This window comes from Adelges cooleyi, unplaced genomic scaffold, assembly GCF_023614345.1.
Source record: "Adelges cooleyi isolate 19-005CV unplaced genomic scaffold, UGA_ACOO_1.1 ACOO_flye_CR_arks_rails_tigmint_CR_PRNA_376, whole genome shotgun sequence".
In the NCBI taxonomy this organism is placed as follows: domain Eukaryota; kingdom Metazoa; phylum Arthropoda; class Insecta; order Hemiptera; family Adelgidae; genus Adelges; species Adelges cooleyi.
The window spans coordinates 1,726,366-1,993,175 of NW_026096053.1; the positions used below are offsets into that span (position 1 = coordinate 1,726,366).

The window sequence follows — 266,810 nt, forward strand, 5'->3', positions numbered from 1 at the left end:
TTTTCAAAACTTAAATCTGAGTATTCATAAAAACGTACATTTAAAAGTAGAAACATGTTATGCATTTATCTAAAAATAAGGTGTGTACAAATTGAAAAAAAATTGAATATTAAAATAGATATCTCTTTGCTGTGTTGATATACGAGTTAAAATATGTTAGCTTCATGTTAATTTTTATTGAAAAATTGCCTATACAATGCGCCTTAATAAATGCTAGTGTAGAGATCAAAAGAGATTAAAAGATCAATGTCAATTTTTTAACATTCTGAAAAAATCATGTTTTTAATTTCAAAACGTAATACATTTTGGCTGTATGCCTAAACTTCCGGCGGTCGTTACTCTCGACTAATCTATTTTTTTCCCTGGTTCGAGCGCATAAAAGATACAATACATCAATACAAATAATTTGATACCAAAATCTTATTTTCAACAAAAATTGACATTGATCTTTTTTCCCCGCAGCCCTTCATTTATATTTTATCTATGATATAAGTAAAAATATTTTTCTATTACCTTATCCATAACCATTTTCACACCGCAGATCATAGTTTTTGACAATGCTCGCAATAAAGTTTTTGTGGGGGACAGACATTCCGGGAGGTTATGACCTCATACTTAATGCTTAATTAATACTTATATATTTATATAGCATACTAGCAAAACTAATTATCTAACTTTTTTAAAAATTTGGAAAAAACTGTTAAAAATGTTTAAATTAATGTTATAATATATACAACGTGTAATTTCTTTTAATTGCTCTTCATTTGAAGTTATTTTTTAAATTGTGTTTTACATTAAAAACGTTTAACCAAGTGAGTATTTGTATGTTAATCTTGCTATAAAATCTAAGCCCGTTTATTATGATTTCATAGTAATTTTAATTATTAAATATACTTTTTTTATTATTTCCAGTCAAACTAAAAAAAAAATTGAATATATATTTTTTTAATCACAACTATCCAAAATTGTGTTCAATTTATAATATTTTATAAATTAAAACTGTTTTGCATACTTATCATTTTACTACAACATTGTAGTCGGGTATAACACCGAAATTTTTTTTTTCCAAATGTTGAAACCAGATTTACAGTTATTTTCAATTAATTTGCAAAATGTTAACACTAGTTTGGAGTCGATCTATTAAACTCGGGTGGCTCTGTGAATGTGGCCCCCCGAAAAATTATTTTGGTAAAACGTGTAGGAAAAATTATTTACAAATTCTGAAAACCAATTTACAATTATTTAAAATTAATTTACAAAAGTTTGACACTAATTTGGAATTGATAGGATAATGTAGGGGACCAACTTCATGTACATCTGCCGCGAGTCGCTGGACGCTTAATCGGCGATTTTAAAACGTCTGTAACTTCCAAACTAAGTGCAATAGGCGCAAAATATTTGCAGATTCGTAATCTACATGAAACAATCTAAAATTATCTATTCGAGAAAAAAATTTTGAAGAAAAAAGGTGTCTTGTAGAGTAAATTTATACCGGTTAGGTCACATTTAGGCACTTTTTGAGATTTAGCGTACCTATATCTAAAAAAGTAGAGCTTATAGGAAAAATCTGATGACATATTTGAAATCAGCACTTCAAATACTATAAAAATCAGCAGGAAAATCTTACGCACCAGAATGTGTGTTGGCCAGTGTTATATACAATATGAAGTAGTCTTTAGATTTTTTAGGACTTATGTTAATTTATGCTCTTCTTTGTTAAACCTGCCTAAAATTATAACTGTTCCCGAGAGATGGAATAACCAAGTCGTTGTTCGCCTAAATTTATTCGTCTAGTTTTGAAATACAGATTCCATATAATTAGCATTGAAATTTGGATAAATATTCGATAATAAAAAAGCATATTAGAAGTAACTCAGTTTTTAAAATAATATTATGGTCTCGGCCGTTTCAGTCCGAGGTAAAGTTAATACATCTAAATATATTTTGTTTGTTATTAAAAAATATGATGAGGTCAATTACAGTTAATAGTTCAATAAAAGCGGAATCTAAACGCAATACCGCGCACCTGGTGGATTTCACGGTTTATTTTTTGGAATCTATATCCACTCCGCGTGTTGACGGTTCGTGATCCGTTTGACCCCGATTGAGAAATAAAACGTGTACAGCGTTTTTAAAAATATTTTGTTATTATTATACTTATACCGAAAAATCTGAAACGTACATCCAACACAGATCCCGTGCATCTAACACTTGCATTGTGTTTACTGTTTTGTAACGCGGTGTTTCGTCTTCAACACGAACTACAATAATAATAATAATAATAGATATAATGATTGTGTTAAGTGCACTCTTCTCAAACCACTCCACTCCGCCGGCCGTTATTGTCCCACAACACACACTTCACACCCCTCAACGTATCGGTCGACTGTAGGTATAATAGCGGTATCGCATAGGCCATAGAGATACACGCACACAGTATTTCCGGACGATTCATGCGACCGAGATGATGACTCCGAGCCCTGTGGAAACCGGTTCTCCGAATGAAGACTGGACAAGCGTCAAACGGATTAGAATTCTCGTCGCTTACATAGTTTCTTATAATAAAATATATTATTATAGGTATACATGCAGTATACCTACTGCAGAGGACGACGCCGTTCCCGATCATCGCGATGCGCATTAAGCGATCGAAGACGTTTTATGAGCCCAACGGTATTCCTATATAGTAATATATCTACTCGGCTAATGCGAACGACTGTTAATAATATTGTGTGTTACCTACCGCTTTTGTAATTTAACGGGAAAAACAACCGAGTGTCTCCGAGCACAATAACCGACCGACGCACAGTTGTCTAAAATCTAAAAAACGCGATCGAAAATCGATTTTCCAAGTTAGACTTAGGAAACTGATAAAAAAAACTATATTAAACAGGTTTCAGCTGCCGAAACTTAATACTAATTAAGTAGTCTAAAATCGAAAAAGATGATAAAATATGATACAAGCTAGATTTTAGTTTAAAATACTAAGAAGGCAGTCGATTTATATGTTTTCGAGGTTGCTGAGTTCAGCAACTACACGAACTTCTACACGTCAATTCGAACTACACGTGTAATCGGTAGCTCTAAAATATATACTAGAGCTTAACTTAATATTATGATTGTTAGCATATTTAGATTCATGTTGGTGCGACTCACGTAGGAATTCCTGATGCAAATAAGTCGTATGATAAGCTCAAAGCCAAAACTAGCCGCTTATGATACAGATGAAGACATTGATTTTTTGATTTTTTGATTTCCAATTGGTTTTACCGCGCGTTATTAATGCGTTACAATTAAACGACGACGATATCTTCTGTGAACTCAACAATATCATCTTAAAACAAGGTACGGATTATTTTATACAAAACACAGACTATATGTCTGAAAAATTCCAACATGAATATAAAAGGTTATACCATGTTTTAAATATTCCACTATTAGAATATTCGTCACAACCGGTTCATCGCCAATCGGAAAAAGCAACAACAGTTATTGGTGAACTTCAACTGTACTATAACGATACTCTTGAATTCGATTTATATCAATCTTACATAAAGTTTATCAATGACTATAGCGATCGCATTTCCATGTTTTTGCAAGACTTGAATTGAGTAAAACTGCATTTAAAAAACTTAATAATAATTTGTAAGCTTAATACCAAACTCGAAATAATTTTTTTTGAGTTTTTTTCTAACTGTTTATTTTTTTCCTGTGCTCATTAACACACAACCAGTTTAAAATCCTCGTTAGTCGTTAAGAATAAATAAAGAATAAAATTAATCTTTGTTTCATAATTTTTATTCAATTTACGCGTACAACGCAATTCATACTAATTAAAAATTATATAACAGATTTTGAAATAAAATAATATATTGAACATACTAACCAGGTGTAAGTCATTTCCATTTAAAGATATTTTGTTAATTAAATACCGAAAACAGAGCACAACTAAAAATGTAATTAACTTATTCGTACCACTCATTAAGTTAAAATGGATGTAAAATGTAAATACATTTTTTGTTTTATATTGAAAATCTAAAAAATTGTTTTTTTTTTAATTCGACTGTTTAATGCATTAACATCTTATAATTCAAAGGTTCAAATTAAAATTTTAAATTATGAACTATTTTATAAAACAAAAATGCAATTTCATATTTTTTCCTGTTTGTTTAAAATTGTTTGGGCCTATAAGCTATAACCTATTTGGTGTTCACAACAAATTTAAATGATAAGCTAACATGTATAAATTAATTATTAAATTAAATTAATTTATTGAAAGGACAGTGTCCTCATTTCAGCTCTTGACAGAATAGGTTTAAAAAATGATCAGTCCGCGAGTAATAAAATGCGTTTAACCATTGTTCGCCTTGAACGCAACTTGTGCCCATGTACATCTATTATAAGTCCAATTTTAGCCTTCGCGGTAATTTTGCTTCAATTAACATTGATCATAAAATGCACTTTTATGTTCTACCTTCTCGTTTGTGAATATGTACAAAAAAATCAAAATATTTGTTTAACGGTTCTGCGACAAGGAGCAATATAATTATTACATTTTATACAAAATTACTGTTTTTCGATTTTAGTAATTGGATACACTCTACATAAGTATGAAATGGTGACAAAGAAGAACTAGTGCGCCGAAACAATACATCATTATTGGCTTGTGCATGAAGAACCATGCGTTCACGTACACTGTACGTTTTTGACCATTTTTCTCTGCTTGTGTAATAATATAAACAAATACACACAATAAATTTTAATAAATTAACGAACCGGTCTCGTGAGAACATTAAATATTGTATTAATATTCACTTAAACTCGAGTAATTTTTTATTTTTAACGTGTCTATGTAGGTACGTTTTTGATTTGAGCAACTTATACATCTTAATCGTAGTCATTTTACGACCGTATCATGCCATATTATATAGGTGTAATTTAATTATAATATTAAAGCTAAAAAATGTCATACCACTCATAATGCTATTCATTATTCTATCAATCTAATTGACATATATTCGTGGCATAATTCCGTTTTGATAAACTTCCGTGTCGAAAAACCGAACAAAAAACTGAAATTTGTCCACCCGGCCACTAAGAGTTGTAAAATATTCATAAAATCTTTGCTTCGCCGAGCTACTTGCTACCAAATGATTGGGTCTTAACAACAATTATACATTTGATCAACCGAGATTAATTTCACTTGTCAACGGTAACACTGTTCTTTGCAGTTTGTCATACACTATTCCGTGTACAGGACAGCATGTACTTATCGATAAACATGCGAGAAAACACAAGTCGTTTGACGCAATACACTTGTACTTGTATTCCACAGGACATTCAACAACTTAATGTGTCTCGAGGGGTTAAAATTTATTGCTTTACTCACGTGTGTTATAAATCAAACTCGGTTGGGCCATTTCATTATATTTGTTGTCGCACGTTTTTTGAATAACAACAAAGGCGCCAAACGTATCGAAACAAAAGTTAATTGTCTATAGATATATATTTTATACATTTCTCCATAGCGGTCAGGTACACACATAGCAGTGTAAGTTTATTTTCGATTAGTAAAACACGAACACCACTTGTGGGGATTATTATTGCGTTGATTATTTATTGTTTTTGTCCGCGTTAGTTATTAGATGGACTTTTCAAAACGGCTAAGAGCTTTGTTTTTGTGAATATAGATCAACCGCAGTTGAACAGCATTTTGTTTTCTCTATTTTAAAACAGTTGTTGGTCGTGATACATGAACGTATTATGGCAAACCGGTTCGTCGAATTGCTATCGATACATCCTTGTGTGTTTTTCGTATTAAGAATTTTATTTGTATTTTAGAACTTCGTATCTATTGGTTTTCTACGGCGCTTTTGTACTTTGTATTGATCGAGAATAGAGACTAAGATCCGGGAACGGATGCAACATTATATTTCTATCTAAGTACTAGTATAGTACTTGATAATTTTAGTTGTCCAATGATTACCTGCGTGCAGTACCGCTCTGATCAATTATGTTAATGCCTACATAGTACTAAATATTATTTTGAAAATCATTAGATAAACTTAAGAGGCGATTTTCACAGTTAACAAAGGATTATAAATGTGTTTCAACTTTAGCTATTGCAGTTGTCATAGCTGCCGATGACTTGTCAAATAATAATTGATATACTGTTTGCTGGGCAAATAGCATTATATATTCTTATATAATAGAACTAAATTGTCAAACGTTTCCCTGCGTGAGTCTGGCGCTCGATTGTACAAAAAAGTATGTACAATAAAAATACAATTTATTTACCGAGTTTAATTTTTTTTACTTAGTACCGTTACCGGTTACACGTGACCCGACGGTCTGCAGTACTATTGGGTATAATATGTTTAAATAAAACATACATAAATTAATTGCCGCACGATTCACACGTTATTATCGCAGGGAACGGCTAACTGTTGTTGTACAAATAATAATAATGATATGCATGTGAATTGGGAAATATTTTTCAACTCAAATTCCTCAAGATCAGCACAATGACCAGACACCTATGGGAAATGCTCCTCACACAGGTGATACATTTTTCGAACTTGATTGTGGGGGTACTGCGCCGGTGGAAATTAACGTTACGCGAGCAAACGACAACAGAACTCGGGTATACCTATAGCGGTATGGTATCTGACCCTATTCCACCTATTTACTGGCTGTGGGTATGATAATAATATTACCACTATATTATGGTGTATAAGAAGAAAAATGGCGAGTCGCAGACCTTGAACGCAAGGGAACGGTGGCGCGCGCGCTTGTCAAGAGAATTCGACGGAGTAGAGGAAACTGGTTCTGGTCTGTGACCACTAGACCTCAGCCGGCACCGCATTACAGTTTACACGGACCAGTCGGTTCGCCCGGGTCTTTGGCGTTTCTACTAGCTTGTCGGTGTAGTGCATTCGAACAGCTCCGAGTAATCTCGTACATACAAATATTTGTATACTTACAAGAAGTTACAACACACACACATTTATATACCGTTAACCCTCGTGTGTTGGAATTCGCGCGCGTGCCGTTTGCCTGTTGTACCGTCGTGCAAACTTGTCCGTCGACATGTAACGGAAACGATAGTAGTGGATAACCGACGTGCGTGCGAACGGTCAAGCCGTTAAAAGTTCTATCAAAGGCCAAAATAAGAAAAAACAAATTTTTTTTAAGAAAAAAAACCCCCGTCAACTGCATTTGCTAAAAGTGAGTTTGTGTCTGTATTATGTAGTGTGTTAAATGACAATGTACTTACGGTAGGCTTAACGTGACTTGTACATACCATAAGCGGCTAGATAAGCAAAAGCCACATTTTACGGTTTTTAAAAGTACAAGACAATACACCCGCGATAACCGCTCTTGCTCGTTTTGGACTTTTGTTTTTCTTGCACTGATTGGCTACGATAAAAAATACTTGTGAATGCTATATAATTTTTTATTTTGAGCAAATTAAAAAAAAGTCTAGTCCCGTTGTTGTGCACTCGTGCCACACCTGATCACTATTTTTTTTCTTATGAATGCGTTTAAATAATATGTACACGATGAGGAGGACTATTAGCCTGTTCAAATGCAAAACGTTTGTTATCTTGTAGCGTTAAAACGCACTACGCCGTGCATTATAATATACATTATGTAAGCTATTAAAGCGTATGCATAAACATCGTCGGTCATTCTAATAATGTATTCAACAAACTAGAGATACAAATAAGCCTTAAGCCATTACTGTTTTTCTGAAAAAAATAAGCAGTAACTATAGTAACAAGTTACAAACAAATTTTTTTGCGTAACTTCAAAGTTACTTTTATCTCATTTGTAACTTGTACTTACCAACCGGTTATTTTTGTACCTTATTTTCCTATCCCTATTTATTTCTTATTTTCTTGTTGGCAAAACATTCATCTATTGCACTTGTCCTCAGTGGTGCACATCATATGGTAATAGGGTGTCTGTTTATTAAATGCACCCTTATTATAATTGGTGGGTGGGTGGGTGATATATGTATACACGGCAAGCTTATTAACCTATAATTGTCCCTGATTGAGAGGTAGAATAGATAATTTAAAGGTGTTACGACACGGAGTACCGGTCTAAAAATATATTGTGCTTCACTGCTTGTCCTCTTTAATTTTTTGACCATATTCCTAGAGATTTTGTGAGACTGAGAATTATGTTTTATACTGATAGCTCTCCAAAAAAAGCATAATATTCCCCAGCAGCAAAAACATTTCAATAGTGTCGTGAACACTTTTTTTTAAATATCTCTTTACCATATTGATGTTTTGATATTTTATAGCATTCTTTAAATATTTTAAAACTGTATAATTTTTTTTTCTGTTCTTTGAATGGGTTTGTGTGTTAAAAGTGTTTAATGCTGTTAATGAAATGACTACACATTGATGAGGTATTATTGCATCAAACTATTTGACACGTCTAAGCGACCATTCAGTCAACGCACCAGTACACGTCCCTAACAGGTGCTATAAATTATTGTACATTCATTCATCATGTATCGTTAGTATTCCTATTGTTTTACCGATTACCGTTTATGCATAAGGTCTGATCACATTTATAGGCTTTTAATGACAATGTATGTTAAATATAATAGTCCTCAGTGTATTCCAGTTGATCAAAATAATAATAATAATAAAATAATAAATTGTTTTATTAATCAGTAAACGATAAAGTCAATGACATCGGTAAAAAAAAATGTATACAATAATTTTTTCTTAAGCTATAATACATAATACATCAAGTCGTTAATGCGTCTTGATAGTTGAGGTTTTTGGGAATGTCTCATTTCGCACATAATATGTAGTTTTAAATCTGATTCATTTGAATACCGACCATAGTTAAACAATATTAAATTTAAAAAAAAAATCACCGGATTTTTTATTTCCTTCTTATTTGCCTTATTTCATCGAAATTGGGTCGGACAGTCAAATTATTTGTCTCACCTGAACTCTAAATAACACATAATAAAATTGACCGGGTACAGTAAAAAATTACTCGGTCCATATATTGATAAATAAAGATTCATGTGTGAGCTAAATCTAATGGTTTTACTGGAATTATCCCCGTCTACGACTTCAGGTGTAGTAATGGCCATGACATTGTGGCATTCAATTTTTTTATGAACAAACTATGTACTTCCAATGCTGAATTGCCTTGTTGTGGCACAGTACATTTCACACAGTGCAAAACGGACAAACCGCTAGAATTTAGTGTGTCTCTCATTTAACGTCACGATTTAACCTGATTACAAATGGAACTGTTTTTTTTTTGTTTTTAAACAATAAATTAATTGTGGTCCTCAGACCAACTAACGGCCTAGGGAGACAAGAAGACAAATCCAAAATTTAAAAATTTGGTTTTAACTCCTAAAATCAAGTCCACCATTCTACATGCAGTCTGTATGACTATGACTAAAACTCATCAATAATTAGTAATTACCAAGTCACCGAATAAAACAAAGCCAATAAATCTTTTAAATAAAATACAAAGAAGCAAGTCAAAAAAGTACTTTTAAAATTTCAATTACAAAAATCTGTCAAGCGAGCTCAAAAAATATTCTCTTGTAACTGATAAAATAAATTAGTCTACCTGACACAAAACTCATTGTGAAAATAAGGCTCAATATTATTGTAATTTAAATAATAACACGTTATTAAAAAGTCAGATAGCACATTTGATGGGGAGGGGAAGGGGTTGGTAGACCTATTAGTGCAAAAGCCACATGTCTCAATCGCTCACCTGGATCCACGCCTATGTTTGGGACATTTCATTCTGTATTTTACAATACTTCAAAAAACTGTCTTTTACATGGCTTAGCTTAGGTGTGACATAATTCCTCAGACCGTTTGTGTCGTGTGACTTGTGACGTAAATCCGCATAATACAATTTTTTTCTATATTGTTCGACTCTTTATAATATCATCATCGTGGACACGACAATATGTTATAATAATAGTATATATATATATATATATATATATATATATATTTATATATATTTCACGTGTGAATCTTGCGTGATGACTCTACAAACACCTAAACCTGAAATTGTAAGAGCATACAGTAGGCGGTTGTCGGTTTTGCTGCGGCTCTGTTAAACCACGGTTTAGACTACAATAATAATAATTAGTGCGGCGACTTCCCAGGTCGTTACACTCGACAAATCCGTATCAAACGGCAAACGTTCGTCGGTATTTTTTAACTCTAAGCCAATAAGTAGAATTATATACGTTGAAAAACAAATACTTACAAAAAAAACATGCATCCAATTAAGTTGCACATTTTTTTTCTTCAAATTTCTCTTAGTAATTCCGGAGACGCTAGCTGGCCTATGGGACAATAACTCTGTGTAGAAATATTTTCTCTACGTTTCTACAAGGTCTTTTTCTTTTTTTGTAAATAAATACAAAATGTATATATCTATATTTATTTTTTTGGCGCAACCGCGGAGCCGTAGGGCCTTGGACGATTATTTAGCCGAGTGAACGGCGTCTAGCAGCTGTATAACACAACACTCTTCGCAATGTACAGTGGGCAAGTACGTTGTTATTATATCAATTACCTATCCATAGGCCGTAGTGGTTGGTAAGGTGTTTTTTTTTATATTAGAAATTACATTTTTACAACAAACCAGCGAGGACGCGTGTGGCGAAGGCGATTCGCACGGTTATGTACATAGTTCTCGGGGTCTATTATATACAGCGGTACATTTGAATATAATTTATATATTTAAGGTTATCACCATCATTTATTTTATAAAGTACGTACGTGCACACATTGTCAATAAGAATAGAGCAGTGTATTATGTTTTCAACAGAAAATCTTTGAAGCGCGTTAGATATCTCTCTACGGTAGGTATAATCAGTGGTAGTCTCCAGAAAGTTTGGAGGCACAATCATAAGTGCAGAATATTTAAAGACCATCGCATCGTCCTGACTCCTGGCTCTTGATTACTTTTTATGCCATAAGTCGTAACGCTGTTCTTTATAAATAGAAAATAGAAAAATGTAATATTGCAAAAAGTAATTATATTTTTTTTCCTCTGTAATACATAATGTTGTAAAAATGAAATTCGTAATGACGATGAGTGATTTATTATACATCTATTTTGTCCCATATTCTCCTACTAATTACTATACAACAAATCGTGTCCATAATAATTATATATTGCTAGTAATAATGACATTAGGTATATATTGCATATGATATAGGTAAAAGATGTTTTACCTCGTGCATCAAATGTTTCTCGGTTTGTCTTTCAACCGCATAATATTATACGCTAAAATATATTATTATTGTACTTATAATACTAATTTGTGGTTATCAACAATTTGAAGAACATACAGGACTTTGAAAGAATAACGGTGTATCCAAGTTGCTCCTATATATATATATATATATATATATATATAGCAGCCGTGTTCGTTTATTCTTATTGTATTCAATACAAAAGAAAATTGCAATGATTTGCTTTTTGTCCATTTCGTGTGCTCGTTGTAAGGATAACACAGTTTTTTTTGTTTTAGGCCTTAGGGTGACAGTTGACATAAATTATTTCCTTCTATATGTAGTATTTAAGGTTTATCGCATGTTTCAGCTCAAACATAACAATTTTTTAAAAAAAAATTGTGATTAATAGATTTGGTAGGACTTATATGGAATTTAAGATATTGGTGTTGACTTATTAATGCTATTAACTAAAATTGTAATTTACTATTGTATATGTTTGCTAAATGGACGTTATTATTATTAATGAACTACCGCCGTTCAATCGATATTTCTGTTCAAATTATAAACACTGTTGATCTGCTCCATCGAGCATTTGTTAATATAATGGTTTCATAACGTATTGTTATCCGCGTTGGAGAGCCTTGTTTTTTTTTTTTGGTAGTTAATTGACGGGGTATTGCGCAAAAGAAGCTGCCCATCAACATACCTACCTCGTTTACATAGTACAAGTAAATAAAACTTACTAAAAAAAAATCGTGCCCTCTTCGTTTGAGTAGACATATACAAGAGGCAAATAATTCTTAATGCGTATGTCGTCGAATGCACGTGGAATTCAAAACGCGCATAGTCGTGATCGTACCGAATCCTACAGGTTATGGTATTATGTTTTTTATATATGTACTTATTTTTTTATGTACCGTAATGTCTGTTGAACCATGTGCCTGTCCTATGTGCTACGACGTCTTAACCGAATCCTCAAGTCACCGATCACGCGATTGGTCATGTAGTTCCAAATTAACTCATCGATCTACTCGATAATTATTATATATTCATAATAATATATACACGATGTGGTCGCAAGCGTCCAATTAAGTACTATTCAACACAGTTGTGGTGTAACGACACGTTTCTGAGGCTTTATGCGCAAGTACGGGCACTATTGCATAATAATAACATAATATTATCATTGTTATTTTTCGTTTATACCACACCGACTGCATAGAATAGAAAAAAACTAAATAGGAAAAGGATATTTTACACATACCGGGCGATCACTTAATGTAAATATTACTATAAATTGTTGAACCACAGAGCCTCAGTAGTGAAATCCACATTTTTGCAAAACACAACTATGGCAAACAGTTATTGATCTAGCTCTCTTGTCGTTGCGCCGCGTTTATAAATAATAGGTAATTGATTATGTAATATTTAGTGCACTATAAAAGCGGGTGACGCAACGCTGTATTTTAAACAAAATAATATAATAAACGGATCGATTTTAAAGTATATATACCTATATGTTATGGCTTATAACAAGCAGCGAACAAACTTGTTTACAAATGCCCGGCAGCCATACCAAACGGTTTTCGATCAACTTGGTTTTATATGTAACGGCTAACACTCATTAAACATTATTGATCATTCGACGTTCCTGTATTTGGTCAAGATAAAAACCTACATGTTCTGGTAAGCCTATGGCAGAGGAATAGAAGTAAGAGGTATTGTATTTATCCACTCCAGATTCAGTTAACATGCAGTATAATATAATAGTATGTGCCTACTGCCTATAGATAATGTGCAATTCATGATTTCCTATCTGCAGACTGCACGCGTTCTCGTAAAAACTAATTGAGTGGGCGTGAAATGATAAATATTTTAATGTACGTTGCAATAGACAGTCAATCGTTTTAATTTTGTTGATATTTCGACCAGATTTTGAAAACGGATGGTAGCATGACGTTTGACTATTATAAGCTACAATATATGTTGTAAAGAAAAAACTCGTTTCCGACGAAAAATAAATAAAACAAGATAGATTTAATTGCCATGACAATGACCGAAGAGTTATTCACGTTTTGCATACTTAAGATTTGCTTACATTTATAATAAAAGTCAATAGCCTTTCAGACACAAAACCGGAACCGCAACTTTCGTTTACAAAAGTTACTGTGAATTTATCAAATCGTTTTTTTATAAAATGTATGTAAATTGTAATTACACGGGTTTAGGCAACAGCAATATTCTAAAATACTCTCAGCACACACCATTAAACGTCGACCTAACCTAACAAGTTATATTATGTATAACACAATAGTATATACACTGACATAATATATTGTATCGTTTTTTATTTTTATTTTAAAATGTTTTTAAGTGATGTATATGTTAAAACATCACTTTAAATAGAATATATTATAATTATCATTATTATTTAGGTAGTAGATAATATGTATTCATGCGATAGAGCCTAGGTTCTCATATCGTTGTATGACATTGCGCCACTCCACTTTGTCTATAGCCATCGAATTTCGAGATTATACATACATAACAGCTAGGTGCGCCTACCTTTCTATCGCGCTGTCAAAATGTAATAATAATAATAATTGGTCAATGCGTTTGATTAATGTTAAAACCACGTAATGCCTATAATAATAAAAAAAAAAGATTTCTACGTCCGCAAATTGCAAGTGCTCTCTTCCCAGAACTTGGAGACTTTAACGATCGTCTAGTCACATATAATATTATGTACGGTTGATACAGTTACAAGGAAACCGTATTTTAACAACATACACAATCTGAGTCTGGCCCTTTGCAACGCGAGCTGACTGTATGTCAGGCGCACACAATATTATATTGATTGTGAATAGAACTGACAATTATTATTTACAAAGGTCCCAGATAGGTAGAACGCCTCGCAGATCATTATGCACCTTATGATATTGTGCTACTTATTAATAGCGCTATTATTATAGTTTATAGGGGAACTACCATACAATTGTACGGCTACGATAATTAGTTGCATAGTATTTTTAATACGGGCCGTATCAATAGCCCCGATAATGAAAGGACCTGTAGCCGTGGCTCTTGCTGTGCACCATGAAAACTGCTTAAATACTGCGCGTTCCATTATTGTTCTTTTGGTTCAAGGCTGATCACTGATCTCATTGATAAAATCACGTACCGATATAGGTATAGTAATTGCCGCTAAATAATATGGTTTTACGGACGAGACCTTATATCAGATGGATTTCTCATTATACAACATTACGAGCTATTATATAAGCGGATCAACGGTTTGTGATCTATTTTACTCGCGCCATTATATTATAAACCTGTTATTAAACAAAGCTGAAATAGGTCCGTTTAGTATTATTTTATTTTCAAGTAGTTAACTACCACTTTATAATGGCAATGTATTTATAATCCATGTTACTACAGTCTACAGCTAACAATCACTATAAAACTGTTGTTCACCTTACGTTCCACCATTGTTATTACTATATTGTTAATTATAGACGTATTAATGTGTTAATACTGTGTAAATGTATATTGCTTGAAGCTCACTAGGTAATATTTTTTTACAATGAGTAGGTATATTTATTAGTAAGATAGTATTATAAAGACACTTTATTGGTACCTATAAATTTTTTTTTGACAGATTTTCGCAACCTTCAATAATAATGATTTTTAAAAAAAAAAGTATATCACATAGAGAATCCTAGAAAACCTTTTTTTCATTTTTGAAGTCGGAAAATTTTTAAAATAATTAATACATATTTTATTGGAATAATTGGAGATTTGTAAAGTGTTGCTTTATTTATTAAAAACATTTATAATTTATAATAAAGTTAGACATGTTAAAACTCTGAAATACATTTTTCAGCAACTTAAGTGAATCAAGAATTTAGTTATAACAGTGTTAAAATAAAATTATCTAGCACTTATTGAATAGTGTGTGATAAACTGCCATATACATTTTTTTAACCCACATGAGGCGGTGTGCGGTACGTCTCCCGTTAAGCAAAATGGTTTTTTCACGCATTATTATTTTTACGGTCGAGGATGACACAGGTGTACCGCGTACCTAACTATAGTGCAGATTATCTTCTTTCTGGCACACATGGCGTTTAAATATTGTATTATGCCCAATCAAAAATCGTTTATCTTTTCTATTATACTGTATTTTTTTTATCCAATGATAACGGTTTTGCAATTGCATCTCGTGCTGTGTGCTTAGAGTATTAGTCGCTATATGGCTGTGTGTGTTTGATAATAATATGATATATGAGATTTTATATTCATATTATCTTTGCTATCTATCTAGTACACCGCCTTGTCACGTCTGTTCATTGTTTGCTCTGGTGGTGGCGTTTGACCCTTCCGGCTGCGTCGTGATAATATGGTCACAATAATAATTCTTGTACGAAATCGTTTTTCAACGCACACGATTTAAAAATGTTGCGTACATTATTTAAAACGCTAAATGGTTATTTGTGTTTAATACCTTCGGTTTCGCAAGACAATGTATTTGTAAAAGAAAAACACAAGCTTTCCTTTGGCTGAGCGATAAAAACACAAAACATTTATACCGACACACGGCAAGTGCTAACTGGCCCGTAAACGCTTTTAAATTGTTTGCTATTTTATAATTCGTTTATCGTTATAAGTAAAAACTATTGTCTTAAAAAAATAGTCAAAGCGATGAGGCGACCAAGCAGTAAGTCGTTTTCTGCTTTCAGCGCGTTCTCCACGGACGACGTGTGGCGACAATGCCACTGTTGTAAATATCAAATGGATTTTCATAATTTGTAAATAATTTTATACTATTTTTGAAAGTTATTAATTACTTTTGTTTAGCCCAAGTAGGTCCTTAACGGCATCAGTGAAATTTCAGTTATTAGGAGCTAGGAAGTTGCGCGCGTCACAACAGCTGTTGGTATCACGGTGGCACGGTGAGTTTGGCAGATTTCAATATTATCTTGTTTTTATTTACCGTTGCGTCACACCGAGATGAACTCGTTTCATTACAACGTTTGCAAGTACTTAAGCGCAGCAATGTGGTGTTAATTTTAACGTTAAAAAATAAATATTTTATTTAAATGGCCGCTTTTATGTAGGAGTACTTGAGATTAATTCGGATTTTTACTTGCTTTACAAAGCGATTCGGTGTAGATACCTACAAAAACTGTTCTGGTTCGAGTATTTTGCCCAGGAGCAAACACAGCGAGCAGGTTAAGCCCGTAGGCCTTCTCTGGTGGCCGCCGAAAAGTCATTAAACCGGAAACGGTCGAAACTATAATAATATTATTATACACGCGAAACACGAATGACCGCCACCGTATCTTGTCCAAATCAAAAAGCCATAAATAAAAAAACAACGCCATGTTTACACACTATTGCACAGCGTTTAACGAGAAAAAAAAAATTTCCCGTTGTCACAAAAATTTACAAACGTGTGTTTTTTTGCCGACAGTTATCTTAGCTTAAAAGGTCAATCGGATAAGTACCTTAAGTAGTTATGACTTATGAATTAAACATCTGGTCGGTTGTATAATTTTAAATTTGTATCCGTAAAATTATTTCATATAAACTAACCCGTTCGTTATATCTGTTCAGCAACAATGGACCGTCTTCGGTTTGACTTTAATAGCTTTTCTTTCTCTCTAGCGTTACAGGCCACAATGACCCTTGGTTTCTCGAGTTCATTTTCTTTCGTCAAATGTCCTTTTCGTTAGATACGCATCACATTTTGATTAGTCTTTAGTGATTTGTAATCGTTTTTTGTATAAACAAAGTCTTTCTTTGTGCTTCTTCCCTTCAACTGTACCTTGTGTAATCTATAAACATTTTTACCAATATTTCTTGCATTAGTTTGTGACTTTCCACTTAATTGTTTTGGAGAGATCTAAAAATTATTTTTTAAAATACTATGACGAGGAAAGATTATTGTCCTGCTCAGTGCTCAACATTCTTGTTACAGCTACTTCAATTTTTCCTTTCGTATCTCGTATTCAGTACCCAACACTAAATTCCATACATCAGTGTGGGCCTCGCTATAAATTTATAAATTTTCCTTTCAATCTAATCGGCATAAAATTCAAAGTAGGTATTTCCTTTTTCCACGTCAGCCAATCACACTTTAGTCTACTTTATGCCTCATCCGATTTACTATTAAAAGGTCGTTTATTAATAAAAAAAAAAAACAATTATGTGTTTAATGCTGAACCTTGACGAACTTTTCAACTGGGGAATTCTCAACACTTGATGCTTAGTACTTACCAAATCGCATTTCGCCAAATTAATACTTTTCAGCAAATGGTTTTTACGTCTTAATGTTTATTCTACGTAGATATAATTGAGTTCAGACGAAATAAGTACAACATTACATTACGGTGTGTACTGGATTTGTCTAGCCATTCGTTTCGACACCGCTCTGTGAATACCAGACGGTCCAGATCCTCCTAGTGTTAGTTTTGCATTTTACTATTCTCGTTATCCGTACAGAGCATACTTTATTTAATGGCAGTGCCGACGGGGTCTGGAACATTAGAATAAAATAAAACTGGCTCGTTCCGGCGGACCTGATGGATTGTAATCTAGAAAGCGAGTTTAATTTACTCTACCGTCATCGCCGTCTGTTTGTTTGAGTAGATTTTTTTTTTTTTTTTTGGAGAAAGGTAAAGTATATTATTACTATTATTATTATTATATTAACGCGGCTATTCCCACGCGACATTAACACATCGTGTTATCATAAACTAGCCTAACATTATATTACAGTTAACAGTTGCCATAATACACAAGGTACGCTATATCTAATATAACTTATAAGTAATATTGTTGTCCGTTTCGGCAACCGCGAGTATTATTCATGAGGCGGCTTATAGCATTATAATAATATGTACATAAGTTACTGTACATGTTGTCGGCAACGCCCACGCGCATTTAAACCGCGGTTAGATCACTTAATATAACCGCCGGTACGGGACCCAGACCTCGCAGTGATATATTTTTTATAGTTAGCACTTGGAAAGTAACGAACGGAATATGATGCTATTGTACACTCAACTTATCTGAAAACATGTATTGTGTTTTGCCTAAGAAAACAGGTTCGGCGAAAAACGACTCGACCGCGAACCAGTGAGCTGTAGGTTCTAAGAGATTTTTGAATTTTTGACTCAGAATCGGTTCCAGTTACGGTACCATGTTGATACCGACCGTTGACCATAATTATATTGAATTTGAGCTCAATGGCGCAAACGTCGGAGAACCTATTGGTACGCGCCGCGTGACTAATGCGCTCACGAACTCTCTTTCGGTTATAATTAGGGTACACGTACATCGAATAATATATATATAAATATATATTGTCTGAAGGGTTCATAGTGGATGCCTGTTGGTCACATGGGCCAGTTCTAAAACTATTCTGTAATAATATTACAACGGACGGAGTTCTGCGTAGACGAGACCAGGTCGTACGCGCCAGGTGCTGCGAGGTCCAGGAAAACAATAGGTTTTTGATATTGTACAGGATATATTATACTTGTATGCAGCGGCAAGGGTTAATAATGTCAGAATCAAAAAAAAATATCAACAGCTTGCCGCCGACGGTTCCGGTCCAACGGCTATTAAGTATAATATTGTTATTATGTTAGTTCGATTCTGCTGAAAAAAAATACGAAGTGGTCCAATTTGTGGAAGAGGACGAGCCTCATAAACGGTAATTTCATAGGTAAAAACAATTTTTTTTTATGGGTAGGATACGTGGGTACAATTTATTTGTATCAACTAATTTTTTTTACCGTTAACGGTGTCCGTAGATGATCGGTTTCCTCTTTAAAGACATTATCGTATTGCCTATAATATAATGGGTATATTATAGGTGTATAGATCATGTCGTTCGCGACGGTTATCCTATCTCATAACGGGTACTCTTCACGGTAATATAATATTGTGATTGTTTTATTATAAGAGCCTGTAAGTAATGCAAAATGTACTTGTCATATAGCCATTTAGGTACTATTACCACAGGACGCGTTGAACTATAATATTTGACAGTTTGATAATTGGCAAAGATATATTATAATATTATGCAAATTATTTCCGACAACGCTATTTTGTATTGGCACCCAAGGGAAAAAACCCACGGTATACCAGTGTACTTGGTATGTAGGACTGATTAATCTATACTGTGTTTAATCGATTTAAAACAAAAAATAAACGCCTAGGTACCGATGCATAAATTTATTATTTAATGATGACACTTTTGCATGACCGATAAAAAAAATAAAAAAATAATTTATTTCATAAACGGCTATGAATAAATTACTATACAGAGTTGCCAGCCCAGTTGCTATTTTGGTTCAATGGAAAGCTGTAGGGGTTCATCTGTGTGCACAGTACAGCCTACAGGTATTTTTTTTAAGTAGTTTAAATTTATTTTTCGCCTATAGGTAAAAACTGTGATTATGTACGATTTCATTTCAGAAGTACTATTTTTTCAATTTATTTTACGGCTTCAACATCTGTGGTTATTAGCCAAGTATACCTTCTGACAGTAGCAATTTACATTATTTAAAGTCTTAACGACTAAGTGATATTGAGCTATTTACAATTTTTGGTAAAAAAAAAAACATCGTCCTGTGAACTATTTAGAAAATGAGCTCGCAAAGCATTCTGTGATTAGCTAATGATATGAACTACAACCCTTGCTCTGTTAACTGGTATGTAAAACACTATAACACATTTCGTTATTTCCCTTAGTAATATATATTTTGTTCTTTAGGAGTTGCATCACAATACAAGGTACACTCACTAGGTTTATTTCCGGTCTAGTATTTTTGATTGATATCTTTAGAGTTTATAAATACCATAGAACACTAATAATTACAGTAAACACTTAGGTTACCATTTTATAGTTCAATAGATAATAAATGTTAATTTTGGCCAAATTAAGTAAATCAAATTGTCGGGAAATATGTCATGTATATTGTTTAACTAAAAAATAATATCTTATAAATTAAAATATAAACAACAATTTTTAATTTATAGTTTATTATGTTAAATGAATAAAGAGCTCCAAACAAATAAAGCAAAATTATTATTATTTTCAAGTCAACAATACCTTTGTATTTAATTTAAAATTTAAAATTCATTTTCCTGCTTTCACGTCTGTTTCGAACAAATTGATGACCTCGTTTATGTCTTTGTCAAACATATCTGTGTTATCATACATAGTTTCATATTTATTTTGTTGATGGTTAACTATTTTAGTTTTTGTTATTTTGAATAAAGCATTACGTCCTTCATCAACTTTGCCTTCTAATATTAAGCTTCTTGCCTCGAGAGCCACACGAGTAACATCTCGGTCTAGTTTTGACGCGAAACCTGTTTAAAAATAACATTTTAAGTTTGGTCTTGTAAATGTACTAAACGTAAGGAAATTGAACTGTAGGCAAAAACCCGCTTTTCTTTAATCAACCATTATTTTGAATACAACATTTTCAAGCTGGCTTGACAGCTCTTTGTTACGAACATTTTCACAAAGTTACAGACATTTATAAGTTTAGGTTTTGGAAATAGATAAAATTCACTAATGTTTGCCCAAAAATATGATGTTGAATAGGGATATTATTCTAAATTTAAATTTCTATGTATATACTCTAAATCTACCTTCTGTAATAATTCCACACTATAATTTCTACTATTCCAAAAAAGTACATTTTTTTAGAGATCTTTTGAAACTATTACCTTCGGTTATGTATACTTTATCAGCTAGGTTTTTCTAAGTATAATTGAGTATTAACTAAAGTTTCTAATAACTCCAATAAAAAAGCAGTAGTCTCTACAGTATTGAAATTGGATCATTTTAATACCCTTGTTTTCGCTTTGCTTAATAGAGAAAAATATGTTTTTAATACTCACAGCTGTTTAAAAAACCACCATCTATTACACTTGTTATTACATTTTTACTGTCAGCATTATTTCTAAGGTTTGATACAGATCGGGGCAAAGTATTGCCGGACAATGATCTCTTTAATTTTTTTAGAACGGGCGCAATTTTAGATGCAATCTGAAAAACCCACATATTAACATTAGTATTATTAGCAGTATCATAGAGTTCTTGTCGACTGTCGTCAAATACCCAATGTAATAAAGTACATCAGTCTTGCAGTTTCATTTAAGGTAGGTTAAAGAAAAATAGTTATGAACTTAAAGAAGCGCTGGAAAAAATTAGTGATTGCCCTATATGAGTACAAAGTATTTTGAGTGACTTACATTTTTTGTATAGTTTATTATCGATTGGGGTGCTTTTTTCGATGAATCGTCTTCGCCTGATGGCGAACTATTCAATGAAATCTGAAAGACATCCATAATATCATTAATATTAGTAGTACCATAAAATCCTTGTCAACTTTCATTGAATATCAATTGTATTAAAGTATAACAGTTTAGCATTCTTAGGGAACATAGCATAAAGGCAAAATATATATAACCATAATTCTTTCCATTCAAAATTGTACAAAAAAGCAATATTTTGTGCTAGGTACTAAAATGTTTAATGATAGGATCAAATTCAACTTTTACTGTAAAATAGTTAAAATTTAGTCCGAAATGAATAATGTACTTACAAAAAGACCAAAGAAATACACGGTAAGTAACACAAGACCTATTCTTGTTATGTTTGATTTCATCGTAAGTGCCTAAAACAATAAAATACCCCATAACACAAATTATAAATAGTTTTGTCATCGACAGACATAACTATTAGTATAAAATAAGTATATATATATATATATATATATTATATGCTGATATAAAATTGAAAGTTTGATCCAAATAACGTGTTGTTGACCACGTTTTCGGTTTATGTATTTTTTTCGGAATACCAATAGCTATAAACAGATTTGTTCTAAATTGGATTAGATTTAATCCAATTTTAAAAATTATAACACTTCACAGAATACATATTCTAATCGCACAATATCGTGCAAAAAGTGTGGAAACCTATTAACACTAATTCTGTTTTTTTTTTGATACTGTAAAATTTACGAATAATTATAAAAACGTACCATTGTCTTACGAAGGAAAATTATTTTAAATGTTACTTACTTTTTTGATGTTTGTAGACTAAACGAACACAAACTCAAAAAAACATTAATAGGTACAGTTCAATACTTAAGTTATCTTTTTATAGTCAGTTTTGACGCACGTCACATTTTCTGAAATTACGTGTTAAAAATATTTTTGTGGTTAATCGTGTTTACATAGTATAAATATGCTTTATTCAAGATGTGAATGAACTTCTAAACCAATCGGATTCCATTTTTGACGGTACGACCGACCACCCTTTACATAACCCCACTTTGTCACACATTAAGTCTATCGAAGTTATAGTCATAATACGCCGATCGAGCAGCGACCAGCTCGGTGCAAATACCGTTTACTTTGAATGGGTTATAGACTATAGTCGAAAATAAAACATTATTTGAAACCATTTATTTTGCGGTACACATTTAAAAAACAATTAACTAATTGTACAACGATTTATACAATATATAATTATACTGAGAATATAATAGTTCATTAACAAGAATATGACAAGAATTTTATTTTATTTTTTAAAAATAATAATTCCGTCTAGAAACCATTATATCATGGTGGCAACGTTAAGCCTTTAAGGCCTGTTAAGCTGAAGATGAGTTGTGGGGAGCAAACTTAAAAAGAGCCACACAAAAAGTATGGTCTTTTATTTTACAATTAACGAGTATCCATTATAGTGTCAATGAATTTTCATAATTTAGGGACATTATTCGTAAAATGTCAGTGATAACATACAAGTTACATTATAGTTAATTACTGAAATAATCATAAGTGAATAATATGCCTACAAAAACAATAAGTATTAACTAAGTTCATCTTGGTTCTTGGTAGTTAGTTATCGGTATTGAAATGTATATTTCTTTTTACAGTTAGGAGTTGAATAAAATAAAAGGGGTCAGCGCAGATGCGGTCGGCACATTCGCGGTCACTACCTTTTTGGCACTTGTGGTCACTTTTTTGTCTGTTAATTTATTCAAAAAAGACACACAACATATGATGTTGTTGAAGGTAGAATCAGTAGATTGAACAAACAAATTAATAGACCTCGACCAACTTTTTTAGCTCTGTACAGAAGCTAAGCACGGAGACTTATTGTTTGACCGGAATTTTTTGGACATGGAAGAAAAAAACGTTACACAAAACTCGACAATAGAATTGACAAAACATTTTTATACTTTTTATAAACAATTTTAATTTTTTTTATACATCATATAAATACTTTTTAAAGTATATTATAGTATTTTCGATTTTCTAGTTAGAATTTAATTTTAATTTCCGGCACGAATAACAAATAAAATAAATAAACAAATAAATACAAAAATAATAAATACACTTGAATATACACAGACAACATATGTACGTATACGTGCAATTTTCATTAGTATGCTTGTTTGACTTTTAACTTAGTTTCTTTATTCAGTGCAAATCTAAAAAATATGGTAAATTTTTTTTTTAAAGTCATTATTGCAATACGATTATTACGTAAATATCTAATTTCTAATAATCTAAAATTATTAATGATGGTTGTAAAATGAATGATATTTCTTTGGTTTGGACCATAGTATAATTATTATAGTGGTGCAATTTTAAAAAATCATAGTATGCCGTAGTTTTTAATTTGTTTGTTTCGAGAGCGTTTTTCAACTTATAGGGTATAATAACTTTTAGTCTTTAAAATTGTAGATAATTATTTTTATTTGCGTTATAAATTGTATGCATTTTTAAATGATCGTCTTGAAATTATTTTCTATAAAAGTTATAATAAGTCACAGTTTGACAATATTTTTGAAACAGACACACTATTTCAGGACTTGTCAGCTAAAAGTGTTTTATTGGTCTTCTGCTGCCTTTATGTTTATTCATAAACAAATATAAATTTTAGTAAAACAACACAAGCGATTGATGGGTACAGACAATGAGACAATAAGATGATCATTACAAAAAAAAAAAAACAATATTACAGTAGTTATATAATTGGAGTAAATAAAAAATAATTAATTTAAATTAAAATTTTAACTAATAGGTAACGCTGTTGTCAAATTTGACATTTTAAATATTTTTTACCCTTTTAAGCAATACAATATACCTAATAAAAATATAGTTAGAATGGATATGTCGACGCCCCGTACGAAAAGTAGCACCGTTCGTGCTATTGTCCCCATTGTTGCCAACGGTGCAGTTTTCGTAAGAAGCCTCGAACGGTGTTAGTTTTCGCTAAAACTTGAACGGTGCTAATTTTCGTACGGGGCGTCGATATGTAGTATAAAACAATTTAATAGTTTCATAGAAGTGTATAAACTAACGTATTTCACCATATGTTTAACGGCGTCCGTAGATAATCTGACCTCTTTGAAGACATTACCGTGTAATATGATGGGTATATTATGTGTAGACAGTTGTATAAGCTGTGTGTTTGCTAGGGTTATCCTATCTCATAACGGGTACTCTTCGCGGTAACATAATATTGTTATTGTTTTATTATAAGCACTTGTACACGTATGTTATGCATAAGGATTTGGCACATAGGTACTATTACCACAGGACGCGTTTAGCTATAATATTTGACAGTTTGATAATTGGCAAAGATATATTATAATATTATGCAAATCATTGCCGACAACGCTACTTTGTATTGGCATCCAAAAGAAAAAACCAACGGTATTACCAGTGTACATGGTATATAGGACTGATTTGTCTATTCTGTGATTAATTGATTTAAAAAAAAAAGTAAATGCCTAGGTACTGTTGCATACATTTATTTTTTTACGATGACACTTGCGCATGACCGATAAAAAAGCAAAATATTTATTTTTTACATAAACGACTATAAATAAATGACTTTACAAAGTTGCCTGTCCAGCTATTTCGGTTTAATGGAATGCTGTAGGGATTCTTCTGTGTACACTTTACAAGTATGCTTCTTACTAGCTTAAATGTATTTTTCGCTTATAAGCACAACCTGTGATTATGTACGATTTCATTTTAGAAGCGGTATTTTTTTGTATCCTTGTTACTATTGTTTTTTTTTTGCTCTAAATCCGTCGAGTTTTAGTAATCACTACACTCACTAAAGTGCATCAAAGTAACATACTTGTTAAAAACAAGAACCGCGACGTACGAGAAATTACTAAATTTGGTCTTCCTAAAATATTTTTTACCGCAAACTAACTTTTTTTTTTTTGAAAAATTAACTTCTTTAAAATAATAAATACTATTTGGTCTCGGAACACGTCCATTAGCTATAATGTATAGCGGTTAAAAGGACTGTTTAGAGTGTCTAGGGCTGAGAGAACACTCGCGTTAGGTTTCTTGTTTCAAGTAAAAATATACCCGAACCACTATATAAGCTTTTTGACATTTAACAAAACATAAATTTAATGTCGGCCGGTACCATTCGATGTTAAAAAATATACTGGACCGTCTCTTACGACACCACTAGTGTGTCTAAAATTTTCGAATTATAAAGAAACTCATTTTCCCTAGTACATTATTCGACATTTTCTATGAAATATTTTCAACATTTAGCAACATGGCTGTCACTAACGAGTGAGACAGTGCGAGTATCATACCCGCATTGAGTTATTGACTATTTCTTTTGGTTTCCCCTCCCCTATGCCCCGGCTGAAATATGTAATAAATTCTAAGGGATATGAAGCAATTTTGGTAATATTCAAATACCCGCTCGACTGTTTCGACAGCGTCTGTCCACCCACTCTGGCCTTAGACAAATAGTTATTATTACCAAGCCGAAATACGAGGTGTCAAAACGCACAACAATGACAGTGCATTTTTGAGGGGGGGGGGGGTTACGCCGGTTGAAACAACGGTAGAACTAGAAGCCTAATGCAGTCTGGGCGTATGCAACGAACACCTGTTGTAGCCGCGACACCGACCAAAACCTAACACGGTCGGCATTCGTTTTCGAACAGTACACCATTATTACATAGGTTTATGTCTACAAGAGGTTTACAGGGTGAATAATGAATTATTCATTCTGACATTTTTTTTCCACTCCGCCCAAAGAAGGTATTTTGCTTTTACACGGCGGCAAAATTCAATTAGACATCTGAAATGTAAACAATTTTATTGTTACAATGTATCCACTCGTCAATGTAATTCGTCGAACGTTTAAGTTCGTCTCGGACCTAAAAGTACAACCGTCGCCTCTTAACCGCAATTAGTGATCTAAGATGCACAATATTATCGGTGTATTAATTGTTTTATGCGTTGTTGCATAAATGCAACAACATGTGTTTATACACATGTTGTTATGTGTATAAAAAGGTCAGTGCATTGACATGCGACCATAGCACTTCCAATGTGAAACGCGAGACGATTGTTTCAATACGCTTTTGGAAATCGTTTTGAACTACTCTCAGTTTGTTAACGCCGAAAAAATAAAAATACCGAACAATGGAATGGTATTATTTTGAACTAAATCACAAACATCTGTCATAGTTTAAAAATACACTATCGATTTTCTTTAATAGTAAAATGCATTAATTTTTTTAAATTTCATTATACACACACAAGTATATTAGTACAAAAGAAATATACCGATAATAATTTATCATATAGTCAACACCCAAATTACTGTCCGAATTTTTAGGTCATTTTGGCAAATAGATCGTCATGATTGCTCCATCCGATTGTTAGTAAATGCGCGAAAATTGCACGATCCACTTATGTATACTATCCATTATCACACAAAATGTACTTGACTGTCAATGTCAGGATAATATTTTTTAAATAAAATTTATTTTTGTAAAGAACTGAAAAAGAAAACTGGAACGAATTTATTTTATGATTTACATAAGTCGTGTAAAACTAATACATTAAAATATAACATTAATATACATAATATATCATATCCCAAAGAGCAAAATATAAAACTAATTATTATGAAAAATATTTTTTCAATATTTTTACGTTGTAATGTCGCAGTATATTATTATTATGTTTACTCGATAAAAAAACATTTTTAGGTTGATTCCTAAATTTAAAAGGAAAAATCATGTCCGCCATTGCTTTTTTAAGTATCCCATGTCAAGGGGTCATAATATGTGTAATTTATTTTTGTTGTTAGAAAACAAGACCTCGATTTCTTGATTGTCATAGGTCGGTATTTGGGCTACATAAAATATGTATACGTTTGTACAAAATATGCATAAGAGCAGAAGCGTTAACATTTATTGGTATTTTTATTTTTAACTTGTTTCATGATGTTTGGTGACTTTGATGAATTTGTGTGTTTTTCTATGTTTAAAACGCACGTTGAGAAAATAGAGATGACACCCTAGGATGATTAGATTTTAATAGTTTTGTTTTCATTTAAAAGGTAAATAGGTATTAACCGCTAATACATATTATTGTCCTCCGATTTTCTTAACATTATGTATGCCGTAATACCCAGGCTGGAAAGTATAAAAAATAATATTTCAAAAATATTTTGTTACCCATAAACAGTTAAAACATTTTTTTTCTATTTTTAAAAAAAATATTTAATGTACTTATTGCATGGAAAAAGTTTATAAAATATCAATTTTTAATATACTTTTTTTTTTTGTTTCTGGTAATTTAATAAATAACTAGTCAACACGCCCTTTTCTTTTACCAAAACACAATTTTCAAAATCCGATCAATTTCACCCATAAAATGGCTTTATTTCCTATAGTTAGTAAAAATGTCGCGCTTTAATAATTATACCCTAAAGCTAATACAAATTAACCAAAAAAAAATTGTCATGATCAAAATTGATTTATTAACGTCGTATGTTGCCTTTGTTTTACTCCTTGCAGGTATATCCGACATCGTGCCTTTGACACATTCAGATAGGCCATTTACGTCTGTTCTTTATTACCTCAACTCTTGGTATTGATTTTTTACATGTATAAAAGGTTTGGGTTTTTCTATTCGTGTAGTGTTAATGAGTAGATCATTTATCATGTAAGGGCAAATCAATTGTTCATTGTGGCTGTTTATTCACGAGCAAGCAAACGGAAATAGCGGTAGGTTTTTTGAATTTCCCTTCCTAAAATAAAATAAAAAATACATATATTTCTCGAAAAAGCAAAAATGTATTTTGATCGCGCCGACCCTTTTCCTTTGAATCAAGCATAGGGGTAAATTATTTAATTCACAATGCATATTCCTCTGTTTATAAGGGTCTCATTAACGTACGATGGCCTCTTAAGGTCCTGTTGCAGAAAAGAAAACGGCACAACGGAGTTTCCCTCTATTTCTTTCGATTCAGACGTTCCCATTCTTCACGCAACGTTCGTTTTTTCACCAGGTCCAAATTATAATTCACAACACATTTTCATTATGTTATTCACACGGTTAAAACGACAATGCATAGCTGATACGAGATGAGTTCACGTGCGCCGTCGCCTCTCTTTCGTGTGGTGTAATACGTTCACGGCCCCCATTTGCGGGTACGCTTTCTCCGAGTGGTCGGTTTTCATCAACCTAACCGAGTAATCATAGTAATCATAATAATAATAATGACAATATATAACAATAATAATGATCCCGAGTGGCGAATGATAAACTATTCAAAATTAAACTTGCCGGTCGCCAAACGCAAACCGCATACGGTGTGCTTTAACAATAATATAATATAAATGAGACGTTGCCCGTTCGCTAAGTATACATTATTGTTATTATATGCAACACCACCAGAACAACAATAGCCTATATAGGCAGTTATGACGTGTAGGTACAGAGACTATTATTACATCTTTGCATTTGGAGCATCGCTTGTGTCGCAGTGGCATAAAAGTTTCTACCGAAACGACAACCACTCAATTGCATTCCGGGCAAGTACACCACATTAATTAATGTTCAATTCAACAGGGGGGCTATTAAGTTTAAGAAAGCTGACGACTATTATTATTGCCGCGGCAGTACAATTTTTAGAAACTAGATCCGTGCCAACTCTAGCATGAACAGTTCAATAGTTTAATATTTTATTGGTGTGCGCTATTATTATTATAACACACAAAAAATATGGAAGAGAGTTATTTGCAATTTCTTTCAAACTCTTCGCTTTGGTTCTATGCAAAAAAAGTTTTAAAAAATTCTAACATAATTTTTCTGAAAAAGTCGGATGTAGGCAAAAAAAATTAATGTTTGTGATTTTTTTTTATTAAATGTTAAATATTACCCATAAAAGACCTTTAAAAATAAACACATTTATTGTGATTAAGTTGATCGTTTTTCACTAACTAGATACGATTTCTGATCGACATAGATATTGCCCAACCTAACTAGCACATCTGTTCCAATAGTATCAATCAATAAATTATTCATTTATTACAAATAACCACCATTATATTTTAACTACCGCTGATTAAACTATAATACATTAACATAATATTTCGTTTTATAATTATTTAAATGTTTCTGTCGAACATAAAAATGATATCAATTAATATAAACGTCAACTCAATAATTATAGTTTTAACGGACAATGGTTTTATTATACTGTACGTTATTTTGGCCACATTCTTCTGTGATGACAGTTTTTAGAATTCAGAATTATTATTTTTCACTCTAGATGTGTATTATTATTCATCCGTGGTCGTTCATCAGTCGTAGTCCGTAGAGGACAATGACTCAACAATGTCGTGAATGTCGATATGAACCGACGACAACAATATTATTATACTAACCACAACCCAAGTAGACGCCGACCATTATATTACTAGGCACGTTGTTATGGCTGTTAAAATTTTGCTTTGCTACCACAATTTGTGCACTGGCTTACAACAAGTACCCGGTACCAAACATAGTTAAAATTTACAATATGCTATTTGTTAAAATTGCAACAAGACACCCAACACAATAAAAAAAATTCCAGTAAAACGTATAAAATGAAATATATTGTGTTTAACTACTGTCTGAAAGACATTTTGACAGCCGCAGTTGTTCTGAAAAACATGGTAGTAAAAAAGGCCATACTATTATACAAAATGAATACATAGATTTAAAATTGAATTTGGTAATTAATTAAAAACACAAATTTCATTCAGCTTAACAAATTCTAGTTTTTCTCAGTTTAACAGCAAATCGATTATGATTAAGTTTTTTTTTTGGTCTACGCAATTATTGACATAACACTAATTATTTTCCTTGACAATAACACAGTGTATTCACGTTGAATGTGTACAAAATATTTCTGGTACACGCAAGTTGTATAAAGCTAACTGGACTCGTGTGCGCTGTTATGTGATGTATATTGCATTGTAAAGAATTTGCTTACGTTATTTCAAATCGAAAGGGAAATAATAAATACAAGACTTTTTTTTGGGGGGGGGGAGGGAGGGGTTAATAACGCCAATACTTAATTAACTGACACTCCTGGTGGTGGGAAGCGTTTTTTTTTATGTTGTTTCTCAAATGGACGATTAGAATGTTTTTATGAACTTTTATGTGTTCTCGGATAGACTGTAGCACATATTTGTTTTTTTTTTTTTTTAACCATCTGCTCCCTAAAGTGAGGTTTGTTGACTCGGTATTAAAATTTGAATTTACAATCTCATCTCGAGTGAACGAGCAGTGTACTATTAATTTTGAAACAGGTCTGGAACGTCGTGCACGGCAGTCGGTTTCCAAATTTGTCGGGTAAGATGATTTTCGAGCTTCGAAGATTCGCCGCTGCGTCTTGTGCGGACAGTTAATCGACCGACCGAGCCGTGTCGTCATCGTCGAATTCGAACCGTCTTAGGTGTTTAATGATCCGGCATTCCGCGATACCCGTTTCCGGATACCGTTAGATTAATGCCAGTCAGTACACCGGCAAAGCCCGTAGGGAATCGTCCGGACCAAGGCACACTCGCTGTCCGAACCCAGCAATAATTGTACACATATTAATTATTATACAGCTATTACATCGAGAGCCCACAAACGTCTTGCGTCTCCTTGTCTTATCCGCTTGGATCTCATTCAAGTCGTTAATCGAAAATTGAATCTCGGCTGTGGGTTTTTGTTTTCCAATTACAACAATGATGCGCCGGCATTAAAACCGAACACGGTGCGTATTGTCTTCGACCCAGGATCCGGTGTATATTATTTAATTAACCCTAAGCAAAAATGAACTCTTGATGTATATATTATATATTTCTTTTTAACCTGTCTCGCTGATCATTACATAATGTAAACAAACTGTGATCAAGTGTCGTAGATAGGTCGAGTCAGGTCGACAATCATGTTTATGATTAAGCGTTCAAATCGTGCAGCTAATTTTCTTTTTCGTTTATTATACAATATACTTTACACGATCTGAAATTAATTATTTTTTACAATTAGTGTACATGACGAGTGATGTGTAGTGTACAAAGGTCTCGATGAAAGAAACCATCCATTGATTGAACTTTCATAGTGGATCCAATTAAAATATAAGCACAACATTTTGCATACAATTAATCGGCAATTCGCGTAGCTTTTTATGGTGTAAAATTTAAATGGTTTTAAAAAAACCCAAATTATTATATAAAATATCATATTAACGTGCGGCATACATATTGAATGTTAAAACGATGACTCGCATTTTTTTTCAACCGTATTGATTGTTTGACTGTACGAAGATAATAATGGATAATGATTTTTAGCCTCTAGCCCAAGTAATATTGTATTATTCATAAATAATACAATATTGATATTATTAGATTCAATGCGATTTTCCATATAGGTCAATTTTTTTTCTACAATGAAGATATTATTGTAATAAGTAGAAAGTGCATTATAATCAAGTAAATTTAATTACAAGCAACATATTGGCACGGAAGAAATATTATACATATATATGATTATATTATTATTGTTGTTTGTTTACAATGGTGAAAAATAATAGTTTTATTCGAGAAGATGGTTGATTCAATTATGATTTCCTTTATAAATAAGTAATTCACATATTATGTATAATATGATTTTAACTATTTAATTATAAGGAAATATTATACAACTATCGAATGTATGATTGATTGATATTGAATCCAACTACTATGTACTAAATAGAATGTATACTAAATAGTTACTGACTACAACATTTATATAATAACTTGATAGGTATTAGGTATTATTTTTTTTTAGTTTTAAATTGATAGATTCAAAAACATCAAATCATATAGGGATATGCGAAAGAACTGAATGTAAAAAATATATTTTTTGATACTTTGACATTTATTAATGTTAAACATTGTATAATTATCCACTGTAAATCTGCCTCTGCGTGCAATATCTACTTATATCGTTGTAAATAACCCAGATAGCAATTAAATATTGTAAACACGTTTTAAATATATTGCTTTAAATATCATAATATTGTGTAAATATGGTCAAAAAGTTTTATTTTTATTTTTAATTATTTCAAAAATATTGTGACAAAAACCCATGGCAGCAAAGAAAATATTGACACAATATGGTCTTGAAATAATTCTACAATATGTTCCATAATATTTCAAAAATATTGTTCTTACAATATTGCTTCTACATTTTAATATAATGTATTAAAAATATTTTATAATTATTATTGTGTCAATGTGTGTTATGAATATTGGAGCAACATTGGACAAGACAACATTGCTGTAATATTTCTTCAATCAATATAAATATATTATTCTTAGTCTTCACATTAAACATTTTAGTCTATGATACAACCAAATATATTTAGTTTTAATCAAACAAATAGAAAGTAATTCAAGTAATTAAAGAACTGTAATTCAAAACTGTTCATGTACATCATAAAATGTACTTATATTTATTATAAATCATGAATTATTAAAATTAAATTATATTTTATACAACCTTAGTATAATATACTAAAATTTATTTAGTTTTTGCCGAAAATTTTATTTCACAAACTGATGATATTAAATAAAAGCCGAAACTTTGTACGATTTAAAATTGATAGGTTACGTAAAAATGTCTATTAAAAAAAAAATTTTTTAAATGCTTATTACGTTATACATATATAATTTAGATACTTTATACTTGTAAAAGATAATTTTATATATATTTATACGATGCGACTGCAATATGTTTTATTAAATATTGCAAAAAACATAAAAACAAAATGTTGTTAAATTATAATAATGTTCTAATTGCTATCTGGGAAGGGTGTATGTACAAGTGTATATTTTTTTATTACTGTTAAAAGTATTATAACTAAACGAGAGCCTTTTATACAATCTAAGTATTTTTTTTTTATCATTTGTCGTTTATTTAATTTTTTTTTTATCATATTTCTAACGTTGGCTGTTAAATAACGTTTATGTGGAACTAGAAAGTTGCGTTCATTTATACTTTTATGCTGTAGTGGTCAGTAATGTGGTTTGAATATAGTGTATTTTTTTTAAACAAGTAGTGTGATTATTAACTAACTACATATTATGCGGACAAAAACCTCAACTAACAATAATGTAATCAACAACATTTCATATTATCGTTTATTTCTATCGCTATTTTCATCAACTGTACATAACCCCGTGATGATCCTTAGATTAGTTAACTGTCAATGAGTCTCGATTACAGTCAACTTAATTTCGAGAGCCACAATTGTACCTAATTGAGATATTGAATTTGAATTAATTGCATTCCAGCTACGCATGGCATTTATTGCATGGATTTCATATATTCAATTAATCGTTATTATGAATAAGTAATGGCTATTAGGTCAACTCATAAAATTACAGAAAAATAATGCCACTCTTAAATGCTCGTAAACTATACACCGAGCAGCTGTTTTCTCAATGAAGTAAAATTTAATTAAAGAAATGCTATAGGCAACGCGTAGAAAACGATTATTATTTTTTCTAAGCGCTAATGAACGATTCATCGTGGAGTTTCTCTTCTTGTCTAGTTTTGTATGGATTTCTGGTCGCACAACATAATATTTATCTATACCTAAGCGGAGTTTGTGTGCCGGTAAGATATGTATTTATGACGAATCGATTTAATTGATGTTACAGGGGGAAAAAAATAGAACTGTTTTTGCGCTTAATCAACGCTAAAATATACCGAACGACATGCATTTATGGATGAGTGCTCAAAGAGGTAATTGCGTGGGAACTCGATAGCCGAACACTCGAATGTCTGTACCGTACTTGGGTTATTGAACGCGTTAATCATATTATACATTGTATACATTACGTTACAAAGTAATTGCAAATATATAAGACTATAATAACGTCGGTATACGGCCGATTAATTATTATACTTAACTGCTTGGGATTTCTACAATCCTATACAAGATTTGTGTGTACCGACGGTAAAGAGAGGTGGCGATACTCAACCGATATTCACTCTAACGAGCCCAGAAGATTCACAGCCGTCAATTATCCCCGTCGTATAGTATAGCACATACATCATCATCGTCGTCACTAGAAAGGAATAACACGATAATTTTTACTTTACCCACCAGTAGACCACCACGCCCAGACCGAGTATAATATCATATTGGTAATAATAGTGTATATTTATTGTTGTATTTCAGCAGATTGATCATGCGATGGAAGACGGTGCTTTTGATGGCGCTGTTGACGGTCGCCGGCAGTCCGCGTCTGGCCAAGACGATGACATGCGAGGAATTCCAAACAGAGTTCCGGTATCCTTGCGCCTGCGAAGAATTCCGACCGATCGGCGGCTTGGCGTTAAACTGTGACGGTGTCGTGTACTCGGGCGACAATGTCGTCATGCCCAAGGATGCGCCGGTGCTGGTGTTCACCCAGAAAAACGCCGGCCATTATTCGGTGCCCTCGCAACTGTTCCCGTCGACCGGTAAGTGCATCGTCCATTGAGGAAATCGGTTAGGTTGATCCAAAATGGAATGTCAAAATTCAAGGCACCATCTCCTGTGTGTTTACTCATACTTGCTGTTTTTCTTTTTTTAGTAAAGTTGGACTTGTCGCAAAACTCCATCAGGCGGTTGTCGGACAAGTCGTTCGCGGTCGTGAAGAACACCATCGAAGACTTGCGGTTGGCCGGCAACTTGTTGGGCGATACGTTGAATCCGATTTTCTCGACTACGGAATTCCACGGTTTGTCCAAGTTAATACGGCTGGACCTGAGCGAGAACAGGATATCCTCGCTGGAAGAAGGCATACTTAAGGGCTGTGTCAATTTAGAGGTAGGTCCAATCTTTAAAACTAAACCAAAACCGCGAACACCAAAATGACGTATGATATTTTCAGGAACTCAAACTCAACGAAAACCGGCTAGATTTCGTGCCCAGCTCTTCGCTGAACGGACCGCAAGCACTTCGGGTTCTCTCGTTAAAAAACAACAGGATCGGTACATTTACAGTGCAACGAGATTGTAAAAAATATCGCTAACATGCCTGTTTTTTTTTCTGTAGAAAGCATACATCAAAGGTCGTTCTTGTCGCAAAAATCCTTGCTGACTATTGATCTCTCGTCCAATAGAGTCAACAACATTGAAATTGGCGCGTTTGAGGGATTAGCGTCGCTAAAGCAGCTACTGTTGGCCGAAAATAGATTATCCAAGTTTAACAGTGACGTTTTTCTAGGTAAAAATATCATAAAAAAACTTGTCGTGAAAATTGAACACAACATAATATTTTCTTACACTTTATGTCTAAACTAGGTGCCGAAAAGCTCGAGAAACTTGACGTTTCCAACAATTTTATTGCGGAGTTCCCTACAGTATCTCTGAAGCGGTTCGAAAATTTAAAAATACTGAACTTGTCATCAAATCTAATACAAGTAATTGGACAATACAACTTTATTTGTATGTTGTGCACATACATACTTAATTAGGAAAGCCAATTTCGATTTTTGATTACCACAAGTACACTTTATCTCATACAAAAAACGAACATCTCTACGATTAGTATTATATTAAAGTTATTTTTTTATTTTTTTATTGGGACACATTTCTATTTGTGAACTAATTTTGAAAACAAAAACGTCCAAGCTCGACGTGAAAACAAGCAAAACTGGCATTGATTAATCCCTGCTTAATAAGTCAATAATAACTAGATACATTGTTCGAATTAAATTAAAACACATCCTTTTTGTTTATTAGAAATTGGATAACACGCAGCTAACGACTTTGGAAGTACTGGATGTTAGTAGGAATAACATAGGTACCATTTCGTCGGGTACATTTACGAGCCTGAGAAAATTAAAAATTCTCAATTTGGCAGTGAACATGTTGAGAACCGTAAGTATCTCATTGATAAAACTAAACTTCGTTTTGAATTTGTTTAAGAAAACCATATCGCGTTACACAGGTGGAAGACGACGCTTTCGAAGGTCTGACGAACTTAGAATCATTATCTTTAGAAGACAATAACATTTTATTGATACCAGTCACTGCGCTCGCTAAGCTACCAAAATTGAATAAATTGCGTTTGGACTACAATAGAATTGCCGCTTTATCTTTGAACATTCTCCGGGGAATGTCTGACATCTTAGTCGAATTGGGGCTGAGTAGAAACGTTATCAGGGAAGTGCCACCAGATGTTTTCCAAGTATGTAATCTTTAACCGACGTACATCTTAGTCACATTTTACCATGTTATTAAATATTAAACCAATATGTATTTTTTTAGGACTTCAAAAAGCTTAGAGTACTAGATTTAGCTGGAAACCTGCTGCTCTCTGTGGAGCCTTCGACATTTTCCGGATTAGAAAATACACTGGAAACATTAAACCTACAAGGCAATAGAATCGCCACCCTCTCGTCAGAACCGATCAACTTGCAGTCGCTTAAATCGTTGGACTTGTCTTACAACCAACTAAAAGAAATCCCTCGTCACACGTTCATGATGATGCCCTCGTTGTTAAGCTTGAACCTTAGTCACAACCCTCATTTAGCCCTGATACCCGTCACTGTGTTCCATCCACTGACCCAATTGCAAAAACTCGACGTCAGTTTTACAAGTATAAAAATCCTAAGTCCCGAATTGTTTTTCAGAACCACATCGCTCACTCATCTTTTCATACAAAGCAACGGCATTATAGAACTGCCGGAGACTATATTTCAAACTCTTTCAAACTTAGTGCACTTGGACGTATCAGAAAATCAAATTTCGAACATACGTATCGGTACATTTAGCGGCCTTTCTTCTATAAAATACGTTAATCTGTCAAAGAACAAACTTTCCTCGTTCAAAGGAGAGTATTTCATCACGAAGCGCAGTAACGGGACGCCATTAGAAGAAATTGACATGTCGAATAATCAGATTAGTTATTTGTTCCCGTCTACGTTCAAAGTGCACCCGTCGATTAAAGTTATCAAAATGTTCAACAACAAGTTCAATTACTTCCCGTCGGAGCTGATCGCCGGTTTGGCGCACCTGCAAGAAATCGATTTGAGTAAAAACAGTCTGAAAACATTAGAAGAATTCGATTTTGCCGGTTTACCTCGATTGAGAAAACTTAACTTAGCCGAAAACCAAATAGACACCATTAGCGAAACGACGTTTCACAATTCCACTCAACTGCAGACGATTAATTTGGGCAACAACAACTTGGAACGCATTGGCGAGAGGACGTTCCAGGGATTGAACAGATTGCATTACCTGAGCTTGGAAAACAACAATCTTACCGAACTACCGGATTTCATTTTCGATCGAACTCGTTTAAAGGTTTTGGAGAACATAAATTTAGCTAAAAACAGATTTACCGTAGCCCCGTTGAAAAGCTTACAGAAACAGTATTTCTTTTTATCGTCCGTCGATTTGTCCTCGAATCAGCTGACCGACATTCAGACCGACGACAGCATAGTGGTGAATATAAAAAAACTTGACTTATCGTTCAACCCGCTTACCGAAACGGCCATAAAAAACATACTCAGCGAACCGAAAACTGTGCGTGATCTTAACTTGGCCGGTACCGGTATAAAAGCGTTGTCGCCTCTAGAAACGCCGTTTTTGCAAAAGCTTAACTTGTCATTTAATGAAATAAACGACATGGACGAGCACATGTACGACCGGGCGACGCTGATCGAGGAACTGGATTTGTCTCACAACGAACTCCGCAGTCTAGGTCCTCTCAGAACCGTATGGCCCAAGCTCAATCAGATACAGTTGGTGGACCTGTCGTGGAACCCTATTGCGAACATAGTGCAAGGAGACATGGATAAGTTGGGTTCGTTACGTTCCTTGCGGATCAGCAACCTGCCGGAGTGCGACAAAATCGAAAAGAACGCTTTCCGCAATTTAGGCAACTTGGTCGAACTGAAGATGTTTGACTTACCGAAACTAGGGTATTTGGACGTTACCGGACTCCTCAACTACTTACAATCCCTGGAGACGCTCGACATAGAAGTAAAGGACGCGTCCATAGGCACCCAACTGTCGGCCGCCATGAACCCCAGACTAAAGTCGTTGGCCATCCGAGGCCAAAGAATCAACAGCATATCGTCGGGCGCGTTGGCCGGTCTGAAAGCTCAAAAGGTGCAAATCAAGATCCAAAACACGTCGTTAACCGGCCTGCCGCCGTCGCTGTTAATTCCACTACCCCGGTCATCCGAAATCCAATTGGACGTGTCCAACAACCAGTTGTCTACGTTAACGTCGCAGTTTCTGGCGGCGTTGGACGACAGACGCAGTCTACTCAAGCTTAACGGGCTGCGCTCAAATCCCGTGTACTGCGACTGCAACGTCAGGGCGCTAAGGAGATCTCCGCTGGCCCTGGACTTGGTGTGTTCGGCTCCGGCTTTCGTGGCCGGCAGCCTACTCATCGAGATACCCGACGACGACCTGACTTGTGACGTTAGCCGACAGACAACGACGACCGTGGCTGCGCCCACGACTTCCACCACTGTCAACCCGGTGACAATCATTAAAGCGCCAAAGATGCCGATGAGAGCCACCACCGAACCGGACATCATATGGTCGCTGCCGCCGGCCACCACTGCCAATCAAAAGCCGCCGGCCACGGTCAAATCACCCAACCTGGCGTCGGTAACCACTATGACCAACGACGACACGCTCATCATCGGCATCGTGGCCGGCGTGGTGGTTTTCATCGCCATACTCGTGATCATCATTTGCGTTGTACGCATCAGGCTATCGGCGGCGGAGTACAACTCGCACATGAACGCCTTGCCCCCGGTATTGGGCGCCCCCATGCACTGCACCAACCAGGCGTGCCCGTGCCCAAAGATGTCCAGCCAGATGTACCCCATGTCGGCGGCGTCCTACAGCAACAGCTACGCCACGCTGCCTACGCACAAGCTGTCGTCTGTGTCGTCTCCCATGCGGCAGTCGTACAGCAACCTCGCTGGCCCGCCGTTCACCCACAACCCGTATTACATACCCTACGCGTCCGACGAAAAGGAATACGCGATGAGCATGAGGTAGCCGTCACCTCGCTGGTCTGTCGCGACCACTCTTCGGACATAACCTGTACATAATGATGTACTGAATAAAAGAAGACTTGAAACAAACGGTTAAAAATCAAAATAACTGTAAATTCATATCGACCGAAGCATTTCTATCACCTACGTCATGTTGTTGTCTTGCCATTCCGCATGTTCATAAAATATGTTTTTTTTTTTTTTTAGTTATTAATAAATTAGTTATTAGTGCATGAAACAACTACTGTGGTCGCAAGAATTGTATTAGCCTTAAGGCTCACGGTGCCTAAAATTGCAATCATTAACTATGGAACATTTTTAACTATAATTATGACAACTTATATTTAGCTTATTTTTATAATACTTGTGAAGTATATTTTTTAGCGTTCGGTTTTTTCTTTCATTAAACCATTTTGGTGTTGAAAATTAATTTACGGGAAAAGCGACGGAGCCCCAGAGAGAAAGTTTGATAATTTTTTATGATGATCAGGGTGATATATTAATCCCTAGAACATTAATGTTTAAAAAAATGTACTAATAATAATCTATTTAATAGAGAATTCTTCGTGTTAACGGAGAAATGTTGAACGAAATGTCACAAAAAGAAAACGTTTCATTAATAAAGTCAAGATTTACGTAAGGGAGTTGGGAGGACATTTTTTTTATGCATATCACCCCCAAAATAAAAAATTGTAAATACGCCACTGGGGCGCTTTGTATTATACGAATTAATTACTATGTAAATTAAGTTGTACTTAAATTGACGGCGATTTTTTTTAGAGTGTACATTTATAATAATTTGCTCAATAATAATAGCGGGGTTTAAGTTAAAAAACAAAAAGTATTAATTATTTTTCTTTTTTAACGCCGTAGCTGTTACCAAACCAGTAGTGAATAGTAATTAATTACTGCCTTGTTGCCGCGCTGGACTGATAACTTTTGTTTTAGTCTTGTACGTCAGTTTTATACTATAAAGTTTATAGAAACCCAACAGAGTACAATGGAAAATAATAAATAAAAAACAATAAATTTGCGATACTATAATAGAACAATGTAGACTGTTTACAATTTTTAATGCATGTTGTATGTTCTTAAACATTATACATAACTAAGATACTTTTTTATTAAATAAATTATCAAATTTTCGGTTGTCGCGAGTAACAAAAAATATTCAATGACATAGTTATAGATAACTTCAAAATTCTCATTTTTTGTCATTAACTATTTCTATTTTTCCTAACAAAAAGGCAGTACCAAATAATAAAAAGATTTGTGACAAATTATTATGAGAAAATTCATAATTTTTTCATTTTAAAACTAAAATTTATATTTTTTAATACACATATATTTCAGATGACTTGGCTTATACAATATCTGAAAATACCATTTATGATATTTTGTCTTTTGATTAAATAATTCAATTCGCTATTTTTAACACACGTAAACCGTTAATGTAAATTTATATAGGCTGTTCCCCAAAAGAATAGCCGGAAATAGACCAAGATTACATATCATTAGTATTAGTTAGTATATAAATTGTGTAATTTTGTTATTTCAAAGGGCCCATGACAGAGATTATGACAAAATACTTTGTTTATGGTCTTTTTGAAGAATAAGATAAATATGTTTATATTACTTTAATTTTGTTTAAAGAACATAAGTAATAATATAAAATATGTATAAATGATTGCTCTTAATAAATATTATAAATATATTATTTGTATACTTATATATTATTTTATATAAACATTTGTATAAAAAAAAAAATAATAAATACATATAACAATGGACAATTACAAATCAAATTTTAATATTTATTTATAAATCTTTAGAAATAAAACAGATAAAACATTTTCCATAGTGCGGCTAAGAATAAAACATTAAAGCGAGGAAATTAAATGAATTTTATGAATATTTGACTATTGTTGTTCAGGTGGTTGTTGAGGTTGTGGAGCATAATTTATTACTTGTGGTAACGATGATTCAGGAGGCCCACCATGAGGATGTCCATATATTTGATTATAACTGGGTACGTTCTGCATATTTGGCGACATCTGGTATTGTGGTTGGTCGTGCATTGGAGGTCCGGGAACTACGTGTCCGGGATTCATGGAGTATTGAGAACCGCCCATGTAATGTTCAATGGGCATTTGGGGATAATTTGCCATCATACCGTTGTACATTTGCATATGAGCTGGAGGAATCATATGTTGAGGGGACATTGTGTGTGGCATATGGTTTTCATGAGGTTTGGGGCCGTAAGCTGCCGCCGGTGGCTCTTTCATGAAAATATTATACAACTTAACTGCTTCTAAAAGTTCTGTACACAACTGTGTGAGCTGGGAATGTTTTTTATCTAATTGTTCGAGCTGCGCCTCAATCATTGGTGTCATAGCGTTGACCTGTGCTTCTAAAATCAACATTTCTTCAGTATCCGTGCTGTCGTCTTCAGGGTTGGCCTCCCGTAATAGCTGTAGCAAAGAATCGATTTTGCTCTCGTCGATCTCAACAGACTTGTAGTCCTCAGCAGAATGTTTAACTTTAGTTTTTTTAACGTTAACTATTTCGGCTGTATCTTTTGCAATTGTTAAATCCGTCGTTACAAAATTAGCTGGAAATAACCCTTCTAAGTGCTTATCTGTATATCCTTTCCACCAGTTAGGATCTGATGAATCGAGAACGTATATTATTTCTTCAGCCGAAAACGATAATTCATTGTCTTCGGCGGCTTCAAAATCATACAGGGCCTTGACTTTTTTTAAATTCGCCCTTCGATCCACTTCAAACGTATTTTTTTTTTGTGTTGAACGGTCAGTTTCACGTAAGCTGAGCTCAATAGCTTTGGCTATATCATCGACTTCTTGCAATGTTACCAAATCTTTTGATTTAGATGCATTTGAAGTGTGAGGATCTGAAACGAGGGAAAAATCTATTCCCTCTTGTTTTAATTTGGAATATAATGATGGAATGAGACTTAGTTGAGGATCGTTTTTAAATTCGTTTTCAGCCCATTTTTTGAGCACAGATTTAAGTTTCTCGGCTACTTTTTGTTGCACATTTTTAGCTAGCAATTTACGGAATTCCTGTTCAAAGTTTCTAGACGCTACTTCGAGTAAAAAATTCTTGCCGCAATTGTTTATGCAGGCATCCAACAATGTTATGGCTTGAAGGACTACGTGTGGATCTTGGTTATTAAGTCGCTTCACTATTGATTTATAACAATCTTTTGAATTTACAGATGACGCTCCCACTTTATCACAAATTTCCATTATTAAAGCCCAATCTTCTGTTGTACTAGTGCCGCTTGTCGCTTTTTCAACGTCGGCATCAAACGAGGAGGACAAAAGAAATGATCCCATTTTGATAAGCACTAAAAACAAATTGTTCAATTAATATCTTATCTATATTTCTACAACATGCAATAAATAATTGCATATATGTGCACAATATTAATGACTCTATTTTAAAATGGAGTGTTGTAATAATCATCAAAAATATTCTAAATACTATACACTACAGATAGTTATTGAAACTTGTTTTGGGATTTAGCATAAAAAACACAAAACACTACAAGAAGGTAAAAAAATAAAATCCCAAAATAAAAGGGTGTTCGGTAAAGTAAATTTGTTCAATAGTTCGTAGTCAAAACTATCTCATATGTGTACATATTTTTTAAGCAATGAGTTCAGTAATAAGATTAACATAAACACAACATAAAGTTATGAATAGTCTTTATCTAAAAAGATATAAACTGCCATAAGAAAATGTACACACTTTGTAGTTTTTGTATTTACACTGATTTACCCACAAGAGTATAAACTAAAAAATATAAGTAGCACAAAAAAAAAAAAAGGTAACAAAGAATAGTACTTACATAATGTTTTTTTATTAATACGTCTCAAATATCTATTGGTAATGTAAACATAAAATGTCGTTTATAATTATAATTTACATGAAAACAAGGTACTTAAAAAATGGTATTCACGAAATACTAGTAATAAAAAAAGTTACGAATTTTATCTAATGACAAATAAGTTGAAAGTATTTACCCATTACAATACAAAATAAAAATTTGACAAAGGCCGAAGGCGAGTCAGTAAAACTTGGTAATGATGATAACGACCGTGAAAATTGATATCACATTTTGTCACTGATGATTAATAGTGGTAACTATGGTATAGACCACGTTTTGGAACACAGCTGCAATGGTATAAGCTACATTTTTCTAACCTAGAAAATTATAAAATGTACTAAATTATAAAAAAAAATAAGTAAACAGATTACAGAATATTATTTGTATGTTACACTTACAAAATACAAATATTGAAATATTTCGATGACGAATTTATAATAATTTATTACAGAATGTGTTAAATGTCTACTAGAATTTTGAGTAGCCTTGGCTTTCGACTTATGTGAAAACGTATAGTTGTTATTTTATTATTGTGATAAAATTAATGTGACATTTTCATTTATTGAAACATTTCAAAAATGCCGGAACCAGTCGAAGAAGTTCCGTCAATCGGCATTATATATCCACCGCCCGAAGTAAGGAGTATCCTTTAAAGTTTATATAATATAATATATATAATAATACAACTTTTTTTTTTACTAATAAAATAATAAAATTTTCGTTAGCAATATAATTTGTCAAATAATTTTATAATAGGTAGGTTTTTTAATTGCAATAATGTTTTGACTTTTGACATTGTTCGGAAGCAATTTTTATAATTAGTGATTGGGTTTTTTTTTTAAATAAATGTTTTATTCTAACAAATCATTATGATAAAAACAAATCACCAAGGTATTTGATGGTTCTAATCATTGTATATGTTTGGCTTGCGTTGGTGAAACGCAGAACACTTGATCAAATAAATATTTTGGAATTATATCAACAATACTAATGCATTATCCTATGTAATAGCATATTTTTCCCTTCCCTTTTTTTATAAATTTCACAAATTATGTTTTACAATTCATTGATTCATAATTCATTAGATCATATGATTCGGAGTTAACAGGTTAATAGCAGAGATGGGCAGAATTATTAATCCCGGATTACTGTATTATTTTTTAATTAATCCAATTAATCCGTTAATCAAAATGACGGATTTATGGATTACAAATAATAATTAATTAGTATACTCTGCCCTTAGTAGGTACTTTAACAAAGCTCAAGTTTATCTAGCTTAAACACATTTTATATAACAACACTTTTTTGTCAATTTGTTAAATTTTTAAAATAAATTATTTTGTTATTATTGTTTAATTTTATAATTTGAAAAATATGATATCATACCATAATCAAGTTAACATTTTACATTTAAAATTTTGAAATCTTTAGACTTTTGTATGCAGAAATCGGCTTAGCGGTTTAGTTTTACTCCTAGTAAAAATAAAACACATTATTGTAAAAACAATACCTCCCAGCTTCGCATAAAAGAAAAAAATGATTTAAACCCATTTTAATTTTAAAAAAATATTAATTAAGTATAATGTTTTGGATTACTGGAATGAAAAAAAAAACAGTAATCATTAAATTTTGGTTGTTGGAATAAAACAAAAATCCTAAATTAATAATGTAATCCGTAATTTGTAAACTAGGGATTACTGAAATAAAGTAATCCAATTTTTTTTTAATTCTGGATTAATAATGTAATCCATATACTAGAGATTACTGGATTAATAATGTAATCCGTTAACTAGGGATTAGTGGATTAAATTTAATCCTTAATCCAAAAATTTAAGATTACTAAAATAAATGTAGTAATCCAGTTTTTTATTAAGCGTGGATTACGAGTAGTCTGTAATCGATTACGGATTGTAATCCATTTTGCCCATCTCTGGTTAATAGTAAAAATAAAATCTGTAGTGCACACAAGTTACAATATTATCAAATGTCTTGGATAGATACTTAATCAAAACTCTCTTTAAATTATATTGCATAATTATTTCAGTAAAGCTTTTGAATAACAAAATATATAATTATTTAAGTAAGCCAATAGGCGAATAAATATTTAACACTGTGTTTATTTTATGTTTATATTTACCATAAAATTCTATATGGTTATTATTTTTTGATTATTCATTATTATCATTTTCTTTTGCGCGTGTGAAAATATTTTCCTAACCCTGAAATTTAGATATTGTTGATAAAACTGCAAGTTTTGTCGCGAGAAATGGACCTGAATTTGAGTCACGTATTAGACAAAACGAACTTGGAAATCCTAAGTTCAATTTTCTTACTCAAGGAGATCCTTACCATGCATATTATTTGCATAAAGTCAAAGACCTTAAAGAGAAAGCAGGTAAATTTAATAAATTATATAGATGTTTTTTTTTTATCTGTATATATTCAAAAATTTAATTATTTAATATTTAGCACAAGAACCAACATTACCGCCTAAAGAAACTAAAAGTGTATCAACAGCTACACAACTAAAACAACAAGAGTTACTCAAACAAGTCCAAGAATCTGTTTTCGTTCCAAAAGATCCACCTGAAGAATATGAATTTATTGCCGATCCTCCATCTATATCGGCACTTGATTTGTATGTTAATATTTAAAGTATAATTCTAATAAGAAAGTAAAAACTAATGTTCAGTTGAGTGTGATATTATTTATTACAGAGATATAGTTAAGCTTACAGCATTATTTGTTGCACGAAACGGACGGCAATTTCTAACAAACTTGATGGCACGAGAGCAGCGTAATTTCCAGTTTGATTTTTTGAGGCCACAACACTCGCTATTTCAGTACTTCACTAAACTTCTCGAGCAATATACCAAAGTTCTAATGCCTCCTAAAGATTTATTGAGATATTTAAAAGAAGAAAGCCTCGATAGGCAAACAATTTTAGATAATGTCAAGTATCGTTCTGAATGGCAAAAGCATCAAGACGCTCTACGCAGAAAAGAAGAACAATTGATTGAGAAAGAAAGATGTAATCATTTTTACCATAAAACGTACTTGTCTGTTTTTAAATAATAATTTAATATTAAAATTATACTTTATTTTTCAGTGGCTTATGCTCAGATCGATTGGCATGATTTTGTTGTTGTCGAGACTGTAGATTTTCAACATGGTGAAATCGGCAATTTCCCGCCGCCTACTACACCCGACCAAGTCGGTGTGCGAACATTGATGCAGGAACGAGTTGACAATGGAGAGGCAGGTAATGAATTGAGCGACGCTGAAGATAATAATATGCAAGTTGATAGTGATGATGAAATGGAAAACAGAACTGGAAATAGAATGTATGCTCCTGAAAGCGAACTCAGAGTGCCAGGTGAAGAGAAATCTAGTCGAGACAATAACCAGGTAAAAATACAAAATTACAGTAAAATCTATCTAAGACGGGTCTTGGGTAAACCGTAAAACCACTTCATGTATAGAACTGTCTTTAAGTCTGGTGTGATTTTGTCACGAACAGGTTTCACTTTATTGTGATTCATTTTGATTACTAATTTTATTAATCTATGAAATCAGGTACAAGATATGGACGAATCATCGAGCGATGAAGAGAGCGATTTGCCACCTGGCGTTTCTAAATCTGATAGTCGCTCCAGTCAAATGAATCAACCACCCGTACCTGAAAAGGTTATTGTAAAGAAGGGATACAATCCTAAACAAAGTAATTGAACTAAACTTCATTAATTTTATAGTTGCGGGTTGTTTTTAATAAATGATGACTAATGTTCTGCCAAATAAATGTTTAAAAGATGTTCTCCTTTAATGTTATTAATGGAAAATAATTATTATTATAGTTGTCCGAGCTCCGGTTAAAGCACCGCCAGAAGAATATTTAATATCTCCTATAACTGGTGAAAAGATTCCAGCCAGCAAAGTACAAGAGCACATGAGAATTGGACTGCTAGATCCACGTTGGGTAGAACAACGAGATAAACATATAAGCGACAAAATGAATCAAGAATCTGTGTATGCTCCGGGTAAATATTATTAAAAAAAAAAAAAAATAGTATTAGGTGTATTATTAGGATTATTGAGAAATTACCCATTTGTTTATAACCAGGTACTGCTATTGAGGCGAGTTTGAAACAATTGGCCGAACGTCGTACCGATATTTTCGGTGTCGGCGTGGAAGAAACTGCAATTGGTAAGAAAATTGGAGAGGAAGAAACAAGAAAAGACGATAAGGTGCATACTTGAAAAAATCTAAAAATTGTATTTTGTTAATTGTAAATAAATGTTGTCGTTGTTACCTCTTAGGCTACATGGGATGGCCATACGTCCAGCGTAGAAGCAGCAACTCGAGCAGCGAGAGCTAACATAACATTAGAAGATCAAATCCATCAAATACACAAAGTGAAAGGACTGATTCACGACGAAGAAAAAGAAAAGATTGGGCCAAAACCTGTGTCAGGTACAGTAACCATTTCGCATCCACCCACTTCTCAAGCTGTTTCCGTTCAAATGACGATGGCCAACAATATGCAAAACGCCATGATGCAACCTCATCCGCCCAATATGATGCAGCCCCCAATGATGCTTGTTCAACAACAGCAACAACAACAACAACAAATGATGGGTAAGCTAATAGTTTCAGCACGAAATGACTTAACTACATTTTTAATATTTCAGTACCACAAGGTCAGCCGTATCAAGTGATGCAACCACAAATGCCACCAAATCCGTTTTTGGGCGCAGCTCGTGGTATGATGCAACAGCAACCGCCATTGCCGACGGGTCCGGTAAGTTAATGGTTTATGAATACAAATTTAAAATATTGATCGATTTATATTTTTATCAATGTCGTACTATAGCCTAGCATGATGAAACACGGTATGGAAATGATGGAAGATGAACCCCTGATGAAGAAACAAAAAACCGAAGATTCGTTGGAACCAGAATTACAATTTTTGATGAAGTTTAATGTAAACATTTTTAATTTAAAGCAACACTTTTTTTTAATTAGATTATAATATATAACTTTTATTATTTCAGGGTCCAGTTATGTTTAATGTTTCTACTCCAGTTCTGACCGACAAACCCGAATGGAAATTAAATGGACAGCTCTTGAACATCACGTTACCACTCCAAGAAACTGTGTCGGTAATAAAAACAAAAATCCACGAGCTAACAGGAATGCCACCAGGAAAACAAAAATTGCAATGTGATGTATGTATTCGATAAAAATTATGTACTATATTTAGTTAATTCGAAAAATGTTAGCTAATTGTTCCGGACCACTTCTAAAAAATTTAATTTTTTTTTTAGGGATTGTTTTTTAAGGATTCCAATACCATGGCTTACTACAATATCGGGCCTGGATCGACTATTCACTTACAATTAAAAGAGCGCGGTGGTCGTAAAAAGTAGTCTAAATATAATTTTTTTTTTTTTATTATTCAATAATATATATTATAAATTACATAAAAATAAATCTTAAATTTATCAACAACAACGTTTATAAAATGTTTAACAAAATCTATCACATTTTACTTAGCAATATCCGATAGCACTTGTTTGATAATATTGTTGTACCGTTCAACCATCGGCGTGTATATCTGTAAGACAAAACCGAAACATTCTCGTTAGGTTTTGTTTTTATTGTACAAACGTTTAATACATTGTAATACGCACTTGGTAAGCATCTTTATGAGGCGAGCACGCTAATTTCGGTGGTTCAAGAGTGCTGACTACAGATTGAAATAATTCGTCTTTACTATTTTGATCGCGCATTAACCCGTGTTTAGCTTGATAAGCAGCTCCCAACACGGCGGAATTGGCTCCTTCCTAAAGTACAAGAATTAGCAAAAAAATGAATCTAGTAATTTGCATTAGAACAAACCTGAATATAAACAGGCGCGTTAAACACATCGGACAACACTTGTAGTAATGCACTGTTGGTAGAAGCGCCGCCTGTAGCTATTATCCTCGTTTTCGGTTCTAAAAAAAGTTGGATGATTTAAGTAATTAAAAAATATTGTTTAATTACTCCCAACCTATTTTAAATCCTAATTGTTCGGCGTGTGCTCTTTTTGCAATGAATTGGCCTTCGACCAGTGCTTTGATTTCAATTTCTCGACTGGGAAACTTGTCCATGGGCACGTCGCTTTTATCAAATCGATAGTCGCCTTGTATCCAAGGTATAATTTCTTGCTCGTCAAAATACAAACCCAAATGGCCAAAATTTCCTCTTGGAGTTCTCTCCAATAAAGTGTTAAAATCATCCCACGACTCATTGGCGTAAAGATTCCGCAACCGTTCTCGTGTAAGGGAACCATTTTTGAAACTAAACGAAAAACATTATTTTAATCAGTGTTTATAAAGTACATACGTGTTAATATTTATAAGAAAGTGAGCGTCTTCATTTTGAAAAACAAAATATCTGTACATGTTTCACTTTAAAGGTCATAATTTTTATTTTTATCATAATGTGGACCAAAAACAACATTTTTTTATCATCTTATCCTTCCCATGATATCTTTCTCTGTATGGGATAATTTGAAAAATAAGATAAACATTTTAAAGTGACATTTGGTCTATAAAAATGCAAAAGTGGTAGTAAAAACTTTAACTAGTAAAAACTAGTTAAAGTGACTGTCACACTAACGAAAATTCTCAAATACAGTATGGAGATTGTTAGCCTAACCTAACTTATACCAACAATGTTATTATACGGACTATATCAGTATACACACCACAAAAGGACCATGTAGGCATCCTTGTCTATAGGGCTGGCCAGTACGTGACCTTCGGTTAGACATTTTGGCTCATTCAATGACAAAAACAGTGTATCGCTTGTGCCCAGACTTATGGCTACGTCGTTTTTACTAAGGCAGAGACCGGCCAAAGAAGCCGGGTTGTCTCCTGTGAACGACACCACTCGACACTCGGGATTGAATCCAAATCTTTCTACATAGTAGTCACTTATCGCACCCAAATCGGTGCCGGACGCAACCGTAGGTCCCAGTCTGGATTCCAGTCCCGGTGCACAAGCCTGTAATGAGTGTTTAAAGCAAAGACTTACTGTTAGACTACACGCTTATGTTGTAACACTAACAAATAACTAATACCATACAGCAAAAAAAAAAATTCATTTTTTTTCTGTATATGATTATAAAGGCTTACTTCCAAACATGTTTCTGACCATTTTTTCGTCCTGACGTCCATCAAGTTCATTCCTGATCCGTCGGACCAATCGATCGGTGCGAAATCGCCGAGAAACAACGAGCAACCAAAACTGCTCACCAGCGATATTCTCTAAAACGTTATTATCGGTCATTGATGATAGTCTGTTATTGTACAAAATATAATATTATACTTCTGTGTTTTGGTAAGCTCCTGGTTTGCTTTCGGCCATTTTAGCGATTTGGGGTCCAGAAAACCTTTCATACGCCTTCGACCCGGTAATGTCGGCCAAACGCTAAATCAAACAAAATATACTCATCATACTGTTATATGAATATATACTGACTGACATTGTTTTACCTGCGGTCCTCCGACGGCTTCTTCGAGTTTCCGACATTGTTTGGTAGTGCTCGAATCCATCCAGACGGGCGAGTTGACAATTGAAAAGCACGACGCCAATTGAGTGTGCAAAAATCCAGACGGATCCAAAGATTTTAAAGTTTTTTGCGAACCATTTGTCCAGTAAACGGTGCCGTGTTGCTGTATGAAAATAAAAACAAATTCTTTACAAGAACACTAACGATAACCACCATTACGGCCAATAAACTGAATAATCAATTTTCGAAAGGGATGATCCTAACATCAGCATGTCAACATCATGTTTGCAGTGGCGCATAGGGGTTTTATAACAGCACATGTAGTTAGATAAAATTATACCTACCCACCAACTTTTATTAACCAAAATGAATGCATTTTTTTTTTTTTTTTTGGCTAATAATTAAGACACATACGTAATAAAAAAATTAGGAAATATATACTAAATAGATGGTTCCAAATTTAAAAATTGTATCATACTAAGTTAAAAATATGTCGATGAAAAAATGACACAACGTTGTTAAACGTGATTAAAACATTAACTTGCCCAGCTATACTATTCGGGTGTGTTGTACATATTTCTTTTCTTTTTTGTTTTGAAGTTAAATTCAACCTAAACGTGTTCCTATTTCTTAAATTCAACTATGCTCTGGGCATTAGCCATACTATAAATTATTAATAAGTATTCAAATTGGGTGCTATAGGAACTTCATTGCTTCCTACACTTATCAATTTATTTATTTTTTCATGTAGGAGTATCCAGTAGGTTGAAAATGTCTATTATTTAATATTCATCGAATTTAATATTTGTGTGTGTAGTACCAATTGGTAGATAATGAGTCACGATACATTATTATATGATTGCGTTTGTGGGTAGGTATATCTATTGGAAAAATAAGTCGAAGTTCGTCCAACCAAATTAAGTGTGGGTGATAACTATACAGGATGATCAATTTAACGCCAGACACTCGTTTTTTTGGAAAAAAATTACAACTTTATAGTTTTTCTTTTTGAAAAAATTGTTATAGTTATGATATTGTACAATAGGGTGTACCTTATTTTGGAAATTTTTGAAATGCTATGTCCCCAAGATCACAAACTGCTCTAGTGGGTGAAAAAACAACGCTCTACAAGTCTCACTAATCTACATCAATATTTACCCGTGCCTATAAGACAATGAAGTTTATCGATTTTCTATCGAGAGATGTCGAAACTTTTTTTCAATATATTCAGAAGATATAAAAAAAAAATCTTAAAAATATGGTACTAACGTGAGTATGAAACGTACTTTCAAGGAAAAAATTTAAAAGTCGGCAATTTTGCGTCTGGGCCCTGGGCTCGTGCCCTTAGGGTAGAGACGGAACTGTTGATCACCCTGTCTAATAGTTAAATGCAGAATTCGTATCGACAAATTCGAGTTACACCTATATAGAACACAACAGGTACAATAAGGGTGTATCAAAGTTGACGAGATAAACTCTTTAGATAAGTTCTCACAAATAATTGGGACTGTCGATACGGTTATAGTATGATTTTATTTTTCCTTTTTTTACCTGTCCCGATCCGGAAACTGCAGCGACGGTATTGAGATCAGCTCCGCAGACTTGTAACCGATCGAGAAGCACGTCCAGGGCTTTGACCCACATCACTGTCGGGGCCGTTACCTCTCGTGGTTTTTCTTTGTCTCTTAACACGCCTCCATGGGTGTGGAATTCTTGGAGTTCCGTGTCGAAATGAACAGCCGCCTCGTACAGTTTTTCCAATTTGTCATCGACGATAACGCCTTTTAACTGCAAACGAAATAATCCAATTAACGCGTGTAATCGATGCAAATTAACTAAATAGAAAAATAATAAACATTTTAAAATGCATGATTAATTTTTATGGGGGGGGGGGAGCTTAAGTCCTTGCACAAAATATGAACATAAGACTTGTGGAGTAAATTTTGTTATACACCTATAAGCCAAACGAGTTTTAGCGTATACGCCAAAAAAAAATGTTTATATTTTGTGTACGTATATAATAACTATCTAACTGTCGTTCATAATTATCGTAAGAACCAAAATATTGGGAAAAACCAGATAAAGTCACTTTTTTCAAAATGGAAATTTTGGTGTCATAAAATTGATTTTGCCATTCTGCATTATTTAAACACCGTTTTTTTTTTAATGTAACTTCTCATTTTTTTCTTGAACTTATCAAATTTACATTTTGTTTTAATGAAATGTAAGTAAAAAGCAAAAATGGGAATGGGGCTAAGGATGGGTGTGGGGGTGGGGTTGGGGGCATATATATTTATTCACAACGTTCAAACTAGAACTGAAAAATAAAATCAATAATTTAAGAGGTCATATTCTTATGAATTGTTTTAGGCCAGATATTATGAAAACACTAAAATATACTAAGTACTGCAATCGAATTAAAAATATAAATATATATAATATAAATAAAATAGTATAATTAAATTATTTACATATTAATATATTATCTGAATGATATTTTTTAAAAATATTTTTAGGAATTATTAAAATCGTCATGGTTGTTATTTAAATTGTTAAATATACAACATAGGTACTATGTTAATTATAAGTTTGTATTTATTAATTAATTTTAATTCGTAGTCCGTAGAAATATGTTCAGTTAATATAATTATCATGTTTTCCACATCTTAATAATAATCTAAAGAAACGAATTCAAGCTTATTTACTCTCAAAAAGGTCAATTCACAATTTACTTTCTATAAAAAGAACAGACGTGAACAAAGTTCAAAAAATCAACTACTGTTTACGTCGTTTAAACTTGTTTAAGTAATTGGTATTAGTTTCTCGGATTAATTATCTCCGAACTTTTATTGGTTTTTCACAAAAATCATTTTTTTTTTTTACTTATGTATGTTGTTGACTAAGTATTTATTATTTATTAGTATGATTTAATAATTAATAAATACTTAATACTTTACATAACAAAAACGTACACGCTTAATAATAATAATAAGCAAATAATTCAACAGTTTTTTTATAAAATGTTGTTGTAATTGAAGAAAAAGACAAATAAACAGTGCTTGAATTGTGGGGGGGGGGGCGAGTACCTACAACTATTTTTTTAGACATTTTAGCGTACCCCTACTAATTTTGAAAAGTGGTGTTTTTAGGGATAACAAAATGCCGGGTCCGCTCTTTTTTTTTTAATAAAGAGAAAGAAAAACGTCCCCCACTTTAATTTTCCACACAAACATTGCAAATAAATGAACAAAAATTACTATATCACATATCAATGTATCTTTTCCGAATACTACAGAATCCTAACATGATATAAAGTCGATTTAAAAATATATCAATATCAGTATACATGAAAACCAATTATTGTAAACGATAGTATTTGAAAACCATTTTAAATTAATCTACGACTCATGCTCATGTATACTATTCGAGTTTATCAATTGTTCACGACCATATTGTGAACACTCTTTAACTCGACACAATGTCGAAATAGTCAAATAGTGGATTAGTAAAACCATTGGTGCGCTCAGGGAAAGTGGGCAAGCTTTATAGCTGCTGGTACGCACTAGGAAAGGAGGCAAGCTTTTTGAATTCCATCAAATCTTGGTATTTTATTCAATGTAAATAATATATTTCCCAAAATTTTTCGATTTACCTTTGTTCTCTCATAACGTTATCGACCTTTTTCAAGAGGGACCCAATTATGGACGTTTTTTCTCAAGAATTAAAAACCGGTCGGGTCCGACATATACTATTATCATCTATTAAAATCGCATATTATGATAATCTCGTATTAGATAAGTGCAGTAGTACCTGTTGTGTGCTGAAGTCTAGACCCAAGTACGTGATCGGCGTGTCGGCCGCCGAAAACGTTTGCCGGTGATCGCCCATCGCCGCCAACGATCGGTTTGCGGCAACAGCAAAACCGAAATTATAGCAACACTAATATATTATTTAAAATAATATTATGCATTCGCGTTCACCGCCACACACAACACACGCGAACCGACGGGCTTTTTATTATTTAAACGAATATCGCCGACACGTTTATCAAACCGGGGTCAAACCGGAGCGAACAATCGACCAAGGTGATTGCTATTATATTATTATTATAGAGTATTGTTTCAGTGGCAGCCGCGGCGAGCCAAGCAGTAAAGTAGATAATTGTATTATTACTGTGATAAAACGTTAAGCAATCTTGGAATCGTATTCGGCGTTTTTTAACGGGTACACAACTGCTCGGCGATAAGCGGCGAACAGCAACAGCAGCTGTTACTAAACCCGTTTTTTTTAATAATGACAATTAACGTTTTAACAACGCTGTTGCTGCACGACTGTTATTCATAATAATAATAATAATAATATTAATTTCGGTCGGCCATTACACGAGATGGAAGTGGTCCACGCGAAAACGGCACGACGCAATAGTAAGCGCATTGCGAACCGGTTGTCGTCGACGGCAACGGTGACTGACAAGTTAGTGAGCGCATGTGTCAGCGTTTTGGAAATTAAAAAAAAAAAACAACAGCTAGGTATAACACTACTACAAAGTATTGTCGGCAGTAGTAAATGTGTGTATATTATATATTCTTTTTTTATGCCTGTTGTTTTTTACACCGTGACGCAACGACCGCCGCCTTCGCCTCCGCGATCTTTTACCGAGACGACCTCCCCTCGGCAACGGCATTGGTTCTACACGGTCCGAGGATTTCCCATAACAACCGTCGACGTTTTCTTCTCCACGGTGGTTTCCCTGTTTACGACGAACGTCTTCGGTGCACGGTCATGGTCAGCCGAACACTTAGCGGTTACAAATCGTATAAAATAATATATTTACAATATTATATAACGTACGTGTGCACACAGCACCGAGACTCGTCGTATAATATTGCGTACTTAACGTCGGTCGGCAAGTCTTGATCAGCCGCGCATTTAGTGTACCTGCAAAAACCAACAAAACTTTAACCGTTGATCAACCGGCTAAATTAACCCCACCAACGATTAGATCAGAAGGTCCGTCCACCGATACTTGTGTAATCGAAGGTCCCTTCAACGGGAAAAGACCGGAAGGAGAAAGTGGAGCATTACTCATTAGCCTACGTGGCTAGTGAATCTAGTTTCTAAGATTAAAATTAAAGGTACGCCTACTTAGAATGATCAGATTTCAATTTTGTAAAGAGATTCAAGTTCTTTGACTACTTTACTAGGTTACGTAGGAAACCGATTTTCATTTAAAAATATAGTTTCTCGTATTAAATTAATTAAAGATGAAAATTTGTTCATATTATAAAACAATTGTTTTACAAAAAAAAAAAAATCAAAAATTCGTTTTCGACATAACTTAGTAAAGTATCCAAAGAACTTACATCTCTTTATAGAATTTAAAATCGGACCATCGTGTGTTCGAAATTTGTCAGGTATTTTGGTCTAAAATTTAACGCCAAAATGTATGCTTGACGTGAAACCACAGAAATCACAACGGTTTATAAAGTAACAGCCAAAGTAGCAAAAAATGATTGGAGTGTAGGTAGATGGCTCATAATATTTATAAAAAAAGTATTTTTAGTAAACAATAAAATTAATGTGAAATTTTCATTACGAAGACCTGCCAGTTCAAGCTCATTATAATAATGAAGTAATTTTTTTTAATGCCTCCTACACCTAATTTGCGCTGCTATCGAAATCGTGTTACAAACACAGTATTCGCTGACACATTTCGCCCCCTCCTCCTTAACAATTGACACTTTATTAAAAAAAAAAAGAGTATTACCCTTGAAGAATAATCGAAAAAATTGGCAATGATTATCAATCCGCTATGACCACTACTAACAATCGTAGCAGACTGTCAAGCACATTAGGTATAATATAAAAACCAAAATTAAAATAATCGAAATTCGACTTATTTTACGAGCCGTTTTTTTCCAAGTCATATTTTATATACTAAGAATAATTGCTAGATAATAAAACAAATAAAACAGTGCCCTGTAATGTGTCTTTTAAGCCTCTTAAAGTTTTTCAGTATTGTTGCTAAGAAGAAAAAGAGCCAGTGTGTGCAAGGCAAGATGGGGTAAATAGGAAGAATATTATATCAGTGATAAAATCTATCACAAAAAATTAAAAACGCTTCGATTTGAAACATGGTAAAGTATCATTAGGATATTTTTCTTTTTCTTTGATAAAAAAAAAAAAGTATAGTACAATTTGATGATTTTTTTTACGTTTTATAACCACATTAATTGTTCTACAGTCAGTACAAATTTCACATCCTAATCTCTAAATCCTAAAACTACCCCTATAAAAGTAAAAAAAATAAAAAATTGAGTCTCATCTTAGGAACAAGGTAACAATGATATCAAAGCATCAAAGCTTAAAAAATACCGTTATCAGCAATTTTGTTAACAAATTTTATTCATTTTGATGGTAACTGTAGAAATTAAAAACATTAATACTTAAAGGGTAATTTTTATTTTTATTGTTTCTATTCTAAGTTTATAATAATTTTCAAAATTGCTCTCTCTATAATCAAGTTTATAAATAGAATTATTTAACAATTTTACACAAAACAATTAAATGATATTACAATGTTTTTACCTGATCAGTGAACTAGTCAAAAGTTTTTCAAATTTTCTAAATAAGTTATCTGCATCTGAAAAATTTGGTTAATTACCTAAGTATAAATAAAGACTTTTATAATTTTAACTAGATCCAATGACGGATCGACGATTCGCCTTTTGAATAAAAAAATCAAAATGAAACAAATTTCGGAACTTAAGATATTGATAAAACTTTCGGTGTTGTTATCAACCCCGATTATAACATATTATTATTGCGATAACAGTTGACTGATAAGATGAAAAAATGATAACTGTATAATGTGTAAATACTGATAATAATAATACAATATCACAGATAATATTATAATTTATAATTTATAAAATTCTGTTTAATTTTAATTTCTTACATTTAAGAGTCAAGACCATTAATAAAAACATCTGAGAATAATTTTTAATGCAAGTATGTCTGTTAGTAGATAAATTATAAAGAATTTATAAAGTAGATCACACTCGAAAGTCTAGAATTGAGTGTTTAAAACAGAAATTCACGGTTACGTTATTAATTTAGTGTTGTCACTAATCAAAGGAACATGCATGCAAATGTGACCCAGTGAAGAAATAAAAATGTAAATTGGGCACCATAGTTACAAATATGTTTTTCCTTTTTCATAATTTTGAAATGTACAGAAGAAAAAATAAGAAACGCGTTTTTTAACTGGAGGTGCAATTGAAACAAAGCTGATTTGATATTATTTAGAGTGCTTCCTTGTACTGAAGTGCCGTTTAATGTGGTTTCTGACTTCATCGATGACCGACTGAATGCAGTTGTGCAAATCGCTACCTTTCAGCTGATTTCTGGTCAAATAGGGATGAAAATCTTGCCGCCAATTGTGCGTTTTCATGCAAATGCTGCTTATAGGTTATTTTTATTTATTTGTATGCTTATAGGTAGTAGCGGTACAATCACCAAAACAACGTTATTTAATAATGATAGTACTTTGTATTTAGATGTTGCAACTACGATGTAAATTAGTTTGATCCGTTTTTAAATATAAAACATTTTCTTGAATGTATTATGAAATTGTTGAAAATAATGCTAGAAGACAGTAAAAAACCAATCATTGATGAAATAATCTGTTCAGAACTGGTATCCTTGTTGGTTATTACAAATTTAGGAAATCATCATTTTCTACACTAAACTCTACCATTTATTACAAAAAAGTCAGATATTACTTATGTTATTGTAATAATAATAATTATCTCATATAAGTGTACAAATATTATAGTAATAATCCTCTAAAAAATAACAAAAGTTACTTTCCTATCAACTATTAATAAACTATAATATATGAAATGAAATTTTAAACTTTATACACTTTCAATTTACACTTCAACTTACTATTTTACCGAGAGAATTATATCATGAAATGGAAATATCAGGACTTACTTTACCATTAACTATACTGCTACAAAGTTTTTTAATTTTTGTATAAACAATAATTGTTTTTAAATATATATATAATTAAATCTCTTATTTCAGAAAGCATAATTTAAGTACTTTTTCAATAAGCTATGTAACTATCTGCATGTTTGATAAAACTGTATTTAAAAACTTATTAAAAAAATAAGGGTCATTGTTATTTTTAAGAAAAATTGTATTAAAAAAAATGTGATGGATTAATAAAATAAATAATTATCAATAAAAATTCTGAATACATGCTTTTCTATAAAAGTATATATAACATAATTTTAATTAAGTTTTTGCTAAAAATTGCTTTTAACTGATTGTCTCAACAAAACATCTGAAATTGCTACAATATGACTTCTGAAATTACTATTATAGCAAAAATTATTCCATTTGAATTCAAATGTTGTAACCAGAGAATACCTATCCCAGTGTCCAGTCAAAGCAGATTCCTAACTAGGTTTTATGAAGATTCCCTGACAAATCCTAAATATATTAAGGTCAACGGATCTCAATAACTTAAGCCCTCCCCTTTCCGCCACAAAGTAAACTGTTTGGCTCTATGTTACTGTAAATATTAAAAACAAATGAAAAAAGAAAAGAAACGGTGATTTAATTAAAATAAATAAGTGAAGGCTTGATAAACTATCGACTGAGTTAACATTCGCCTATTTTGTGTACCTATTATTATACTTAATATAAAAATAATAATAGGGTACATATTAATATAAAAATAATAATATGGTACATATTAATATAAAAATATTAATATGGTACGACAATGACATAATTTGAATAGAATTACAAGAAATAGAAATACAGGGTGATCAATTTAACGTAGGTAAGACACTCATTTTCTCTGAAAGAACGAGTAATAATAATATTACAGTTTTTCTTTTTGAAAATATTTTTTATGTATGTTATTTTACAATAATATATATATTTTCTAAATATTTACCTTTTTTAATGTTTTCAAGAGATCGATCAACTTTTAAAACTTAAATAGTGATATATATAACGTATTTAACTAACTTTTTAAATTTAAAATAGTTTGTTCAAAACTTTGATTGGTCGATAACCAGTCTTTGACGAAGTTATTAGAGTTAAAAATGTATGACGGAAGGATGACTGCACTTTACTCAATTGAGTGTCTTATGTTAAATTTAATTTGGAATTCGTATCGACAAATTCGTGTGACACCTAAAGGTAAAAGGGTTTTAACGTTGAGGGTTAACAGACGACAGGATAAACTCTTAAGGTTTATCATTAGGCATGTCGATAAGGTTATAATACATTTTTATCTATGCGCATTACTCAGCCGCACTTCAATCCCCGTTTTAAATTTTAAACTCTAAAATGTTTAAAAGTAATTATCCAAAACTAGTTATTGACCAGTCAAAATTTTCAGCAACTTATTCTGAATAAAATGGCTATTTTGAGTTTTAAAAAAAATGTAACAAAACAAAAAATAAAAAAAATAAAACATTTAAGTGCAATAAAAAACATGGTGTTTATAGCGCAAAGAAGTATAAGTTAATAAAAAAAATCTTAAAAATATTTAGTAGAGCAAAAGTTATTTCGTTTGTCAAATTTTTGTGGGACACCCTGTACTACATTTTTGAATCTTGTGACTTTCGTATTAATAAGATTCAACTATAAAATGCGAAATCATCTTAAGATCTTAACTATGATTCTGTGTGGATTGATTAAAAGAACACTCTATACTTTAATTAAGTGTCTTACGCCATATTATAGAAATAGTAAATAATTCATTCAAGTTAAAAGAAAAATATGAAAGGGAAAATTGATCCTTAATAATAAATGTATTTTGAATTGTCAAAAGGAATTCTGATGACATTATTAAATCACTAATATATTTATAATAGTACATTTTTTTATATTTTTAGACTAGACACAGTTTATATGAAAAACATAGTTATATTATAGATAGTTGTAATATATTAAAGCCGAAAAAAATAAAAGTCATCTATAAATTATTAATACATAATATTACAAACGGGTTAAAAAGCGTGACCGAGAAGGACAAGCCCGTAGTTTTATATCGCGCAGTCGTCGGTTTGAATCTAAATTGGGCTTTGTCAAAAAACTTTTATGATTTTTAAATTTAAATTACAAGTTTGATTTTAAAATTTAAAATTTACGATTTTTCTAATGTTTTTTCAGAGCCTACATAGCAGGATAAAATAATTAAAAAGGACAAATAGACCACACACAGCTTTCTTTTATAGAAGAACCTCTGCCAACGATATTAACCAGGTCTATTACGTTTGTTAGAACATATAACGTCTGGTGTACGATAACTAATTCAACCTGTGCTTAAAACGTTATCTTAGGCCCAGAACACAAAAATTAAAACATTTTTATAAAGTTACATCATTTTTTTTCCCTAGATTTTTCCAGTACCGAGTATTACATCAGTAACCATTAAAAGATGGACACCAAAAAAAAATATGCAAAATATATTAACTATAAACTAATGAAAATGCTTGGATTTTATCAGCTATTGAACCCCAAAGAATCGTATACGGTTTTGGGTTACAATTTTTATCAATTCCTTTACGTTTTTCCGATACTCATCGAGTTGATCATCATTGGTTTTGGCGTTATCGGTCTCTATTATTGGATGAATGACATATCCGTGTGTACCCAACTTCTACTTGTTATGTCACCTTGTTTCGCGATAATATGCATGGCCATTCGATTTGCACAGAAGTACCACGCCTTGAAAGAATGTTTCGAGGTGACAAAGGAAGATTTTTTATCTGATGACAACTACAGCAGAGCTATATATGATTCTTACAAGAAAATATGTATTAAGGTCACTAATATTTTTGCGCTATCGTGGTTTTTTGTGTGGGTAGCTTGGATAACCAGCCCAATTTTGATTGTGGAATATCCTGCGAAAAACTTGGAAGGCGAACTACTGATCTACCGAAACAACGTTCTTAATGTGATGTTTAGCCTTATACCGGTGGCTCACTACAACAATCTGTACGAGCTTTTTTACACACTGGAAGTGATTTCCGTCTCCCACATAATGACAAGTTATGTTGTATATGAAACACTCTTGATTACGTTTTGTTGGATGATATCAGCACAACTAAAAACCGTTGCTTCTAAATACAGCGCTTTTGGACATGACACCTCTTTGACAACCGACAGTGAGTCATTAAGCATTCGTTTTTAACATTCAAATATTATTGACTATTTTTAATTTAAGCCCAGGACAATGAGCCGACTGAAACCGATAAATTGGTTAAAATTATATCTGATCACCAAAGAGTTATAAAGTAAGTGAATTATTTGATTTAAGTACACCTATATGTAACCACATATTATACATTGAATAATACTATTAATACCACACGTGTAATTGAAACGCTTTTCTACAAACAATACTAATTCTAAAATGCAGTCAACATATATATTAATTTAAAAAATGTTTTCTTTTAGAGTAATGAACACGTTTTACGATATTGCCAAACCACTCTCAATTATTCAAATAGGAATTAATGCTATCATATTCATTATTTGTACATATATGATTGTTTTGGTAAGATATAACAAGTGAAAACTAATTTTATTAATCCTCTTATCAGGGGCGCCCACAGAGAGGGGCAGGAGGCCAACTCCCCCCAGCTTCTCTGTAAGTTAAAAAAAAATATCCAATAGCCCAAATTCGCAAAATTCATTACAAAATTATAGGGGATCCCCCACCTGAATTTTCATATGCGGCGCCCTTGCACTATAGTCTCTAATAATTGTAAATTAGACCGATTGTGTACATCGGTGCACAGGAGTCATAAGAGCATATTTTTTGAAAACTATAGACCGTATGTGTATATTGTAATTATATATAATTTATTCAATTGTATAGTAATAAAACAATATAGGCTTAGGGCATGTATTTTCTAATTATGTAAACAAACCGAATTAATATAAGCCACGATATTGTTTAATATTATTATTGTAATAATATTAAAAACCATATTTTTAAAAATGTTATTATTTTTATAACGTTTTTATTATAGAATTATTTTGATGGTTCACCCGTGTTATCTATAGCGTCAATTAAATGGATGTCATCCGCTTTGATTATAATGTTCCACTTGTTCACTTATTGCTATTTTTTTGGATACCTCGATGATCAAGTAATTTCCATTTTTTTAATAGTATACAATATTTATTCAACTGTATTTACTGTTCGATAATATTACACTTAATACTTACCAGTTACTAACACTAGGAATTTAAAAGTATTATAAATAATTTATTTAATAATGAGCACACAATAATTTATCAAAAAAAAACCATTTACTCCGCTCCACGAAGAGAATATTGAATAAAGGATATGTTTTTAGCATTACGGGTTCGCATAACTACCACGATAATTTGTTTTAGCTTTTTTATTATGATACATTATGTTAAAAAATACAACATAATATTATAAAACGTATTATCAAATTACTAAATTAAACTGCAAACATATAGTAATAATTAAACATTTATTTTCATTGCAAACAAACAGAAATACAATATAACAAACGACTGAATGAAACTGAGTACTTACCTAAATAAATTGAGTAAATACAATAATAAAAACTAGATTGGTTGTACGAAACTGCTATAATTAGATTTAATATTAAATGGAAATGACCATTGTTTCGATATTAACTAATAACAGTGATTACTATTGATGAAGTTTTATACATTTACAGAAAAAATCAATAAATTTTTCCTTGTACAGTAGTAATTGGTTCCAAGAGGATATTGGTTTTAAAAAGTTAGTTTTGTTGGCCATGACTATGAACAATGCTATTAATAATACTTCAATAAAACTGTCACCTATTAAAATTGTGAATCTAGAGTTGTTCTCAAGTGTAAGTTTTTTAAAATCAGATACTAAATAATAAAGTCATATATGTGTGTATAGAATATAATTACCGATTCTATTTTAACACATCAGTCATCACTATTTATGTATACTAGTTTATATGATAAAATTGTTGCAAAGTAATTCCTGTAGATTTTGTGTGGATTTATCATAGAGCATGGTTAAAAATTCAAGACGGAAATGAAGGGGAGTCGGGGGATATAGAATAAAATATTTAAACAACCCTTTGGCTTTTGGCTGCACGCGCCTCAATTTTAGAAAACTTTTTTAATTCTCAAAAAAACCGTCAACTTACAACCCTTAGAACTGTTACATTTTTTGGATTTGATAACGGATATTTTAGCTTAAAGTCATCACAATTCACAAATTGGCTTCTAGTTATAGCTATATTAATTTTAGAAAACTATTTCAAAACGTTATTTATATATATAAATACTACGTTTACTTAATACACGTATTATTATGAGCGTGTTGTCATAATTTGATTAAAAAAATCAAACACTACACCAAAAATCATCTTAATACTATATCTATAGCTATGCTAATAAATAAGTACTTAAGTAGGCAGTAGCCTCAAATGTATAACGTGTATAGCGTCGCGTATAAAGAAAGTAGTAACAGTTATCTGCAAAAACATTAACATAATATTATTTGTACATGCATTTACAGGTTATGCACACATCCTATTCGATAGTGTCAGTTTTCGCAAAGAAAAGCCGTTAACTATTTATTAAACGATATAAATAATAATCATTCGACATTGCACTTACATGGAATTAAGCATATTATCATATTATTAAATACCTACTACATAATCTAAAAAATGAAAAACGAAATCGAGTTATGTATATTTTTTTTTAAATAAAATTATTTGTAAAAGCATATTTTAAAATACTTACACTTAATTTTTACAAACTTTTTGTTGTTTTATTTATGTTAATGTAACAAATAAAGGGTCTAGTCATTTGTACACTTATTATGTATTATTATGCATGATGTTAAAAGAAAGTCAAACGAATGTTACAAGACGTAAAAGAAAAAATGAATTTAATAAAACACTTATTAAAGAAGAAAACAAAACTAATAGGACACTTGATTATACATAACACCTTCATTAGGAGCATCTTGGGAAGAATTAGAGGATGCCCAAAAACTTAATATTTTCAGGATCTGAAGAAACTCATGGATGACACATCATATTCACACCTTGGCAAATGATGGAGATGTATGGCTGTCACGACAAGAGGCTGCCTTAAAATGAAAAAAAAAGAAGCCATTGACGTAGTACAGTACAGGCAGTACAGTGTCTAAAGAATATTCCGTACAAATTTAAAACTAATTATAGAGTGCAGTAATTTTAAGTTGTAAAATATGTATATTTGTTAAGTGTTTTTCACAATTTTGAAGGAAAAGGGATAAATATTTAACATTTTGACATTTTCATGTTTTAGCTCTGGCACATAACCGAAAAAAGCGTAACGAAAAAAGCGTTATCAAAAAAGCGTAACGAAAAAGTTTTTCAGCCGAGTCTGCAACCACGAAAGAGCATTTTCATGTCTCGTGAAATACCGAATAAATTACCGAATTAGTTGTGGAATTATAATTTAAACAAAAAAAAATTACATGGAGCTTCCAGCATAAGGCCAAGGAGATTAAAAAATTATGTACAATCAAGTTTCTGGCTAAAATTGTAGTGTTTATTATCTGGCCAAAAGTAACTTAACATAGAGAATTAAACTATTTTGAATTTATTATTAGTTCTAATTTGAACGTTGAACGTACAATATATCTCTTATCTCTTATCCCCTATTCCACTCCCGTCCCCAACTCTTTCGCTTTTTTCGTTACGCTCTTTGGGTTGGGGACGGGAGTGGAATAGGGGGTAGGAGATAAGGGTGAGATTTAGCCGGTAAATAACCGAAAAAAAAGTGTTACCAAAAAAGCGTTACGGTAGGAGATAAGGGGTGAGATTAGTGAGTAGGGATAGGGTGGGAGATAGGGACGGGAGATAGTGGGTAGGGGATAGGGTTAAGATTTAGAAGATAAGAGATAAGAGATATGTTGTACGTTCAACGTTCAAATTAGAACTAATAATAAATTCAAAATAGTTTAATTCTCTATGTTAAGTTACTTTTGGCCAGATAATAAACACTACAATTTTAGCCAGAAACTTGATTGTACATAATTTTTTAATTTCCTTAGCCTTATGCTGGAAGCTCCATGTAATTTTTTTTTGTTTAAATCATAATTCCACAACTAATTCGGTAATTTATTCGGTATTTCACGAGACATGAAAATGCTCTTTCGTGGTTGCAGACTCAGCTGAAAAACTTTTTATTTCCTACATAAGATTTAAATACAATCTCATATTGTACAGTAGTATGTCTAGTAATAGATAAATCATAAAGATGGTTAAATACAGTTGAATCAAAAGACCGTGATAGATTTATGAAATAAATTACTATCCACCAATGACGATTCTGAATATCTAGTATACTGAATAAATATATATTAATTAAACAGACATACAAAACAATACATACAATTCAAATAATACATATTTAGTAGGAATATACAAAAACAAATAAATACATAAGTACATTAAATAGAATAAATACAATACGATTTTAACGGCTATGAATAAAAATTCTGAGCCAAAAGGCCAAATCGGCCACATTAAAATACATATCAAAAACGAAATGACTTTATACAGTACACTTAATTGAACTACCAGAACAGACAATTGGACCACTTTCCGTTTTTTGTTTGGTTCTTCGATAATAATTAAAAGTTTTTCTAAAACAAATCTGAATAACTGTAAGCACATTTGGTATAAAGGATCAACTGTGTAAATTAAGTTTGTTAACATTTTTATTACGACCATCACCAATGTAACTACAGGTAGAAATAAACTACAAAACTGTACATTCGAATCCAAAAAGATGCCATGTCTATATTGTAAACGTACTAGATGTGAACAAAGGATTCTTATTATATCTTTTGCTCTTAAGGAATTACCTTCAGTGTTGTCGAACATGATAACAAAAAAATTTCAAATTATAATAATGAGTATTTCAGATAACTTCGCAAGCAGAAATCAAGAAACTTTGATATAATATAGTTTAAGATATTTCCATTAGCTAAGATAGAACATATATTAAATAATAATAAAGTTTTTATCTAATTTGTCCTAATAAAATCAAAGCCATGATGATAATTCAATAGATTAAGTGGCTATTCAAAGAATGATAACTTTTGGTTTAACATTGAAAATCTGCAAAAATAGCATCCTCCTAATAATAGTACAAATTAAAAGAACATTACAAAAATATGTTTGGTATGAAACAAAATATATGTAAAATTTCGAAAATACATGAAATTCATAGATTGACGTATGACATTAGTTACAGGCAAGTCCATATTTATTTGTTTCAATAATTTTACCTGAAAAAAATATATATGTATATAAAAATTATCATACAATTTTTAAAATTAAATTCACTACTTTCTAATTTGGCAATTATGCGACTTATAAAAAGTATAATCAGGGGTAGGTGGGCTAGGTAGGTAATAAAGTCAATTTATAAAATTTATTTGTACAAGGAAATAATATATTTATATTGCTACAATATAATTTTTGAGCAAAATTTGAATTACATTTTAAAACAACCAATTATTAGTTCAGTGAAAATAATACTGTTTTACATTATTTTTACCTCGTCAACATCGTTTTTGAACAAAGTTTTAGTCGCTTTCACTTTATTATCATTAGTTTTTAAACCATAATTAAGTACATTCTTTAAAAATGTGTTGATCGTAATCATAAAGTAATGATTCTTTTAGAAATCAAATTGATATGTAATTATTTTTACTGTTAATTGTTATAAGCAGCAGATAGTTCTTTAAAAAATCGCCTGTAAAATATACAAGTATTACTATTTTACTTCATAATTAGATAATCAATTTATACCGTTTTAATCCGGATATTTTTACAGCAATTATACATTGATGTAACATTGAAAAGTCTTTATAATGTTTGGCAAGTTGTCCAAAAAAAGCAATAGATAATTCTTTTAAAAACTGTCTGAAAATATAAAAGAATTTTGAATGTATTAAAGTTTGGATTGAAATATTATTAACTAGACAATCTTCGATGTAACCATGTCTTTCAATACATATGTAATATTATTGTCTATTTTATCTTAAAATTTACAAAAAAAATATACCATCTTAATCTAGGTACTTATACTGAAATTGTAATAATAATTGATATAATAACTAGTATATTATATAGCAGATGACTGATAAGTTTAAAATTATGATAACCGTGAAATGTGTTAACAGTAAACACTGATAAAAATTAAAAATAATATTGTATTAATCTACTAAATCAAGTTGATCACTTTTGAGTCTAGAATTTAGATGAAATACGTTTTTAATAAATGGTTAGAGTATAAATTTAGTAATGACATCAATCAAAGGAACATGCATGCAAATGTGCCCCAGTGAAGAAATAAAAATGTAAGTTAGGTACCAGAGAATAGAGATACCGGGGTTTTTCCTTTTTACTTACATTTGAATTTTGCAGGCGAAAAAATAAGAAACTCGTACATCAACTTGAGGTTACTGCAAAAAATGAATGTGATTCTAAAAAAATGGTAAAGTGCTTTAGTCGCTCAGCCGCTGGTCGGGTACTAAACAAGCCATCTCTTTTACGACCTCCGAAAGTACTGAGCGACACCATCACCTATCTACTAAAAGAGTATGTGTATATGCAATTGAAATGAAGCTGGTTTTTATCAAATTAAAATTTTAGAGTTCTTCCTTGTACTGAAGTGCCATTTAATGTGATTTATGACTTCATCGATGATCGACTGAATGCAGTTAGGCAAGACGCTACCATTCAGCAGGTTTCTGATCAAATATGGGTGAAAATCTTGCCGCCAATTGTGCGTTTTCATGCATATGCTGCTTATAGGTAACAGTGGTACAATCATAAAAAAAAAAGTTATTTAATAATGATAGTACTTTGTATTTAGATGTTACAACTACGATGTAAACGAGTTTGATCCGTTTTTAAATCTGAAACATTTTCATGAGTGCATTTTTAAATTATTGAAAATAATGCTAGAAGACAGTAATAAACCAATCGTCGACGAAAAAGTTTGTTCGGAAATAGTATCCTTGATGGTTGTTACAAATTTAGGAAATCATGATTTTCTACAGCAAGCTCTACCATTTATTACAAAAAAGTCAGATATTACTTATTGTTAATGTAATAATATTATTATAAAAGGGGAAAGTGTCCAGACTTTATAGTAACGACACTTTTTCGGTTAAACTTTTTTCACTTTATGTTTTGATGAGTTAATAATATTACTGTTAACTGTACACTTTTTTAAAAAATGAATCCATTTTTTCAATAATAATTGTGTTTATTAATATATATTAGGTGCGATTTGATTAGAAAATCAATAATGCTGTCTTTAAATATATCAAATGGTTATTTTGGACAACTTGCCAAACAGTATAAAGAATTTCCAACATTACATCAATGTGTAATCGCTGTACAACTACCAGGATTAAGACGGTATGAATGAATTATCTAAATTTAAAAATAAAATTATAATACTTGTATATTTTTTAGGCAGTTTTTAGAAGAAATATCAGTTGCATATAACAGCAAAAATAATAACTTACCAATTTTATTTTTAAAAGAATCATTGCTTCACGATGATGATCAACAAATTTTAAAAGAATGTACTCATTATGGTTTAAAAATTAATGATAATAAAGTGGAAGCAACTAAAAGTTTGTTCAAAAACGATGTTGATGAGGTAAAAATGAATGTAGAACAGTATTATTTTCACCGGACTAATAATTGGTTCAGTTTTAAAGTTAAATAAAAAAATTTATCAGTGGCATTGTAAAGAAATGTATTTAATTGGAAAAATTATTTTTGTAAATTGCCCCCACCTATCTCTTTTACCCACTTCCTTATAATTAATAAAATAGGTCATGCATTTGCTTCCTAAAGAGTATTAATTGTTTTTATAATTAAAAAAAAATTAATAACAATTAACATTTTTTTTTTAGGTAAAATTATTGAAACAGATAAATGTGGACTGTAGACTGTGCCTGTAGCTGTCATACTCAATGGACGAATTTCAAGTATTTTTAATATTAACGTGCTAATTTTGTATTCAAACATATTTTTGTCGTATCTTTATAATTTATACTATTATTCAAGAGGACACCATTTTTGGAGTTTTCAAATTTAAGCCAAAAATTATGCTTTGCCACTCTAAATCTTTGTATTATCATCATCATGGTCATCAAACAATTATCACGATTTTGATACTATTAGAAAGATCAGGACTTACACTATCCTGCCTCAATTTTTTTTAATTTTTTCGTTAAATATATTTGTTTTTAAATGTAAATAACTTAAAATTTCAAAGTATTGTAAAATCTCTTCGAGACAACATAGTTTAAGTACTTTTTAAAAAGTTAAGTAACAATTTGCATTTTTGGTAAAGCTATATTAAGAAGCGAAGAGTTCATTTTTTTTGAAAACCTTTATGAAATCTAAAAAGAATTGTGATTTATGATAAGACTGATAAATTAAAAAAATACCAATAATGTTTCTGAGTACATTTTTTATTATATAAATATATATCACATAATTTTAGATATAAATTAAGTTCTTGTTAAATATTGCTTTTAATTGAATGCCACAATAAATAGTGTGTCATAACAATTATTAACAGTAGACAATAATTTCCAAGGATACTAGATAACTAACTTATAGTTGTACACAGCATTCTGTGCCAGGGTAAGTAGGCAAATTAAGTTTATACTCGTCTTCCAACTGTTTGGGCACAAATCGGCCACCTAAAAAGTGATACTTGCCTTTGAAGTTTTTGGCGCAATCTTTTGGAGCTGTTAACGATATCAACAGTTCTGGATTGATACCACCATCGTCAGGAATCCCTTCTATACTCCAACCGCTCGGAACATCAATGCTACAAATAGGTTTATTGGTTGATTTCAACGCATCTATAACTGGTACAAAGGTTGGACGTACCGGCGGTTTAAAACTAAATCCGAACAATGCATCGACTAGCAAATCGTACTGATCAAAATTGGATGGTAACTCATTGGACACTGTCACCTGAGAGCTCGTACACTGGTTAACGAGGTTATGATAAAGAGGCCTATCGGTACGAACAGGGTAGAATACTTCGGTGAAATATCCAAACAGTTTCATGTGTCTTGCGGCCACCAAACCATCGCCACCATTGTTTCCGGGTCCACAGAGAACCAAAACTTTTTTATACTTTTCTGGTGGAAAACATTTGTATATAGACGAGGCACAACTCAGACCGGCGAGCTCCATTAATTGGTCCACGCTAAATTTGTACTTGTTAAACAACTGTTGATCGATGTCAATAGCTTCGTCTTGTTTCAAATACTTCACCATGTTTATAAAACGAACAGGTAAGTTAAGACTGTTTGAAAACGATTTTCGAAAAATACGAGACAATATTATCATTTAGATATTTAAAAATACATAATAAAACACACTGAACTATTGAACTAATAATTTTATTTAAAACAGTAAACCAATTGTTGATGATAGTTAAATTACCATAATATTCAATACCTATAATATACAGTAATAATGACGGCTGTGTGCCAAGTGCTATCATAATAAGACTATTATCAATTTATGATAAACATAACCAACTGTTTAGATACCTATAGTTATTATATTACGCATTATTGAAATAATATTTTTAAAGTTTAAAAACAATAATTTTACATTTTTATTTCTCCTAATCCAAATAAAAAACTACAAATATTCTCTCTGTACTATTATAGACTGCTATAACTATAAACTGCTGTAACTATAATCTAAACTAAGATTTGCAGCGACGATAAGCGCTCAAAAACTGGTCGACTTTTGGTTAAGTTAAGAAATTATTACTACTACGAGGAATAATTTTTTGTTATCGTAATTTTTAATAATCAATTTATAACCTTTCAAAAAAAAAAATATTTTTGATCTTCATTTTAGCATTGACTCAATGTCAAGTCATTAGCATAAATAAAAATAGACAATCAAGAAACATAATATGTTAAAATATATTATAATAATATTATATAACATATCATAATATGTATTATTATGATAAACCTATTATAGATAAATAATACTGAGCAAAATATTCTGGTACTTAGTCATTTTTCGAAATCGTTACCTATAGTCACTGGTCGATTCATTAAAAAAAAAGTGCCTACATTGTAATCTGATGCATATTATGTCTCAAAGTTTGTATTTTATAAATAATAGTATCTATAAACTTCAGGTACGATCTGGTTGATTTACCTAATTAATAGTTATAGTATAAAACATTTGACATTATTACCCAACTAACAGAAGTACTATACTTATGACGTACAAAATAATAATAATAATATATATTATATTATTATTAGGAGGTATTTACCTACATTTTTATTATTACCTATTTTATTCTTTGATTCAAATTAAGAACCATTAAACGCAGCCATTAATGATTATAATATTTAGCAATATCAAAAAACGATTGTTAATTTCTATAAACTAATATAGACGAGCTTGCATTATCACAATTTTTTTTTTTAATACTAATTTCACTTGTACATAACATGTTTTATAAATAGTAAGGATACAACTAATAATATGTATTTTTTTAATTTTATAAGCTACAGTACAACGAGTTATTAACGTTTTAAATATATGTTGTAAACATATTCATCAAACAATATGTATACAACAATTTTATGATATTTTTTAAAAATTAATATTACTTTTACTATCCGTACTACCTATTAGTATTATGATCGAAACATATTTATTAATCAAAAAGCATACCTAGTTCTATCGACCTGAGAAATCTATTCAGGCGATTAAACAAGTTACCTATGAACGGAATTTTATTTTTAATACAACGAAGTCACAATTAAATTTTCTTTGCTCTTTAATTAATAATGTTAAAGTAATGGAAATAAAAATAATTTTTCGGCAAAAATAACTGTACTTAAATATGTTTTTTAATATTTTAAAATGCCTCATTACGCCGTTGGATGTTGTTAAACGACCTGGGAATAAATGTTATTTATACAGACTATAAAATTACCAACTCTAACCGACATTTTTGCTTCCTCAAATAACTTTTTCAGTGGGTAGAACCAGTGAGATACTAAATTATATTACTCATAAAAACTTTATATTTTTATCGGTCCACATTATATATTATATAATATTCTTTAGCATTTAGAAGATAAACCGGTACCATCAGTATTGATTGTGCAGTCTGGTAACCAATACAGCCGTAGTTTATGTACACTGTTATTACTCAATGTGATTTAGTACAAGAAATAAAACATCGAAGACTGATTAATTGAATTAATTGATTCGCATTTAAGGTAATGGTACCTAGTTGTATTTACTATTTAATAATTTAGTATGCGAATTCGCGTCTATGATGTATCAATTAAAGTTAATCCACGTCCTACAATTGCTGTTATTCGCAGCCAAACACTAATATTAATTGTAAAATTAAAAAATAATAATTTTTTTAACCCAATCCTAAATTAAAATTATCGTAACTGGGATAACATTGGTCGTTGCGGAAAACTTTGGCCCGCATCGTGAAAAAACATTAAATTTAGCTTAACTTAACATATACCTGTATGGATATATTACATTATAATAAAATAACAATAAATATGTAAGTGACATAGTTATGATGATTTAAATATTATTATTATTATGTTTATATTTATGTTTCTTACATAAAATAGGTGATACATTTATTCCAAAGCTGTGTTCATGTTGAACATTTAATATAATATGATATGGCATATGCGTATCTAACAACAACAAATTGTAATATTTTTAAATAAACTAAACCGCAATGTTAACACATGATAATAAAATAAACGAACTTTAGATTGATTTTAAGTTCATAACAAAAATCAAATTAATTCGTACGTAGAAATATTTCTTATAAAAATATTTAACAGTTATACTAATTGCTATAATAATTTATACTCCACATGTTTAGATTATAGTACAATTGTATACTTAGTACCTACTATAAATATAAATATAATATTATTATTTATTACTTTAGTACTATTAATATTAACTAACAACCGAAGTTTAACATATGAGTATACTAATGATATTATTTAATATTATTGTGTTAGCTTCTTCTTCATTATCTCCTTACACTATCGACTATATGGGGTCGGCCACCCTAGTCTTACACCTCCATAGAGCTCGATATTATTGTATTAGCTAATATATAAAATACAATGTGAGCAAATGACTTGCAGGATTGAATTAACTTTGAATTATCATTTAATTACTCATTTTTTAACACTAGTAAAATTTTTTAAAATTATATATTTTTTCCAGGTTATTCGTTCAAGAATGTCTAAAATATTTTATTCTAGAGAGAGGTCGGTTATAGCAGAATCGAAATTCGTTATTCAGTGGAGGTAATTAAATTAAATTAAATATTTTAATATACTACAATAGGGTTTACTATTTTTTTATTACTAATTATACATTTTTTTTTATAGAAATAGTTAACTATATAGGCTTCTTATAATGTATACAATTTTTAAATTGGGTTTAACAAACAATTTTTTTTATTATTTGCATATTATTGAATATACATACATATGAATCATAAAAATTGAACATTTCAAATTTATAATAGTTAGTAGGTACGCCATTATTTATGTAATGCAACAAAATAAAAATAATATTTAGATTCTCACAAATATAACTTATTTTGCTTATTAAATTAATTTGGTACGTTTATGAAAGAATTCATATTAGCAAACTAAAATCAGTTTATTGAAAAGGCATGTTATATATTTTAATTAATTAGTTACCCATTTTTTTTAAAATTACTATTTGAAAATGTTATTATTAATTCTTTTTTTTTATTAGAAATAAGAAATACTGTGATGTGGTTTTGGTAAGAAATCGACAGTTAATAGCTTGTCAAAAAAATATTTTAGCTGCAAATAGTGAATTTTTTGATCAGCTGTTTTCGAGTAATCCTGGAAAACTCTTATATATGATGGATAGTGAATTGTCTTCAGCTAATATATTAAAAATACTTATTGAATATTTATATACATCTAAGATCGAATTTACCGAATCTAATATGCGAGTAAGTATATTAAACTTATGCCTATAATACCCAAGGTACATAAACATAATTTTGATTGAATTGATTCTTAATAAATAGAGTAGTTAGGTTCATTATAAGCCAACGGAACAACATTAAAAATACTTTTGTTTTCATTACATAACAAAACAGTTTTAGTTAATTCAAAATGCCGGTATTATTTTAATCCTGATTTAGTCCCATCCCTAATAGAAAAATTGTTCCTACTTTATTTAATTTGCCACAATTTTGTGTTTAAATTTTAAATTAGTAATATGAACTCCTTCGGATATTTCAATTTTTATTATTGAAAACTGAATACTGACACGAACAAACCTGCTTTAAGTTTCATTCTGTTGTGGTGGTTATCTAATAAGGGAAATACTTGAATACCAAGATTATATTACAATAATAGTTATCGCATAACTGAGCTCAAAAGCAAAGTTTAAACGAGTAAATATGTGTATTCCAACATTTTTAAATATATTTTATTAGGAATTAGTATTGAGAATACAGAAACAAAAACCGTTTTACTCGGTTGCAATGTACCCATAATCATATAATGTTGGTTGATGAATAATAATAATTATTCGTTTCTGAATTAGGGCATACTATTGGATTCGATAATGCTAAGGCTTTATGAAGTCGAAAAAGAAGTTTTGAAATACATAAAAACAAAAATAACAGTTCGTAATTGTATAGACTTATACCAATTAGCAAACTGTATGGAAATAATAGATCTGAGGAATTATTGTTTAACATTTTTAAAGTATAATATTAAGTTAGTATTTTTAATTTTCTTGATTTAAGATTTATTCAAAACTTTATATTGTTAATTACAATATGTACTTAGTTGTTTAGTGGATACACGGAAATTTCTAATTTTGACAGTCAATCAAGTTTTAGATATTATCAAAAATATCCAAGAACATGTGGATCACCAAAAAGTAAATAAACCCTTTTAAGAAAATAAGCCTAAGCAAATATTATAGTGTATGATATTATAATATATATTATGTAAAATTCTTACAGCAAAAACACTACCTATAGATTTATTGTGAACATTTTTTTAACGTTTGGTTAAAACAATGTTTTGAAATGATATTGCAAAGTCCAGCTGACTTTATAAATGTATACTATGCTCCAATCTCTATTTAGAATAAAATTGTAATCTCATACATTATAGATTTGAGATTAAATGGCTTAGGAAGAAATTAGTGATTTTTATAAATACTATCACATCATATATTTTCATTTCTTAGTTAAACGGTTGTGCTAACGAGAAACTATTTAGAACATAAATAAAAAACTTGGTCTTATAGCAATTCCATTTTGTATTTACTTAATATTTTATTATATTTAAGTACAAATTATGGAAATTTTATACTCGTAAGTTGTAATTTTTACTTAAATATTATTTTTTCAGTTAAATGAAGCAATAGAGAAGTGGATAAGCTATGATGTGCAGAATCGAAAAAATTTTTCAACTGAAATGTTTGTCAAAATAAAATGGGAACAACAATCACTATTTCCCATTGTAGAAACTGACGTTGAAAATAACGAATTATTTGTACCAAATGTTAAATGTAAGTTTCTTAATTTATATTACCGTCGTACAAAAGTACACATATTTTTCGATAAACTTATTAAGATGACGTTATATTACCTTTATATCAAGCAGGTAAATAAAGGAAATTTTTTGACAAATTTTAAGGCACCAATAAAACTATAGTATAAACAATTATTAGTTCATTAATTAGGTGTCTTTATAGCTAGTTTATTTTTTATAATTTTATTACCAAAACAAATGGAGAAGCATAAAGTTTAAATATAATTGAGTTTAAAATATAAAAACAGAAGAAATTGAATGAAGACTATAGCATTTGAAGTAAATATTTTACTCTTTTTTCCATATATTTAGTGAAATTTATTTATAATTTTATTCTAACCACTTGACATTCTTTCCAAAATTCATGTTATTATTTTGGTTTCACAATAGCTCTTGGGATGCAAAGGTTATGTAAAAGTTATACACGTTTTATTCTATTTTATAAATTTATCACTTATTTAAATTCGCTTTTATGGAATTTAGTATTTGCTTATTTTAGGTAATAACAACCGAGCAATTATGTCTAAAAAAATACTCAATGAAGGTCAAGCTTTAAAAACTCAAAATAAAATATTATGTCAAGTAAGTTTTTATATTTGCATGTTTTGGACATGCATAACCATTCGATTTGACCGACGCGATGGTTTAGTATCATTACCTCTGATATTATGTCAGTTAAATACAACTAAAACGAAGCCTAGGCTTACATTTTATTTGGTTTTTAAACTAAGCTCCCATATTGCTGTCATGTGATTGTTTTAGACGGGTTTTGTTTAAATTAATGTTTTAAGTAAGATTAATTGTAAAATTGTCATTTTAAAATACACCAGCCTACAATATAAACGTGAATAAATATGCTTATAGATTATAATTGTATTTCAATATTCCAAGCATTTTACGGAACACGCGTTGAGATTTTTGGACAGGAATGTTAAAAAATGGAAAACCATCAACGTTGGATGTCCGACTACTTCAAAATGTGTTTTTTTAGAAGATGGTAGAATTTTTGAAATTGGTAAAACGCCTTACGATAATAGGTATGTATAGAAATGTATGTATTTATATTTTGACAATAGAGCATAACTATTTAACTATTTGGAAAACAAACAAGTGTATTATATTTTATAATACAAAAAAAAAAAAAAACTAAAAACACAATTGCATATTTTTTCTTATACATTTCTGTTGCCATTTAATATTATTTTTAAAAACTATATCCTCATAAAAATTCCAATTTTCAGCATTGTTGTCACCTACTAGTTTTTTTTACTAATTTTTAATGTGGATTTTAAAGCTACCTATATTAAATATATTTACACTGGTGACTATAAATTACTTATATTTATAAATGATAAGTAATATTTATCTATATAATATATATTATTATTTATTAAAAAGTACTGTACGATATTTTGAACCTACTATAAAAACTTACTAAATACCTATGGGCACTATAAAGATAAAGTACGGTAAAATCTCAGTGTGGAAACCCAAAAATCTCTTGTGTTTACTGAGATTAAGTTTTTGAAATAAACCTGAATTTACTATATTATCTTCAAGAGATACTCGGGTTGTCTCCATTTTTACCTATCTTATTTAACTTTTGCGTCTTAAGAAAATACTATAATTTATAAGTTATATACTCGTACATTATGTTTTTTTTTGTGGACTTTTGTCGATTTAACAGAATTATAGGGCTGGGGGTATCATTAAGATACTGTAAAAAAATAGTTTAGTATGTATCAACATCATTATTATTATACCAATTATAATAGTTTAATAAATTGCAATGAATACTAAAATTAAACACTGATGTTCCAGAATGGTCAACATGATCAACCGAAGTTATAAATCGGTGAGCAAATCCGAATTTGTTCACAACAATCCAGTACTACATCATGCGAAAAATAAAATTTATATAGTAAGCATCTAATGCGAAATTTCCCAAACATAAAATTTAATAATTAGAGTAATTTTTGTAATATTCTACCATTGCTTGTATTATGTATGTACAGTTAGAGACAGCGTCCAATGTAAAAACTCAATACAATGAAATTTACTATATTAATTCAAACTGTTACAAAATTATGGGAAACATGAACGAAATTCGAACTGGCTTTAGCGTTGTATCTTGCAACGGTTTAATTTATGTCGTTAGTATTAGAATATCCATTTATTTTGGCTGTTAAAAAAAATACATTTTTCATAATCTATTTAACTTTTATAATATCCATGTTATTGTTTTTAATTTCAAGGTGGGTGGTGTTAATAAAAAAACAATAGAATTTTTCAATAAGGAAGAAAATAAATGGCTCACAATAGAACAGACGATGACAATTGAAAGACAAGATGCAGCCGTGTGTTCATTGAACGGATACATTTTTATTTTCGGAGGAAGTGATACAAATAATGATACTCTAATGTCCGCAGAAGCATATGATACCAATTCGAAGACTTGGTGGAAAATTCCTGATATGTTCAAAAGGCGAACAAACGCACGTAAGTATATTTATTGACATACAAATTTACTTACAAGTTCATTCATGTAATACTTACCTAGGCGATAATAGAATCATCCATTGCATTTATCAGTTGCCCACATAAAAAATATCTACTCTAAAATAGTTTAGAAAAAATTGTTCATCTCGTAAACAAATTAAAGTAATTTAATGTTTAGCAATACTTATAAAAATATCACATCAACTGTTTTATTTATCGGTTTGATACATTAAAATTTTTACTGATCGTTAACAACGTACAAGTTCTGCACAAAATAATACTGTCCTTTCATAAATATTATTACATTATGTAACCAGATACCGTATTTGTACCAATTATAAAAATAACACGGTCGTGAAATATTATGATTAATTACATTTTTTTTTTTTTATGATTTTTTGTGTAGATCGGTAGTTTTTAAGAATCTTCTTTTCCTCGGGTCCCAATGACTCCTCCAGTTGTTCAATTATTTTGAGATGTTGTCTATGTATTAATTAATTATTTGTTATCATACATAAAGTAATTTTGTTTTTTTTTAATGTTATAATCACTTCATAACGAGTAAAATTAAATGTTTAATACAACCGATGACCGAATTGAACTAAAAAACTTAAGTGATACACACTAATATAAGTAACAAGTAGTATACTAGGTAGAAAAAACCTATACTAAAATTTTTGTAACCTAAAACAAATGTTTGTGGTTTGATAATTTTTTTTTAACAAATCATATTATAAACTGTGATCAGTTTTTACTTTAATCGTTTTACTAATCAATAGCAAGAAAAACAGTCTTACCTTAAACGACGATTAAAATCAACAATAAACCAGTATAAAAAAATCATAATTTGTTTATGCTATTCTAAATATAAAACTCAATTAATTCTCTAACAAGTTACAATGCGTAGGTATAAAATTAAAAAAATATTTTATTAAAATTACATCAGATTTTATACAAATCATCAAACATATATAAATTTTATAGATAATTTGAACAAACTTTGGAGTCTAATTAGCTATTAAAATGTATAGTGTAAAACCTCAAAAATTAAATTAAATCTGTTAAAGATAACTCCGAAACAATCGAATATTAATATGACATTCTGTCGGTTTATGCAATCATTTCAGTGGCGGTATCAAATAATGGACTTATATACGTCATTGGCGGGAACAACGAAAACTCATATGAAGTATTTGATCCGATATCAAAAAAGTGGAAACTATCCAGAGTTAAAATGGACGAAAAATGGTCGTACACAAAAGGAGTTGTTTTGGACGTCGAGACCAGTTGTAATTTTATAGAAAATATGAAACAGTATATTGTTCAAAACGAATAAGCTGTATAAATACATGTAAATATGCTTTTTAGATTTTTAAAACAAGACTAATTTTTTTAAAGTATTTTATTAATTTATAAGTGTTCCTACTTAATTTTCTTTTAATTTATTATGAATTATACATGTATTAGTCTTATAAACTTTTATAACTATCCTTTTTAATATAATTTTTTACATTAAAAATAATTTTGTACATTTATTTTAATCGACGCGTTTTTTGGCTTCGTTTTGGATTATTTTTTATACCATTATTATTTTTATTGTACTATTTTAAAGCTGCAAAAATCATTTCCACGGTTGGAGCGAACTGTTCACACAGCCGACTAAGCAGTGAGGCAATTCCTATGTTGATGGAAGTGTTATCATTTTTGCCTTTTATTATTGTTTTGTTTTTTCCAGTATTATTGTTTTTGATTTTTAGTTTTTATTATTTTAGTTTTTTTTTTATCGAATTACGTCTTATTAATACTTGTTATTGTTAATACCCGTTAATACAGGTTTCGAGTTTATTTGTATTATAAATTGAATTCGTTATAATCGGCCGCTTAGTATTACTTTTATAAGTATTTAATACTTTGATTTCCAAGTATTTTATAAAAGGATTTAAGAACAATGATTACAAAAAAAAAAACTCTTTTATTCGTTTTTATTAATAAATTACGAATACGTTACTACATTTTTTCATATTAACTGTCGATAAAAACACAAATTCTAAATTGTGTCGAATAAATAATATTGTGTATCAGTTTAATAAATAAAGGTAAAATCCCAGTACCAGTATATGTATACTTTGGGAATGTGTATTAAATTTACTTTGGGTCAGATTATATTTTGGAGATGAGACTTTTTGGACAATTGATAAATGTGAAAACAACTTTTTAATGTTATTATAATATAGTCGTATAATTTTAAAATAAAATAAAATAAATGCAGTATCGCATTTTACATAAACGCTTGAAATCTAATCATAACTAGCGCATTAATAATAATTCGCCAACGAATTTTTTTATTAACATAATAATACTGTCGATTAAAACTTTAAACATAAGCGTATATCATTGATCGAATTTCGGCTGATACAGTTCTTCTTCCGATTGCACACAAACTGTTAACACAATAATTATTAAAAAAATGTTAATACTGTGTAAAGTTACGAATTATTAATGGTAGGTAATTATTGTTTCATGCTTAACAGAGCATTTTTCCCTCTATTTATTACATTTCGACAACATTTTAAGACAGTTTGTTTGTACCTTTTTTAGACGATTCCCATCCTAGGTATTCGCCAGTCTTTTTGTTTTCCTTTTGAAGCCATTCGTACAGCGGATTAAAGTAGTTCAATAGCGGACGGGCGTCCATGGTCCTCTGGCCGGTCAGCAGCTCCATAGCGTCAAACCACGGTTTCGACGAACCCATTTTCAACATGTCTCTGTTGGAAAAGAGTTATATGTTAATATTGAAAAGAAAACAATGCAACGGACGAGACTTATATATAATTAATTACTTGAAAGCGTTTCCGGCGTTTGTACTCTGGTAAATGTCGCATTCGTGCAACGGTTTAGTTTTGGGGTTTTTGGGATCAAACTGTCCGGCTTTTTCGCACAGCGCTTGATGGAACTGAAATTGTATGATGAAGCTGACAAAGTATCTGATGTACGGCACGTTTCCCACGATGTGATACTTGGCGCCCGGGTCGAAGTCGTTTTCCGACCTGCTCACCGGCGGTTCGACGCCCTGATACGCGTTCCTGTCAATGGAATATTATAATATGTTTTACAAAGGTTTAGAACAGATGGACAGACGAAATAGAGAATTATATGAGGATAGCTGGGGTGATTGAACGAGATCTACGGAGGTGTAGGACTAGGGTGACCGACCCCGTGTAGTTGGGAGTGTAAGGCGAAGGCCGAAGATAAAGAAGAAGAAATGTTGAGACTCGTGTGTGTTACCTCAGAGTCCACCAGTCGCAGTTGTATTTGTCCTCGGTGGTTTTGCCTTTGAACACGTTCCATCTCCACAGGTCCATCAGGTAGCCGAAAGGCAAAAACACTATTTTGTCTAGGCCGATTTTGTACAGGTAATTGATGTCGGCTTCGTACGTGCGACTCACTTTAGGCAACAAACCAATCTTGTTCAAGTGTTTTGGCGTGGACACGGACAGGGCTATAGTGTCCCCGATGGCTTCATGGAAACCTGCAGTACAACCGGGACAATTAAAGTAAACTACTAAACATGACTCAAAAAAACGGATATATGACATTTCCTCCAGAATGTCATCCGTCATCTTTCAATTTCTCAACAGGCGTTTTCGTTCTAAAAACCAACCGGATCATAGCCTTAGTAAAACGCAGCTTATGTTTTAGGGAAAATTCGGCAAATAAAGCCCCTTTAACTCTCCCCATACAATTAATATGTAATATTTATATACATAATACGTATTATATGTTTTTATGTGATTTTTTTTAAATTTATCTCAAACAGTTTAGTTGATATGAAAATGTCAATAATACTTTTTTAATTGCGTATGACTTAATAAAAAACAAAATCGAATAACAATAAAAAAATTAGGCTTCCAATATGTTTTAATGTGTTCTAGGTTTATTCGATTACGATTTTAATTGCTGTTCTTCCGATATTTAGTACATAAATAAAAATTGATTTAATTTTTGTAGGCACATTATTAACTATTTGGCGTATTTTAACTTAAGACCGGCTGTGGTCAAAAATTGTATTTGTTTCTTCTAAAAATCCATACAAATTATCTGTTTAATGTAAACAGAACTTAGACGTTCGAAAAATTGTCTATACCTCTATATTCTCGATAGCCGCAGAGTGGTAAAACGCCCGTGTTCAAAATTAACTTTGTTAAAATCAGTCAAGCAAATTATATTAAAAATCCCATTTGGTGGTTACCTTCGTTAGCTCCTTCGCGGTAAATGAAAGGTTGATTTTTGTACTGCAGATAATATTGAATGTGTCCCATTTCGTGGTGGGCCGTGATGAAATCGTTGAACGTGACCGAAGTGCATTGTTTGATTCTGAAATCTTTGGCATCGTAAAAGTCCCAAGCGGACGCGTGACAGACTAGTTCGCGGCCGTTGGGTTTCTCTAGAATGGATTTCTCCCAAAACGACTGAGGCATTGCGCTCAAGTTCAACGAAGTGAAAAACTCTTCGGCTATACGGAACATTTTCACCGGCGTGTAATTCTAAATTAAAAAACGACAGCTTATTTATTTAACGATTTTCCTGCAAAATGTCCGTTTCTATTAGTATTAGATACTTACCTGATTGACCATGGCCGTTTGCGGGTTAACGTCGTTGGTGGTCGGGAACGGTCGGGTGAAATCGTCCAATCGTTCCCAAGTCTGCGCCCACATGTTACCTGTTCATAATTGTTTTTATTTTCGCTTGGACTTACTCGGACACCGGTATAGTATATTATTATAATATGTAATTAACACATCAATCGCAACCGGAATTTACCTAATAAATGTGCCGGTATCGGACCTTTCCTGGAGACCACCGAGCCGCCGTATCGTTCCCAGAGCTTCCTGCGGACGTACGCGTGTATCTGGACGTATAGTGGGCGGATTTGATTCCAGAGACGTTCCATCTGCGGCCGGAAGTCATCCATGTCGTATCCTCTGATCCAAAATTCGGCGTTGTCCGTGTAATCTAAATAATTAACAATGACAGACACCGGTTTTGTTGATATGAATCCAATTGTATCACTCAACTGTTTAGTTTGGCTGCTTCATTGGCTAATTTCACGTATTCCGAAAACATAGGACGAACCTTCTTGCCGGTGGCTTCTCTCCATTGAATCCAAACGTGTTTCAGCTCATTGACGTCAAAACTTTTTGCCAGTATATCATTTATGTCTTAATTACGGAAATTATAATAATAGTTATGTTAATTTCTATCGCGCGTAAACTGTAATAATAAACAACAGCCAATGGCCAACCCAATACCTGGTTCTAAACTCAACCTCCGGTTAGAGTTAACGTCACCATATTCTGGAATAGTCGCTTTTCCATATGTGGTTTCCATGTCGGAGACTGTTTGATCGAACTGTAAATAAATGCAAATTATATTAGTGTTTCGGGTTTTTATTTTTAGTATTTTGCAAATGCTGACTTTTTTCAATTTGTCCTCCGGTAGAGCGGCTGTACCCAAGACGGACAACAGTTTGAATTGCCTCTTGATGTCCGGATTTTTGTACGTGGTCCATGGGAACTTTATCGTTTCTTTCCATAAGTCTTTCAAAAATTGTCCATACGCCGCATTGACCGTTAACTGCAGACACATTGGTTATTTGACATCATTACATAACATTGTATAATATGTAATCTAGTTTAATTATTATTTAAATTGTAAAATCTCAGAGACCTTCAAAATACAAATCATAAGTCATAAAAACGACCTAACTACACCAGTGTACCGAAATTGCCTACCTAACACGCCTTTATACAAATTAACAAATCATATTATCGAATCGGTGCAAACATAAAATAATAATATTGATATAACTTAAAACAAACCTAGTTTTAGATCCATATGAAACGTACATATACATTTTTTTTAATTGAAAAGATAAAAAAGAAAAAAATGTTGATAACTCCCAGGAAAAATAAACTAGTTATATTTGTAAAAATATGTATTTTTCGGTTGATTTAAAATAGAATTAATTTTTTTTTTGTATATAATTTTTGAGTTGGGTCATTCGCTTTGAGTGTAGCGTTCAGAATAGAAGTGAACCGAATCTAATGTCGTACAAATTTGAATTGTTAATATATGTATAAAACTGTATCAAAGTTCAAGACTATCTCCAATTTTAGATAAAAATGTCTGTAATATTTGTTGGAACAGACGTCGATTGTTCATTGTTTGTAACTATTTACATGTATATATGTAACCATTGTTTTTAAAACAATACAAAGCACAATAAAAAAGAACCCAATTTATAAACTATTCATTTTAATGTTATCCTCCACGCACCTGTAATGTCTTAGCATCATTGAAATTTACCAATAACAATCAAAATGTACACATGCTATGCCCTACATACAATTTAATTTAATATACAATTTTTTTAATCATTTGATATTTAGTTAACCTTTTATTACAGGCAGACGTGATAAGTGTCCAACGTGTGTAAATATCTATCTGATAGTTTGTCAGCTGTCTACCTGTAGAACACATTAAAAAAGGATCATAAAGGCTAAATGATTCCTTTTGACAAGTGACACTTGACTGCAGTATAGCTATTGACCGTCCCAGCATAAGCTCTTGCTTATTTGTTAAAAGCAGCGGGGAATAGGAATTAAAATACGTTATATGCGTTTGATTTGTTAAGAGTATATAGAAATAATACCTATAGCCTGTGTATGTGTTTTTTTATTGAAAATAAAATCCGAGTTTTCTGTGACGCATAATGGAAAAGTTTAAAAAACAAATTGACCACATTATTCAACTGTCAAACAGAAAATTGGATAAAAAGGTTTTGGGTTAATCACGGGTGACGTGCGATATAATCAATGCGTTTCAACGTTAACCCGTTTACGACCAAGTCGCATTAATAGGTTTAAACATTTTTTTTCATCCGTCATTAGTTTAATCTGTTTAAATATAAAAACAGTAAACGAAACGAACACGGCAAGTAAAACTGGGGCACCGAAAAGATACAAAAAAATTAAATTTTTGGTTAAAAGAAATTGTATTGAAATAAATAATATAACCTGTTGTTGATACACATGTTGTGTATATAATAATAATAATAATAATAACAATAATAATAATAATAATACTTATGTTGAAATGCCGAACCAGATTCGGGGGTGTGCAAATGGCAAATATTGCAAATTATGCATACAGTTATGCGCTAAAAGTAAAAATTATCTAAGTATAAAATAAAACATGTACTTAAAATAATATCTTTTGTACATTGTTTAAAAAAAAATACAAAACTATTAAAAATATTAAAAATTAACGTTTGCTAAATGCATCAAAATTACAATAACTAAAAAAAATTAAAAACCTGTCTAAAAATAATCATAGTATGATGTGATTGTTATATGAAAATAATATGCGATATTAATAAAACGGTAGAGTACACATTGAATACATCAATTCAGTACGAGTTATTTTTACGAGACACTTTTTTAGTTCTCTCCTAATGAAGTAATTTTTGTTTTGTCATAAATTTCTAAACATGCAGTAAGTAAGAAATATCGTGTATATTATAATATGCGGACGAATTGAAAAGAAAAACCAAAATTGGCCAAATGGAAATTATGAATTTAGATCATTTTATTACTAAAGCTTACTTAGGTATTTTTGGATCGTTCGGGGAAAACGTGCAATCGCATTAATTTGCCGGCCCATAGTTCTTACCGTTTGACCTATATGGCCAGAAATATTATCAAAGTACTTTTTTAAACGGACGAAAACAAACAATACAACGTTCTAATTACACACACGCTTAATTACCTTTTCTGCCGCATTCTCGTTAGTAAGATTCGACGACCAATTCCAGTCGGCTTGTATCACCTTGTTAGTCCACTTGGCCAATTCTTGGTTTGCATAATTCAAGAAATTCTGAGCTTCATTCTCGCGATTCTGATCCGTGCCAACGGCCAAGGCAGGTCGCCAAGCAACAGCAAGAAAGCACGCCAACTGCAGTGTTGTACGCATTCGATCAGCGAACAAAAGCATATTTAACTAAAAAAAATAAAAATAAAAAATGAATTAAATTAAATCAAACGCATTCGCTGGGTCAAAAGCAAATATTTAAAGTATAAACACATAATATTTTTTATGGTTATAGGTAATGTATAATATCTACCGCGGGCAATGAGTTTTTTCTCGAATAAATTAGTAGTTAAGTACAAAACGCGGTCGATTATATTGTTATTCGACAGGTACCTAACTAAACTATGGTCTATGATTAACTCGGTGGTTTGCGGTGAGAAATTATGATTATTTCTTACCAGAAGACTCCGCGATACGGGCAATTAACTGCACTGACGCTTAGCGGGGTTTACGGTTTGCTGTTTTAACGAACTCGGCTAATAAGTCTGAAAAATCGATAATGACATCAGCTAATTTAATTGTAAGTCACGGTTTGAGTATTATATTTTGTCACCCGTACAATATTGTTGTAATTTGGCAACGCGAGGACGCGTTTAGCGACTCTCGTGGACAATTCCATATAGCCTTGTCTGGTAGATATCTGATAGAAACCTGTTTAATTCTTCTACGATATTTACACAAGTCGTTCAACCTTGTTAAGTCATAAAAAATACTTTGACCCTAATATTGGCTCCCAGCTGAATATATATATATATATATATATTCGATTTTTAAACATATCAATAATTGTATACAACAATCAAATTCAATAGCCATCATAATAGAATATTGCGCATATTGTGTAATAATTTAATTATAGATATAATTATATCTATAGCTCCATTTGTTTCAAATGCCATACCTAGAATAATATATTATCTCTAATCACAAATTCTGATATTACATCACGATGTAATGTACTTCAGTCGCTAGTTTTTTTTTAAAAGTTCATGGTTGAGATTGTTAATAATAGTATTGTATTAATAATTAATAACACTATTTAAACTTTATAGGCATAATTCAGAAGCTATTATAATGATAAGATTGCATAAATAGCAATAATTGTATTGCACGTTGATTAATTTTTAAAATATGTCTATTCTTCAATAAACTTTTGTAGTCTGAAAATTTTAATCTTTTGCTAGTATAATATGTAATATTTAGGGATTAAAATGCTTTAACTTAACTTCTACTTTTAATTTAAAAAAAATATATAATACGATTTAAATTAAAATAAATAAGTTATTAAGAATTGTTTTTAATTTTAAGAAAAGTAGAATATCTATTTTAATGAATCAAATACTGGGAAAAGCCAAAATTACTGTTGAATGCTCATATTAAATTACTTATTACTTCTTGAGTTACAGGGAACATATATTCAAGGGGAATAGAGAATACATTTTAAAATTCCAAGATTAAATATTAATGTGTTTTGATTATTTGACATACAGTTTGGATGTGTATTTAATTGTTATGACTACTTGTGTTATGAACATGTTCTATAAACAATTTATGTTTTTAGTCTTGTTGAAAATACATTTTTAATATACAGAAAGCATTGGATGGCCTATTATTTAAAGTACTTATAAAGTTGTTTAAGAGAAGACTAAATGTAGGCATATCTTCTTTTCCGTGTTTTTCATAAAACGTAGAAAAAAAAAGTCGATAAGGAGATATTGGTATTTTTTATCCAATTTAAAATAAGTTATTTTATTATTAGTCCTTATAAGTATGTATTCTAGCTTTTAAAAGGTTAAAATTACAAAGTACATATTTTAAAGTATATACATTGTACGAAATAAAATAATCATATCTTGTAATTTTATTTTAATTTAAGTTTTACATTTAACTTATCAAAAACCATTCAAATAATAAAAAAAAATTTTGGTTGGATTGTAATTTGTATATTATATTATAGTACTATAATATATATCCTCACAACAGTTTAATCATGGTTAAAGCATTTGACTGTACAATCAAATTTGAATTTTATTTAGACAAAGAACCAAATATACTGTATAGGTTGTTTTTATGGGTGGGGTTTTTAATTTAATATAGCATTATATTGTTTATACATTTTTTAAATCACAAATTGCAGAAAGGGGTCATATCTCATTTTTGAGAAATTGAGTCTCCGCCGAATACTTATTTCTCTACCTTATTCCTTAAATACACGTCCTGTATTATATTAAAAACATTTAAACCACGATGGAAATATTAACCGCTGAATTTTTTTGTGAAAATAGGGGACAAGTCCAGGATGTGTCAAATGGTTAAAAAATAAAAGATTTTTTTTGCAAAATAAATTACCTAAGACAATCCTTTTACATATAGGTATCACGTGAACAGAATATGTCGAGCCAAAAAAAAAACTACAAGTATGAATTTTATTAGATGATAGTTTACCAAATTCTTACCATGGTGATAACTCAAAATTACAATTTGTTTTACTTCTGTCGCTTTTGAAACACGTGCGATATTTTGGACTTAAATTAAAACCAGGATTTTATTACAAATTCTTTGTATTCTAAATTCAATTAAAATGGTTAAGTGCAGGAAAGGGACATGTTCACCGATTAATAATCATTCTATTTTAAAACCAGCTCCATCCCAGTTTACCTAGAAAGTTTTCTGTGCTTGCTGTAAAATTCGGTTTTAAGGACATATCCTCTTTTTTAAGCGGATTAAAAATAGTCTGTTTTATAGGCGCTTTAGACCTAATAGCCTGACAAAACCAAGCCTACTTAGGGTGGGTTAAATTTAATTCTGTAAAAATGTTTAAGTTTATTCGCCTTTTTTACAAGTTATTGTGTTATAATCGATTTTTGATATTTCAATTAAAATTCTGTTTAAATCGTATTTTAATTTCTCAAAAATTGTAGTATTCACTTCTTTGACTTTTTTTAAGTAAATGAAACAGCTATTCAAAAATCGACTTCCACAACAACCTGGAAAAAAGGCCATTGAGCTCAATTATTTTCACAGAATTAATTCTAAGTAGGTGTCAAGCTCTACGTTCTAAATTGGTTTATTGTATCACCAAATGACTTTAATTCATAGAAAAAATTGTATACCTACGTTATAACTAGTACTTTAGCTAATAGAAATTATATTATTTCTAATAGAAAATAAATCGATATGGTCGAAGTTGATTAAAACCATTTTTTCTTAAATATAGCCTACATAAAACTCCTTAAAAACCGCCCGCTTTCAATCCCTTTGGTAATCAGTGCGTTATTTTTAGCTCGATATTGAATTTGTACAGTAGGGTGATTAAAAAAAATTCGATTTTTTTCCCGTGTTACCCAACATTATATTCCTTTAGGCAAAAATAAATTTTCCTTATTTTTTTTAATGACTTTTAGAAGTTCTTAACCCGTCGTTAGTCTTACTCACCCGATATCTATATTAGCCACCACTTGTTCAATTACATTTGTAAGAAAAATTGGAAAAATTGTTTTTTTGTCTAAAGTAGTTTAATATTGGATAGAAGAAAGATGAAAAAAATTGATTTTTTTTTTTAACAACTGTAAAATAATATTATCATTGTTATGGTACATTATCGTCTAAAAGCATATGGGTGTATGGTACTCACTATATAATATTATTTAAATGCGCTCAGCTCGTATGGGTATCCGTGCGGTGGTAGCGCGACAACCGTCAAGGCACTACAGACACACACAACGCCTGAGTATGCGGTTGCCGGTTGGATTTGATTTTTGACGACCGATATGGGTGCGTTGCGCTCCGTCCGACTTGTAGACCTGTGGCCGTGCAACCGCGGTACGCCTATAATGAAACCAAAATACCGCGGTTTCGCACAGAGAGGCACGCGGAGCGAAAAAATAATTACACCGCTCTGCCGGTACGATAATATGATTATGAAAAAACCCTGGGCACTGCGCAGATTGTGTGACGACGGCAACGGGAGGGGATCGGCTATGTCCGAATAGGTATTAAATAAACACACACGTACACAGATGTGGTCTAATCAATTTTAATTTGTCGCTTTATACCTATATAGTAACGAACAGCTGGTGCTGAGCTAGCAAACGACAGTATACGACTCCGGAGAAGAGAAAAGAAAAAAAACAACAGCAAATTACCTAATTAAAACTAGTAGTATTTGTTTTCATTAGATCGTCCATAATGGCCCGTAACATAAATAATACGTTTAATAGCGACCCCTTGGCGCGACGGAATGACGCGAAAAGCGCGCGCCCGTTAACGTCGTAGCGCCAAGCCCATGTGTCTAATTGCGTACATTAGTGAAGGCAATAGCAAGTTTAATATACTTAGTACACTACACTACGCGAAAGTTCATCTGGAATAGTAATTATATTTTTGAAAAAAAAAAAAACACTAATAAATATTATTTTAACGTACATTATGATGTGGCGGCCGTCTACCGTCTATCTTGTCGGTAATCGTGTTTTTACACAAAAAAATTACCAAAAAAACACATAAACTATTCAGTCGTTTTAAATTAAATAACAAATATTTTATAATTAACGTGGGTGGGTTAAAAAAACACACCTGATACATTGTAATAGACAGAATCGAGTGGGATAATATTATAAACAAATGGGGTAAATTATGTAATTTTTTTTTTATATCAACCATGTTTGTATTTAATCGAGTAATACGCGAATATCATTATAATATTAAATGTATTCAGTTGTACTGAACATTTTCTATTAATTTATTTTTAAAAAAAATATCATTTACATTTGTCCTAATTGACCACGGTTGAAAGTAACGAGTGTACATTGAATGGTGGAAATTGGACATTTTTCTCCCAAACAAAATTATTAGATAATAGAGAATCAACAGTTTATGTTGTCAAATTCGACGGTAGGTATAATTTTGTTTAGGAAAGTTTACAAATAACCAATAAGTTATACAATGGCAGTTTATTTTTAGGGGAAATTTTGTAATACATTTGCTAGTTATTTTTAGAGGAGCTTTTACATGTGCTCAAACTGAGTACTATTAGTTTATAATATTTCTAACGTAGGGAAAAAAATATAAAATTGATTATGGGAAAATTCTTTAAATTCAATTAAATAACCATTTACCATTGTGAAGAAAACTCATTAAACGTATCTGATTTTTCAGTATATATTTGGTTGTCTAATTGCCTTATTATTTATTTATTTTTCAACCGGTCTTCGGGTTTTAATATTTTTCTACATCGTCGACAAATAATTTATAATTCCAATACGAGGAAAATGACAAAATATTTTATCTATTTGTTTTTACTTTTTAATACAATATGAGGGTATTTGCTTAGGTTAAAATGGATCATCTATCAGCATTGTCTTACGGATTCCTGAACAATGTTAAGCAAACGAGCAAAATATGACAAAAATGTAAATTTATCACTACCGAAAACATCTGGAAAAAGAATACATTATACCTATAATAAAAACAGAAATTGGCACTGACCACTGTAGAAAAAAATCTAAACTTATGTTTAGAAACTAAAAAAGAAGGTGATAGGTTTAAAAAATATTGGGAGGATTAAATCACATATTCTATTTACAAACGGGATTTAAGTGGTTCATTAGAGGGTTTCCTTTAAAAAATATTATAATTACAGGTTTCTGAAATTGTTTTCTACTCAGGCACACACTAGCTTTGTCAACAGTCAACAGTTTAAACAGTTACAAAATTTAAAATTTACATCTATCTTTTCAAATTTTTGACTATGATAAAAAAAAAATCTTTACACACACCACATGAAGTATAACTAAGTATAGGAAAAAAAGTAGGTGATGTAAATCCTGTAATCTGTAATAACTTAAAAAAAAACATTTTATTGCAGTAACATACTACAATATACATTTTATGGTGCGGTATGTTTCTATAGATAATAAAAAGTTAAATTATTTTGCGTTGGGTTAATTATTGCTATTCGTGGTTAAGTGAACAAATTTGTATGCAGTTTAATCGTTCTTGAGAAAAACGTGTCAAGTAAAAAAATTTTAATTTCCAGTAGGTATTCAAAAACTAACAAATGGTTTTCATACAATTTTTGTATTCTAAATGTACTATTTTTCACAAACGTAAAACAACTGATAAAAACGTTGTACGACTTAGATTGCTGTACTCAAAAACTCAATTTTTTTAAATCTAAATAAATAAAAATTATTTATTAACCCTTAATAAAACCATTTTATTCATATGAAAAAAATACTGTCAATACGATAAAAGCAATTATTACTTAGATTTATATTTTTAAATTGATAAACAAACAATTATATATTAAAAAAATGTTTTATTTTTGGTAGGTACCTAAACTAATTATTCTTACTATGTATTTTTAAATCTTTGTTATAACAACAATGTTTTTATCAATAGAAATGTTGATTCTATAATTACAAATGTTGCCTTATTATGCTGATAAAACATGTAATGGGTAAATAGTAATAAAATACCTATTTATTAAATTAATCTACATTTGTATTGAATATGGCGTTTTTTTTTGTTAAGTGTAAGTATGACTTAACTCATGTTGCTAAGTTTTTTTTCAAGCACCATTGAAATATACTTCAATACTGAATACTAATATTGTAATTATTTTTTATTGACGACACCATCACGTCATGTTTTATTATTACACAAATACAAGCTTAAAAACAAAAAATGTGACGAGGAAAGTGAAAAGAGATCTCTTGTTTAATAGAGACTTCAGGTAAAATTAATAAAACTATAATAGAGTATAGTAAAATTATTATATATTACAGATTTTTAAAATTGTACAAGTTATATAATATGGTTATTATTGTAATTTAGGTTTGGGCCGAGCTGTTTTAATTTTATCCGAGCCTACTTAAGCATAAATATTTTTTATTTATTACATTTTTAAAATTATTATAAAGCTATTTCAGCTTTTCTTACATTGAATGTTGAATATCAAAGGCGCAAAGGCCAAGTGATGTAAGTATGTGACCTTCTCCTTTCTACGTCGAATTCATTTAAAGGTTTTGATTAATTATGATAAAAGATACAGATACGTTATTTTATTCCCTTAGAAGCATTTTTTACAAATGGATTTGTATAGGTATTGGTATGCCTTTTTAGCTTTGCATCGAAGCAGAAAATATATTGAAAATTATTAAATGTACGACATGTTCAGACATGTCAGAAAATTTGTTTTGCGCAGGAACTTCGCCCCAGATCAGCAATCAAGAAATTATAAATTAAATCAAATAATAAAATTGTTTTTACATTTTAATCGAATTTATTATTTAATAGTGATGTAATTCATTACAACTATGATTTCATCATTGGATTATCTAAGTCTGTGCGATACAACTTGGTTTTAAAACAATTCACATTGTTTCTTACACGCCTGTTTATTTTGTTATTCATGATTCAATAGAATATCTTATCCGGATTCAAATATTCGAATAATCTCATTTCCCATCACTAATATATAAATATATATACTATATATTTGTTTAGTGTACAATTTATACCGATGCAGAAACTTGTGTACAACTACTCAGTTTGCTGTTTGTTAAAAAAAGGTTAGGACTTATGTAAAAGTTTTACGAACCAAAAATTATTATCATTTTACTAGTTGCGTTCCTGATTATGATGATACAATTTATTTATTTATAATAATTTCGTAAACAAAAATATACAATCAACAACATAAAAATAGTTTGCACACCTCTTAAAAGCATAAATAACTAGTAAAAAGATAATTTAACCCTATTTAATAAGAAATTCTATTAATTTTTCTTGTTTAAATGTTAATCTGCCATTATACAGAATTAGCTTTGACTCAAAGTTCAAAATTAATAAGCGATTTTCACTATATTTTTTTTTATGTTCAAACATTAAATAATATGTTATTTTTGTTTACAAATACTCTGTAGTCTGTACTATTAGTCCTACCTAAATGTTTACAGTTGGGTATTTTTTCAAAACTATAGTTGGGTACAAATGATACTTGTAACTTCAAACATACAATCGGTGTATAGATTATATTTTATAACTTAACAAACTATGGCGCAGTGGCGTATTTGAGACTTCTCCTCAGGGGGGGGGGAGCGCGATATTAAGAGAGGTCACCCCTCCCTCTCTCAACACAAAAATTGTAGACATTTGATAGAACAAAACACATATTTATTTACAAAATAAGATCTATATTTCTTTTTTTAATATTTGCAAATCTATCAATGACATATTGACATCATTAACATTTGTCAGCCGCGGAGGCACGGATCGAAAAACAAAGGTGATATTATACCCTGTGGGCCTTAATCATAATGTTATCTGTTATCAACACGAATATCTTCAAAAAACAATAACGAACATTTCTTATGAAAAAAAAAATGTATTTATTGATTAAATTTAGAAACGCTTATAAGTTCAACAAACATAACATATGATTGACAAATAAATCTCGAAGGGGATTGCCCCTCCTCCTCAAATACGCCGCTGCAATGGCGTTTTATTGCCAGCCACTATATTGGGATCTCTTTCATATGAACACCGTTTGTAGGTGCGGTACCACAAATCTACCTGTCAATATTTTATATGACTATAGCGGGGACCAAAAACAGATGCAGATTTATAAACTTTTTTACAGACATGGAATTGCTTTCAATAGTTATAACCAGACGTTAAAAAAATATTGAAAACTACTTAGGCATTTAGTAGTTATAGTTGTTGGGTATCGATGGCGCGTCTGTAGGTCAAAGATTCACTAAATATTATTATAGTTTAATTATTAGACTTACCTTATTCGTTTGACCCGATCTACTCGTTAATTGTTTCTATTTGATATACCTATATAGGTATATGTCCAACATAATATACGGGTAATTTTAATTAGTTCCTTTGACCTTAAAGACGTCGGGCGATATACTAAATGGCGTATATATAAATATATATATTCATAGGTCCTCGCATTTATTTATTTTAATTATGTTATTTGAACGATGCGTGTAATATGAGCCAACACGTGTTTAAATGTATACACCACCACAAGTTTATCACGTGTGACTAGTAATCTAGTTGCAGTGTTGATGGCGACGAGAGCAAAGTCTATGAAACGCAGAATCTTAATAGAGTATATAATATCATTCACAATTTCGACCCATTTGTAATGGATTACCCGCCGGAGAACAATATTATAGGCTATAGCATTTAGAACCGATATGGCCAAACAACAGTAGAGACGCTGTATAGGCAGTATAATTATCGTGGAACACGTTGTTTGTTATTGCATAGACCATTTTGGTAAAAAAAAATTCTGAATTAAGACTTCGTAAAAAATTGCCTATACTTTACTCATTGAAAATGGGCAAAGTGGCTTCCTCTTAAGGGCCCTACTCGCGACAATTGCCAAGTCCCAAACTATGGTAAATTTTTGGATTTCGATTATTATCACTTAGTTTTAGCTTTTGTATTACCTATATGATACAATTTTTAACCTATATTTTTTGATACATAAGTTGTAGTTATTTTTAGTGGCGAAAAAATGTGTTACATAAAAACGCTCACACCTTGATGTATAGTCAGATTACAATTATCTTTTTTTTTATTTTGGAAAAAGGAAGATTTTCTCAGGGCTTCAATTTTTGATTACGTTACTGAAAACCAAGAAAAAAAAAGTAAGTGAACAACTTGTACAAATTGGACATCATTTAAACTTGTATTATAGCGTTTAAAAAAAAAACTTTGAAAATCTAAGTCCAATGCTCCCTGTAAAAAATAAGCATCCTCTTTCATAAAAAAAAAAAAAAAAATTATTGGAATTGCACTACCTACGAGGCGTGAGAGTTCTTTTTGTAATGCATGTGTTGGGCCTATTCAAACGAGTCGCCAATATAAATTGTTTTAAAAGAAAAACTTTAAAATTTCGATTGTTTTCCAAGAAAATAAAATCACTTAATCGATAACATGTACATAAAATTATATCAGACTATTTAAAATTATACAAAATGTACAAAAGGTCAAAGGTACAAAAATAATCCATGTTTAATGTCAGGAATTATGATGTTATGTGTGAAAAATGTAGGTATTCAAAATCATGAATAGCGATATGATATAAGCAATTCATTGCTCACTCCAGAGTTTTTCTTACATAAAAGTAAATTTATTATAAAATGTTAATACACATAAATACATTAAACAGCAAAATACTATATGAGGTAGCGTAGTCATAAAAAAAAAAAATTTGATACAATAATGTGTGTATTGACCGAAAGTAAATAACTTCAAACACAGTCTTGAGGTAGTTTGATCACATTGGAAATATGACTAAATAAACTATTAAATGTATCATAGCATTTCATTGTAGCTACGTTGCCTACTAATATTAGCTTGTGCTTAGCTCTCGTAATAGCTACAGTTATCCTTCTTTTATCGCTCAATATTCCAACATCCTAAACAACAAATTTTTGACGGTCAGTCAAATTAAACAAATAATAATACAATTTTAATTTTAAGTACTTTGGAGAAAGTGTTTTTGGTACACGAGTAGATTATCACTTCTTTGTCGCGTCCTTGGTACTGGTCGACCGTATTCACTTCGATATCTGGATCGACAGGGTATATAGTATTCTTTAGGAGAGTGACTTGTGCTCTAAAAGGCGCAATAACGCCAATTGATGAGCCCAAAATTCCACCCTGATAAAAATGACAGATGAGAATATTAGCAGTGGTAAAAAAAAAACAAGAATTGTTTTGTAGAAAATATTCATAGATAGTTTTCTATAAAGTTGCCATTTGTCAAAAAAAGAATAAACAAATTGGTTTTTCTAAATGTAATATAATAAATGTTAGCTGTAAATCCTCGAATTTACATACCTATCATAACCAAGACTTTTTACTACAATAATATGAAATAATTTAACACCATTTACTCACTCGAGTTAAAAGTAAAACTATTTTCTTTACAATGTTAACTTCAATTATATTACTGTCATTCGTGTTAATATTTACAGTTCCGGTGTCTAAAAGTAACACAGATTTATTCAGATCTGACGATGCGACTGCTTTTAGCCATTCACACTCGATCTATATGATATAAGAGAATATGAGAAATAAATTTGAATAATTTATAATAATTAGTTTAAACTTACATGACTATCTTCAGTTTCTTTAAGATTTAAAGTAGCACATTTCACTGCATCGTTAGCACATTCCAAACTTCCATTATAAGTGTACTTATTGGCAAGATCGACAATAGATCCGTTCATTCGATATTGAACGTGAAGAACCGCAGTTACGGATGGCCTGTCTAGCCTCTCGAACATGCTAATGTCCATACCGAGTTCTCTAGACACATAATAAAAAATCAATAAAGCCATAGTAAAAACAATTTTTAGCTTTGCATCGAAGATAATACATAGGGTAACACAGCTATATTTATGCCAATATACTCACTTTGCTTTTTTATTTTTAATCAAAGGAGGCAACTGTTGTGGATCGCCAACCAAAATAAATATTTTGGAAGAATGAAGAGCTGCAATTACTGATGACTGTACCACTTGGGTGGCTTCATCTACAATGCAAATATCGAAAATACGCTTTTGTAACAATGCGTGACCACATCCGAGGCACGTTACACCAACAACTTGCTGCAAAAAAAAAAATTGATCAGACCTTGAGGGAATTGGTAAAATTACAATTTAATTCAATACGTACAATTTGGTTATAAAATTTTGATAACTTTTCTGGAGTATCAAAGTTTTGAGTGGCGATTTCGTCACACTTTGACAGCAAGGTAGGATGAACACGAGTTTTAGAACCCAATCGGAGAAAATCGATGCCTTTTTTGTTTAGAATCAACAATAAGTTATCGACAGCCGAATGAGTATGTGAAGTAATCAAAACTGAGCGACCCATCAATACCAACAACTGTACAAGAGTAGCTAGTGTGGACGTTTTACCGGTTCCAGGCATACCCTTGATCAGTGCGAAATGTTTAGCAGCTAAAACCTTGATAATAGCTGATCTTTGAGAAGAATTTAGTTTTGACATAAGTTCGGTGCCTTTTGTAAGATCGTCTAAACTACTGGTCGATGATAAAAATGTAGGCGTCTCTTTGTCAATGATAAAACGCCTTAATTGTGCCGAACTATCACTAGGCTCTAATATTAGGGCTAAACTAGAAAAATTGAATGCAATAATCGATTGTGACTCGTACTTATCTAAATGGTAAACGGTACTCTTTAGTTTACTCAAATCCCTATAATATAAACAAACAAAATAAATATACAATTAATAATTTGTATGATTATTCATTTTTATTTTTTAGTTTTATTTACCGATCTAACAGCAATTCTACAGACGATTCGGTCAGAGAAGAAATAAAGCCAGTAGCTATTGCCGTTCTTTCATTTGTACTGATTATGGAATAACCGCCGACAGAAAAACCAGTTAGTTTAAAATTAATATGAACATTTTTATCAAATTTCTCCATTGTATGCACGTAATATTTATCGCCCTGTTCTTTGACAGCTTTTGATATTTTCAAAGAAGCGATACAATGGCCACGTCTTTCTCTAAAATATAAGGACAATATCATGAACATAAAATGTAATACACCATAGTTCTAGGGCTGTGCAGTTTTTTCAATTAATCAAAATTCATATAAATTATTCATTCATTTTGATTAATATATGCAGTTAAAAAAATCAATAAAAAACTAATTGTTTAATCTTCCATTTTTTTTTTAGTAACATCCAAGCACTTGCAAACACGTTTTATAACACTGTACCTTAGGGTACTTTTAAACATAGAAATTCAATGGTGGTGTAAACATCGCAGCATGACCGCCAAAAATATTTTTAAAGATGCGTATGCTTGGAGGTTAAATACATAAAATCACAATTGATCAGATACAAAAACAATTGCACCATCCTACAGTCCTCCCAAGTAGTAAAAAAAGAAAATGAGTAATACTTACCGTTCTTCAATGGGCAGAGTCCATATATCACTAGTTTTTGCTAGTAAGTTATCACTGGTGTCTATGTAGTTTTCTAACTGCAATAACCCAGTCCACCGCATCACATAATCTATGTGCTCGGGTTTTAAATGACTAATTGCTTTGGGGCCTAAGTTTCTAAGAGGATTATTTTGAGCCAATGTTTCAAAACTCTCTTTACTGTAAAATATAATACAGAAGTTTTATAGTTTGTGAATTTTTAATTAATTATAAATTAGTAATGACATTTTTTTTAAACCTCAGTACGGAGCTGCATATTGTTAAGTACGGGCATTTTCCGCATGCACTATGATGGTTTATTGGCTCTGGTAGTATGGGTATATATTTATCAATGGAATCCATGACTACTCTGTTTGACTTTAAATAATGTACCAAACGATTACGAAGCATAATCAAGTCTCGTTTCTCTTTATGGCCTACTTTAACGTGTGTTAAGACATTTTCTCTAAAAGACATAAAAAGTTTCAGGCATTCTGTTATAGTTTATAAATTATAAAAACAAACTCAAATTACCTAAGATACAACAATAAACCAGAATCGACATCCATTCCAAGTTGTGCCATCATGATTACATATAAGATGACCTGGCCACGATGCTCTTCACTACCTGAAGCTCGCCCTGTTTTTAACTCTACCGGCATTATCTTGGAATTTCTATTGTAGTTCGCTTTAATTGTTACATCAACTTTTCCTTTAATACCAAATTCGGGTACCCATAAATTTTCTTCTATATCTTGAACAGAAACTATTTCTCCTTGCCAAGTCTTTTTATCATTTCCCCTTGAAAAAAAAAAACACAATTAAAACATATTTCCTTAACCTGTTTGTCGAATTAGTTAATACAAAAACTAAATAAATAAATTGATTATAATTTAATAAGAGTAATAATTTTATACATTTACTTTTTATGACCAACTACATAAGTTCTAACAAAGCTTTGAATTTTCGGTATGAATTCTGTGAGTTCTTTTTTTGTTGTTTCCAAATCCATGTCCGATTCATAAAGAGTACGAATGAAATTTAGGTTGCCGGTCATTTCATTAACTATTCCTGTAATGTGTTTGGAGTCGAACTGTTTTCCCTTTAACACCTAAAAAATGACAATAGTCATCAACAGATATTTATAAAATATATTTTAATGCTTTTTATATTTACTGTTTGTAACAACTGATGAAGTAATGTTCCCATAACCATATTAGCCGCACAACAATCGAGACCTCTGTAAATGTCCGTCAAGACTGAACGTCGAGCACAAAAAAGTGAGCCGACAATGGTCGTACCGGATACCAAAAAGTCCGAGTGTCTAGCCACAAATCCAAAATCATTACTGACTGACCATATATTGTCAAATTTTTCTGCCATCACTGTTACAATGTCTCCTATTTCAAATATACTATGAAGCCTAAATTATAAAAAAAAATATAAAATAATTAGCACAGTTAAATGTTGTATAACATAATATTAAAAGTTTACCAAATACCACTGAGAGAACACAAACTTTGTTCTTCAAGATTTGTGCAAGAATTCAACGTCAAACATATTTTTACCGAATCCTTTTCAACTTTTATCACTGTACATCGTTGAGGTTGGCATAAATCTAGATCTCTAAAGTATTTAGCAAAAATTATTTAAATTCAAACAACTATACATATCAGTGTAAATTTAAAAGTAATATAAAATATATTACTTTATGTTTGGCTGACTAGATATAATCCAATCGTCAGAAAACAGATCAGAACCAAAATCCACATCATCAATTGTACTAGTAACAGAATCTGTGCCCGTAAATGACTGATCGTCAATATCGAGACTGTCCTCAGATTTGAGTAACACATTTTTTTTTGTACTTAAATTCAATAATTTTTTAGAAAAAGGTGAAACATTTGCAGGAGTTATTACATCAACAACTGCATTTTCAGCCAAGATATTGTTTAAACTTCTTTTTGCCTTAATGATTTTCTTTTTGTTCAGTACTGGAGATGGGAGAACAATATCGGGACTAGAAACTTCAGACCGTGCAGGAGACAAACATTCATCTTTATTGCAATTTTCATTTTTTGAAACTGGTTGTGGGGTACAAGTTGCAGTAAAGAGAGAAGTGATTTTCATTTGTTTAGTACCACCAGATTCAATCTATAATAAACAACATTTTTTATATTATAGAAAACATTATGATCTATCTAAATATCGTATTTAACCTAAATACCTTTTGCGCTTTACTGTGAGTTCTTTTCATTTTAATGACAGCTATTCAAAACTTTGTGTAGATGTTCACTATCATACTTACAAGTACAAAAGTCTTTAGAACAGGAACCGATTACCGATTAGAAATAAAAAAAACTAAAATATGTCAACTTATAATATTATAGATTACTATTGATCCAATATGATAAACGTCGTTTCCTCATTTTTCTACTTTAAATCTTCAGTCCTTGGACATTTTATAATAAGTAAAAACAGTATATACCACGCGCTGTTGATAAAAAATAATGAAAACTGTGATTTTGTCATAATAAAATATATGAATTAGATATTTTTTAGATAACAAAATTCCCGCTTTTTTATTATCAATACCCACTGTTAGAGTAGTTACTCTATGGACCACGGTTAGCCCTTGGGTAGTACAAAGTATAATATATGAATTTAAAAATAATTTTTAAATGATGTATTAATAATATTCAGTACTCAAAACTCACGTCTCTCATTAATGGTAAATTAAATAGTAATGGTTAATGAGTATGGTCCAGTAGTTAATCTGAATCATAGAAATAATATTTATAAATTTTGTTGACTAAAACATTAAATAGAGATAAATACTTGTTAAAACAAAAAAAGACCAGTGAACCACCAATGCCTTTCCAAATCCAAACAGCACAGGGAATTCTTATAATAATCCACAGGAGTCTCAATTTGGTCACATCGAAATTCACATTTTTTGCCACAGACTATAATATGAAAAAGTCTGTTTTACTGCTATAGAATTATTCTTGATGTTGGAATGCTAGCTTTAATACCTACCCTTATTCTTGTCCCTAAAATGTTCATATACGATGAACCTCATCAATGATCGAAAACGTGGAATGAAATAATCCTTTGTAATGTCAAGGGTGAGCCATAGGCTATCTGATGTAAATTATTATTAATAGGACTTCTACCCAAGCATATATGTGTTTTACGTCATATTACCTTTCCAGGTTTTACATTTTGATTTTTTTTAACAGGAGTTTTCAGCCATCTTAAATATAAATAAAACTATGATGGAAGAATCTTTTTTGAGTACAAGTTGTATAAGTAGTAAACAGTAAAACCATCAAATACTAGGAAAACATATATAATTTTATGATACAAAAATTACAATATACATTTTGCATTTACCAATACTCGAGAAGTGATGGATAAACAAGTATAAACATTAAAATTAAAATTTTCTTAATTATTATAATACATAATTAATAAATATTATTTTATTAGTTGCATACTTTTAGTCATCTAATAATTCAATCACTTCAATTGGCTCTTGTTTGATTTTAGAAGGTAATATAAATTCTTTAGATTTCTTTTCTTCTCTGATTTGTTGAACTTTCTTTTTAACAGCCATAGCACCTAAAAAGTTAAAAAAAAAAAAAAAATTTTGTGTGATAAATTACTTTTATAAACTATTAAATAATAGTTGAGGCATTTATTTTTAAGGGCTATATTATCTACCCAATTTCTATACTTATTGCCATAAAAATTCAATTGTAAAATATAGAGTATTTACATTTTGTTGTTTGATATAACATCAACATATTTTCCTTTGACTTTTCTTTTGATTTGTTTGTAGACAATTTAAGACTGAAATAAAAAATAAAAAGTTTCATATTACAAAATATATTTAATAAAAAACAACAAATTAATTCTCCGCATTTTGTCTTACGCATTTTTGGGCGATTCCAATAATCTAAATATTCCATTTCCTGTTGTAGTCGACATGTTCAAAGGCTGAATAAATAATTAATAAATTATAATTAATTAGGTTTTTGTTTTCTTATTATAATAAAAATATAATGCATTATATTATAAAATATAAGGTTATAACCATATCAGCTACGATTTGATAAAAAAACAAATATGGATTGCAATAATAATTTACTTACGCTGTCCCTTAGTTCAATCAAATAAAATATAAGAAGACTTAATAGCATGATTCCTAAAGGCAACCGATTTTCACTGTCCATTTTGAGTATTTCCATAGATGATATAACAATGAATGGTATAAGGAATAAATAAATTGATATCCTGTATGAAAAACATTTACATACATAGTCATTGTCGCTTATTTATTTAAAATTCAATGCGATAATAATTTACATGCTAAAATATATATATATATATATATTTACCATACACCACAATGTACAATAAACTGCATTATACTAAACAATTTAATAATTTTACTACTCGTTTTGTTGTGAAATAGTTTTAAAAGTCTTGCTAGTTCTAAAGTCCCGAGAGAAAGGTTGGATAGTCCGAGAAATACAAATCCAGCTTCTGTGCAACTGCATAAATTTAAACATATAATATGTTAATCAACATTGAATATGATAATTAAAATTAATGTGGCTAAAAATCATAGTATCATTTTGTAAAAAAAATATATATAAACATTTTATTATTAAATTTACCCAAAACAATATGAAGATGCGAAAAATGACAAAACGGCAACTCTTTTAATTGTTTTCAAAATTGGCCATTCATCAATAACTTTCTCAGAGTATGACGCATAAACACTATGTAGCAGACATGAATAAAGTATGATAAATTTAAAATTTTTAAAAGAATCTACTCTTTCTTCAACTGCACACTGGTTCATCATCTGACCGAAAGAACTAAGAAGCCAAGACTTAAATGATGTATCAGGATTCGTAGTGCTAAACGTCGAAAAACATAATGGAACACTAATGAAGCAAAACAGCGCACTGGTCGACGAGTGTAGTAATTTATTAATTTCGGGTAGTTTAAACGTAGTGAACGATGATACGCATTTCTGAAATGAAACATCAGTGTAAATAGTTGTGGTGCTACAATTAAAAGTTATTTATTTTAAAATCATACCGCTATCGTAATTTTAATCCTATTATAAAGAACTAACCAAAAGATGAACAACATAAACACACCAAGAAAAACTTTATACTCGATTAATAAACTTAACATATTAAATTTTTTTTGTGAATTAAAAGGTATACAATAACAAGTGGTACTTGTTAAACTAACATAGTAAAATATATTCTGCACTATTAACCCTTAAGTATATTAAGTTTAATTATTAGAAGTCAGTTGACTAGTATTTTGAAAGCAAATTGACCAATACGCCTGTCGTCTTCATCTGAAATCCGGATTACATTAAAATTTGAATTGCATTGTTGAAGTTATCACTTTTTACTTATCTCTGATAGTTTGATAGTAATGGAAACTATGGAAGAAAAATACATTTAAAACCGTGATCCGGGTTTTACATTTAATTTTAATATTGAAAAATATTATACAAAAAGCATTGTCGATTATAACTTCGTTATAAAGTACATTTAAGAATCGTATAATAATACAAATTTTAATAAAAAAATATTTTACAATTTTTTAATTCGTAATTTAAAATTAAATTTTTTAAGGTTATGTTAAATCTCAACTGCATTATCAGCATAATACTGAACACTGAATTCTAAACACGGAACAAGAACAATTGAAATAAAAGTAACGAAAAGAAAAAAAAATCACAAGTTAACAGTGGACAATAATTAAAAGGCTCAGCGTCTTTATTGTAAGGTACGTTGAATCTTAATCAGTATAATAATTTATTATTATTATTCATCAGAAAACTTGAGGTAATTAATATTAACTAACAAAATGTATTACAATATTGTTCGTCATATAGTTTTGTAAGATTGCTTAAGCAAATTGATCACATGGGTTAGACTAATAATAAATCCCGTGGGATTACAATTACGTTAAATATTTGGATAACAAAATATTCGAAATTGGTCGTACTCATGGCAATAAGTTATAAATAATTTGATATTCGCGCAGTAAATAATTATTTTATAAATATTTTTTATTACATTTTGGAGCGTAATACAATTATTTTGATTCAATTTAAAGTAAGCTTAGTTTATTTTATTTTCAACATTTTTGTAATATATTATTTCTAGTTAGATTTTCTATAAACGTTTGATAGGTAAACAAAAAATAAATGTTTCTTAAGTTGCCCTAATTTATCATTATGTCTTTGTCAAGTGTTACAAGAAACATATTTTTCATATTTACTTTAATGTAAATACATTTTTATACCTTTAAATATATTTTAATATTATTTGATTATACATTTTATTCAAAATTATTATGGTATACATTGAATTACATACATTGTATTTTAGAACTAATTTTCAGAAGTACTATTATTAATGTATTTGTATTGAATAACATGAGATAGCGGAGACCTTTATGCAATTGATATCATATGCTGTTTATAAATATCAAAAAAAAAAATAAATTATTGTTACACAAACATGTCATATTATTAACATAGTTTTTTAGTTTTCATTCAGCATCGAGGCGTAACATAGTAGTTATGCATATAGGGTTGCGTACACAAAAAAAAATTCATGGTTTATTAAAATTTGATTGACTAATCGCAGGTCCCTACTTGATGTGTAAGGGTCCACTATATGTTAAATGATGGGTAAATCTTTTAATGACTGTTCAGTGAAAAATAATGTATTAAAGTGTTCACGTAACTCAGTCTGGTTTTCTCTTTTTTTTGGCTGTGGGCTCCTAATATTGAATAATATAAAAGAGGCGATTGCCGGGTTAGCCAGGTGGGCCACATCGACATTAAACTCTGTTACATCAAGTTTAACATTGTTGTTATATTCAATGTAACAACACTTAAATACTTCTTTTATTTAAACATGTCCAAAATCAAAAATTGTATTGTCTATAATTTTTAACTTAAATTTGTATGTTTAAAATTGTTGAAATCAAAAGCTAAATATGGCAAAACATAGATAAGTTTACTAATTTAAAAAAAAACTGTTCATTAGGAAAATCTGATATATTTTTATTATTCGGTGAAGACTATTGAAACCATATGAATTACTAAGTAAGATTTTGATAGTAAGTCAATTACGAGTTGTGATAGTTTTTTCAAAAATTTAGTTAATTGATGACCAGTCTGAATGGTAACGTTAGAAGTGAAGATCTTCCTATATTTTCATTTTTCTAATATCAAACTTATTATATTTTTATGATTGCATTATATATGCATTGAATTGAATAAATAAACATGAATAAATTGTGCAGTAAGCTTCAAATATCGAGAATGTTAAAAAATTAGGCATAAAAAAGGGCACATGCTCAACTAAATGTTTTACATTTAGGTGGGTTAAAAGGTTTGAAGTTCTTGTATCAATGTATTGTTATTATGAGGAGGGAGGTGTTTGTATTGTATTTTGAGGATATAATAGTTTAAAAATCAGTTTTTCAGGGCTGAATTCTTATTTCTTAAAAATCCACCAATGACAATGCAACGAATATTGTTAAATAATTTGATAACAATGTAAAGAGAAACGTTCTATGAAAGGAATGTTCTATTTCATAGAAATGCAATAATTTTAATAATTTTAAAAAGAACTATAAACTTACCTATATTTAAATTATTTTACTTACTATAATTTTTGGTTGGCTTTTAATAAATTATTTTTTCTTTTTTATTCATGTTTCCTGATTAGTATTTAGTGATTTATTGTTTACTTATGGATAACTAAACTATTTACAACCATCCATATTTCAGAAACTAATATGATTTATATTTTTGTAGTGCGTCGAAAAGTTGTATAATTAATTTAATAATGCTTAAAAAAAATAGAGTTATATATTTAGTCTAAAATTACAGTTTTTATTCATATAGTTAATAGTATTTCAAACTTTCCACTGTGGACATTTTACTCAGATTGTTTTTACTGGACTTTTTTTCCTAGGAATTTTTTACTTGGGACTTTTTTCTCCATCTCAACTACTGAGAACATCAATAAAATAGAAATGTCTACCAGCAAGGAATTCATAGCAAACAAGGAGCTGATAGACTCCAGTAGGGAGAAAAAGTCACCATCGACACCTTCATTCAAGAATAGCTATAGGCCTCGATCAATGTCTACATGTTCGACTGATACATCATCGTGCAGTAGTTCAGCAAGTCTTTCTGAAGATGATGACGGTACTCCAGTGAGAAGTAGAAAACAACAAAATAGCTCTGGGTTTAGTGATTTTTGTGTGAAAGATGTACGTCTCAATGTGTATGGAAGGCGAGAAATCGATCTTGCTGAACAGGAAATGACAGGACTAATAGCGTTAAAAAAACAAACTCTAGACAGTAAGCCATTACGCGGCGCTCGCATAGTTGGATGTACTCCTATCACCGCACCAACAGCAGTATTAATTGAAACTTTAGGCGCCTTGGGTGCCGAATTACGATGGTGTGCATGTAATATTTATTCTACCCAAAATGAAGTGGCGGCAGCCTTGGCTGAAGTGGGTTTTTCAATATACGCGTGGCGGGGTGAGTCGGTCGATGATTTTTGGTATTGTATAGAAAAATGTTTTAGCTGTAGTAATTGGACGCCAAATATGATAATGGATGATGGTGGCGATGCCACTCACTTTTGTCAATCAAAATATCCACAAGTGTTCAAAAACCTAATAGGTATTGTGGAAGAAAGCGCCACAGGAATTCACCGTCTTTACAAATTACTACGTGGTGAAAAACTTCTTGTACCCGCTATAAATATTCAAGGATGCGTTACCAAAGGACAGTTTGACACGCGCTACAGCTGCAGAGAATCTGTCATTGTTAGTCTTAAGAAATGTATGTCCGACTTGATGTTTGGTGGAAAACAAGTAGTACTTTGTGGATACGGAGAAGTAGGAAAAGGTTGTTGTCAATCATTGAGATCACTTGGGTGTACTGTTTACGTAACCGAAATAGATCCTATATGTGCATTGCAGGCTTGTATGGATGGGTTTCGGGTAGTTAAATTAAATGAAGTGATTCGCCATGTGGACATTGTTATTGCTGCTACGGGCAATAAAAACGTTGTTACTCGTGAACACATGGATAAAATGAAAAATATGGGTATCGTTTGTTGTATGTCTTCGTGTCACAACGAAATTGACGTTCAGTCTTTGAAAAGTGAAGAATTAAAATGGGAGAGAATACGTTCGAATGTTGATCATGTGCGTTGGCCAGATGGTAAAACTATGGTACTATTAGCAAGCGGACATCACATACAGCACTCGTGTTCTAGTGTTCCATCATTTGTCACATCTATAACAGCTACTACTCAACTGTTAGCCCTGATGGAATTATTTAAAGGTGCCAGTGCAAGCGGCCAGTATAAAAACGGAGCAGATATCTATATGCTGCCAAAAAAAATGGATGAGTATGTCGCAAACTTGCATTTGCAAGCGTTCGATGCTCATCTTACAGAACTCACTGAAGAACAGTGCAAATATAGCGGGTTGCCAAAACACGGGCCCTTTAAATCCAATCACTACCGTTATTGAAATTGTGATTATACTAATACAATTTTAGACTAATAACACCAGTGCTCATTGAATTTAATTATTAATTAATTTAGTTGCACTTATTTACTGTCATTTTTATGGAAATTATATAGATTTACAAATGACTTTCAGATATTATTGAATGTTTTAGCTTTTATGTCTATGTATACATGTATGGACTGTGCACAAAAATTAGTATTATTTTGTGTTTCACATTATGAGTATTACTTTAATTATTAATTTATTTGTCATTTTATTTTAAACTGCTGATTGTGAACTAGTTATTTTTATATGGTATAAATTATTAGAATTCAGATAAAAACTAATACAATTTAGGATCTGAGCTATAGTTATCTTGAAGTAAGATATACCCAGTTTATTATGTTTGTTTAGTAAATTTAACTTATACTTGTATTAGAATATATTTTTTTTTAAATCATTTTAATTATTAATTGAAATTATTTATTTATTTTATTAATAAACTATATTATTACATCCACCAAATTTGATTTATTATTTAATATGGATTTAAATGGTTGTATGAAAGTAAATAAAAAAAAAACAAATGCTCTAACAAGAACATAACATTTTGCAAATAAATTGTTTTTAAGGATTGGTAAAATGCTTCATTCAGTGGTTATCGTCATGGGAGATCATACCTATCCACTTTTATTTAAATTAAATACTAATTATTTTTGTACAAAACTTAAGTATGATATTTTTCTAACTATCTCTCCAACTTTAAGATAAACACTGCTACTGGTTTCATTGAATCATTGATTAAACGTACATAGATGGAAAACAGCAAATGCTTCTATGGCAGCTCATTTAGATACAGAATAGACTCCAAAAATGTATGGTTTAATTTAGTGTAGGGCCGAAACAATGCTGCCAAAGAAGCATAAATACCATATGGGCTATCTATGAAATAATTCACATATAAAGTTAGTTTCTTATAAATAAATTTATAATAGATTCACTTTTTTGTTTTTATTGTAGAACTAGTTTTTAAAAAAAATATAGTTGACTATGTGACCAAACAATATGTATGACCATCCAGTACAAATTAAACCAAAATTACAAGTGTATTTATACGTTTAAAATCGTTTTAAACATTTAAAATTTATTTAATATCCTTCTTTGATATGTCAATCGGAATATAATTTATCTATTAATATTTATTACTTTCAGTTAAATACATATAATATCAACTTGCAAATATTTTTACTAAAATATTGGTAGTTTATTTTTCTATTATCCTAGACTTGAATACAAAATAATTTTTGTACAATTTACTATTGTTGTACTATATGTACATAAAAAAATATTATATTATTTATAAATATATATAATATAATGTATTTTAATTAGGTATTTATGCATGTATTTTAAATAGTCCTTACGTGTTATTTTTCAGAAGTAAAACATTTGACATTGAGCTATATCATGGAAGTGGATGAAGAAGACGTTGAAACTCCATCATCGAGTACCAGCAACCGTGGTGAAAAAAAAAGATTTGAGGTAAAAAAATGGAATGCTGTGGCACTTTGGGCTTGGGACATTGTCGTAGACAATTGTGCTATTTGCCGTAATCACATTATGGATTTGTGCATTGAATGCCAAGCCAATCAGGCATCAGCGACTAGTGAAGAGTGTACAGTCGCTTGGGGTGTGTGCAACCACGCATTTCACTTCCATTGTATATCTCGCTGGTTAAAGACTCGACAAGTATGTCCGCTCGATAATAGAGAATGGGAGTTCCAGAAATACGGGCATTAAAAAGTCAATTGAGGCGAAATCTACCTACACTTTATTTTTAAATATCTCATACATATTTCAATACTAATGTAACATAGGTAATGTCTAATTTAATTTGGATGTAAAATTATCAGTCTTAAATGTAATAAATCGGTGTTCTAATTTTTTTTATTTGTATTACATTATTTAATAATATTATGTTGTTGATGGTTGTGTTAAGTAGTAATGTATATTTATATAAAAAGAACACTTAACAGTTAGTAAAATTTAATTCACACTCAATTCCAAATACTGTGTAATAGTATTGTTGTGAACTCTTTAATAAAACATTAATGTTATAACATAATATATTTTATAAACTTAACTCTTAATTGTAATATCTAACGGAAAAAAATAAATACAAAACTCATAGTAATGGTGATTAAGATAAAAAAAAATGTAAATAATATTAAATACTTATAATTTGTACACTATTTTAATTTCAAAATAAATATTCAGTAAAGCTCCAAAATAAGTTTTTTTTTTAAATCTGTATTTATAATTTATCTAAAAACAATAAAAAAAAATCTTACTAATATATTATAATTTATCATAGATTAATCGTAAATTACAATATACACATTTATACCATAGTAATAAAAAAATAAGTTTTTGGCTATCAGACTCTTGGTATGAATAATAATAAATGTGTTTTATATACAATTTGATGTCGATCTATAATAATGTTTAATCTACGGTAAACTTTTATTTTTATGTAATATTGTTCAATATAGTTAGTGTAGAGTTGCAAGATGACAGGCTTCATTAATCTAATTATATTAATAACTCAATGGTTTTACTTCTATTTTGTAATATTTTTAATTAGTGACTAGTACAGACTAAGAACACTATCTAAAGTGAATTCGGTAATTCTGTAATAATTTAGTAAAATAACTTTATACATTTTTATTGCCCATATTATTGCTTGGTAAAAGAACTTATAAAAAAACCATTTTCAAATTATAATATTTGCCAACTAAAAAATATTTTTGTAATTAAATTATTTTGTCATGGGACTTTTGTAAGCCATTGGTACGTTATTTATTGTAATGTAATGCAATTACTTTACATTTTTTTATTAAAAGTAAGTAGGTGCCTAATAATACCACTGTTATGTTACTTTTTATAGAGGCTAACAATTGTATGGGTTTCTATTTAGAAATTTAAAATAGCTGGAAAACATCTATCGTTAATCATTATTATTGACCAAGTGTTCATACTAAATAGTCAATATGTTTTTGAAATATAATGCTTCAGTATTTTCTAATATGTTAAAACAAAAATTATTTTTCTTACCAAATTTCAAAGTGTTATAAAGGGTTTTAAACATTTTGTAACGCGTTATAGATTTTAGAATTACATATTAAAAATAGTAAAAAAGGATGTCCATTACTTTCACAGAATTTGTAAAGAAATTCCGAACGCTATACTTTCGTTACTCACCCAAGACTGTTTTTGGGACATGTTATATGAATATCGGGCAATATCTATTGAAGATAAACCAAATAGTTGAGCATTGCACGGAATATTTTAACTACACATAGATCGGTACGTGAGACAACATATTCATGTACACAATTTTTATTGGGACATTGGCTTGGATCTTTTTGAATTTTACAATCTATACAATGTAGCAAGGCAACGCCATAATGATCAATAACTATGCTCATTACTGAAATGTCTAAGGTCATTAGGGCTATAAATTCGGAACTCGCTAGTCAGTAGCCACTAGTATAGACCATAAATCATAATGGGTTCTTAAAGTGTCAATAATTGGCAATCGTCAAATATAAAATACAGATTACAGAAAATACGGACTATATTCATATTTCAAATAGTCCGTGGATGAAATATGACGTTATCTATCAAGTCTACAACAGGACGTTATAAGACGGGCGGACAGTACAGTAGCAGCCACAGATCTATATAATAAACTCGATTGCTAACTAGCGATAAAAATTGAAGCCGACTGTCCGCCATTCTGGTGGGATATATGTGTGTTATCAATGCATATTATGTATATTTGTATATACTATTATATATATCTGTAATTGTTATAAACATATATTATTCTCGCGTGATAAGGTTCTAATTCCCACCAAGATGGCGGAAAGTGGCTGCTTCAATCTTCTCTATTGGTGGCATGTACAGTTAGCAATCTAGTTTATTATATATGATCTGTGGCAGTAGCTGTTGAGTGCCGACCGGTAATATTACTCTATGTTGCCGACATTCAACCAAGCCCCCGGACAGTGATAAAAATTAACACGGGAAAGATGCTTATCACGAAAAAACGCGACGGCCATCTTCTTAAGGCTACACCATTATAATGTTATATCATAGATTAAATACATATATATTTAATCTATGTATCTAAACATTATTATTTTTAGTTGTCAATTTTTTTGCTTACATTAAAAGTGACTCTTCTGCTTTTATCTATTCTGTGATTCAACCAAAATAGTTATTAGTTCAAAAATAAACCGCTAAAGTCGTTGTTTACTGTTGTTCAGACTTTGGTTATCAATAATTAGTTATCAATAATAAGTTTAGCCTCCCGGTCGACCGTTCTCCCGCGTACGCGAAGTGCGAACTGTTGTGCAGTGTGCAGACGCAGTGTGGCCTATGCACTGCTACTGTGATAGTGTGACTTGAAATGTGAACGGTGCCGGTTTGGTAAAAAAAAAAAAAAATTACGATTTTTTTTTTGGAGGATTATCATATATATATATATATATATTTTTGTACACACGCACGCAGTACGCTTTAACAACGAGAAATTATTATGGGACTTTTAACCGAAGGGCACCCACTTTCCTGGGAAGAAACAAAAAAATTGGCCGATCATGTACGACAGCATGGTATCAATCAGTTTGTAAATTTATATCATCAATTGATGGACCGCAAAGGAGATATACTCAAATGGGGCGACGAGGTGAGCAGTAAAAACGTTGCGCGAATAACACACGTTAAAAGTTTTGTTTTTCCGTAAAAGGCAAAATCTCATTTTGATAATATGTTTATTTTTAGGTTGAATATATTATTGTTAAATTTGACCATGTCAACAAAACCGCTAAAGTTAGACTATGCGCCCAGGAAATATTACATCAATTAAATCAAAAAGAATTAAAAGATCCTGAGTAAGTGTTTTAAATTTCTTAAATTTAAGTTAATAGTCATATCGAGTCGTTAAGTAATATTTCATTATACCTACGATAATAACTTTGGTAGGTATACTAGATTTTGTTCAACTACCAAAGTAACTCGAGCTGTAAGACTGAAAAGCATACAATATTTATATTAGTACATTTTTACAAGGCAAAAAAATACAATTTTTATTTTCAATGTGTTCTTGTCGGTAACGTTCAACAGTTTCCTACAATACCTCATTGAAAAATTGATGAACAATTGTATAATAAATACACATAGAAAATCAATTTATTAGCAAACGCTGTATGACCAAAATCTTGTTTAATTGCATTTGTAACCTTTTGGTTCTCTCCATTTCAACTAATTATTGTTTATAATAAGTCATTAAGACAAAATGTAGTTGCAGTTAAACTATCAATAGATTTTGGCCAAGTTATATTATGTTAATCGTTATCATAAAAAAATATAAGCAATTAGTATAGCGAGTAATGGTACTTGAAAAGTCTTCATGAGGATTTAACATTTATTTATCTTTATTTTCCTCCTTCAGATAAATGGATCCACCTCGGTCGATAATGAATAATACAATGGCCTGTATTGATCCTTATTTTTTACATGCTTATAATAATAACTTCTGTAACATAACATATTATTGCCATTCAAATTCAGTTTGATAACAATTAGAGAAAATAAATGTTTTTATAATATTTTCCTTAAGACCCCAGCCTCACTATCCATTTTTTACTGACTCGTAGTGAGACTAGCTGATCTCAAAGAAAAATGTACCACATAAGATTTCTTAGCTAACAATAAAGTAGCTCAGCTGAGTTGCCGGTTATTTCAAAAAACAATTCTAGCAATCAGCTTTTTATCAAGTTTAAAACCAAATTAATTTTATTGACCTTTTTTATATTTTTAAAGAAAGTTGTTTTACCAAAAAAAAAATCCCGAGTTCCACTCAGAAAAATTTGAGTTTCTCAGTATAAGCCTTTTAATAATTTAGATTTTTAATTTGTATACTTGCGTGAGTTAATAATTTAAAGCATATTTTTATTGAACAAAATTCTTAATAAGTGACAAGAAAATGGACTGCATTCGGTTTATTCTATTCAATTTCTAAACTATGACATTAATTTAAAATTATCAAATTCAAATTTCAAAATATATAGGTTATGTAAGGTTTTTTTTATTATCACGTGTGTTTTATACTATAATTACTTTATGGAAACAAAATTAAATTGTCCAACGAATCATAAAATCGATGTGGGTTTTTTTTGCATAAAATTACGTATAATAATATTTTAATAAGATAAAAAAAAATATTTCGTTTATTTCGAAATTACTCTGAACACGTGGCGCATCATTTTTAGCTAAATATTTTATTAATATAAAAAAAAATGTAAAAAACTGTTGCCTACTCTGATAGAAGAATAGGTAATAGATTATTCAAATATACATTTGATTCTAAATTATTATCCTTTGTATAATCATCAACAGTAGATAATAATAGGATATTGTTCATAGAAGTAAAAAAAACCTATGCCACCGAGGTCGTAAAACTGACTAAAAATACCGTTATTATAGCTAGAAAAAAAGACAATACAATAGGCAACAGGCACTTTAGTAAAACATGTTTGATTGGTATTCTTCATTGATATCAATGTTAAAAAAAATGTCCATGTAAGCGTAACATTTCTAGCGTAGAAAAGTGTCGACATAAAATTTGAACTATGTTGGCCTAACGTTCTTTTCTTATTGTATTGACTTCAATTGCATAGGTTAACTATCGAGCAATAGTTTAATCATTAATTATTCACCTTTTGTTCACACGTCAGTTAATAGCGGCTGTAATTCGTTTTATTTGGCCTATATAGTATGTTTTGTATAGCCGTTTTCAATTTAAATCATTGAAAAGTTTTATCGATGAGTTTTAATTTCGTCCTACACGATTTCTATTTTTGACTATAGTTGAAAACAATTTTTTTTATTTCGTATTACACACGCTTTAGGAAATTTCCCAGTTTTGTCCCCCTCCATCACAATGAAAAATATCTATCGATGCTTCTTGACTATTTTTCTATGTTGTAGCATAATATTTTATTATGAAGTTTACTTGTTTTTAAAAAAAAAATCTATTATTAAATAAACAGCAACATTAAAGTAGTATATAATATTTATAAATAACGCTAGACATGATGTATTAACATATTATATTATAATATGTTAATATATATATATATGTTAAAAGTTTCTATTGCATATCATTCGAACTGTGCGCCCGCCGAGGCTAACATTTAGCTTGAAATTAAAACATAGTAGGTACTCTATATACAAATGTAAATACAATTTTTTATCAAGCTAAAATTGTATTATTTGGCTTTCCGATAGAAGCACGGTGCGGTCATTTCTCCACTGAGTCGTTTAAAAAACATTATTCAAGAGTTTAACCTTGATTTTATATTACGGATAATTAAAAAAATAAACGAATGTATAACTTCAAGAAGTTATCGAGAGAATAGATTGAAACGTTTTTATCAATAGTAATTATTTCAACATATATAAAATTAGCATGGTCGCATCGATTACGTTATGCTGTTAAATTTATTTTTCAAAGTGTTAAAGAGCTTAAAATTTGTAATTGTAGACGTCATATATTATTTCTAAGAGAATTCTTAAAAAACATTTTTTTATAAAAATGTTTTATTCTTTAGTAGTTTAAAACAGAGAGTGCTCACCTTTCTATCCACAATTTCGCTTTTATATACCTATAATTTGGTTTATTTTTACAACATATGAGTACTTATAAATTACAAAAGAGAGTTCGTTTCGTTTTAAGTACGAAAAATGTTTAATCTAGCTGTTAAAAGGTGCGTTCCTCAAAGCAACGCTCATATGATATACATATGTATTACAATACGATAACTTTTAACCTATGCGGCAAATGATAAAGAAATTAAGCAAACAGCACGAATTGTTTATAAATTAATGTTTCCCATTATTGTTCTTGTATTTGGACTCCAGATGTTTTTCGCTAGGTAACTTAATCGTTATTTACCTCTACTGCATTAAATAAAATGTCGATATGTATAAATCCTAAAAAAAAAAAAAAATGTTTGCAACACTCCCGCTTAAGAGGCGAGAGCCTACATTGTAGTTGCATTGGCCTTTTAGGTTAAAAATGACCTAAAACCATTTGAAAACTGTTTAAAAAAAATGCAAAAGGTAGGAATTGTATAATGGCCCCTAAGATTCTATGATGTATCATGTATTATGGTCTAATGGCCAATAAAAAAGTTTTTTTTTTTAATTTTGCGTACGGGTTTTTACACACCAGTTTAATGCAATTCACAAGATCCATAAAAAAATCTATAGACACATTAAATAATTATGTGCTTGCTAGTGAACATTATATTGTGGATTGTTAGGAAATAAATAAACCTAAAAACCAGGTATACAATTAGCATTATTGCATATAATTTGACTGCTGTTATATTATAGACTCTAGCGTGTTAACGAGCACACCACCAAACAACGTATTAAATTTTTATTTTTTATTTGTGGTATCGTCCAACGAAAAATTGTATGTGTTTTATACATTGCGCATTTATTATTTTATATTTAATAAATAACCGTGTTGATTTTTTACGTGCTCTTAATTTTTTTTTCGCTTACACTTTTTCTAATCCTTCATACAGAAAATATTGTTGATTATGTATTATTATAGGGACTAGTTGTTAAGATCTCCAATACTTAATAATACGTATTTTAAATCATATTTTATCACACCTTCTAATTGACGTGATCGGTTTTTCCTATTTATAATACCTATTTATAAGTCTGAGTAAATATTACCTTTTCTGTCGTTCTTATTTATTTTAATTTCATTTTTTATACACAGTTCAATGCTTGTGTTATAAAACAAAATTTAACTTATTTTTTTACAGTATATTGCAGGGAAATAATTTGTTATCTACTTAAGCAGTTAAACTAAAAACGTTGTTAATTATTAAGATAACAGTGCAATGGTGATTCATTGAAGCAGTAAACTATTCTTTGTCTATTACACCTTAACCCAGATTACATTTGTTTCGATTATATATTTTTCGTTTTTATAGCTATAACGCATGTAACGTATATATATATATATATACGCGTACGGGTTTTGCATAACTCTTAACGGGCGGGCGATCGATAAAATAGAATATAATATTTAATTTTTTACTACTAACCCGCAGTTTTTATATTTTGGATTCCACTTATTCAAGGACAACTTGTTTGGGTTGTGGACAATAATAATAATTTTAAACCGTAATAACTTCTCGGGCTAAACGTTGTGTAACGTGAAATACTATTCTTAACCAAGATTCGATACAAAAATCGTATGAGATTAATGATGAGAATAATAATAACGCAGATTATTATGTAAAATGTTACCAAAACTGTGGCAATAACAATAAAATGTTGTCTTGTATGCCTATATATATATATATATATATATATACATAACTGAAACATAATATGAATTAAAAATAGTTAATTTTGGTAAAACATTGAATTAATACCCTGACAGAGATTTGTGGGACGTCTGATTTCTGCATAACGTCATTGAATTATTATATTTCTCATTTTTTTAACACATGGTTGTATAAAAGTGACTAAGTATTTCTAAAACTATATTTTTAGGTCTTTGTCGATATTTCCATTTTGTTCTTATACGTAAGACGCAACGCTAATTAACGATAGTACGCTGAAAAACTGAATACGTTATCAATTCCTTTTCATTAGGAAAAATGTATTATGTTAAAATCGTGCCATTATAATATTTTTCGAAAACTCTAGCTTGATTAATAGCTGTTGATTCCAGTTGATAGATTATTTTTGAAACTAGGACACCCGGATCAATAACCGTTGTCTAGGCCATAGGCATTTTTTGAATAGAACTTATTAACGAGACCTTAACGTGTATTAAGAATAATTTGGTGTATATTATTAATATATTTTTCCCATTTCAGCAATGTAAAATCTTTGTGGAGGCCAGAATACGGTGCGTACATGATCGAAGGCACTCCTGGTAAACCGTACGGCGGGCTTTTGGCGCATTTTAATATTGTCGAAGCCAACATGCGGTACCGCAGAGAGGAAGCGCAACAGTTGCTTGGGCCCGACGAAGTGCTCATGACCATAACCAATTTTCCCAGGTGCGATAACATTTTTTTTTGTACAATGTATACACACATTTATATTTTTTTCTATACCAAAAAAACGCTTTCAATGCCTATTTGGGGGTGTAACACGGGGTCCGTTATATTTTCCATTCGTGGGTCCGCTTGATGTAGGTAATAATTTGATCAGACGTTTACCGAGCATTAAATATCTTGGAAAAAAAATGCCATAAATCCGTTTGGTCCTACTTTTCATCTGTCAGTGTTTAATCGTTTGCGGATGGAAAAATGTTTGAGCGTTTCTTGTGGAATCTGCCGGGGAGCGCATAACGGTAGGGTACGATATGGGCGGGCCAGAAGAACAGAAGCTTTGAAAGCTATATGGACTGGATTTGGCGGGCTTGTAGTTTCAGATGGCCCAGACAGATATAACAAAATTTGCACGCATGGGGCGCATTTGTGTGCAGGCTTGGATGTCCGGAATTCACGTGGCCGATCGACAAGCCGACGCCCGACGCTGGTTCGTCAAGGTCGCTATTCATACCAGATTCGGCCATCTACAAAGGTCATCCCCGGTTTTCCACGCTCACCAACAATATCAGGCAGCGCAGAGGAGAACGTGTAGCCATTAACATTCCAAGTGAGTAAAAATCCCATCTCGGCCGTTTAAGTACCAGACGAAAAAAAAATGTTCGTCTTATTATATTATTTTATTTACTACTGTAAAGCGAGTACCTAATTTCGACTAGCAAAAGTAGTTTGAAAAACAATCGCGTCGTTGTTATAAAAGCTAAATAAACCGAATGATACGTCCTTGAAGATGCTTGATGTTTCACAGTCGAGTCGAGCAATACAATACATAAAAAAAACCCCCTCTGAATAATCATAGTTGTTTTACGGTTCATGTTTGAACGAGTTTGCGTGCATGTTCGAAAAACAGTTAGGCATGTGATCTTTTATTAATTTGAATTATTATATACTAAATAATCCAAATTCAAAATTGCACTTCGCATATTTTGTAACATTTTCGACATTCACAGAATATTTTGTGATTTTTAAATGTTGGGTAACCCCTAATGTACCGATAAAATAATGACAATATGAAAGACATTTTTGTTAGAAAATTAGAATATTTTAGTTGAACAATTTAAAAATATAGTATAAAATCATATTGCTAGAAGAAAAATAAAAGTTTACAATTATTTTGTTTGTACAAGTAAGCTGTTAGATTTTTGGTTTTTCAAAAAAGTAATATTTTTTTTTTTAGAATTAATAAATTATTATTGTGTATTTAAACAAATATGTTTTTTTTTATAAAACTATAATAAAAATATTAAAAATAAAAAATTCAGGTGCATATTAAGGTATTTTTTATTGCATGATTAGGTGTTTTTTTTACACATAAAACAGTTTTCGTTTTTTTTTAGAGTAGGTATGCTTTTCCGGGCCCCTCTTGATAGTTCTGGAAAATAAAATTGTAAATAAATGATTTATTACTTTTATTTTATAATTAAAAGTATATTTTTGTATTAGAATATTTTTAATAACCGTTTAGTGTAATTGGAAGTGAGTAGCTATTTAAAAAAGGGCAAACATAGGGAATATATTATTATTTTGATGAATAATTAGGTTTAAATTGATTTCGTTCTTGACAATTTTTTGCAGGTTAATCAGGTTGGCTTTAAAACATCAGTTTACTTTATAAGTGCAACGTTTATTTTATAATATTTATTTTTACTTAGTTATAACTGATTTATGATGTTCTTTGAACAAAATTTTTAATAAACGTCGTCCAATATGGATAGTCTAAATTTAATTCTGTAAAATAAGACGAGTTCGTTGACCTATTAACTAAATTTTGTTGGAAGCCGATGTTCACTAAAAGTTACAGGTTCTTACAATTAAACAGTACACATTTACTAAATTATTAATGTTCCAATCTAATTGGATCAAACTCGTGTATCATTTTACTTTTTGGTCTTCTACAACGTCAAAAAATAATGACCACTTCTAATCAAATTAAAATCAATTTTTTTTGCACACTGTTTTGCGCCTTTTCTAGGTTATTTGTTCTTATACAATTTCTATTGAATCCACTTACTTTTATAGAATACTGTTTCTTTATAATTACTATTTTAAATCAACTCTTTCGTTTCTATATACACCTTTCTCTGATTCAGCATCTTTATTTGTTAGGGACACGAGCTTTCACCGCGGTCCTTGTCTATTCATTCTTGATCTCTTGGCAACTCCATTAATGGAAAAAATATATAAGCAGCGTGTCCTACAAATTCAAAATATACGTTTTTCTATTTTAAAAAGTTAAAGCAATTTAAAATTAAAACTATTCATACTACCGCGAAGGTAACACAGATACACTGTAATTAGTATAATAATAGGTATATTGGTAATTTATCAACATTAACACTACTGTAAGTTGTATCACGTGAACCATTAAAATACCTATTATAATTCCGATAAGGCCACACACATGTATATACTTAAATTATAACTTATCCAAAAGTGCTTAGGTATGCAAGCATTCAGTACGAAAATTACTGTTAGAAGAGTAGTTGAACTTGACAACTAATCATTTTTAATTTTTTACTTAATCACCAAAATATCTTCACACCCAATACGGTGTGTATTTTTTCAAAATTAAAAATGTCTTCTAGATCGAAATTGTTTTTAGCTTCGGTGTTGGGATTTTTTTAATCGTGATTCTGGTTATGAATTCTTAATAATGATAAAATATCAAGGTTTAAGCACATTGTTTGTCAAAAATATTTTTTATTGTTGAATGAATATAATTATTCTCCAATGAATATATTTTGCATTTCTGAAAGGAGGGGCCTGTCCTTCGTTTACTTTCCTAATTATATTCACATTTCTTGAGAATCGTAGACTTAGGTCTTTTTTTTTAATACTCTCAAAAATAATTTTCGCATCATTCTGATAACGTTATTCGACACTACAATAATTATGAAAAATTTGAATGTGTATATTTGTTGTGCAGATTATAATGTTACTATTCAATTTAATAAAAACAAATAATTTTTTTTTCAAAAATCATTTCATTACAATATTTTACGTGGAGTTGATTATTTTTATCAATTTTTTCGTAATGTGTTAATTGTAAAAAGTAAATGTTCTCTACGTGGTTAATAAACCCATTGAAACAAACAAACCAAGTAATGACAATAATGAGTTATATTAATGACCTTTATCTACTTTTATTATCGGCTAATCCGTACGCTACAACGGCTAATATATATGCATACGATTCAATGTTTAAGCTTTTTATGTTATCTTAACGGTTGAAAAATTATTACTCATAAATAATTTATCACTGGTATGATCACATTTGATGATTTATTTACCATATAAAACGATTTTCAATTGTTTTCTGAAACTACTTACGATTGTATTTAAAACAAACAACGCATATTATATAATTGTTATTAATAATATTTAAAATCTTATCGTTGACGTAAATTATTGTATTAACGGAATTATTATTAGTAATTTAATTAACTGGGCGACATTCTTTGAAGTAGGTACTTAATTGGTGCCGTTTTAATTATTGTTGTATAGTGTATATTCAAATATAACATTGGTGGAAATCCAATTTAGTAGTATTAATACCACTTGTATATTATTATAGTATTATGGATATAACGGTGATTACCGATGTATATACCTCGTGGTCTGTGGGGTAGTCCTAATTAAAACATAAATGGATCGTTATTTATATTATTATTATTATTTTTGTCCGGTTATAATTGTCACACATAATAAGTGTTTACCGCACTTGACTTTCGTTAAGTTTATATTTATTTGAACAAAGAAATAAAATGTATTGCACTTGAATCGCCAAATGATTGTAATATTATGCGCATTGCTCAAACGAATAACAACCTGTTAGATATTTGGCCGTTTTTTCAAAGCTATTGTTTCACAGACGATTTTCGTTGCTAATTTTTTCGCTCTATCTCTGTTACAAGCGACATTTAAAATGGTGTTATCTTATTTTGTGATGTTGTACTCGTGCGGTTATATTAATAAGGATACAAATAATTACACTATGTTAATAGGTATCGCCTATACAATATGCCTATAATCAGTCTTTTCATCAAACCAAGGACATAATATTTATCTTGTGTTGTGCAAACGGCTTCTATATCACAGCACAATTTAATATAATACACTCGTGACGCAATTAAATATACTTAAAACGCATTCATCATGAAATTGTACTTGTCTACGCTGTTCTTTGAAACAATACTCTCGGTAGTCGTTACACATTGGTAGACTTATCCACAATCCAATATTTATTTGACCTTGTCATATGATCAATGCCATTGCAAAATAACTCTTATCGCCCGTATTTCCTTTTAAAGTTTTAAAAGAAGGTATTTTACCAGAACTGTTGTTGTCTCTTTGAAATATTTAAATGGCTTTTCCATCATCAATTACTTTTGAAATAATAAAATTATAATTATCTTTGATCACGTCAAACAGACGATACAGATGTCCTTGGCTATTTTGTTTAATATATAATATTTATTCAAAGTAGATTCAGTAATACAATAATAGTCAACAACTGTTTTGAGTGTTGTATAATAATATATAATATATCGTATATGACTTATATATCAAAACATTATCTTAAATAAGTATTAGTACAGGGCGACCATGAAAACACTTTACATTTTCAAAAAGGCAAAAATAAATAATATTAATTTTTCAAAAAAAATTTTTTTTACTTATGTAACATATTTGTGGGTGTATGCCAATTTTTTACTTCAAGTAGCAACAATGAGGCCAGGAAGGTGATGTCCGTCTTCTATGAGGCAATTTTCAATTCTTTCGAGGAAGTTTCTAGTGTCTCGCTCGTGATTAGTGCCACCTCTGTACGAATTGTCGCTTTCAAATCATCCAAAGAAAATTGCCGTAAAATAAATGGCGTACACTTGTGGCTTACACCACAAGTATCTACTTGATATAATTATATTTTCTTTTTGACATTTTAAACTTTTAAAGGATGGTCGACTGAAGCACTTAAAGAATATTCTAATTTTGGTCTCCATAAAAAACAAGGATACGTTTAGGATCAAGTTAATTTACCGGTTATTTTTGCAAATTGCCGACTTGGATTTTTTTTTTTGTTGAAAAACCGTTAAAAGTCAAGAAATATTTGTATCTTTTGTCTTTTAGAGTTTTTATTAATTTTTATTACTATTGTTTGTTCGGCGTTCTTGTGTTTATGTTCAACTCGTTTTTTTTACTTAATGTTTTTTTTTGTTGACACAAAAAGTGAGTTGTTGTATTAGTTCTTGCGAACTGTAATTTCGTGTCATTGTACTTTGCTGAGAAACAGTAACGACCCGTCGTGTATATATTTATGTCGGCAAATACGAATAATATAGTATATTATAGCTATCGTGATAAATCTTATTTGCTCGGGTTCTCCTTGGCGTACAACTGTTGGTAGTTTTATAGTCGACTAATGCCAGAAACTCAACATAATGAATGTAACCCTATAATAATATCGCCGTTACTTACGGTGCTTTCCTTCAAATCGGTAAATAGTTTTTTGTGAGTTGAATTTCTTTTTAAGAGACCGTGGCCACACCTACCATTAATTTAGAGTTTTGTTATAGGAAATTGCTTACTGATTCTTGATTCAAAATCAAATCTTTAATGTACATTTTTTTAAACCAGTTGAAAGTTTTTTTTTCATATTCATTATTGGTCAAGTTGTCAAGAAATACTGTTACGATTAGTAGAAAATACTTCTAGTCTCTATGGCTCATAGTAAATGTTGTGATAATATAATTAAAAAAAAAAAACAAAACGAAAAAGAGTTTTATATTATACGTACTTGTTATTTTTTTTTAAGAAAAATAGTCTACTAGTATCTCTTTAAAAAGTGGTATATGTATGACGTTTTTTTCCACAATAATTGTTGTATACTGAGGTACCTCAATTACAAAAGTCAACTATCCACATAATTATCCAGCTAAAATAGTCATAATTCATTTTAAGCTTTTTATAAATTATGTAATTAGTAATACTATTACTTACTATAGGCGTAAACATAGTAGACGATAATATCTTTTACTATTGCATTCTAAGTGGAACAGTTTGTGTTTTTAATGTTTTTCATAATATTTCTTTCGCGCGTTGGAGTTTTTGGCTTGCTACCATCTTTGCGCCTAACCGTAAAAAATATTGTCTAGAAAAACTTTTTTAAAGAAGAATAAACGCACCATTTCACATTTTCTATATATAAAGTGAGCGTGTATTTACATGATGTATACGTCGTTAATTTGAAACATTTTATGCGGAAACTCGACGACATAGTTAATTCTGAAAAAAAAAAATCGAGGAGTCTTCAATTAATTTATTATTATATTTAAGCCGGTTCGGCGTGTACAGAATCAACCAAACTGTATGTTTTAGGTAAACTTCAGTTTTTATGTATGTAAATTGTAATTATACCGCAAGTCTATGATTTAAGAATGGTACGGAGTGAGAAAAGTTTTATTGCATTTTTTCATTTCTAAAGACACCAGTTTGATAAGTTCTCGTCCACACAGCCCTATTAAGAGTAACACTAATATCTTACGGTAAATACTAACCTTATCCGTCGTCCCCCCATTGCATACACACGGGATAAATGTAAATGTTATTTTTGTTTTTATAAATTACCAAATTTACTTAACTTTATAAATTATAACGCATTATCAGCAGGAGCGGCGCTCGTGTTAGCAGGATGATAATATTAGAAAATCTCGCCTGATCGTTACTTACGGCGTGAAAGAATTAAACGAATTTTTTTTTGAGGGGGCTTATTTTAAAATGATCGGATGCTAAGTACACCCAAGCACCTTCCTAATTGTGCTCTTATGCACGTTAAACGTATTTTCTCATCAAAATATGGCGAAGACTATGACCGACTATTTCCCTTCGCACCACATCCCCGTTGTCGTCTATTATAGAATATTGAAATTTTATTTTTCAAACTAGACTAGCTAATTAACAGTTTATCCCGTGGTTACCGTATCCGTTTTCGTTGTAGTATTCAAAGACAAAAACACACCTAGTCCGTTCAAAGAAGACCTTAAAAGCATGGGAGGCGATATGGACAGCCTGAACGCGGCTCTACCGGATCACGTGTACATGGACGCCATGGCTTTTGGCATGGGTTGTTGCTGTTTGCAGATGACATTCCAAGTATGTGAATAACCCCGTTAGACCCCGACTACCGGAGTACTTTAATGCATTGGTTCGTATTGTTTCAGGCTTGTTGTATCAGAGAGGCGCGAACCCTGTACGATCAACTAACCCCACTGTGTCCGATTTTGGTGAGTTAAAGTTAAAAAAAAAATATATATCAAGCATTTTGCTATGCTAAATCGTTGGAGTTACTTATTTTTTACCATGTGTATATGTATAGTTGGCGTTGACGGCGGCTTCACCAGTGTTCCGTGGATATCTGACCGAAGTGGATTGCCGTTGGGACGTTATATCGGGATCCGTGGACTGTCGAACCCGACAGGAACGTGGTCTGGAACCGTTGACCACCGACAAGTTTGTCATACCCAAGTCACGTTACGACTCTATCTCGCTGTACCTTTCAAGTCAAGGGGAGGAGTAAGTTGTCACGATCTCGTTACTCTTTAATTTTGTCGTATTGTTCGTTTTTAATGTATGTGTCGTCATCCGTAGATTCAACGACGAGCCCGTGATGTACGACGAGAACATCTACAAAAAGCTCAAGAATGCCAATATAGACCATCAGATGGCTCAGCATGTGGCTCACCTGTTCATCAGGGACACCGTATCTCTGTTTAGCGAAAAAGTACACCAGGACGACACCGTTGAAATGGATCATTTCGAAGTCTGTTAAAAAATTATAAAATTAAAAATATCTGTACATAACAGCGCTATTGTAATTTTTCAAATAATGAGTTTTGGCGTAACGTAAAGTATGTACGGTTTAGGTTAGCGGATATTATTTTTCCAATTGGCGTACATTATAAAAAAACAATATTACTATCCGCTAACCATAGTTTTAGGTTATGCAAAAAGTTCCTATTATTTATAAACAAGTCCAATAACGCCATCATGTTAATATTCAGTGGTAATAAGATACAAAAACCAAAGATATGATGTTTTGAGACACTTGCTAAGTACTGTATTATCAAGCAACACTAGTTGTAATGAATTTGACTAAACCAGAATCGGGTATGAGAGCAAATTTTGGATTTTAAAATTAAATTTTACAACTCTTAGGAAAATGGACTTTTTTTTTGATTTTTTATATTTATTACAAAATTAATTCAATAGACTAATATATCAAATTGGCTAGCATTAAACTTTTTAAAAAAGGCATTAGACCAAGTTCTCTTATAATTTCTGAAAAGATTAAGTTTATGTGTTGCGTTTCCTATATTTTACCATAATAAAAATATTAATTATATCTTATTAAAGTTATGTTCTATCCGCAGAACATTCAGTCAACGAATTGGCAGACCATGAGGTTCAAGCCGCCACCGCCTCAGTCGACTATCGGTTGGCGGGTCGAATTTAGACCATGCGAGGTGCAACTGACGGACTTTGAGAACGCCGCCATTGTATGTTTTGTCGTTTTGCTCACCAGGGTGATACTGTCGTATCAATTGAACTTCATCATTCCCATAAGCAAGGTGCAATTTTTTAATAACCATCACTATTGACCTGTCGTATACAATATCTATTATTTAAATAACTTACAGGTAGATGAGAATATGCGTAATGCTCAAAAGCAATCAGCTGCTCAAAAAGAAAAATTCTGGTTTCGCAAAAACATTACCTCACCGTCTAAAGCTACAGGCGTGGTCAACGGTACCGCTGATGACACTTTGTACACGCTTATGTCCATAGACGAGATCATCAATGGAAAGGTACGTTTGGAACAGTAAATCATAAAGTCACCATAAATGTATATATAACATTTTTTTTAGAGTGGCGAATTTCCTGGCCTAATACCGCTAATTCACAGTTACCTCTCGAGCATGGAAGTTGATGCCGACACGCATTGCACAATACAGCAGTACTTGAAATTAATCTCAAAACGTGCATCCTGTAAAATTGATACGACTGCTAGCTGGATACGTAGATTCATCACAGAACATCCGGCCTACAAGTAAATATAAAATCCAACATTTTTTTTTTATTTTACATCAAAATTGTGTTTACGTGACTCAAATTTTATTTTTATTTTAGGCAAGATTCTATAGTCAGCGAGGAAATTAACTACGATCTTCTAATGACTGCCAACGGGATTCAATCAGGTCGCATTTCGTGCCCCCAGTTATTAGGCGACTGTTTATTAGCCAATTCTAAAACGAAAGAAACAATTCCACCCGCCGTTCAGAAGGTATACTCGTGTACCCAATGAACATCAATGTTTCCTCCATTACCTTTATATTATTTAAATTTATACACTTATGAGGCTAGTAACAAATGTAATACTTCTTTACTCTATCACTTATGAATAATTTTTTATTATGACATAATATTGTGTTTATGTAACTACTTAAATCAAATATTTATGTGAGATGCTAGGGAAGTCTGGGAATACGAGTAGCTCATTATTATTAATATATATGTATAAATTATATATATATATATATTTTTAAATGTAAATTGTTTAATATTTTAATATTATTATTTACTATAAAAAACAAAGTAAAATTATTTATATGTTAATAAAAAAAAAAAAAACAATAACTTAACCTGTTAAAATCAATCAATCACTATCTTCATCTATAAAATATTTATTCTTTTTCACTGAAATTCCAACTTCCTCTTCTACGTCGCTGTCGTCCAATGGCATTTTTCTCTTGCTAGTTCCGATTTCCTCGTTGCTATCATTTAAAAGACTTGTTTTTTTAACTGGAGCCACTACTTCCTCTTCCACATCGCTGTCGTCTAACGGCATTATTCTTTTGCTAACTACTATCTCCTCGTGGCTATCATTTAGTGAACTTGTATTTTTAACTGTAGCAACTATATCTTCATCGCTGTCGTCTAGTAGTGGTTTCTTATTAATTTTAACAATATTCTCATCATCGCTGTCCTCCAAAGACGTTTTATTTATAGTCTGAATTATTTCTTCATCGCTATCGTCCATAAAGCGTTTTTTCTTGCGATTGACCTTCTTTTTATTGATATTAACGGATAAAGAATCGTTACTGTTATGGCTAACACTATCGTCGTCACTTTTTTCCATAACACCATTTTTGGTAGTTGAAGCTTTTTTGTTGTTTTGTTGTCCATCATCTTCACTATCGCTAGATACAAAACGTTGCTTTTGCTTATTGTTTGATTTATCTTCATCATTGGTTTCTTTTGTAGACGATTCATTTAAATTTGAATTGCAATTAAAGTTTTCTTTATCTATGTCGTTTCTTTGGCCCATAGATTTTCTTATTCTGTCAAACGTAGCACCCACATCTTCATCGCTGCTTTCTTCCACTTTGTCAGATTGTTCAGTTACAAAATCACCATCAATTACTTTTTTAATAGCAACAGATCTTTGGCGGATGTCATTAGCCTGCCATCTTCCCGGTATGCGCCAATAGGTTTCCTGCAATAAAAATGAAATAAATAATATGTGTCGAATTTAAAAGTAAACACCTGTTTACCTGTACACCTGAAGGTTTGTGTATTCCTATGGCCTGCATAGCATTTTGGAATGTCGGATCATTAATAGCCGTCATACATTCATCGGTTAATGGCAGTAAAGGTATATCAGATTCGTCGACTTCCAGATCATCAGCAGCTTCATCTAAGCTTTCAATCAACCACAACAACGCTGGCTCCATACCGTTATCGACTACATGTTTTAGAGCATTAGATACATACGACGACGTCAAGCTATGATAAACTTGGTGTTCTTCATGTTGATCACTGTCTTCGTCATCGTCATCAGATTCATTACTTTCGTCACTCGAATTATTGGCACCGCCTTTAGCTGCTGTAAAAATAAGAAATGACATTAAAACTCAATGATTCAATTGTCTTAGTAATAAATCGCTCACATTTATTAGAAGTTTTGGTTTTCTTTTTTTTTAATTCATTTCTATCACCCACCAAACCAAGTTCCACGATCTTGTCAAGAATGCGTTTTTTTGACCGTTTCACTTCTAGTTTTTCCATTATAGAGTTTATCGGATCAGCCGCTTCTCTGAACTCGTGGACTAATTGCGTTATTTGAACAATTTCGGATTCGGCAAACTCTTTTCCCGGTTTCTGTATGAGAAATGTTAAAATTGTTATTTTAGTTATATTTTGGTTAGCAATTTACAATTTCTCACCAGTTTCCTAGTGACAATACCGAGTTGCTTTAGTTTTTTTAAAACACTTATTCTTGAACGGTCTTGTCTAATCAAATTTTTACATATCCACGTGACCTCATCTGAAACATTTATTCAGTTTTAAAACTTTCAGAAATAATCCTTTCTTGCCCACCAAGATTTTCGAGTCGACTGCCAAAGTAATAATTTACGAAAAAATGTTCAGATTTTTATCAAGTTTAATTTTGGCAGCCGACTCAAACATCCTGTTTGACAAAAAAAGGGCTAAAGACACCCTAACCTTCTTGAGGCATGTCACGCATGTATTCTTCGTGCAATCTATGCAACTCGTCCTCTTGCTCCTCTGTCCAGTTTGACAATTTCTTATTATTCTGTTCCTCATTGTATCCCTCTTCGATTTCATATGCTACTTTTAAATCTTTCCAGAACAGAAGTTCCATAAAAACTTTGTTGTTTTTACGAGCTACTTCTGTGAACTTTCTCATTATAAATATAGTAAAATGTTTCAGCTCCTAAAAAAAAATATTATAGATACGTAAAAAATTATTATACTAGGTTATCGACTTTTGACAACAGCAATATTTCGTTTGTTTATATTATTACTTTATGACTCGGATTAGTCGATACAAATATTCTTTGGAATATACGAAACACAGATGCTTGAAACATCATTGCTTCGTACTTGCAGTCGTAGGTAATACGATGAAGAAGTTTTACTATAACGTGATTGGTGTAATTAGAATTTTTGTCAAAATCTTTCAACAGCTGACAACAGCTTTGAAGAATTTTAGGCTTGGCAAATCTTAAAAAATTGCAATTGTATTGTAATTATTATGTATGTTAATGTACAATAGTAATAATTTACCTCTTAACCAAATCCATAAATTCAAAATTTTCTTCTTCGAAGCGAGCTTGATTTGTATCTTCTTCATCATCTTCTTCTTCTAAAAAATGTAATTAATAAATAAATAAAAAATAACACGTATTTATTAATATATTATTTACCGTCGGTGTCATTGTTTTGGTTATTGATTTCAGATTCCTCATAGTGCTCTGGAAAAATGATTGCAACTAACTTGATAAATCATTAAAAATACAGCAGCTATCAATTGAATATCTTATGAGTGTAATTTTCAAATGGAAAACATTACAGTATAAAAATAATAAAAACCAACACTCGTATTTCAGCTAAAGAAAAAAAAACTAAAATATTTTTAAACACTGAAGAATAGAAAAACCAACACCTATATTGGAGAATAATTATATTTAAATTAAAATATTGATATTCAACAGTTAATATTAATAATAAATATTTTAATTCAAAGACTTGTATTATGTCATTTGTATAAACTAACCTGATGGTGCTCCGAGATTGGCATCGAATATTTGTTTTAAAATCTCTAATTCTTCATCCGGTTTCAGTCCAGACGTACCAAAATAACTGTCTTCTGGCCATACTTCTCTGTAAAGTTACAAAACAACAATTATTGAGATACTTAATTAACTAAAATATTATATAATGTTTAAATTTGTTTTTTATTTTTGATAGCAACTAAAATGTTTTAGTAAATTTTTCTATAAAGTTCAATAACTTGAAATAATTTCAACATGTGCTGGTTTTTTTATAAATAAAAAAAATAATCGTTGAGTATGCATTATACTTTAAATTTAATATGGTTTTGAACCAACCTAGAAGCTCTCAATAGTTTGACAGATTGTTCTAATCGATTATTCCTTAAATGCATTCTGATACGACACATTGCTTCAACTCTGAAAAAATATTATTGTAAATATAAAAAAAGATAACTTTTTTTTTGTTTAAATTTTAAAACCACTTTTGATCATCCATCGATACTTCAGATATCGGATCATAAGGTCTCGCTTCAATCGCATCAATAACAATATCATTTGACTGAATAATCTCTTTTAGGGTAGGACTTATATTAGTCCATGCGCAGTCTTCGTCTCCTACTGGATTTGTTTGAGGTTTAGATTCTACAAATCAAATAAAATACACCATAAAAAGTGTACATACAATTATATAAAATGTCACATGAGTACTTTTATTATGTTTTTTAGTAGTCTTCTTTGCTTTGCGTTGTACAATTAAGTTGCGTTGTTTCTTTCCCAAATTTTCCAACAATTTCATAAAAACATGGTTAGTTTCCAATAAATCCTTTAAGTATACTCTATGGAACACAAATTGGAAATGTTTGTACAAATATTCGATTCTAATTTTTATTATATACAGATTGTAACATATTAAACTTAGCACAACTGTAGGCAAAAGAAGAAAATTAAATATTTTTACCTAGAAAATTTAACTTCGTCGTAAAAATTCAACAACCCTAAAATCATGTCCCTGTACTCGGCCATGTAAAATATGTTGGTCAAAATTGTTCGTGCACTGGATTGAAGAACAGTATCTTTGTTTTGATACATTGCCATAAGAGTTTCCATTAGCTCCTAAAAATATCATAGGTTTAAAGATAACAATATAGCAGTTATTAAAGTCAATAAAAGCACCTTGTAAGCCTTCAGTCCCAAATGCATGCGTTTAGACCAAACAGGTATTTTCTTTTTGTCGGTTATTAATTTTTCGCGGCTATCTTCGATTCGTTCTTGGACGAAATGAAAAATGTTCAAAGCCATGGTTTCACTAGAAAATTATTTATTTATTATAATTATTATGTTTTATTTAGAGATAAAATAATTTTTTATTAATTACCTGACTAGTTTAATTTCAAACTTATAGTTGCGATTGAATTCCATAAAAAATTGCATAGCCCAAAAGTAGTATGACTCATCGTTCGGTTGTCCTTTCGAACGCACTAATATTTCCTAAAACAGAATGGTGATAAATTAAACAAGTTGTCGCAAAATTAGTTCTGGAATATAATTACCCGAACATGTTTCATTAATGTATTATAAGCGCCATGTAAAAACTCGACACAAAATTCTTTCAAAAACAATCGAACACTGAATGCAGATTTTCGATCGATGCCGGTTTCTTTTAGAGGCATTCTATTGCGTGGCGTCTTCAAAGGTTTCTAAAAGTAAAGAAAAAATAATATTACCGACAGAAAGATCAAAATTTGAATAATCAAATTTTTTCTGGCATACTTTGTTTCGATCAAACGCTTTGTTAACGTTGGAACTCATAGACGATACAACCATTTCATTGTCACCAATAGACTTCATACCGGCGACGACGAACCTGCCGCCAAACCTAGAGTGTCTGGATCCGCTATATTTTTTAGTTTTTCCATTTTTTCTTTACGTTCTTGTAATAAAACGGTGACAAGTTCTTGTTCATCACGTTGCTTTTCGGTTTCTGTACGGCTGACAGAAGCGTTTGCTAGTTCTACTGCATTTTGATCTCGTAACATAAGCGAAATAATCTATACAAAAAAAGAGAGTAAATAAATAACCTAATTAACCTGTCAAATTTTTTATTTCTATTACTCACTTCTAGAGCGTGAAGATAATACTGTTGCTCATTATCTGAACAAGCTATATACATAATGACATCAATAATCTGGCTTTGATGCATAGCCCATAGTATCTGAGAATATAAATAATAAAATAATAATGCTGTATTTAATGGCCACTTAAATTGTACGCTATACCTGATCGTGGAGGCTGGCATCATTGTCGGGTCTACATTCGGCATCATTATCTGCAGGAACATGAAGTATGTTACGGATCAATATTAACAGCCTGACAGTTGACAAAACTTTTTCTTCTCCTTTCTCATGGTATTCCTAAAAATGAAATGAGTAAAATTTTACGTTACAATTTTAAAAATGACGCACAATAATAATCAATGAGTTCTTACGGCTTGCATGATTTCAGCCAGTTTGTCTACAATGACTTTCCAGACTTTGGCGTCGGCAAAAGCCTGTTTGTATTTCTGCAAGTGTAACACCATTTGCAAATAATATTGGCTAGGAGTTTTCTCGACAGGAGGCTGTTCGTTGTACAACAACAAGGCGGGAGTAGTAAGGTTTACCAATAGCCTAATGACCAAATCGAAAAGCCCGGCTTTGTTGGAATACTCGACGAGTATAGGCAACAGGTCAGATTGAACAATGTTAGCCGACCCGAGGAAGCGACGAATTTCATGATCGTCACCATCGCGTCTCAGGAATTTGATTAAATCGCGAATAGCCTCTGCGAAAACCAAAATTTGAACAAAATAGTTTGTGTACTTACAAATCGACCATTAGCATGTTCGGTCATTACCTTTACACTGTGGGTCAATATAGTATTTTTCTGCTCCAGTATATCCTAACGCGTTACAAGTAGCGGTTAACTCGGCATGGAGAAGTGCCATATTGTTTATGTCAATTGAAATTCTACAACATGATTAAAGAGAGATAATTTTAAAACAATATTTAAAATCTAAATTTATAAAAACAGAATATGAAATTGTAAATACTAGACCCATTGACGATTGAAATGTATAGTAATCACAGCAGCTGATAAGGAATGGGACACCAAAAAGTATGAAAATGCGCGGGAACACGAGCTAGTGTGACCAACATAACGCTGATTTTTGGAATTGGGAATTTTCGAAGCGCTGTACTTCATAATAATATAGTACAAGAAGTAAGTATTCATTTTCCTTTGCCTTTAATTTTTCATGACGGACCTAAAAAATGGGATAATATTTTAAGTATTGAACAATTTTCCCATGCCAAGTTAATGGTTAAAAAAGATTATATAATAAATTTCTCAACCCCTCCCATCTAAAATAAATATAAACGAGTACTATATATTTTTGCAACGGGCTGTGTATTAAATAAAAAACTATTTTTTTACTTAATTTTTATTTTAGTATTGTGATGTTAACCCGGTTGTAAAACATTCGTTTTCATATAATATTATCATTTGGTAAAATAATTAGCTGAAAACAGATTTGGGCTCATAGCTACTTCTTTCAAGTCATAATGTTATCGTATTATTTAAGTATATATATTTCTATTCTAAACGTATAGTATTCAAGAGAGAAAAACACTGGTTTATTGGTCGGGTGAGAGCACCTAAATATTTCTAACAAACAAGAATAGCGTTAAACTATTTACAATTTTAATTTGTGAACACCATATTTGTCGTGAGTTCTGTTTTGAAACAAATTTCCATATCTGTTTATACTGTATAGTTAATCTGATCGTATGTAAATTATTAAGCGACTTAGTTTCAGACTTTCGCTACTCTAAGTAAATATGTGCATTTATAATAATTCTTACTAGTTTCGAAGGTTTGTTTATTTTTCCGAATGATTGTAGCATTCCAACGATTGCTTGTATTTTTATTAAGGATGTTAAATTATATGATGGAAATAAAAAACAAATGAGTTAAATGATATTTAATTGTAATGTGCTCCATCAAAAAATTCGCATAAAAAAACATTATGTGTTATGTAAATTAACTGTTAACAGTATTGTTAGCTGTCACTTTTTTAGCTCGCTAAACCAATTAATATTATTCGAATGAAGTTTAAATGTTTAATTAAAGTGTCTGATATTATTTCCCGATTTTCATACCGCAGAGATAATCAACGTATGTTGATATGTACTTTGTTAATATACTTTATTGCCATTGGATATGCTATTTTCGAATTATATGTATTACAAAGTCATTTTCGTATATTGTACGAAATAATATTTGCTATTAAACGTTTATAATATAACGGAGAATAGTTAACGTTCGCTGGTCTTTACTGTGAACATAGTTTGTATACATAATACATATCATATTTAATCTCATTAATTTCTATAGAACACTAATTGACAAATGTGCAGTTTAGTCCATAATTTCACTGATAATCAAAAGGGTTAAAGAGGTACAACATGTATAACGATAAATAATAATAATAATAATAATAACATTGTTGGTACTAGATAATACATAGTAATTGTACCATAGATCAGTTATAGGTAATATTCGTATGAGTAATAATTTATACAAAACCTTCATAATGAGTCGTTATAGTACGCCGGTATGGATACTTAAAGGTTTAAAATAATTATTATAGGCTATAGTTACTGGTCGTTCTTGTGGATATAGTCAGATAATGCATAAAATGTACTTGATAGTTATTATGTATAATGAATATGGAATTAATTCCGTAAAATAAATAAATAAAAAATAAATCGAATTAATGTCGTGAGGAAGTAATGAAATTTCAAAAAGTCTCAAAAACATAAATCACCTAATTTTAAATTGTTTTTCAATTTAAAGAAAATGTACAAACCGTTAACTATAATATCATGTACAATTTAGTTATAGTAAGTAAATGCGTTGTATAAAATTACAAGACAAGTTAAATTTCAAATTAGTCGAAAATGAGTTGTTTAAAGTTTAATTGTTTTTTTTTTGTTGTTTTAATTTTGACGTTTCTTAAGGCATGGCGTATACTTTGATGCGTTTAACTTGATACTATCACGTCTGTCTGTGCCTATAGGTCTCTCAACAGTGCCCTCGATTATACGGACGTTTATACAATACAAGTATATTAACTTTATAAAGTTTTGTTAAATAACTAGTTTGGGCGAAACGCAAATGAAGGTCTGCGAGTCGGTTAGCATTCTTCAGCCACTAATTTCACTCTTAAGTGCAATTTACCGCACAGACGTTTCTAAAACTTAATTGGCGTTATTTTTAAATGTCGGTAATTAAATATTCCATCGTTTCGAACTTTGTGTAATTAGCGTTGGCTTTTTGCTGTGTACATTTTTCCCGGCCACTTTTTTTTTTTATACACTACTGCGCAGATATATAGTTTTAAATTACCGAGTAATATAGGGTTGAAGGCTCAACGATTAAGTAACACGTTAAGTATCCAGTATTATTTTGGCCATGGCTAAAAATAATAATGGAACAAGAGGAGGCAATGGCACGTCGTCGCTGAACTTACACACGCAAGACAAAACTTTATTCTTTCTTAATTTTAATATCATCGGACAAACGAAAAGTTTAGTCAAAATTAGACGAATAGCTAATTACAGTGATATAAGTATGGAAGTTTGAGTTTAAACTTTAAACCGTCGCGTCGACTATCAGGACAATTAAGACCGTAATAAGATGGCGTGTAATTGAAAATTGCTCAAGCCCTTAGAGTTGAACGCGGTCGCTCGACATGATAAACCGGTGCAGTACAAATAGCTTTGTGTAATATTTACAATAATGATCTAGCTGAATTCGTTAAGTGTAAACAACAGCATCCACGAAACGTCAAAGGTTAATGAGCATTAAAGAGATTAGCGACGGAGATTTATCAAAGCACGGGCGCCTGTGAAGTTCTGTACGTAGAAAGTAAGTTTTAAACGCAGAAAATCTAAGTCAGAGAGCACTATTAAATATCAACATACCGTGCTCAACGACCGTGGACTTAAGTCCTCGAGTATAAACACAAATAAGTAGTAATTAAATTTCAGTTTTCTATACTTAAACTAATGTAAATTAGTTTGATATAAAAATATAAAAGACATACAAATTGCAAGCCTGTCCGTGTTTATCTTTTTAGATTTATTTATTTTTATCTCGGTCGAATTTATCAATTTATCAATCCGAATCGAGTTTGATGCTGAAATCATTTTATCCATGTATGTTTGAAGGTCTGAACCATAATTAGCATCCAACATAACCTCGTGTTCGCCAGCTTATTATAATTGTTTTCTGGAAAGTTTTCTTACTACGAATTTTATGTGAGTTAAAACTTATTGCGGGATTCATGAGATTAATTTCTAATTGAGTTGCTTGCTTATAGTTTATACTGTAGAATTTGCTATTCAACGGCACAAACACCGACGACGGAATACTGAGGAGTTGTACAATACTATTTAATTAGGCGCGGTTATTAACCACAGTTACATTATTTAAATGCAACTCACGAATCCTTGTCTATTGTCTTTAACACTGTATCTTGATGTGACACTCACGTTAAATGATATGCGTTTTCGGGCTTTGATCAACCGAATAATTCAATCTTGACATAGCCAAAAAGCCGGAAACTGTAGTCAGCCATACTCGAATTAAATTCCCTATTGTAATTTAAATATTGAAGTACAAAATACATAAATTTCGTTGTGTTATACATAATATTTAATGATAATATTTATTGCTTTTAATTAGTTTGGTAATTTAAAAATAAATCTAATTTGTATAGTAATTCACAAAAAAATGTAAAGACTAAAGCGAAGCATTTAAATGTCTATATTGGTATACCTATCTATTAATATCAGCTATACTTATGGTTTTTAATTTTTTATAATAGCCGTGTTATAATGTTTGCAGTTTGTACCTATCATTAGAACGATATAATATTGTTAAAACAGCTATTTAAATAATAAGAAATAAAATATAAAAAATAGTTGTTTTATAGTTGTTTGCCGGACATCAGTGTACCTATATTGCATACACAGAACGCCGTACGGATATGCGTGACATAAAATCGAATGGTCTTGATTTTAATTGTTTTCACCATGTAATAAGAAAAAGGTAAATTTTCATACTTGCAAAATATGTTGTCTATATAAAAATGTCCTCATGACGGCCAACCTAACCTATCTCACTGTCAAAACTATGCCCACGCTTATAGTTAACACAATGTAAAAGTTTTAATTATTGCCATTGACAATCGTTGGACCGTAATAGGACATGGGTATTTACCTATTGAAATGTATAGGCATATACATGCAAAATTATATAAAAATAGATACTTTATTAAGGCCTAAAAAATAAAAATAAAATTATATCTAGACAAAATTAATGTTTTAAAGATGAATCACTTGGAAATTACCGATATCATAGAATTATGATATCGGTAATTTCCAAGTACTATACAAAATGTAATTTATAAATAATCTTAGTAATGTTTATAGGCTGATCAAATATACGAATGCAAGACCGTTGTGTTCGTTTTCGGCTTTAGTATAGGCACTCTTAACACATATCGATGTCGGCCGGTAATCACGGTTTAATATGGAAAGCTGCACGCGGCGCCCCTTCAAAGCGAAATGAGTGTTCAGGTCTGCCATTACCGACCAAGTACCTACCTAACCGTTTCAATAGATAATCGCCTTATTTCCGCCCTTATTGTGTGTAATTTTCCACGAAGAGGGACACCGGTCGGAAATGATAAAAACGTACAACTACATACTACCTTATATATATATATATATGGTACTTACACAGAGAAAATATAACAGAGTATATAAGCTCAGGGGTCGAAAGGGAGGGATGGCATCGCTATCGCGTCGAGTTTTATTAGCGCGTTTTGTATGTATATTTCAATAAAAAAAAATAAAAAAACCGAAATAAATACCGAATACAAAAAACAAAACGAAAAGGGCGTTTGCGGCAATGTAGATAGCGGCCCGTTGAAAACTTGACCGGCGACGACCCGGTATAATAATAATAATAATTATTATCGTTTGTGGGTCCAGGATGTATATATAAAAGGGAGAAACGTTTTAATGGGCCATTAAATATATTATCTATGTTGTTTGTGGTGTGCGGCTGTTGTTTTTTCGCGCCGTTCGTTTTGCTCGAACCCGGTTAAGTCTCGCAGCGGTCAAACCTTAAAGAAAACACATGCGGGCAAAACTGTACGCATTACGCTGACGATAACAATTATGAGAGTGGCTTCAGACTTTCTGAGAACACCATTGTTGTTCCATAATATGATGTTATACTTACGCTAGATATAGTAAATGTTTGAATATTGCCAGCGGCAACGTGCATTACATCGAGCATGGTACATATTTTGCTCTGGCATTATAATATAGGTACGGATTCAAACGTTTAGTACAATTTTCATTAAACCCCTTAAATTATACGAAGGATCTTTCCTCAAAATGCGAATCGGTTAAGTAATAAACATTAGTATTTTTAAATCATAACAATATAACAACACAATATTTTTTAATATTTCTTTTTTGTTGTACAGAACAACGCTTTGCTACTGTATACAATTAATTTACTGAAGTATATCGTGTAATCTTGTTATGATGTAATCTTATACTCCGCAAACCGCATAGTCGACAGAATTTAAAAAAAAATCATTTGAAAATATTGTAATGTTATACTGTTATGATTTAAAAATACTAATTAAATAATTAGTAATTAGTAAATAATAATTCAATTATTATTATTCGCTGCACAAAGTGCTTATTTTTTTTTATTTTTAGTAGTGAACAAAAATTTAATTTAAAGTTAAAACTTTAAACTATAATATTCATGAATTGTTTATTTGTAAAATTTGCTGAGTACAAAAAGGAAACCTTTTGAAAAACTAAAAAAACTCACAAGTTATATATATAAAAACAAAATCTACTAAAATGAAATTTATGAAAAAAAAATATTTTGCTATAAACGTTGCAGTTTATAATGTGTGTATAAACACAAATCTCTTTCATAAATAAATGATTAAAAAGGTTTGAATAATTGAATAATAATTAAGTGTCCACGCTTAGTTTTAATAAGAATGCGAAGGTATTATTTTAGTTCTTTACAATTATGTATTTGTATTCTTTTTTTTTGGTACTTGAATACAAGATCGTATTTTAATAACTAATCTGATTTCTTGAGCCCTGAAAAGCCCATACATTTTGTACAGATTATTCAAGTTTTAGTATTAACCCGCGACAGCATTTTTAGGCGTTTACTATATAAGTATTAGCTATTAAATAGAACTCACCATTTCGAAAAAAATAATTTTTTAGTAATTTTCCAAAATATTTTGCTTATCACAATTATAGTACCTGAAAACGTATCTTTATTTGAATAATACCAATGCCTATTTACTAGCTACGTGACTTACCTTTATTTTTTATAATAATTACCCAATGTATAAAGTTGTAATATGGTATTTTGTTTTAATTTTCAGGTCAACTATTTGCCACTATTGCCTGATTTAATTACTACCTACATTAAATTTGCTAAAGTTACTACCATTAGTCGTCGACGATTCAGCTAAGGTTGTTTTTTTAAATTAAAGTTTCGCTGACACGCAACTCTGAGGGGTTTTATTGAAACATCACTGTCATGCTGTTGACAATTCGGCGGTGGAATATAATATTAAATATACAAAATCACGTTCGCATCGCGCATTATAATCGCTGTAAACAGAGTTTCCATTAACCGTGACAATATTGTTTATGGATGTAGGGATAGTATTTTATTCGTTCATTTCATTGCAACTGTCGAGGGTGGCAAAAATAATCTTCACTTTCCACCGGATTATATTTTCGTATACACAAGGTAATTCGGTAAATGGATGTACTGCACAAAAGGCAATCATTTAAAATAATGGTGAAAGTACGAAATGTACTAAAAAGTCGACGGCAAGTTTTTATAAAGAATAGAGCACATTTTTTTGGCTGACCTATTGTGCTCAAGATAATATTTTTACAGTGCACACATGTGTAATTAATATTATATAGCCGTGCTATGGACTTTATCCTCGAGGTAGCGTTTTTAGTTTTTTGATAACTTAGCACAATCAAAATTATTTATTCGTGAAGATTAATTTATTTTCCTTTTCCATTTGCTTATAAAAAAATATCAAGTATAGATATCAAAATAACAAAAAAAGGTTCCCCATAGATAAAGTTCTTCTCTATACATTGTGAAAATTTGATAAATCAGTTTTGACGGGGAAAAAATTGTAATTTATCCTATATAAATAAATGTGATAGTCTGACAAAATAAAAAAATGGGCATCAATAAAGTAACGTTATTACTATTAATATTAATAAGTATTCACTATAGTTCAAACTCTTAATTAAGATTTTGTAAAAAATTGCCGATACTATACTCCTTAAAAATGGTCGGAGTGGCATCTTCTTAATATTTTGTAGATTTTCAACTTTTCATTTTTCAGAATACAAAAGATATAACAAATTGATGATAACAAGATAATCAAAAAAATAAACACTGAAAGAATATTGCAAATAAAAAAAAAAAGCAAATAATTGTAAATACTTCTCAGTTTCACATATAAAATACTAGACATAAGATCAAATACCGACTTCAGTGTACTAATTAATTAAATTATATTATTAAAAGGATATAGAGTACACGTTGTTCTTATAAAACTACGATACGAAATATACGTACCGAGATCAATGAGAATTTTCAATTAGATTAGAAAGCCAAGGTTCGTTTCGTAATTAAAATCAACTATATAATTATATACGTACAATACATATGTAGGTACTGTGTAAAAACGATCGTTAAAACACATCCTAATAGAAAACCCTTTGCCTTTTATCTCGTTGACCACGCGCTCGCCGGCCCTTGTATGGGGATTTATATATTTTACTCTCTATAAACAGATCTCGTGTAATCTGATCGTTATAGAGAAAAAATAAATTCCACGTAGTAAACAAAAACAAAAAAGTCGAAGCCGCAATGGAACATCTATATTATATTTTTTTATTTTATACAACAATAGAAACCAATAAGTAATAACATATGAAATGGATATAAGGAACCGTTCCGTGATTGCAGATATTGAAAGCCTAACTTCAATATTATGTCTGTTTAGCTATATAATGATGATACAATACAATTAATGTATAGTTAGCTTTGATGAGGAATTGTAAAAACAATATTTTTTGAGGTGTTTTGTTTGTTATTTTTTTTTATGCATGTGGCCTACGATACGGGTCAACCATATCAAAAGCATATTACTGTGTGCACAATGATTTTTATCGACATTTAACACTTATGCCATCTACAGATTCGCGTGGAAGCGTTCTATTTGAGAGTGATTCTATCGCGTCCAGACCTATACTGTCCTGTGACTACACCGATCCCACCATGCTCCGTCTCCATACTATGATGCTGGATTTGAATTTTCTACAAACAGACGCGCATTTCGATTTAATCTACCCTGTTGCACTGTCACCGGCGGCCACGGAAATAATATACAAATAATAACGTTATAAAGCCGTCGAGGTTACCGCACACGATTAACCGACAACCAATGGGCAGCACCGCGATCCTGTCGGTGCCCGGTGGCCGCTATAGAAGTACAAAGACGCATGGCTAGGTAACTCATACAGCCGGGCCCGACCGCACAGTGTCCTTTATCCAGTCAGTCGACTTCGGATCACGCTCTCGTGAACACATACCGTCGACCTTTGCCGCCGTTACACATCCAACGACGTCGTGCAATCAATGTGGAAATTCGAGGTTATAAAATTTCGCGGTGTTCTACCAACAGGTAAACATTTGTACTTGAATGTACTTAGGTTATTTGTTTTAAGGGATTGCATGCGGTCTGTTTTTTTTTCACGTTTTAGACTAAAAAGCCAGAAAAAATTTCGATTACTTAGGATGGTCCAATTTCAATTCTGTAAATGTGTACCAGTGGCGACTTTACTTGTAGATTATGTAGGTAACAGATATTTTGCTTTTTTTTTTTTGCGTAAAAAAATCGAGTTTTTATGTTGAAAATATTGTAAATTGTATTAATTAAATACAAGAAACTAATTTATTTTATGAAAACCATAATATAGTAAAGTAGCCAAACAACTCGAATATCTTTGTAGGATTGAAATAGAGCCATCTTGTGTAATCGAAATTTTGTCTGGATTTTGGGTCTAAAAAAACCTAAATGACTTTTACTCATAGAAAAAAATGATTTAAAATAAAAATAATACCTTGAAGCTTACACAAACGAACCGGTAAATTAATTGACATAATGGAAATTTATTAAAACCACTTTTTTCTTAAATATTGCCTATACAAAACTCCTTAAAAACCGACCCCAAATTCCCTTAAAGCGATATTTTTCAAATTTTAATTTAAACTTGATTGTTTTTTTCGCGACAAATACGGCGTTTAAATAAGTATTATAAAGGGCACGGATGGGGCGAAATTTTCAACAAAGAAACACTAAAACGTGAACTTGCTTTCTAAAATGTCCGGTTTCAGATTGTTCGTTGTTGTTGTCCAGGCTGACCTTGATTAACCGTACCTCTACACTCTACAGTGGTAAAAGGCCCTTTTTTTAATTCAAAAATTGAGTTATAGTGTTTTATGTTTTTACTTATCTATAGCTTGTATCTCGTTGAAGTGAAAAGTATACGTGATTCTTATAAATTTATACAGAAAGCAAATGAAAAATTATATATCTGAATCGATTAATTTGCTAGAATTCGATGAAGTGCTAGAAATTCTATATTTACGAGTTTTAGTAATGAGACAAAGACCGTTAAACCATAAATCGATGCTCTAAGGAAATGTTAAAAAGAAATCATAATATTAAACTCATTTTCGTTAAAATTTGGACTAAGGCCCTTTTGCATTAATCGATACTTCTAATGCGATAAAATTGTTTTTCCTTTAATATTTAACAGAAAATTGATAAAAAAATAGTATAATTAATTCAGAAAAAAAAGTTAGTATTGAAAAATACTGTAAGCTCAAAACTTGTGTTTGAATAAAATGTCACATGGGGTTCTCAGCACTTCTATTATGACTAACAAAATTAATTTTCTATAAAAATTGGCCTCTTAACTCTCGTATGGAAAATCGTAAGCTTTTCAATTTTAAAAAAATTAATCCGTTTAATAAATGCGTTAAAAATTAACTTCTGCGAAAGTATTTTATTATCGCAGTATTTTAAACATTCGCTATAATCAAATCAACAAAAAAAAATAATATATTACGCATAAATTAATATAATTTGTCATCAAATAAATCAGCATTGTTGTGTGGATAATATTTTTGCTGTATGAAATTCACTTCAATATTTTATAGGAAGGACAAACATTACCAATATATGCAAGCGAAAAATAACATATGCAATAAATATGGATTAAATAATACATGTACGAGAGGCTATTTTACAATAGTGAGCATTCATAGTAGAATTTGCTGACAATACTGTTTGAATAGTATACCTACATGAGCTTTAAAGTGTAATAACTTATTCAAAACACGCAAAAGCACTTCTTGATTGTACTTTAGGGTTTAGTAAACATATTATTCTTCGGCATTGTTATACAGAAGCAAAAATATTCATGTCATATCCCAAGAAGAAATTTTACTTATGTTGGCTATTTTTTGTCTGTAGGTTTAGTTATATATTATATATGTATGTTATATGTTATAACTTATATATTATTATATATATATATATATATATATATATGTGTGTGTGTGTTTTTAAACGACATCTTAATACTTAATAAGTGATATTTGTTTTCGGGTTTTTCATAGGTTTGTGAATTGGTGTTGCTAAAATGATTGCTATAAATATGTCTAAGGAAAATGTTCATCGTCGTTTAATTGATGTTTTATACAACCGGTACTTATATAAAGGTTTCAGGAACTGTTAAACATAACTATAACTAGTTTGAACATACTATCCACAGATTCGCATCGAAGCGTTTATTTAAAAGTGATTTTATCACTTTCAGTTATAATAAAATCTGTAGACCCGTGACATCTCCGTCCCCACAATGGCCCGACCCCACTGTACTGGCTTTTATTCTAATATTCACAAGTTCACCGAAATTCTGGAGATTCTGCACTAGTACTTCAAGCGTATGCATCCTAGACCTTTGTCTACAATGATATTTTTTGTAATGTTGTGTGATAACGCTTATGCTGTGACTTGCAGAGCTGACAATCGAAATTGGCGGCTAAGGGTAATATTAGGAATAAAAAAAAATATTTACACATTTCTCAATTTGTTTAATAACAGCTGTGCCTGACAGATTAGTAACTATTTTTTCTTATTAATCCAGCTTAATATTATGTTCTATACAATATACAAAAAGGGGAAGTATAATCGCTTAAAATACGTTCGAGCGTTCATAAGCACCCGGGCAATCGTAAATATCTCCATTGGATAGAACTGCGGAATCTTGCCGATTGTTCATTCAAACTGCCTCTATAAATAAACAACAATGGCTCCGAGCAGCGCAATGAATTCGGTAATGTAGTCCCTTTTGACCAGAATCATCAATCGTATCAAACGGCGACGACCGTTCTTGGAAGTAAATCTACTAGTACCTATTCAACCGGAATTTTAATTATCCATTCCAGTAGTAATTTTAAGTGCCTTAGAACTCGAAATCGTAAGCCTTGAATAAAGTCACTTGTTTGTCCGATTCTCTTTGTGCGTACCCGTGTTTTTTTCGCTTAAGACCAAGATTTATCCAGATTCTAAATCACTTACTCCGTCTTATGAATTTCATTCGTGGCACATGCGTTTCCTTTCGGGTTTTGTCCAATGGAAAGGAAGCAGTATTATCGAGTAGTCCAACTGTGTTTTATATGGGAAAAATTTTTTATTTTTCCTACGTGTGTGAGTGTGTATAAGTCTATGGATTTTACCGTGCCTAAAACGTACAAACGGTCGATACTATTCGGCGAGCGTGAAAAATAGTAGAAGCAAACAAACTGACAAAAAAAAAAAATCAATTTGTGGACATCTCCGACTCGGCGGGCTATGTAGAATAACAAGTAGTCGAGTCGTGGCAAGTATATAATACATGCAGTCAAACCGAACGCGAATAATATAAGTAGGTTCAGCTGACGAAATGGTTCATTTTCGCGTTTGAGCTGAGGAACATAATTAATTATAAGTTATCCGCGCAGACGTTATGAAGAGACGGCGGGCTTTTTATCTTTAAAGAGTATTATTATTATTATTATTATTATTGTATAGGGGACTATTCTGTTGTAAATGCAGGCTTAGGTCTGATTGGATTATTTTTGTGCTCAGCCAACTTTCTAACCAGATTTGTAATACCTTTCTTGCCCGCGCCCCCATCGTTTGCACAACAAAGCATTATATTCCCTCGGGCTAGGGAATAGCACTTTTTTTTCTTCCTCTTTTTATTTGTCTTGGCCCGCCGTATCCTCGCATCCCGCGCGCACTATCTAAATAAAAACATCCGCCATTCCAGAAACGGCTCGTGCCTCCTGTACGCTTGCTTTTACCCGGTTTGCATACGAAATCCGTTTCTCGGCTGCAGTCTACTGGGAAGAATCCTAGTACTTATGCTTCGTCTGCGACCCCCTCCGTCGGTTTTCTTTTCATTTTCTCGTTAACGTCTTCGATTCCAGAGCTTATAAACTAAGCTTGACGCATTGCATTGGCGGGCGCTCGTGGCTTTTCCGACGAAAAAATAAAATATATTGCGAAACCGTCTACGTTCGACGGTCACAAAATTGAATTTCGACTTAATCGTATGTATTTTATTATTCTCGCACACACATACGATGGCGGTGTACAAGGGTACAAGTATCGCCAGGGCCGGGGTTACGATAAATAAACCGATACGCGGCACCGAACATATTATTATTATATGGAAAGGTTAACTCGAAACGCTGCGTCTCGTATTGTGGTTTCTTATAAACGTAACTTAGAAGAAAAACTCGAGTATCGCGTTTTGTTGTTGTTGTCGTATAATATAGTTTCTGTGCGGGTATAAACTATTTGAGTTTTGAATTTTAGAATGGAAAAAAAAAACACGCGTCCAAACGAACTGGAAAATTTACCGAGCTCGTTACAGAGTAAACTATTTGAAGAAAAAGAACGGTATGGCTCTCAGCGGGGGATTTTATTATGGGATTTTTGTTTTTTTATGTCTAGCGTCACATAAAAACTAACTGTATATATTATTATTAAAAAGCGCGAGGCTCTCCCGAGACGGTTACCTTTTATAATATTATGTTATTTTGGTATTGATTTATCATCGTACGGTTCAATATTTGGGCGTTGGGAGATCTAACAAGGAGGAGATTATTTTTGCTATAATTTATGGCTCGTTGTTTTTTGTATTATATATTTTTTGTCGTTATTTACCGGACTGATAACTGTGTGTCGGGAGTGTCGAGAAAAGATCAAATCGTTTAGCGAAAGGTCGTCTACATTTGTCGTTAGACCGTGGGCAGATTTCTATCTAATGGCCGACGAAAAAGCGTTTCTCGAAAACGACTCGATAACGCGCCAAACGAATCTTATCCGTTACCACCGACCGGCCAAGTCGTTAGAAGCATACCTAAAGGCGTTTTCGCCGAAGCTACCGCTCTCGCCAAAACACTACACAATGTATAGATACACAAAACAAACACACGTTCATACATACATATATATAAATCAGATAACAAGAGCGAAAAAACGGTTGTTTGTGGGCGGATAAAACCACAGTGCCCTCCGACTTGTTTATACAAAGTTTTTACATTTCACTCGAAATCATTGTGTCCGAAATTCGTTTTTGCTCGCGAAAACGTTTTGGTTTAACGTAACATAATAATACCACACACACCGCACACGACACAATAGCAGCTGTTTTTTTGTGGGATTTTAATGCCATCAGCGCAAATGATCCGGTTACTTAATGATACTTGGTGATCTTAACAACGTTTTATTATGTACTAGTTACTACAACCCAGGCATATACGCAAGGGCGCAATCCCAGTTTTGAAATTATTACTCATGGAGGTTTAGAATAAATTTGTTTTAGAAACTCCTAATAAACAGCGATTAGTTTTGTTGTGTCAGGGTTTTTAGTATGTTTGGGCACTGATACAGTATTTTACTCTATAATGCTGTATAATAAGAACATAGATTTCGTCTTATTTTTGTTAAAAAAAAGTAACCCTTTTTTTAAATACATTATGCTCGGTTTGTCGCCGAATTGCTCACTTTTTTTTTATATACTTGGAGGGTCTGATATCTTTGACGCCTTTTCAGGAATTTGATGATTATGCAACCGCATGACACGCGTGACCCGTAGATACGCCTATGGTACCAACTATATAGTGGTTGATTTATGAAATATTTAGTTTTTCAAGAAAATGTTATTTTCAAGAGGCGTAGTTTACATATTTTGTTTGAGAATATCATAAAGATTTAAATAACCATCTAAAGTCGATACCCTTTTTCGTTCTTATGACATGAATACGGTCATGGGGCTGTCGAAAATTTGCTTGTCGACACTCTAGAGCCGAAGGCGCCATAACACATGTCAATGGTCCAATGTCGCGTTTCTTCGAGGGAAAGACGGTAGGTTATTGTTGGACTGGGTCGTCCGTGTGCATATACCTTCTACTAATGTGCGCCAGGTTAAATTATATTTTAATTTCTAACGAGCGCCGTTCACATTTTGAAAAGTCCATCGATACCTAGAGTAGCGACCATATTATTATTATTATTATTATTGTTCCAGTAATACCACAATGATTTATGGGCCGCCCTGGGAAATTTTTAACGAGTCGTTCCGGCAGATTTTATATTTGCGTCCCCGTGTGCGACAGCGACATGACCGTTCACGTCAGCAGCGGATGGCAGGTCTCTGCTCGGTATACATAAATCACCGGATTATATGAGCCGGTGTATATATGTGTGTATGAGTGTGTGTGTACATTGTCGGCGATCGGGGTCGGAGGGCGGCCGGTCTGGAGAGGATTTAAGCGTTACCGGGTAACTCAAAGTTTGAATTTACATTTTCAGCCGAACGCGCGCATCAGTCACCTTATACCTCCCCGAGCGACGGTTATATGCAAAAACTTTGGCCAAAAGAAAAGTTGTGCCCGCAATCTGTCATTCACGTCAGACGTTGGGCGCGTGGGCCGCGCGCATCGCCCCATCCGTTCGACCAAGAATATATTATTATTATTATTGGTATTATTACGTTGTGAATATCAATAAGATTTCGTATGGATAGTGGGCGAGGGCGGAGATCGTGTAAATATCGTCGGTGAAACGGCGATTCAATTAATTCGGCTCTTGGTTTCCCTCCGAATCCGGAAAAACGGTACCGCATCTCATATTATGATTTCGACTCGACATGCAAATCCAAAACACCGTTTTTCGCGTACCCGCTTATGAATTATACATGCATTTTTCGGTATTAATCGTTTACCCACAAAGTTACATGCGAATTTTGGTTAGTTTGGCGGATCCAGTATCGTGGAGTTTAAAATGTGGTCCGACTAAAATGTTCAACAAGCCGTTCGAACGTATAATTAACACCTTATCTACCTCGTTTTGGTGTTTATCTTAATGTATTTTTATCGTAGAAATTGATTCAAAACAACTTTTTTTTTTGTTCAAGTTAAAAATATTATTTCAAAGTTACATCCGAAAATAACTCAACAAGTAGGCAGTAACCATATTTGAATATTTATACTCAATACCATATTTGAATGTTTTATTCAAATATGGTTAATCGATTAGTCATATTATTTTCATAACACCATCCGATGCTTTTAAAAGTAAAATCAAAAAATATTATTTAGGTTGTTATTTTACTTTTAAAAGTTACCATTTAAAACTACCCTTTAAAATTATGTTTTTAGTTTGAACATTAAAAGCTAATTTTGATAATTTAATAAAATTAATTTTTTTATTTAAAACTTTTTTTTCGCTAAAACAATTTCACCGTCGGATGATATAACTAATTAAGACTCGATAGAGCAAAATTGGGGTTTTAACTTTTGCATCAGTTTCCCTGATTTAAAACCGTCAAAATCTCACTTAAGTGGATCCTTAACGGTTACAACTGGATTTCACTGATTATGACCAACCACCCAAAAATAATTTCATAGAAAACATTCTTTATAAGAGGTGTACTTGTTTCTTAATATATTTTAAAGACATTAATAATTAATAATATCTGTCTTCCTTGAATATTTAACTTAAAGCAGCAAGTTGTAAGGATTTTGAGCAAATGTGTTAGTTGGTCTCGTTGACGAAAACACACAGTCAAAGAATAATGTAAACGATTTGGTCACAACATTTGTTTATTAATCTGACTTCATAACATTATCTAAATATATTTGAATGAATTTGTAAGTATACTTTTAAAAGAACTTTTTCTATTTTATTTTTAATGGTCCCTTTTCCTTGGACTTTTTTTACTGTTTACCATAAATCTTTGAGACACTCCTTATATTATATTTAAGTACCTACTCTTAGTCGACTAAAAAGTATTCGATAATACTTTGTTTTTGTGTTTTATATTGTCCGTGTTTAGGTAAATAAACAAAAGTTATTGGACAAGTTTGCCAAGCGGTTTCCCCAAGCCATAAAAAGTTTGAAAATATCCATACATTATTTGCCTAAGCCGCACGTTTTACTCAGCTATTTGGATAGGTTGTAATATCGACGTTAAAAAGCAATCCAGTAACGCTCGATTGTTGTTTAAAACTCGGTTTTGTTAATCTCGATATCCGCAGATGCTTTCAAATGGTATATCAAATGTGTTTAAAATAATATATCTTTTTTTTCTTTTTCGGTATAGTACGCTTCTTTGAAAACCGATCACGTACTTTTATTGCCAATAACGTATTGATCGCGTCGACCCACGAGTAATATACCGGACGTACCTATAAATGCTATTATTGTGGTTTATGAGTCGAAAAAGTTTTGAAAATGAAAAATAAACTAAAATCCAGCAAATACCTAATAAAAGTAATATAATTATACGAAGGACCGCGCTGTTGTTTTGTGGGTAATAATTTTTCACCCTAAAAATCTGGATTATAAAGGGCTTTACAGTTCCAAGTATTAAAAACGTCACCCTTAACCAAAATTACCCACTTCATTGTTAAAGCAGGTATGCAGTGTAATTCCACCCAGGCCCTATAGATAAAAATGAATAATTATCTATTGTTTTACATCCGGTCGAAAACTTTGGGTACACAGTGTGTTTTGTTACGACGTGTAAACTCTTTATTATTGTTATAACTCTGATGTTATGGCGGTGGGACAATAGCGTAAATACCTGATGTTTTCTCAATGATTTAGCTTCAATGTTTCAAAACGAAAACATTATAACAATAGGACGGAAATTAGTTTTTGCAAGTTTATTAATTCCAGTCGTTATGTCATTTACATGGTGCGTGGTCGTGTCTCGGTACTCACGCGCATGTCATTTGCCGACCACTTGGGACGAAAGGTAAATTTTTGACATGTGTCATATTAGGCGCGTAAATTACATTAGGGTTGATTCAAGGAAAAATCATGTTTGTAAAAAAAAAAAAAAATTAATCTGTCATCACCACGGACGCGCTTGTTTTGGGTTTTCCTGGGGCTTTTTGTTGTATATGTATATATATTTTTTTGAATGTAATTATTTTTTAATTGAATCTCACGGTGTGGCGCTCATTGCGCCTGCATGAAAAACCTGCAGTAGCTAATAATTTTCGTTATTTGTTTGTTTGCAGAAACTTATCATGAACAAATGCCGATCGAACACCGCAGTCTCGTGGCATAGATCCGTTCCTTTTACCGTTGGCAATATGACGGCCTTAAAGTCGTGAGTCTGGATCAACGATGTTAGCGATCAAGTATGCGGTCGTCGTCTCGTGGATGTCGGTGGTCGCATCTAAAATCCAAGAGGATTGCGTCTTAGTGACATCGTCGAACGTCTTGTTGCACGATGTGTACTGCGAAGTCATACCGTACGAAATCGACATCGGTCGCATGGACAACACGACCAGACTAGACTTATCGGGAAACCGCATCAGAACGTTATGTGTGACCAGCAATAGAAACTCGTCTCTGGGCGAACTCGATTTGTCCCATAACGACATTTCGGGCCCTTGTTCGGTGCAGATAAACGAATTGGTGCGAATCGATTCCATAGTTTTGTCGTACAATCGAGTGAAAAATTTCTCCATGTGTTCGGCGATGAGGAACATGACCATCAGCTGGAATCACATCCAATCTTTAAGCAAAGCCGACATGGTAAACGCTACGTCCTTGGAGGCACTGGACCTGGGCCACAACGTCATTTTGTGGATAGAAAACGACACGTTCGCCGGCCTTCCGGATCTTCAGTGGTTGAACTTGCGGGGAAACATGTTAAGTAGAATATCGGAAAAGACTCTTCCCAGTGTCACGTTGCGACACCTCGACTTGTCGGAAAATTACCTTCTCGATCCGTCGACGGCGTTTCAACCGTTCGAGTCTTTGGTCGAGTTGAACATAGCGCAAAACGTGCACTTGGCTCCGGCCATTTTGGGTTCGGGCCTGAGACTCCAAGCCTTGGACGTTTCTCGCACCAACCTCACTGAAGTACCGGCCACGCCAGCACCGTTGTTGGGTTCGCTTTCCCTCGGTGGTAACGCGATCCAGACAATCCGCAGCGGTGATTTAGACGGGTTTCCACTGCTTCGGACGCTTAACATCAGCAGCAATCGTATTAGCTCGGTGGAAGAAGACGCTTTCGGTCGGTTAGATTTACTAACCGTGCTCGACCTGAGCGGTAATCTATTGGACGCGGTACCGAAGAGTTTGCCCGGTGGACTGGAAATCCTAGACCTCAGCGTTAACCGAATCCATAATTTGACAGCCGAAGACTTTCTCGGTTGTGGACGGCTTAAGGTGTTGAACGTCCGAAATAATGGGTTGAAGCATGTACAGGATTTTTCGTTGACTCCGCTGAAGTTCCTCGACGTCTTGGACTTGTCGGATAACCCGATTGAATTCATCACCAGAGAGATGCTGACGGGCCCGGTTAGGTTGAAAGAGCTTAACATGAAAGGAATGGACGCTTTGGAAACTCCGGCTTTTCCGTTCACGGACACCCAATACCTGAACAAGCTTCGACTCTCAAACAGCACACACCTCGCCGCGATTTTGTTCAACGACAGCGCCGTGTTGTCTTCGATGTTTCAGTTGGAATACTTGGACGTGACGGATTGCGGCGTCAAGACGTTGCCGGACCGGCTACCTTACTACATGCCGAAAATGATAAGTTTGATTACGAACGACCTCGAGTGCACTGGCCCGTGGTTGAAAGAATGGCTGTGCGAAATACACTCATCTTGGGACAATCAAAATCCAAGGTCGGATACAACTGAAGTCAGACTCAGGAGCTTTTTGCCTACGCCGAAAAAGTCACCGTCGGAACAGTTGCAATGTACAGGTGCCGACGGTCAGTTGCGAGGCATATACGACCCAGAGTACTGCGCCAATCAGATGACGACAACTTCGATGACACCGGCTGTGGATACGTTCACGACGGAGCAGTTTGCCGTTTTCGAACGATTGAGAGCTAAAAACGAACCAAAAGCGCCAGACGAGGCACACGAGGCTACTCATCCCGGGGTGGTAGTGTTCTTTTTTGTTGTGCTACTGTTGATACTTTTAGCACTGGGCACAGTTTGGATCGGCGTGCAAGGCGTTCCTCTCAAGAGAATGCGTTGGAAGCAGAGTCCGATTGACGTGGACTACCAGTCCATAGAAATTAAAAGCTTGGAGAGTTTAAATCACGTGGAACGCTGGTAAAATAAGTGTAAAATTTTACACGTGTGTGTGTTTAACCCAACTTACATCGTGGTTTTTTGCTTGTCACCGTTTCGACATTATGTCGAGCCGAAAAGAACCAATAGGGTACGAGTGACGTTTGTTTTCAAAAATATGTTTTCGATCTTACAGTATTTGTCAATAAAACTTTTTTCTATTTGTATTTCTCAATTTTCAAAAGAGAATGTGAAAGACAATAATTAACGTCGCCCATAGAACACGTTGAAATTATAATTTTCATTTTGCTCTCTTGAAATATTTGATAAAACTCGCTTATACCCTTTTGGTTCTCACACTTGAAAAGGAAACATTTAACTATTATGAATATCATTAATACTAAACCAGCCTAAACGAAAATCATTCTTAACGAAAATGATTTTGTCTTAATATTTTCTACATGCCGTTTTAATATCGTTTACAAAAGTATAGCAGAACAAAAAGAGCCGCTTCATTTACCATATTGTAAATATAACTTAATTTTGTTTTTGTATAACGCAAATTACTTGTCTTACTTTAAATTTAATTTGATACGTCTTGTAAAAATATAAAAATAATGTTACATATATATTACCATTAAAATAAATAATAGTTAATACTCTTGTGTTACAAACTTGACGTGTAAATATAATATAATTTCGAATAGAATAAACTAAGCAAAATTATTTTTTATTCAACCATTATTATATGTTCACATTTGTCAGGGTAACTTGATGATTTATATTAAATTGGTCAGAGCCTTTATTGTTCGACGAATATTTTAGATGTGATTTTTTTTCTCTCGTGCCCTCTTGCTGAACAGTTAATGATAAAAAAGTGTTTCACTGCTGTTTCCTCTGTGCTGAGTAATTGATGACAACTACCGGGCCAGTTGGCGTTGATTTATGGAACTTTTCCAGGGTCTGATTATTTCATGTCTCCTGCCGTTCTTTTTCCAACGGCAAGCATTATATTATATATATATATATATATAAAATAAATATATATATATACACAACAATAATACGCAAGCTAGTACAATGCAACATCTCATCCAGGTCACGTAGACAGTGAAATTGTCGAGTTTGGCTTTAGTTGCAGATAGAAAACCTATTTCCTTTTTTTTGTATCTCAGACCCCATCAACCATTTTTTTTTGTTGTTGCCTTTATTCGACGAACAAAATATTAATCATAATATATATATATTTTTTTTAATTGGAAAACATTGCGCTAACTCTCTTTAAGTGGGATTTTGGCAAAACATTGTCATTTAGGCTTACTGAATGATATATTATACATTATTATATCATTATTAAAAACTAAGACGAGTACAATACGATCGAGAAGTTGCAATATGAATTATTTATAATGAAAAGATTCACTTTCTGTTGGTCGTTTACATGGTGCCTCATGCAGTGCTAAGGTTTTTGGCAGTATGAAATATGTGCTTGTGGACATTTTTAATTAAGCTAAAGCTGCATTTTTTTTTATAGTTATATAATATATTATTTGACTAAATTTCAATGATCGCTATCTACTTGCCGTGTTGTAGCTAATGCGAATAAGAAAATACATATATATATATATATATATATATAAAAAAAAAGAAGAGTATAAATGGAACAAGTACGAAAGACGTAAGAAAAGTGTTATATTTCGTGTTAATAATGCATTTAGTTTAAATCATATTTGGACAGTAGTAAGAAAATATATTAGTTTTTTCGTTTTAACACAAAGCTAATTTAAAAGGAAACTGCTTGCGTTAACAGGTTGACAGTTGCAAGTAAACGTTGTATTATTATTTAATTTCGTCAGAAATAAACAAATTCTAGTTAAAATTATTAATATTACTGTAAATGGGTTCTTAAATGTTAATAGTTGGTTAATAAACACATGTTCCGTTAAGTCCTACCAAGCCACACAAACCTTTTAGAATATTCTATTTATTTAGGTTTTTTTTTATTATTATTTCTTTTCTCCTCTTCCTTTGTTCCCTCTCTCTTAAATTAGATATATTGCTTATAATATTGAATAACATTTAATATTTATGGTACAACGCAGTGGTTCGTTTCATACAAAATTATTCGTTGTATAATTTATTAGTTATTTCCTTTGATGCGGCGCTGAGATGGTATTTTACAACGACTTATTTTATTTTTAATATTTTTTTATCTTATATTTTTTGTGTCATCTGTGATCATGCTGATCTAAATGTATAGTAAATTTAAATTTAACTTTTTTATAATGCATTGATGTATTTCATTTCCAAAAAAATGATAGGTCTCAAGCCTTTGGAGAAATAATTAAAATGTAAAAAAAAAACGACTCAAATATTGTCAGAAACCATCTTTTGCCGTTGTAAAAAGAATTCTATAATTAACTTGTCAAAAAAAAAAAAAAAAGAGACAATCAAGGTAAAACTTTTGAACAGCCATTTTGCTTAAGTTACAATTAATGTCTTTTACTTATAGCAACTAATTGACATTCCCTGTTCATCTGCTTCTTTTTCAATATAAATTGGATTGACAATTTTTTTTATGCTAATGAAAAATGGTTGTAAAAAAAAAAATATTAATTAAAAAAACTTTGTAAAAATACATTATAAAAAATGACAACCAGTATACAAACAAAGAAAACATTGTGAATGTACCTATACTACGGATATAATTAGTTTTCAAGAACAATATTTACCCCCTGTGGTATCGTTATTTAAATATAGCATGATTTCAAAGAAAAAGGATGTATCCGTAGATCATTAATACTCTTTTAGGTGACATAAATAACAATATGGATACAGGATACTAAGTATAACAATACTCGTGTAATAAAAAATAAATATTTCATTAAATTATATACAATTTCGCATTGGATATATTATTATAATATAATATGTACTTATAAATGTGCAAGGTGATTACGGATTATATTGTATCGCCAACACTTATCAAGTAAGACATCACTATCCTCAAAAAGAGATGAGTAAATGAAAAATATGATTGTTAACTACATATCATATCAAAGTTATAATTATTTTTAAAAAAAAGTTATTATATTATCTGTGAATGCTAGACATTGGCTGGGAAATCTAAATATTTCTGTTGATTTTTATTGCTTAGCAGTGTTGGGCAGTCATAGCCGTCTTGCAAAAAGTTACCGAGTGTTGTTATTACATTTTTATTAAACCCTATTTTAATAATATTAAGAGGACGTCACAAACCCGTTATTTTCTTCAAAAAACACGCCTTGCGCGGATTAATTTTACAAGGCTATAATCAAAACTAAGAAACCAAATTTTTATATAATATAAACAACAACATTGTCTGTGTTTTATCATCGCCCATTTTTAAATATTTCAACCAGTTAATGAATAATTAATTAAGAAAGGACTTTTTAAAAAATGATATAGCTTTAATTGTATTAGGTATATCGAAAAAATATGGATGATGGAACACAGATATTTTTGTCATTAATAATACGTATGAATTTCTTTCCTTAACTATATATGAAGCCTAAGAAAAATTAATTCGCACAAAGCAGTTTTGAAGGGAAAAAATTGTAATTTATCCTATAGAAATGACTGTGATAGTCTGACAAAAAAAATGGCAATCAACAAAGTATCCTCATTACTGTATTAATAAGTATGCATTATAGTTCAAACTCTAAATTAAGATTTTTCGAAAAATTGCTTATACTTTACTCTTAGAAATGGTCGGTGTGGCGTCCTCTGAAGTATAAAAAAAAGCTAAGATAAATAAAAATCCCTTTTAAAACTGAAAATACATTTTAAATGTTTACTCGTCTACTTTGTAACTTGCCATTTTACACTTGGTCGCTTTTTTGTAAATCATTAAAATTATTTTATAAAAATTGCTGTTAAGGTAAAATGAATTAAATTTTCATGGTTGGAAATGTAGTTATAATTTATGAGCATGACAACTTAATATTAACTCATATTATAAATATTACCTCATTAACATAAATATTACATATTATTATTATTTCTTTCCAAGCAGCAATTTCGAAATATTAATATTTTCTTAAACGTTTTTCTAGAAAATATTGTATATAACATTTATTTTGGACTTAGAAAATAATTCATGTGTAATTTTCAAATTTAGCTATTAATATTTAGGATATTTTATTAAAATATCCATTTGGTCATGATATTTGATTACTTGTCAACAAATGGTCCATAAACACTGGCTAATATTATTGATGTAGTATACAAATATGAAGTATACAATTGCCTGATTAAGACGGATTATTTGCCTGGCATTACGGATTCAACGTGTATAGTTTAATGAATTTTTATAATTGCTGAGCTTATACATATATATTATTATATTATACATATTTTATATCTATATACACAAGTGATTATAATATAATATTTGTAAACTTTAATCATGGATATTCTTGTCCAACTTCTTAACGGAACATGAACAGTTTCGTGGGTCGTTTTATCTTCTTTTTTAGAAACTGCTTAATACGGAGATTTGGAAAACATAATTCCATAATATAATATTAATACATAATAAAATATATTATTATATTCCACTCGTCCTACCGTTTCTGCATTTTTTTCATTTGTGATTAATGCGTTTTTCCGACGTCATTTAAATATTTCCCCTCCGCCGTCGTTCCGGAGAATTTATAGTATATTATGTACATATTTTATGGTCGACACCTATACCAGCTATTGAAAATTATTTAAAAAAAAAAAAAATAATAAAAACGTTAACTATGTTTTAACACCGGCGTCCTAAGCTTAAACTAAATATTGCTGCACCCGACTCATTAAACACTCGACACTGTCCGCCCGGTGATTTATGCGAACTTCAAATGTTTATTTCCTCCCTAAAAACGTATCACGGAACGCTAAAAAAAATGTGAAAAGCTATAAATATATTACATAAAAATATGTATCAAGAGATAGGTTTATTTTTCTAGTGCGGAAACGGCTACTTGGATTAGACTTATTTTATAACCGAATGAATACAAAGATATTCCTTGCAGTAAATAATAATTATTTTTTTAAATACCCGTAAAAAAGGATAATATAATCTTTGGCCAATTATATGTACGTCACGTACCGTCGAGAAATATTATTTATTACTTCCACTTTGTTACCCCGTCGAGACGATTATTTTGTAATTTAATAATATTATATCGTTTCGATATTGTTAAGGGGATTGAAGGCGGTGTGTTTTAGACCAACCCTCGACAGCCTGACAAAATTATGCCTACTCAGATCATAGTGTTCAAGTATATATAGAGCTGTAACATGATATTGTTATAATGCCCTGCACTGTGCAACGATGTGTTCAAGAAGGCGATCTACAGCGTGACCTCTTTGAATAAAACTAAATGGATGATTTACAAGTTATTAAAAACTGCACAGTATATCAACGACTATGCAGATTAATAAATAAAATCAGGCTCTGGACCTTCTGTAAATGAAAAACAATTGATTATAACCTCTTTTTTCCTTAAATATTGCCTCTATAAAACTGTTTAAAAGCCAACCGCATAATAATAATAGGTATATTATATTGTTATTATTGTAATACAACTATTGCGGCCGGGTTGAGGTGCCATGCCGGCCGCTTTGGTAGAAAAAGGGTTTTATTTTTTTGTGATTGGCATTTTTTTAATTACAATACCTTGCTATGCGAGCGATTTTATTTCATTTTGTAAGTCGACGGAATTTTCGCCTTTAGGCGAGCTACACCGCACACTGTTTGCCCGGTAAATCCGTTTTTAATCATTTGCGGGCGCCTTGGCAAACCGTTGGAGTGTTTGGTCGGACCACGATAAAAGCGATTATCATTTAAAACGGGCGAAATACATAGAAAAATTAATAAAAAAAAACAATAATAGCACAAGCCGTTTGTTGTGTACGACTTGCAGCATTGTATAATGTATTGTCTCAATGGTATATTGTATTGTACAAGTGCCACGCATAAAAGACACGACCATGGCGGGTGTAGTAATCGAATGGAAGTGTTTGAACGACTGTTTCGTTTCGAGGATTATTTAAACGATTGTTATTAATGATTGTTGCTGTACAATAATAGTAGTCTCGGCTGTCGGTCACTGTTTTCGAACACTGGGAAAAGCACACTCGACGTCGACCGATTTTAATCGATTGTATTACATTCGGAAACGGACGTTTGGCGCAGTCGACCTAACCCTAACCTGACCTTTCCAGTGTGTAATGGACATTTAATTAGAAAATACACGCCGTAGCGATGTTATTCGAAAACGGAACTATCACGGTGAAATGTTTGATAAGAATAGTATGAACAATGTGAAGAAAAAAAAAATTAAACATTACTTTACCGCCTAGCTATCAATGTAGGTAAGCAATTATTACTAATTTATCGCCACTGTTTGAAAATTGTCAAAAAATATAGTATTGTATCGGTAAGCTGTTATGATGGCATTCGTGTCGGTAATAATTTTATAATTAATGAAAAACATTTTTTTTAAAAATAAGTAGAGTTTGTGTAGTACTTGTCAACTTTCAAGTATATCAATCACCGCACTCTCTTATAACCGTTGGGCGTTTATGATATATGGCAATTTTCTGAGTAACTCAACAATTTTAGAGTAATAGATGACTGTATAGTATAATATAATTTTATACTTCTACTACATATGGTATACACTTCACCCACACACATTAAAAGGCAATGACCTATAATATTTCTGCTATGGGCTGGTTTATGGAATACATAAAAAAAATTTGATGTAACCTTATGAACTTTCAAACGTCGTTACCGTTAAATGATGAAAAACACATGCACTCACACCTGTACGCTATGCAATGGATATAATAATAATGTACACGCCATTATATCGAACGCCTATTATTTATACATTTTGAAAAGAAGCGAGCTATACGGTAAGTATGGAAACAATAGACAAACATTGTTCATTGCAGATAGTTCGCATCCATCATATTGTACCTGTATTGGTTTTATATGTATTTTCACATAAAGAAATATCATTTAGGTTGGGTCAGGAGGTTACATCGGTATATTGTGTATGAAACCGACAGACAAAAAACAGTTTTCTTCAAACAATGATACACAAAAAAAAAAATGAATCTGATGTGTGTTGTAAGCATATTTTTAGTCTAATTCCAGAGTTCCCGGTGTGAAGAACACTTGGAAAAAAATACATGTTTTATTCGTGTGATGCGAGGAAGCCACAGCCGGGGGCGAGATTCTTAAAAAAAAAACCATAACATACTACTCAAGAGGCTCGACCTATTGAAGATGACATATTATTATAATGGGTGTTTTTTTTATTTAGGAATTTGTTTATCATGATACACAAAGACGTGGGAGTTAATATCTAGACGGTCTCCGAGAAAAGTAATAAATTATAAGTATGCAAAACCAAAATATTTGTATACCGTTATTGTAACGATACATTATTATTATATTATAATAATAATTGAAAAACGTAGCTGGCGGTTTTATAAACATTGCATCCCATGTATTATTTTTAAAATACTCAAAAATATATATTGGCTGAGATCAGGAGGGGACTTAGAATACTATAACCTTAAAAATTAAAATTAGTGCTTTTCAAAATACCTACATAATATATTTTTTAGTGAGAAATTTGTTGAAATGAAAATAAATATAACACTAATTTTAAGTTTTAAGGTTATTAGAACCTTAAGCCCCCTCCTGATCTCCACCAATGAAAATATATTACATGCATGGATTTATTATCGAAAATATTTTATTTGCTTAGCATTTATTAGAATAAACGTTTTATCTTTTAATTTTTTATCGTTAAAGCAGATTAAAAAAAAATATGAATAATTTTGCCATAATATATATATATCAACAATAAACCATTAAACACCGTTGTGTACGATTTCAGATCATCAATAACAATTATAAAATATCCATTATCAATATTGCAGTTAATTGACTTTTAACGGAGACATACTATGCGTGGGTAATGTAAAGAGACCAAAGTCATATTTTAGTTTAGCATTTATCGTGAGTTCGGGCTTTTGATAATACATATATTTAAATTTAATAACTTCGAACCGCCAAATGTCAATAACATCCGCTGATATTCAATTGTTATGCTGATTGTTATAAATGCTATTGTTAAATACGCTCAGAGAAAATGGCTAGGCTAATTGAGCTTCTCGAAGTACTATACCCTCATTTTATTAAATACATAAATAACGTACTACATTATACAGTATGTATGCTGGTATTATTATCGAGCTAAGTACCTACCTTTACGCACATGTAGCCATTATGGCATTCTATACTCTAGAATCATTTAATATTTACAATGTCTTATACATATGGGTTGTTGTTTTAATTATACACTTGAACTTATAGACAACAGAGGGGCAGTGAAGACTTTACCTATACTTGAAGTAGGTATATCGTTAAGTAGTTATAGTAGAGGAAATATTAAGCGCGTTATTAGCTTCCACGTTTTAAAATAAATGTAAACGAATTCCTTATACTTCCTTACAAATTTACATGCACTTGTATATAAGTACAATTCCGCGCGTCTTGTGTTCGAAATATATTTAAATGTGGTTTTCTCTTTTGTCGAACCTTGATGGCTTATTCAAATATAAAAGACTTAGAAGGAACTTAACATAAAAAGGGTGGAGTGCTAAAAATGCACAAGATCAATTTTGAATCTATTGACTCGCTTTTGCAATAACAGTTTTGTAGAGAAAATACTTTTTTTATGATCACATCTCATATAATATTCAATTGTTATTACTTACAAAAAAAAAAATCCCCCACTAGACAAAGTCAAGAGAATTCAAGAAACTACATTTGTTTCATACATGCGTATATATATTATCTTTGATTATAAATAATGTTTAATTTTAACCAATGTTAGTACTTACTGAGAGAATGTAAACATCAAGGAAATCCAGCCCAACTTGTTTCTATTAGGCCTTTTTTGATTTTTTTTTAGGGGGGTTGAAATGTAACGTAATCTTAATTATCATAAACAGTGTTTACTAAACACCTCATTATTTTTAATAAATTCGTAGAAAATAATTTTACCGATTTGTTTACATTAAAAATAGCAAATGTGTAATATTTGTACAACTAATACTATACTAGTCCAGATTGGTGTGGTTTTCTGCAAGGAACAGGAAACTTAACTTACGATGGGAAGTTATATAAGTTCAGGAACAAATCAAACCAATCTTATCACCGTAAAAAGGCTGATTAAAAGTGAATAATAGTTAGTTCCATAAATGTGTTTCGATGTTTGTATCAAAGCGGAAGCATAATATGAATAACATAATAATAATATGAATATGTTCAGACTTTAATGGATTAAACTATTAGTTTGAAAATGTTCGTATCTATCTATGTTGCCATTAGTTCACTGACGTTTTGAAGTCATTGCAGGTCCATTTTCAGTGAAATAGCGACCATTCTCTAATGGGTTCGGAACGTCAGTTGACTAATGACAACTTGCATTGATCTGAAAATGATCACACTCTATATTATACATAATGCGTACTTCCCAGAAGACACGTTACGGGTTTTATGGCGGGTCGTACTTTCGAATAATATACTATAGCGATGGCTTTGTACAATTATTATTGTCCAAATAAAATGTTTTATGACAAAGGTAGTACTTATTCGTAGAACAAAATATTGCAAACTTTAGCCGTGATAGATAAATGCAGATAGAATCCTCATAAGTATGACAATATAATATAAAATGTTTTTGATCCTCTGATTCGGATTTCTGGACGAATTCAGAGCGATTATCAGTCCATTGATTTCTAAATGTTTAATAAAAAAAAATTCAACTTAACAACGTTGATTTTAGCAAAAAATCGACTATACATGCTCGTTCTTCGAATCGTATTATTAAACCATGAAAAAGCTATAACTTTTAACGTTCTGTTTTCGCATAAATCCGATATAATAATATTATGTTAGTTGGGGTAGCGGGGTTGCATAATTTATTTGTACAAAAATGTATACTATTTTATAATCTAAAACGCCAAAGGGCTCGGATCCTACATAGAATTATAGGTATATATATATTTTATAATATAATTGTTTAAATACCAATATGAACATCTAGCCTGTAAGTGATTGTTGGTGGGTTATGTATTATAAACATCCGGCGTATTGCATTATTAATTTGTATTTCCTTTGGTCGGTGCAAGCAAGCAATCAAATATACGCAAATGATTGTTATGTACGGTAATGTTTTTATCGGGAGCTGTTTAATATATCATAGGGTTTAATAAGAAATTTAATATTTTTTCATAATATTTTTATACAATGTGATCTCAATTTTTCATATATTTTTTTTTGTTATTATTATCTCCCGACTTAGATTTTTCGATAGCAACTTTTAAAACTTAACTGGTAACTTATAATTTTTTTTAACTTTTTAAATTGGTAATATTTTACTAAACATTTTGACTGGATGATAACCAGTTTTAAACAACTATTTTTGAAGTTATTAGAGTTTAAACGTTAAGACAAGAGACGGTAAGTGCGGTTGGTAAGTGCGCACAGATAAAAATAATACTACTACACTCCACCTATCCTCCTGCTCTAAACTTGAAACTTCAATTACTTTAAATAGTTATCGACCAGTCAAAGTTTTTAGTAAATATTTGAGTTATCAATTTAAAAAGTTAATGAAATAATCAATTTGGGAAGGGGTAGATTGTAGAAACATTTTTTGGAAAATTAAGATTACATTATATAAAAACCCTATGAAAAAAAATTAAATTAATTATTAAACCCCTTGAGATATTGACTGGCTCACAATAAAAAAATCTCCCTGAATATAATTTATTGTTAGGTTTAACGCGGATCCGTTGGAACAAATATTACAAATTTCAGGTTCCGGTGTGCCACCTCATTGTTCCGGCAAACGTTCGGCGTATTGTTTGTTCCGGTGCAAAGAAGACCGACGCCAAAACCGGAAGTTCGAAAACCGATACTCGCCCTATATACTGTTGGCTCGTATTTGTATACACCTAAGAACCTTTACCGTGTGCCCCTTTCCATTAAACACAGCCAGGGTGTGTCCCGAGCTTGGGTATTAAATTATTATTATGTGTTCAAAGTATAGCTTTATATAGGTATAAGAACCTAAACCGTTTCGTTATATTTGTTAACGCCACGTTTTGTTTGCCGTTTGCTCGCATTAAAACCAAATAGATAATAATACAAGATAATACAATAATATAAGGTATATATGTTTAGGTATAAGGTATATGTATACAGACCGCAGCAGTATTACGCTATTGCCAACTAGCATCGCCGTTTTGTACTCTGTTATTTGTGTTTAAGCACATTAATCTAATATTTACACAGAACATAGAACACAATACAACCGAAATACAGCTTTTACAGAATATTGCGCAGTGATATTGCTTAAAAATATTTTATTGAAAAACGTTTTTGGCATAAAATCAAATACAAACGTCACAAAATGTTATCAATACACGCCGACCAACAATATAAATATCAAAAACCCTTTCCCCCAGAAGGGGTAGAAACTTTGTTGTTTTTCGATTTTTTAGCTGTAGTCTTAGGGTTTGAGGTTTGAAAATTAGACTGAATGTAAATCTAGAATGGGGGCCAAACAAATACAGTTTTTAAACAAATTCTTTATTGAATTGTTTATTTTTAATCTCCCAAAAAGGAGAAAACTACACTTATCTCGTAGTAAATTTGTAGACTACTGTGTGAGAGGGAATCAACAGTTAACAGGTATTTGAATAATATTTTCATTATATTGTTGTTGATTACGGTATATAGTAACAACGGTACTCAATTTTTTTTTTACCTGAAATCAGTAAATTAAAAAATCGAGGTTGTAAACAAAAGTTCAAAGCGGTATTATGTTGAAAAATTCATTCAGTTTTAGATTTTTCTTTTTCTTTTTTATATCACTGTGTTATTATAATATAATATAATCCACTAAACCATTTAGGTAGAAAATATTTTTTAATTTCTGTGCGTGATCAGTGCACTTTAGAAACTCCAGCAAAAACAATAAAACAATATTTTATTGCTTGGTGGATTATATTGTATACAACAACCGTATTCACATATTATTATATAGTATAAAGTATATACGTGTATAATATATTATATTTATTTGCAATAAGTGTATGTATTAGGATGTATAAAAAGGGACCCTACTCTCTTTTAGTTGTACATAAAGCTCAATGACAAACGGACACAATAAATCAGTTTTATTCATACCGTAGTACACAACGACCCGCGTACAGTTAGCCTACGCCGTTTGGAAATAAAATATAATACAATACACGGTATAAGGTCAAAAGAAACAGACCTCGTAGAAAATAAATTCCGCATCGAAAACAACGCATATTCAACATACATTAGATCTATTGCGTTTTTATTATTATTATACATATTTTGATTTTACATATTACTATTATTGTTATTATTATTAATTAAAAAGACATCGACGCACGAGGTACGAACCGAACAATAATAATAAAAATTAAAAAATAGTATCTTTGGGCGACCGATTATGTACTATAATAATAATGTTTTCGACATTAGTAGACCAGACTCGCCGGCACGGTGAACCGTTTTGGGTTTAAAGACGATTAAAAAAGGAAAAAAATTCATACATTTTGTCTCCTTTGAAAATGTCACAGAATTACTATATTTACCAGTGCACAAAAACATCTTCATTATATATTGTATAATATATTTATATATGTGTTTGTTATATTATGGCGATCAATTCGTTTTTTTATACATAATACTATATGGTTATTATGTATAACGCTTCTCTATTTGCGAATTTCAAGAGTTCAGAAATACATTGTATATTTCACCGTTTTTAATCATTCGGAGGACAATATTTTTGATGTCGAAGTACAAGGGAACAAATGCGACCTACTTGGGATTTCTGAAAATATGATATATGTGGTACTTAGGCGAACACGCTAGGAATTCAAAAAATATTATATAATATGTAGTAAACGACGATATCAGTAGTGTCGCGAACTCCTTTTGTTATCCTTGTGTGCTCATAATTTATGAACCTTTAAAGTTCTAAAATATTTATCAAGCAATTTTACTTTTCAGGAAAAACATTTTTTTTGTTTTGATTATTTTGTTAAAAAAAAGAGGTTGGCATTTACAAAAAAAAGTCTGTGTGCGTTAAAAAAAATCTTCTCATAAAATATGTTTATACATTTTAGCTTATGATTATGTTTTAGTAAACAATTATTGCCTAAAAAATGTACCTTGATATAAATGTTACTGTAGAGGCCTCTTAAAAAGCTAAACTTTAAGTGAGAACTTTCTTTATTTTTTCAAAATATGTATATATATATATATATATATAATATTCTTATAGCTGGTAGATGCTGATAAGTTAAGAGCATCGTTGATTAACGTCGAAAGGAGATTCCTGTGGACACTTGTCCCATTTGTTTACACGTTCTACACTTAATTCCAAAATATTATTTAGCATTAAAATGTACTTGTCAATTGAATAAATAATTTGTTGGTTTAAGAAACGGCAACTTTCTTAGTTTATTTTGTAATAAATTTATTACGATTTCAACAACAAAGATTTTATTTTTTGTAATATTCGAATCAACATAAGCATTAAATAGATTTTGTTTATAGTTAAGTGTGCGCAGAAAGTATACGAATATCAACAGTGACGATAGATATGGTAATTATTATTATTATTGACAAAATACACTTTGAGCTTAATTTTATTTTAATAAAAAAAAATAGTAATAACGGATTAAACGTCGTTGTGATGTTTTTTTTCTACTTTGGGTAGAATCTATCTTTTAGTAAACTAAAGTCGATGGCGTTTAAAACTGAACATTTTAAAATGTATATCCAAGCTGGCAGCAATGGAACAGCACTTTGTATTCAATTTCAAAAGAGGGTCTTTTTGATTCGAAATTAAATCCCCGCAACGTTATTTTCGAGTACGTATATCCAAGTACGGCTACACAGAAGGCTTTAAAACATTTGCATGTTTATAAGCTGATATGCATGGGAACAATAGCTGGCAAATACTCGATTACTTTATTGTCTTTTTGTATGAAGTGTACATTGCACTTTTTGTTTTGTTATTATTACCATTAAGCATCGTGTATTGGGCTCACTAAATCGGTAAGCCTTGAAGAAATGAATAGCTACCAAAACATTACCATAATAATATATTATCCATTGAAACACACAAGTTTTAACGCGGAGATACTTTTGTGGTTTATGCGCATTACTGAATTTTCAATTTATCTCTAGACGGTCAAATCACTATTGTATTTATTATTACTACTTATTATTGTTTGGAGCGCCGTGGCAAGGAGGCACCAAGGGCAATGGATCCTCCATTAAATACTTATAACTTTCTCCTGTTATAGTCCTTACTTTATAGATATGAATTAGATCTTGTTCATATAAAATAATAAATAAAAAAATATAAATTATTATATTTCTATAGAGAAGATAAAATTTGACAGACAATAATAACGGTCAAGATACAAAAACGAGTTGGTAAATTTCAGGATTTTTTTTATATATAGTGAGTTATGCCGTTTATGTTATACTAAGGCCAACTGAAAAAAATAAAATAATGGCTGTGGCCTTGATTGAGTAATAATTAACATTGCTAATAATATTTGTGAATTTTCGCAATGGACGCTTCAATATTTTATTATTAAATTATAACCAAAAGGCAAAAAACGACATTTCTCTCGGCAATAAAAATGATAAGATTAATTAATTTTTTTTCTCAAATTTAATAAATCTGTTTAATTAAAAAAATAAGTGTTATGCCGTATACAAATAACATAAATAAACTTGGACCCGTTTGTCTCTCAGTATAGAATTGGACTATTGTAACGAATACAGCAAATTGTGAATATTATATATTATATTACACATATTTTTATTGGGAAATGAGATATTAATGGACATTTTTAGTTAGCGTATCAAATTAAACTTTCAGTCAAAATGATGTTTGTCTTGTTCAAATATTTTACCATAAAAAAGAGGAATAAGCCACAAGTTGTGGCCTGTTAAGGTTGAAAGTCGAAAAATCTAAATCTATTTTATAGGAAGAAAATGTTACGTGTTGTCAATTTTTGACTTTACATTGCACAAACTTTTACCATAATATTATGATATTTTCGCATATAATATTATAAAGGGTACAGCCCAGTAGTTTTGCGGACGGACAAAGAAAAACATCATTGTAGAATAAAAACTTTTCAACTTCAAACCGAAGCTAAATAAAAATATTACTTCAGGGAATAAAATTGAATATACTCATTTACATGACCCTTATATTATTTCTTAATTTAAAATAAATTACAATTTTGATTAGGGAAATAAAATAATGAATAATAATTATGTTTTGATGTATAAAAATAAAAGTGTCGATACCTTGAAATAACTAATAAGACCAACCTCCAATTAAAAAATTATTAATAAATGAGTGACAAATAATGTACAGTGCTATAAAAAAAAGAGTATGAAAACAATTAATCATCCAGATTCTTTTTGTAAGTATATTTTATAAATATAAGTTCTGTATAGCGTATACCAAATTAAAAAAAATACATTTTGTTTTGTTCATTATAAATATTTGCTTTTACATTTTTTTTATTATTTAGAATTTTGTTCGCAATTAATTAATCTTAGAAAGTTCATTAATTTAATATCCGAATAAATCGTTTTGACATAAAAAGAAGGAAGTCTACACTAATAAAATATTGATAATTGTTGTAAATAATTATATTGAGGCGACCGAAATAATTGTCTTGATGTTTGAAAATATCTGTTGCTGATTGAACCCGATATACAATATATATTTTAATTACTACCATTATTTCATAACGAATCGTTAATGATATGTTTTTATTATACTATATAAGCCAATGAAAAACTTATGTAGAGAGAATAATATATAAATATGTGGTTAAAAAATAATTTTTCAAATGTAAATACTTTGTTGTTTCTTTGTATCTGTTATGAGATCTACTTAATCCATAATTATATATTTCGGTAAGCGATCAATAAGTGGAGGGGGGGAGGTGCTTTAGTAAGTTTTATAATTACATATGTGTATGCTATAATTGTGTTCATTGAGTTAAAGCCATCCATACTAGTACATATTAGAACATACTAGTCCACTTTTTTTCTACTTTTAAAAGTCTTGAGATCATTTTCGGAGTTAAATAATAAAAACAAACTTTGACAATTTTCATTAGATACATACTACACTTTTACTCCCCCCCTTAAAATGTCAATATATCTATTCATATTTTTATTAATAATTAAAACAATATAATTTAGGTAATTTTTAATGATAATTTTTTGTTGTGGATAGTTTTTTTTATAGATTCTTCATTCTTGACGACGACATTTTATTTAACGACAGTAATAATACTACTTTAAAAAAAAAACACAAATTATTTGTGGCCAAATTAATTAAACTCTTTGGTTTAACTTACTTTGGTAGCACTGTCTTTGGTGGAATAGCAGAAGAAAACAAACATAAGGTTTAAAGTTTAAATGATTGGTTATTAACTATAAGTTTATTACTTTTCCTGTATGAAAACGGTACAGCCATAAAGGAAAATTGAAATGCTCTGCTGATACAGGATCATTGAAATTACAAAGGGTTGTTTAAGAGTTGTGAACTTACATACCTAATGCAGAACTAAAGGCAAACATTTCACGGCGTTGTGTTTACAATAAGCTACAGCATTGTAACCGCATGCAGTTGTGCGCAAATTAAAAGTCTTAGATGTTATTTACGACTGAGAGTGTTAGAAAAGTTGTACGAAAACGGCGGCCGAGGTGAAAAACCCTACTATTTAATTACAGTCTGCAGGCCCAGGTCCCAGGGTAAAAATTAGTGCATCCGGTCAAACTCTGGTTGGCACGGCACGGCGATCCCGGTATTTTAATAACAATAATAATTAAAGGGTTCCTGGCCTCGTAAATTTATAACTCCGGGGGTTGGCTTGTTTGTTTTATTATTAAAAAAAAACTAACAAAAACAGCTTTTCAAAAAGTTTCGGTGATTCGAAACTACCGAGTTCGCATGAAAAATCATTATAGTAGAACAGGCACAAGTTGATATGTCACTTTTTTCAACAACAAAGTTCCAAAATTCTAATATTTTTGTATTTCTATAAATATTATAAAATATTATATTCCTTAATATGTAGCCATCAATTATTAAAACTGAACCGAAAATTTGATAATTGGTTAACATATAATGTATATATTATATATTCTGTTGACAGCTAGTGGACAAGGACATATCATTATTCGACATAATGTCAAACTATTTATTTTGACATACCGCAATAGAAAGTTAAATGTATTAGAAAAAAAATAGTAGCTTTCAAATATTATGTGTCGTTCATTGTAAAAGTGAATTATCTCCTTGTTATGGAATTTTGAAATAACGAGCTTTTTGCAAATTAATTTGTAGGAAAACAATTACAAGTATAAGTATTCATTCAGTGTTTTCTATTTTTTAAAAATTTTTTTTTGCATTTATTAGAGTTGCTTTTCTTTTGTAATGAAAGATATGACTAAAAGTGACTCCATTAAGCAAATATATGTATATTTTAAAAATTTCGAGTTTCACAACTTTTACAATTAACGAATCGTGTTGTAAGTAACAATAGCTCAATGATCAAAGCACCGGATAGGTTTTACCCATAGTGGGTGAAAATAATTTTGTCAACATTGGTTTGCCTAATGGGAATAAACAAAAGCTGTTCTATAACTGTTTTAAAACCGCCATTTCCATTCAACGCCCGAGTTATACGGAATCGTTAACCACGATAGTACAATTTACCCTTAAATTAAAATAAATACACCGGACTGCGCTGTTTATGTAACTTTTATCACTGAATAACTTAAGACACTATATATATATATATATATGTATATTGTTACAGTTAATACGGTTTCTATTGCGTTGAACCCGAGCGTATAAACAGTATACAATTACATCCTATTACGAGACTCATAGGTAGTTTTGAGTCCCTTGGCCCAATAAATGGAATGGCGGGTTCGACCTACAGCACAGTGGTGTCATCTTTGCAACGCGCAAGACGAATACAAATGTTATCGCTTTTACGTGAAGCCTTGTACATTTCCTCTGAATTGCAGTAGCAAGTATATAGGTACAAGTATAAATGTATCTGCTGTTTATTCTGATTAACTGTAATTCCAAGTCAGTCGGCGGTGGCGACTTGAAAGCGTAACGCCCAAAAAATAACTCGTTTCGTATTAATTAAATTGGAAACAAGACTAACTGCCAGACCGCACGTGGAAAAGCGCTGTGAATTATTTGTAGAACGCCAAATAAAATACCTGTACTCTCGCACTGGGCTTTATTGGTTTTTCATTACACATCTGCACTCCTTCTTTTTCTTGACCTTATCCCAAATAAATACCGTTTGTTAGCCAAATACTTTTTCTCCACAATTTTTCACGGCCATTCGCTTTTATTTGTACACATCCAAGCCTTTACATATTTGTAACGTCCACCGACTTCTTATCTTCCTCTTGTCTCCCTCTCTCTCTTATTCGTTAGTTTTACCATTTAATTTTTACATTATGAAGACATCATATTATGCAATATAAATTAGTTATTATTACTTTTTTTTTCTTCTTACTTGTAAACCGTCGCCCGAGGCTAAAGCAGAGTTAATATAATGGTGGTCATGACGTTTCTAGTCCATTAAACGCGTACTTCCACATGACTGCTCATACCGCTCTGTACCTACTCTCTTGCAGTATATTATAATATTACTTCAAAGTAATAACAACGATCGTTATCGTCGAATAATGGCGCGCATTCCAGTTTGAATTTGGTGACTAATAATTGACAATTGGTATTGTGCAATTACATCTGCAGTTTCGATCAAAATTATAATGACGTGCTTTGTGTCTGGCCCACAAGCTTAACGCGCGCTTTCAACACAATTACAATATCGTCCAAATGATTATCCGAGTACTGATTATAATACAAATGAACAAGCGGAGAATTAATAATTAATGGCTAAATCAATATATTATGTAATGTTTTCAAAATATTTTCGATTTTTTTATAATCAAAAGTTACTAACGTTACACAGTCCTTATACCTACGTAATTTACTAAAGATCAAAGTTAATATTAAAAACCAACATATCAAATTATTTCAAATTTAATTATTTTCTTAATGGTTAGTTTAAAAGTGGGTAACATTTGAAATGGTATCATTTTCATTTATAATAAACCATTGAAACACACAATCGCCAAAGAAAATTACTGCATTTGCAATCTTTTATTATCTACATATATGTACTATAGTTATCGTTGATACTACAAAACAGTAATAAATTAAAAATAATAAAAGCTTTTTTCTGAAGCTCCAATGAGAATCAGACGTTAGTGTAAAACAACAATCAAATTGATAAATATTATTTTTAAAACTACAATTTTTATTACTGGTATTTCATTACAGTTAAGCTATTGTAATCAATACCAACCAAAGACTCGCTCGAATTGTAGTTAATGCAAATGTCATATTTGTAATTTATTACATCCCATATTTCTCCAGTGACCACCCACTTTTCTGTACGTATAAATATACAACTATAAATCATGTGTTATAATCGAAGTGTATTCTAATTCTGTAAGTAAATTAGTGTATTGTATTATTTGAACGTTTTACTCGAATGTCTTGAACAGTGTTACTATTATTTAATAGAAAAACATTCATCTGAAGTCATCATTAACATATAACCTTTAAAACGTCGCAATTAGTATAGCATATAATCAATTTGGTTATAAAATTAAATTATTGTTTTTGTCCATATTTAAGTAAAAAAAAAATTTTTTTAGTGAAAGTGTAGGTAAGGCCGAATAATAAAAATAATGTGAAATTCGTTTTATAGCAAATATATTATTATAAAAATTAACAAAATTATTCAAATACATAAGTTTGGTGCACGTTATTTTCGAATCTTGTTCTTATCAGTTAAAATTAACGGGCCACGTCTGAATAATATATCAGCTGTGATTATTGTATCAATATAATTTGTAGGCTACAAAAGTCATTAACCGTATCGCAAGGATCGTCTAGGGTTTGTTAAATCCTTTTGTCGTAATGCTCAAATGTAACGTTGCGTTGGAAGGATAACGGCCTATAATAATTGGCTATTAATTGATATGGCCCATGGGTACAGACCTACCCTACAATGGGTTCAGCCATTGTAACCTTGCTTTGCTTCTACGGTTGTTCTGTTTGGCTATCGGCTCGCTAACGATCGTAATGATACGACGCAGTTAGTATTAACAGCTGTCTCGCTTATTGTTCACATCGTATAAATACTAAAGTTGTCACGAACACATAGAATATTAGTTTTGACTTACGACGGTCGAGATGCAAGATATCAGATTTCCTTAAATGTACATGCAGTTTCCTTCGAAACCAAACTATTATAAAATATACTTTATGAATTGTTGAATGGTAATTAATTTTTACAATTAAATTATGGCCGTAATACAAATTATATCTTATTTGTATTAACATGATAATGTTCTTAAGACGGGGGTCAACCAAGGAAATTCGTTAGATGTTTTGCATCACGCATCAATATGTTATAGTATTAACTATTACTATATTTACAAAATAATACAATATGTACAATACATAAATAGTAGATACAATAATCCTGATTTATTTGTACGTTTACTCAATTGATTTACTCTTTGTTTCTATTTATTTGATCGTTTACTTTATTTGCATACTCATTTATTCAATACGTTTACTAATTTTATTTACTCATTTATTTACTTTGTTTACTCAATTAATTTGCTGGTTTACTCGATTTATTTACTCATTTGTTCGATTCATGTACTCGTTTATTCAATTTATTGACTCGTTTACTGGATTTGTGGATGATTTATTTACTTGATTTATGTACTCCTTTACTCGATTTATTTATTTGATTTGTTAACTTAATCTAAACAGATAAAATACTCGTTTTCTTAAATTATTTACTCGTTGTTTCTTTTTATTTACTAATTTACTCGCTTTGCATACGAATTTATTCAATATTTTTTCTCGTTTACTCGTTCACTTATTGTGATGACTTGCTTTTCTTACACGATTTGTTTACTCTAATAATTTACTTGTATTTTATTTACTCATTTGCCTACTCGTTTATTCAATAAATTTACTCGTTTACTCGATTTATTTACTAGGTTTGTTTTCTAGATATATGTTTCTATGCTTCTAGCTTTTGCCAACTTTTTTTCATCGACACAACACACTATTCAAACAAACTCCAATGAAGGTCTTATCTATCGACAAAATCAGTTTACGGTTTAAAATTCACGTTTAACTTTACCGTTGTAGCTTTTATACAACACGTCAATAAAATATATTAAAATTTCGCTTTTGACATCGGCAGTGCCGGCATAGTTGCCACATAATATTATTCCAGCGGATTTCATGCAATTAGTAAATGCCTGTCAATGAGTTAAAAGATATGCACACGCACATTTGGATATTCAATAATAATTACTGTGTCTTTCTATAAAAAATGTTCACGGTGTACACAAAACGCTGTAACATGACAATGAAGCGTTGCTATAACATAATAATAATATACTTACAATGCTCGTCCATAACGGCGGTGATGAAAACACAGGGACATAATAGTTATTTTTCCATGCATCCGTTAAGCTTTGCACGGGAAATCGGTTTTCTCGTGTGATTTATAGCTGCGTCGCGTTATAGTCGTTCATTTTTTGGCAAATCGTTGTGGCAAACATTATGGCGCGACCTTTAAAACCCAAACCGCAACGATCCCAGGCGAATTGTAATTTTGAAACAACAATTTTGTTCGGTCCATGTATTTGCAACCCAATTACTACTATACACAGCTTACAATATGACTTTTAACGACTTTTGTTGCAATAACGATAAAAAGGAATTGTACTGGCGGGTAACAGCTTGGAAAAAAATAATAGTAATAATAATATTATTATTATTTTTGTATAAGCAAGCGAAAAAAATCCAAAGAAAAAGGCCGCAGCGTCAATACTCGACATGGCTATACCATTAAAACGCTGCAAAAAATCTGTTATCACAAGCCACCAGTTTTAATTAAGCATTCTATTTAACAGAAATTTAATTTCTGTTACCCCAATAACACTAACTGACATCAAATATTAAATATATTACTAAACGATACGGCCTGTAACCCAAGTAGTTGGTATTTTTTATTATATTTCGGCCAAATGAAATACCTAATTTGTATTAAACTTAGCACGGTTGTTAACAAATAGCTTTTGTGATGTAATTTGAAGGAAAGTGCTCAAAAGCGTATGCAATTAAATAATTACCTAGAATTTTACATTAGTCTCCCTTTTATTTTTATTTTTTTACTGGAAGTCTTTTATATAATATATAATATAAATTCGCATTTTTAACGTAACGTTATTGTGGTTTTACACGATATTTAATCATATGAAAATGTGTTCATGTAAATTATGTATGTTATTTGTACGTGTGTTACCATATTTATGTCATTGGAATGTAATTAATGTTGAACAACGATATTTAAATGGCGTATGCGGTACGATGATACGAGGAAATGATAAAAGTTTCAAGTGGGAAATTAAGGAAATCCCGGAAAATGAGATATGAATAAAATTATTTAAGTTATTTCCAGTTTGTTCTACATGCATTCCAAAATGTTTGCATCCAATTTTTCAACATGACCCAAATTCATATGTGGTATGTAAAACACTAAAAGTCAATACAATGTTATTTGTTATCTAAGGGGATTCATGTAAATTCGAGATTTTATTTATAAATAATAAAAAAAAAAAATGAGATTTTACGAAAATTGTATTTTTTAAATATTATTGTAATTATAATGACAGTAGATTTCTTAAGAAATGCTTTCAACTTTAAGCCTTATAAAAAACAAAATGACGTGTTTACGGTTGGTCGGCTATTTGACACTGATCAACTTTTATACAGCATCTGAGCATTTTTCTCATGTGTTCACTCAACTAAAATAAATTGCCGAGATATTGTCCTTATATATTTTATCCTATAACATAACGAGTATGGTTTTTTCTCCGAAGTAAAACACATTGGCCAATCAAACGTAATACCACTTAGGTACGTTGCACATGACTTATGGGTCAATCAACAATATAAATAATATGTAACTCCCTAGAAGACAAACTACAACTCCCTTCAACACTTACCGGTCGTTAATTTCCCCATGGACTACAAGTTAAATAAATCCTTAAAAAAAAAAAAATGAATAAATAACGAACTGTGTATAATATTATATATAAAATAAAAACTCGACCTACCGTTGGTAGATAATAATATTAGCACTGCATTACTCCTCCCCATACGTTCAAATGCTAAAAACTCTAAACCCGGTTATTGATTAGCCATTATTTTTCTGGCAGATGATTCTCGTGTCTTAAAGAAAATATATTTACAATGTACATATGTTGCCATTTGAACATTTGCCTCATAAACATAACTAAACAAATATAAAAAATTGTAAATACAAACATTTTTTGTACTAATTACACACAAAAAAAAAAATCTTAATTATACATAACATGGTAATAATAATAATAGCTACTATTATATCTGTTTTGGATTGAGACTGAAGTCGAGTCTTGAGCTGTACTATGTTATGTGACGTCAACATGGGTCGTCGTCGGTCTGGATGCATAATGAGAGCAAAGCCTTTTAATTCCGTACTCTACTTCCTTGTGGCGTTTAAAGGGGCACGTGTGATGCGATTTGTCTTGTATTGTTGTCTTTGTAGCGTCGACGACTGCACGTGAAATGGCGGAAAATACATGCAATTTGTATTATAGTGCGTTGGTTGTGCAGTGTGTGTATACATATATTGACACTGTGACGGCTAATGAAATCCGACCGGCTGAAAGTCAACGGTAGGTAGGTACATATTGATGTGTGCTATACGCATTATACAATATACAAACTGTATAGAACTGTATATTATTATATTTCCGCCGTCGTCGTCGTCAACAGTTCAATTAGGGTATGGCACATTAATTACCCTCATGCGCTACCGCCGACGCTTCCTTCAAACAATCCGCTGGTATATACATGTATAATGTATACTATGCATGATAATATACATACCTGTCGTTGGTAAGCTTGGCTACTATATGCGAAAACCGTCATAAACCGCGGTGCATTAATTAACCGGAAAATCTTTGAGCTGCTGACGTCAGTATACCAGCGCGACATGTGCGCCACCCGCCTTCGACCACTTAAATTACACGTTATATTATTAAGATGCTCCTAATAGGGTTTCTCAATATTATTGTAGAAGCTTAAGACGCGACGGTCTCGATAGTTCCGACCCGGACGTTTTTAGAAGTCCACTAATTGTCTAAGTTCAATTATTTTGGAAAACATTAACCAGATTCCAACCCGCCGCCGGCTTGTACGACTAATCCGGTTTGAGCAGACATCAACATATCGTCAATTAATATAAATCCTCTTTTAAAACATCCCAGATTGAGCCAAATAAGAATCATAATGTGAAAAGGAAAGGGATAATATACTCCTCTAGATCCTTTTATATTACATTTCACTTAGTTAAGATTTATTATTTGTGTTATGAATACCACTTGCCAAAACAATAGTACTCTGTGAATTTAAAATTATTATTTCCTCGACGCACAGTGGTCCGAGAGTGAATTCTAGGCGCTCAAAAGTCCTATTAATAAATATGCAAAAAATATCAAAACAATTATGAATTATTAATTTTAATATATTTCTTAGACATAATATAAAATTTCAAGGTCATATGTGTACCTGGACGTTTTTTATTGCTATTTAAAGTTCAGTTTTTATAGTTTGGCGCTTATTTTGATTTCAAAAAATAATATATCGTTAAAATTTTTTTACCCTTTGATATTTTAAAAAAAAAATTTTTAATTAAATTTTTTATTTAACTAGTAGATAACCAAAGGGAAAAAATATTTTTTTTAAAAAATGTTTTTTTTTTAAACTAGTTATGAGTTTTGAACTAGTTTTGAATGAAAAATATCAGATGTTTTACATGTTTTTTTTTTTAAGAGAGTAGTACTAAAATTTGCCAATTTTTACCCACATAACAATACATAGGTGTTGTAGAGCAAAGTATTCAGGTTTTTAAAAATATTAATTTTTTTTGCGACAGACAAAAATTAATTAGTACACAAGGCAAATTAAAAAGTATGATTTTTCAGTTTAGCGGTTATTTTGTTTTCAGAAATTAATATTTCGCTTACAATTTTTTACCATTTGATATTTTTTTAATTTTGTTTTTAATTAAATTGTCTACTAGTTAAGTTAAAAAATTAAATTAAAAAAAAATCAAAACATCTGATATTTTTCATTCAAAACTAGTTCAAAACTCATAACTAGTTTAAAAAAAAAAACATTTTTTAAAAAAAATATTTTTTTCCTTTAGTTATCTACTAGTTAAATAAAAAAATTAAATTAAAAATTTTTTTTTTAAAATATCAAAGGGTAAAAAAATTGTAACGAAATATTATTTTTGAAATCAAAATAAGCGCCAAACTATAAAAACTGAACTTTAAATAGCAATAAAAAACGTCTAGGTACACATATGACCTTGAAATTTTATATTATATCTAAGAAACATATTAAAATTAATAATTCATAATTGTTTTGATAATTTTTGCATATTTATTAATAGGACTTTTGAGCGCCTGGAATTTACTCTCGGACCACTGTGCGACGGAATATTTAGATTTATCAGAAAAACTTTATTTAAAAAATTTGGTATGTTTTTCCTCTACGACTGTTTTGCCGACTTTGTAAAATATATCAATTGAAATTCCAGCTGCTTTTTATGTTTTACTACACTGAAACATTTTTAATTAATTCCTTTCGCTAAAAGCAATGACGAATTTTAATGATTCCAAAACACTTCAAATAAAACGTTCAAGTGCCAATATATTTCAACTTTCAAGAGATATTCACTTAAAAATTACAAAATCGCTAGCACGTGCAAAGTAATAATAAAAAAATAAAAAAAAGAAGGTTAAAATGTATTTAAAGCGATAATAATTGACAGCGTGAAAAGGAATGCGATTTAAATTATTTTGACATTTCCTTTTAACGTTTGTGAGAATTTCCCGCCGAGAATTATACGAATTTCCAAAAAAAAAAACGCATAAGACAAAATAACATTACAAAGTCGCTTGTATTACCGTACTTAGACATCTCGTTGCATAAATTGGATAGGATTTGTCAAAAAAAAAAAAAAAGGCTTAATTGCTGTAGTCCTGCGAAATGTATCGTTCGTACAGAACTGATACAACAATATTATGACACAGCAAAGCTATTAAACGAAATAATATATATAATGCAATAATTTAGGTACGAATAAATACCCGGCAAGTCCGTTAGAGGTTTCAATAATAATTAGTGCAAATGACAGTACGTCTAAAAGAACTGTTGCTTCTCGCGTGTATAATACTTAATAGTAGGTAGATTTTGTGCGCGACGCTTCCAATCGATTTACGGTTTTCAAACGAGCGGACAAGTTTTCAAAACGAAGGCGAAGAAATTAACGTCGGAGGGTGCGGTAAGTAAATACACTATACTATGTGCACACCAGCAGCACACGTCCCACCTATAACCGGGCCTGGTAACACGAGCAGCTGCTGTTTTACACGCGTGTATTAACGGAAAAGAAGCTTTGGCGCAGTGTGTCCGGGTCGCAAAAGTAATTAAACAACGGTTACGGGTTGTATCGGCGAGCTAAATTTCAGTACGGAAACGCGGGCAAGCTTAATTTTAACAACCTACCTATCACATAATAATAATAATAATAATAATAATACCGCCGTCCTCTCGCCGGGCGTTTAATTAACGCGCTTAAAAACTTCTGGAATTTCTCGGGCGCGGTGCTTTTGTCATCAAAGACGTCCGCCCGTACACGTGACACGCACACCCTTCTTAATATATTATATAGGTGGTAACGCGCGATCAGGACCTTAACGCCGACCTTTGCGCGTCTCGTCTCCGGGAGACAATGTATATATATATATATATATATATAACGGAAACGGCGATTAATAACGGCCGAGCTTCCACTATAGGTACATCGTCGACTTCCCCCGGAGCGGTTACTAGATATTTCATCCGGACGCACGCATATATTTTACACCGTATTTCTCCTCTAATTTAGAAACACCTCGGTCCCCTGTCATTGCCCTAACCCCTGTCCACCCCCACCCCCTACCCCCCTTTAGTGGTGTCAGTGGATTTCCTTTATCAAAAACGCTATTATGTGTTCCGGTCTCCGGTTAGGTTTTGGCCGCCGACCAAACTTCACTGGCCCGTGCACTATATGCTCTATGTGACGAGAGGGTGTGAAGTCGTTACGATATCAATCCGATGGACACGTTTAAAATTAATTCCGAGCGGATTTGCAGGTGCGGTTGTAGTACTTTGACGGGGCCGGGCTTTACGATCAAAAACACAGTAATCCCACGGGAATTCGCATTTCGTCGCTACGTGCACAACAACATTATATACAGGGTGGAATAGACTAACGAGAGGATTTGAAATGGTTGTAAAAAGACAAAATGAATAATCCATTTTTGAACATCGTATTTGTTCAAGATAACCCACCGAGAACGCAACAACGACAACGGATTCGATAAGAAATGGCCCAAATCCAACAGGCAATGTTGCGTAGAGCGACTGAAGGCATCTTCATGTGCCGGCTAGAAGATTACGTATGCGAACTTCATCTATCAGATGTGATATTCATAAAAATGAACTATGCGAAATCGCTTTAATTTTTAACCCATTTTTTATGCGCTTCGAGGCGGTGAAAATTAATTTTGGAAAAATCGAATGTTTTTTTTTACCCCAGACATTTCAAATCCTCTCGTTATTCTGCCCCACCCTGTAATATTATTATAACACAAAGGCGGACACGCGTGTATACACAGCCAAACCGATGGATTGAAAACGGGTTGATCGACAACCGACATGCCCTGCATCCCCTCCGTTGGGATTTTAATCGGGAAATTACTCTTGGCTCTGCGCGAGGGTTGTTGTCAATTTGTAAAATCGGATGTGCAATGTCAGCAGTTGAATGTAACAATTATTTTCACGTTAATACTTTAATGCAGTCTTGGCGATTTGTCCAGTCCGCTACGAACCGTGTAAGCAGAAAACTTTTAAACGGAATCGTTGGTCTTTAAATTTATTTGAATACAAAATGTACGATAACGATCATTGTTGACATGATTTGCTTTGTAAATTATTATAAAATACAATATCAATTTCATGACCCGTACCCTTATTTATACCTACGTTATTGCGTCGAAATCAAATTACTGTATTTTTTAAACTGATTTTGTTAGATATAAAAAAAATTAATAAACTGTTTATATTTCATCTGAAGTTCCATAATATTATTACACTATAAGTCGCTATATCAGCGTCCAATATGGAATAATATTATTTCATAAGCATAATATACTTACTAGGGGTTTTTTTTTTTATAACCGGATTATAGTTGAATCAAATCAAACGTTATTATGCATAGTAAAAACTCGTTTGATTCATTTTGTCCGCCTTCCATTCCATCAAAAGTAATAGAAGTTTGTATGATAAAACGGGAAGCTCGGCGACTTTGGCTTGTAATTTTGTTTGTTTTTTTTTAATAGTTAATTTTCGGAACACGGCGGAAGAAGACGTTGAACGGTGTGATTAATAACATCGACGATAAGATTATTTTAAGTAATAGAATTATCTCTCTCCGTTGAATATTATACGAGACCGTTGATTTCATACTACGTCATCGTTTTGTGCTAAGGCAAGTTTCGCTGAATCACAGAGCGCGACGAGGCAATAGAGCCCTCTCGTTGTGCTACCCCAAGGGGTAGATTAATTTCCTTTGCAATACTACGTGCCTCAAGTACAAGTAATGCGTATTATGTAATTATCCTTGTTGTCTCGCAAATAAACCCGTTCCTCTCGTGTATATATATATATACACACATACACAGTACAGTCCATAAACATGTTGAGTGAATGGCGTTTTTCACCGTTGAACGCCGCCAAAGCGCAAAACACCAAAACCAGATTACAGAATACGTCTTGTGTATCTTACAACGACGACTGGCGTTCGGCCAACAACAATATTACTTACATAATATAATAATATTATTTTGTCTTTTGTGTGCATTACGTATACGCCAAAATCTGTTAAAAAAAACGGATAGGTTAGGTTAGTTTATGTTTTAAAAACATCAGTCTACAAATTTGAAAGCTCTACTAATTTCCTGCATACCAGCATGTGTGTTTCTATGAAGATTTGGCATACCTCTTGGTTGAAGTTATGCCTTTTGGTTATGCCTTTACGAATTTCGGCGATAAAACTTGTAAATAATCGAATTAGCAGACTTTACATAGAAACGTCTTGAAAATAACAAGTTGTTTCCTGATACAAAGCGAACGGTCGCGATAAAAATAGAAGTTCCACTTTACTCTATCGTCGACTTAACTCCAGGCAAAATACAATAGAAATACCTACGCCATTGAATGGGATTACTTTTAGGAGAATAGGGCTTGCCTTGTTCGAGTATTTCATAATCTCACGTAATGCATTGAACGTTCAGCATTGTCCCATTACAATAATATGTTATCACAATAACTGTTTATCGAATAAAATAACGTATACACAATGCTTTTCTAATCTTAGATTATACCTTACTCTTTAAGTACGATTATTGTTTAGTTATGATATTTTATAACTATGTGTGTTTATTTGTAAGACATAGACTAATCAGGTATTGGAGTATTTGTTAAGCAGCCAAGTGCAGAAGAAAAAATTGATTCGTGTATGCTAGTCTAGTTACTTTAAATCGCATCACCTATGAACTGTTTCCTAAAACTAATAGTGAATTGCTTAAGAGCTTTTAAAGTTTTTAAATTATACTTTTTCAACACTTGGCGAGAAATAAGGTAGTGTAGTACAAGCGTTTCATAAATTAGAGAAGTTACATACCGATACCATCAATATTTTAAAATAAAAATGTATTTCATAATCCGTTTTAATGTTTTCGAGTAATTAATATTTAAAAAATTAATTTATAATTAAAATGTTGTATCACATAGACTGTATTATAACTTATGTTATAAATAATTTACTATTAATTTTATCGAATTGAAATTTCTGTTCACATTAATTCCAATAAATAAAACACAATAATACAATCAAATTCCCATTGTTACTTGCTATAAATTACTGTGTTTTTGTTCAATGTAGTAAAGCATGTGTTAAAGTTTTGTGAAAATGTTTTTTTTTTTGGTAACTGTGGATTCTTTGGAAGCTTTTCGTTTTCCAATGATGATTTCATGTAACACTTACATCGATCAGAAGTAGTTTCTAGTTAAAACTTTTAAAAAAGAGTAGTAAAATTGTAAAAAAAAAAACTTGATATTTCTTCCGGTTTCGATATCGGTTTACAAAACAAATCCTAACAAATATCTAAAGTTTATAAACTTTTAAATGTATAACTCTTTAACTTTTAGACGTATTGTCAGTATGAACCCGATTTGTTTCTGCAGCCTATGATAAACCATACCTATATACATTAAAATAACTAAAATCTGTCTTCAATTTTTTCTACAAAAGTTATTTCATTTTTGTTTTGTTTTATAAACTTGTTAAAAATATTGACGCCAAATATAATCTAAAAATGTCTTAAAAATATATATATATATTATATTCTTAGTTGTACTTATTATATACTTTTCTAATAGTACTTGACATGTGAATTTCAAACAATTTTGTTGGATATTATTAAAAATTGTTTTTAAAAAAACTTAAAACACTTGTATTCAAGCACCAACCACTTAATTCAAATAGAAAATTACTGAATATTACCAATATTGGTCCTAAAAACGATAATATTAAGAATAAGTATATTTCTTGTCTCTGCCTTAATAGATACAACTATACATTGTGATGATTTGCAATCGGTTCTGTTATACTGGAACGACAGACAGAACTGACGTATAATTTAAACTTGAAAACGAATTACCGAAGGGGAAAAAAATGAATGAAAAGTTACGATAACTGCATCACGTGCGGAATGTTTCATGGTGTCACTTGGTGAAAATACGTCTTGCTATTTATCAACCCGGTTGTCGGTTCCGTTTAAAAGGGTAAAGCCGATGCGATAAATTAAATTGATTTATGTGATAAACATCCGAAATTGTTTAAGTAAACGAAAACGACCCTAAAAACCTTTTTTTATAAAAACAGGAAATTAATTTTAAAAATATTATTATAATATTCTGTTCGATCGTATCCGACGTTTATCGAATACTGTTTCCCGAAAAAAAATATAAAGTTTGTTTGACGAACAATATTTGTATCGTATAAATTAATTATATCTTCTTGTAACTGAATATTGATCTAACGAGATTTTTGTAAATTAATGTGTAGGAAAGAAAATACAAGTATTTATTCGGTGTTTTCTATTTTTAATTGTTTTTTTGTAAACCAAAGGTTATACACATTTTTAGTGACAGAAAATGAAACCAAAACTAATGTAATAAATGAACTTAAACTTTTTTGTGGAGTTACACTACTTTTACAATGACCGACCAATTTATTGAATATTGTTTTGAGTTTTTTACTTTTAGTACAAATTTTAGTAAAATTGTATTGAGTTAGTTACTTTTGTTAGTCACTCATTTGTGTATTGATGTGTGTTAACATAATAGCTAGTCAAATAATACATATATGTATTATAACACCTAAAAAGGCTATGGGGTTTGTCTTTAAAACTAATTTAGATACAGTATATTTTTTCAAACTGAACTACGATAAAATATTTGCAAGGGTGCAAAAGTACATTATTTTGATTTAATCGAATTCTTTCTATTGTGAAACTGGGAATGCGTATTGAATTTTACAATGTATTTTTCATTTGTGTTTGTGTAAACAGTGTCACTGAAAATACTGGACCAAATATTTCTAATTCGCTATCGATCAGATATCGTATGTAGCTAGAACATTAAGGTTGATGTGGAAAACAAAATACCTAAGCTTTTTATCCAAAAAAATTCCCACTTTGTAACGCCATGACTTTACAAAAAAAAACGATCAAAATTACTACCACATTTTTATAAGGTATTTTTTTAAGATCACACCAAAAACTATCAAACAAAATGAAATAACACCTTTCAACCGAAATTGGATGACTTTTCACACAATATTCTACTCACATTATACCTACTAAAATATTACAAATAGTTAAGTTTTTTATTGATATTTCCGTAGACAATTTACTTTGAAAGTTTATCTGATTTCTAATATAGTAATACTCTAAGCATACATATAAATATCAATAAATATAATTTTTGTTTGTTTTCAATAAAAGTTATTATACTTATAATATGACATATTATTTTGTCTCTAATACTTTCTCACTCCCGCTTACATACAGGCCATCTGTTAAAAACTTCTCTTAAACACAAAATACAATGTACTTTATCATTTGTTTTTATTTTTTACTTGGACCATGCAAAAAAAAAAAATAAGTTATGATATATTATATATTTTTATTACTTTATAATAAATAAATATATACGTATAAAGTGTTACAAATCAAAATAGTGTAAAACAAAAAAAATCTGTTAGAGTCCTCAGGCCAAAATCACTTTCTAAGAAAATGGATTGTATCGTGATTAGTGTTACAATCATGGGAGCGTGTATCTGGAAAATGAAAGAAAAATGTGGCAGATTTAATTTCCGAAAGGGCAAAGTGTCGGAGAAAATGTAATAAATTATATGAGAAATACAGCTGAGGACCATTGCAGGAGAGAAAGAGGGGGGGGGTGGACTCTGGTGTAAAAACACAACTTTAGCAAGTTGTCGAAACTAATGGTAATTTGTTGTTCGACAGAGAAAAGGAAAATAAATTTAAGCCGCGCACAAAAACCGTTGTTCGCTTTCAAACAGTAGGTACTTACGACTTCCGTCATTGCCAAGCTGTAGTAATTTTATTCATTCAAGCATAAAATAATAAAATCTCAAACTTTTCTCCGGTTAATTATACAATTATTTGATTGATGGCATTGCAATTGAATTACGGAAAGCGGTAAAGTTTAAAAATAACTCGAAAATTGAACATTAACTTCGCAAGCGCAATGTTTTTATAACCACAATTATCAATTATTAGGTAATATATAAATTAAAAAAGTTTTGTGTTGAAATAAAATTAGTGTAATGTAATAAAAAATTATCATAAATCCTTTCCTCTAGATTCTAGAAGGAGTTGAAACATATTTTGTAGGAAAAACCCCCAAAATAAAGGGAAAATTACACTTTGACCGTAGTCAATTTCAAGTCGACTCAACAGTCGACATGTACTTGAAAACGTTTGCATTATATTATTAACTACGCTGTATGGGTAACAACGGCAATAAATTATTATAGACACACGATCAATTATATAGTCATATCCACTCATAAACTAAAAATTCAAATTTTTTAAGCTCATTTTTGTCATTGGGTACAATGCTTTTATCGATATTTGTATTTCTATCATTATATTTCATTCACGTCGAAGCGTTTATTTTATGAGTTGGAATAATAATAATAATTTATACAGACCTGTGCCCTTTCCGCCCAAATATGCTCCGATCTCACTAAGCCCCGACCCCACTGTACTGGCTTTTTACTATTTATTATAAAGTTAGTATTGTATTAGGTCTAACCGTTAATAAATAGTTAGTCAGCTTATAATAATTTTTAGTTATGGAGATAATTATCTAATAGTAAAGAACCAAATTTTAATCAACACACAACAACTACAATCATGGATCATCCTACATGATAATTTATAAGTCAGTGCTGATAAGTACATAATAGACCGTGCCTTTAAGCAATCTATCTATTGGACAGTTCTCTTTTGAAATAAAGCTGTTTCTTTCTCTTAATTTCGGCAGCACTCGAAACAATTTAAGTTTATAAGTATTTTTCGTTAGTCACTGAACATTTAATTGGCATTTATACACTTTTATGTTATAGTTTTAATTAATATTTCTATACAAGTAGTCTTACAAGTCGTTTACAAGTCACAAAAAAAAAAAATCAGCGACTAAATTTATCATTATATTTGATCGATTTTCTTTTTTTTATGTTTTCACTGTACATCCTATTAAAACAATTTGGTATTGAAAAAAAAAATGTAGAACGTATTATTATTTTAAACAGGTTTTACGCCCTGCGGTGTGACGTCAAAGAGATTAGCACTCGAAGAGTATAATATGCTAACGACAACCTTGCAAAGGGTGCCGAGAGAGGCGAAGGGTAGAAGGAATCTCATTTTACCAAGTAGGAATACGATGTTGACGTGCCGGGGTAAAGGTGAAGTCATTTAAAACGAATCGAAGGAGTGCGTTTGTGTGTATATTCATGTATAAATATATATATATATATATATATATATATATATATATATATATTGGGGAAAAAAATAAACAGATGTGCCTACACACATGCTCACAAGCGTACTGTGCACACACACATACAAATATATTATTCGATATCGGCGGCGGATGTTAAATGCAGTGCCAAAGATGAAGAATATAGGCGGGCTCGGCCTTTGTGCGCGTGAAATCTGTTTTTGGGAAGAAAACGGAAATGGCGAGGTGTGAGCGGAACGAAAAAAGGTAATTTGAGAAGAACGCCGGAGTTTTCTTGAGGGAAAGGCGAATGGAGAGTGTGGAAAATAAGCAAACACCAACAAGAGTACTGCAACAGAAAAGGAAAGAGTAGACAATACAGTTGAACCGACGACTGCTTGAATTTCAATCCGAACAAAAACGTTTGTAAACATTTTCTTTTTCACAATTTGCCATGCTTTTTTTTTACTATGTTACACCGATGTCGACATGATTATTATTTTTTGTGCCTTGAAAGTCGTCTGGCTCACCGTTTATTCCAAAGCAATACGGAACAGCGCCGGAAAGGCTATTGAATTGTATGGTGTGTGTACACGGGGAAGTCGAAATGAAGAAAAATGAAAACATAATAATAATAAAAGCCAGCCCAGTGAAGTCGGGGTAGTCACAGGTTTTCGGGAATTACTATAACCGGAATTGATTGAAATCACTTTCAAAATAAACGCTTCGACGCGAAATCGTAGTTGTAAAAATTGTTAAACATAAATCCATTTATTGACAATAAAATATTATGTGTTTGTAATAGTCTTATTTGATTTTGAATTGTAAATAATCCCGCTAAACATTTAGAAAAGACAATTGGGAATTTCGTCATACATGTAAAAATTACTTAACATCATAAAAAAAAATTGTATTCCCAAAAATGGTGTAGTTTAGGGTTGCTCGTCTGTGTTCTCTGATTATTCGTTACCATGTTACCAATAGGCAATATATACATCAAAAATAGGATGAAAATATTTTTCAGAACCCTTCATTGTTAATTTATTCACGTCTGGAAATTGAATATGATCAATTGTAATTTTACCCTTTTTTTTGAGGGGGGGGGGATTCCATAATAAAAGAATAGTGTGATTAAATAGTTTTTAAAAAATTGTAATATTATAGCTCAACTTTACCTAACCTACCTTCAGTCTATTTTTCAGATCAGACAACTGTGCTAAAAAAATTAAATAAAGAAAAGTTTTCAACCCTTCTAGGAGAAAGGGTTATGAGATTTTAGTACAGATAGTACTATAATTACTGACCAAATATACCGTAATAGTTTGGAAGTAATTCGACGATTTTCTAAAACAGTTATGCCCTAATTTCAAAATGAAAATGTGTCAGTAACTTAGGGTGTTGTTTATCGATTTTGCAGGGGAAGGGGTTAACATTTTTCAACTCTTAACACCTCCAAGTATAAGTTTCATACGATTCCGGATCAATTGAGATTCTACTCGAGAAGATTGGCTTACAGGTAAAAAGTTATCGTGTCTTTGACACGCACAAAGCTCAGCTTAAAAAAAAACCAACGTGATAGTAATAACTGCGACAAGACAAATATAGCAGACTTAAACGTCTTAATGTGGGCCTTTACTATTGTATAACTGTACACGATTTTATACTATATAATAAAAAATGTATGATATATAGCTTTATGGTTCTAATTACAAATTGTTTATTCATACTGTACACGTTACACAGCCTATTTGTTAGGCTTAGAATTAAAAACAAATTTGTAAAAAAAATAAATAATTTATCTTAATATATTTTACTATCGATTACGGTGAGCCTTTTCAACGAATAGGCTTTACAATATTTTAAATCATAGCAATTGCTGTTTTATTAAAATTGCTTACAGTATAAGTAAGCGACTTCCTGAAACGTCAGCTCGTCGTACGCTTTATACTGCACTTGCTTTCTGTCCCGTAAGTATTAAGTGTGTACAATATGATTATGTATAATATTAAATCGAACAATTTCATTCGACTAGCGCATTAAAGATTCTACGGCACGGACAAGTAGGGGACAAAAAACGAGGAAAGAAAAACGTTCGAAAGAAATGTCGTTGTAAATTACAAATCGTCTCTGGAGGATATATTCTCAAAAGAGGGTTGAATCCTGGTCCGGTCTTATGTGTACACTGTATATACATCCACTGTGTATATCTAGGCCGGCATGTCTGAAGCGGATATCGTTCGGGCAACGTTTCGTTGGAGATAAGTCCAAAAACGATTTGTGAGAAATCGCACGTGAACAAATATCGGTGTTTCCGGATGAGCGGTTCTCTAAATCTTCACATTTTTCAATTTTTCCAATGGCTTATTAAAAACTAGTCAGATTTACTCGTATTTCTCCGACGTGTATCTCGTGACGATAACAAAGAAATCATAATAGAATAGAATATTGTGTTTTATTATGAAATTACATTTATATATATTGTATTTCTCAATTGTTGTTTTTGTGAAATGTACCTATTAATCTACGTACCTACATTAATTGTTCATCCACTATTTGACAATGTAAATGATACGCTTATTAGAACAAGAGCCCAATTTGTTTTTTTTTTTTTGCAAAATGCGTTTTTTTCTATTAAGCCTAATAAGTGTTATTTTATGAACCAAAGTACAACTGTGATTACAAAAGTCTTACAAAGTAAAATATTGTGATAACTATTTTTAAGTGTTGTACTATTCTCAAAGTTGATATTGTTTTCTATATGACACTTTTTTTTTTTTTCAAGCATGTTAATATAATATTGTGCATGATATTGAACACAAATTTTACATTTCATACACAGAACGAGTGTTTTTTTTTATTGAATATAATAATAAAAGTTTTGATTAGAACAAAGGCCCATTTTACAACTTTTAAAAAATTCCTTAGGTTAAATTAAAATTAAAAATGAATATTTTTAGAAAAAAAAATCAGCCTATCTAATGGCAATTAATTAGGCAAAATGATAAAGTTTCCGTTTAAAAAAGTTAGTTTTTTGTGGATTATTAGTTATTTTCCTAGTGACTTAGAATATTATAATAATAGTAGTAGAAAGTGTAATTCCTTTTAATAGCCGGGACTATTAAAAGGCTATTTTCAATGTACGTTTGACCATTGGTCCAGTTTTTCCGGGTCAATACATTATTTTATTATCGCGAAGTGACCATTGTCTACACTTTTGCAAAGACGCGCAAAACGGACTCTACACGGACCACGGACTATATAGGAATCATAATCAAGATTTCATTTGAACTTTTACTTTTAATCATTTTAGCACAGTGTCCCGAGAGAATTCAACAGCGGCCAAGACGCTGAGGTTTCGACTTTCCAATTACATTTACTCGAATAAACGTTTTCATATGAAACGAAACCGACTTTTGGGTTTCAATAAATTAACCAACTATCTATACTATACACATAGATATAGTAGATAATATGTATAGATATGTAGGTAGGCGCTTGCTGCAGTCGGTCTACAATTTCCGTTTAACAATTTATTGCACGTATACAGTTTGTAGTAATTTGTTCAGCACAATGCCAATCCGATCAGCTCCCTAAGCAGGCGGGTAGATATTTTATTTTTTTATCATTATTATTCAAAGGCCGCTTTTCGATTTTTTATCGTTTCTAACATGTTGTCGCCGTGCACGTCCCGTTTCCATACTGTCTGAAAAGAAGTAATCGAATATTAATGAATCTATTATTTTAAAATGCATATCGACGGTAAATTAAAATACCACGTATAAACACACTATACAATAGTTTAAATACTATTTTTATTAGCACATCTGGGGCAAGTAATAAATATTACCCTTTCCCCTAGAAGGAATAGAATTTTTTTCTTTGTTTCACTTTTTCAAGCAAAGTTTTAGGGATTTAGGTTTGAAAATTAGACCGAATGTCTATCTAGAATGGAACATATACAATTTTCTCAAAAATCTGTATTCAAACTTTTTTTTTTTATTAAGGAAAACCCCAACAAATGGGAAAAGCACACTTCTATGACCGTAGTCAATTTCCAGGTCGCTATGTGTGAGTGAATCAACAGTCAACAGGTAATGAAAATATTGTCATTGTATTGTTAATTACGATATACATAATATGGGTAACTATGGCAATACATTTTTACAGACACACGGTCAACCCTAATCGTATGCACCCTAATACTAAAAGTTATTTTTTACGCGCATAATGGCCATTAGGTACAATGATTTAATCGATAATTGAATTTTTATCCGCGAACACTGGACCTCCAGGCTTATACTCACTTACTACTACAATTACTACCATTACTTACTAGTTACTATACAACTACTCACTTACGTATAATACTTTCTTACTGTGCCGTGCTTGGTTCCGACTGTAGACCTATGACCTACCCGTCCCCACTATGCCCCATTGTACTGGATTTTTTATTTTACGCCAAGAAACGGCAAGATCCATACTATTGCAATCTGCGTACCGTCTAAATAGTAAATGTACGCCTCGAAACATATAATATATCATCTACAGACTACGCACTTGCATGGGATAAATAATAATAATAATAATAGATTATCTCCGAAGGGTCCTCGGTAATAATTTATACGTACAGCGATGCGCCGTTATGATACATTACATTTATGTACATATGCGTTGTAACGACATAAGGAATATTGATAAAAATCTCCCAGAAAGAAATCGACCGCAGGAAATTAGGTCTCGAGGAGTTTCACAACGTGCCTTGCCGCTTGCGCCAGCCCGACACGTCCCGTGAAGTTTGTTAAGGCAAAAGTTTATTTATAGGGGTTTTTATCGGTCGTATGCTTATACAGTCTCGGCGTGGCACCACGAACAAATAATTCTAAATTCGTAAATTCTACCTAGATACAGTATAGTATATATGTATATTATACAACGGCCTCGGCGACTTGTCGCGGATGTTTCATACGAAGAAAAAAAAACTTTTCATCCAAAATGTGATCATTAAAATACCGCCAGCGACTTTTCAACCTCTTCACCCGGTCGCCCATTGTCTACCGCAGTCCTTATTATGATTATTTTTTTATGAAAGAAAAAACCGGAATAATATTATGTTTATAAACACACACACACAAAACCAAAAGATTTTTTTTGTTGTTGTGTAATCTTGGTACTATACTATAATATGGTAGAAAAAAAAATTAAATTATAGTACAATATTATAGTGGCGTGAGTTTTAAAAATTATTTGCGCACCGCCAAAGCTCCTCAACCTCTATCGTTTTCCGTTTAACCGTAATAATATGTTTTTAATTACTGACCGCTCGACCGTTTTGTTATATAATTTCCTTAATTATACTGTTATCGTACAAATATCGTGCCAAAGAAGTGCTCAGACGACCACACTGATTACCTGATTAAATAAATTAAAAAAATAATTAGTTAACAGTAAAAATATAATATTAAAACAATAATTGTAACACTGGAAAAACAAAACCTTAGTACAATTAAGTACCTATAATATACTCAATAATATTAAAGAAAAATTATATTATTTTTTATTTTATTAGCTTTCGCCAAGAAGATATTACATCTCGACAATTATTAATGGTATTACAATAGATATTCTTAATAAAATTTTCAAAATAATGCTAAGCTAACATAACATATTGCCTATTTGGACTGCGAGCGTAATGTGATTGGGTCGGGTGGCTGGATGATGGAGGAGGAGGGTTTAGACGGGCTTGGTATCCTTATAGTTTTGAATTTAACACCCTTAAAACTGTTCGCGTACCATAATATGAAAAGTTATATTGGAGGAAACTTTATAATATTGCCGATACTTAAACACCGCTACATTTTTTTTTGCGAATCAGCGTCTCCGGTTGTAAAGTGGGCACAAAAAAAAAGGTTTATTTTTAATTTTAAAAAAGATAAAGACAGTTAAATATCATGCAATATAACTGGAAAATTAAAAAAACATTTACAACAACATTTATCTCAATTAAATCTGTTCTTTAATTAAATATAGTACGTTTAAGTAAAAACGAACAGTTAAAGTTTATGGAAATCGCTATTAAATAAAAATCATTTGTTTATTAAAACGTAATTTATAATGTTGGATACCATAAAATTAAAAATCTTGACAAGCATAATTAATAAGAAGAAAATTATACTAATTACTAGTTATTACTTTTGAGTTATTATCTTGATAATATAAAATTTAATGTTGGATAATTAGCATTAAGAAACTGTAAAATGTACCAAAATGATATTGTATACAATTGTGTTATTTTTATATTCTATTTATTGTTGAACCATAATATCTTAAGCTACAAATAAATTACCGCAATGCGTATGTTCTGAAGACAGACTTCTCGTTGACAGTATATAATTATCATCGATCAAGACAAATATTTATCGTAAAAAGAAAGTTATAATTTTTTTTTTGGCGTTAATTTTTAGCTTCGATGCGATAGCTGAGTAGGTATTGGTTTATAATGATGGTTTTTTTTATGGTTTAACGCTATTTAATTTATATTTTAAATATTTAATACAATTTTTATTTTTATTTGTAATAGCGCTTTAGAGTAGGACGCATAGGTAGGAACATCTCTTATACCCAAGGAGGTTAACCACCTTATTCAACATATTGTCGATTTCATTTACCACGTTCAGTGTACCAATGTACAGCGTAAAGGGTATATCAATAGTATATATTGTATTATATACCGTGATAACGCAAAATATTTTAAAAATACGACCTTAATGTTAAGCTTAAGCTCGGCTCTCGGACAGGTTTAATTTGTGAAAACGTTATTTTTCATAGGGATTCCAGCGTTTGTGCTTATATTGTAACTCGACAATATCTATGCGAGATCGACTACATCAGGTACCGTAACTGAGCCCATCGTCATGGCGTGTCGAACGTCAACAGGTGTGTACGCTTTACATCACACGGGTTTTGTATTTTATTAGTATCTGACAAAATTGAACGTTTCTAATGCAAAGTCTTAAAACTATATATATATATATAGAGGCCGGAGACGTTAACTGCGAACCACGGGGTTAACGACGGCCTCGAATAGATATGGCCGGTGTTAAGTCTGAGCATTGTCTTTGCCACGACACCGGCCTGTATAACCGACTGCAGTATTCGCACCCCATTGTTGCTTATCTACCGGACGACCGTCGTCGGGGTGCGCGTAGGTCGTTAGCCGACGTCGTTTCGAATGACAAAAGATTTTTTGGAATCCTTAAGGGGATCATTAACTGCGGATTCGCCGGCGTTGTCTGCGTAATAACTTTTAATGGCCCCCGTTTAGCGTGTCCCTTTTCGCCGGACACAGGAGACGCAATAATACCGGCCGCGTTCCTTCCCAAGTCGTCCCCGCATTATTAAGAAATCCCAAAGTGCATTGAAAATAATAACAGTGGTAATCGCGTTTTATAATAACGGCAATAACGTTTGCGATATCAACGGAGTCGTCCCACGTGAATATTATATGCTGTCTGGAAATTGGCGTGTCGCTTAGCAGCGTGATAATGGGAAGGAAAAGTAATGGCGGAGGGGAAGGCAAGAGGATAGTGGTAAGCGTGGATGGGACGGGGATAATTCCTGGATAACTGATAAATGTATTTCCTCCTAGGAAAACGTTGCATTTCTAGTCATAATATAATAATAACAACACATAAAACCATATTAATGAATATACAAAATAACAGTGCACATCTCTATCTTCATATTGCCCATTTCTCGTTTACAAAGATATGATCCGAACGATACGGAAGGCTAAGAAATGGTTTTATAATACACACAAAATGTACCCCCCTCCCCATTGAATATTTACCCCCCGTCGACAATGTACAACGATAATACGTTAAAAAAAGAAAAAAACGCCATTTGGTTTTTTTATATAACGAAATAAAGATAAAATTAAATAACGTCATTCGCTACTGTAATATAATATAATAGGCGTTTCGTTAAATATGCGAATGTTAATTAACTATTATACAGTAGCTTTGAAATGTAAAAAAAAAAAACTCTACGAGATCTCGGGCAAATTATACATTTATATATTGTACTTTTTTAATGCGTTGAACAAATTATCTTGTCGAATTTGCACTAATTTGCATACATAAAACGCTGTCCTTAATCCCGGGCATCTTATCTAAGGGAAGAATAATTTCAGGTCAATTTGATTTTATTATGGACCCGTCACGTTGCTCTCTCTCTCCCGTATTTGCTATTCGTAAATACATTATTAATCTTTGCCGAAACGAACGAGGGGATTAAAATTATCATAATAAATACAAAAATATTTAAACATACTATTGTAATAAATAACGTTGAAGTATTCGTTTCGTTTTGTATTTGTCAGTGTGTATACGGTTAAGGGGGTTATTGTAACAAAAAATAATAATAAACAAACATGCGAAAGAGGGTATAGCGTCGCTGTTATTCATTAAAAAGCAGACCAATTTTCAAATTTCCTGCGCGTTATTAGGTTTCTATCGTTATAATTTTACAATTCACAGTTATCAGAAAAAAAATCATTATTTTCATTAGCTACACAGAACAAAACGATAATTTTATTGTGTATTATTTTATTTTTATAGTTTTATCTTGCTTTGTTTTCAATGTCCATTTATTGAAAAAAAAAACAATTTTAACGGAGTAAAACTATAAAACAATTTTTTTAGTACATTATTTTTTTATCGAGTCAAGGTTTATAATTACAGTGTTACGAAAGGTATAACAACTAATACTAGTTTGGACAAATGAAAATACTCTTCTCACTGACAGCTTGACGATCCATTAAGCACCTGTGCCTACCAATAGTATAAGCTTCTCTATTTATCGTCCAGATTGTTATTGTATTACTAAAATTTAATACATATTTGTTAAATGTTAATAGCCAATTTAACATATCGTATACATTGTTATGCGTAGGATATAAAACATTTTAATAATTGTTCTTCAAACATACTGTATACGTTTGCACTGCAATTTTTAATATACACGGTTAAACGACCTACTAAAAACAATCATCTAGCGCATGTGATTGGCACCCAAATACCCGCAAATGCTTGTTATGGAACTTTAAAATTAAAAACGAAGCAACTGTGTTTATTGCTTTTGAAACGATGACGAGCAAAATATAATTTCAGTTTGAAACATGTAGCTAAACGAAACACAAATAAAATAAAAGGCGGACAGCACCCAAATCAAACATGACCTGAAACCGTCAAAACAAAAATAGTATGTATTTCCTATTCATTATACTACTCAATCGACGACAATAATTATTCATTTCCGTCGTAATGACAGAAACACAATAATTTATCAATATCAATTTATTATTATTATTGTTGTTGTTTTTTAATATAATATTGGCTGGTACTGTGGCGTTCGTTTAGATTCTTATTTTACCAGGTAAATGTTTCATGTGCGTCGGAGCAGCAATGATTCAATCATGGTTCAACCATCGTTCAAGGCGCAGGAAGAAAAATCTTCAGTGTAAAAAGTGTTATGTAAGATCATAATATAAGATATATCATGTAGATAAAAAAAATGAAGGTTTTTAAATCCCTTTATTATTTATTGCCGTCTACCGGGACGTCTTCATTTTGTGTCCCACGGTAATTTTTTCCCGCCACACACGGTCACTTTCATCCCCGGACTTACCTAACCGGAAGATTTATTTCTGTACGTCACGTGCATAAATGAAAACAACCTAACGTTCAGCGAGATGGATTTTCATGGCAATTTTTTATGACCAATCGTTGTAAAAAAATAAACTTTATGACGCTTCCGGCGAACGGCAATTTAAATATTATGCACATCTAATATAACAGCTGCCTATAATAATATTTTGTACAACGCATAAGAGAAGATTCATTAAAGACAAGACATTCATTTTATCAGAAAATAATTATAATTTTATAGAATGTATTTTTTTAAACATTCCTGTTTATATTATTGTATATAATTGTAAAATCACGAAATATTTACCTTTTTTAGTATTTTCCGGAACGTTATCTAATTTAAAAACTCAAATGGTAATGTGTATACTTAATTAACTTTTAAATAAAGTATAATTTGCTGAAAGTGTTGAGTAAAAAATGCTAACCCTGGGTTTTATGGCGTTCTCTTAACTGTGAACTCTAGCAAGTACCCTAGGCTTGATAATAAGTGTTGGTTATCTAGGTAAAACCTTCTTATATCTTATGTAGATAATTTTTGTAGAATTAACCTAACCGGACAGGTTAGGTTATCTTTGTCCGTAGCTAGATACACTGTTATGAAATTATCTTTATATTACCTAATTGGTAATTTTTTGTTATCTAGGCTGATAATTTTACTTAATTAAAATAAAAAGATGCAGGAATATCTTCTAAAAAAAGATAAATCAAACAGTATTTTTTCGTAAAAAAGTGAAACTCAAATGAATGCGACGTCCCTCGTTAAACAATTTCAATCTGAGTAGAATACCATAGTACAAAAAAGCTATTGTAGATGAACGTTTGGGTATGACGGCTTAGATCTAATAATAGCCGATATTATTGTGTGTTTTGTGCTGAAGGTAAATATTTAATATTTTCCTTGTGCTCGTGAAGCATTTTATCTCGACAAAACGGCGTATATAATTTATTATTAAAAATTAAGAAACACGTCCGGGTTGCTTTTCGCTCCGAAGACGGTTGTTTTTAATTATTGCAAAGTCTGCTCGTAAATACGCATAAAAGTCTTCAAGTTTCTATTTTATGACATCATAAATACCACCACCGTAACGCTAATTAAACGAACGCACTAGCGCAGTCCAGCTTACAGGCAATTTCGGAAATGTTCCAGAACTCAAAAGCTGTTTATATTTTGAGTACTTTCGTTGCCGCGTTAGAGACTGTTAAATTAACTATTAAAAATCTTCTAAAAATGTACCGTACAGTACTATACGTATAAATAATAAATGATAATAAATTTGATTTGCTAGTGTTTGTGATATATACTATAAATGTATACATAAAATATATATACTATAAATGTACGCTTTCAAATTTGGCTTTCAATCACGTTATTCTATCTTCTGATATGGTCTTTATTGGTCATTGTATTTCATTTATACCGAAATTCACATAGAGGGACTTAGCACCATAAAATATATGCTTGAGGTAATTGTTATAGGTACGATGAATAATTCTTGTTCGTCACAATCGATAAGCAGTAACTGTGGTTCAAATAAGCAATAAGTTACCTTCAAATGTCCCTACTATTGTTTTATCTTAACTTTATTTTAATAAATATTATTCTTACTTGCCTCTTAGTGCCTAGCATTTTCGTTTTTAATTGATTAATAAAATTGAAATAGGTTTGCGGGAAAAGCCCAACCAACTTCAATTTTAACTGAAAAAGACTTGGCTGAAATCTTTTATACATATTATATTAGTTTATGTGGTCATAAAACATTGTTCTAGAGATAATATTAAGAATTTATTTCCAATATTAGGTACGCTAAATGTTTTTTAGTTATAATTTATTTTAGTATTTTATACATATTGTTTTTTATTATAATGCATTACAAAACAAAGTGCTTAAAATGTTTAAACTTTAAAGTGATCTACATAGTATACTAATTAGCTAATTGGCTTACTTTCTAATTCGTATAACATATTATATTTAATTATTGTAAATCACAATATTTTTTTTTTTAATATTATTATCTGATAGTTCTAATAATGTCTGTACTTTTAGTATAAATCCTGAATGTAGATTTTAATGCGCTTATAACTGTCACGATTATCGATCGGAACGTGGGTTTTTTTTTAATGCAACTCCTTTCGGGGCATTCTTTTTTATCAAAACGTTCGTTTGTACAGCTTCCGTTCTAAAAATCGAATAAAAAAAAAGTTTTTAAAATAATCATGAGTTACCCCTTTTCCTCTGCTCCCTTTGCAAATCTATTTGATTAATATGCAAATGCTTCACTTGAGCCACACACACACACACACACATTATATATTTAAACGTTTTTTTTATGGCCCAAGCGCTTCCAATGATAACATTATAACAAGGTGTATTTAAATAATTTTTTCAATCGGTATACTTTATTAATGTTAAAAATTGTATTTTTTTTTCTTCTAAACAAATATAGTGTTCAAAGTGGATTATGATATCAATTGTAAATAAACGGAAAATAAAATAATATAGGTGCATTTTTTATAATGTAAAAATAAAATATATTTTCCATGTTTATAATTGATCCAGTACAGAGTTTTAGTACATAACTACTGTCTGTTTATGATGCGTTGTTGGGTGAGCGATATTGAACGTCATAATATTTTGTTTAACTATAAAAAAAATAATATAGGCTATACTAAAGGCAACGGCAAATATTCTGTAAAGGTTATGGATTCGTGTTAGAAATTCAATCTTACCGGAAATCGTATTCCATAGATGATAAAAACTTATACATTTTTTTTTATTCATAAAAAAATACAACCCTTGAAACAACGCTGAATGTCAACATGTTTATTTTAGTTTTTTATTGATTTCGGTATTCAATTAACTTTTTTTAACCTAACCTAATCTTTAGCACGAGCCAGCCATACGTCACAACTTCAAAATGTTTAAAACAGTTTTTTCGTTTTGCTCGAAACCTAAGGTCAAGTTTACAATATTGCACGTGTTAAGTCAGTCATAAAATGAAATAAGTACATCATTGTATATCAATTTCTAACACGTTGTAAAATATAATTTTAGCCCGTACAGGATGAGCCGATGATGCGACGTGAGGTGCTAATAAAACTCTAAGTGTAAAATATACACTGCAAGTTGTAACCGTACTAATGGTTCTAAAACGAATCGATATTGTGGGAATTACTTTACAAGTCGTATAAAGTTTAAGCCAAAGGGTTTTTCGCCGCACGTATTGTTGTGTCTGAACCGCAGCCGTATAGACATCATAAAAAAATAATACATGGCCAATATTTTCATTCTCATATTTTAAGCAACTTACCCTGTAGTATGTATCACAAAACAAAAATGTATTATAGATAGATACCTTTGTATAGTAATAAAAATAAATAAATGAAGTATCACGTTTTTTAATATTTTCAGTCACAATGCACTTTATACGTAATTTGTGTTTTATTGATATTACTGTAATAGGCATTTACAGACACAAATACCACAATGGTTATTCAAATTTAAATAAAATTCACTTTTCACAATATAGTTTATGAGTTACTAGATAGATTACAAATTTGGGCTTAGGACGTTATGTTTATAACGTTTTAAATTGAGTATTTCAACAAAACGTTATAAATAAACAGAAAACGAAAAATTAAACTATTATTAACTTAAAGATGTCCATCAGTAAAACTAAAAAAATGTCGAATCAATAATGAATAAATAAATAACGGCAAGAAATAAAAATATCCTATAATATTTTTTACTCAAAAGGTCTTTTTTGACGAAAATACATTTTAAAACTTAGTAATATTTAACACTATTATTGCTCAAATGTAGGCCCATTTTAATAGGATATTTCAATGAATATTATCATTAAATGTTATTTCTCACTACTACAACTAGATAGTAGACAGTCAACTGTTCGGTTTTTTAGTTTAGGCTAAAATAAAATCGGGTTGCACCTTTCAGGCTGAAACTGATTTTATTTTTTAGAGTTTTTAAACGTTTTGGGATTTTTATAATAATTTTGTGTTTTGGGGGGTCTTAAAGAGATTTCAGTGGTTTTGTAGTTTGCGTTCTAAAAACGTTTCCAATTGAGTTTAGCTTTAAGACTCGAAAGTTTAAAACCATTCAATTTTTCAATTTTATAATATGAAAACGTTTACAAGTTGTTCACGTGCCACACTGGCGATACGACCTAATAACAAGAAATATATATATATTGTCAATGCAAAAATGTTAAGAACAAAGGAACCATTTTCTAAACAACTTTCTATTGGCAAATGGCATTGTATTGTAACGATGGCTTTTGCAGAAATCAATAGCGCACATCATATTCCATAACACAATAGGTACATAGTTAGTTTCGAGATAATAGTATGTCATGTATTTCCCGTGAATCATAGTATTAACTATTATTGATGAATACCTTATAATTGTACGACTCAGAACTTAATCAATCCAATTTATACGTTATACACAATACACAAAACAATAATTATACTCAACTAAACCAATTGTTGAAAGTGTATATTTTTCTTGTTTTACTACATACCTCATTATAAATTATTGACAGCAAGTACAGTTTACAAAACTAACTAATAAAATTCATAACGCACACAATGATCATGAAATATAAATAAGAGGAGTAACAGTATAGCAAAATAAATACATTCCGGGTGATTTATAAAAATTGCATGATCCATATTATCTAAACACAAAATTGCCTAATAATTATGACATGCTGGCCAATCGTCAATGACACCTGACGATGTATTTTGAATGTATTTTCAATTATATTTTAACGTTAAAAAGCCTGTTGTGCACTTGATATAATTTATCTATAAATAATAAAGCTTAAGTTTAATTTGATATTTATGATCATGACTAATTATTGTGTTTGAAGTGTTCGAGAATCCGAAATAGTAGAACAAAAAAGTAAAAAAAGAGTCGTCCGAAAGTGATGGCTATCACATTACCTCGGTCAGGTACATTGCAGTTTTCGAACCGTCTCAAAAAAACTTTGAATTTTCTGTGTTATTCAAAGGTAGGTAAAAATCATGTTATATACATGTGGGTAATTGAGAAAATTGGGTTCGGTGAGTCCTATGGGCGTTAGGTAAAAATAATTTAATCATAACAGGATCAAGGTGAAAAAAATGTATAATATTTGTTTTAAGCACCTTATAGATGGTCAGATATCATATTTTATCCACCATAACCATTCGGTATATTACAGTATTTTTCGTAAAATTTAGCCCCTGTCGCCTATCGCCGTTTAAATTGCAAAATAAACGTCTCCGGGGTAGACACCGTAGACCTACAGCTTGACCGGGGTCGTAAAAAAAAACACCTGAAATCCTCGGGTGAACATATAAACGCCAAAAGACTTGTATAAATTCCTTTTAATAAGACGTACCGGCGCCGTTGAATAATTTATTCGGTTCGAGAAATAAAATACCAACCGCTCGTCCCGTATAAAAACCAGGCTCACCTTCCTATATAATAATAATATAATGCTCGGATATTGGCTCAGGGTTGTTAAAGTTTATGCCGTTCTCGCGGTGGTTTTTCTTTTATTATTATTACTACTTTTTTTTCTTCTTACGGGCCTTCTTTTACCGACATCATCGTTTTTAATAGACGCGGTGTCCTCCTTCGATAAAGCCGTGACTGCGACGATGGCAAAATACTGTATTATTTACAAAGGTTCACGGTCCACACACCCGTTTACTGTACAGCCGATTCTCGAGACCGTCTCCGCCGGCTGTTGTCGTTGTTATTACTATATTATTATATATACTGATATTTGCACTCGACCCGAATGGAGAATTCATGATATCCACAAACCCCGCCGGAGCACAGGCCCTATTCGCTCGAATCGTATAGCAGCGATAACGCATAATCCCTTATATGTATATACATAAACTATATTGGATTTACCGTTATATACGATACAAGTATATTGTAAACTCCAACGGATTCCAAAACGGCACCAGCCGTTTGATATCAGCAGATTGGAATATTTGTAATAATAATTTTGACATATCAGACATTATTAATTGTGGCCGCTGACCGTATAACCATAGATAAAATAAAACCGAATGGTGTACTCTGAAAAAATCGAAAAATGTTAACTGACTTAATTCTTTAATAATATTAGGTCAGCGTATAACTAAAAAATGAAAAACAATCCTTCCGTTATACAGTGTGGTCAAAGCACAGATATATATATATATATAATAAACTAAATTGCTAGTGCTAAGAATTGAAGTCAACGTCGGCTATTTTTATGAGATTTAATATGTGTGTATAAAATAATATATACATTATATCTGTGATCCTATGTTATCAACTTAACTTAAAAATTGTTATAAACATATTTTCATGGGATAAGGCTCTAATTCCCACGAAGATGGCGGCAAATGGTAACTTAAATTATCTCCAATGGTGGCATGTACACTAGCAATCTAGTTTATTATATATATCTGTGGGACAAAGAAATTGTATTAAACATATTATGTAATGTCATCATCATCAACCATCGATAATCAACTACTTGTTATCAGCACGATCATATAACCAGGTCAACTCCCTACACGTACTGAAAGCGTAGGCCTTTTATTTCCAAAATGGCGGCCAACGGCGTGGTGAAAAACACTCGAACAACAAAATGAACGTGTCGGCTGATCAATTTACGCCCGTGGCCGCCATATTGAAAAGAAAAACGACTACGCTCTTCCGTGTAGCGAGTTACCAGACCTGGTTATAAGATAGTGGTTATCAGTAATTCTTATCAGTATACGTTGTTATTGTAAATATCGTGTACAACATTTTTAGCCCTACTGCATAAAGTTTAAACCAAACAAAAACCGTTATTTGAAAATCTATTGTTTTACTATGAAGTGCGTTACCTATCTGGTTTTATTTAATTTGTGGCACATTCGTCTATACCCGTTACACCCCACACGTACCTATAATAATAGGGTTCAACTCCTGTTATCGAAAATCGGTCGTTCGTGGATTTTGAGATTTAATTACATTTACTGGTATTGACGGGAAAATAATATTGTACCTATATATTTATGTTTGTTTTCGGCAGTCAGTGATGGTGTGCAGATAAAAAAAGTTTGCTTATGCTGTTATGATATATTGTTTTATGATGGTGACAGTTTGCTATACCGCACAAAAAAAAAAAACATAAACAAACGACGTACGTACCTTTCAAATTATTCGTTAAACAATGTATTTCGAAAGGAATAAATACATACAATTGTTTTTTTAATTCTGCTTTTGTATTATCGGAGCTTATTGTAATATCTACTGCAGCCATTCGGAATACGTTAAAACAATATTTGTTTTACTGAAAATTATTATTTATACGGTATTTGCGAAACCAATTAGCGAAATTTCTGAGCATATTCCTGACAAACTTTTGTCTGCAGTTCAAACAAAATATATTGTAGCCATAACAGCATTTTCTTAGAAAATATAATATGTACATAAAATGGAAATCTAATATTATGTTTCCAGGGACTCGTTATGCCATCACGAAAGCACTATTTCAATAGATTCCTAAGAAAATGCTGCAAATAGAATGTATACGTTTTCTATTTTACTCTTCAGTATACAATAAAGCCATGGAATTTTTTTATTGTATTTATTCATAGGCCATGTACATTCGGAATTGTGACCTCTTAATTATATTAATATCGTGTCATAATATAATTAATATCCACACTCGACTAAAAACCATAGTTTTTTATGAATTACAATTTGCGTTTGATAATAAAAATAAGAAGATTGTTGTCAGAATTTTAAACCGCTTTTTATACATTTAATAAAAACATTAACATTTTAATAAATATTTTATACATTTTATAGTTTAAATTATTGTGTTTCCAAGATAAAATAATCGGTAAACGTAACAAATTTATTTGTATTTACCATATTTTTTAAATAAAAACGATATAGTAACTAAAATATGTATACATTGAAAATTATTAATTTAATATAATATATTTTACTCGTCGTTACAAATGATTGGTCACGAGAACAAAATATTTTTCATATTAATAAAATCATATTATAAAGGGTTTAATAATTTTAAAAAAATTTTTTTTTTTTTTACTGTGACCGCCTTCGCTGTGTTGGCTCTTTGTTACATTCTTAAAAACAATAACGATTTGCACAGTGACCGTATAAAACCTCTGGGAATCTGAAAAATTTTATCTGGAAACTGCACACCGCGCTGCTCTACAGCTAATCCCTAGGATATATTATTACTTTATATACCGCCGAGTCTATCTCTCTGTATATACCCTTCTCGGCAAAAACAAGACTTTGGAATAAAACAACAAAATGCCACCGACAACGATGGACGGAGACATAAAAAGGGAACAACGAAAAAAATAAATCCATTGAATTTTATAAAGAGAATATACATACGAACCTCCGGATACTATTATATCGTCGTAAAAGGCTAACGGAAGGATTTAAGTGGCTTTCAAAACGGCACCGTATCTGATTTATGGCCGCAATAGTTGTCCAAAAGGCACGGATGGGGGGGGGGAGACGAAATTTGGAGAGCGGGGAGGGGGTCGTGTGATGGGAAAAACGAAAATCTCCGCCCGTCTATACATTGGACCAATATCAAAATTATTTGTTATGTGCTTGGAGACGATCCAAGATCCCGAGACATCAACACAGTGGCGCGTTTGTGTTTTGTGTACTTACGACCAAGCACAATATATAGGGAGCATTGTACGGAAAAAGATAATATTTTCCGGGTGAATCGGCCGGTTCAGAAATTGTGATAAAGCGCATCGTTCCGGGGGTATTATTATTATTATTGTATATACGTTGAACGATCTGCATTGCGTACCGTATAAGAAAGATAACGCCGATAAATAACTCTAAAAAAAAAACCAGCAACAATTGCACATTGAAATTAAACGTCGACTGTCGCGTTAGTTTCGCTCAAAATCCTTTGTTATGCACAACCTTGTGCAAAAAACATTTGCTCGCTATTTTAGTAACAAATAACGCATAACACATAATACATATTAATGTGTTATATATTGTGTTGTGTTATATTTTTAAAACATAATATAATTATTATTTTATAAAGTATTTAAATAAAAACACAGTTATTTATTTAAACAAAAACTTTAAGAAATTGATTTTTTAACGCAAGCAATGTGGAAACAAGATATTATTTATAATTTTGTATTTTATTTATTAACAATTTCATAGCTTTTTTTAAATATCTACATCGGTTTTAGGGTACATTAATCGCAGTCTTAAAAATCTAACCATATGATTGAACAGTGGTCAAAATAAAGGGGGGGGATACCTAGGGATGCCATTCTTTCACTTCTTGTAGTTAGCATTTACCATCCTCTACTTACTTTGTTTAAAATTATCTATTCTACTTGGATTTAAAAAAAATAATTGTTTCATGATTTGTTGTTCTTATAAACTGCTGTTGTTGACGTGTTATACTTTTAGTACTAGTAATTAAATTACTAATACAATAGTCACATTTATTGTGTTCACACTCAGAATTACTGAGTTCTGAGTTCTGTATAAACACAAAATAAGAAAGTTGCAAAACCGTTATTATAGGTAGGCGCCTGTTGATTCGTGCTCAGATATTATTTGGCGTGAAGAAACTTTTCAATTTATTTTATTTTCCTCGGTGCGGTGAGGGTTGCTCTCGTTTCATTAGTGGTTGGAAATAACTTTTCTTTACCGTGTTGGATGCAACAATATTGACGATTTTTGAAACTTATTAGTTATTTGTGGGTAGAAATATGACACATAGTGAGTTAAAGCAGCCACACTTACTTGCGAATTGTCTTATAAAAAATTGTTAATTATGTTCAATACACAAATGAAATTTGAGTAAAAACACACGAAATGTCGTTCAAATAACTGAGAACCAAAATTGTTCAGTGTTCAGTGTAATAATTTAGGTATGAGATCTTTTATAATAATAAATATTTCCAGTGTCAATTTTCATCGTTAATAAACGGCTGGATAGTCACCATATGCGGAATTTCAGTGTTCCTAAACTTATAATATATTAATTTCGTTAGTAAACAATAGTGATGTTGTTATAATATTCTATTCTATTTGGAATATTATTATCGATAAAAATGCGGTTAAAAAAGTTGTTTGTAAATATACAAGTGCGGGTTGTATTTGTTCGAAACGCCTGTAGTTTTTATTGCAACTGAGACTCGAATAGAATATTAAATATGAATGTAGTGTAGTTCATTTCTTAGCCGTCGTCGAAACCAAAATATTATATTGTGCATAATGAGCGTGGGCGTTTGAGTAATAGTGTCTACATCAAAAATATAATATTTTCCACGGAATAACGATTTACAAAATGTAGTATTAACAAAACAGTTACGTTTAACCTTTGTACGGTTGGATTATGTTTTTTAAGAAAATAATTACAAATTCCTTAGGCGTTCTGTACAGCAATTCATTTTGCAAACGAAATCGGTTGTAAACGTTGTAAAAGTTTCAACGGTCGTCGGCCGTTGAACGAAAATCAATTGTCGTCGAAAAGTTGGCCGTATTCAAATGATTTATCGCGCTTTGAATGTAAAACGTTCGCCTTTCGTAAAACAAATTATTATTATAAGAATAATGTATAGAGAGAGGTCTAGCGGCGAGTTCCTGTGCGACGAGCAATACTCAATATGCGCCGCTCGCACGTCCAAGACAAATAATAATTAGTTGGGCTGAGAAGTTTTCGCTGTGGACATTTCCAATAGAACGAGAACGCGAAACCGATGGCAAAAATAATAATATTAAAGTTATTGTACTTAACACCTTATCCTTTACCTATTGATAACTTTACCTAGTGCTAGGCCATCGCAACAACTAATTCGCATTGTCACATTCACAAAATCGCTCTCCGGTTCTCGGCGTCTTCAACAAGCATCTTCTTCATCTTCGCCTTACACTCCCAAATACACGGGGTCGGCCACCCTAGTCCTACGTCCCCATAGAGCTCCGTCGTCTACATCTCGTTCAATCACCCCAGCTATCTTTTCTTCGGTTTTCCACTTCCTCTCATTCCCTCCACGTTCATCTCCATAACAACTCTCACTGCCTATCCTCATAACAAGTCTTCGACAAATATAAGTATAAGTACGACCCACGGTTCGGTTAAGTGGTCCCTGCCGAATGTGTGTGTGTGCAAGAACGACGACGATTGTGCCATTAACAACGCGGTGGGCGAATGCTGGTTAAGATGGAAATACACGGAAACTTTGAATAAACTCTCTCGTCTTCGTAGTCTTAAACATAAATAAGGCGGAATTATTGAAGCGATGACAAATCACGAGCGGCACACGCGAGAACTCTCCCTCTCGCCAAACCGCCGATCCGTCTACGTACTTAAGATCCCACCCCCTCGTCGTCCCCTTTGGCCGCTTAACATTATTAAGTCGGTGCCCGCGAATTGGCCTTAAATAATACCCATATTTGCGCAAATGCTCTCCGGGCTAATACTTAAGCTCATACACACACACACACACAGATCGACTTAAAGTGATATTATGCTAATTAGTATATCTCGGATAGCAGCTCGGTTCACTTGAATAATTTTATTTTTTTTTAACGCGGTGTAAGTATAATATTATTATTATTATCTCTAATGTAATTATTGTTGGATTATCATACAATTTCCATTTTTTATTTATATTTTAAACAAAAGTACACTTAAAAAAAAAAAAACGTTCTTTTAGTTTCGATGCGGGGCAGAAAAGGTTTTGGTTTTTTTTTTATTATTACTTCATTTTTTAATAGGTTATACGTTAAAATTCATATATCTTTATAGTTTAAAATAAAACATGTTGTAGCTTTATTTTAATATCACAAAAAATGTCGATATTTAAAGTAGAAAAGTAAAATAGGGTACGAATTGCCGACGAATACCCTTTGTGTAATGTCCATTTTATTATCATTATTACAACAAAGAATGATTTTATAGTTGTTCATTTTTTTACACAAAAAAAAATATTTATGTATCTGTTAATAATATTGTCGAGGCGATTAAAATTTATGTAATAACAAACCGTGTAAGTCATTGCTAGTACTCACGTCGAATATGTGTCAAATCCGGGCTTGGGGTAGAATTCTTTGTCGCGGCTCATAATAAATACATTGTAATCATTTGTATAATCATTATCACAATATCATAAAGATAATAATAATCTTTATATCCGTATAAATTTTAAGCGGCCCTTACACGCCTAAAAATATTGAGCCGATAGAATTATACAATATACAGAGTGATCCATCTGATGTAAGATGCTCATTTTCTCGGAAAATATTATTATTTTGAAAATGTTCTTTTTTTCTATTCTTGTGGGTACATATTTTACTATATTTTCAATACTTAGAAACATTTTACCTTCATCCCTTATACGTAAAAGAAGTATGGACTTCGTTTATTCAAATGGAAACACATGTGTTTTATTCCATAAATATGTGGACAAATTTTTTTTAAAAAAATGTCCGTACAATGTATAAATTAAACATTTTCTACTTGATAATTATATTGTACTTATCTACTTACCATTGATGAAAAAAACTATAATATTAACGTGAATATATTTTATATTTGCGGGTCTTATAACATTGTGTAGTGTTTACTGTTTGTAGAACGTTCCTAGTCGTTGTGCGCAGAGCCGGGTAAAGTACTCCGGGGCCGTAAGCAAATAATTCAGATGTGTCTAATTATTGGTTACCAAATAAATATAACACCAATGAAATATATTATGATTCTTGTGTTGGAGACTTTTTCCAGTGTTTGGGTGAAGGATGTGAACTACAATAATTACTACAAGTTAAAAATATTATGTTGCATAGTTTTATTTATGAATATAAATAAATAATATTTATTACAAAAAATTATCATGACTCATGTCAAATTAAAAAAAAAATGTAACTAGTCAAAGAAATGATTATATTATAGGTACATACATTTATATTTATTATAAAAATCCGTCAAAAAATATATTTTTGAATATCAGCCGGTGTTTAATTGGCCGAATTTTTTCGAGCAATGCTTATTTTGCTTGTAGGCAGATCTGGCCCTGGTTTTGCGCGTTTCGCCTAAAATAATGATAACCATAATTATTCTAAACGTGCGGCGTAGGCGGTTTGTGCGCTATAAAGTCAAAACTCGAACTGTGAACGCTTTTGGCGTACTTACCACACGAGAGACTAGACGGTCGTGTGGCTTTTAATAACCGAACGGCGAGCTCTCCGGGTAAAAACAATGAACACGGTGAAAATATTTCGAGTGCTTTTTACTGGGAAACTTTGGTCGCGCTCGCGAAAACCCTCCCCCGGACGATTATAATAACTTAATCGTTACGCAAAGGGGCGGGGGGTTGACGACGAGGGCGAAGGAACCACGGTGGAGACCCGGACCCGGTTATGGTGAAGAATTACTGTCTTTTGTTCGGCCGACTCTGCGGTTGACGGACGGTCGTCCCCTGCCCGCCGGCTACCTCTCCACCCATATTGCACATAAATACCCTTAAGTGCCCGTAAATGAAATTCAAAGACGCGTAAAATTAAGAGTGGTTTTTATTTTTAAACTCGGTCTTGCCCGCGGTTTCAGAATACGTTATTGTTGTATTTATCATACGCAATCCCTTTAACCCATCTAACTCGGTATGTGGAACGCGTATTCAGATTGAAAAATGTCTCCACCTGGGAGGCAGCCATTTTGTGTGCCAATTTCATAGAAAGTAAAAATGCTACGTCGTCACTTTTCCATGATACGTATTAAAATGTTAGGTTAGGTGAAGATAACATGATGATAAATCCGTCATATATTTGACAAATCGCAGAAAAATCAATAACTGTGCACACAAAATGGCAGCTTTCTACCAGGGGGAGTTTTCATAAGCAGCCGACTATGGGCGATACGCGTACCATACATTGAGTTCAGTGACTTTAACCCCTTCACGGTGGGACCGCAAAAACCGAAACAAAACAAAATCTTGCCTTTGAAACGAAAAAAATCCCTCTCTACGAAAACCTAAAAACAAATACATTACCGGAAGGTAAAGGACGCGCTGCGGCCGTTGTATTCGGCTAACGCTGTTGTTTTTGACAAAATATAGGGCGCGCGCTGTTGCTAATTTAATTTACTGCGCGGGGACAAGATTTATGCAAACCGCGAGTACACAAATCATCTTTTTTTTTTTTTTTTACGAAAAAAAAGTACAACAAATAAACCAGAACGACGTCACGCGATGACGGTATTAAAAATATTTATATTACTATTAAAATCGACCAAACCGGTGAATTATTATTGTACTGCTCACGTGGGGCAGACGGACCGGACGAGAGACGGTTTTGCTGAATTTCAGAAACCACTAATTATAGCTGTTATCGATATCGGTATAGTAATATTGTATTATTTCCGACCGTTAATGGCTTATGCAAGAATTATGTTCACATGTAGTTACTATTACTCTATAAGCTACGAATATGACGTTTTAAATTATTAATATACATATATAAGTTTACAAATAAACTATGAGTCAAACATTGCTGAAACACGACCAACAGGAGTACTGACAGAAGTGATTTTACGAATAGGTACACGCATATATTATTTTAATTTTCAAAAAGTGAGATTTTGTTTTAATATTATATCGAAAGCCATTCTGAATTGCACCGAACGTTTCTTGTGCTGCATTCGACACGCACCGACGCGCCCCCTTTGCCATTCATAAAATCCTGCAGATACGCACATTCCGCCGGACAGATTTTAATCATCATAAGTACACCGAAAGTCAATTAAATAATCAGTTTTCCTTGCATATACATGTATATATGCCTACGTCTGATATAATAACAATAATAATAATACAATATTAGAGACATTTACCGCACGACACCGACGGCCATGGGGGGTGGGACTGGAAAACGTCATATCACCAGAGGCCCCTGGAGTGTTTACACCATTATCGTTAGTGCGTGAACAACCTCCCCTACTGTCGTTCCCCCTTCCTCCACGGGTTGCCGACCGACAATCGTTTATATTAATTACCGGGTTGGTCCCATTAGTGAGCGAGAAAGACATTGTGTGTGTGTGAGAGAGAGAGAAAGACTTTTGCAACGTACAAGTGTCGCTATTTTCACCAAAAGTACACAATAATATAACGACCGGTGGTACACGCTGCCGAAAATCGATACCATAAAAAACCACCAAAGCCTGGAGAGATAATATCAATTTAATAAACAAAGTATACGTAATATATTTATAAATTATGTATATATATTTTATTCGTTATTTGTCAACCGTAATTGCTGTACTCGCTTGAATAATAAAATATATCAGTGAAACAATGAACACCGAAAATATATCAAATATGTATTTAAGTGAATCGAGAGAGAGAAAAAAACGATTATTATTATATAAATTTCTAAGGAATTTACTGTACTAACAAACACACCAATCGATAGCGTAATAAACGTATAAAAATACCGTCGTTAGTTAGCTTATTCGAATAATACATTTTTTCTTGTAAAATCCATTCAGTGTTTTCTGTAATTGAATACACTTCTATGTATTTGAATAATTCATGTTTTTTTTTCTTGCAAAAAACATTAAATGTTTTCTATAATGAACTCTCCATTTGTTTAGGCCCATCTAATTTAATCTAACTTTACTGATATAAAAAAGGTTTACACCCATTATTCTGTTTAAAATAATATTCAAATAAAAATTCAAAATTTTAATATTAATAACAGTTATTAATAGTTAGTATTAAGCTAAAGTTCAATTAGGATGTGTATATTGTAGTGGCGAAATTCAAATTAAGGTACTTTAACTTTAAGCGTGAATACTTCAATTATACAATTACTTGTTAGACAGATTTAATTTAATATCTCAATTTTTCGCCAACTCACTCCTATAAGTACCCGTTTTGTTGTCAGTAAAGCATTAACCTATAAAATAACACTTTTAGTCGGTTTTTATCGTTGAACCTTTCTGAAAAAGATAACGCTAAACGAAATATTGCATTATGTCGTCTTATTTACTTATTGTACAAAATGTGTAGTAGGTATAGATTGAAAATATTAGAAAAAATAGACACTATACATATATTTGTATTTTAATATTTGCATGCATTAGCCAACAAATACAGTAAATCTAATAAATATATTATACACAAGTGGCACATATTGTAGTAGTCTCTCGATTCTCGGCATATATATACATATACTTAAACTAAAAGCACTTGAGCATAAAACATTTTCGTGGGATGTCATTTTTCATTTGGTATATTTTTTCCACACTATACTTGTGACAATAATTTCAATTTGAAAATAATGTAATGAATGCATTACATTATTACAATTGATGATATTACCGTATACCATATTTCTCTTATTGAACACCATTAACCATCTGTGGTTAAAATTAACAATTATTATCATGTACATTTAATCAGCGCATAATCTGACCACGTTGTTTTGACAAATAAATATATATTTTGTATTATTTTATTCTCTACAAAAATCAAATGAAAGTTTTAATTTTAAGAGAACTGATAGAATTTTTCCTGAAAATAAAAAACCAAGTTAGTGTATTTCAGTTTTTTTTTTAATACCATTGTTTAAATAAAACTCACGGGTTTTACGGTTACAACATGCTCATTTTAAAGCCCGTTATAAATATATATTTTAGACCTTTAGTGTCTGAGCCGCTTATAAATTCGGGACGTAGAAAACTACTTTAAATTCGTTTCCATTCTAGTTAATATTTCAACAGAAAACCGTAATATCATTATTTAACAATGTTTTCTAAAATCCGGGTGTGGTAGAATTTTGTAAAGTTTCTTCTTACCTATATGGTTTTAAACATTCAATTTTGATTCATGCAGAAGTAGTAATTTTTACTCCTCTAAAGAGGGTGAAATTCAAATAAAAAATTACATTTTTAAAAGCAAGCAGATGTTATGATACCAGCACAATAAATTACTATAGTGACTATTACAAAGAGACCAAGGGAGCCAGTTGAGATATGAACTATGCGGTCAGCGCAGCGTTTTCCTATCATATTTTGTTTCTAACTCGTTTATAGGGGAAGAGGTTAATAGTTAGCGGAAAAATAAGAGGGTGAATAACAAGCCTAAACTCGGAAAATGGTCGTATATAGAAATTAATTTCGATTATCGACACTCGGCAAGAAGTTTTAGATTAACTTGAAAAAGTTATTACTTATTTTACCAACTTTCCGACATCGTCGATGACTTTACTGTGCCTTTCATCTCATATATACTACCCTCTTAGTCTGAATACATTATCTGTAATTCGATCAAACCAGATCAGTGGAAAACCACCATATCTTTGGTAAGTATTCATTAATAGATAATAGTAGAAACTTATACTTAATTAGTTTCATATGTATAGCTGATGTAATATAAATATGCATAGGTGTTTATAGCGCATAGATTGAAATAACGTTGAGAATTGTATCCATTTTAATTTTTTTTTTTGATCCGGTCGCCTCTAAAAATGATATTTACTGTTTCTGATTAACTTGATAATAACGATAAATAATACAAATTATTAATTCTTCTCGTAAAATTAGTCATAAGTTCATACATTTACCAAAATTAATTTACTCGAAGAATCGTATTAGTTTAAGCCAACCTATCAGTCAACTTATAAACTAAATTACAGCATTTTTATAATGATAAAATAAGAAACAAAAAATTATAATACATCATACTTTAAATGTTTTCTTCTAAAAAATTTAGTAATTTTAATGGTCAGGCAAGGTACTTCGTAACGATATAAAAAACTAACAACAAACGACGAGTTAATACTTTCTCGAAAATGGTTTTGGAAAACTCAAAATGGGACTTCGAAACACATTGTGAATAAAATATTATCTCTGGCTAAGACAAAATAATTTGACAATAATCTACAACTACACGAGCAAAACACAATAGCTAGTATATCACTGACAAACCTTCTGAAACTTGTATCACGTGTGTACCAAACAAACTGTTTGACCTGGAAGTTTTACGTCGAATGAGAGAAAGTTTAAATAATGAAGAAAAATTATGGTTGTAAAGATAGCAGTGGTAAAACTATAGACTTGTAATCATTTGTGATGATTTATTGATTTCATCTAAAATACCTGAGATTTTATACACTTTTGTTGTTATTAAATTATGGAACTGTACAAAAAAAAACGTTTTCCAAGCGAATATCACAGGCCAGAAGATATGGGTTCTACTTATACTTGTAAGTCGAATAAATTGAATTTCTTTGGTAATTAGGGTGTACTCGGAAAGGAAACAATTTCCTAAAATACTAGTAGATATAGTTAGATTATATAATACTAAAGTATATACAACATAGTGAAAATCATATCAATACTTATTGTTAAAGTTATTAAAAAAACAAAAATTTCTATTACAAAAGATGAAATGCAGAGCGATTTGTCATATCATACACATAACCGTACAAGTAAACTATTATTATACTGGTACGCTTTCAATAGCTCTGCAGATATTATTATTCGACTATAATATGTGGTGATGGCTTATATTATTGTTTTGAAGTTACACAAAATACACATACCCGACCAACTTCGCAAAGTCAATCAAATCCTTTTGTGAATTTCCGCTTAACTAATCGGCTTTATAGTTTATATTGGTCTTTGTTACGCGACAATACGTTTCGGTGTACGGTTGCCCGTCGTTTATCTTGCTTTGTTTCAATTTTTACCATACTCGGCGCTCTGTTGTCTGATGGGATCAGACATCATTTCCAAATAAACAGTCAATTATCCCTGGGATTGTTTTGGGAATAAATGAACCGGACATTTTATCGTTGAGAAGAGACTCGAGCAACCCTCTTCCATAGAAAACCGTTCTAAAAGTAAATCGTGTACGATTATCGAACAGATTACACGTAAACGGGTGTGGCGTTAACGTCGCAAATCCCGTTTAATGTTTTCGGATAAATCTCGAACCCTTTATTATATTATTTCTAAAAAGGGATAAACATAAAAAAATGATGAACGATGAAAGTATTTTTTTTTATTATGCGATATCTTATTGGTTATTATCTTTTTGTTTTGAAATAAGGTCTACATTACACAGTCTATGTTGTATTTAATCCAGAATTTTTACTAATCTAGTATATGGTACCAGTTTACGGTTGGAAATAATATATTTGACATCATATTGTATATTACGAATAAACTATAACATTTAAAACGAATTTAACTATAGTATAACGATCTTATATGTAAGGAAATTAAAAAAAATTGAGCTGTAGGAAGATAAATGCAACAGAGTGAATGTAAAGTATAAACATAGATTTTTACTATTATGTCTAATTGTAAGCTCGTTATCCGTTTTCTAAAATTTTGTCGACAACAGACCGTTGAACTTCGGTATAAGTTACCCGTTTAGAATAATAGAGATATTTTTGAATTTTTCCTTCCAGAAAAAAAAATAGTCGAAATTGATTGTTTTCATTTACACTTAATATTGTATTTGTTGTAAGAGTTTTAAAAAGCATATGTTCGAATGATCAAGCATATAATATATAGGAAAGCTCAAGTTTGAAAAAAAACGTTTTATCGATTATTAAATATGATTTATATTGAATCATTCTGATAGGGGTTGCAAAAAAAAAACAAACTGGGCTTCCTCCAGCCACCCTCTTGACCAATCGTACATTAGACTTTAATAGTACATTATGGGTTTTTCAACCCTCATCAGCGATACCGATAAAATATTAGATATCTATATTGCCACTACCGAGACTCGACAAAAACTTGTTTTCATTCCGGATATTGACTTTGAAGGATGAATTTTAATTTAAAAACAATTGTTTATACAATCCGATTTGTGATCACATGTATTGTGTACACCGGTGCGCTATACATTATATAGTAAACAGCATTTTATTAAAAATTAAAAAAAAGCTATAACAATGTCCGGATATTTGTTGTTCCCATACCTAACTAATTTTTAACCGCTTTGATGGTTTTAATTTTTATTAATTAATTATACAAACATAGTTTTTAGAAATAATTACAAGTACATGTACAAGGGTTCAGAGCAAAACTGACACTCGGGCTTCATATTTTCTGCACCTCCTCTTATTTCTAATAAAAACTTCTCGCTTGTTTAACATAACCGGTCGGAGTTAATTTCGGCGAAACCCGAGTTTACACTTTCGACAGTTTTTTATCTCTGCGCCAGACGTTTAAAGAAAAAAAAATAACCGGAAACAATTTTTTTTATACCCGGACGTGCAAGGGATGCAAAATTATATAAATTATGTCCCGGTACTTTGCCTATTGCTTGGCAGGTCACAAAGTGTATGCAACCACAAGCATTTTTTGGGTATCCAATATTGTCTTCTATAATACACATATGTTTTCATTCGGTGAGGTGTATTATAATAATGTGTATATATTATATATTGACAGTCTTCTAGTTGTACAACTTAACCTGCATAATAAAAACGTAGATGAGTAGAAATTGCCAATAGAAATGTCGAGATTTTCTATATAAAAAATTATAGTTATCAATTCACGTTATCAAATTTTATATAATAAATATTAAAAAGACATCAACGCATCGTCTGAATTAGTATGTGTAATATATAACTGGGCATTCTTATCGTTCATTTTGTTCCATGTAAAAATATGGACGGCCAGACCAATGCTCCGTTTCCGTAAACCTTTAACCGTCCGCCGTCGCTATTTCTTTATACACCCCACACATCACAAGCGCTCGTTTATAACATTTACCCAATTCATCAGATATTCTGTGTTAAATATCGTTTTAAAATCACGTCATGATAATGGTATCCCACAATTAATAACTGACAAGATCACTATTTATTTCACAATTTGGTAGCATGCTAAACTCATTCCTCAAAGTGTAAATAATACACTGTCCTCTGCTGAATAATGTCATGTTATACTTGGAAAACATTTTAGTAATATTTTATTTTCCACGCACATTGTGTACATTGTGAAAGGGCATTTTTTCTTCTTCTATTTTTATGTAAAAGCTTTTCACGATGAAAGATTTTTTTTCATAATGGTTATTTAAAAAAAAATAAAATCTTCAGTTACTTAAGAAATGTTTTTACTTTTTCCCAAACAAATAGCAATAACGTCATGCGACTCATGATTGCCATCAGATCTTTTTTTTATTTTCATTCCACGTTTTTAGGCCATACAATGAATGTTGTTGGCTTAATAACTTTCATTTTCCTCCCAAGCGTGTGCGGCTCTTATGTAGTTCCTAGTGAATTTCAACAAGCGGCTGAAAGCTCTAAAGCCTATTTGCTTAGTGAAAAAAGATTTCCGCTGTACTTAAAATCCAATGGCTTTATATTTCCTCTTACCGTTTTACATTCGATTTGTTGACATGCTGCCAGTCCTACAAACGAAATTGATTTCCTTCTTTCCCGCCCACGGCGATCCTCCAGTATCCGGACGAAGCGATTCAATGCATTTTAAGTTGTATTAACATAAGTCTGCTCGGATTATAACAATAAACTCATATTTTATATTTGGTTTAAACCTCATAATTCAATTTTTATAAAAAAAAGTACATATTTTGAAATTAAAAAAAAAAAAAAATTGTTTACCCTTTTTTTTTTTTTTAAATACCTTCTTACGAACCATACAGAACTTAAGTTGAACACATTTACAAAAATTGCTATTGGTTATGTACACATGCATCGTTCTACTAAATAAACAGTTTATTATAATATATTCGTACGTTTGGTATATGTATTATGTATAGAAATCCACTATACAGAATGTTACCTAACGCTCGAACATTTTTTTATAGAAATCATATACATACAATATTGAATATTATTTAAACTCTCAATTATCGAGTGACGCCGCCGTTGTATATTATTATTATACGAGTAATACTCAGTTTATAAGAAATAAAACGCTTAGGAGTGAAATTTCTGCAAACGGTTGATTCTTAATAATTTATATGCATAACAATCAGATTTGGGAATTTTTTATTCGAATAACGAATAATAAATAATTTATTTGAATAAAAATATTATTCGACGGGTATTGGAATGAAAAAAATGATTTAAATAATTAACTAAATAATGCCCAACTCTGATAACAATACATTATATTTCGAATGAATAGGCGTACTAACTCCATTAAATCAGTTTATATTTTTTTACCAAGATACTTAAGCCTAAAAAAAAATAGAAAGAACCCAATATAATTTACCATTATAAATAGAACATAATGTGATTTTGTTTTTAAACATAATATGTGACCAAACATACAAATGAATACATAAAGCTGTACATTTTATACCGATAGTACGTTAAAAATAGTTACGTTAACTTATAAAAATGAACTTTGTCCGTTTCGAGTGTGGTCGCATATAATTTCCCATTTTTTATCTCCTGTTGATACGCAGTTCAATTGCCGAAAGCTATCGCAGTGCTTTTACGATATATTAAATCCCGTCGGTTATTTTGCAATGATAAACGAAACCAAGACTCACAACTAATACTTCTCAGAAACGTGCACATAAAGGTTCCCGTGATGGAAATCCTCGGCTGCCAAGATCTCTGTTCGCCCGGCTCCGATCCTTTATGATATATAAATAGTGTGTCTTAATTTAGGGACGAGGCGAGAGAGCAGCCGTGCCTTTAAGCTTCTTATTAAACCCTTCATGACTTGCTGTGGCCGACCCACACACGAATGCACACAAAATTATATATATTATTTTAGTAACTAACCCCAGAGCGCCAAACACATAGTCCGGTTCCGTCGAAATCGTTTTATTAAATTGTATTATCATCATATATTTCATCTCCGGAATTTTCATTATAAACGCACCACCGATGACGGGCGTTCTGTTTTTATTCCACTGCTTTATAGCTTCACGGAGACGGATCCAGCCGCGGCTAAAGAAAGTTTCACATAGTATTTCAGACTTAAACAATATACATATACACGTTGCGAAACCCTTAACAAGTCATGATTTGAAGCTCGGACGATTTTCTGTCGAATGACCGCGTCTACATATTGTACTTGCCACGTTTTTTTGTATACTTGACAAACTCTAGTAATTGCTACGAGTATAATGCAATAAAAACACCTACCTAATATCAATGTTTAATAAAAATATAAAAAATACATTTTTTAGACACTTCAAAAATCGTCAATTTAACAAAATAATGTGACAATTTCACAACTACTATTAATCCAATTTTTAGCTCTTAAATCCTACTGCGCATAAACGCAATTAAAAAAAAATCACTATCCCTATTTGTGAAGAGATGAGGAGGTGACTAAATTCGGGTTCAATAAAAATCGAAACATTCAATTTTGTTTATTTCCATTTTTTTTTGACATTTTCTACATTCAAGGTGACATTTTTCAGCTTTTAGCCCTCAAAAATGTACTTTTGAAAAAAACTTTCTCTCCAAAAGCTATTTGAAATTTTGCCTAAAAATAAAAAACCATAAATTGTGACACTTTGACGGCAAGATAAAATTTCGATATTAATTCAGTAAAATATTTGCATATCCCTAATATGCAGGATTTTTTCCATTTTTAGGAAAAAAGTATACCAATTTCAAACCAAATAAAATAGGAAAAAAAAAGAATTGAGTGCAAAAAATATCACAACGAGAGTACTTCTTTTATGAACAAGCGCTACATTATAGTGAGAGGAAATCATATTTATATTATCAATGACCATTTGTGCTTGAGACTCGCCTATAATAATACTATAAAGACTTCCATTTGATCGTTTTGCCCGTTGCCATTGAAAAAGTGGAAATAAAAGAACAGAAATCAAGCATCCGTGATGTCATTCGTGAACTATTGTATTTGATTCTTTCAACAGAACCTTTGGTCTTCAATGTCGTTCCATTACCTCTTCTATTTTTTAAGAATGCACACATCCGGTACGACAAAATCGAACTTTTTAACTTTCCCGTTAGCCGCAGCTGCCGTTTTATCTGTTCACGTTGCAAGTTAATTTTATAGATATGTTAGTCAATATAGCACGAGAGAACATTGTACAGTTTCCTGTCGGCGTACGATGGAAAAAAGGGTCTTCTCGACACAGTTTCGCAGACAAAATAAATTTGGCGCCAGATTTCCATTATATTATATTCTTATTTCTCATACGCTACATTAAGAAGAAAATACTTAACACAAATATTTACTCTTTTTTATACTATTGTGTCTGTGGATTTAGATAACGTTAAAAATACCTTATGGTTTATCGGCGCGCTATAGATTTGGTAATAGGTATAGGTATATAATAATAATTATTATATTTTAGAACCAAAACTAAATAAATTAGTTCTTTCGATACAACGAAACTACACAATATACTTTCGCACTGTCTGCGACAAATTCCACTAGATTTTATGTTATCATATTAATATATAAATACAATATTATCGAAATTCTCCAAACACCTGAAGTGTATGCCAACCAACACAATCAATGCCTACATTTTTATCAATGATCCCATCTTATGCATGTTTAATGGTTATTATACATGTTATACGTCATTCTTTTAGAATATTGTTAAACCACATTGTCTCATATCGCATTATTTTCACACGTGACTTATTAAAGTTTATAACGCACAGGTATGGCTTTTTATTTTCATTTGAATATGTATACAGCCGTCTACCTGTACTTTCTATTATGATGGTGTCTTGAGCTTTCTTGATAATACGACTTCGTATAATACTTCTCTGTTATATTAGATTTCTACGAAAACTCAAAATGAACAATGTAATGTTATTATATATCACTTTCTAGAGACTCGACGCGTTATAAACGCGCATTTTACTAACATTTACAGACGGCATAACTGTTTAAAATGAACAGTTTTTTTTCTAAACACTTTATTTAATATTTACAATATTTGTTTTACCCTATTTGATAAAATTATTTTTGAAAGTGTATCCTGCGGTGTCTGGCATTCGCATCATTCTTAAATAATTGATAACATACACGTTCCAAGAAAACATATTATTAAAAATTACCCCCAACAGAATTAAAGTGTATGGGATGCTATGTGATGAGCACGTGAAAAGAAAAGATCTAAAGCAACATTTCTATAATGTCGTTTCAGCATAACATAATATAATAGGTTTAATTTTTAAACCGTATACAGACATACAACCTGGCGGCCGGCACTGAGGTCGCAGAGGCAATTTACATACAAAATGTATTAACAACATTATTTGTATTAAACGGTACACCGAAGCTTTAAATTTCCCAGGACATTTACTTTTAATCATAATATTACTTAATACACATTATAATATACCTGTATATCTAATAAAATACTACATTATTATAATACAAAATATTCATTTAGATAATTTACTCTTTTGAATGTCTGAAATTGAAAGAAGCGCGCAGTCTAAAGTGTAATAGTCATACACTACTATAATTTTCATTTAAATGGTTCAAGTAACTTTGTTTTCAATACCTAAGAAGTTATTGATTACACAATATTTTTCTTTTTTCCATTTGCGCTTGTTTTATAATTTTTCATCAATTTTTAAAAGATATATTGAAGAAAACCTATGAACATCACCCATAAGACAGGTATAGCGTTTTCGCGTTTAACGTCCATTTATTCCCTACTAAATGGGGCTTATACGGTTTATTGGACAAATTTTGGGTTCACAGCTGGCTGCCTGGTTGAAAATATAATTTTCACTTAGCTATATATTTATATATATATATATACTACACTCGACCCTTCATCTCGTCCTAAATAAAAGGAATGATCGAAAAATTGGTTATTGACAAATCAAAATTTTTAGCTAACTATTCTTAATTTAAAAAGTTTGTTGCATATATACTTCAGTAGTAACTTATATAAGTTTCAAAAGTGGATAGATTTCTGGGAAAACACTGAAAACAGTAAATATTTAGCAGTTTCATAATATTTTGAAGTATCATGAATAAAAATGTTTTCAAAGAAAAAAAATGAAAAAATCGCATTTATTTTCCAAGAAAATGTGTGTCTTACATTAAATTGATCACTCTGTACATAGCCGAGCCTAAGTCAGTGTACACAATGTATACAGTTAAATAAACAAACAAAATATGTACACTGTACGTACGTACGAAACAATATTTTAAGTGTACAAACAAACCGTTGAAATTCGTTATAATTTCTGTTTAGAATTATACAAAAATATTTTTCGTATAAAATAAGTCGAAATTTAAACGGTTACACGTACACTTAAATATGTACTTGATAACATACTAATAAGAAAATACAAATCTACCAAGTATACATTCGATTGATGCATACCATAATATAGTGTTAACTTTATTATTTGAACTATTTTTTGGTTCATCTTGTTGATACAATTATATTATTACAATGTTGACTGAACATTATCGATATCAAGAAATACGTTATATTAGTTTATTTAAATACCAAATATAAAACGAAAATTCAATCAATTTTCCAAGGTTACTCTACCGAAATTTAACTGACCCACAATTTAACCATTTTAACCCATAATATGTTAAATATATCAGAATTATAAACAAAATATATTCGTTTACATTAAACGCATACATTTATTATACAAATTAACACATTGTTATAATATTCTTGGATTTGTTTACATATCAAGTCATATCTTATGACTTCATAAAACAGTTTTCGCTTCCCTCGAATCATCATCGTCTACAGCTCTTCATCAATATAAGTGGCTAACGTCTCCTAGGGGAAGTTTAATAGGGCTAATTTTACTAGTTTACCGATATCTTGCTGAATGTGCAAATTATTTTCAAAAAAAATATGCAAATTTTCAGACAACTAAAATTATATTATTAACAATACCAACTCGTATTAATTACCTAATTCTAAAGATTTAAACATATCATTAACTTTACCGTCTTCGCGATTTCATTAGAGTGACGTTAGATGTTCGGCTGACTCGTTTGGAACAGTTGTAAATATAATTCTAACGTACTCCGTGCTACCGGCTGTAACAGTTTCTGTTAAAAACTCCTTATGTGCATATTAAAGCGAGTGCGGTAGAAAAAAAAATCCAGACACTGTTTCAGAACTTTTTATTTGTATAACACTAAGTTAAACTATTAAGCTTCACACATATGCCGTTCGGTCTAATAGCATTCAGTGTGTATCATGTGTACGAAAAAACCGACCGATCGTTGAGTGCATTAATCTGTTTTTAATGTCGAGCAACGTTAGATTAAGATGTTGAGTAAGTCGAATTTGATCGGCAAGGCAATACCCGCCAAGTGAAAGGCGGCAGTTAATCGAGTCAATCATTTTTAGCTGATATCGGGAGACGGATTGCCTTAATTTTCCACAACACACCCTAACGGCTAATAATGATCAAGTATTTAGTGCTTATAGTTAACAATCTTAGTCCGAAATGTTAATCTTTATCCGTGAACCCGTTTAAAGTTCGAAACCCGAGTCTGCTGCTAGAAAGTTAGTATACCGACCAAGCTTACGCTAATTTATGTGTGTTTACACCACTTGTGTTGATTCCCATGCTTAATATGGAATCAAAGCACTTACCAGATACCTAATGCTCTCGAGAAAAAAAAAATACACTCTCGTATAACAATGTTCATAATATTCCATATGTAGATAGTTTTAATTAAAATTTGTTTCAAAAAAAAAAAAAACGTTTAACCGGAGTGGTCGGCGCACAGTTGTTATATTATTTACATAGAATTCTACTTCGTTATTTTAACATTTTAATTACTAATCTAATTAAATTATTCAAATAAAACAATAACAGGTAGCGGAATGCCAGATAAAGTGGCAATTCGAATTTGGCTAAATGAGTAAACACTGCACTTTGTTATTGAATTCATAAAAAAACATCTCACAAACAAATTCGTTAACGGCTGCTGTTAAACAATGCTAATAATTACAATTTATAATTTACCAAATTAAAAAAACCACCGGCACGTGGTCCCTGACTAGATTTACATATTACAATTAAACTGAAAAACCCCTTTTTAAATTGTTTATGAATTATTTTTCATTTCCTCTTTTAAAATATTTTACGGTGTTCTATGTTTTTGCCTTAGGTATAACGGTAACTGACAAGGTTATACAAGGTATAAGATAACCGACAAGGCAAACCTATATCTTCAATCCGGTCGATGGGTGTATTCTATGGCCAAGTCCGTGACTTGGGTTACACCGGAAAGTGCTACGGCATCTACCTGTGTTTAACTCCAGAATATGCACGTAAAGGCAACTAGATGACGCAAGCTGTACTCATGTAGCCATGCATCTGTCAAAAATTGTTTATTGTAAATTGTAAAGTACAGTCACTTTTAACATTGGGAATTAAACCCACTTAAAAAAGGGCGTCAATTTAAGGTTTGATACCAATTTTAATTTTGTCACCATTAAGTTTTTTTATACTACATTTTAAGGGAAATGAAATTTGTATAAAAATACCGATATAAATGCATTCTAACTGTACTTATTTTAGATAAATTATATTCTTTATAGGCCAATTTGACAACAGTGGTTACACCACAGAATAAATGATTTCATAAATAAATAATTTATAATACATAAATTATAATAAATAAATAAATAATTAATTTATAATTTAATATAAATACATATTAAATTTCATTTATTCTATGGTTTAACTGCATAATTTATACATAAATAGTACACTTTTAATTTAAAATACATATTTTTATTGTAAACTACTAAGTTTCTATGACTTTATGACTATTGTAATATTATTATTTTTTTAAATTATCTTCTGTTCTTATGTGTCAATGTCTGCAGTACGCATCGGTCGCTTTCAATGTTCAATTAAAATGTATAATTATCTTATGATTAAACAAAAAGGCAACAGAAGGCAAATAAAACACTTCTAGGTGACAAGTCCTAGGATGTTAGGTTGAAAATATTGCCGGATTGTGATTTATTGTGATTTATTGTAACTTTTCATTTTTTAACAAAGCAAACTATATATTATTTAAGGTGGCTTAAAATCAAATCCGAAAAGAAGAACTTTAAGACAATGGCTTAAAAAACTATATAAAAGTTATAACGAAAATAATTTAAATAAGTATTCTTCAATGATGTGTTATTTTAGCTATAAAGACCAAAAGTTATTATCATCTTTAAGTCGAGAAAAACGCAGTTGAAACAAAACAATTTAAAACTACGGCATACTATAATTTTTTGAGAAATAGCCAAATAATTAGTCTCCAAATTTAGTTTGGTGTTTTTACATTTACACCATTATTATATTATTATGGTCCAAAACCAAAGAAATATCATTTCAAATTTTACAAAGATCGTTAATAATATTAGACTATAAGAAATTAGATACTTAAGAAATTATTTTATTGCAAAAATAACACTAACTATGAATTTTACCGTAGTCTTTAGTATTGCATCAAATAAAGAAACTTGGTTAAAAGTAAACAAGCAAACTGTTGAGTGTTGTGCGTATACGTACATATGCTGTCTGTGTATGTTCAAGTGTATTAATTATTTTTGTATTTATTTATTACATACATATTACTTGTACAATGAACCTTAGTTACCAAAGTTCTTTACAATAAGGCAAAATATATCGTATTAACTAAAGATATTTAAAACTGTAAAAATATAAGAGCTGGTAAAACTTATTGTTAAGTGTTCAGAATAAATAATGAACAAATTACAAAAACTATATAGTGCAGCCAACGTTAAAAAGGAATTATAAAGTGGCGTTAACTATAAGAACGAGGCGAGAATTAAGAATAAGTGTGTGGTTAGGGCTAGAGAGACCCTGGAAGGTTAGGAAATGTAAGAGGGAGATGCTTTTTGAGTAGAGGGAAGGTCAATCTAGTAAAAAGCAAGAAAACCCTAATTTAACCTAAACTAACTGATATAGCTTCTTTCTCATGCAGATGCCAGTAAGGAACCGAATTAAGATCCATTTTAAAAGCATGAGTAGGGAGTATGTAGTGTCCATTCTTAGTCTAAAAAAGGAGGAGATGCTTTTACGGGAAAGGTCGAAACCAAGGGAAACTGAGGGGAGGAGGAATAGGGGTGATCGTTTTAAGTTGGCTCCTCACAATTTCTATGGTCATAATATAGGTTTTTTTATCAAAAAATCTATGTTTGATAGTTAAATTAGAGAAAAAGTGGAAAAAGCTATAGGAAGAATAGAGTACTGCGTTAGGCAATTTCAAATGTCAGGCACGTATTTTATTATTTGCGTTTCACAAAAAAATTCAGAGCTAATTTTGAAAGTTATCATGAAAAATAATGTTTAATTTTAATAACTATTAAATTTATAACAACCTAGTTTATTTCGTTTTCAATTTAATTATTGTTTTTAGAAAATGCAGTACAATTATAAATTGTATTATTATATTATTCTTAGTGTTTCAGTTATTTTATTTTCGAATAAATTTTAAATTGAGTAGATATTCTGCGCTAAATGTCGGATGTACAATTAGTATAATAAGAGTTTAAAAGTTAGGATGGGAGGGGAAGTGCGGTTAGGAAATGCGCGCAGATAAAAATAATACTACGCATCCACCTTTCCTCCTGCCCAAAACTTGAAACTTCAATAACTTCAAAAATAGTTACCCAAAACTGGTTATCTACCAATCAACATTTTAAGTATTCTCAATTTAAAAAGCTAATGAAGTGTATGTATTACCATTTAAGTTTCAAAAGTTGCTATAAAAAAAAACTAAGATGGGAAGGGAGTAAAAACAACAAAATTGTGACAAATTGAGATCACATTGTATAAACACATTATAAAAAAAAAAATTCAATTATAAATTAAACCCAGTGAGATATATGACTGGTTCATGATAAAAGAATTACCCTGTATATATATTTTTTTATGCGTACTGCAAAATAATCGATTCCAAGTAATTTTTTTTTTCAATTTTAATCTATAACCTATATTTTAACGTAAAAGTTATTTGCACTGGGCGGATCGCAGCTTAACGGGTGTAATATGAGTGTAAGTCATAATATATTTTTTTGTATGTGAACAATATTAATTACAAAAAGACTTTTAACACGCGATTTCAGAAAATGTGACGTGAGGAAAGTTTCAAAACTGATATAAAAAGGCAACCCGAGCATTAACTGTGTATTTTTTAGTTCTATTCGTTTAATCTAACAGACGTCAAAAAAGTAATTAACATTTCAAATTATTTTTCGTATGACCAAATTTTCTACACAGACTTTGCCACGAAGTTTTTATAATATTATTATTTAGTAAGATGCGTAACGACCTTATTTCTGTAATATATATATTTTTTTCAATTATGCTAAGATAAGATGCACTATTTACTATTTAAAATTAATAATGGAAGGTTCGACAATAACATGGTGCGAGTCGACTCGTACATTTGACAGTATCAAAGAAAAAGAAAATTTGTCTTAATAGGTTTCCACGTTAAATGCACAAAATGATGTGCCATTAGAATGATTTTTCATATTTATGATTTTTAAAATTGTATTAGATTTGTTTATAGCTTAGAATTCCGCAAAAATTGTTTATTACCTTTAACACTTTTATATTTTATTATATTATACTAATAGTTATATGTCTGCCGATGACAAAAATATTTGTAATTATTGTTATGGGGAATTTTATTGTTTTAGGTACTTATTTACGATGAAATCAAACACGAGTCTTGTGTTAATTTCTGTGTATATCTTCGGCCTTTTTGTAAGTATATATAAATTTCTGGCTCAATTTCAACTAATTCACAGTAAAAGTTAAATGTGATCCATTCAATAAATATTTTATTATCCACCACAAAACATATAAAATAACAAACACATATAAAATAAACCAAATATTAATTTTTTAAGCATTGTTTAAATGTATAAAACTGTTTTATTTTTATTACTCCACATATTATGATTTCACAATGTTTTAAGAATATTAATATTAATATTTTTGTTTGGGATATATAATATTATTGAACTAAGAATGTATAATCACTAGCATGTAAACGTTCCAATGCTAATCTGTTATTAGTAAAAATAATAAATATTCATAAAATTTTGGAATTGGGTGGTTGGGATAAGGGTTGATCGCCGGTATGTTCTAATATTTTGTTACTGCTGTAACCAGTTTATTGTGAGCAACAATATAATAAAGTTTTCCAGCTGATACCTATTGACTGTTTCATTCATTCACATGAACTGTATTATACTTTATAACCTAGAAATGTACAACGGTCAAAGTGTTGTTTTTCTTATTTTTCGGCATTCCCTAATCAACAAAATAGTTTGACAACATATTTTTGAGAAAATTGTATATGTTATAGCGCCACTCTAAATGTAACATTAGTCTAATTTTCAGATCTTAAAAAAATATGTAGATATTGTGGGTGTTTTATTTTAAAGGGGAAGGGTGAACTTTTTTTCGGCCCAATAAAGTATCTTCAACGTACGACTTCTGATTTATAGACCGGCTATATAAAGAAATCGGTTAAGTGCTTTATGAGATATGGTGGATCCAGTGCAAAGCTAAACAAAATAAAAACACCCGACATTGTAAAGACAATCCTGCTTAACATCAGCAAATATCTTAACATCTACGAGTACTTAGTACAGTGCTAGAAATGATAATGTAAAAATAACAATAGACATTAAAGCCAAGACCATTAAAATATGTGTATAAGGTTTTCTTAAACTACTTACACTACACAAACAGCATTTAGTAATATAATAATATGTAGATTAATTATACTGTGTTGTCTGCGTATAAACTTTAATCATATATAATTTAGTGTAAAACTATACACATTTCCCCCCACGTAAACTATGACTTTTTATGATATTAATAGTTAGTAGTAATTCCAACAGTTATTTGTTACTACTTGTTAACATTGAAAAAGACATTTTCACAAAGTTTTAGGATCATAAAACAAAACCAAAAAATGCTAGTTTGTCCAATTTTAATTTTGTACAGACTACTGCTTCGTTAGGTTAAGTTTCAACTTTGTTGAATTTAGATTTATCGGTTTAATACATTAATGTTGTTTTAATTAGAGAAAAAAATTAATTTCAAAACAGTGTTTTTAAATGATAGTTTTCGAAAATGTATTGTAAGTAGTATAACAATTAAATTCAGTTTTTTTTCTCGGCTTATAAAAAATGAGCGCGTCTGAATACTTTTAACAATAATCGTAGTCAAAGTCTGTAATTCGTACATGTTGTTTTATTAAAATTTAATATTTGTTTTGTGAGTATTCGCCGATAGCAGTTTGAAAAAACAAAATGTGTTAAACCATTTATGTGCACAAATCCCAAATGAATATGCCGGCTTCGAGAACATTGTCAACGTACGATATAGTATCATATTTGGATTATTCGCAAAACAAGCGCACTGTTGTCTATATGTATATGTTCAGGTTTTCTATTTTTTAGTTAAACCATCAAGTTTTAAGACTCGTATCAGCAATACGGAATAAAGCTGCGAATAAAAAAAAAAATGAATTTAAGTTATGACCGTTGTTTTTCTAGCTTTGATGCACAACTGAGAGGCCATGGGTTTTACAATGACTTGAGCTTGTTTTCTTGTGTCTGTACGCACGGTAACTTTTGAACCGCTGGATCAATTTCTTGGAGTAGCGTCTCTAAAGATCACACGTTTTATTTAGTCGGTACTTTAAGGGAGGAATGGGATGAGAAGTTGAAAAAGATTACTCCTTTACCCTTAAAATCGAGGAAAACAAAGCAAATTATATATATTTTTAGTTTTTAACTTTGACCAGCTATAATTTCAAGAAAAATGGTTGGATCTAGTTAAAATTATCAAGAGATATTTATTTAGTATGCTCTTATATGCCAAAAGCCTTAAATTTAAATTATATCTATTTACCATCCCCCAGAAGGGTGTGGACGTTGTTTTGTGTTTTTAAGCCAAATTTATGTCCACCCAACGTAGCAAAATAAAAACGCGGATATCAGAGGTGGTCTACATTGGTTATTATAACTGAAAGTGATATAAGCTTCAATGCTAACAGTGTGGACAGTGAACCTTTGAAATTTGACATTTTCACTAGGCAGTTCGAAAGAAGCAATATGAGTATACTGTATAGAACTTTAGGTGTGTCGTGTTCGTCGTAGAACCGCATAAGACTAACCAGATAAAATGGAAGATTTTAAATACTGGTCGCACCACCAACGATGAAATTCGATTGGTCTAGAGGTTTCTACACGTCTTAAATAAATTAAAACTACACTCGGTAAAACAATAAATCAAAAAAAGAATAATATATTAAGGACCTATTTTTTGTAGAAAAAGATTAGTGGGGAGGTCGCAAAACTGACTTTAAAAAGGCAAAATGTGCATTCACCATTTTAGTGATTTATTAATTTCTATTCGTTTAGTTTGAAAAACGTCTAAAAAGTAAGTACTAAGTAACAGTTCAAATTATTCTTCGTAAGATAGTTTTCTACTTTCAGATTTTGTGGAATATTCCGCCCTTTCTGTCAATTTTATCAATTTCAGATATAATAATTTCCAAATTCAAACTTATAATTTCCCCTAGTTTGTTGAAATTTCAACAAAAAGCTGTCAAGCCCGATTTAAAATGTTGTATTTAAAGTGCTTGTCGAATAAAGAAAAATCGCAATAAACGAGGTCATCAATAAATTCGTAAAAGATGTGAATGCAGGAAAATTAATTTAATAATTCAAAATGTATTGTTTAATAAAACAAAAGTACAGTTGACTTGAAATTGTAATATTTGTTTTATTCTTTTGAAGATCTATCATTTTAATTAATTATATTATTAATTAAAAATTGTTGTTTATATTTTAATTTGTCGGGTATAGTTAAACAATATACATGACATATTCAAATCTAATTGTAGCTACTTTTTTTTGCCAAAATAAATATATTTTATTATCTATTGAAGATTTAAGACCAATTTTAAATATTATCTCGCCTTCAATAAACCAAATAGATTATTAGTCTAGATGCTCCTTCCTATCTTCTTTAAAGTACAATTTTTTTTTGAAACGAAATAAAATAACAAAAAAAAAATTTAGTAAAAAACGTAATTTATGAAAATTAAACAAATCACAAAACTTAAATTTAAAATGGTAATCTGTGTGTTTACTGTAAGATTTGTTGTTCTTTGGTGTTAATAAGTATATTTTATTTATTATATAGAACATATGTTAATGATAAAATCCTAAATCGAAAAATGTTTTTTTATTTAAGCAAGTTATTTAGATGTGCAAAAACGGCTAATATTTTTACATCTTATTATCTACAAAGGGTATCCCAAAAGAACTAAGAGTAGTGCTCGTATTTCCGAGCTGCGCTACCTAGCGCTTGGGGAAGAACATTAGTGTTGTAGTTCATATCAGTAGATAACGATAGAGCACTGAGCATCTTGGTCACATTATCATATTTCATCGATATGCCGAATCAAACTCTCATCGCAAGTGATGACCACGTCCTTCAATCTGAGCTGTATATTAAATATAATATATAGTTGATTGTATATTGTATTCGTTAAGGGACGATAACAATTAGAAATCCTCATTTTGACAATATCTGTAAAAACGATAAATTTTAAATATTGTTATTTCAATTTAAGTTTTTATAATAATTTAAAATATAATATATGGTATATTATGCTGCAATCGTTCGCGTTCGAATTTTATTAAAATTTAATGTTTGTTTTATAGGTAGGCACCAGTATACAAAAAAAAATATATATATATATATATATGTCTACTTTACTGATTCTAAAATAATAATTTTTTTAAACATACATCGGTGACTTTGTTTTACATGTTCTACCTATTAAAAATGTTTTAAAAACAAGCTTTTATTCAATAGATTCTATTGAATAGGCGAATTATTTTTAAATTACAGCGAATTTAAAATAAATAATATTCATTAAGACCAATTACATAATGTACAACTATACAGAATTTTACATATATAATATTAATTATAGGAAAATATTTTTTATGTGCACTGCAGAAATTAGAATATATATAATATAAAATATATTTCTTTTCAACTATAGGCTATAATCCATTCAAAGTGAACAATATTTGCACTAGGCGGCTCGCATCTCGACTGGCGCGATTAAAGTATAAAAATTCAAGTGTGTGACGTTCGTGCGAGAATCTTATTTGATTAACCAGACTGAAATAAAATATAGGGGGGTCGTACCGTCAACAATTGGTCCGATTGGTCTAGAAGTTCCTAAACATCTAAAGAATTCAAACTGTACTATGTAAACAAAAATGTTATTGGTACACGACATCAGAAAATTCGACGTGGGGAAAAACAACGTTTGTCACAAAACTGACTATAAAAAGGTACCCTAAGCATGAACTGTATCAGTGTTTTTTTTTAATTTCTATTCATTTAGTATAACGAACGTCAAAAAAGTAAGTAACATTTCAAATTATTCTTCGCAAGACCGAATTTTCCCTTTAGACTTTGCCACTATGTCGGTCGATAAAATAACTATTCATATATTATATTATTATGATTTTATTGTTTTAGGAATTTACGATGAAATCAAACACAAATATTTTGTTATTTGCAGTGTGTTTCTTCGGCCTCACAGTAAGTAAATTATTTCAAGAAAAAAATTAAATTTGATACTCTCATTCAACATTTTTGTATCTACTACAAGAAATTGAGTTACCATACATGTTAGCAAGCAAGAAATTATGATTATATATTTATAGTAGTTATGATGTATTCAGTAATAATCTCAATAATTTATCCTATAAATTACCTCTCACATTCCATATAGGATAAAAATATTTAATTTAATTCTTGAAAATTGTTCAAATGTATAAAACTACTTGTACTTATTTTATTTTATTTGGTTTTGGTCCATGTACAAATTTCACAATGTTCTAAGAAAATTAATATTTCACTTTTTGTCTAGGATATTATATTACTGAAAATAACTGCCGTGAAAATTGATTTTGAAAACGGTTATTCTTTAATACAATTGGTGTTTGACAACAGTCGACAACAATTCTAGGATACTACTAATTTTAATTACATAATATTCGTCTTTCAGATTTTATTGAATGCTTCGTCCGTGCCACAAGGTGATAGACAAGGCAATAGCAATTCATCAGATGAAAAAACACCAGATACCAAGCGAAAATCCTTTACCAGATCTCTATCAGACTCTTTAAAAAAAGTAAATACATACGATCTATTTGAGATTTATATAATATATAGGATAATAAGTATATACCTAGTTATTGCCAGAGCCTCTATATGTTCATAACAAATTTTCTTTGAATTTTATTTCATGTTCACTGGGACTACAATACTGTACATAAATAATTTATATATAACTGGTATTTTATGACAGTCAACAATAACTCAATGATATTACTAATATTAATAATATTATATGCGTTTTTCATATTTCATTGAAGACCTTTTCTTTGAGTGGTTCAACATCTGAGTTGGGCTCTTCGAGCAAAGTCAAAAAACAAGATCTGCTTTCAATAATTAATCTACCAAATAACCTTTATCGAGAAGATTTAATAAAGCCTTTATTGTTAGATACTTATATGAACAGTGAGTATCAAAAACGGTATTTTATTATATATTTATTAAATAAGTTTAGGGAAGATAAGGGAACTTAAAATTACCTGATTTTTTTTTAAATATAATGCTTCTTTATTGGGTTTATACTTTATAAGATAAACTTACGTTTGTTTAATATTTGGAAAAACCTAACTAAGTGAGTATACATCACTGAAGTTATTAGTTTCCATTCGATTATTCAAAAAATGTACGTTTTGGAATAGTTGTAGAAATTATATTCTGAAATTATTACAGAAAGTTGATTTTTAGAGTATATACATAGAAATTCAAAGTCTGAAAGTATGTCAGATAGTAATTAGTCAATTTTGAGTACATTCCTTATAACTAGATATTACAATTTTAAATGCACTTATCGAAAAATAACGTGATATTCAATAAAAATGTAGATAGATAGATAATTAAATTTGATATATACTGTATTGCTATTGACCCCATAAATGTTTTATTATTATAAAAATGCATTGTTGTTATACAAAGATTTTATCGTGGCAATCAGTGTAACATTGTATCAATCATACGTTTATCAAAAATTTGTTTATCAATTAATTAAAATGTAAATCAAAGTAATAATTTATTTTACCGTATTGGCATTATTTGTTTCATAGGATTAAAGTAGTTTTATTGAGGGTTAATACATATTGTTTATTAAAATAGATTGTTATTTTACGTTGAGTGTAATATATTCAAAAGCATTCTCCAATAAAAAAAATTGTATTCTTACATAATTTTTGTTTTATATATTATATATTCTATTCTCTACAGAAAACGGTGATTTTGTCGATTTCAGATACACTAAATTTCCAAAACTCTTAACTTGCAAATATCTGTTACTTAGTTGAAATTCCTATAAAAAATATCTATTATTATCCTGATTTCTTTGAGTTAAATAAAAATTTCTTAATACTAGTCAGATCTTACTGAAATGAGTAAATCAAACATATTATTTTATGGAACACATCATTTTGTTTATTGATCGACACTAAAAAACGGTATCTTGAAATCTTAAATACGGTTCCGTTCTTAATACATAATTTTTAATGAAATATACATTATTAGAAAACATTTTAAAATTTGATATGTGTACACTATAAAGGTTTGACCAGAGAACACTTAGAACCGAAATATAAAGAAGAAGTCCTTGAAGCAAGAAGACTTATGAAAAATGGTGACCTCAAAGTTGGACGTGAAGCTTTCATTCAGGCAACAAAAATTAGAACTTACGACAATACGACTGATTACCCTGATACGTTAGTAGAAAGCCATTTTGATAATGATCGAAACTGTATTTTGAATGCTATAGAAAGAGTCGCTGTGAAATTCGAAGAAGACGTGACAAAAAACGAATCTTAAATTCAAAATTTATTTTTAAATAAAATAAATTATGGTTTATTTATAAGTTATAATATACGATTCATTTGTTTGCAATTCAATTATATATTTTACATAATAAACAATACATTTAAAATCGTTATAATGTTATTCAATGAATTATATTCCACTCGAAATTGTACACCTTTTTTTGGTTGATTTTCAGTGTTTAATGTTTATATACGTACAATAAAAAACATACCATCGAGCGTTTTATGTCCGAATTCATAAGCTTATGAAAATGATACTATAAGATGTACAATATATTTTTGTATTATCCTTAATTCAAATTTCAATTATAATATTACTCGACAGTCATCATAACATCATAAGGGTTGTGTAGTTAAATAGGTACAACGCAAAGTTGACCATTTTGTGCTGCCATTTACAACTAACACATTGAAATATGCGTCACAGTACTTGCAACTATTATGAATATATTATTTTGTTCACATGGAAACAATTGATAAGTGATAACTATAAAATAATATTAATTTATTTTTGTTAAAACAAAAAATAATGGCACTTAATACCAAGATTATATTATTTTGAAGTTATTATTGTTTGACCAAAATAAACATTGATTACTTACTGGAGTTATTCAGTAATGTTTGTTCATGTTTCGTCACTCCGTCAACAACTAGAATTCGCAATTAGTTTAGATGCTCCTACTTATCTTGAATAAAGTAAAACTATTCTATGTTAACTCAGTAAAATAACAAAACTGAGTAGAAAATGTAATTTGTGTATAAAAATATTGTAACAAACAACAAAATTAAAATTATACAAAGGCAGTCTAAGCTTTTATTGTATTTATTGGTGTTTATTTTAGAGATAGGGGGAGGTCATTAAGATCTACCGATTTTTAAACATAATTTATTTGATAAAATGTTTAAATATATTATAATAGGGCCACATATCTGTAATTATTTCACTCCAAATGTAATATTAATTATCTTATGAATATTCAAAGATAACAGACGAAAAAAATGTAATCAAACATGTGTGTACATGGACCCTAAAATAGCAAGAAAATCGGCAGCCTGTGATTTGATCTGGTTTTAAAGTTTAGATAAATTCCAAATTAGTTGTATAAGTTATACAAGTTACCTATTGTATTAGTTATATAAGGCCATATTTTGACTTAAGGGGAACGGAGAGCGTACATTTTTTACAAATAAAGACTAAAATTTGAAGTCACTTTCTGAAGTGTCTACCGAACCGATTTCGACAATTTATTTTTAGCTTCGATGCAGAGCGGCGAAGGTTTTACTCTGATGTGTTTTTTTTTATCTGTATACACTGTAACTTTTTTAATATTGAACTAATTCCTTCGAGTAGCAACTCTATAAATCACAAGTTACATCTAGTTGGTACATTGGGGGGGGGGGAAGTTGAAAAAGTTTACTTCTTCACAGTCAAATTTGAAAAAACAAAAAAAAACCGCACGAATTTTAAAGATAGAACTTTACTGGCTATAATTTCGAGGAAAAAACACGTCAGTTGTATCAAATTTTAATTAAATCCATTTCCCACCCCCCTAGAGGGGGTTCAAGTTTTTTTAGTTTTTTAGGCCCTTTAAGTTAAAAATGTATTAGTAAGTAGAACTCGTATGTATTCATTACATATTAAACGGAAAACAAATTCGGCACTACAGTTTTATTTTAATTGCCGGAAAACTGTGTCTTCGCAGATTGCGTATATTTTAACAAAAACACCTAAAATCTTAAAAAAAATTTATCAAATCATTAAAACAATTTTATGTAAACCTATGCAGAATGATACTATTAAGTTTTGTGCTCAAGTACCACTTTTGACTTTTAGTGTGAACAAATTCAATTTTTTTTTTTTTTACTTAAATTTTTTCTGACTGATTATAATTGAGAACTGATATTAAATTCGTAATTGTTATACCTTAGTATGGAAGTAAAACACAATTAGATTAATATAAATAATAATATTCGCTGATGTTTATTATGAAACCCAAATTACACGAATGACGAGTTGTGCCGGTGTAGCACTCGTGTATGGTGGACATCCCCACCATATATATAAACTGCTGATACGTAACACTAAATATTGAAAAATGTCGAAAAATATGTACCTACAAGTATGGGAAAAAAACTATTTCAATAATAAAAGTAAATGTTTAAAACTGTTGTACCAATATTTCAAGGTAGGTACACCCGAAACATTTATTCTGCGCTGTTTCACCTATATGGGTCATGTTTTTAGAAATTTATGTATATTTTTTTTATGTTGTTGATTTTTCTCGTATTACCGAATATATTTCAAACGTTTCTGAAAAACCCATAAGCTTTCTTTTAGGATCTTTTAGAACCGCGGTTGTGTTGAAAAGGTCATGAAGAAATCATTGCCAAAGTTGTCAACTTATATTAAAAAAATAACATAAATTATTTAGTCGTCATAATAATGAAAAACAATATAATAATTATTATATGGCTTCATTAGACACTGCCGTTGGACGGAATAAATAAAACTATAACTAAACAACTGTCCTATTTTTTTCGTTCAGTGGTTGTAGAGTTTTAAGATTTTGATGGAATTAAAAAATATATAATATACGATGTACATCTTTTTTTTTATATTTTAGTAAATTTAAACGAGAAAAAAAATTAGTTTTAAACAATTATTAAAAACGAAGCTAACGACAAACCGACGTTCAACCAAAACCTATTAATTCAACAGTGGATATTTTATAGAAAAATTATAATAACCCAATTTATCTATCTAATTGATTTAAAGTCTTTCAAATACTTACGGTTATTGTAGAAATCTCATTTTTTAAAAAATATTTCAAAAGGCTACCGATTATTTTATGTACATACAGGGTGATTCATTAATGATAATACGCTTATTTTTTTTTTTGAAAACATTTTTTTACACAAACTAAAATGTTTCCAATTACCAAAACTACAATAATTACAGGTTTTAGTAGCAAATTTGAAGGTACTTGTATATTATTGTAAGGTGTATGTTTTGCAATGATATATTTTTTTGTTTTCATTATCGGTGAGCAAAAAGTAGTCAAAGTAAACGAATATAGCCAAATAACGGCTGAAAACGTTTAGTACTTTTTCTGGGGGTCTAAAAAAGGTGGACTTTTTAAACTTAAATGCAAACTTATACGCTTGATTTTCTTTTTAAATAAAGAATATTTTGTCGAAAATACAGAGCAATCTTTAGCAATTGATATTTTGATTATTTTTTTATGCTAACTACTAAAAGTAACGATAATTATGTAAAATATTGAAATTTGTCATAAACAGTCGAACAAACGGTGGCCTTGGTAAACAGTTGTTAAAGTATACTTATGACGTAAGTCTTCATTTTTTTTTTGCGATTCAGCTGCTTCGGCTGACGATACACAAAAACAAATTTATACATCTTGGGACAAAATATATATTATAGGCAAATTGTAAAATGTAGTACCTACATTTTTTTTATGTAACTTACTAAAAGCTGTAACAGTAAATCATTAAAAAGCTCTCTTTATTGTAATTTAACACATAAAAAATAGTAAAGGAAATGAGTAAAAAAATGCAAAATTATGGGAATATGCAAAAAAATTTAAAATTGTCATTAGCGGTTACAATTTATTAAATTTTTTAAATATAATTTGATCATCTTCAGAAAATATTTTTTATCAACTGATTGTATAACGATATAAACGCAGAACATTGTTGTGTCGCTTTAACAATAATTAAGTATATCTAGTATGGATACCTATGGACTTCGAATAATAGTTTCTGAAAAACTCTTAGAGATTAAACTATCCAAATTTGAATTTGATTTGTCAATTTTCTATAACATCCTCACTCGCTACATTAATATAATATTAAGTTATAATTTAAATTTTATGATAGCTAGTACCGTCATTTCGGTAAAGGTGGAGTGGGCATAAATAGCTATCACCTAAAATTCTGGTGTCTGGCTGATATTTAACTAAGTAGCTTAAAATTAAAACAACAAGCACCTGGTAGCAAAATGAATTGCAAAGTATTAAAATTAATCATTTGGGAGCAGGTTTAATCTGTAAATTTAATTTTCTCAAAAACATAATTCGTACTAATTGTAGGCAATAATTATAGGCTAATTTTAAGTACATTATTGCCTTCACAGTGCTTTTATCAATGCCTATTTCATATTTCTACTAAATTAAAATATACTGTCGGCGGCAATGTCACATTAACAATTTTATGCCTTTTTAGGAAAATTATTTTATCGACCAGCGATTGTTTTCGTCTTAACTTCTTCCGTATATTTTTCCTTTAATCATAATTATTTTTATTACAATTTTCGCTGTTTAAATACTTTTTTTAAACACTATCGACATTTTAAAATTAACAGTATTTGCTTCGTTTGATTGTCAAACCGCAAAAAACTTCATCACACATCCTGATTCAAGACACGGTGATAGTTTTCATAAATTGTTTTTCCAATATGTACTGTTTTTTTTTAATTAGTATAACTCAGTACATTTTTAACACACGTGGTTCTAACTACTGGCGTTTAGAAGAATATGAAAAGACTTTCAAGATTGATTATAGCTATAGTAAAGTTTTTACTTACTAAAAAAAAAAGTTGTGTTTACTTAGTATATCATAAGTTTTTTCTAGAATGGGGCACATAAAATTTACTTAAAAATCTGTAATGAAGCTTTGTTTTATTAGAACCAAATTAAAGGGGCGAATTACGATGTTACTGTAGTAGGTTTGTAGGTTGCAATGAATAAGGGTGAATCAATAGCCAACAGCTGGTATCTAAAATATATTTGCATTATGGTGTAGGTTTTTTTTTGTCTGTATAGACTGCTACCTTTTAGGAATGCAAAGTTTTTTGTGTTTTTAGCCGTAATTATAAGACCTATTAGTTGAAAACATTTTTCAGAAGTCAGGACTCATAGTGTCATGTATCCATAACATATTAAACGAATAAAAAAATTCGGGAGTAAATTTCTTTTTTTAATTGTCGGAAAACGGTTTTTGGCAGATGTTAAATATTTAAAAAAAAAAAATCAAATCATGCCAATATTTTAACGGATACTATTTAGAGCGGTCCCGGTAAGTTTTGAGTGCCCAAGCATAAGTTTTAGGTTTTAATGACATTTTTTAAAAGTGATTTTATCACATTCAGTCAGTTCGGTTCAACTTAAGTCCCGACTCCAATTTTAATGGCTTTTTCCCTTGTGAATATCCGTCAATAGCCATACATAAGGTAAGGTTACTATTTGTTTTACGGACTATTACAGGCAGTAGTCGTACAATAATACAATATCTATGTGCGCAAATGGCAATAGTGTATACATCGAACATTTTCAAGTTTCGATGATTTGCTATGACCTTCGGATTTTCATTGTGTAAAAAGTAACACTAAGATGTGCAAAAGAAAAAAAAAAGTTGGGAATTCAAACATTGACAATTTTATACATTGTTTTTGTCGTTAGATCGACGTTTTTTTCTGCCTAAAATGTATGAATATTTATCGATGGAAAAAAAAATGTACTCAGACATTCTCATGTATGCACAAGTGCCGAAATTTTATGTTTTTTTGAAAATATTTTCGATTTATTATAACCTTAGCATTTTCAGTATAAAATGTGTTATCAAAAAAATCGCACATGGAAAAACCGGAATTTTGACATTTTAATTCTGTAATTAAATTTAAAGTTTTTTTTTTTTGTAGATCAAAGTAGGACAACGAATGATACAAATTTTGGTTATATATTTTATTAAACCACTTATCCATCTTAAGTAAGAGGAGTCCAATCATAGTCATCGTGTTGATGATAAAGAATATTGTCAGTCAAAATAAATATTAAATATGGTGTCAAAATAATATTTATCGAAAAATATAAGAAAAACATTAAAAGTTGAACAAAATATCATTAAAACATCTGTGTGCACAAAACTAACAAATGTTTCGAGAATATTTTCAAACAACGACCAGTTTTAACCTTTGAAATAACAAGTTACATACGTTTAACACAGCTATGAGTACACAAAAGGAGTTGTTATTACTTTGTCTTTAAAAAAAAGATTACAATTTTGCGCAATGGCATTATAATATTTTGCCTGTGTTGGTTTAAGTATAGTAGAGTAAATAAAAGCACAAAACACAAGTATAATATAAAGTAGGTATTAGTGACTTTACGATTTACTTTTGTTAACACAGTATTCACAAAAATATTCTTCAACGTGTGGAATGACGAAAATCTAACCGCAAAAAGGCAACCTGAGAATTAACTGTATTAATCATTTTTTCTTTTTAGTTTTTCTTTATCAAGTCTATCAAATTAAAAAAATTTAGTGATATTTAAAATTATTCTTCTCAAGATAATGGTATGTTTTTTTATTGTTATTTTGTATTGTAAATATATATTGTTTTTTTGTACTTATCAGAAAGATATTATTTTATCGATAATTTATTAGTAATTTTTTGATAAAACTGCTCAGTTAAACGTGTACTACCCGAGACATGATTTTGTACAAATGTTGATAAACTGCGTTGTAAAGTTGAAAACAAATATTCAAACCTAGCATTTATTTTTTTGTCGAGTAGTAGTATGAAACTGTCAAACATTATCAAAAATAAAAAACCCATTTTCAGCCGAGTCAGCAACCACGAAAGAGCATTTTCATGTCTCGTTGAAGTACCGAATAAATTTAGAGTAGTGGTGGAATTATAGATAATGAAATACTAAATAGTATATTATAAAAAAAAAAAATATATTAAAGTTGAAAACATTTTAAACCCACTGATTATTTGTTTTAAATCTGAATGATTTTTTAATTATAAGCCCATACACTTTTGTTCACTGTGGAACCGTGGGGACATAGGCCTTACGAAATTATTCCCTTGGATTTATTTCCCCTACTGTCACCGTTGTTTCGGTGTTCCTGAGGGTATACTTAACAGACCGCTTAGGATTGTGTAACAATACGAATATTATTTTTAAATCTTTGTGTACATTTTATTTTATTAAGTTCAATATTTTTTTGTTTTTTAAACAGAATTAGTTTAGAAATAACAGTTCTAGTTCACAGCTCTTAACGCTTCAATTCCTTCAACATTATCATAGTCTTCTTCAGTAAGACCTTGACTGTTTGCTGGCGGTTCTTTATTGCTTACATCGTTTTCAATCACACCAAGAAGATCGAAGTCCTTGTACATAAAGAGTGCATCTTCCACATCTTCAACGTTTACTTTTTTCCCGTTGTAGAGGTCTGTCAAGTATACCTTGTCACCGACCTTGAAATGATTTCCTGACTCCTAAAACAAGCTAATACTTAAATTTTTTTAATAAAAATTAAAAAAAATATATATTTCCATCAACATGAAAAAAAATGAACAATTCTTTGCAGATATCATTTAAATAACAAAAATGTTGTACCTAAATAAATATCGAAAGGTACGTTTTGAATAATGAAATCATTTTCAAATGTTTAAAGAGATAAAAAGTTCTAAAAATAACTATATTCAAATGAAAATCATATGATTATTCTTAACGTTTATATAGTTATTCATCATCATCATCATCATCATCATGTAGCTTAACGGGCCATGAAGGCCCAACGCTTGCCATCATGAGATGGTTTCTTGACGAATTCGCTTCCGGGACGGGTCGTCAATCCGTCGCCGGAGAGGGGGATGGCGGTTCCTTTTTACCGGACGATTGCTCGCCCAGCAAACGGAGCGCCTGTGACCGAGTGTCGAACCGGCGACAGTGAGCGCTAACACACTGCCGCCTTACCCACTCGGCCACTCCTCCTCTGTATATAGTTATTACCGTAAAATAATAACCTTAACTAATTAAGGACATATGATGATATTACCTGTTTGCATTTTTTGCCGATGGCGAGCACTACACCGACATAAGTTGGTTTTGAGGTCTTACTACCACAAAATAAACCGCTTTTTGTCTGTTGGGACTGAAAGAATTTTTTCACCAACACGTTGTTGAAGAGCGGAATGATTTTTTTCGACGCCTGCGTTTTAAAACAAGACTTTTTTTGAGGAAGCGAGACTTAAAATAAATAATTTCTACGTCCTTCGTCGTAAAATGATATGAGGATAATAGAGATGGAAAACCGCTAAGTTTTGGACTACTTTTACTTAGTGATTTTGTATAGATTATTATTAATGATTGAATGTAGTAATAACATCGTTGTAACCTATTGTAATTGCAATAATATATACCTACTTAAAAGATACCTAGCGGCCAAAAAGAACATTTGAATAACAATTTCAATACTTATATAATGTAGTATACTTGTAACTTACCATTATAGTGGATTCGTTTAATAAATGTTCACCGTAGAAATTATTAATACGTCAATTACACTGAGAAATATATCAATAGCTATGAAGACAAAAAATAAACAAAGGTGTTCAGGTAACTGTTATGGATATGCATTTTTGTATAGACATAATAATTAATTTAATTGTAGGTAGCATAATTTTCTTTTATAAAAACCAAAGATAATAGACTTTTAAGTAAAATACTATTAACAGAGTTTGTAACCGATGGTAACAATAATAATTACTTATTGTATTAATTAAATACAGAGTAGATAGAAACGTAAACCATTCTACTAACCGTTCATTTCCAAACGGACACGCATCGGTTATGATTTCATTATAGTAGTTTAGCCTAAAACAAATAATTTACATGTATACAAAATAAGTTAGTAAGTTATTTATTTTACACACAGCGGTGTGAAAAATATAAGAATTTTGCATATATAATTAATTGGATATTTTGGTTTAAGCAAACAAAAATAATGAATTAAAATGAATTGTACTATATATATAATATATATATATATTTTAAGAAACGTACCAAAATTATTTATTTATTTATCATTTATTAACAAATCAAACAACAATCCAACGACGCATAGGTAAAGTTTGACACACCGGAAACACTATTGAATGTAAACCACTTATGACAATGAACAACAGATACGTAATTAATAATAATAATTATACGTTTAATTTAATTTAAGTAAAGTACAAGCTTGCCAAAAAAACAACACACGCCGTCACCGTTATTATTTGATACAATAACGTTCTGGCATGATAAAAACGCGCGCCAACGCTATGCGCCGCCTAAGCCGCCTTAGATTCTTTTTCACGAACGAGATAGCATACAGTGTATTATATTTTCTTTTCCAAGGTCAAATATAGTGTACCGCGCTAATATTTAAACATTTTATTATATATGTTATAATACTTATACATATATAATATTTGATAAAATAAGTATCCTAGTACCTCAAGGTAATTAAGAAAATATTCAACTATTTGCCCGCTCCCCTTCTATACAACTTTTCCAATTTACTGATATCTCATATCGATAACTTGAAGCACACAAGTGCTAAGTTCATTTTTTTCAAAATCGTGATTTTGATTATCCCTGAATTCGTGATAAAAAACTAAAAATAACAGTAAAATTCTATATCCTTTGTGGATTTTTTTTTTGAAGAGTTTTTTTCAAGAGTTAAACTCTATACCTCAAAAATTATATAAAGTGGACATAGCACTTGTGTGCTTCAAGGTATCGATATGATCAATTCTGTTTAGCCGTACACTATCACAAAAGGTGACAACCTTTATGGTAAAACTTGTACGCGTTTAATGAGATTGCAATGATTCGTGTATAGTATACACGACGGTGGACACTACGCTATTTTTTTTTACTTAGCTCCGCGCCTATACAGTGTCGCTGGATTTATAATATTATGGGTATTTTATTGTTTTAGGTATTTACAAAAAAATCAAACATGAATCGTATGTTATTCGCAGTGTACTTTTTTGGCGTCATTGTAAGTTGAAATTGGTTTGGACTAAACATTTTACTAAATTAAAAATATATATTATACCCCCTTAAAGACGTCTATCATTGAGGTTTAAACAAATATAACAAAATATTGTCTTGTACCAATCTTTTTTGAAGCTACAAAACTGTAGTCCTTTAATACAGGTGGTATTTGACGACCGCGTCGATAAGAGTTCTAAGCGAGGGTGTCCACAGGGAAGGGCAGGGGGAGGGGACAACAACCTCTCCTCCTCTAGCTTCTCTGTAAGTTAAAAAAATGTATATCCAATATCCCAAATTTGTAAAATCTATTACAAAATCATAGGCGGCCCCCTTCTGAATTATCACCTGAGGACGCCCTTGGTTCTAAGATCTACTAGTATTACTAATATTATGTGCGTTTTTCAGATTCTATTGAATGCTACGCCCATGGAGGATGATGAAGACAATAGACCGCTAAAAAAACCATTTCGCGTTAGTTAAAATTTTTACCAAACCTTATAATTAACAAATTGTCTTTGAAGCTACAAAATTGTAGTCCTTTAATATAGCTGGTATTTGACGATAGTCGACAAGATTCCATGATACCACTTATATGATTAATGTTTTGTTCGTCTTTCAGAATGCTACGCCCATGACAACAGACAATAGAGAAAATACAGTGGGGAAAAAACCATCCGGTTCTTCATTAAAGAAATCAGTATCTTGCATTAATGGCTTAAATAATTACCCCCAATCTATTTTTATCTTTCAAAACAATATTAATGATTTAATATTTAATTTAATGAAAGCGGAGGATGAAAGTGAGTGTTAAATTTTATTTGATTTTTTAATAAGCAAAGCATAAATAAGAGTACAATACTGTAGAAAACACGGCTTTTTTATTGGGCTGTTAATACTTATATTTATTTAAATCTCAGTTGTACTAAATAAAACTCAAGCCGAGAGAGCATGTCTGCATGGAAATTTAAATTTAGAATAATGTATTAAAAGATATATTGTATTGAAACTTTTGTTAATTTTATCAATAACTGCAGATTTGCTAATTTCTAAAATCCAAACTTCTAAATGTCTAAATGACTTTGTTGACATTTTTTGAGCTAGCTTGAAATTATTGTATTTAAAATATTTTTCCATCAAAAAAAAGCGGGGATTTTCACCTAAAGTTTAATAAACTTACGAAACCGAACTTAAAATGTTATTTGTGTACAGGTACCACATTAAAAATACAAGCAAATAATATGCAAATGGCTTTGAATGCAATACAAACAATACAAAACGAATCTGTTGATAAAGGATACCAGTATCTGTTAAAAGCAACAACAGATTACGTACTTCCTTTTTGTGGAGGTGAAGAAATAGTTGAAACTGAAGTTAAAACAAAAATACAAAATTTCGTCGACGATTTCGTAACACGCGTGCAAAATGAACCTAAAATTCTAATAAAATAAAAGGGTTTTTAACTTAAAAACTGTAATAATATTGTTTGCAATTCTATGATTTATTTTTGCAATATAAACTATATAATATTTCAAATTGTTGTTAATATTTTAATTTATTACATCATCTTTCAATTGACGGACTTCTACTCCTTCAAACACGTTGACCGTCATGAGCTCTGAAGTGAAATCTCACAAAACTTTGTCCTCACCACCAAGGGTAAATCTAAGTTTACTAAAAAAAATGTTGAAATTTTTTTCTCAGATTTGTTTAAAAATTTGTAACTATACATAAAAAATGGTTTCTAATAAGTTTTTTATAGTTTCAAGTTAATTAGAGCTGAGATATCGCATTAAATCTCTTGGCCGTAGGATGACACTGTAAAATTATTAATATTACTATTACTGTGAGATCTTCAAATAAATATCATACCAAAGATTACCCTTATACGAGATCTTAGATTAAATCTCAACAAATTATTTATTTTAAAATAAAAACTATAGTTCTAAATTGATAACTTCAATATTACTTCCCCATTTGTGTCATCTAATGAAGAATAGTCAAATGATGAGTTTAAAATTTGATTTATATCGTTAGTGTCCATTATATTTGTATTTTGTATACAAATAATATCATAATATGTAAGTTGTAACACAGTACGCATTTTTAACAAAAGTTTTTCTATTTCATTATCTAGCTACGTTATTTTCAAAAAATATGCAAATAGTATTAATGATAAGATTATCGTGGCATACATAAATTTTACAAAATCATAGAAAAAAAAAACTGACAATGCTAGACGCTTGCTAAAAAAATTGAAAAAAAGTGGGAACACTTTGAATTTCAAATAAAATGTTTAAGTACTGATAATTAGGACCTAAAACGAAATCTCACCAATCGAAATAAATTGTAAATGAGATCTCTTAAAAAATCTCACATACAATTTTTTAAAAAAGATTGAGATTTAGAATTACATCTCATGGCTATTACAAGTAATAAAGTAAAAAAGCCCGTTGCGGTCAACGTGATAAGTAATACAGTAAAACAAGTTTTTTGGTAAAAAATGTATTGGTATTATAAATTTATAGAGTGTTTCATAAACATGGAAAAATTTGATGTTTACAAAATTGTATTAAAATCATTTTTTTTTTTTTACAAAACTTTTTGCATCAAGTACAAGCTGATATCCTCCCATTTACGTATGAAAGACTTCATCAGGCATATGGGCACCACGCCTTCGGCGACAGTCGTTTACACGTGCAAGGAACTACTAAAAAGACTTTTATTGCTTATTGTGCAAAATGTTTTATTAAAAGTAATTTTAAAAGTAAAGACACAAACACAAAAAATATAATATATCATATATTAAATATATTTTAGACGCTACTGGCTATAACACTGTGGAGGTGGTAATAAAGAATAATATATTTATGTTTAAGAGTGGCAGTATTTTGATTGATTAAATATTTGTTTTTTCTTATTAGTTTTTAAAATTTCAATTTTTAGTATATTTAATTAATTTATTAAAAATTAATGAACTGAGTTATCAACAATTTAAAAATGTTTAGGCACAAATAAAGTTCAGATGCTGCAGTACTACTGAGTACTGTGAATCACCAAATTTGCATAGAAAAATAAAAAGAGAATATTAACTATGTTTGGAAAGGACAGTATTTTGATTGATAAAATCATTTGTTCCCTATACATTTTTAAAGTTACAATTTTTAGTATATTTTAGTAACTAATTAGAAATTATGAATTGAGTTTTTAAAAATTAAATAACGATGAAGTACAGATAAGTTTTGCTCTGTATATTGAACAAATTTTATGATCTTGCAACAGTTTCAAGACACTAAGGTTTTAATTTTCGCAAGACTGTTGCGCTTGTCCTACATGAGTCTGACAAATTATGTACGTCCTGTCGTTGTTTATTGAACTACTTTAGTTTAATCACTATTATTTAATTTTAATACTACACTTGGATACGTACATTTTTATTTTTATATATTTGTGGTATATTATATTCGTTAAGATGACGAAAAAAATAATAACGTCCAATTTGACAACAGGCATAGCCTGTTTGCTTTTTTAATTAATAAGGTTTTATAATTATTACTAGTTGCGTAGCCCTGGCTTCGCCGGGGGAGGGGGGGCTATGCAATATGTCAATATTTCAAACCGTCCATATGTCAGCTAATTAGCTGTCAGCTGTAATATTATTTCCAATAATATCTATTGAAATAAACTTTCACTAAAATTTAAAATTTTCCAATTTACCGTCAAAATTCCAATTTTTCTTTCCGTAAAAACCTTATTCGCACTATACGAACATAAAAAAAAAACGAGCTACCTAAATCAGGGCCGTTCTCAAGTGATGCGCTTACCAATAAACAGCAAATTATTTTTATATATACAGATTATGATTTTTTCGTATCATTAAATTTAATATATTTTTTATGAATAATTAAAAGCAGCGGCAAAAAAAAATACTGCGTGCCTACCAAAATTCTAAAACAGTATGAGTCTGTATCGAAAATATTGTCAACTTATGTTGAACTTCGATTTTCTCTTAAAAATAAAAACGTTTTGAATGTAAAAAAAATGATAATAAATAAAGCATAAATTATTGGTTTAACGGTGACATTCCTGTCCGCGTGTGGTAATGTTTACTAAATAATTAAGAACAAGACGAGTAAGCGGAAAATAAGCGTCAATTGCAAGTTGAACGAAAACGAATAAGAGTAAATGTGATGATAATAATAATAACAAACTCTAATAAAATAAATATAAATATAGCCAAGAGTTTGTGATTAACACATGAATTATACGAGGTTCCCAAAGGGGCTGTATAAATAAAGGCAGAAATTAAAAAATATATGCATATACATATATATTTATGCTAAAATTATATTACAATACACGTGTATCGAAAAAATTATCATTTCATGATTTATTGTAACCCTTGAAATTCAAAGTTTGATATTTTAATATGACAAGTTATTGTGTGCATGTGCTTGTTTGCGAATTTACAGTGGCGGCTCGTGGTCGATGTGTGCAATATGAGTAAACAACTGGACGAAGTGGTGAAAAGTGATGCATGCACAATGGAATCCGATTGGTCTAGAGGTATTTTCCCATCTGGAACTAAATAAAACAATACTATGTAAATACGATAATCACAATAAAGCCTTGCACGCAATTTAAGGAAACGCGACACGTGAAAAATCGCCAATCTCACTATAAATAGGGAACCCGAGCATTAATACTGTATTAGTATTTTTTTCGAGTTCCCACTTATCAAGTCTACCAAACTACAAAAAGTAAGTAAAACTTAAAATTATTCTTCGTAAGACAATTTGGTATGTTTTTGTATTGTTATTTTTTACTGACAATAAAGGACCATACACAACAACTGAAGTTAATACATTTATTATATATTATACATAAGTACATATCAATTTATTAAGTTTAAAAGTTTAAAATTTAAAGTAAAACAGACTGACAATCTATTGACTGGTCGAATTTACAAAATACAAAGTCGGGTTAATATTTATAATGATGCTTACTTTATCATACGTTTGTGTATCCCAAGATATGATTTTGTAAAAATGTAGATTACTAAGTTGTAAAGCTGAAAATAAATATCATAATCATTATAAATATCATTATCAATTTTTTTTCTATACTTTTTGCAGAACCAAATTTGAAATTCACAAATTTTATGAAAGTTTTCTCAGCTTTCTGAAGAAAAAAAACTAGAATATTTTTTCAGAGAGCTAAGATTATTTTACATCACTCTATTTAAGTCTTTTCAAATTTTAATAAGTTCCTCGGTGGATGGTTCAAAATTTCGTTCATATTTGGCATTTTTGCCCATATATATATATATATCTATTTATAATATTATGAATATTGTATTGTTTTAGGTGTTTACGATGAAGTCAAACATGAATCTAATGTTATTCGCAGTGTTCTTTGGCCTCATTGTAAGTCAATATTGGTTTGGACTAAATTAAAAAAAATACAGTATCTCTCATTTGTCAAGTTGACTATCATTGAGGTTACAATAAAATATTAGCAAAGCCTCTACTTTGCATTCTAAAAACTTTTATACTTATGTATTCCAAAAAATACATACACACTACTTAAGACTTATAAAGGATAATCACAAATTATTTCCATAGCCTATTATAACAAATTGTCTTTGACCAATTTTCTTTGAAACTACAAAACTGTAGTCCTTTAATATAGCAGTTATAGCTGGTATTTGATGATGGTCGACAAGAGCTCTATTATACTACTAATATGTTGTTTATCTTTTAGATATCATTAAATGCCACGCCCGTGACAACAGACGAAGGCGAAACATTGAAGAATGAATCAATACCAGAATGCTTAAAAAGCCATACTTCGCCGATGGTAAAATCAGTGTCTTACAGTGATTTAAATAAAATGCCCACATGTATATTTAATCTTCAAAAACATATAAATGATATATCAGTTGATTTATTAAAAAAGGATTTTGAAAGCAGTGAGTATTAAAAATGATTTTTTCTAATAAGCCAAGCGAATTCATGAAATGATACTAAAATGATCAGATTTCAATACTGTAGGGAATACGGTTATACTTTTTTATTAGGTTGTTAGTATTTATGTAAACCTCAGTTGTACTAAGAAAACGCAACCGAGAGAGTACACATTTCCGAAGGTATTAAATTCATACGACCTTTAAAAACATTAACTTAACAAAGATCTGTCAGGCCAGTTTACAAAGATTTATTTTAATGAAAAGCTGTTTTTTTCATCTGAAAATAAAATTTGTTTGAGCGTTAATACATTTATGAAACCGAACTTAAAATGCTATTTGTGTACAGGTATCCCATTAAAATTACATGAAAATTTTTTAAAAATGGCTTCCTATGCGAGAACCTTAATACAAGGAAAATGTACTACAGCAGGGCGTGAAGTTTTGTCCGAAGCAATAAGAGATTGTTTTGATCCTTTTAATGGAGATAAACTTGAAATAATAATTAAGGAAGTGGTCGACCGTTTCGTAAGAGAAGTGCAGAATGAACCTGTAGTTTAATATTTATAAAACAAAAAAGTTAACTTACAAATTGTTATACTATTGTTTGCAATTCCATGATTTATTTTTCAAAATATACTATAAAGTATTTTAAATTATTGTTATGTTTCAATTTATTACGTGTTATTCTATGTTATATAATATACAAATTGTGCATATTTTGACTTGGCATCTTAGCTTTCATTTTTTTTTATATGTAATTTTATGAGTGAATTATATTGCTTATATTTCATACATCATGTCAACAAGTATTTCATGTCCAAACGGACATCTGTAGCTTATAAATAGCATAGTAAAACAAGTTTTCTGGTAAAAAATTGATTGGTATTAAAAATGTATTCATAATTTGTTGAGTTTTAAGATACCTAATATGTCAATTATATTATTATGATTTAATAATAAAAAACAATTTAAGATATTTTTGGGTTAAGTTTATTTGTGACTTGATATGACTATCTAGTTTGGGTCTATAGTTTTGTTCTTAGCAAAACGTTAAATACCTAAATCAAATATATTAATTAATTATTGTAATTTGAAAATTATATGTAGTTATAACGTCACAATACTAAAAACGGTGGTTTTCTAAACCTCCCACGATTTGGCTCACATTAAAAATAGATGTGCAGTTGGAAAAAATCGTTCAATAAGCCTGAAGGTTCCCTACGTATAAATTTTAACAATGATTTCGGCATGTCCTCGTGCTTTTTTTTTATGACTACAACACTACATGAGAATATGCAATTTTCATAAAATTATAATTTATTATTTAAAAAAAAAGATTAGAACGCGGGAACTAAGTAGGCTCCCAGATTGGCCATTCCTGACTTGTTTAAAAAAAAACTATTGTAATTTCCAAATCAATTTTATTCGATTTCTTATCGAGATTCAACAAATTGTCGCATTTTGCTAATTTTAAAACTCGCAGTCGTCGTCTGTAGTTTGTACACATTATTTTATTAACATTTTATATTTGTTTTATGCATATTCATCGTTAGCCATATTTAATGCACGTAGTCATTGTCTAGAATCGTTCGCACGAGTTGTGCGAACTATTTGTTTTATGATTTAACAAAGCCAGCAGTTCAGGTAATAAATAATTGTCTCCACACACGGAAAAACCCAGCACTATGGATATGTTTTCGGGATTAGATGACAAAATAACCAAACCATAATATTTGATTGAATTTCAAAAATATCTTCTCCTTCTCCCGCCACCCTATATATACAATACTTTCCTGTCCTCCACTCCATTTATCGCGTCTTTTCATTTTATAATGACCAGCTAATAAATAACCAGACACACCAGACTTGGCCTTCGAACTACGTAACGTTTTATTGACCACACAAATTCTATGTAAGGTAATAGTTGGATTCCAGAGAACTCCTCGATGGTCGCTCTACATAACGGACAGTTAAAATTCTCTGTCAGGAGTCGTATGGCGCAAGTATTACAGTATTTGTGCGTACATGGCTGTAAGATGACGGTCGTCTCTTCATTCATACAAATGGGACATATATCAACAACTTCTAAAAGAAACAATGTAAATTATAAAGGGTACCTAAATAATTATTTATAATGATAATATCAATTATCCCATTACAAAATTAAACGACTCAAAGTATAAATTAGCTAAGAGTCATGACAGTCTTAACTGGATAGTCAATATGAAATATAATTAGGCTTTTTAATTATTATTTACTAACCTTCTTCGTTTTCGATTTCTATTGAAACTGGACGTAGTGGAGGAGATGGCGGTTCTATGTCCTCTAAAAAATAGTATATATAGATAAATGTATTGTGGAGTTATTTTATTGATGGGTTTTATCGTAAATTGACCTAAATCTATACACTAATGACATAATATTGTTTTTGTTACTAAAAGTAAAAAAATACAGGTACCATTTAACAAATTAAATTAATTTAAAAATTATTTTAAACACAATAAATAATTTTAAAATTAGTATATAGATTAAATAATGTCGGAGCCAGAACACTACCCTGTGGTAGGCCATTTCTTTGTTTCCTCCACCTACTCCATTTATTGTTCAGTGTCACCGTAAAACGACGATTGTGTAGAAGAGACGCGACTATTTGGACCAAATCCCAATCCTTTGTGTGATAATATATTTTTTGTAGTAGAACATTATGATTGACCGTGTCATATGCTGCCGTAAGGTCAACAAAAACAGCACCAGTAATTTTTTTATTTTCAAAGCCGTCTTCTATGTGCTGGCAAAGGTTTAAGATTTGGCCCGTGCACGTTTTCCGGGTCTAAAGCCAGCTTGTTCTGGAATTATTTGTTGGTCGATCTGCGTTTTGATACGATTTAGGATCATTTTTTCGTAAAGTTTGAAAGTGTGGCATAATAGAGATATAGGTCTATAGCTTTTCGGATTGCTTAAGTCTTTGCCCGGTTTAGGCAGTGCCACTACTTTAGCCTTCCTCCACATTTTTGGTACAGATTTATTTCGTAGGCAACCATTTAGTAGTTTGAGAAGCCAATTTCTAGTTTCGATTCCGAAATGTTTAATTTGTTCTGTAGTGATTTCGTCAAATCCTGCCGCTTTTCCGTTCTTCATTTCTCGTAAACTGTTACTTAGCTCCTCTATCGTAAAATCATCTTGGAAGTTACGATATTCTATATCTTTATTCCTCTTGATCTTCCTTTTTTTGATTTTAGTATTTGGTTTCCCATTACGAAGTAATTCTAAGGCTACTTGATTTGCTGTAACATTTATGCAGGACGTTTGTACCGTCTGATCTCCGTTTAATTTCTTTATAAGTCCCCAAGCTTTTTTACTGTTTTTTGTCATGTCAATGTTTTCTATTGTTTCATGCCACTTCCTATTTTTCTCGGCACATAATAGTTGGGTTAGCTTTTCACCCTCTATAATCTTCTCTTCACTAAAGGGGTTCTGTTTGAATAGTTCTTCATATTTTGCTTTTGCCTTACAGCTTTCTCTATTTAAGCCGGGAATGTAATTTTGTCTGCAACCCCTTGGGATGTATTGTCTAGATATTTTGTTCACTTTCTTTACGAAAGATTCATAGTTTTTTAAATTAGGTTCAAGATTTTGGATTTCTCTATCGATAGCTAGCCCATATTGCTCCCAATCCGCTTTTTTGTAGTTAAACCTTCTCTTGAATGGTATGATTTGACCTCGGATTACTTCGGTTATTTGAAGTTTGAGAGCTCTATGTTGGGTTTTTGGTATTGGGTTACACACATTCTTGAGGCATTGTTGATAAATATTGTTACTCACAAAGATTAAATCCGGGTTATATCCTTTTTTCCATCTCGCGCTATTGAATGATTTAGGCAGTTTTGGGTCGTGCACTAATGACAGAAGCTCAGCTTCAGCCCATTCTTCAACTTTTTCGCCGTTAAGGTCCGTTTCTACGTATCCCCAACTGCAGCTGTGGCTGTTGAAATCCCCAATCACTATTTTTATAGGGCTATTATCGAAATTCGTTGGTTTTTCAAAAGCAAAGTCTATATTTGGCGGTTTGTATATTGAAGTGACCGTACAGCCTTTAACCTCTATTGTAATTATTTCGATATTTCCTTTATTACAGTGTTCTGCACTTTCTATGATCAATCCAGGTTTTGAAAAGACCGCACTTCCGTATGTTTCACTAGGTATCTCTTTGATTAATATCATTCCCGGTATTTTTGGCCGTGAGCTGGCCCTGTCCCGGTGCGTTTCCTGTACACAAAGTATATCGCAGTCATTCTCAGCACAAAGGAGAGCTAGAAGCTCTCCTTTATACGTTGAAAAACCCTCAATATTTTGTGAAAGTATAGTTAGAGCAGGGGTTGGTCCTGAAAAGGACCATTTTAGTGGTATTGGCATAATTCGCATCGGTGTTGGTAAGATTAGTTCGTTAATCTGATCTAGAGGTTAGGTCAGACAACTATGCAGGGGCGCCACGAGCAGGCTCTTACTATGCCCCCAGGGACAGTTTAAAGGTAGAGTTGAGTAAGATCTAAATTAGGAATTCCAACATATATTATGCAAAATAACATAAGGTACAACTTCAATTTGCTCAGTTATATAGTTTTATTATTATGTAGGATATGATTGATAAATGGAATCAAAAAATTCCAAGAACCGACAGAAATTTAGCTTCACTTCATCTTCAGTAAATTATTGTTAATTTAAAAAGTTAAAAATATATTTACGTTACCATTTAAGTTTCAAAAGTTGATAAAGCTCTAGAAAATACTAAAAAAGATAAAAATTTAAATATTGTTTTATATAGTAATATAGTATAATCAAAATGTTTTTCAAAAATAACCACTACACATTTGCAATTACTTTAAGAGTAAACTAATGTAGGGCGTTAAAAGAATCACCCAGTATTTTAACCTTTTGACTACTGCTGTCATGTATACAATTTCTGTTCAATATTATTTTTTAGTACTATTGTTGTACAAGAAATGCGTAATATTTTAAGAACTACTCCATTTTTTAATGTTTTTTTTTATCAATGTTGTACTGAGTAATATCTCAGTTCAACATTGATAAACAATTTTTTTTAAATATTGCTATAAAACATTTTAACAACAAGTAGGTAAATTCAAATATATTAATTTAATGCAGTATAGGAAGGTATGCACTTATTAATGCAGAAGCCAAAAGGTTACCTATTTGGGCATAACTAATTACTAATTGAAATAATTAATTCTACATAACACTTTAATAAATTTCGTAATGTATTGTAAATGTATTACAACAACCAAAATTAATAAAACTTTAATATAATTGATATTTGATGTAAATAACTTCAATTTAAATCAATTTTGCGTATGCTGTACATGCATTGTTGAGACTTTATCGGGTAACCAACGCGATCTAGCAGAGTGTTCAACTGGTGCGATATTGTCCATCAGCCTTTCGTACGGTAATGGGTAGCGAGTGTTAACACCTGATAAATCCACCTTGGTTATAATTTTACTCTGTGAGATAACCTACCTATAATCATAATAAGTAGTGATAACGATGGAGAGATTGACAATTCATTATTAAGTTTCACAAATGTCTTAAGTGATTTTAATATATAATATACCTAGTTATATTATAAATTATTGTGCTTATTGAAATAAGCACAGTGTAATTTGCACTTTAACATTTAAATAATTTTAAGTTATCAATTAACTATTAGATATCGTACTTTGATTACATGTTGGAAGAAGGTATGAAAGTATAACGTATTAAAATCGAATAACTGATTATTATTATTGAATACAGTTTTATAGTTTTAATGGGGGTAATTTGAGCATCAATTGTAATAAGTATAAGAAATTAGTGCTTAAATTATCTAAGGACCACATTATTAAATAAATATTACTTGTTAACTTAAGTAAATTTATTTATCTTAAACGAACTTTTACTAATTTGTATTTAGTTTTATTCATTAGTAATCATTATTTTATTTTTAAACAAACTTACTTTAATAGATACCATATTTTTTCAAGTTAGTTATTTAGAATGTTACCTGTTATAATGTTACCAACTTAACCCTTAACTAGTGACTCATTCAATTTTAGTAGTACCTTAAATTTTTAGGTAAAATCAAACAAATTTGTATACTAAAGATTGTACAACATATATTCTAGCAAAACTAACTATAATCGATGTTAAAACTAATAAGAACAAAATTGATACAAGAAGAAACAGAGTGGTAAGAGATACCACAGTCCGCAAGTCACTAGTCAAGGGTTACAAAACATAGCTTACAGAAATCAAAATGCATTACTCTTATGAATGCGTTAAAGTTTTCGTGGATATATCATTTGAAAGAGTTTCGGATATATCCACGTCACTAGTTATATGCCTGACTCTTGTATAGTTTATGCCAATTTTGAATCTGAAAGCAGATATTCATAAAAAAAGACTACAACAAAATATAAGTGAATTTCATTTTCAAGCTAAAACTGCGTTGTTCTTTTCTTTCTCGCCTTCACTACATTGTCTTGTAAGGTATAACTCGTTTACCTTAAAAAAATAATTAAGTTGCTAAAATGTTTGAATAGATGAATTCTGTAGATTTCTTATTACAGTTTCAAACCCCTTTTTTAAGTTTAATTTTTAAGATGAAGTCCTTTCTGACTAGTAAAAATAATCAAATGTGATTTAAAATATTATAAGAGGTTTTATTTTTAACCTTCAAAATTGGTTATTAAATAAATTTGTGTAAAACTTTGTTTTTTTACCATTACCAGCCATACAATTTTTTATAATTTGATTTTTCGATCATCCAAATTTTGTATTGAGTCTATAAAATACCAGTTAAATTGTTACATCCATGAAATTTTATAATATTAGAGAGAACTTTAATTAATGTTTATATGACAAGATAGTTGAGAAATCAAACAAATGTCCCTAATATCTATTTTCAAAATTATGTGCTGGAAGATTATATTTATTTTTCTCTAATCTTTTTTTGTATATTCTTTAGATTAATTAAAAATTACGGTCATAATATTCAGATTTGGTAATAGGTCAGTGTATCTCTTTTTTTAACAAGTAAGCCAAAATAATCATCTTTAATTTATTATATATGTTTTACGTATGTCTAATGTAGTAGTAACTATGTTAGATTTTTAACAATTATATTTATTTGTATTGCTAAACCAATTGTAATTTATTAAAATTTTTAGAAGTATTGGAATATTTTAATAACATTATGGAAAAAGAACCAAACGTCACTGCTAGTATAGCAGCGATAAGCACTCTGATGAAGCTTTTGGAACTCGATAAGTGTAAGTAGTTATGCTGCATTGGGTTGAAGAAAATTGTAGGTACAGGCAATGACATAGTCTGCAGCTATATTATAAATACATCTAGTTCCATCTGTTGACGTAGTTTTTTAAATTTTGATATTACAAACATTTGATAATAATTGATTGAAGCATTATTAATTATTTTTCTGAACAATTAAAATATTCCTTTAAAATTTCAATTGGTTTTAACATATGTTGACCAAGTTACATACTTACGTTTACATATTTTTAAAAATTCATCCAACCACGGCTTTGTTATAAGCCCTTATCAAGCTTTTGATATTTAAATTTAATTAACAGTTATTGTTGTTATCAACTAAGTAGTAACTAACAAATTTATTTTTCAGCTGAAACTGTCCAAGAACTCGATGTTAATTTACAATCGGCCGTCGAAGTAATTACAAGAGGTAGTATAAAGGTGACGGGCGTTTCATCGGGATGTGCTTTATTTATGCGATTCATAACGTTTGCCAAGTTGGACAATATTGTAATTATTCATTCATTTAACCAATAGGTATATTATTTGAAATTCGTTTGGTAATTTAATGTTTTTTTTTGTATCTTTTACAGAGTTTTGCAGAATGTAAAAAAGTAATGTTGGCTAGAGGCAAAGTATTCTTAAAGAAACTTACGGAAGCTAGGAACAAAGTAGCCAAGATCACTCTTCCATTTATCGTTGATGGTGCTGTAAGTTATAAGTATAGTGTATTAGTTGTGGTGTGTACAACATATGACGATTACATAAGCTCTGTCAATAGTTGGATTTTTGTCTTAAAATAGTAATATGATAAAAAAATCCAGGCAAAAACTAACTAGGTTGTCAATATTTAGTATATTTTTGTTACACTAAATTTGAAGAGCAAATTCTACATAATTACTCTATTCTCGTTGTTCATTTTCACACACTTAGAAAAATTCTTCAAACTCTTATAATAAAAATAAATTTTAAAACTGCTTTATAAAATATTAATTTTTGCATGAGATCTGAATTTTTATCATTTCTGTTTGTTTGTAAAATTTATATTGCTGTCTTTCAAGTTACGCTAAATTTTGGCCACCTTCTAAGTAAATGGCAAGGAGCTTTGGCTAGCGTCACAAAAATGTTTATTTTTGATATTATAAAATAATTTTCTTGAATTTTCTTCAATATATTACTTAGATCTATGTAATTTTTGGATTTTAGCTTTATTTATTGACATTAAATAATTATTTTGTTTTTACGTATTCAAAATCAGTATGACACTTTGTTTAACTCTTTCATGCACAAGAGATTTCAAAATTTCTATACCCAAGATGCACAGATACTTAAATTTTTAATTTTTAATTTTTTTTATCGTTGATTTGTACTTACATATGCCTTAAAAATAATATTAAAAAAAAAAAAAAAAAATTAGTGGCAAAGTCTAGGAGTTACAGTATGTGGGATTACGTATATCCCACCGCTCATACTGTGCGCACAACATTCGCATCTCGTATTTTTTTTTCATATCAATATACTTTTATACCATTAATTATAAACATAACCTAATATGGAAACGAACGAAAAAAAGAACATTCAAACCGGTTGATTATTTCCCTCACAAATTACAAAATAAGTTTTGAAAATTTTCTGGGAAAAAAAAATATGTGTATATGCCGATGCCTTTTGTTCAATACAGACAGGACAAATCGGCGTTACTTATTAATATTCTATAGACACACGGTTGTATGAAAAATGCTAAAAATAAACGAAAACGAGATAAATAAAATTTAGAAAAATAATATAATATGTGGTATATTATTTGTCCCACCATGCCGCAAAGGTTAATTTTTATGTGGGACAACTGTAATCCCACCATGCCGGAAAGAGTTAAAGAGCATGTTTTTTCAAGATTTTGTTTGCTTTAGTTGCAGGTCCTATTAATATGCGGTCTGTTTATTACAATAGAGTGATCATTGAATAATTTGATGTTTGTACATTTTGTAATTGGCTTAAAACATTTTTTCTTTATATTCATTCATATATTTTAACCATAAAAATATTTATATCTTAATACCGTAACTGCATAGGCACTGTTTTTGTATAACAATTTAGCACACAATTTGTTTTAGAATATTTTAACGCATTCAAAATCGAGAGTGGTACTCGAAGCCATGAAACTGGCGGTAGCTACTCAAAAAAGATTTCACGTGTACGTTACTGAATCGGCTCCTGACAACAGCGGGTATATTTTTTTATTATTTAATTATAATATTTTATTTTGACTTGATATTATATTAGACTGTATGTTTATTATGAGGTTATTGTGTAATTTTTTTATTATATTTTTAGACAAGAAATGTACAAATGTTTGACTGAACTAAATATACCTTGTACGTTAATACTGGATTCGGCAGTCGGCTACATAATGGAAAAAGTAGACATGGTTATGGTCGGAGCTGAATGTGTTGTCGAGAGTGGAGGCATCATTAACAAAGTAACTTTCATCAAATAAACATATTGTTAATAAAAAAAAAAATATTATGTTATATTTTAATTTTGTTTATAATTTGTCCAGATCGGCAGCTGTACGATGGCTATTTGTGCGAAAGAATTTAAAAAGCCATTTTACGTATTGACTGAGAGCTACAAATTTTCCAGAATGTATCCGTTAAATCAAAGAGATTTGCCCGATAATTTCAGAGTAAGTGTTAATATTATTATTTAATTCTACAATTTATAGTAATATCAAACATTGACTTTTGAGTCGTAAATATGTAGCATGCACGATTAAGTAGTACAAAATCAATTAAAAAATTAAAATTACTTTTATTACGACTAAATCAACCTTATTTTTTTTTTTAGTATCCATCAAAAAATGATAAAAATTTGTCAAACTCTCATCCCATTGTTGATTACACGCATCCGTCATTCATAAGCTTATTGTTTACTGACCTGGGAATATTGATGCCGTCGGCAGTAAGTGACGAACTAATCAAATTGTACCTCTAAGCGAAGAAAGTGGAATATTTTTATAAAAGCTCAAATTTTTTCCATAAAAAATATTCGATACCACATACATTGTATCCGTATTTAAGTTGTCTCAAAGGAATACACACGTTTGAATTGATTATTTGTTGAAACACCATTAGCCCTATATCTTAGTACTTATAAACGATTGCAATTACCAATGTAATTTAATGTATATTATAACAATATAAATTAAATATATCATAGATTTATGTATAAATTAGTTTTTTTGGCATTATTTTTAGTGTAAAACAAATTGTTGTGCTAAAGATTTTTTAAAGAGGGGAAAGACTAAATAATTGTTAATTTGTGTAATAAAAACAATCGGCTGTTTTTCTAATTAAAAAGAATTCATAATTATTAGTTATTATTAATTAAAGTTCAGTTTAAGTGTTTTTCAGTAAAAAAATATTATTATCCATAAATCAATTGACTAATTTTTTTATTTATTTAAGTTTCCGGATGAACTTAATAATTAATTAATTTTTAAATAAAAAAAAATACATATTATTTTAATTTGGAGCGTAAATATGGTCACGACTCTGTATGCTCTCTACCATGTAATAAGCATAGGAAGTTAGAAATAATAAATAGTTAAGAATCTAAAGTACTTAATAAAATGTCATTAGTATTTAATATTTCGATAATTACAATTAAAATGGAAACATTCTAATATTTTTTTTTACTATATTTCTATACAACCATTTGTTTAATAATATTACTATTTTCAAGACTTAAAAATAATAGCATCTAAAATTTTTTTCGAATTCTGAATTCTGAAAGTCATAAATATGCATAAATTAATAGATGTCATGTACCAATTTGTAAATTTAAAAGGTTTCCTAAGTTTGAGAAAATGCAGTTTTATGGTATTTTCGGCATGTGTTGTAACTAGAATAACTTTCAAATAGACTTTCTTATTCCATCTCTTTTTCTGAATTCAGAACTGGTTTCAGAATTCATGTAGACATTTTTTTTTTTTTATACACAGAATAAAATTATAAATTTCTGATTTTTTTTATTGGATTTATTTTAACAGGCTCCAACTACTAGGTTATTAGCCTATGTATAAGACACAAAATACAAACGAATTGATTATTACTAAGAATCAATAGTTAGTCGATCGTCATTAAGTATAGGTCTAAAGCCATGTTACATTAATGTGTACAGTTTTATACATTTTAATGTATTACAATAAATTGTTTTCTCCGGTGCATATTTTAGTGGGTTTGGGATGTTATGTTGAATCCTGGCAGATATGTGTGCTTCTGATTTTTGTTTTGTAAACTGTTAAAGTATTTAAAATATAACAACGAGAAAATATTAGGCCAGCCTCGGATTCAGGGAAAGAATCCTACACACCGTTACAACAACAATAGAAATGTCAAATATCGTAGAATAATTTCGCGTAGTTCTTATAGTATTTTATAACGTTAAATAAAAAAATCATACTTCTCATTTTAGAAAACCGTGTTTCGTTAAAAACTTGAAGGCACGAAGTGGGATTTGTCAGCCAATTTAGTCTCTCCCCTTCTCCCCCGCGTGCGCCCCTCAAATATAACATAAACACCGTGATCGTCTCGATGATAATATTGTCATATGCAATATCACGGGTTTTCTTAAGCG

At 30.9% G+C, this 266,810-nt stretch overlaps 21 protein-coding genes and 1 long non-coding RNA gene across 40 annotated transcripts; 13 read left to right on the plus strand and 9 right to left on the minus strand.

Moving 5' to 3' along the window:
* Positions 1-6,839: 6,839 nt before the first annotated feature.
* Positions 6,840-41,462, plus strand: LOC126840186 (protein artichoke). 2 transcript variants are annotated; one of them, XM_050575769.1, is made up of 9 exons: positions 6,840-7,227; positions 34,861-35,141; positions 35,255-35,490; positions 35,555-35,654; positions 35,719-35,889; positions 35,967-36,085; positions 36,408-36,545; positions 36,616-36,855; positions 36,936-41,462. In XM_050575769.1, exons 2-9 carry the CDS (start codon positions 34,868-34,870, stop codon positions 39,690-39,692), a joined length of 4,035 nt encoding a protein of 1,344 aa, XP_050431726.1. In that variant the 5' UTR covers positions 6,840-7,227; positions 34,861-34,867; the 3' UTR covers positions 39,693-41,462. The 2 variants fall into 2 exon arrangements, with proteins under 2 accessions (XP_050431726.1, XP_050431725.1); XM_050575768.1 differs by having other exon boundaries at positions 6,841-7,227; positions 34,858-35,141.
* Positions 20,320-22,455, minus strand: LOC126840189 (uncharacterized). The gene is made up of 5 exons (XM_050575771.1): positions 22,374-22,455; positions 21,893-21,964; positions 21,540-21,620; positions 21,186-21,333; positions 20,320-20,648 (listed from the first exon to the last, which is right to left on the minus strand). Exons 2-5 carry the CDS (start codon positions 21,953-21,955, stop codon positions 20,413-20,415), a joined length of 528 nt encoding a protein of 175 aa, XP_050431728.1. The 5' UTR covers positions 21,956-21,964; positions 22,374-22,455; the 3' UTR covers positions 20,320-20,412.
* LOC126840188 (signal transducing adapter molecule 1) lies at positions 41,384-43,781 on the minus strand. The gene is made up of 2 exons (XM_050575770.1): positions 43,563-43,781; positions 41,384-43,058 (listed from the first exon to the last, which is right to left on the minus strand). Exon 2 carries the CDS (start codon positions 43,045-43,047, stop codon positions 41,608-41,610), a length of 1,440 nt encoding a protein of 479 aa, XP_050431727.1. The 5' UTR covers positions 43,048-43,058; positions 43,563-43,781; the 3' UTR covers positions 41,384-41,607.
* A 194-nt stretch (positions 43,782-43,975) lies between these two features.
* On the plus strand, positions 43,976-49,308 carry LOC126840382 (splicing factor 3A subunit 1). Its single transcript, XM_050576066.1, has 13 exons — positions 43,976-44,243; positions 45,832-45,996; positions 46,071-46,239; positions 46,319-46,632; positions 46,711-47,009; positions 47,178-47,322; positions 47,456-47,638; positions 47,722-47,846; positions 47,919-48,237; positions 48,291-48,400; positions 48,473-48,583; positions 48,654-48,827; positions 48,927-49,308. The coding sequence occupies exons 1-13, from the start codon at positions 44,180-44,182 to the stop codon at positions 49,026-49,028; spliced, it is 2,280 nt and encodes a 759-aa protein (XP_050432023.1). The 5' UTR covers positions 43,976-44,179; the 3' UTR covers positions 49,029-49,308.
* LOC126840383 (xylulose kinase) lies at positions 48,993-57,895 on the minus strand. The gene is made up of 11 exons (XM_050576067.1): positions 57,749-57,895; positions 54,971-56,098; positions 52,712-52,948; positions 51,144-51,323; positions 50,977-51,078; positions 50,784-50,915; positions 50,354-50,652; positions 49,655-49,944; positions 49,501-49,598; positions 49,293-49,445; positions 48,993-49,216 (listed from the first exon to the last, which is right to left on the minus strand). Exons 2-11 carry the CDS (start codon positions 55,046-55,048, stop codon positions 49,148-49,150), a joined length of 1,638 nt encoding a protein of 545 aa, XP_050432024.1. The 5' UTR covers positions 55,049-56,098; positions 57,749-57,895; the 3' UTR covers positions 48,993-49,147.
* Positions 57,896-58,061: 166 nt separating this feature from the next.
* Positions 58,062-64,866, plus strand: LOC126840705 (odorant receptor 33a-like). 2 transcript variants are annotated; one of them, XM_050576615.1, is made up of 7 exons: positions 58,062-58,171; positions 62,059-62,358; positions 62,418-62,487; positions 62,651-62,750; positions 63,229-63,348; positions 63,916-64,077; positions 64,761-64,866. In XM_050576615.1, the coding sequence occupies exons 2-7, from the start codon at positions 62,151-62,153 to the stop codon at positions 64,812-64,814; spliced, it is 714 nt and encodes a 237-aa protein (XP_050432572.1). In that variant the 5' UTR covers positions 58,062-58,171; positions 62,059-62,150; the 3' UTR covers positions 64,815-64,866. The 2 variants fall into 2 exon arrangements, with proteins under 2 accessions (XP_050432572.1, XP_050432571.1); XM_050576614.1 differs by lacking the exon at positions 58,062-58,171 and adding an exon at positions 61,363-61,453 and having other exon boundaries at positions 61,588-62,358.
* LOC126840706 (SAC3 domain-containing protein 1) lies at positions 58,294-70,717 on the plus strand. 2 transcript variants are annotated; one of them, XM_050576617.1, is made up of 7 exons: positions 58,294-58,337; positions 68,680-68,853; positions 68,908-69,069; positions 69,131-69,343; positions 69,544-69,681; positions 69,739-69,928; positions 70,188-70,717. In XM_050576617.1, coding segments are annotated over exons 1-7 (927 nt in total). In that variant the 5' UTR covers positions 58,294-58,335; the 3' UTR covers positions 70,236-70,717. The 2 variants fall into 2 exon arrangements, with proteins under 2 accessions (XP_050432574.1, XP_050432573.1); XM_050576616.1 differs by lacking the exon at positions 58,294-58,337 and adding an exon at positions 68,452-68,612 and having other exon boundaries at positions 70,188-70,715.
* LOC126840708 (uncharacterized) lies at positions 66,662-68,317 on the minus strand. Its single transcript, XR_007686090.1, has 3 exons — positions 68,062-68,317; positions 67,808-68,005; positions 66,662-67,535 (listed from the first exon to the last, which is right to left on the minus strand). It is a non-coding gene; the product is annotated as an uncharacterized LOC126840708 (long non-coding RNA).
* A 38-nt stretch (positions 70,718-70,755) lies between the features above and the next one.
* On the minus strand, positions 70,756-71,777 carry LOC126840707 (NAD(P)H-hydrate epimerase). The gene has a single exon (XM_050576618.1). It carries the CDS (start codon positions 71,644-71,646, stop codon positions 70,897-70,899), a length of 750 nt encoding a protein of 249 aa, XP_050432575.1. The 5' UTR covers positions 71,647-71,777; the 3' UTR covers positions 70,756-70,896.
* Positions 71,778-73,429: 1,652 nt separating this feature from the next.
* On the plus strand, positions 73,430-81,302 carry LOC126840582 (ring canal kelch protein-like). Of its 3 annotated transcripts, none has more exons than XM_050576433.1 (13): positions 73,430-73,565; positions 74,563-74,645; positions 75,106-75,133; positions 75,203-75,331; positions 75,934-76,109; positions 76,182-76,275; positions 76,755-76,914; positions 77,437-77,519; positions 77,802-77,974; positions 78,759-78,858; positions 78,953-79,090; positions 79,193-79,436; positions 80,564-81,302. In XM_050576433.1, the coding sequence occupies exons 2-13, from the start codon at positions 74,578-74,580 to the stop codon at positions 80,770-80,772; spliced, it is 1,602 nt and encodes a 533-aa protein (XP_050432390.1). In that variant the 5' UTR covers positions 73,430-73,565; positions 74,563-74,577; the 3' UTR covers positions 80,773-81,302. The 3 variants fall into 3 exon arrangements, with proteins under 3 accessions (XP_050432390.1, XP_050432389.1, XP_050432388.1); XM_050576432.1 differs by having other exon boundaries at positions 75,106-75,331; positions 80,564-80,787; positions 81,049-81,299; XM_050576431.1 differs by having other exon boundaries at positions 75,106-75,331; positions 80,564-81,301.
* Positions 81,303-81,640: 338 nt separating this feature from the next.
* On the minus strand, positions 81,641-91,219 carry LOC126840544 (angiotensin-converting enzyme-like). 3 transcript variants are annotated; one of them, XM_050576372.1, is made up of 13 exons: positions 91,000-91,219; positions 87,764-87,850; positions 87,264-87,494; positions 84,912-85,070; positions 84,746-84,845; positions 84,512-84,655; positions 84,258-84,449; positions 84,059-84,156; positions 83,686-83,980; positions 82,722-82,965; positions 82,277-82,519; positions 82,026-82,201; positions 81,641-81,877 (listed from the first exon to the last, which is right to left on the minus strand). In XM_050576372.1, the coding sequence occupies exons 3-13, from the start codon at positions 87,486-87,488 to the stop codon at positions 81,828-81,830; spliced, it is 1,926 nt and encodes a 641-aa protein (XP_050432329.1). In that variant the 5' UTR covers positions 87,489-87,494; positions 87,764-87,850; positions 91,000-91,219; the 3' UTR covers positions 81,641-81,827. The 3 variants fall into 3 exon arrangements, with proteins under 3 accessions (XP_050432329.1, XP_050432331.1, XP_050432330.1); XM_050576374.1 differs by lacking the exon at positions 91,000-91,219 and adding an exon at positions 87,925-88,022; XM_050576373.1 differs by lacking the exon at positions 87,764-87,850.
* Positions 91,220-97,549: 6,330 nt separating this feature from the next.
* Positions 97,550-102,994, minus strand: LOC126840646 (DNA replication ATP-dependent helicase/nuclease DNA2). Of its 2 annotated transcripts, XM_050576519.1 has the most exons (15): positions 102,584-102,994; positions 102,065-102,510; positions 101,851-101,982; positions 101,533-101,779; positions 101,280-101,467; positions 100,891-101,157; positions 100,616-100,822; positions 100,339-100,536; positions 99,698-99,934; positions 99,075-99,618; positions 98,814-99,007; positions 98,510-98,705; positions 98,295-98,444; positions 97,878-98,054; positions 97,550-97,810 (listed from the first exon to the last, which is right to left on the minus strand). In XM_050576519.1, the coding sequence occupies exons 1-15, from the start codon at positions 102,611-102,613 to the stop codon at positions 97,643-97,645; spliced, it is 3,381 nt and encodes a 1,126-aa protein (XP_050432476.1). In that variant the 5' UTR covers positions 102,614-102,994; the 3' UTR covers positions 97,550-97,642. The 2 variants fall into 2 exon arrangements, with proteins under 2 accessions (XP_050432476.1, XP_050432477.1); XM_050576520.1 differs by lacking the exons at positions 102,065-102,510; positions 102,584-102,994 and having other exon boundaries at positions 101,858-101,979.
* Positions 98,162-239,146, plus strand: LOC126840652 (uncharacterized). Of its 5 annotated transcripts, none has more exons than XM_050576530.1 (5): positions 98,162-98,165; positions 236,596-236,658; positions 237,128-237,253; positions 237,498-237,642; positions 238,766-239,146. In XM_050576530.1, exons 2-5 carry the CDS (start codon positions 236,605-236,607, stop codon positions 239,020-239,022), a joined length of 582 nt encoding a protein of 193 aa, XP_050432487.1. In that variant the 5' UTR covers positions 98,162-98,165; positions 236,596-236,604; the 3' UTR covers positions 239,023-239,146. The 5 variants fall into 5 exon arrangements, with proteins under 5 accessions (XP_050432487.1, XP_050432489.1, XP_050432490.1 ...); XM_050576532.1 differs by lacking the exon at positions 98,162-98,165 and adding an exon at positions 158,108-158,111; XM_050576533.1 differs by lacking the exon at positions 98,162-98,165 and adding an exon at positions 182,097-182,100.
* LOC126840650 (uncharacterized) lies at positions 103,435-105,791 on the minus strand. 2 transcript variants are annotated; one of them, XM_050576527.1, is made up of 8 exons: positions 105,472-105,791; positions 105,042-105,403; positions 104,760-104,915; positions 104,514-104,655; positions 104,294-104,358; positions 104,138-104,211; positions 103,857-103,980; positions 103,435-103,612 (listed from the first exon to the last, which is right to left on the minus strand). In XM_050576527.1, the coding sequence occupies exons 1-7, from the start codon at positions 105,568-105,570 to the stop codon at positions 103,859-103,861; spliced, it is 1,020 nt and encodes a 339-aa protein (XP_050432484.1). In that variant the 5' UTR covers positions 105,571-105,791; the 3' UTR covers positions 103,435-103,612; positions 103,857-103,858. The 2 variants fall into 2 exon arrangements, with proteins under 2 accessions (XP_050432484.1, XP_050432483.1); XM_050576526.1 differs by lacking the exon at positions 103,435-103,612 and having other exon boundaries at positions 103,794-103,980; positions 105,472-105,790.
* Positions 106,061-110,104, plus strand: LOC126840649 (S-adenosylhomocysteine hydrolase-like protein 1). 2 transcript variants are annotated; one of them, XM_050576524.1, is made up of 2 exons: positions 106,061-106,179; positions 108,390-110,104. In XM_050576524.1, the coding sequence occupies exon 2, from the start codon at positions 108,451-108,453 to the stop codon at positions 109,969-109,971; it is 1,521 nt and encodes a 506-aa protein (XP_050432481.1). In that variant the 5' UTR covers positions 106,061-106,179; positions 108,390-108,450; the 3' UTR covers positions 109,972-110,104. The 2 variants fall into 2 exon arrangements, with proteins under 2 accessions (XP_050432481.1, XP_050432482.1); XM_050576525.1 differs by having other exon boundaries at positions 106,120-106,238.
* Positions 106,062-111,900, plus strand: LOC126840653 (RING-box protein 1A-like). 2 transcript variants are annotated; one of them, XM_050576534.1, is made up of 2 exons: positions 106,062-106,179; positions 111,389-111,900. In XM_050576534.1, exon 2 carries the CDS (start codon positions 111,418-111,420, stop codon positions 111,748-111,750), a length of 333 nt encoding a protein of 110 aa, XP_050432491.1. In that variant the 5' UTR covers positions 106,062-106,179; positions 111,389-111,417; the 3' UTR covers positions 111,751-111,900. The 2 variants fall into 2 exon arrangements, with proteins under 2 accessions (XP_050432491.1, XP_050432492.1); XM_050576535.1 differs by having other exon boundaries at positions 106,115-106,238.
* Positions 114,356-129,751, plus strand: LOC126840648 (glutamate--cysteine ligase catalytic subunit). 2 transcript variants are annotated; one of them, XM_050576523.1, is made up of 13 exons: positions 114,356-114,444; positions 114,529-114,703; positions 114,799-114,908; positions 119,931-120,116; positions 120,548-120,720; positions 127,165-127,319; positions 127,388-127,450; positions 127,543-127,739; positions 127,815-127,986; positions 128,597-128,794; positions 128,864-129,031; positions 129,092-129,273; positions 129,354-129,751. In XM_050576523.1, the coding sequence occupies exons 2-13, from the start codon at positions 114,554-114,556 to the stop codon at positions 129,526-129,528; spliced, it is 1,929 nt and encodes a 642-aa protein (XP_050432480.1). In that variant the 5' UTR covers positions 114,356-114,444; positions 114,529-114,553; the 3' UTR covers positions 129,529-129,751. The 2 variants fall into 2 exon arrangements, with proteins under 2 accessions (XP_050432480.1, XP_050432479.1); XM_050576522.1 differs by having other exon boundaries at positions 114,363-114,703.
* LOC126840645 (protein timeless homolog) lies at positions 129,845-135,911 on the minus strand. The gene is given in 22 exon segments (XM_050576517.1): positions 129,845-130,719; positions 130,778-131,109; positions 131,174-131,384; positions 131,450-131,550; positions 131,730-131,961; positions 132,053-132,251; positions 132,315-132,393; positions 132,455-132,502; positions 132,805-132,911; positions 133,139-133,219; positions 133,285-133,444; positions 133,511-133,638; positions 133,761-133,915; positions 133,976-134,108; positions 134,178-134,290; positions 134,353-134,499; positions 134,573-134,709; positions 134,712-134,850; positions 134,919-135,014; positions 135,079-135,213; positions 135,288-135,622; positions 135,695-135,911. Coding segments are annotated over 22 exon segments (3,999 nt in total). The 5' UTR covers positions 135,786-135,911; the 3' UTR covers positions 129,845-129,879.
* LOC126840647 (insulin-like growth factor-binding protein complex acid labile subunit) lies at positions 144,540-156,341 on the plus strand. The gene is made up of 2 exons (XM_050576521.1): positions 144,540-144,686; positions 153,656-156,341. The coding sequence occupies exon 2, from the start codon at positions 153,765-153,767 to the stop codon at positions 155,721-155,723; it is 1,959 nt and encodes a 652-aa protein (XP_050432478.1). The 5' UTR covers positions 144,540-144,686; positions 153,656-153,764; the 3' UTR covers positions 155,724-156,341.
* A 6,046-nt stretch (positions 239,147-245,192) lies between the features above and the next one.
* Positions 245,193-250,354, plus strand: LOC126840809 (uncharacterized). Its single transcript, XM_050576763.1, has 5 exons — positions 245,193-245,402; positions 248,826-248,888; positions 249,290-249,355; positions 249,504-249,684; positions 250,094-250,354. Exons 1-5 carry the CDS (start codon positions 245,400-245,402, stop codon positions 250,330-250,332), a joined length of 552 nt encoding a protein of 183 aa, XP_050432720.1. The 5' UTR covers positions 245,193-245,399; the 3' UTR covers positions 250,333-250,354.
* Positions 250,355-253,576: 3,222 nt separating this feature from the next.
* Positions 253,577-255,446, plus strand: LOC126841013 (uncharacterized). Its single transcript, XM_050577185.1, has 4 exons — positions 253,577-253,641; positions 254,248-254,307; positions 254,645-254,852; positions 255,196-255,446. The coding sequence occupies exons 2-4, from the start codon at positions 254,257-254,259 to the stop codon at positions 255,405-255,407; spliced, it is 471 nt and encodes a 156-aa protein (XP_050433142.1). The 5' UTR covers positions 253,577-253,641; positions 254,248-254,256; the 3' UTR covers positions 255,408-255,446.
* Positions 255,447-260,423: 4,977 nt separating this feature from the next.
* LOC126840341 (translation initiation factor eIF-2B subunit alpha) lies at positions 260,424-265,404 on the plus strand. 3 transcript variants are annotated; one of them, XM_050576007.1, is made up of 9 exons: positions 260,424-260,605; positions 261,871-261,938; positions 262,073-262,174; positions 262,543-262,682; positions 262,766-262,882; positions 264,287-264,399; positions 264,507-264,651; positions 264,733-264,858; positions 265,020-265,404. In XM_050576007.1, the coding sequence occupies exons 3-9, from the start codon at positions 262,099-262,101 to the stop codon at positions 265,164-265,166; spliced, it is 864 nt and encodes a 287-aa protein (XP_050431964.1). In that variant the 5' UTR covers positions 260,424-260,605; positions 261,871-261,938; positions 262,073-262,098; the 3' UTR covers positions 265,167-265,404. The 3 variants fall into 3 exon arrangements, with proteins under 3 accessions (XP_050431964.1, XP_050431965.1, XP_050431962.1); XM_050576008.1 differs by having other exon boundaries at positions 261,871-261,913; XM_050576005.1 differs by lacking the exon at positions 261,871-261,938.
* Positions 265,405-266,810: the final 1,406 nt, after the last annotated feature.

Coding starts and splice junctions, on each gene's coding strand:
- LOC126840189 (XM_050575771.1), bottom strand. CDS start 21,955: ATGAAATCAAACATAACAAGAATAGGTCTTGTGTTACTTACCGTGTAT. Junction 21,621..21,892: donor TGTATTTCTTTGGTCTTTTT/GTAAGTACATTA, acceptor GATGTCTTTCAG/ATTTCATTGAATAGTTCGCC. Junction 20,649..21,185: donor TGGTGGTTTTTTAAACAGCT/GTGAGTATTAAA, acceptor ATTTTTAAACAG/GTTTCGCGTCAAAACTAGAC.
- LOC126840186 (XM_050575769.1), top strand. CDS start 34,868: ATGCGATGGAAGACGGTGCTTTTGATGGCGCTGTTGACGGTCGCCGGC. Junction 35,491..35,554: donor AGGGCTGTGTCAATTTAGAG/GTAGGTCCAATC, acceptor TGATATTTTCAG/GAACTCAAACTCAACGAAAA. Junction 35,890..35,966: donor TAACAGTGACGTTTTTCTAG/GTAAAAATATCA, acceptor TGTCTAAACTAG/GTGCCGAAAAGCTCGAGAAA.
- LOC126840188 (XM_050575770.1), bottom strand. CDS start 43,047: ATGGGATCATTTCTTTTGTCCTCCTCGTTTGATGCCGACGTTGAAAAA.
- LOC126840382 (XM_050576066.1), top strand. CDS start 44,180: ATGCCGGAACCAGTCGAAGAAGTTCCGTCAATCGGCATTATATATCCA. Junction 46,633..46,710: donor ATTGATTGAGAAAGAAAGAT/GTAATCATTTTT, acceptor TTTATTTTTCAG/TGGCTTATGCTCAGATCGAT. Junction 47,639..47,721: donor AGAATCTGTGTATGCTCCGG/GTAAATATTATT, acceptor GTTTATAACCAG/GTACTGCTATTGAGGCGAGT.
- LOC126840383 (XM_050576067.1), bottom strand. CDS start 55,048: ATGGGCGATCACCGGCAAACGTTTTCGGCGGCCGACACGCCGATCACG. Junction 50,653..50,783: donor GGTCAGAAACATGTTTGGAA/GTAAGCCTTTAT, acceptor CACTCATTACAG/GCTTGTGCACCGGGACTGGA. Junction 49,945..50,353: donor GCCTACATGGTCCTTTTGTG/GTGTGTATACTG, acceptor TTTTTCGTTTAG/TTTCAAAAATGGTTCCCTTA.
- LOC126840705 (XM_050576614.1), top strand. CDS start 61,629: ATGGACACCAAAAAAAAATATGCAAAATATATTAACTATAAACTAATG. Junction 62,488..62,650: donor GATCACCAAAGAGTTATAAA/GTAAGTGAATTA, acceptor GTTTTCTTTTAG/AGTAATGAACACGTTTTACG. Junction 64,078..64,760: donor ATCTAGAGTTGTTCTCAAGT/GTAAGTTTTTTA, acceptor ATGCATTTACAG/GTTATGCACACATCCTATTC.
- LOC126840706 (XM_050576616.1), top strand. CDS start 68,557: ATGACATCAATCAAAGGAACATGCATGCAAATGTGCCCCAGTGAAGAA. Junction 69,070..69,130: donor CATGCATATGCTGCTTATAG/GTAACAGTGGTA, acceptor CTTTGTATTTAG/ATGTTACAACTACGATGTAA. Junction 69,682..69,738: donor CAACTACCAGGATTAAGACG/GTATGAATGAAT, acceptor TATATTTTTTAG/GCAGTTTTTAGAAGAAATAT.
- LOC126840707 (XM_050576618.1), bottom strand. CDS start 71,646: ATGATAATATTGTCTCGTATTTTTCGAAAATCGTTTTCAAACAGTCTT.
- LOC126840582 (XM_050576431.1), top strand. CDS start 74,578: ATGTCTAAAATATTTTATTCTAGAGAGAGGTCGGTTATAGCAGAATCG. Junction 77,975..78,758: donor AAAACGCCTTACGATAATAG/GTATGTATAGAA, acceptor CTGATGTTCCAG/AATGGTCAACATGATCAACC. Junction 79,091..79,192: donor GCAACGGTTTAATTTATGTC/GTTAGTATTAGA, acceptor TTTAATTTCAAG/GTGGGTGGTGTTAATAAAAA.
- LOC126840544 (XM_050576373.1), bottom strand. CDS start 87,488: ATGCTTTTGTTCGCTGATCGAATGCGTACAACACTGCAGTTGGCGTGC. Junction 84,656..84,745: donor GAGGTTGAGTTTAGAACCAG/GTATTGGGTTGG, acceptor TCCGTAATTAAG/ACATAAATGATATACTGGCA. Junction 81,878..82,025: donor ATGGGAATCGTCTAAAAAAG/GTACAAACAAAC, acceptor TTGTGTTAACAG/TTTGTGTGCAATCGGAAGAA.
- LOC126840646 (XM_050576519.1), bottom strand. CDS start 102,613: ATGAAAAGAACTCACAGTAAAGCGCAAAAG. Junction 102,511..102,583: donor CTCACAGTAAAGCGCAAAAG/GTATTTAGGTTA, acceptor TGTTTATTATAG/ATTGAATCTGGTGGTACTAA. Junction 99,935..100,338: donor ACTCTGCCCATTGAAGAACG/GTAAGTATTACT, acceptor CTTATATTTTAG/AGAAAGACGTGGCCATTGTA.
- LOC126840650 (XM_050576527.1), bottom strand. CDS start 105,570: ATGTTAAGTTTATTAATCGAGTATAAAGTTTTTCTTGGTGTGTTTATG. Junction 105,404..105,471: donor GGATTAAAATTACGATAGCG/GTATGATTTTAA, acceptor GTTTCATTTCAG/AAATGCGTATCATCGTTCAC. Junction 104,656..104,759: donor ATTGTACATTGTGGTGTATG/GTAAATATATAT, acceptor TTTTTCATACAG/GATATCAATTTATTTATTCC.
- LOC126840649 (XM_050576524.1), top strand. CDS start 108,451: ATGTCTACCAGCAAGGAATTCATAGCAAACAAGGAGCTGATAGACTCC.
- LOC126840653 (XM_050576534.1), top strand. CDS start 111,418: ATGGAAGTGGATGAAGAAGACGTTGAAACTCCATCATCGAGTACCAGC.
- LOC126840648 (XM_050576523.1), top strand. CDS start 114,554: ATGGGACTTTTAACCGAAGGGCACCCACTTTCCTGGGAAGAAACAAAA. Junction 120,721..127,164: donor TGTAGCCATTAACATTCCAA/GTGAGTAAAAAT, acceptor TTTTCGTTGTAG/TATTCAAAGACAAAAACACA. Junction 127,987..128,596: donor TTGAAATGGATCATTTCGAA/GTCTGTTAAAAA, acceptor TTCTATCCGCAG/AACATTCAGTCAACGAATTG.
- LOC126840647 (XM_050576521.1), top strand. CDS start 153,765: ATGTTAGCGATCAAGTATGCGGTCGTCGTCTCGTGGATGTCGGTGGTC.
- LOC126840652 (XM_050576530.1), top strand. CDS start 236,605: ATGAAATCAAACACAAATATTTTGTTATTTGCAGTGTGTTTCTTCGGC. Junction 236,659..237,127: donor TGTGTTTCTTCGGCCTCACA/GTAAGTAAATTA, acceptor TTCGTCTTTCAG/ATTTTATTGAATGCTTCGTC. Junction 237,254..237,497: donor TATCAGACTCTTTAAAAAAA/GTAAATACATAC, acceptor ATTTCATTGAAG/ACCTTTTCTTTGAGTGGTTC.
- LOC126840809 (XM_050576763.1), top strand. Junction 248,889..249,289: donor TGTACTTTTTTGGCGTCATT/GTAAGTTGAAAT, acceptor TGCGTTTTTCAG/ATTCTATTGAATGCTACGCC. Junction 249,356..249,503: donor CGCTAAAAAAACCATTTCGC/GTTAGTTAAAAT, acceptor TTCGTCTTTCAG/AATGCTACGCCCATGACAAC.
- LOC126841013 (XM_050577185.1), top strand. CDS start 254,257: ATGAAGTCAAACATGAATCTAATGTTATTCGCAGTGTTCTTTGGCCTC. Junction 254,308..254,644: donor CAGTGTTCTTTGGCCTCATT/GTAAGTCAATAT, acceptor TTTATCTTTTAG/ATATCATTAAATGCCACGCC. Junction 254,853..255,195: donor AAAAAAGGATTTTGAAAGCA/GTGAGTATTAAA, acceptor ATTTGTGTACAG/GTATCCCATTAAAATTACAT.
- LOC126840341 (XM_050576005.1), top strand. Junction 262,175..262,542: donor GCTTTTGGAACTCGATAAGT/GTAAGTAGTTAT, acceptor TTTATTTTTCAG/CTGAAACTGTCCAAGAACTC. Junction 264,652..264,732: donor GTGGAGGCATCATTAACAAA/GTAACTTTCATC, acceptor TAATTTGTCCAG/ATCGGCAGCTGTACGATGGC.